General features: G+C 44.2%; 1 long non-coding RNA gene across 4 annotated transcripts; it reads right to left on the bottom strand.

The window, feature by feature from the left end:
- Nucleotides 1-48,296: 48,296 nt before the first annotated feature.
- LOC102413559 lies at nt 48,297-194,666 on the bottom strand. 4 transcript variants are annotated; one of them, XR_006545525.1, is made up of 5 exons: nt 194,319-194,666; nt 99,141-99,297; nt 52,743-52,846; nt 51,807-51,909; nt 48,297-51,024 (listed from the first exon to the last, which is right to left on the bottom strand). It is a non-coding gene; the product is annotated as an uncharacterized LOC102413559 (long non-coding RNA). The 4 variants fall into 4 exon arrangements; XR_006640110.1 differs by lacking the exon at nt 194,319-194,666 and adding an exon at nt 170,240-170,326; XR_003104234.2 differs by lacking the exon at nt 194,319-194,666 and adding an exon at nt 119,813-120,034.
- Nucleotides 194,667-222,269: the final 27,603 nt, after the last annotated feature.

Raw genomic sequence — 222,269 nt, 5'->3', positions numbered from 1 at the left:
TGTCATAGCCGTTCAACTCTCTCAGGCTCAGTTTTCCAGTCAATGAAATGGTCATTAAAATCTCTTTGTTTCAGTGCCTTTGTGAAGATCACATTTTGCAACGTGTGCGAAAGAAGTGAGCACGAAGGAGATGGTCAGTCAACACTCGCATCCCTCTTTCTTCTCTACAGCCAGCTTCTTTCAACCTGGAGCCAAGAGCTGGTGTATTTATCACATGCCTTCCATGGTCTTCCGTGAAGGGCCTCTTGCCCACTGGGCGCTGGCTCATGCTGGTCTCCAGGAGTAAAGCGCCCCTCCTGCTCCACCACGACACACGTCCAGTGAGATGGAGGTTGACAAGGCCACAAATATTTGAACTATCCCTGGGATAACACAGGGCATTGACCCCAGAGTATGTGCTACATCGGCTGAAAGTTTATCCTAGCATAACAAACGTGACAGCTAGCAAAGTGAGGGGAAAGGGCTCGATAAGATTAAAGGCACCCGTGGAGTCCAAAGGCACAGCCTGTTCAGGGAGTTAGAAATTCGGGACCAAGAGGGGCCTCAGGGAAGTAAGGCCATTGAGTCAAACGGTCCATTTTCTAGAAAGTTCTGAGCATCTGCATGGGACATGATGCAGATAGTATGTAGAAATCCAGCCTTGTTGTTGGGTGGCCCTGAGTAGCTATGACAGGAAGATGTTAATGTTATCATGTAGCTGAGAAAATTCAGAGAAATTAGCACTTAACAGGTGCTTGGAACAGAGTAAGCCTTCTGCAAATGTGTCTATCACTACTCTTCCTATGAACATCATTATACTGATACATGGAGCCTAGCGGGGCTTCCCAAGTGGCTCAGTGGTAAAGAATCCGCCTGCCAATGCAGGAGATGCAGCTTACATCCCTGGATCGGGAATATCCCCTGGAGAAAGAAATGGCAACCCATTCCAGTATTCTTGCCTGGAGAACCCCATGGACAGAGTAGCCTGGTGGGCTACAGTCCATGGGGTCGCAAAGAGTCGGACACAAATTAGCAGCTGAGCATGAGCACCAGCACAAGTCTATCAATCCATTGAACTATCGATCTATCAGTCTATCCATCTATCAATATATTGGCCTAATAATAGATTGACAGATGAATCTCCAAGTAAATACTATCTAAATACTTCTCTATATATGAAGTCTATCCATCTATCTCATCTATCTATTGGATTTTCATATACAATTATACATAGAGAGAGCATATAAAGAGAAACATAGATGATGTACAGATATAGATACAGATATCCTTGTGGCTCTGATGGTAAAGAATCTTCCTGCAATGCGAGAGACCCAGGTTCAATCCCTGGGTTGGAAAGATCCCCTGGAGAAGGGCATGGCAACCCATTCCAGTATTCTTGCCTGGAGAGTCCCAAGGACAGAGGAGCCTGGCGAGTTACAGCCAATGGGATTGCAGAGTCAGACACGACTGAGCGACTGACGCTACTACTATCCTTCCAGCCACCTCACTTTAGGGAAGTCCATCTAGAAATCTCCTAACTGGTCTCCCAACCTCTGCCTCTGCCTCCTACATTCTATTCTCCAAAAAGCAGCCAGATTCTGTTGAAACCTACATCAGATCATATCACTCCTCCGGCCAGAACCCTCCCATAACTCTCTGCATCCCTCAGAATGGAAGGTAAAGTCAGCTCCCTGGTCCACAAGGCCCTGCAGACCCTGGCCTGCATTATTTCTCCAACTTCTTCTCCCACTGGCCCCTCCCTCATTTCACTCAACCGTTTCAATAGCCTCCTTGCAATTCATCAAATAGCCCACATGCACTCCCACCTCAGGCCCTTTGCACTGGCTGTTCCCGCTGCCTGGAAGGCTCTTCCCACTGATATCTGTGTACGCTCTCTCTTACTCTTTCAGCTCTTTCAGGACTTTTACTCAAATATCACCTTCTCATAGACGTCTTTTCTTATAACCCCATTTAAAACCACATACACTTCCCAACTCCATAACACCTTCCTTTCGTTTATGTCTCTTTATTGCACATTCTAAAATACAATACAGTTTAGTCATTGTTCTTTTAATATCTGTTTCCAGTGCTTTGAAAGCTCCACAAGAGCAAGGATTTGTGGGGGAGATTTTTTGTTTGTTTGTTTCCTATACTATCTCCAGCAACTTGAATAACCCATGGCACATAATAGATGCTCAATTAATACTTGGGAAATGAATGAATCCCCTCCTTTATTGCAGTCAGTATACCTTTATTAATGCATCCACCAGATCATTTTGATGCCTTTTTGGCCATGTCACCTCATTAGAGTACAGTGATTTTTCAGCTGTCTCAAACCTTACGGTAGTTGTTTCTCTGGGTGTGTTGCACACCCTAATAATTTGGTAAACAGGGGAAATTTCTGTGTTCCCATAGGCCAGCCGTGCAGACAGGGTTAACCCCAGGTCCTGTCACCCACTGAGCATCCCAGAGATCCTCCTCTTGTCCTGACCTGTTGACTTTCAGTCTTCCTCTGGCTTTGCTGTAGTTTAACTTGGACAGTGCCATCTCTGTTTTCTCCCTGTTGTTTGCTGTGCTGGGCCTCTGGTTTGAAGTCAGCCGCCCAACGGCCTCGACACTGTCACCTCAGCTGTGCTCCACACACTACCAACACTTTGGCTGGAGGAAGAGGACAGATGACTCAATGATCTCATTGCAGGTCAGCACCCAGCCTGGATCAGCCTGCTGGACAGCGGTATTGGCAGTCTGACCGACTCTTGTTCAACAGCCACCCCCCATATTTCAGGACCAATGCTGGATGTGTATTAAAGAGACTGTTGGGTCACCAAATGGCTAATTAAGGCAGTAAAGAGACAGGAAAATGAAGCAGCCTCTTTCCCCATGAGGAGCCTGAGACTACTTGTGGGAACCTGAATGCTTCCTCTTTCTCTCGGAGTAAGATGAAGAAGGCTTTTCTGGTGGCGCGGTGGCAAAGTATCCACCTGCCAGTGCAGGAGACAGAGCTTTTGTCCCTGAGTTGGGAAGATCCCCTGGAGGAGGAAATGACAAGTCGCTCCAATATTCTTGCCTGGGGAATCCCATGGACAGAGGAGCCTGGTGGCAGTCCATGGGGGTTGCCAAATAGTCGGACACGACTTAGTGACTAAACCACAACAACAACAGTTGAAGATCTTGGACAAGAGTATTGTTGGGATCAAAAAAAAGACAAGGATGAACTGCAGACCCTGAGTTCATCTCCTGCTTTTGATCCAGCCCACCTCCATCATTACTTCAGGGTTTAGGAGTCCAGCCTGGGTTGTGCAAGGTAGAGTCCCTGAAGCTCGTTCCTCTGAGCAGGAGTGTTTGGATAGAGGCCACCTGGACTCTGACGGCATTGATCCTTCCAGGTCTATGTGACTGGGAGTGAAATAGAAGGTGTCTGGAGGGTCAGCTCGCCCTGCCACCTCGGCAGCAGAAAGAGCGCCAGCTTTGGAGTTGGACACCCCCAGGCAGGCACGGATCCCAGTTCTGTCACATGCTAGCTGTGCAGCCCTGGCTTTGATTCTCAGCCATTCAGAACCTCGGTTCATCGTCTCTAAAATACAGGTATAAACAGTGTCATCCTTGGAGGGTTGTTGCGAAGAATCAACCAGTTGATTCTTAACTCCAGTCTCATATTAATCATTTGAGGTGCTTCTGAAATAGACCTTTGTTGAGGCATGGTCAAGGCCAGAGGATCCAGCATCTCTGCCGCTGGGTCTTGGGCATCCTGAATGTTTTTTTTCTTGGAATATAGTTGCTTTACAGTGTTGTGTTAGTTTCTACTGGACAACATTGTGAGTCAGCTATAAGTTTACTTATACCCTCTTCCTCGTGAGCCTCCCTCACACTCCACCCTCATCCCATCCATCTAGGTCATCACAGGACTCAGCTCGGTGCTCTGTGATGTCCTGTATCCTTTATAAAACTTCCTTGGATGGTTCTTATGTGCGTGTGTGAGCTCTCAGTCGTGTCCAACTCTTTGCAGCCCTGTGGATCATAGCCTGCCAGGCTCCTCTGTCCATGGGACTCTCCAGGCAAGAATACTGGAGTGAGTTGCCATTTCCTTCTCCAGGGGATCTTCCTGACCCAGGGATCAAACCCATGTCTCTTGCGACTCCTGCATTGGTAGATGGATTATTTATCACTGAGGCACCTGGGAAGCCCGTTCTCATGTGCAGGCAGAGCTTTAAAAAATTCACCAGAGTGAATGATGTTAAATGGTTGCTAAGCTCTCCACAGGACTGGCACACAGTAGGGACTTCATGAAGACTGATCATCTTCCCTTCATCTCCCTGGCATCTGTTATTTCTAAACCTCTCTTGTACCTGCCTTAAGGGAAGTACCTGAGGTGTGACATTGAGCAGCTGTCTCCAAACCATCCAATAAAGAGAGTTCCCAATAATCTTAATCTTGAGGACTGCTATTGGTGAATTTTGCATGGGATCCAGTTTCTCTTTCCTCCACAAAGACCCTTCCTCCCCAGTCCTTTCCATTGTTTTTTGTGGTCCCTTTTCAGCATCATTTTTTGACACAGTCCAAAGAAGTGGCTGACTTCAAACGTCACTTGTGACATCAGGCGTCTCCAGTTTCTGCTTACTCTGGATACCACATACCACTGCAGCCCTGCCATAGGGAAGTACATTCCACCCACTAGGCGGGCACCTGGAGAAATGTGCTTAGTGGACCACACTGGGAAAAACAATAGTGGCATATAGCAAATAAGTGTACATGTGCTCCAGACAGCCCAGTAAAGTGAAGGCATGGCTTCCTAGTTTATTTATCTCATCTTGGAGATTCCCATCAGCTAGTCCAACCTGGGTATCAACCTTCCATGAAATGACTGAGCCATCTGTCCCTCCCACTGGCCAAATGTTGGGTATATATTTTTATGTCTGCATACATTGTGTATGTATATGTGTGTTTGTATCTGTATATAATCTCCTCCAAAGGTGATTGCATGGGTATATATTCACGTCGTATGCATATATGTAGTTGCACGCATGCTGTTTTTTAAAGAATAGATATTAGAACTTATGGAAGTGATCCCTGGGTTGGGAAGACTCCCCTGGAGAAGGAACTAGCAACCCATTCCAGTATTCTTGCCTGGGAAATCCCATGAACAGAGGAGCCTGGTGGGCTACAGACCATGGGGTCGCAAAAGAGTCATACGTGACTTAGTGACTAAACAACAGTGATAGACTTGGACAGGTGACTTTACCTCTCTGGACCTCAGTTTGTTCTTCTGTAAAATGGGTGTACTGATGATACGCTTCACAAAGAACTGTTGTGAAGATTAAATGATGCACCATACAAAAAGTCCTTACAATGAGGTCTGATACTTAGAGCTCCATGAAGATAGCAACTATTTCACACAGTTTAATTGGATGTCTCCTGCATGTCAAACATCAGGTACGATGAGAAAGAAGATGGAGGCCCTGGCTTTGTTTTCCTTGTGTTAGAGTTAAGGAGACAGATGCATAAAGAACTAATAATAATAAAAGGCAGCTGATACATTTTAAGAGTCCAGTGAGTGCCAGCACCATTAAAAGCTCTTGAGATGCACCAGTGAGCACCACAGACCACCTTCTGTATCTTCCAGGAGTTTATATTTTAGTAGGGAGTGATAGACATTCAATAAGAAAAATAAAGAGATAAAATATATATAGTATGTTGAAAGTTAATATGGGCAATGGGGAAAGTAAGATTCAAAAAGGAAAGAGAATTCTCTGAGAATCCAGTGAGTTGAACGGCAGGCTCTCCAACGATGTGTCTACCCACCTGTGAATGCAACCTTATTTAGCAACAAAGGTCTCTGCAGATGAAATTAAGTTAAGGGTCTTGAGATGAGATCATCATGGGTCAGTCAGCTGGACCTGAAATCCAATAGCAAGTATCCTGAGAAGGGGAGCGGGGAAGATGCAGAGGGAAGACACTCATGTGAAGAAGGGAACATGGGGTGGAATGATGCAGCCACAAGTCGAGGGACACCTGGGGCCACCAGAAACTGGAAGAGATGAGGAAGAATTCTCTCCCAGAGTCTTTGGAGGGAATGTGACCCTGCCGATGCCTTAATTTCAGACTTCTGCCCTGCAGAAATGTGGAAGAATAAATTTTGGGTTCTTTTAACTATATATTTTGAAAACTTTATCACTTTTTTATTTATTTTTGGCCATTGCTACATGCGGTCTTTCTCTAGATGTGGCGAGCAGGGGCTACTCTCCAGCTGAGGTGCACAGACTTCTCATTGCAGTGGCTTCCCTTGCTGCACAGCACGGGCTCTAGGGCCCGGGCTTCAGTAGTTGAGGCTCCTGGGGTCTACAGCGAGGGCTCAGCATTTGTAGCACATGGGCTTAGTTGCCCCGAAACATGTGAAATCTTCCCAGACCAGAGATCAAACTCATGTCCAATGCATTGTCAGAAAGATTCTTAACCACTGGACCACCAGGGAAGTCCAGTTTTTGTTGTTTTTTTTTAAAGCCACGTAGTTGGTGGCCATTTGTTATCAGACCCCTAGGAAATTAATACTTAGTAAAGGAAAAGGAGACAGCTCTTCGCTGGGGGAGAAATCAGGAGATCATTCCTGAGTTCCACCTGCTTCCCCCTCAGCTTCCTGATTTAGAGACAAGCAGGAATCCTTCCTCCCATTGAACAGATGGGAAAGCTGAGAAAACAGGCACTTCATGATTTCCTCAAATACCTCCTGAGAATTTGTAAACTGATTCAGAAATATAACAGATTAAGAACCAGAGTTAAGTCACTCAGTTGTAGCTTTGGGAAAATTCCCTTCCCCTGTGTGACTCTCAGTTTGCTCATCTGTAAAATGGAGCTAGTAATGCCTGCTTATTTAACTTCTATGCAGAGTCCATCATGAGAAACGCTGGACTGTAAGAAACACAAGCTGGAATCAAGATTGCCGGGAGAAATATCAATAACCTCAGATATGCAGATGACACCACCCTTATGGCAGAAAGTGAAGAGGAACTCAAAAGCCTCTTGATGAAAGTGAAAGTGGAGAGTGAAAAAGTGGGCTTAAAGCTCAACATTCAGAAAATGAAGATCATGGCATCTGGTCCCATCACTTCATGAGAAATAGATGGGGAAACAGTGGAAACAGTGTCAGACTTTATTTTTCTGGGCTCCAAAATCACTGCAGATGGTGACTGCAGCCATGAAATTAAAAGATGCTTACTCCTTGGAAGGAAAGTTATGTCCAACCTAGATAGCATATTGAAAAGCAGAGACATTACTTTGCCAAGAAAGGTCCGTCCAGTCAAGGCTATGGTTTTTCCTGTGGTCATGTATGGATGTGAGAGTTGGACTGTGAAGAAGCCTGAGCACCGAAGAATTGATGCTTTTGAACTGTGGTGTTGGAGAAGACTCTTGAGAGTCCCTTGGACCAGTCTATTCTGAAGGAGATCATCCTTGGGATTTCTTTGGAAGGACTGATGCTAAAGCTGAAACTCCAGTACTTTGGCCACCTCATGGGAAGAGTTGACTCATTGGAAAAGACTCTGATTCTGGGAGGGATTGGGGGCAGGAGGAGAAGGGGACGACAGAGGATGAGATGGCTGGATGGCATCACTGACTCAATGGACGTCAGTCTGAGTGAACTCTGGGAGTTGGTGATGGACAGGGCGGCCTGGCGTGCTGCGATTCATGGGGTCGCAAAGGGTCGGACACGACTGAGCGACTGAACTGAACTGAACTGAATGCCTTCTATGTAACATACCTGACAAGTTAGTGTGAGGACCGACTGAGCTAAGGTTTGTGTAGCCCGTGACACAGCATCCAGTATGTGACAAGCACTCTGCACATGACACTTGAATTTCTTTTTCAGACTCTGACAGTGTTTACGTGAAGATGTGTGTGTATGTATTAGTCCTACCTGATGTTGCTTACGTTGTATATACACATACACATGTGTACATATTGCATATATGTGTGAGCATGTACATCATCTCCTCCAAAGATTATTGTATACATGTGTACAGAAGCATGTACATACATGTGTATATATTCATGTGTGTATATCTATGTCTGTATGTATGTTTTATGCATAATGGCAACCCACTCCAGTGTTCTTGCCTGGGAAATCCCATGAACAGAGGAGCCTAGCAGGCTACAGTCCATGGGTCACAGAGTCAGACATGACTGAGTGCAAATTACATGCGTATGTAAATGTGTATATATGTTGAATATGTATATGTATGTATATATACACATAGTCTCATCCAAAGGTGATACATATATCTATATGTGTATAGGTATGTTCATGTGTATGTATCCATGTATTTATGTGCCTGTATATACTGTATACATTGAAGAAGGCAATGGCACCCCACTCCAGTACTCTTGCCTGGAAAGTCTCATGGGTGGAGGAGCCTGGTAGGCTGCAGTCCATGGGGTCGCTAAGAGTCAGACACGACTGAGCGACTTCACTTTCACTTTTCACTTTCCTGCATTGGAGAAGGAGATGGCAACCCACTCCAGTGTTCGTGCCTGGAGAATCCCAGGGACGGGGGAGCCTGGTGGGCTGCCGTCTCTGGAGTCGCACAGAGTTGGAGACGACTGAAGCGACTTAGCAGCAGCATACTGTATACATGCAAGTGTGTATGTATGTATACATGTATGCATACTGACCATGTGCATGAGGGTATGCGTGCATATATATGTGTACCCATATATGTGTGCATGTATACACACACACAAGTGTTTCTCAAGCTGCGCAATGAAGAGAAAAATTCCCAGGGCCACTCTGATTTCCGGCTTACCTGGCACAGCACAGTCCTTGGTGTGCCGGCCCAGCTGGGCCCCTGCCCGGCTGAACCCCAGAGCCCAGTCTCACCAAAGGGAAGGCTGACTTAGACGTGTCTGACTCCCACATGAGGCAGCAGAACAGTGAGCAACTTTAGTGGAGAAGCCTGAGATAAAAATGGGTTAAAATATTTGATTTTTGCAATTCCATAAGGTTACACTCGGCTTTCGGTCCTTTCCCTCCCTCACTCTCTCACCCTCTTTTCCTGCCTCTCGATGAAAAATCTGCTCAGACTTAATAGAATTACTCCCAGAGCCATCAATGCAAACGCTGTTTCAGGGCAATCTCATTCGAACAAATGTATTTTTATTTGAACAGTGTTACTTGAAAAATTAAATCGCGGTGTCTGTTCCCTTTCCCTTCCCCCCTGCCCATCCACACAGCCCTCACGATGGGAAGGAGAGGAGAGCAGAGCTGAACCTTTTTAAAATGAATTTGATCTGATTTAATGATTCCTCTGTGCATTAATTAACAGTGAAACCAGCCAATATGTTGTGTCAGTCACAGATGTATCCACGGGCGTCCTTTGTTATTTTGGGAACCGACTGAATGTATTGCTGTTCGAGCTTATTGTCTTTGAAAAGTTCAGAACGGGGTTAGACAGGGGGCTGGTGGGGACGTGGGATCTGGACATGTTACACGTGTGTGCAGGTCTGTGATCAAGTGAACAAGGGAGTTGCCCAGAGGTCAGAGCTGAAGAGACAAGGGTGCGAATTCTAGTTTAAACTCTCAGTAACAGCTCGTGTGGGGGCTAAGTCCTGTCACCTCCTTCTGCCTCCCTGTTCCCGCTCTGTAAATTGGACATAGTAATTGTAACTCACGAGGGGCTTGTGAGAGTTCAAATGACTGTAGGTGTTAGGTGCCAAGTTTTGCCAGGGACTGGAGATAAAGATGGCATCAGCTCCTGCATCTCAGAAGTCAGAGACTGGTTTCCAGGGAAGGAATAGAGCAGGAAAAGGCGTCCCCTGCCATCTATTCCAGAGGTTTGTACCTCAGTTGTGTTACAGAGTCGGGCTGGCTTCATGTGCTACTGTCAACACTTTAAAATGTTAATAACTTGGTGTGTTTCATTAAGGGCAGTCTTATATGACAACGAGCAGAAGAAACAGCGATGATATTCCCATCGTTTCTTGGTCTACATTTGTAGCATTTGCAATACCTGGGCTGGGTTTATTATTGGAGTATATTTGATACATAATATTATAGGTTACAAGTATACGATATGGTGATTCATAATCTTTAAAGGTTATACTCCATTTATAGTTATTATAAAATACTTGCTACATTTCTTATGTTGTACAATATGTCCTTGTCATTTATTTTCTGCCTAATAGTTAGGACCTCTTAATCTCTTATGCCTATCTTGCCCCTCCCCTTTCCGTTTCCTACCTGGTAACCACTAGTTTGCTCTCTGTGAGTCTGCTTCATTTTTTTCTTTATATTCACTGGTTTGCTATATATTTTAGATTCTGCATATGAGTGATGTCATACAGTATTCGTCTTTCTCTGACTTATTTCACTTAGCATAATTGGGCTGGGTTATTTTTTGAATAAGGGACCCCCCCCCCCGCCGCCATTTTCATTTTGCATGAGGCACGGCAAATTCTGCAGCCACTTCTGTACAGAGAAACCGCTCTTGGGTGCTATTCTATTTAAAGGAGCTGTGCTAATATTTCAAACTTGATTATAAAGAAGGTGGGGTCACTGCTGAGTGCCTGCTATGTGTTGGCCCTCATACTTGGTGTGACATGTAGCATCTCAGTTAAGCTCTGTTGGCAGTTTTCTAAAATAGATATTTTCTTCTCATTTTATACATAAGGGAACTGAGGTTTGGAAGAATTCAGTCACGTGCTTAGGGTCACATAGCTGGGAAATGGTGGCTCCAGGTGAAACCCCTTGTCCAGCCAGAAAACATGTGCCCATCTCTTCTCCTTTCTTCCTTCATGCCTACTCCCCACTTCCCTCCTTCTCTTTCTCTCTCTTCCTTCCTCACACAGGAAGTCTTCAAAGGCTTCCCTTGGTAGATCTCAAGAGAAGTAGAACGAAGTGACCATAGGTATAATGATGAGTCAGTTAACATTTGAAACTCCTTTTTGGCAGACATCTACACGTTGGGGGGAGTTGAGATCTGAGCCAAGTGTTGGGTACCATGCACCAACCAAGAATTACAAAAGAACCAGGTTGGTGGATGAGCAGGAAGCTGATGGGGTTAATGCCAAGAGATCCCCTAACTCTTCCAGCCATAAATGAGGGTAGATGATTGCGTTAAACAAAATTTTTTATCCTTATGATTTCGAGTTGAGGCATTGCTTTCACTGAGTTTCTTTTAAATACAGAAACTGAAACAATTTCCTTGAAAATGTACATGGAATTTAAACAGGTCTGTTGTTCGATCTTTTTGATCACTACAACAATGCCACCTCTGTCTGTCAATATTGTGGAAAGCTCAGAGAGGATAAGTTATCTGTCTGTTGTCACACAGCTAGAAAGGGGAGCCATGGAACTTCCCAGCCAGGTCTTTGATAGTCCGGAGTCAGTGTTCTTAACCACAACTCACTCTGAATTTCCTCTCTGAAGGAAACAAAGAGTAGCTGTTCTCGAGGAAGAAGCAGGTGATAGCATTACCATTCCTCTGGGGAATAGCCCTTCCTAACCAGCTAATTATTTTAATGGCAGAAACAACCGTTGTTCAACAGAATGTCTCCTCTGGTTGATGTATCTCTTTATCTGTTTCCTCTCCCTTCCATGACTCTCTGGGCAACCTCCCCTGCTGTCTCCTTTATTCAGTAAAGTGGGCAAGTACGCCTCCCCGAAGTTTGTCTTCTGGCGAGTTCTGAGCATAACAAGGACAAAACTGATTGGACATCCAACAGGTTTAGAGTTGAATCCTAGTGCTTCCCCTTACAAATTATGAGATCTTGAGCAGCTTCTGATGCCGCTCTGAGCGTTGGTGTCCTCACTTTTAGTAGCAATAGCGATGTCTGTGCTGGATGCCGATATGCGCTGTCCCAGGTCTCATTTCAGGAAGGAAGAACCTGCTCCCTCACTGTTAGAAGCGCTGTCATCGGCTCAACCTCAGCTGTCAATCTTTCTTGCAGCTGCCTCAGCTCAGAGAAGAGCTACTTCACCCAAGGATGTCCCATCTTCCCAGGGCAGGTGTGTCCTTCTCCCCAGTGGGAGAAGCTCTGGAGGGTTATCCTGGCTTTAGGCTCCCTGTGAGGTTGACTGACTACTTCATTCAGACTGTCAACCCAAGTTCTCCCTCTGCTGACTCCTGGATCCTTCCTATCACTTCCCCAGGTGTTGATTCTGAGTGTGTGTGCTCAGTCACTCAGTCGTGCCCTACTCTTTGCAACCCCATGGACTATAGCCCACCAGGATCCTCTGTCCATGGAATTTTCCAGGCAAGAATAGTGGAGTAGGTTGCCTTTTCCCACTCCAGGGGATCTTTCTGACCCAGGGTTCGAACCCACGTCTTCTGCATCTCCTGCATAGGCAGGTGGATTCTTTACCACTGTGCCACCTCGAAAGCCTCTTCTTAAGCTTCTTGTTTGCTGATCTGCATCTCAGAGTCTATTTCCTGAACAATCTGAGCTGTGACGGAAGCCCCTTTAGAGTAAGTCTTAATGCCTTGTTAGCTCCTAATAGTTATTACTAATAATAATTACTAATAATTATTAGTTATTTTGGAAAATACACAGTCATTAGCCTCCTTCCATGTGCTGGGTACCACACTATAAACAAACGTGTAAAAGGTAAATGTGTGAATGCAAGGAAGTCAGTGTCTTAAAGAAGCAAGAATGTAATCACTGTCTCTTCAGGGAAACCTGTGCTCACAGACATTATTTACAAGTTCACTGAATCCGAGTTCCCTTCCACCTTGTCTACCCTGTTCAGCTTAGGAAGAAGAAAGTACAGAGTCGGACGAGGGGGCAGAAGTTGATTTGTCCAGGGACATGCAAGAATCAGTGCTGGTTGTGCAAAAGGAGAACCAGGTCCTCTCATTTCCAGGCCTGTTCTCCTAGTGTGTGGTCCCCACGCCCTATCTAGGCTGAGACAACCAATCAAGTTATTCTCATGTCCTACCAGGAATGGCTGTGATGAAAATGATGTTTCAACATAGGTCTTGGTATTCTGGCAATCAATGACAGTGACTGAGGATGAATTTTGCCAAGGTATCACATCACCATCATCACCACCATCACCACCACCATCACCACCATCATACCCCCCTTCATCACTACTGCCATCATCACCACTGCCATCATCACCACCACCACCACCACCATCACCATCAACATCACCATCATCACCACCATCACCACCATCACCACCACCACCACCACCATCACCATCATACCCCCCTTCATCACCACTGCCATCATCACCACCACCACCACCACCATCACCATCACCATCATCACCACCATCACCACCACCACCACCACCATCACCATCATACCCCCCTTCATCACCACTGCCATCATCACCACCACCACCACCACCATCACCACCATCATACCCCCCTTCATCACTACTGCCATCATCACCACTGCCATCATCACCACCACCATCACTACCACCATCATCACCATCACCATCATCACCACCATCACCACCATCACCACCACCACCACCACCATCACCATCATACCCCCCTTCATCACCACTGCCATCATCACCACCACCACCATCACCATCATCACCACCATCATCACCACCATCACCATCATCATCATCACCACCACCACCATCACTACCACCATCATCACCATCACCATCCCTGCCACCATCTTCAGCACAACCATCACTACCGCCACCATCACCACCACCATCACTACCATCATCACCACCATCACCATCATCACCACCATCATCACCACCATCACCATCATCATCATCACCATCATCACCACCATCACCACCACCACCACCACCATCACCATCCCTGCCACCATCTTCAGCACAACCATCACTACCGCCACCATCACCACCACCATCACTACCATCATCACCACCATCACTGCCACCATCACTACCACCATCATCATCACCACCATCACTACCGCCATCATCACCACCACCATCCCTGCCACCATCTTCAGCACAACCATCACTATCACCATCATCATCATCACCAGGACACCATTATTAGCATCATCATCATCACCATCAACATAGTTATCACTAAGGTCACCATTATCATCTCTACCATTTAAACACTTTAAGACATTATCTGATATAATCCTCCCAGCAATCTGTGGTGGTGTTAATACTGCGGCCTACAGGCCAAACCCCAATGATGCTCTTGTGAGTAGTTTTATTGGAGCTCTGCTGGAGCACACCCATTCTTTTACTTATGGTCTGTGGCTGCTTTAGGTTCAGTGGGTCCAAGTTTAGTGATCAATACAATGGCAAAGCATGGACTCATTCTTAAGACTATTGACCCCAGAACACATGCCTGTAAACCCTGGGGTTCATCAGTGTGCAAAGAAATCTTCGAGCAACTGCGCAATTACCTCTACAATGAGAGACGGCCTGTCAGTCTGCAAGACTGGGTGTTATTAATACAAAATGAACCAAGCCTCTATGCCCCTCCTCGTGCTCCCACCCTGGGTCCAGTGGCCACTTAATATGTAACCCCCCTCCCCTCCCACAGCAGGGTCCCTGATCTCTCTCAGTTGGAGTGCTGTCAAGGAGTGGAAGACTATCCATCTTTATGGGAAGTTATCTCTCCCAGCAGGACACTGCCTCCCCAGCCGCTGAAGCAATAGGACCCTGACAGGCATGATGCATTGTCCACGGGTCACCGTCACGCTCCAGGGCCAGGCTCCTGTGTAGGGAGTTCGAAATCCAAAGGAACCGGGATGAGGGAACACCAGGACGGGGGCCAGTGATGGCTCGTGAACAGGGCAGGAAGATGGAGACAGCTCAGGCTAGCAAACGGCAGTCTTTCCTAATAATATATAGTAATAATAATATCAAACTCAGGGTCCTTACTCTGGGCTCAACTTAATTCTCAGTGCTGTGCAACTATTAACACTTATGTTGGACTTTCCTGGTGGTCCAGTGGTTAAGAATCCACCTGCCAATGCAGGCAACATGGGTTCCCTGGCTCAGGAAGATTCCACATGCCACAGAGCAACTAAGCCCACGTGCCACAGCTAGACAATAGCCGCCACTCACTGCAACTAGAGAAAGCCTGTGTGCAGCAACAAGGGCCCAGTGCAGCCAAAAACAAACAAATTTGAAAAAATTTTTAAAAAGAAACACGACCATGTTATCAGCCCATTTTACAGATGAGAAATAAAGAGGTAAGTACTTTGTCCAAGGTCACACAGATAATAAGGAGAAAAGTCAAAACACAAGCCCAGGACGTGTTGCCCTGAACTTCTCCTGAGGGCTGCAGGTTCCTATTGGGATGAAAGTGAGCAAAGGACAGCAGGGAAAAAGCCACATGCCTACTTTACAACTGTTTTGTTCTGGTCTTTTCTGGAAGGGTTTTGATGCCAACAAAAATCCGAAAGGAAGATCACACACCAGAAGGGGTTACGCCTGCTTGTGCATTCATTTATCCACAAATATGGAGTGAGTACTTCTGATTCACTGAGCACGCTGCTGTATTTACTGGGGAGATGAGGGGAAGCCTGAGTAAGTGTCCTGCTCCCAAAGGGCTGAAAACCTAACGGTGCAGACAGACATCAATGCAACGCTCAGGGTGTGACTGTGAACTTGACAAGACGGGAGGCCTGCAGCGCTCTGAGCACGTGCAAGGACAGAGCTGGGGGGGAGGTGGGGACCTGGGGCCTTCCCAACAGGAATGATACTTGCACTGAGATCCAAAAGAAGTAGAAGAGTGAACTCGTGGAGGGAAAAGCAACCAAAGAAGAAAGAAGGGTATGAACAAAGTGCTGGGTCTGGGGTCACGTGGTATTCAAGGACCTGAAAGGCTGTCAGGATGCCTGGAATCCTGATAGCATGGAGGCTCGAGGCACGAGGTGAGGGCCTGGGGGTTGGTGGATCCCCCAAGACCTTGTAGGCTCTAAGAGGGTTCCTGAGAGGAATGAGGAGCCCTCAAAGGGTTTTAAGCTGGCTGGTCCCAGGGTCAGAACAACAGAGTCCATTGGCTCAAAAGTGAAGTATTTGGTTTGGGTTTCACAGTCCTGCACTGAGCAGCCACCATCCGTGGTCACTCCCACCAAGGAAATTCTGGACCAGAATCTGGGGAAGGATCAGAATCAGAGACAGGCAGGGAGAAGTGGGCAGGCTGGCTGGACACATGGCGGCAGATGACAAGGAAGAGAGCCAGGCATGGCAGAGAGGGGGCAACAGGGATGCTGGTCTCATCACTCCAGGCACATAGAAACTTCAAGACCCCCAAGCAGAGGCATGCAAACTCTTCTTGCCCACCTGCCCCAGTCCTCTGCCCCCTGTCCCTGGGGGCTGAGCTGAAGTCAGGGGAGCCTTAAGGGCAAAAGCAAGGCTGGCCATGTTTCCTTGGGTGCTAGCTCAAGCCTGGAGGACAGAAGTCCAGTAAAGGAGGCAAAGAGAGTTCAGACAAGCCCAGGGAGGGGGAACAGATGAGCTCTCATTCCCCCAAACAAGCAGGCTGGTGGGGACAAAGGGAGGGGGCAAGATTAGCAGCTGCATCCCCACCCTGACCCCATCATAGAATGTTCCTATGTAAGCTGGAACAGCTGTTGAGTTTCGGCACAGGAGCTAACTCTAGCCTCTTACTGCAACTTTGATTTAGGGGGACCATGGAAGGGAGAGGGCTGGGGCTTCTCCTTCATGAGCCGTCAGTACCAAAGGTCAAGAGAGCAAGTTTTACCCAGAGCATCCTCCTACCTCTTGTCTCTGTGGTCCTTTCTTTCCTAAGATGGAGTATTGTTCTTCATTCACATATTAGGATCCAGGGCACAGAGAGGTTGTGTGACATACCTAAGGTAACACAATGAACAAAATAAAATGGGGAAAAGGAGGAAAGATCTTTTAAAACAAAAATCAACGATAACCCTTTCTGCTTTCTTGGGAAGTGGTATTGTCCCACCACTTCATGGGAAATAGATGGGGAAACAGTGGAAACAGTGTCAGACTTTATTTTTCTGGGCTTCAAAATCACTACAGATGGTGACTTCAGCCATGAAATTAAAAGACGCCTACTCCTTGGAAGGAAAGTTATGACCAACCTAGATAGCATATTCAAAAGCAGAGACATTACTTTGCCAACAAAGGTTCGTCTAGTCAAGGCTATGGTTTTTCCTGTGGTCATGTATGGATGTGAGAGTTGGACTGTGAAGAAGGCTGAGCACTGAAGAATTGATGCTTTAGAACTGTGGTGTTGGAGAAGACTCCTGAGAGTCCCTTGGACTGCAAGGAGATCCAACCAGTCCATTCTGAAGGAGATCAGCCCTGGGATTTCTTTGGAAGGAATGATGCTCAAGCTGAAACTCCAGTACTTTGGCCACCTCATGCAAAGAGTTGACTCATTGGAAAAGACTCTGATGCTGGGAGGGATTGTGGGCAGGAGGAGAAGGGGACGACAGAGGATGAGATGGCTGGATGGCATCACTGACTCAATGGACGTGAGTCTGAGTGAACTCTGGGAGTTGGTGATGGACAGGGCGGCCTGGCGTGCTGTGATTCATGGGGTTGCAAAGAGTCGGACACGACTGAGTGACTGATTTGATCTGATCTGATTGGCAATTTGTCTCTTGGGATATGTAATACATAGCAGCAATTAATAATTGTTCCGCTTGCTACTGAGGTGTCACAAACAACACCAAGACTTAAGGACATGAAATGCCATTTTATTTATGTTCACTCATTCTGTGGGTCAGGAATTTGGACAGGGCATCCCTGGGTTGGGAAGATCACCTGGAGAAGGAAATGGCAACCCACTCCAGCATTCTTGCTTGGAGAATCCCATGGACAGAGGAGCCTGGCAGGCTACAGTCCATGGGGTCGCAAAGAGTCAGACATGACTGAGCAACTAAACAACAGCAACACAGTGGGACCAGCTTGTCTCTGCCCGTCACATCTGGGGCCTCAGCTGGAAGGTTTGACAACTGGGGGGCGATCCAGTGGCTAGGGGCTGGAATCACGGGGTGCTTTTACTCACATGTCTGGCAATTGATACTGGCTGTTGGCTGGGACCACAACTGGGCTACAGGCCAGAACATCAACATGAGGCATCTCCTTGTGGGCTTTTGAGCTTCCTCACAATATGGCAGCTCATTCCAAGAATGAGTCATTCAAGAGAATAAGGAGAAATTGCATAATACTCTTATGAGCTGGCCTCAGAGGTTCCCAAGCATCACTTCTTCTACACTGTTGGTCAAAGAAGTCGCAAAGATTCACCAGCTTCAAAAAGATGTAGTCCCCACACTCAGTGGGAGGAGTATCAAGGTAACATTATGAGACAAACACAGGAGATTGGAGGTATTGTTGTGGCCATCTTTGAGAAATACAAAATGTCAAAGCAATCACCGCTAACACCTAAATAATATCAGTCATGGCTCTAACCATTTAAATACATAAAATAAGCCTACCAATTAGATGCCATTATTTATCTGCATTTTATAGATCAATAAACTGGGGATATGCCATATATCTGTGATGGAGTGGATGATCCTTTGAAGAAGAGGAGGCCATACTATAAGGGATGAAGGGCAGTAAAGAGACAAATTGCTCTGCATCAGTGGTACCCAAATTTGGTCCTGAGACCCGCAACATCAGCATCTCCTGGGAACTCATCTGAAATACAAATCCTCAGACCCAACCCCAGACCTTCTGATCAAGAACCCTGAGGAGGATTCCCAGGGATCTGTGTCTTCGCAAGCCCTTCAAGTGATTCTGATTCTAGTTCATGTTCAAGTTTAAAAGCCTCTGCCCAACATAATAAAAGAAAGGGCTTTTGGTTCCTGCAGGTGGACCAGAGACAAGAGGTGAGGTATCAAGATTGAAAAGATGAGAAGAGAGAAGAGGTTGCAAAGAAGAGGCCCTGAGGACATGGTTGGATGTAAGAGATAATGCAGAGAGAGTTAGAAAGAAGTTTCCTGGGGCAGGCATGTTGGTTACTGAGCTTCAGGTGTTGCCTGTTTCAGGCTCTTAGGACTCTCAGTAAAGCCCTCCGACACTGAAAATCATCTCCCTTCCAGTCATACTCACCTTCTTTGTTGCTTCGACCCAACTTCTCTTCCTCCTGACTCCAGCCACTAGCATTTGTCACATCCTCTATCTGGAAAACACTCTTCTCAACCCATGACCCTACTCTTGGTCTAACTGAAGATGAATATCTTGCTCATTTCAGCCAAGATTCACTTTCTCAGGGGAGCCTTCTTGATCCTTGTGGACATTATCAATTTTCCCTCTTATGCCCTCTCATAACTCTCTATACATTTCCTGCTTGAGTTAGTTCTTACTTTGTGAGTAACAGAGACCCAAGTTAAGCCAGCTCAATCTAAAAAGATGCTATATTAGCTCATGTGACAGCTGAGTCCTAGAGATGGGGCTACCCACAGATCTTTGGGACTTGAAACCGCTCTCATTCTCTCTCTGTGCCCAAATCTTGGTTTGGCTGATTTCTTGTATGTTGACCCACATTTTTTTTTCCTCCTGAAAAAATGATTCTTCTCCATGTGGCATATAAACTGGAGAGAGTATGTGTGCAGACGGACAGCTCCATCCATATTTTCATACTTACCATTTCCTTTTGGCCACAGCGTTTTGAAGAAGGAGCTCCAGTTGGCTTTGTTTGGGTCATGTGCCCATCCCTTAGCCAATCAGTGCATCCAGAGGGGTAAACAACTATGATTGGCCAGAATGGGTCACATGTCCACCCTTGGGACCAAGGATGTAAGTATGCCAGATATTACCATCAGGCCTAGCAGGAACCACATGGTATGGAGAAGGAATAGCTCCCCAAAGAAAGTAGGGAGCTTTGGGTGGAAGGAGGAATAAGATATTGAACAACAAAAAAAGAGCAGATATCTATGTCAGCAGCTATCATATCTGTAATTATCTGCTTGAGTGATTATTTATTTGACCATTTTCTTCCCTACCTATAATCCCACACAGAAGATCCATTTTCAGGAGGAGGAAATGAGGTCATTATACAAGAGAATAGGAGAACCAAGGTGTGATGGAGCAAGGAAAGGGAGAGATATGTCAGGTCTCAGAAGTCCAAAGGCAAGTGCCCCATGCAGGAGAACCAGGAGGAAGCTGCAGTGACTGCCCAGCTTACCTCAAAAGTCAAAGGGCATCACTTTGCCATATTCTGTTCATTAGGAGCAAGTCACCAAGCCTGGCTCATATCCAAGTGAAAGGGAATTAGGCTCCATCCTTTGATGAGAGGTGTGCCAAGGAATTTTTGAACGTGTTTTAAAACCAGCACACTTTCTGTTGTCCTTTCCTCTGCCTGGGGCCATGTTCTTACATTCTTTCCAAGGCTGGTGGACTTTTAGAACCAGCCAACAACATAGAATCCAAAGGACCTGCAAGTCATTCTTGAGAATCTTGAGAAGCTTATGTATAGAAATACTAGGCTTCCCTGGTGACTCTGCCTGCAATGCAGGAGATCTGGGTTTGATCCCTGGGTGAGGAAGATCCCCTGGAGAAGGGAATGGCCACCCACTCCAGTATTCTTGCCTGGAGTATCCCATGGACTGAGCTCACTGGTGGGCTACAGTCCATGGGGTCGCAAAGAGTTGGACACAACTGAGCAACTAACACTAACTATAGAAATACTGCCTCATTCTGACCAGGAGAGAGGGTGAACAGAAATAAGAGAAGAGGTGCCTGTAACTCTATCTGATTCTTTCTAAGAGAGGAAACAAAAGGAAGTGAGTGGCTACCGCTCCCATTTGTAGACGCCATGACAACTGTCATTATCTGTCACTTCCAAACAGTTCTGAGAGTTAGGCAAGGTAATTGTCCCCACCACTCAGAGGAGGGAAGTACTGAGATGGAGGGGGAGAGAATGAACTTCTGTGATGGTGCATAATCAAAGAAGCCCGAATTCCAAATCCACAGCATTTTAATTTGGGGGGTGAGGGCTCCATCCTCTTATTTCTAACCTTGTATTTCTCCATCCCCTGAACCGTTCATGTCTCTTAGTTCATAGGGAAGAAGCGGGTCCGACCAGTGAGGTTTACACCCATCTTAACTGCTCAATAAAACCTCATGAGACTTCCTCGAATCCAGAGAAGTTAAGTCCTGACACTTTAACAGCTCGTTGACGATACACAAACCAGATGGACTTGGGCCTTGAATCCATTTCGCACCATCAGGCAGCAATCATGCTATGTAGGCTCTGTGTGCTGGCCGGGCACAAAACCCTGCTCTTTGTTCTGTCTGCAGACACCCCGGGACAGGGGTGGAGGGTACCTATTTCCTGTCTCGCATCTGTTCATAAATGTGCCACCAAAGAAGAGGGGCTGTTGATCTCACCCTCTGGACTTAGAGCACACTTTCAGCTCTTCATCAACTAAGACAGGTAAGATTTTAGGTAACTGACACTCTCTGAAGAAATTGACTAGGATGCAAGGTCTCTTCAGTGGAAAAGTGTAGCCTTTGGTTTTCTGTTCTTTTCAGAGAGAAATGGTGTGGTTTAGATCATGGACTCCAGATTCATGAAGACCTTGGTTTGAACCCGAACTCTGCCACTCACTGTCAATTTAACCAGGGACAAATGAATTAATCTCCAAGCCTCCCTTCTTTCATTGGTAAGATAGGGAGTGCACAAAGTTGTTACATCTAGGGTAATCACGAGCATAATGTGGCTGGCACATAATATGTGCACTGTGGTTGTATTTGAAGCTCCAAGGGCTCAGGAATACAGTGGAGGAAACAGCCAATGGCCTTCTCTGGAATTCCATTCAGGAAGTATACAGCTCAGCACTTCCCTAAATTTTATGCATGGCACCCTGGTTTCAGGAGATATTCTGTGAAGGAAAAATACATGGGAAAGAGGGTCTGTCTTCAGTTCAGTTAGGGAAATATTTGGTTAATGTAAAAGTAAACAGGCTTTGGTTAGTTATATTTTCACTGCACAGCCTGTAATATGCTACTGCACTCTGTGGCCAGGGTGAGGCATATGTGATGGTGTGTGTAGGCTGGGGAAGCAGGAAGGCTCCCAACATATTTGATCACAGAAGACTATAGAAAGATACATGAGAGAAAGTTAGTGAATGGCTGGATTGGTAAGTGTATGTAATACCTGGATGAGGGGCAGGTGGATGGATGGATGGGTAGATAGATAGATAGGTGATAGATAAAGAGGCAGGTGGATGGATACATGGATGGATGGATAGATGGATGGTTCCATAGATAGATAGATGCATGCATGCTCGGTCCTGTCTGACTCTTTGTGACCCCATGGACAAAGCCCACCAAACTTCTGTGACCATAGGATTTTCCCAGGCAAGAATACCGAAGTGGGTTGCCGTTTCCTTCTTCAGGGGATCTTTCCGACCCAGGGATCAAACCCGCATCTCCTGCATCACAGGAATTTTTTTTTTAACTGCTGAGCCACCAGGGATGCCCAGATAGATAGGTAGATACCGTTTCCCCCCCTCAGAGCCTCCTTTGATACGTTCAGGCCACTAGTAGTTTCCAGAACACAATTTGAGAAATATCTGGTGTAAATGATGCTGCAAGACTCATATAAAAAGTTAAAAGAGAGTGATATAGGTGCTCAAGTAAAGGAAGTCTACTTTGTACCGAAGAAGGGACATCTCTTTTGTTTTGGCAGAAGGAGGAAATTTTAGAATTTTAGTTATGGTTAGTGGTAGGATCAAAGTGAAAAAGGAGGAAATTGACCCAGAAAGTCATGGCTTTCCTTTTCTCCCTGAAGCATCATACAAGGTGGCCTCTGAGAGCAGGAGAGGAGGCAAGAGGGACCATGGAGCAGAGGAAGGCGAAGAGTGATTGAGGCTCAGCAGAGCCGAGATGAGGGCAAACAAGATCCCCTGAGTTTTGAAGGGAAATGATCATCAGTTTTTACCAAGGCATAGTCCTGTTTTTTTAGTCCTCTAAGAGCTTATTCTGAAAGAACCTTATAGAATTAAGTGGTCTATGTTTTGCCCACATGCAATAATGAAGACCTAGCGCGACTGAAAGAAAGATCCTTACACACACAGTGGAGCACTTATACACACAGAGGAGCACTAATGATTTACTGTAGCATTGACAAAATTTGGGGAGAAAAAAACCTGAAAGTAAACTAGTTGAGGATTGGTTAAATAAATGGTGGCATGTCTATATTATGAATATGAAGTTACTGTCTAAAAATAAAAATGAAATATACATACTGACATGTAAATATGCCCATGATGTTAACAGGAAAACAATACAAATATCAGAACAATGAGTGTGCTGCTGCTGCTGCTAAGTCGCTTCAGTCGTGTCCGACTCTGTGCGACCCCATAGACGGCAGCCCATCAGGCTCCCCCGTCCCTGGGATTCTCCAGGCAAGAATACTGGAGTGGGTTGCCATTTCCTTCTCCAACGCATGAAAGTGAAAAGTGAAAGTGAAGTCGCTCAGTCGTGTCCAACTCTTAGCGACCGCATGGACTGCAGCCTACCAGGCTCCTCTGTCCATGGGATTTTCCAGGCAAGAGTACTGGAGTAGGGTGCCATTGCCTTCTAGCACGTGCCTATTTTGAAAAATAAAAGTCATTCAAGGACTGCTGTGCATGTGTATATGTGTGAATGTACCCTCAAAAAAGACCATCAAGATTTACCCCAAATGTTGACAGAAGTTATCTACAAAAATGGGAGTGAGACTTTCAGAGAGAAGAAAACGGAAGTTTCCTTTTCTACTTCATTCTCATCTCAACCATTTGGATTAAAAAAAAAAAAATTATAGTGAACATAGAGTCATTCTAGAATACAAAAAAAAAAAAAAAAAAGAACAAAAACATGAAACCTGCTGTCAAAGGTGTGTTTTATCATCACCGAGCATCTGGGAATGACCTCGGAGGCAGACGAAGCTGGTGCCCGTCTCCCCAAAGGGGTCAAGGATCCACACAGACAAGTCAGCAAGACCGAACTCTCGCAGACCAATAACTATCCATCTTGATCTCCGAGTCAGGAAGTCACTTCCACCACCTCTCTCAATAACTCATTCCAGAGCTTAATAACCTTTCCTTGCAGGAAGTTCTTCCTCTCATCACAGCTGAGTCCTTCCTGCTGCCCCGTCAGTCCTAATGAATGTGTCTCCTTTCCCTCCCCACTCTCTGGAGTCAGGGACAGGGACAGGATCCCATGGAGCTTCTGCAGTGGCCCCTCTGCATCATGCCCCAACGATACTCTTAGGACTTTGGCACGGCAGTGACCATAACCGTCTATGATGACGGCCGAGACGGCCAAAGCCTCTCTCTGCAGCCCAAAGTGTCCCCAGGGCCCTTCAGTCTGCCCATTCCCCGCCACTGGATGCTGCGTTCTGCATAAACTCTGCCTCCCTGGCCTCTTTCCTGCCATATTTCATGCATCTCGATGGTCACTCAGGCCAAGATTTACGGAATTCATATCCTTTAGAGCTGGAGGAAAATGGGAAATGCAAGATTTACTATCCCCCTAGGAAAAGCTAGGAAGACATGGACCCAGGAGCCTGGGGGTGGGGCGGGGGAGTGGGTGCAGGGATACAGAGGTGAGTTAGAGAGACAACCATTTATTTGGTCACAGCCTCATCCAGATGGGGCCTGGGAATCTGCCGTTGCTGACAGCAAGCATGTTTCTGCTCGAGTCTTCTCTCCTCTCACTGGCTTCTCTAGAGCGAGAGGCACAGGACTAAGCAACTGTAGGTGGCAAAACACCAATAAGACAGGGCTCCTGCGTTGCCCAAACTTGAGATTCCTGAAAGGGGATACGCAATTACATCCAAAATTCCAATCCAAAGCAAAGATGTTTTAAACTTCTCTTCGGGTAGTAATGAAACATACGTATTTGGAAATTGGTAGAGTCCTCACTTTGTGGCTTATTAGCAGAAATGTTTAAGCAAGTTATTTGAACCTGGCTGATTGCTACTTTCCTTATCTCTAACTGGGGTTGGCACTTTCCCTGGACTAACTGTGTGGCAAGCAAGGAAATGAAGCCCATGGCGGGCTTTAGAACCAGACTGGCCAGGTGTCACTCACAGCACTGTGACTCCCCAGCTGTGTACCCTTAGGTAGGACAGTTGACCTCTCTGTGCCTCGGTGTTCACATGTGGACAGTGGGAATGATACCAACTTCACAGGGCGAATGTGAGTTGGTATAGGAAAGAGGCTTAGAACAGTGTCCGGATCATAATAAATATCCTATGGCTTGCAGTCAGGATGAACACAGTGAAGATAAAACAGGTGGAAGATAAATCTGAAAGTGTGAGACTTTCCTGGTGGCCCAGTGGTTAAGAACCTACCTGCCAACGCAGGGGACACAAGTCCCACCCCTGGTCCGGGAAGATGCCATGTGCCACAGGGCAACTAAGCCTGTGTACCACCACTACTGAGCTTGTGCTCTAGAGCCTGCGAGCCACGACTACTGAGCCCACGTGCCAAGAGCCCATGCTTTGCAATAAGAGAAGCCACCGCAATGAGAAGCCCACGCACCGCAAGGAAGAGTAGCGCCAGCTCATGGCAACTAAGACAGCACAGCGAAAAATTAAAAAAAAAATCTGAAAGTGTGAAACAGCATCAGATCATTCCAACAACATCAAACTGGGAGTTAGCTCGACATGGGTGAGTGGGTTAATAACTTGGGCTAGTCTACAAGTGGTGGTGCATATAAAAATGGCATAAATACCCACTTCAGTTCATTAGCACATGTACACATTGCTGTGTATCATACATTATGTCTCCATGAAAAACAAAAACCTCTTTAATAAGATATTTTAAATAAAAATAAGAATGTGGTTATCAAGGGGTAAGCAGGGTGGGTATAAATTGGGAGATTGGGATTGACATATACACACTACTATAAATAAAATAAATAACTAATAAAGACCTACTGTATAGCACAGGGAACTCTACTCAGTACACTCTAGGGGCCTATATGGGAAAAGAATCTAGAGTGGGTACATGTATAATGTATTCACTTTGCTGTACACCTAAAACTAACACAACATTGTAAATGAACAATGTTGGTTTACTCCAATAAAAATTAAAACTTACAATCAAAAAAATAAAATGGATGGGAGAGGAAAATACAGGTAAAAAATTTTTTTTAATTTAAATAAAAATAAGAACAGTGCAGGCTATGCAGTCAGATCATAGATACATGACCAATTAACAATCTGACCGTGGCTGAGTTACATAGTCCCTCAGTCGTGTCCATCACTTTGTGACTCCATGGATTGTAGCCACCAGGCTCCTCTGTCCATGGAATTCTCCCACCAAGAATACTGGAGTGGGTAGCCATTCCCTTCTCCAGGGGATCTTCCCGACCCAGGGACTGAACTCGGGTCTCCCACATTGCTGGCAGATTCTTTACCATATGAGTCACTAAGCTTTGTACTTCTTCATCTGAGTCTGTAAAACAGAAAGGAAGTTAACATCTACCTCACAGGGTAGTGGGGGTTAAGTAAGAATATGTGTAAAGCTCTTCAAAGTGTGTCTGACAAATACTACGCACTCAATATTATAATTTTATCAGTAAACACAAAATATGTAAATAAGGAAGTTGGGTCTCAGAGAGGGCAAGTCACACACCCATGGTTACACAGCAAGAGAGCAGCCGTGCCAGCCTTCAACCCAGGCTGAGGCTGATTTCCAAACTGGTGCTCTTCCAGTTTGCCTCATTACCTCTCAAGTGACTCCTGCCTTGTAAATTCACGTGCTGTGTACCCGCCACCCCCGCCCAGCAACCCAGGACTCACCCAAGTGCCTTGACCTCACCAGACATACAGAGGACTTTCAATAACTGCCTACTGCATGAATGAACAAATGTCACAGACCATCTGCTGAAGTCTCCCTGGGCAAATACATCTTTTTCAACTTTCTAACGACTTGAAGCGTCTTTCCTCCCCAGCTCCCTCGGGCCTCCTAAAACTTCGGGAGGAGGCAGCAGCCCTCGGAGCCTCATCTCTGTCTCAGGGCCAACAATCAATGGGAGATTAACATCCATAAGTTACAAGACGCTGTGATGACTTTTCCTATTCCACTTAAAACCCCAGGATCCATAATGTTTTCTCGATGTGACCCCGAGACTGAGTCACTTCGTGGTCATGGGCTCCATCTTTGCACCTGGAAAGGGGCAGAGTAACACCTGCCTGGTCTCCCTCCCGGGGCATGGGAGGCCAAAAGGAGAAAGTTAGTGACAAAAGTAAGCCTGGTATCAGAGAGCCATGGTTAAATCCCACCTCTGTCCGTGACCTGCCTCTTGACCTTGAACTAGAGAACCTTCCAGAGTGTCCATTTCTGTATCTTAACAAGGTGAACATTAAGATGTTCATGTATATAATGTTTTTCTTATTGGAAGATAATTGCCTTGCAATGTTGTGTTGGTTTCTGCCGTACAACAATGCGAATCAGTCATAACTATATATACATATACATCTATCCCCTCCCTTTTCAGCCTGCCTCCCACCCACCGGCATCCCACCCCTCTAAGTCATCACATAGTACGAGGCTGGGTTCCCTGTGGTATACAGCAGCTTCCCACTAGCTAGCTATTTTACACGTGTGCTAAGCCACTTCAGTCATGTCCGACTCTTTGCAACCCTCTGGACTGTAGCTTGCCCAGCTCCTCTGTCCATAGGATTCTCCAGGCAAGAACACTGGAGTGCCACGCCCTCCTCCAGAGGATCTTCCTGACCCAGGGATGGAACCCGTGTCTCTTGTGTCCCCTGCTCTGGCAGGTGGATTCTTTACCACTAGCGCGTGGTAGTGTATATACGTCAGCGCTGCTCTCTCAGTTCGTCCCACCCTCACCTTCCCCCGCTGTGTCTGCAGGTCTGCTCTCTCCGCCTGCATTTCTATTCCTGTCCTGCAATACTGGCTTTATGGGCACTTGCCACAACTTAGGGCACTTGAGAATATATTATGTATTAAATAAATGGAAACTATTCCCAGCCTTTATTCCAAGGCTTCATGGCTTTGAAAACCTCTTTTATTCATTCAGGAAAATAGGAGACGTGTCCTTCCTACCTGTGCACAACTGGAAGGCACATTTTGGTTTTAGAAACAATATGAGAAGTCGTGTGCCTTGGCGTTCAGGAGAGGGAGTAGTACTATTACCACCATCAACAGGAATGCACTTTGTCAACTACTAAAAAATACAAAGGAGGGCAAAGAAAGTACCCAAAATGGGAAGGTGCACCTCTTCTCACATCCTTTGAGTCCTGAAATGAAGGCTCAGAGAAGTCAATCATCTGCCTTATGTCCCACAGCAAGTGACTCTCAAATCAAGTTTTATTATTACTATTATTTTTTTTTTGTTTCATTTTGCTTTTCTTTGCTGCACTTTACTTGGTTTGATTTAACTATATTTTAGCTCCAAAGTGTAGCTCCAAAGAACAAAAAAAGGCTGTTGGAGATCTCCTGGCCCATCCCCGTCACTTACAGTGAAGGGGGGCCACCCAGAGAAGGTGAGCCCTTAAAGAAATCCAGAGAGATTGTCCAGATTCAGCTGAGCATCCTTTCTGCTATACTGTGATAGATTCACAAAAAGGATTACCCATCACAGATGCTGGTCCGTCTAGAGCAGCTCCATCAGCAACAGGCCACCCAAAGAGTGGGGGGCCCCATTACGGCCCCTGCTTTCCAATTTGGTCATCTCACCCCCACTGGTCATCATGGCCACACAGGGGTTCTTGCAGGGGTGGTGAAGACATCCCCCCCAAAGGCAGAGGCTCCTGAAAGGGAGTCACCTCTCTTCTCCCCTCTTCCAAGGTTTGGCTGTGTTTACTCTGTTCACAAAGTGGCTTCCTGTTTCGAAGAGGAATGAGCTTTTTAAAGGGTTATAAATGTGACTCAAAAGGCTTTTTGGACATCAAATGGCTCATAAAAAAAGGGAACTTTGAGACAATTTCAGCATAAATGAATGGAAAACATACGGTGTGTGTCTCTAACCCTTCTGTTGCACCAGAATGTCCTGGCAAGAGAGGAAAGTAGAAGTGGCCAGTGGTTTGGGTTTCACTGTATCTGAAACTTGAGTTTCTGAAGTCCAAAAATGTACTTTGTAATCCCAGACCAGAACATATTTGAGGAGAGAGTTCACCTCGTATTAAACTCGTTAAAAATAAAATTGAAATGAGGGAAAGTATTTCCACAGACATTTTAAAAAGTCTGTTCTAACTGTCTCAGTGATTTAATTTCTATCATAGGTTTCCTTTTCTTTTTTTTTTTTCTGGTGTTTGGCCATGCCTGTGGGCTTATGGATCTTTACTTCCCCAACCAGGGACAGAACCCATGCCCCCTGCAGTGAAAGTGTGGAGTCTTAACCACTGGACTGCTTTGGAATTCCCTATCATACATTTCAACTCATTCTCCTAAACCTGGTTGCTCAGTGTCAGCATCATTGACATTTAGGCAGATGATTCTTGGCAGTAGAGGCTGCCATATGCATCGTAGCATCCTGAGCAGCAACTCTGGTCTCCACTCATTAGAGGCCCGGAGTGCCCTCCCCCAAGCTGTGATGATCAAAAATGCCAAATGTCCCCTGGCAGGCAACTTGTTCCTCGTTCATTGAAAAGCCATTGCCTAAAGACATAATTCACTTATCTAGTGTGTTCCAGAGGCAATAATGTCAAAGTGAGGGTGGAAATCGGTGACTAGATGACCTTCAGGGAAATAAAACAAAATTAAATTATAATAGGACAAGTAAAATAAAATCGTTTGGTTTCTGTATTTCCACGAAAGGCATATGCAAATTATCATTGGCCATATAATATCTTTTGCAATAGGGTAATCCTGAAGGGCCACTTAGCCAAGCCACACAAATGTCTTCCTTCCTTCCTTCCCTCCCTCCTTTCTTTCTCTTTCTTTTCTTTTGAGGGAAGAGTCCAAGTGTGTAAGAAAATTTCTGTCAAAACACTAACTGAACAATCTGACATTAAATCTCTCCCTGCTTCTTTGATAATATCATTGCAGGCCAAAAAGTAACAAACAAACAAACAAAAAACCCACATCACTTGTCCTGGAGTTTTACTGTCTAATATGGTAGCTGCTAGATACATCTGGCTGTTTAAAATAATTAAATTTTTTTAAAATGTAGTTGCACTAGTCACATTTCAAGGGCCCAGGAGTCACACGTGACTAATGTCTACCATATTGGACAGCCCAGCCGTTGAACATTTTCATCATTGCAGAGAGTTCTACCATTACCCAGAAACGTTATACTTCCAGGATTCTGATGTTAGATTGACAGTTGTAGAGCCCTTCTCTCCAGGTCACCCTCCCGTGTCTTGGTAAATGTGTGTGCGGTTTTAAGTGTGGTGCATATCATGTCTAAGAGATTTGGGTTAACAAACTTTAGAGCTTCTCCGTAGCAGTTCTGAACAGGCATGGCACCAGTACTCCGGGCCCTGAGTTGATTTATCTTGATGTTTGGTTGAATTCCTCACATTTTGGGTCTCTTTGGTAACCTTTTCACCCCGTTCTTTTTTAAGGTGGCTGGCTGGCTGTTATAATTCATCATGAACGCATCTCACTCTAGGCCTGGCTCCCCTGACAGAACGAACAGCCGGTCTCCAAGAGGTCAAAGACATTTTTCTCTCTTCGTCTTTCTCAGTTTCCAGCATAGATTTGTCACTCTGAGAAAGCATGAATTCTGGATTTGATGTACTTTAATTGATTTCACCCTCGACAAGTCAGACTGTCCATCAGCTTGCTCCTTGGGCTTCCCTGAACTTTGCTTAAGGCTAAGGCTTTCATCTGTCCCTGGACCCAAGCTGTCACCAAGCAATTTACTCCCCTTTCCAGCCCCCAGGAGCCATCTCATTTTCGTTCCTCTAACTCTCCTGGGGGAAGAGAAAGAGTTGAGGGAGAACACAGAGGAGAGATGGTAGATGAAAGAAAATTAGGACAGGATAAAAGAAAAAAGGATGGATGGGAAAATCCTCATCAACTGTCCCCTCTTCTGGTGAACTGGTCTGATTGCTTTGTCTGAATTGTTAATAGAGTCAAATCAGGGGGCGAGTGAGTATCTAGATGAATGGATAGATGAATAGAAAGATGTATGGATGGACAGACAAATGGATGGATGGATAGATGGGTGGATGTATGGATGCATGCTTTAACTGATGGGCAGACAGAAAGCCACAAGGATGAATGTATGAATAGATGAAAAAAAATGTCAGGCATAGTCACTAATAACTGGATATATCCAATAGATCCATTAGAACTTAAAGTGTTTATGTATTATCTGGCACCTGCTTGAAACTGTGACATGTGTGTTTGAAGGATGAGAAAACACCATAGTCCCTGTCACTGAAGTGCTCTCACTCAAAAAAGGATGAAGAACATATAACGATAAGAAGTCACAGGTTAGTTTGTATTAAGGGAGCTTCCAATACAATAAGAATAAAGGGAGAGGACTGAATTTTAGAGATAGCTCATTGAAGCTCAATAAATAATCAATCAAATTAATAAATGTTGAAGTATTTTCTGGGAGCAGAAACCCAAAGAGCCTCTTCAGGGCTGTTCCTAGGTCTGATTATAAGTTGTGTGGGTTGCTCCTCCCTGAATTCCCTCTGTTTCTTCTTCATACACCCTCTGTATGGATGTATGCTGGCCTAGCTCTTCTTAATGAATAAACATTAAGTATAAGGAATTGGCTTGTTATATTACTTCTCCCAGGCATTTGTGTATTTTGAAAGAGGACTTAGGTCATCAATGAAATAATTATTTGAGAGACCAGAACTGTACACTTAGTTTAGCCTTCAGTGTGATTCTGCTGCTGCTGCTGCTGCTGCTAAGTCGCTTCAGTCGTGTCTGACTCTGTGCGACCCCATAGACGGCAGCCCACCAGGATTCCCCATCCCTGGGATTCTCCTGGCAAGAACACTGGAGTGGGTTGCCATCTTCTTCTCCAATGCATGAAAGTGAAAAGTGAAAGGGAAGTCGCTCAGTCGTGTCCGACTCTTCGCGACCCCCTGGACTGCAGCCCACCAGGCTCCTCCGTCCATGGGATTTTCCAGGCAAGAATACTGGAGTAGGTTGCCAGTGCCTTCTCCCAGTGTGGTTCTAGCAAACAAAAAATACGTGGTGACCTGAAAACAGCTGATAATTTGCTAGGTGATGTCTGGTGATGAGGCTGACAAACCAAATGACCATCTGGAACTCCATGCTTAGTAATGTAAAGCAGCTTGCTGCTGCTAAGTCGCTTCAGTCGTGTCCAACTCTGTGCAACCCCAGAGATGGCAGCCCACCAGGCTCCCCCGTCCCTGGGACTCTCCAGGCAAAAACACTGGAGTGGGTTGCCATTTCCTTCTCCAAAAATCTCCAGATGGACCAACTTGTTTTCTCACCCTCAAAGCCTGGTATGTGATCGCTGGTTTGATTTCATGATAGAATGAATCACTACCACCTACTCCGGAAACCTGGGTGCTGTCCATGGTTCTAGATGATTTCAGGTGTGTTGTGGATTTCTACTCCGAAAACTACAAAGAGGGCCAAGCTTGACAGTGATCTCTTGCACAAAGTTCTATTAAAGGGACAATTTTAGATTGGCTGCCAAGAGTTCCAAAAAGGATGATGACTTTGGGTATGAAGATAAACTTGTTAAAGAGAAATGTAAGATTTGATTTAGTCCTGAATTCAAATCCCATCTTTTTAATATATTTATTTTTGGCTATGCTGGGTCTTCATTGCTGCTTGCGGGCTATCTCTAGTTTCAGAGAGCAGGGGCTTCTCTCTAGTTGCGGTGCACAGGCTTCTCATTTTGGTGGCTTCTCTCATTGCAGAACACAGGCTCTCTGGTTGCGTGGGTTTCAGTAGCTGTGGTGCATGGGTTTAGTTGCCCCCGAGGCATGTAGGATCCTAGTTTCCAGACCAAGGATCAAACCCATGTCTGCTACACTGGCAGGCAGATTCTTAAATCCCCTCAAAGCCCATCTTTATCACCTCCCTGTGCCTTAGCTTTCTGTAGTTATTATTATAATTAACTGAAATAAAGAGAGGCCGCAGAGGATAGTGGATAAGACCAGGGAGTGTGGCAATAGTCGTCATGGTTTTAAGCACCAAAGGCCACATTTAACTTTGTGACTCTAAGAAATATACCCCATCCTCCTGTGTCACTTTCTTTAACAATAAAGCAGTGGTGGTGATAATATCCCATATTCACAGGTGTATCAGATGAGGATGGAATAAGTGTATTCGTTGCTCAGTCATGTCTGACTCTTTGCAACCCCATGGTCTGTAGCCTACCAGGCTCCTCTGTCCATGGGATTCTCCAGGCAAGAATACTAGAGTGGGTTGCTATTCCCTCCTCCAGAGGATCTTCCTAACCCAGGATTGAACCTGCGTCTCCTGCATTGCATTGCAGGTAGATTCTTTACTATCTGATGTACAGGAAGTCCTAAGCACATACTAAGTACTCATTAAATGTTTCTTGTTGTTTGCTGTTATAGGATTATGTCCATATCATGGGTTACCATGTGTCTGGACCCTTTACTAAGAGACTTGGCTTTATCAACAGTTTTTTCCTTTAGTTATTCCTTCATTTATCCACTCAAGTCAGAAAATATTCACCAAGGATACGGTCCTCCTCCTAAATTCTCCAAACAGCAGAGGCAAATGTTGATCCGGTAGGACTCCTTGACAAATATCTACTAGATTAAAGAGTAGACTTTGTTAACTTTTAGGACTATTCCAACTTTATTTCCATAAATTGAATTAAACTGAGCTGAACTGAGTCAAATTGAATGTGCTGAAAACATCAGCACAGAGTCTTTAAACTACCTTTGGTTCTGTTAACTTTTGTTTTTTTCTGCTTTTATCTGTTCTTGAGTTTTTCTTGTGGGTTCTACTTCTAATGAGAATCTTGAGAATTTTACAACTGAATACCACATGAAGCATAAATGGAGTTTCCTCCACCTGGGCCTGAAACACAGCAGGTGTGCAGCATAAACATTCAGTGTAGACATGAATGGAGGATTTTAAATGACATTATAATTTCTATATCTATTTTTGTTTCTCATCAGTTTTCAGTTGCTGGGAGCAGGAGACCAGCAGTGGTGAGTAACTCAATAAAATTCCAAGTTGGCTTTTAGTAGGGGGTGGGGGAGCTAAATAACAATGCACCCCAAACCCTCCTTCGTTGACTTCATTATTTCTTGAGCCTTCAATTCAGCGACTAATCCATCCAGTTTATTTGCTTTAGCCTCAAAAAGCAGTCCACGTTCCATAGGGACGAAGCTTTAGAATTGCAAGAATGAATAGCTCTGACTAATTGATATAACCAAGGTCTGTCTGTCCATCAGCAGCTCCATCTGTCTGCCTTTGCTTAAAAAAGTGTTTCCTTCAACTCAGGCTTCTTTGTACCTTTTCCATGAAATGGTTCAACCTATTGGGAGATAAATTCTGGTTGAATATTTCCACCTTCATTCTTGTTTAAAGAATAGAAAATCACCTCACTCAGACAATTTGAATAGAGATGTGCTTTAGTAAGATCCCATGAACCCACCTTCTGCACCGCAGCAAGGCACGCACTGTGTAATTTCCTGCACTGCTGAGTCTGCAAGCTGCTGGCATGGAAGTCACAGCCCAGGAGGAACTGGTGGCACTTTTTAATGTGTCTTGATGTTGGGCTGCCTAGCTAGTTTTTTTAAGCAGATTTATGCCGCATTTTAAAAATCCATTATGCTACATTATGGGCTTATTGTCAATCCAGATAATGTTGATCAATTTCAGCCTTCCAAAATCTGCATTTATAATTGTGTCATGTAATCAAAATTGTTTCTGTATGTCTCTGTTGAGACATTTATAAAATTATAAATAGGAGTTATTGATATGTGTCACAAGATTCTTGATGATTTTGAATGTCTAATTTATACCAGCACACACTGTGTGTGTGTGTGTGTGTGTGTGTGTTTTGTCTCTTCATAGACTGTAAGTCCATAAAGGTAACTTTACCTTTCTTGATGGAAAATAATTTTTGGGTAACTATAAATTAATATGTTAATAACTGGTAGTGTTTATTATAAAATTTTGGCAATTGAAAGAACAAACTGAGAAAAAAATTAAAATAAACTCTAATCACATCCCTTAGAGATGGCCACTGTTATTTTGGTGTATTTTATTTTTGTCAGTATGAGGGTATATGGTGTCTATGTGTGTATGAGCCATTTGCAACAACTTCGATGGACTTTGAGGACACTATGCTAAGTGAAATAAGTCAGACAGAGAAAGGCGAATATCTTTGTTATCTCACGTACATATGAAATCTTAAAAAGTCAGGCTCAGATAAACAGAATAGAATGGTGGTTACCAGGATGATGGGGGGAGTGGGGAGATATTGAACAATGGACTTGTTCATTCTTTATACAACTTCTAGTTGTAAAATTAACAAGTTCTGGGGATCTAATGTACAGCATGGTGATTATAGCTAATAATACTGCTTTATATACTTGAGATTTGCTAAGAGAATAGCTCTTAAAAATGTTCTCACCACAAAAAAATAAATGGTAATAATTCTACAGGATGGATGTGTTAGCTCATGCAATGGTGGCCATCATTCTGCAATATATAAATCCATCAAATTAACATACCGTACACCTTCAACTTACATGATGTAATATGTCAATTATATCTCAATAAAGGTGGGGGGGGAGTATCTTGGGTACAGGCAATGGAAAGCATAACACTGGAGTGGGTTTTCAATATTTATTTACTTACTTTATTTTTTATTTGGCTGCATTGGGTCCTAGTTGCAGCCTGCAGGATCCTTCATTGCAGCACACAGATTCTCTAGTTGTGGTGTGCAGGCTCAGAAGTTAGGCAGGATCTCAATTCTCCAAACAGGGATCGAACCCATATCCTCTGCATTGCAAGGAGGCTTCTAAACCACTGGACCACCAGGGAAGTCCCCAACACTAGAATGTTTTAATTCCCATTGGTTACTCTGTAAATTTGTCCATCAGTTGCTTACTGAGTGTTTACAATGAACCAGATCCTGTTATGGATACTGAAGAAACAGCAATAAACAGGATAGTCAATGCAGCTGACATACAGTTCAGGGAAGCAGATAGGGAACAAGTAAGACGACAAGAAAATATCAGTTACTGGGACTTCCCCGGTGCTAGTGGCTAGGACTCTTGTGCTCCTAACACAGGGAGCCCGGGTTCCATTCCTGGTTAGGGAACTAGATCCCACATGCCACAGTGGAATGAAGATTGAAGATCCTACGTGCCGGAAATAAGATCCAGCACAGACAAATAAATATTTTTTAAAAGAAAATATCAGCTACTAGTATTTGTTAAGAAAATAAAAAGGGAGGTAGAACAAGCAGTGATACTATAATGTGACTGAGCAGCAAGGAAAATGTCTATGTTTTCTTAGAGCTGTGGTTCTCAGTGTTTATTGGGTCTCCATCACCTCCTTTTGAAAATCCAGTGACCTCTCTATACTGTCTCTCGCCCCCAAAATTGGTACACTCAAAGCTCACACACATTGCTCAGATTTTCATGCATTTCAGTATTAGGTATTCATCTAAGCCCTGTCTTTGATGGTCACATTGTGGTAGCCAAAACAAAAGTGAGAAATATTCAGTCTGTTGCTTTCATCGGGATCACCAAAGCACATTACCTCTCTGATCTAGAAAAGCAATCGTCTGAACTCCCCATAGTTGGTGCCAGCATCGTTAGACATAGGAGCAGTTTGCCCTGTTGTCTCTGGCAGAGGCTCCTGTGTTCTCCACTAGAATCTCCTTTAGCATAGTGGAAAGTTGTGGTTTCTAAGCCACCCCCTTAACAAACACTACAGTTCCCAGAAGACCTCGTCCCTGGGACCGTCACGTGACTCATTCTCACCAATGAAATATGAGCAGAAATAATGTATCGATATGCCGCTTCAAGACCAAGTCTTTTCAGAGTCGTTCTCCTTGCTGGGGTTTCATGTCTGCCAGCTGAACTTCTGGAGAGGCAACATTACAAGATGGAAGACACCAGAATTCCTGAGCCACTACTTGAAGGAAAACTACCCACCAACCAGGGACCTTCACATCAGTTTTTTGAGCAAAATATAAACTTACATAGTGTTAAGCCTCGGACATTTAGCAATGTTCTAAATCACTGGTGCCCAAAGGGTCGTGCCCGAACCAGCAGAATCAACATTACCTGGGAATTCATAAGATGGACTTATAAGATGGGAATTTATAAGAATTTATAATTTTTCAGATGGACTAAAGCAGAAACTCTAGGGGTGCCATATGGCAATCGTTGTTCTAATCAGCCTTCCAACTGATTCTGGGGACTCCCAGCTTTAGAATCTGGTTTCCTGGTTTTAGATTATGGCCCTGACATTTACAAGCTATGTGACCTTCTACATCACAGCTTCCTAGCATCTCAGTATGATGACAACGTGGATGCCAAGGGGCAGATAACAACAGCAGCTAACTCCTGGGCTGTGACACGAGTGTAAAGGAGACCATCTACATGGAGAGCTTAGAACAGCCTCAGACACGTGGTGAGCACTCAGAAAACTTTAATTAATATTTATCAAATTGAGAACCCAATCTTTGCCTCAGTCTGCACAGTGAATATTTATTTCTCTCTTCTGTTTAATGTGATTCCCTGACCTGCACAAGTCTCTGTACACAGCTGCCATGCCAAGCACTCATTCCATCAGCAAATGATTCCTGGGGTCCACCCTTGAGCTACGTAACCATGAGCTAGATCTGAACCTGCAAGATAAAACAAGATAGACCGGGACTTCCCTGGTGATCCAGTGGCTAAGACTCTGCACTCCCAGTGCAGGGGACCTGCATTCGGTCCCTGGTCAGAGAACTAGATCCCACATGGCGCAACAAGGATTCCACATGCCATAACCAAGACCCTGCACAGCCAAATAAATTTAAACAAACAAACAAACAAAAAAGACAGAACACCTGCCCAGTGACAGGCTACTGACCTACCTGGCAGACATCAGTGTGGCCAGACCATCAAGGACACTGAACAAGCAGGTGGCTGAGCTGAGCTCTGGGAAAGTGGGACCAACCAGTATTTCCACCTTAAGCAAACTTCTGGCTGATCTTTTTTTCCACCCTGGCAGAACGATGCCCTTGCTTTTTCAACAGCCGCCCTGTGTGCGAACTACTTCTTTGAATCTATGTCCTCTAAAATATGAAGCTTGGTCATTAATCCAAAAGCTGTGCAAAGAGCTCTGATGCCAGGTGGAAGCATATTTTTTGAAAGGAGGGAGTACTTTGAAAACTAACCCGTCAGGGCAGTCAGTAAAATTTCCCAATGAACAATGCTTGGGCAAAGGGAGGGCTGGGTGCCTCTGCTTTGATTCTCGCTCAATTCAGATTGGTCACAGGACCAGTTTTGTTTCCTTGACCAAGTGGTACCCATCACCCCATTACGAGGACTTGCACTTGCTCTTAAAGGGACCAAAGCAACCAGCTCCCCTCACCCCCTTTTGAAGGCTCTTGATCAGCTTTCATTCTTAAAGCCCCAGCCTTTGTCAGCTTAGATTCTCTAGCATTTGGTGGGCAAGAGGGAGTGTGCTCCAAGCAGCTTGCCAGCTTATCTATCACAGCTGCAGCACTCCACAGATACTTTGCTGAGGAAATGCAAGGAATTTCACAAGAGTCGCCCTAACCTCACAGAATCTGTGAACTCGTGGCCCTTCTCTTCTTTCACAGGAGATTAGATTTCTCTCTGACTATCTTTATCAGGGCACAAGGACAACCGACTGGCTTCTGAGACTCCTAGGCTTTCAGATGTATACAGTAGGCAAGGGAGGACACACACACACACACACACAGAAATCTGTGCCCATGGCAGACATCAATAATCAATCACAGAACATGTGTTCCAAGTCAGAATCCATCCTCCCAGTTTGCCAGTGTGCTCAAGACAACCAGCACTAATAAATCTCAGGGGGCCCCTTAGACCTTCTTGTCACTGAAATTTAAAGCAGCCCCTTGGGGGCTTCCCTGGTGACTCAGTGGTAAAGAATCTGCCTGCCAATGCAAGAGACACAGTTTCCGTCCCTGATCCAGGCCAATCCCACATGCCATGGAGCAACTAAGCCCGTGTGCCACAATCGTGGCTCTGTACTCGAGAGCCTGGGAACTGCAACTCCTGAAGCCTGAGTGCCCTAGAGCCTGTGCTGCACAACAAGAGAAATCACTGCAATGAGAAGCCCAGGCATGAGCGCCAAAACTGAAGAGGAGCCCCCACTCACAGTGACTGGAGAAAGTCCACGTGCAGCAACAAAGACCCCAGCACAGCCAAAAATAAATGAAATTATTTCTTTAAAAGCAGCCCCTTTACATAAAATAAAGCAAAAGCCTGGGGAATAGAAATGACCTACCAAACTTCAAATAGCATGCATGAGTCAGAGCTGAGATCAGAACTCAAGCATGCCCAATTCCCAGTCCTATGCCCTTTTGTGGCAAGAGTTCATTATGCTCCTTGACATCTCTATAGATCCACCCCCACCTCTCCAGATTAAATGGGACTAAATAAATGACCTCTGTAATGTTCCAGTGGCCAACTTTCATCTCTTACCAGTATGCAAGATAAATGGTGTATTGGTCAGCTATTGCTATAGTAATGCTGCCTAACAAATAACTCTACAATCCAGTGGCTTAGAGCAATAGCATTTTTCTTACACTAATGGATGTGCAATCAACTGGGGTTAAGCTGGCATAGGCTTGGCTTGGCTGCATGGTTCCTTGTCTGCTCCACATGTGTTTATACCAGAGTACTGGATACAAGAGCAGTGACTACCTGAGTAAATGCTCTTCTCATGGTAGATTAAGAGAGCTCAAGAGTCAGGCCAATACACGCAGCATGTTTAAGGACTCAGCTTACATCATTACCCCCCACCAACACTGGTGAACAACATGTCATGTAACCAAGCCCAAACTCAACAGCATGGGGGAAATGTTCTCCAACAATAGTGGGAGAAGGAGAAGAGTTAATTTGCTGCACAATAAGATAAACTGAAAAAAATTACTTTCAAAATTATAAAGAAACCTCCAGTGAAGGTTGGGATAAACAAAAGCCTTGTTTGACAGCAAGATTATACCAGGGTCTCACTAGAAAAAGTTGATAAGCTTCCACGTACCACCCTTAATCCCCACGAAAGCTAAATCATGTATTGTGTTAATATTGGCTCACTATTTTTTTTTTTCTGATTCCCCTGCTATAAGAAAAGCCTGATATGGAAATTTTCATCCAACAAAAGACAGATCATGAACATTTTAATGGCCAGACACTGAATTCCCTAAGAAAAATCTTTGTCTTTCTTAATACTATTTTACTCTTGGAGTTTTAAAAATATATGGTGCTTCTGAAAGGAAGGGTTGAACATTTTTTAAGTGTGGTGAAGACTGAAAACATTGGAGAGGGAGAGAGAGACAGCCAGCTTCAAAGTTAAATCCATCACTTTCTGGCCAGGTGACTGTGGGCATTTGTATAATCTTTCCAATCTTCAGTTTTCCACTTTGTAAAAACAAGCATGTCATGTTTATCTTCCAGGGTGCATATTAAGTAAGATAAAGTAAACAAAATGCCAAGCCAATGTTAGATAATCAACATATTCTGTTTTTTATAAAAGATTCTCTTAAATTGTTGAATTCCCTTGATGCAGTAGCCAATTGTTGTTATTGTTCAGTTGTTAAGTCATGTCCAACTCTTTTGCGACCCCATGGACTGTAGCCCACAAGGCTCCTCCTCCTCTGGAAAATCCATGGGATTTTCCAGCAAGAATACTGGAGTGGATTGCCATTTCTTCCTCCAGGGGATCTTCCCGACCCAGGGACTGGACCTGTGTCTCCTGCGTTGGCAGCTGAAGTCTTTACCACTAAGCCGCTAGGGAGGCTCAGTAGTCAGCTGTGCTACTCATCAAATATTTCTAATACTCTACTTTCTAAGGCACTTGGAAGAATTGTACATCTCTGCCCCTTTTGACTTGCTTCAGCCCATGGTCGTGTGACTTGCTTCAGCCAATGAAATATGAGCAGAGAGATACGTGTTGCTTTGTCACTCAATATGTGTCACTCTGAAGCTCTGAGAGCTGTGATAAGTGAGTCTCTCCCACTGCTGTCGTGGCCATGGAAGCACGTGTCAAGGTAAACTCTCTATTAGTCTGGATCTCTGAAAGATTTCAAGGAGTAGAATGCCTGCCCCCACCCCCAGGCCAACATGCATCATTGTACATGAAGCGTGAGAGAGAAATAAACTCCTGTTACATTAAGCCACTGAGATTTGGAGTTTTGTGATTGCAGCATAGCCTACCCCACACTGCCTCCTACACTTGGGATTATTAAATATGATCTATTTACAGAAATATTATGGGCCATCTTTTCAGCAAGATTTACCCTGCATATAATTCAGTTATGGGGCTTCCCAGGTGACTCAGTGGTAAAGAATATGCCTGCCAATGGAGGAGATGTAGGTTTAATCCCTAGGTTAGGAAGATCCCCTGGAGAAGGAAATAGCAACCCACTCCAGTATGCTTTCCTAGGTAAATCCCATGGACACAGGAGCCTGGTGGCTTACAAAGAGTCAGACATGACTTAGTGACTGAACAACAACAACCCAGTTATACCTGCCTATTTACCAGTACATCCCCATATCTTCAGAGTAGTCCAATAACTCAAGAGAGAAAATAAAAAGTGACCTGAGTGGCATAGAATGAGGGTTATGAATTTAATGTGGTTTAAAATGGCAACCATGTATTCATTTCTTGTGATTCCATGAGAAGGCTGGATGGTCTTGCTGTTGTGAGCTGAGTTTGAGTGATTTAGGTTGTGCTTGCTTCTGTGAATACAATCAGTTGGGGGTTGGCTGGGGACTGGCTGGTCTAGAATGGCCTCAGTTCGCCTCCCTGTGTTTCTCACATGCTTCCAGCAGACTGCGCCACGTTAGTTCACAAGGTGATGGCAGAACTCCAAGGGTAAGCAAAGCAAGGTGAAATTAGTTAGCACTTTTCAAAACTTGGCTTGTATCACATCTGCTAAGGTCTCATTAGCCAAAGCAAATTACATGGCCAAGCCCAGGATCAAGGTGTAAAGCAAAAGGGCTTTATTTTAAATGGGAGAAGTGAAGGCACCCAGGCAATAGACCTCCTCTACATCCCCTGATGGGTAAATAAGAAGTGCTGATGTCTATTATCTAGTCCTAAATAACTGCTGACCTTCTTTGGAGAAGCTGAACAATAGAGAAAAGCTATTTCTTAAGCAGCATATTAGACAGCATCACCGACTCAGTGCACATGAATTTGAGCAAACTCCAGGAGATAGCAAAGGACAGGGTAGCCTGGCGTGCTGTAGTCCATGGGGTCACAAAGAATTGGACACAACTTAGTGACTGAAAAGCAACAGCAAAGCAGCATTTTCGGGAGAAACAAGGGTTGCGACTTAGAGCTTTTTTAATTTTTTTGAGTTTTTTTTTAAGTATTTATTTGGCTGTACCAAGTCTTAGCTGTGGCATGTGGGATCTTTTTTGTGGCAGCGTGCAAACTCTTAATTGCAGCACGTAGGGGGTCTTAGTTCCCTGACCAGGGAGTCTAACCTGGGTCCCCTGCGTTGGGAGCTCGGAGTCTTAGCCACTGGTCCACTAGGCTTTTGAATCCTGATTCTTCATTTTATGTGATCTTGAAAGAACAGACTTCTCCTTTCTGGTTTGCAGTTCTTTCCCAGGAAAATGGTTTGGAGACAAAACGTCGGATGTGCAGATAAGACCTGCCCATCGTTTGGCTTTCACAATATTCTAATGTAACATATCTTTACATGTTTTCACTTGGGACATTTCAGATAGAAATCTGGGTTTCTGATTTTGCTCAAAAGAGTTGGAAGACCCAGCAAAGTTGGGGCAACACTCCAATATGTCAACAATGGATGGGACGGCTGTGACCCCTCACTGGGGACAATCGTTCTTTACTATCTGATTTCCTAGTTTGTCTCCCAGACACCAAGACTTGTCTTCCACTTGGTTGGACTCATCATGTATTGACATTCACCGTGGGTTCCTGTAGATACTTGGATTGGGGCCCCTGGATCAATTAATATGGTGCTCGGACTCTGTGAGTCCATGGGATTTTCCCTGGGTCCTACATTGTCCCGAATCACTGTAGAACTTTCCCTTTCAACTCCCCGTGACAATAAGCCAGTGGACTTTGACCCTTAGGGAGACTCAAATCCTTTTGAAATTCTAATGATATCTGCGAACCCTCTGGCCAGAAAAACGCACACATGAGCACACGAAAACCCAGGGGTAGGCACACACACCACGCACGCACACCCACAGAGAGACACAATATCACATACGTCTTGTCTGCGAACTTCAGTTACTTTATAGGCAGTGCAGTCCATCTGTCCTGCAGTCTATGGTGAACCCCAAGTTCTCCATCAAAATCCTCCCACACAGCCTTGCCTGAACAGCTTTGACATCTAGGTAGGACTCCAGAAAAGCCTCCTCTTCCATGAATTTCTTATAGTCAGAGGTCACCGTTTGGTCCCAGCTCCCTCCCTGACTCCCACTGACACTTTCAAAGAACAGAGAGAAAAACAAGCGAGCCACAGTCACGTGACCCACGCTGAGAAAAGCGCAGGGGCCAGCGGGGCCCTGACCTTCCTGTGTAGGTAACAAATTGGATGCCATGTTTGCACCGGGCCCTGGAGGGAGGGAAGGAAAGGGGGAAGCGGGGAGGAGGAGGGCACCATGGGATGGAATTGGGGTCACAGGGGTCAGCAGCCTTTGCTTTAGGCATCCACACAACAACTCCAGCCACCCTTCTCAGGAAACAGCCACCGCTGCAGGGCACGGGGAGAGGAGCAGCTGGAGGTCAGCAGAGGCCAAAGCATGCACACACACAAGCGTGTGTTTGTGTCCTTGTGTGTGTGTGTGTGATACCCGGCCATGGGCAGGGGGAGTCATTGAATAGAATTCTTTAAAGAGATCTCCAAGGATCCTCTGATCCAATGTCCACTGCTTAAACACACAAGGTATAACATAATTATTATTTTTTTTCCTCCAGCATCACTCGGAGGCAGTGTCATTTGACCTTCAGATGCACAGTTTCTGGAGTTAAGCTCCCTGGGCTCAAATGCTACCTCTGCTACTTAACACCTGTGAGATTTTGGAAGATAATACAACCTTTAGGTGCCTCGGTTTCTATTTAGAAAGAAAGGAAGATGGTAGTAACGACTTCCTCGTGTATTTTTGAGAACTATATAAATGAATGTATATAAAACAGTTAGAAACATAAGCACAAACTTAATTAATCATTCAACAGACACACATAGAGGACCATATACATGATGTATTAATTTTCTTGAACATCTACTTAAGGGCAAAGCAATGTTCATTCTGCATCAATTATATTATTTGATTCTCCCCCAAAGCCCTGGCAGGACAAACACATTTTATCGAAACTGTGGCATTGGAGCTTGTGTCTCTTGCCAAGGGTTACCCCAGTAACAAATGATGGAATCCACCATATCTGTTCATTCCAAAGCCCTAGTTCCTAATCAATTCATTATGATCTCCAATTTGTTCTTGGATTTAAAACATCTAGGTCAATGCTTGATGCCTGAATGGAAGAATGGATGAGTGTATGGATGGATGGATGGATGAATGAGTGAATGAATGAATGAATGAATGGGTGGATGAATGACGGAGTGGATGGGTGGATGGATGAATGAATGAGTGAATGAATGACTCTGCCATTCTCCCTTCAACTTGTCTTTCCACTTTAACCTTCTATCCAGAGACACCCTGGAGTGGGAAATGGCAGCCCACTCCAGTATTCTTGCCTGGAAAATTCCATGGCCAGAGGAGCCTGGCAGGCTGTAGTCCAGGGGGTCACAAAGAGTCAGACACGACTGAGGACACACCAGAGACTCACCCCTTCTCTCCTTCCTGTTGTTGCCTGGTCCTATCCCATCAGCCTCCATCCTCACCACTCAATCACAGTCCATCTCTCCTCCTGGCTTCTCCTCCAAAGCAAGGCCCCAAATATTTCTCTGGCGCTGGAGGAAACTCATTCTTTCTGGTTTAATTCGCCCCGTCTGGCCTTAATTGCTTTGCCCTGTTGTAAGAAGAGACCTCCCATGGCGACAACCCTGAGGATGGGCTGGAGGGTTGGTGGGGGTAGCTGGAGGACTGGGGAGGAAGTCGGGGAAAGCTGTTGAGTGGAGAGTGGATTAGTCAGAGGCCAATGGGGCAACGGAAGTCGGGGTTCTCTGAGCGGGCAGCTCCAGACCCGCCCCTGGTTGTGACGTTTACGATTGAATTTGGGCAGGAGCATGTGTCTGGGGGCTGTGTCGACCTCCCTCGCCTCTACCCTGAGTGTTTGGTCCTGCAGCTCATTAAGCAGTGACACTTAACACATCATCAAACTGCTTTACAGGCAAAGCCCACACAGCTCCTGGCCCCTGGAGTCCCCAGGTAGTGGGGACGATGACCTCCCAGCGACTGGAGCTGGGACGTGGCGGACACACAAGGTGATCAAAGCTCTCATGGGAAAACCAGAGCAAGAACTGGATTAGGGCGCCAGGACCCCTGACCTTCCACCCCCAGGACCGATTAAAAACTAAGGTGTGTAGAGAACAGGGGGTCTGGGGCTCGTGTCATGGGACAAACATGGCATCTGATGTCATGTGAACAAGGCTCAAATCCTGGATTTGTCACTTTGCAGCAGCTGTTGAACATCGGCCAGGCTTTTAACTCCTCTGACCCTCTGTTTCCTCCGTGAGGCTAATAAGGTCCACCTCGGGGGGTTGTTGCTAGAAATATTGGGATAAGGTATATAAAGTACTTAACAGAGGGAAGGCCATAAATAATGTTTATTTGAATTGTTTTGTTGTTATTTAGTCATAAAGTCGTCTCAAACTCTTTTGCAACCCCTTGAACTGTAGCCCACAGGCTCCTCTGTCCATGGGATTTCCCAGGCAAGAATACTGGAGTGGGTTGCCATTTCCTTCTCCAGGGGATCTTCCCAACCCAAGGATCGAACCTGCATCTCCTGCTTTGGCAGGCGTGTTCCTTAACGCTGAGCCACCAAGGAGCAAATGGTCCCATTGGATCAGGCTGACAATTCTTGGTTTCCTCCACTCAAATTGTCTTCCAACGTTACCAAACATCACAATAAGAAATGCAACAAAGATCAGAGTAGTAATAGCAAGCATCCACTGTGAAGCAAGGGCTTTGCCTATGAATATTATCTTATTATAGTTTCACAACCCTCGGAGATATGTACAATAATGATTTTATAGACGTGGAGACTGAAGCTCAGAATGGACAGGTCATTAGTCTCACATGTCCTGGTGGCAGAGTTGAGATGTAAACCCAGATCCATAGACTCTGAGTCCTTGTTCTTTCCAGCACTGGGTAAGTCTTAGCAGGACTATAAGGGACAGCCACAAGTGAACTTAACTGGTGCCTCCAGGGCAGGGGTTGTTGGGGGTGGTGCGGATTGTGGTCCATATATCCTGCCCTGAGCTTTCAGAGAGGCCCATCTGAAGGATCGTTCATTTCCAGCCATTCTTCTGGAGTCTCAAACACTTCCTAAATCTCCTTGAAATAGTCCTGGCCAAGAAGGGGCTGCTTTTACGGGTGATGTGTAGTAATGAGGCAGGGTTAAAACCTCATTAGGTCACGGTCCCCTTTTGCATTTCATGGATATTCAGTAACACAAGCAATACCAAACACATGAATTCCTGGACCCTGCTTTCTGTGCGCGGTTGGAGGGAGCACACCTCTAGTCAATTCATGGAAACACATCCCTAAAATTTTACATGGGGACATTGCTGGCGGTCCAGTGGCTAAGACTCTGTGCTCCCTCTATGCAGCGGGCCTGGATTCAATCCCTGGTCAGGGAACTAGATCCTCCATGCCATAACTAAGGATCCTGCATGCAGCAACTAAAAAAGAAAACAAAAACAAAAAACCCCATGTACTGCAAAGAAGACTGAAGAGCCTGCATGCTGCAACTGAGACCAGGCATGGCCAAATAAATAAATAATTTTTTAAACAAGATACTCCACTAAAAAGCTAAAATAAAATTTTACATGATATCAGAGGGCTTGTGGGCCTCTGAAACAAAGTCTACATCCACCAGATCAAACCTCTGGCAGGATGTCCTGAGGTCCAATAGAGTGAAGTAGGAAATGGGTAATGGTTCAGAAAACAAGACGGTGAATTCTCTTTGGGAGCTGATGAGTTGAAAGTACAGGTTACTATGTTGCATCTCACCAGGACAACATTCAGATCCAAACTACTAGCTTGGGAAGGAATTTGGGACTTCAAATTCAGAGTTCTGTTATTTCTTGCTGCGTTTCTCTTTTCTTTTTTGCCTCTCAAAGATTTCTTGCATGCTTGATAAATGCCAGCTTCTGTGCTGGATGCCAAGGATATCAAGAAGAATAAGAGAATAAGAACACATGTACCCACAGTGGGAAGGCTGGGGAACCCTATCATGCAACATGTTAAGTAATGTATCAGGACACCTGGGCAGTGATAACAAGTCTAGTGATGTGAATATGTGCTAGACGCTGTGTTAGTCATGAACGTGTGTAGCACAAGAGAGAAAATAAATGAACGCTGCAAAATAGACACATGAATGACATTAATCTTCCTCTTTCCAGAAGCGGCTCTCCCCTACTTTCAGTCTGTGTGATTCTGATTAAGTCAGTGTTTAAATCAAGAGAGAATATGTGATCCAAGACGGGCCAGTCAGACACTCGGGTTCTTCCAAGGCCCGTGATTACTTCAGGAAGGGTCATGTGACTTGAGTCAGAGCAACCGGAGCAGGTGAGATGGCATTCTGGCACTTCTGTTTGAGCCTTTGTCAAAACAAACTCTTCTCTTTGAATGAGAGTGAGAGAGGTGGGACTGGAGCTACCGGAGGATCTTGTGTTCATGGGGTGAGATGACGTCTGAGAACAGAGAGAGCCGAAGGAAGGCGAAGTGAATGACGGATGAGTCTATGTAAGACCGGGAATCCAGCCAAGACAGAACCCACAGCTAGCTCCTGTTTTGGTTATACGAACATAGAACTGGGTATATATATGTAAATATAAATATACAAACATACATATTGAACATATTTATGTAGATATATATGTAAATATTGTTGTTTAACCCCTAAGTCATGTCCTGATCTTTGTGACCCCATACATTGTAGCCCACCAGGCTCCTCTGTCCATGGGGTTTTTCAGGCAAGAATACTGGATTGGGTTGCCATTTCCTTCTCCAGGGGATCAAACCTGCATCTCCTGCATTGGCAGGTGGATTCTTTACCATGGAGCCACCAGGGAAGCTCATACAAGGAGTGCATGCTAAGTAACTTCAGTCGTGTCCAATTCTTTGAGACCCCATGGACTATAACCCACCAGGCTCCTCTGTCCGTGGGATTTTTCAGGCAAAAATACTGGAGTGGGTAAGGAGGTGCTGAAAACAGGAAAAGATGGGAAGAAATGTGCAGTTTTTTCCTTCCCAGAAACGGACAATAATAATAACTGATTAAATGAGCACAATCCCAAAATGCTCTTCTGCACTCTGTAGAGAGTCAGTAACATAGGTATAGGTATATGCACACACAGTTTTAATTAGATCTTCTGTCACTCATTATCCCACCATCTTGATGTAATAGCTTCACAAGGTCAATTTGTTTGTTTGTTTGTTTTAATTTGACTGCACCAGGTCTTAGTTGGAGCATGTGAACTCGGTTGCAGCATGTGGGATCTAGTTTCCTGACCAGGGATTGAACTCGGTGCCCCCTGCATTGGCAGTGAGGCGTCTTAGCCATTGGACCACCAGGAAAGTCCCCACAAAGTCAATCTGGAAGGCCATCTACTCAGAAGGAGACACTCAGCAAAGAAGAGAAAGAGTTATTCCAGAGGAACATAGACGAGGGCTAACACTTGAAATCATGCTTGCACAAACATGCCATGAGAATAAAAAGGATTCCTTGATGTGGTGGAATGGGGGTCACTTACAACCAAATGATTCTAGCTGAAGACAGTATTGCAGCATCTTTGTGCAGGTGGAGACTCTGCTTGGGTGGAGGGGTGGGGTTCCAGGTAGATTAAATTAATTGTTAAAATACTTTATAACTAACTAACCAAGCTGAGCCAATATGCACACATTCTAGAGCTGTTTCTGAAATTGTCTGAGGGGGAAAACATGTTTTGTTTTTCCACTAAGGTGGCTAAATTATATATATTAAAAAAGCATATAGCTACTGGCAGGCATCATACCATGACATGGGAAATCTCACCTAAGAATGGAGCTGATGTTGAGAAAACAAAAACCAGTAATGAAATGTTACCAAGTCCAAATGATGCTTCTTTGGCCCCTGGATCTAACTATGCCTGAAGCTAGTGCAAGCTTGAATTTTTCAATCAACAAAGTCAGTTAGTATTTACCCCTTCTTGACTGATGCTGTGGCTAGTGCACCTATATCTCCTTGGCAGTCACCTTTACATGTTGGCAATTCTTTACAGAAAACAGCCTGCAACCCTCTGCCCAAAGGTCCCTCCCCCAGCCCCTGGCCACAGGAGCACCCTTGGCATCACGCAGAAAAAGCCTAGAATGCCAGGGAGTTAAAACTCCAACAGCAGCTCTCAACTAAGGACTTCAAGGATTGAATAAATAATTTCCCCAGCCCCCTTGCCCCTCAGTTTGAAAGTATGTTGTATAATATCATCCAGAGTGTGGCTCAAATGAGTTAAGCTCCACCTGCCCACATTACAACTAGCTTGATAATAAACACCTTTAATCAGTGGATGCATGGATTTATATGGCTGAGTCCCTTTGCTGTCCACCTGAAGTTGTTACAACATTGTTCATTGGCTATATTGCAATATAAAATAAAAAGGTGTAAAAAAAAAAAACCCTTATCATCTTTCTTCTCGTCCCTCATTTTCCCACTATCTAACCACAGTTCCCCGGAATCATTTCCTAAATAAACTATTTGTAATTATCTCAAGATCTGCTTTAAAATAAGACCGATATACTTTGGACCGAATCCAAAATAAGACCCATACTCCATTTTTTTTCAGTCTTAGGCCAGGGTGAACTCTGTGTCTTTATCTCATACCCAGCAAAGCCCTGGCTAATAGACCAGATTTTGAAAAGAATACCCTAGGCACTCGAATCATGCTCTGAGGATATTTACTTCAACATCCTTATCATAAACAGAAACTTCTCCATCCCTGGGAGAATCAGAGCAGTCACCCTTGATCCACAGAACTCAGTTAGCAGAGATGCCACACTCTTCCTTGGGAAGAAGCGCAGAAGGGTTCGCAGAGAAAGGGGCGGAGCCTGCATCTGGCCAATGGGTGTCGCCGGAGCCTACGGAGAGTGGAAATCTTGGATCTTGTGAAACGTCCCCTTTTCTTTCCTCATAAATGTTGCAGGCTCCCTGCTCCATATATTGCTGTTAATAAATTATACCCCACCCCTCTTTTAAGGCCCTTTTGTTATAACCCTGGTTCCCAGTTCCATTAACTCTCCATTACTCGAACACTTCATTATGACATTTTTTTGCAAGCTGAGAGCATGGCTCCTGACACCCTCAACCAGGCAGGAGGCAGAGATCAAAATGGCCCATTAAGTTCCTGTGGCCAAGGCACATTTTTTTTTTCTTTTCCTAGAGTCTATTTTCTGCTGCTTTTAAAATAATGGACTCAAATGTTTCCCTTCTCTAGCAAATTCCCCAATAGCGTGCCAAGGACAGAGCCCAAGATGGAGAGGTTGGAGTGGCCTGAAATGCAAGTGTTTCTTCCTTCACATCCTTCCCCCACCCCCCAAACAGTGGAAGGTTTAATCCTTCTCAGAGTGAGACCACACTTTTGGGTCATTGACTGAAATGTGCAAACCAGGCAGTGATGATGAGTCATGCTTTAAAGCTCCAAGGAACTGTTTCAAATGTCTGATTACAAAATGGCCAGGAGAAGGCTGGAGGCATTGTAAGGTCAAAAGGTAATTCCTCCAGGATCTTCCAAAGCCCAGGTTGTCCGGGGCTATGCTCCCAAAACACCGCCTTCTACTTCTTGTTCCTGGTAGTTTACTGGGGGAATGCAAGCCAAACCACAGGGAACAAAACAATCTGCAAGACATAGAAGGAAAGATGGCACATGGCATTTGCACATGCACAGAAAATACACATGCGATAGACAGGCACATACGCAGCTGGGATATATAGCTGTGTTTCATGTGCCTTACCTCATTTAATTTTCCTATCAACCCTAGGAAGTGAAAATTATTGTACCCATTTTTCAGAAGGATAAATCAAGTCACAGAAGTGAGTCATCCAAGACCACAGAGACGTCAAACGTTAGAGTCTGGTGGCAGCTTTGAGCAGCTTCTCAAGATCACATGTTTAGAAACATACTGCTCCATTGTTTCTTAAATTTCCACTTAGGCAGAAACTGAAACACACATGTACTACACTCGTCGTGCATCTTCACAAATATCATACACCCACGACCTTGTTGCCCACACATGATATCAGATGCACTCTGCCTTTAGCCCAGCTGTAATGCTCTCAACTTCAATAGCATAAAAGTAAGTCCTTTTATTGGGGCCTTGCCATTTACAAAGCACTTTCATATACATTAACTCATCGGCACTGAATTCGCTGACAGGGCCAAGACGAGAAATGGATGACGGAAGTGTAATACATCATGGACCAAAATAATAATTTGACCCCTTAGATAGAGTTTTCCATCCCAGGATAAATTACATCTTTTAGCCACATACGGGCAAGATCAATAGTCATATAATCTCCATCCTGGAAGGGATCTTAGAGAGGACTGTCTTAGTCTGCTAAGGCTGCCATAACAAAACATCATCGATGAGTGCCTTAAACAACAGAAAAGTATATCTTACCGTTGTCTTGGAGGCCAGAGGGCTGGGATCACGGTGGCAACTTGGTAGGGTTCTGAAGAGAATTTCCTTTCTGGTTTGTCCACAGCCACCTTCTGGTTATGTCCTACCATGGCAGAGAGAGAGAGACAAAGAGAGGGCTCCAACTTCTTCCTCTTCTTATAAGGAAACTAATTCTATCACGGAGACTCCGCTCTCGTGGCCTCCTTTGAACCTAACTATCTTCCAAGGCCCCATCTCCAAACACCATGACCTTGGAGGAGTTCTCAGTATCCTTTATTTGGGGAAGGGAGGATACAATTCATCCCTATAATGTAGTTTTTTAATTGAGATGTTAATTGCTTTGCAAAGTTGTGTTAGTTTCTGCTGTGTAAGGAAGTGAATCAACTATGCATGTGGTGTGTGCTCAGTCACGTCCAACTTTGTGACCCCACGGACTGTAGCCCACCAGGCTCCTCTGTCCACGGAATTCTCCAGGCAAGAATACTGGAGTGGGTTGCCATTCCCTTCTCCATGGGATCTTCTCAACCCAGGGATCAAACCCACTTCCCCTACATTGGCAGACGGATTCTTTCCCACTGCACCACCATCAGCTATATGTATCCGTATGTCCCCTCCCTCTTAAGCCTCCCTCCCCACATCCCAGCCCTCTTCTAGGTCATCACAGACTACCAAGCTGAGCTCCCTGTGCCATACGGCAGCTTCCCGCTAGCTCTTTTACACGTGGTAGTGTATGTGTGCTAACCCTAATCTTCCAATTCGCCTCACCCTCCCTCTCCACCACCGTCCCTTCACCATATCCACACATCCATCCCCTGGAGTTGCCATGGAGGCTGAAGTCAAAAAGAGAAAGCTATCATATATTAATGCATATGTGTGGAATCTAGAAAAATGAGACAGATGAACCCATAACATATTTAACCCATATTCAACCCATACCCCAACAGATATATGGAGGGAAAGAGGCAGTGGATTTCCCAACTCCGAAGAAATGAGGGTTTGAAAAAGATATGTCGTTATACCGGAATCACTTTGCTGCATACCTGAAAAAAAAAAAAGACACTGTTGATCAACTATACATCAATCTAAAATAATTTTTAAATTAGTACATAATACAATAAAAGAAGAAACGGAAGGAAAAATTGTACAACTGATTGGACTGGCCACTGTGTAATCAATTGACTAACAAGTCACCGGATTCCTGCTTCCCTACTTGACTGATAGTCAATGTCAACAGTCATAATTGTATTATACGACCAGCAATTCCCTCCTCCCAAGGTCCCCCTTTGCCTGCAGACACACCCATGCCATTTTCTGCAAGCTTTCTTGAGAACTGGATTGGACAAGCTAAACTGCCAGACTGAATGATCAGGGCTCAGCTATTTAGATGGTCAGAAGTACAATTCATTTGGATACTTCTCTGTACCATCACTGAACTTCAAGGCAGGCCACATTTATATACAGACCAAACTGACATGTCTTTGTCTGGCTATTGTGGGGTGATTTTTTTTTTTTCTTGATCAAATTAGTGGTTGCTTTTGGTGCCTTTGATCAGCTTGCTTCTGATCTCATTATTACCCAAGCAACTGACCAGTTTGGTTCATTCACACAAACACAGAGTTAAAAATAAGTCAACCACACCATCTGTGTGGTATTGTGTAGGCAAAAGAAAATAACAAAACCCTGAATTTTACATGTGGCTTCTTTTTTCTCTTCCCCTTCCCTGTCTCATCCAGTGGGGTAGATACACCACAGAAGAACTGCCATTCTAGGTGGGGGAAGAAAAAGAAGAAACACATACACGCCAAGTCCATCATGTGATTTTTTAAAATTGATATATAGTTGCTTTACAATGTGGTGTTAGTTTCTGTTGTACAGCAAAGTGAATCAGCCATTCGTATACATATAGCCCCTCGTTTTTGGATTTCCTTCCCATTTAGGTCACCACGGGGCACTGAGTAGAGTTCCCTGGGCTGTGCAGTATGACCTCATTATTTGTCTGTTTTACACCTAGTAGCGTAGCACATGTCAATCTCAATCTCTCAGTTCATCCCAACCCCACTTTCCCCCAACCCCGTGTCCTCACTCTCTTTCTCTACGTCTGTGTCTGCATTTCTGCTTTGCAAATAGGTTCATCTGTCCCATTTTTCTAGATTCCACATACATGTGCTGCTATACGGTATTTGTTCGTCTCTTTCTGACTTAACTTCACTCTGTACGACGGTCTCTAGGTCCATCCACGTCTCTGTGAATGGCACGATTTCATTCCTTGTCTTTGCCCCCAGTAAGCAAAAGCCTGACACCTTAACGGCTCCCAACACAGTTCATACCAGTGAGAACATGCCCTGAACCGGTTGTTCTATCAGCCTGGGTCTGGGTGGAGGTGGGGGGATTAAATGCTATTGAAATCAGTTTCTCTCCCAGGCTGGGCCCAGCTTCTGAATTCTAGGATCCCTCAAACCTCAAAAATGGAACCGCTGTCCTCTCAAGTCCCAGGGTGGCTGGATTCCAAGCCCCTTGCAGCCAAATCCTAAAACGTGGCTTCACTTTGGAGAATTCAGATGTGGCTTTGCTTTCAAGAGTCCAGCCCCCACGTAATGGGGATCTGGTGAATCACTTGGAAAATTGAAAATTGAAAGGTCTAAGAAGACTGTGCATGGCAAACGGGCCCAAGCGGCTGGCCTGTCTATCCTGAGGGTGTCTGCCTGGTCTTCCAGATGCCTCATTTTAGGAAAACAGGCAATTGCCCATTTGGGGGAGCACTCAGAGGTCCTTTGTACTCCTTCCCTTTAGTGGCTGCAACCTTGAGACGAGGCCACAGCTGTTTATGTGCTTAACTTGACTTGGGATTTTTTTTTTTTTCCTGAGGCCCCAAGCCTTGCTTAGCCCAACAAGGTGTGGGAACCACTTCAAACATCCCAGTTTCTCTCTGCCCACATGCGAGGTACCCACTGTGATCGTCCAGAACACCCAGGAAATTAGAAGACTGGCTGAGAAACCAGGGGCACCAAGGTTTACTAAAGATAAAATTAAATTGAAAATTCCGGCGATGACTTTGAAAAACAGCTGTGGGCTTCCTGATCAAAATGTAGCCTTCTGCGGTTATTTGCAGGCCAGGCTGCCTGCCAAAGGCTGTGATGAATTCTAGGTTCCATATGGTGTGTCCCATATAACAGAGATCTGGCACCAATGAATCCCAAGGTCTAACCTGTAGTTCCAAGGCCCGCCCTCCCGGAAATGTGGGTTTGTAAGGGTTGAATTCCAAGATCATCTTAGACCAAGGTTCTCTCCTCCATTTAGAAGGAAAACCCACATGCAGATCTGTCCCTTCTACTGGGGCCTATTGAAAGGTCCTGGGCTTTGGAGACATGAGTTACTGAGTTCAAATTCTCACTCACTTACCGGCAAAGCATATTCGAATACGAAATTGAACTTCTCTGGAACTTGTGGTCACCAGAGGGGACAGATGAGGGGAAGGGATAGTTAGGGAGTTTGGGGTGGACATGTACACACTGCTATATTTAAAATGGATAGCCAACAAGGACCTACTGTATAGCACAGGGAACTCTGCTCAGCGTCAAGTGGCAGCCTGGCTGAGAGGGGAGTGTGGAGGAGAATGGGTACATGTATATACATGGCTGAGTCCCTTTAAAGTCCACCTGAAACTATTACAACATTGTTAATCAGCTATGCTGCTGCTGCTGCTGCTAAGTCGCTTCAGTCGTGTCCGACTCTGTGCGACCCCATAGACGTCTGGCAGCCCACCAGGCTCCCCTGTCCCTGGGATTCTCCAGGCAAGAACACTGGAGTGGGTTGCCATTTCCTTGTCCAGTGCATGAAAGTGAAAAGTGGAAGTGAAGTCGCTCAGTCGTGTCCGACTCTCACGACCCCATGGACTGCAGCCTACCAGGCTCCTCCATCCATGGGATTTTCCAGGCAAGAGTACTGGAGTGGGGTGCCATTGCCTTCTCCGATACTCCAATATAAAATTAAAAGTTAAAAAGTGATCGCATTAAAAAAAAAATCTTTAAAACAAACAAACCAAAAGGAACCTTTCCAGATGAAACCTAGTCATCACAGAATAGTGACAAAACAATCCTACTGTACTCTACCCATTTCCTGACCCACAGAGTCCATGAGTATAAAAAAGCAGTTCTTATTTGGGGACTGCTACATTCAGGGTGGTTATTAAATGGAATACCAACCACCACTGTCATTATCATCATGGCTTTTTGTTCTGGGCACCATTCAGTAGAGAGGTCCATTTGATGTATTCTTGCATCTCAAGGGCTTCCCTGGTGGCTCAGCGGTAAAGAATCTGCCTGCAGTGCAGGAGACCTCAGTTCAATTCCTGGGTCGGGAAGACCCCCTGGAGGAGGGCATGGCAACCCACTCTGGTACTCTTGCCTGGAGAACCCCATGAACAGAGGAGCCTGGCGAGTAGTTGCACCACAATGCGGTATCCCGTCTGAAAATAAGAACTCTCAGGCAAACATCAAGTATTTCTTTACCCATATGCACCCATCCAGAGCCTGCAAACAACTGATAAAAATGGTAAGCAACGGCGTTGCAGCTGCCAACAAGTTCTTGCAGGATTTTGTAAAATAAACTATTAGTATAATAACAGATTTTATAGTTATCTGTGGCATATAATTACGACCCATATATGTGTCAGCAGCTTATTGCTGGAACTTACTTCTCCATTAACATGAATGCTGTGGATTTCATACTCGTTTTAGTGGGGATGAATGGCTACTTCTAAGAACTTTCCATCTACAAAAGGGTATGTGAGACCCGATTTTGTTTGTATGTCAAGGAACAACAGTATTAAGCCATGAAGGTGATGCAGGTTCTTGTACAGTCCGAGTGTGTAGCAGGTACTCAATGGTGTGGTTGTCACCCAGACGTGATGCTCGGATCTCCCTTTGAGAAAGAATTTATCACTCAGCTTCAGGTGGTGCCATTAGTGAACAGATTCCAGCAGCAGGGCCCTTGGGTCCAGGTTACCGTTCAAGTCAAAGCCACATTCTTACTTATGGTGCATCCTTGCATATCAAGTAGTTGTCAGCGAGGAGAGATGGGAGGAAGGAATAGTTAAGGAGTTTGAGAAGGTCATGTACACTGTGCTATATTTAAAATGGATAACCAACAAGGTCTTACTGTGCAACACAGGGAACTTTGCTCAATGTTATGTGGCAGCCCAGATGGCAGGGGAGCTTGAGGGAGAATGGATACACGTGTATGTATGGCTGAGTCCCTTCGCTGGTCACCTGAAACTATCACAACATTGTTAATTGGCTATACTCTAGTATAAAATAAGTTAAAAAAAAAAATCTACAGAAAATGCCACACCCTTTCTGGAAAGCCCTCATCCAAACCAGGCAGGGCCTGGCCATTTCTGCCCAGCACAGGATCCTCCCCCAACAGACGATCTTTGCTCTGGACCTCCCCATCCAGTGAGCTGAGGCTCGCTCTGACCTTCCCTGTGGTCTGAAGCTCTTCCTACCTAATCCTGCTTCTCTCCCCCTTCATCTTTCACAGGCATTACCCTCCAGTAAATCTCTCATGTTTCTCTCCCCATCTTAGCATCTGCTTTCCATAACTCCGCTGACACAAGCAGGGTGCTCATCAAATTGAAATTGATTACACAGGATAAATAGCTATTGGGGAAGACAAAGCTTTGGTGGAGAAAAGAATCAAATGACATGGTCTTGTCCAGATTTGTGGGGTATATACTGGGAGCTTCCCCGATGCCCCACTCGTAAAGAACCCGCCTGCCAATGCATGAGACACAGGAGATGCAGGTTCGATCCCTGGGTCGGGAAGATCTCCTGGAGGAGGAACTGGCCACCACTCCAGTATTCTTGCCTGGAAAACCCCATGGACAGAGGAGCCTGGTGGGCTACAGTCCGAAGGGTCGCAAAGAGTCGGATATGACTGAGCAAAAGCATGCTATGTATGATACAGGTATATACTGCTGGTGAGTAGAGTTAGATGTCCCATGTCTTCTAAAATAACCATCTGTGTTACATTTGGGATGTTGACATGGTTACTGGGCTGCCCCTCAGCATCTATTAACATCTATAAAATGATACTGTAAGAGAAGACTCCTGGGAAAAGAGGGAGCAACACTCTGTAACAGTCACAGTTGGTGGCCCGCCTAGCATTCATTTCTCCCATCCTTCTTCCTAATAGGATCTCAGTTTGTCCATGTGTCCATCACTCCTCCACGCAGCTCATATTCCTCAAGGGATGTCAACACCATCCCCAGCTCCGGGACTCAGTCCTAAGGGTAACTTGGTTCTGCTCTGACTGATTGCATCAGGAATAATTATTTGATCCATTCTAGACAATGAGATGCAAGAAGAGGTAGCCTTGGTGGCTTCTAGGGATGTTCACTTTTCTAGACTTTTCAGAAGAGCCCACTCTTACTCCTCTGAGTAAGGACCAGTGAGGACCATGTGTAGACATGAGACATGGGGCAACCACCTTCCTGACAGCTGAGAATAATGCTGGTTCATAGAGAAGAACAAAACTGAAGCCACTCGGAAAAGTAAAACCCGAAATATTGCCCCAGGACTTCGGGAGTGGATGCCTTTCACTACATGTGCACAGAAGGAAAGCAAACCCTTTCCTCTCTCCCTAAAAAACTCAGTCCTCCATATCAGGCTCCATCATGAGAAGCCAGAATATAGGAAGAGGAGCAGGAAAAGGAAGACAGAGAGGAGGAAAGAGGAGGAGAAGAAGGGGGAAAGAGAGAAGAAAAAAAAGAGATGCTGATATGTTTGTTTGTTTGTTCTCCTCACAAAATAATCTTCATTGAAGAAATCAGAACCGAATTAGGGACACAGTACGATTATGACTGGGCTTCCCAGTTGTGACTCAGATGGTAAAGAATCTGCCTGCAATGCAGGAGACCTGGGTTCACGTAATAACTACATCTATGTATACCCACAGAGACAGCTCAGAACATAGTGGGAGAAATGCCATTTCCTTTTTTAATTTTATTTTTTATTGAAGTATAGTGTAAAAAAAAAAAAAACATGAGGTATCACCTCACTCCAGTCAGAATGGCCATCATCAAAAAGTCTACAAGTATAAAGCCTTGCCGTATGATCCAGCAATCCCATTCCTGGGCATACACCCAAGCAAAACTATAATTCAAAAAGATTCAAGTAGCCTTATGTTCAGAGTAGCACTACTCACAGCAGCCAAGACACAGAAACAACCTAAATGCCCATCGCCAGGTGAATGGGTAAAGAAGGTGTGGTGCACACATACAATAGAACGCTCAGTTCAGCTCAGTCATGTCCAGCTCTTTGCGACCCCATGGACTGCAGCACGCCAGGCCTCCCTGTCCATCAACAACTCCCGGAACTTACTCAAACTCACGGCCATTGAGTCAGTGATGCCATCCAGCCATCTCATCCTCTGTCGTCCCCTTCTCCTCCTGCCTTCAATCTTTCCTAGCATCAGGGTCTTTTCAAATGAGTCAGTTTTTCGCATTGGGGGTCAAAGTATTGGAGCTGCAGCTTCAGCATCAGTCCTTCCAATGAATATTCAGGACTGATTTCCTTTAGGATTGACTGCTTTGATCTCCTTGCAGTCCAAGGGACTCTCAAGAGTGTTCTCCAACACCCAGTTCAAAAGCTTCAGTTCTTCGGTGCTCAGCTTTCTTTATGGTCCAACTCTCATACCTATACATGACTACTGGAAAAATACCATATGATAACACATATGTAAAAGTTGATGTGGTTTTGAGCCAGACAACAAATCAAAGATTCAGACTGGAGAACTGGACCCCTTTTGTGCTAAAAAAGTCTTGCTTTCATTCCTCTTGGACTAGTGTTTCTTTACTGAATGCCCCACGTTCCTTTTTTTTTTTTCCTGAGAGTAATCATGCTGACCTCTCTGTTGGTGCAGCTCTGAGAATGCTGTGTAAATACCATCTACTTCTTAAGGCCTAGGAGGGTCTTGATGCCCATTTTCACTGCTGAAGTCTTTTTTTTTTTTTCTTAATATTTATTTATTTGGCTGCATCAGGCCTTAGTTGCTGTATGCAGGATATTTCATTCTGAGGTGCCGGCTTCTCTCTAATTATGGCACTCCGGCTTGGTTGCCCCAAGCGTGTGGGATCTTAGTTCACCAACCAGGGACTGAACCCACATCCCCTGCATTGGAAGGCAGATTCTTAACCATTGGGCCACCAGGAAAGTTCCACTATCGTGAAGTCTTAAAGTGGGTCTTTAGTAATCATTTGGTAAATGAATGAATGAATGAATGAGCATGTAAAGCTTTCTGCCAGCCATGAAAGAGTCTTTAGCTGTTCAACAGCAGCCTAGCAATTAGGGATCTTTGTAAGGCCTGCTTGTTGCAAAATCCACATCTTAGCCACAAAGAAAGAGGCCTGGGAGTTATTAGAGAGTGACTTGTTTGTTTGTTTTGTGAATGAAAATCGGAGTGTAGGAAGCTCTCTGCAGTCAGCTGCAGGGTTCAGAGTTAACCCCTTCAGCATTATGGGATCCAGCATCTGCTCTTCAGAATCACAACTGTGAGGGGGATTCACCCCAAGCCCTGGGCGAATAGAGAGATAGAAGTTTCCAGAGACCTGGCTTTGCCTCTAAGTAGCCCCCAGATTTTCAGAAAAAAAATCCCTTAATTTCTCTGCAAGTTAGTTTCTCTGCCTAAAGATCAGAGAATCAGGTCCCTTATGCCCCAAGCACCTCTCATTCTCCCCATCCCAATGCCAAAATCAATTTGTGCCTCTGGTAAAAGTTCTTCTGGCTCAGAGTTAGGGTGGGTGTGACACCTGTTTAGGGTGTCTGTCCCCCACAAGAGGTTTTCCCCCTACATCTAATCCGAATCCTAATATTGATGCTAACAGTAATAACTCTTCATTGAACGTGTACTGTGAGCCAGGCACTACTTCAAAACTTGACCTAGATTCTGTTGTAATCCTCCCTATAGCCCTGGCTCAGATGGTTAAGAGTCTCCCTGCAATGCAGGAGACTTGGATTCGATCCCTGTGTCAGGAAGATCCCCTTGGAGAAAGAAATGGCAACCCACTCCAGTACTCTTGCCTGGAGAATCCCATGGACAGAGGAGCCTGGTGGGCTACAGTCCATAGGGCTGCAAAGAGTCAGACACGACTGAGCGACTAACATATGTTACATATGGCCCTATGAAGTAGGTGCTAATATTTGTCCCTTTTTACTGATGAGAAAACTGAGGTACAGAGAAGTTCAGTAATTTACCCAAGGCTTCCTGACCCATAAGTGGCGGAGCTGTGATTCGAACCTAGGATTTCACTGCAGGCTGCCTTAGCCCCTTGGGTTCCCAGGGAGCTGTTCTCCAAGGGCTGCCCTACCTCTTCAGGAGTGCCTCTGGCTTTCAGGGAGTGGGAGAGACAGTGGAAAGGGTGAGTCTGAGGAGGCACAGCATCCAAACCCCAGCTCTGGTCCTAGCCATCCCCATGATGTCTGAGTCCTTCCCCTGTTGGGGCTTGGATCTCAGTTTCCCCACCTGTAAGTTAAGGGAATGGCCCACAGGGATATCCAGGCATGTTCCTATTGTGATTAGTGGATGGAGAAACTCTTAAACTAAGTTTAGAAAAGAACTTCAGAGAGTATGGAAACTCCAAGAAACTGTATGAAAAATGTGGCATGTGGTCATTTAGTTCACGGGATAAGTGGTTCATAGTTCCCATTGATTTTTTTTAATGCTTATTTAAATATTTACTTGCATTTTCTGCCCCCCTTTTTTCCATGGCATTTTTGTTGCTGTTGTTGTTGTTTTATTTTTACTTATTTTTTTTTAGGTTGTGTCATGTGGCATGCACAATTGTAGTTCCCCAGCCGGGGATCAATCCAGTGCCCCCTGCAATGGTAACATGGAGTCTCAACCACTAAACTGCCAGGAAAATCCCCTGTTTTTTGAGGGGACTCTCCAGGGATCTAGAATACGACAGTGCCTTCCATGAAGACACTCAAGAGCAGATGAACCTGAGGCAGGCCACACATGTGGTGTTGGTGTCAGGGTCATCGATGGTGCCTAATTGTTTTTTTAAAAAAACCAAATGATGGGCTTCCTACCATTGTTTTCCAATGCCTAGGAACTTCCAAAATAGACAGAAATCATCTGACATCCTTAGGCTCAAAATCTCTCTCTGCACACAGCCTCTCCTTTCCCCAGGGAGGAATGTCTCCTTTGCACTCACTCTCTTCGGAAGAAGCCAGAAACATGTTGTCACCTGCAAGCATTTCCAAGGTGACCCAGCAGAGAAATGTCAGTTGGAGGAGGTGTGTGAATGTGGAGGCTGCAGAGATGGCCAAGATTCGAAATGTCCTCATCTAAATAAACATGCTCCGTGTGTGTGTGTGTGTGTGGTGCTGGTGGTGGTGGGCAAGGGCATGCAGACCTTTGCAATTAGGGGAAAACAACAGGCTGCTACAGGAAAAATGCTAGATGGGGACTTAACCTGGCAGTCCAGTGTTTAAGACTCCATGCTCCCAAGGCAGGGGGCAGGTTCGATCCCTGGCTGGGGAGCTAAAATCCTGCATGCTGCACAACACAGCCAAAAAGAAATAAAACCAAAGCAAAACAAAAACGCTACCTGAAGAGCCAGCCAGGTGTGGGTGAGCATCCCAGTTCCTCTCCTTCTCAGCTCTGTCATTTTGCACAAGTTTCTAACTTCTCTGAGCCTCAGTTTTCTCCTCTGTCAAATTTCAGCAGTTTTCCTGTGCTACCGTAAGGGACTTGATACAATAGCTCATGTACCGAAGAATTCATGCATTGCAGCTGCCCCATAAATAGTAGGAACTCAATGTATGGATTATCCGGATGCCTGGGTGACCTTGGCCAATTCCTTTTGTTGTTATTCCCGTCTAAGTCTTGATTTTTTTCATCTGTAACATACAACTGGAGTGGCAAACGAGGCTGATTGGTTGATTGATTCTTGAAGCTTTCATTTTGTTATGAAGTGGTTTTTCTTCCCTCAAACAAAATCTCATGGGGAAACCCAATGCGTACAACTGTTAGAGTCTCAGGTTCAAAGAGAAACAACATACTCCAGCACCCTTTTTTAGCCACCCTCTTCCTGGTACATCTCACAGGTGCTGGGCTCCTGTGAACAGTGGGAAAGCCAGTACACCACACCAGTGATCCCCAGTCTTCCTTTGTCCGCATGACAGCCTCACCACATTTACCACGTCTGTGTACCACTTGGATTATTTATTTACCTAATATGTTTCTCAACTCAGCCACCTGCTATTGGCTTAAATTTTAATTCAATCCAAAAGGAGGCTCTACGTCATGACCATAAATGAAAGACCGGTGTCTGTTTTCATCAGTAGGTGGTTACACGGGTCAGACATGTGATAAACCCGTGAGCTTCCTGCTGTGGATTCAGAGCCTGGAAGCTGCCCTCACTCAGTCTGTATTCATTTATTTTATTTTTGATTGATTTCTCACTGCAGTGGCTTCTCTCGTTGCAGGGCATAGGCTCTAGCTGTGCAGGTTCCAGCCGTTGTGGCACACAGGCTTAGTTGCCCCGAGGCACGTGGGATCTTCCCAGACCAGGGTTCAAACCTGTATCCCCTGCATTGCAAAGTGGATTCTTAACCACTGGACAACAGGGAAGCCGTGCCCTCATTCTTCCTTAAAAAGGAGGATGGGCAAGTCGCAAGAAGGGGTTTAAAGACACAGCAGCACCAGCTGGGCCTTTCTCCTTGCAACAGTCAGGACTGAGTGGGAAATGAAAGGAAAGCACAGCACAGCATCTCTTTGTGTCCTTTCTGTCTTTCCTTTTCTGGCTGCGCAGCATGTGGAATCTCAGTTCTCTGACCAGGGATCAAACCTGCACCCCCTGCATTGGACTACTGGATCGCCAGGGAAGTCCCTAGCTGTGCCATTTTAGGTTGGCTTCCCTGCATGACATTGTTGAGAAACACTCTGTGACCACTGTAACGGGTTTGTAATGATCCCTCCCTCCCCATAAAAGATAGATTCAAGTCCTAACCCCCCATTACCTGTGAATGTGACCTTATTTGGAAATAGGATCTTTCCAGATATGAGAATCTCAGGAAGAGATGCTCCTGGATTTAGGAGGACCTTAAATCCAATAACAAGTGTCCTTAGACGAGAAAGAAGGAGAGTTGACACACACAAGGACCACGTGAAGATGGAGGCAGTTGACACACACAGGGACCATGTGAAGATGAAGATGTGGCTAAATGGGAGTGATGCAGCCACAAGCCAGTGGACGGACACCTGGAACCATCAGAAGCTGAAGGGCCAGGAAGGGGCCGTGGTCCTGCTGACCCCTTGATTTCAGATTCCTGGTGTCCAGGACTGTGCAAGAATACAGATCAGTCGTTTTGAGCCTCCGAGTTTGTGGTGGCTGGTTGTAACAGCCTTGAGAAGCTAAAGCAATCACTAAACCCATTCCCTATATCAGGGGTCCCCAACCTCCGGGGACCATGAGATCTGAGGTGGAGCTGATGCGATAATATCAGAAATAAAGTGCACAATAAGTGGAGCGTGCTTGAATTATCTCAAAACCATCCCTCCCCCTCGTCCCCTGTCTGTGGAAAAACTCCTCCACGAAACTGTTCTCTGGTGCCAAAAATGTTGGGGACTCCTGTCATATACACTGACATTTACCAGTGTAACCAATTGTGTGTTTTCTCCTCTCTCCTTTACGAGGGGCTATGAGCTGCCTTTTCAGAACAGGCTCTTTTTCCTCTAAGCTATCTCCTCTCCCCAAGAGTGTGCTTGGTTTTCCCTAAGAGGGATGGTAAAGACATTGGATAGACCTGGCTGGAAGATTCTCTGTGTTCTCCGCACTCCCTGCTTGGGGAATCCTTTGTCTCCATTTCCCTTTTCTCTCAGTCCTACCTGAAAGATCAAAGGAAAAGGTAAGTTGGATCTCCATCTTGGTACCAAAGACCCAAAGTGCAACTTTTGGTTGCTATTAAAAAGAAAAAAAAAAAAAAAACCTCATGAATAAACCATGTTTTGTGATTTAAAAAAAAAAAAAGGCTATAATTCCAGAGCAAATCAATGGTTGGAACTTTCCAGCTTAATGTGAGCCAGATTCCTGCCTCCCTGTTCTCTCTCCCTCTCTCCTGCCCCTCTTTTCTTTCTTTCGTACCAAAAGCTGTCTGCTAAACTTCTCAAACACCCTTTGCCTTTTTGACCCTTCAACTTGTCTTGAACTTCAGAAAAAATTGGGGAAATGGCACTGAGTGAACTATATATAAGTCCTGGGCGTGGAGGGGGGAGGTGGGAGGGGGGCCACGTGGGGGGGTGGGGGGACAAGGCTCACCATGAACTTGGGGCCTCAGATATTTGCTTGGAAAAAAATAAAAAGCCCTCTTCTGTTAATGGAATTAGTAAATATTTGTTGCTCTGTTCTAGGCCGGTACCCCAGGGGGCTCTCTGGAGGAAGGGGGGGGAAAGAGCAAATAAAAATAAAAGACTAGCTACTTTTCTGCTCCTTTCCCCCCTCTCCAAAGACACTAAACAGACAAGTCGGAGGATTAGAATGAGGCCTTGTGTGGCTGCTGCGAGCAGGAAGTTGTGAGGGGGCTTTGTGGCGGGGAGTGGGGGGGCCTGGTGGGGACGAAGCAGACCCGCTATCTGGTAATGGGAACGCCATTCCTGCTTAATGAAATGATTGCTGGCCGAGTTCCTGAGTTATGGCGCGGCCTGCACAGTCTCTGGCTTGCTTCCTGGAGCCCGGGACCCCCGGCTGGGGCTCCCGCCTGATGTGCAAAGCGTGTTTGGTGAGAGGCAGGGGGAGACAGGACGGAGGTGGGGAGGTGGACAAGAGGGAGAGAGAGGGGAGCAGAGGTCCAGCCCTCCATAGGGAGCGGAGACCTGGGCCAGGACGAGGAGGATGCCAGAGAGAGGAAGCCGGGGGCGGAGAAAATGGTCGAAACAGAGGGAGGCGGAAGGGAAAACGGAGGGAGGCTGGCAGAGGAAGAGGCAGGACAGAGTGTGCCTCTGGGTTCATAGACGTGGACAGAGGAGAGAGGCCAAGGTGAGGGGAGAGGTGTGGACGGGCCGGGATGAGGCTCGGAGCTGATGCAGGTGAGACCTGGACACGGACAGAACGAGAGATGGACAGAAGGGCCAGGAACAGAGACGGAGCAAAGCAAAGACATGGAGACACAGGGAGAAAGGTGGAGCCAGGGCGGAAAGCCTAATGCTAGGGAGAGGGGAGGAGGAGGAAGGAACCAGGTGATGGGAGAGACACTCCTGGAGACAGGGCCTGAGACAGAGATCCAGGAGGAGAGAAAGAGGCAGAGGAAAGAGTATGGAGGCAAGGAAAGAAGGTGGCATCTCTGTACTTGGGAAGTTAAGTTCTCTCTCTCTTTTTTTTTTAGAATTTTAATTTATTTATTTTTTAATTGAAGGTAATTGCTTTACAGAATTTTGTTGCTTTCTGTCAAACCTCAACATGAATCAGCCATAGGTATACATATATCTCCTCCCTTTTGAACCTCCCTCCCATCTCCCTCCCCATCTCACCCCTCTAGGTTGATCCAGAGCCCCTGTTTGAGTTTCCTGAGCCATACAGCAAATTCCCATTGGCTATCTATTTTACATATGGTAATGTAAGTTTCCACGTTACTCTCTCCATGTATCTCACCCTCTCCTCCCCTTTCACCATGTCCATAAGTCTGTTCTCTATGTCTGTTTCTCCATTGCTGCCCTGCAAAAAAAATTCTTCAGTACCATTTTTTTAGATTCCGTATATATGCGTTAGAATACATTATTTATCTTTCTCTTTCTGACTCACTTCACTCTGCAAAATAGGCTCTAGGTTCATCCACCTCATTAGAATTGACTCAAATGCATTCCTTTTTATGGCTGAGTAAAATTCTATTGTGTATATGTATCACAACTTCTTTGTCCATTCATCTGTTGACGGACATCTAGGAAGTTAAGTTTTAATGAGCCCATTAGACTCCATCACCTTGACGTGAAGTAAGGTCCAGCTGAGGATAAAATAAAGATCATATGAAGACTTTACTGGTGGTCCAGTGGGTAAAAGGCTTCGAGCTTCCACTGCTGAGGTGGGGATAGGGTCGATCCCTGGTCAGGGAGCTAAGATCCCGTGTGCCATGCAGCACAGCCAAAAAATCATTTAAAAAAATTTTTTTAAGTAATTAAAAATGAAAAATAAAGATCATATCCAAAGGCAGCCAAGTAAAGAAGGGACAGTACAGGAGAATGAAAGGACCTTACGCCCTTCAAGGTCACTTCGAACTCGGACTTGTGCATTTCCTGGGATGTTTGGGGACCAACACATGGATGGAAGAGTTTCACTTATGTAGCTTGTTTCTGGTCATCCAACAACTCTCCAACCATCCAACAACTTTCCAACAAAGGAAGATTCCAGGGAGAATCTGACAGTCAGGGAGGTGAAGTTATTTACAAGGAAACAGAAAGAGAAAGGGGAAACGTGGAGGCTCTAAATTGGCTGGACAAAAATAATATATATGCCAAAAAGAGGAAAGGTTGGAGGTTAAGAGCTCTGGGGCTTCATTTTGTTCAGAATGAGGCTAGATGAATTACTTTAGCGATGATAGTGATCAATCAAATTCAAAGTAAGAATTTAATGTACACATTTTTAAAATGTAACTTCTAAACAAAGAGAGGAGAAAAGGTTGATGAAGAGGAGGAGATAAGAAAATCCTGTCTCTCTAATACACGTAAGGAAAAAGAGAAGGAAAGGAGCAAAAACAAGAAGAAAAACATAAAGACGTGACAAGAAGAAATCTTAGATGATGAAGTCCAAATGAATCTGTAATCACATTCATTATAATTCATTAAAAGACAGAGATCTTGGGAATGGATTCTGTGTTTTTTTAAGAGGTCAGCTATGTGCTTTTTCCAAGGTATGTATAAAGTGATAGAAAAGCTGAAATTGGGACTTCCCTGGTGGTCCAGTGGTTGAGACTTCGCCTTCCAATGCAGAGGGTGCACGTTTCATTCCTGGTTGAGGAGCTAAGACCTCCACCTGCCTTGTGGCCGAAAAACCAAAACATAAAGCAGAAGCAATACTGTAACAAATTCAATAAAGACCTTAAAAATGGTCCACATTAGAAAAAATGTGAAAATGAAAAAGTGGATGAAAAAAAAGATATTCTAAGCAAATATTAACCAAAAGAAAGCTGATGTGGTAAATGAATTTCAGGTAGAATCAAGTTTGGAGCAAGCTGGCTTCCTCTAATACCTGAGCACGGGCTGTCACTGTTCACACTGGTGTCCAGGCCTGGGGAGACCCTCAGCCTTGTAGGCTGACTCTGGACTCAAACACCAAGGCTGGACTTTTATATGACATATCTTTGGGCAGCTGCTTTCAAGTGTCTTCACCTTTTTGGTTTCTTACCCTGAGCTCCAAGACCTATTTCTCAGTAATGATGTGTCTGTCACAAGAGGGGAATACAAGAAAACCACCTTTGTGAACTGATGTGTCACAGAGATGGTGGAAAAAAATCTTATATGGAGAGAAAAGTGGGTGGAACAGGTTCGAGGGGTTCCAGCCGGCTTCCCCACCCCCACCCTCTGCAAAAAAGCCTGCTTTTCGTAGCAGTGAAACATACTATGCTTTCATGTTTCCCACTTCTCGTCCTCCAGCATCCTCATCTTATTTCCTCCATCTGAAAATGTTCAGGTTGCCATCAAAGCGGGTAGTAGTTTCCTATTGCTTGGTTTTATTAAGAGGGCAAGAGCCAAGCATCTTGGAAAAGGTCATTATTCTCCGGGTTCTTGCAGTGTATTCAATCCAGAGTCAAGAAACTGCTAAACATCAGCCTCCCGCCTCTGCCTTCTCACTGTGTCCAAGATGGAGGAGAGCACTAGAAGTCAGAAGAAACTGCTGAGCCTTCTCTGGTGGTCCAGTGGTTAGGATTCTGAGCTTCCAGTGCAGGGGGTGCAGGTTTGATCCCTGGTTGGGGAACTAAGATCCCACATAACTCTCAGCCAAAAAAAAAAGACAAAACACACACTCAAGAAAATCAGAAACAATATTGGAATGAATTCAATAGAGACTTTAAAAATGATCCACATCAGAAAATGAATAAATAATTTGAAAAAAATAGATAACCAACAAGGACCTACTGTCTAGCACAGGGAACCCTGTTCAATATTCTGTAATTATCTGAATGGGAAAAGACTTTGAAAAAGAATAGATACAAGCATATGTTTAAAAAAAAACAAGTAGAGACACTCAGTGAATGATACCTATAAGGATACTAATGATGGTCATTATTATTATTAGGCATTATGATTTTCCCTCTGTCCAGCACTCTTTCTGCTCCACATAGCTGGGTCTGAGACACGATGTGACATGCCGGTACCCCAGCCAGAGGCTGAGGAAATGAGACACAACTGTCCCAGCAGCCTGGTTCTTCAACCATGGTTACCACATGAACAGCAGACCAACCTCAAGCTAGACTTTCTTCACCTCCAGGCAGTCAAGAAGCTGTGATGTGATCTCAGGAAAGGCCTCAGCTGATCTTGATCTCATGGAGGTTCTGAAGATGAGATGACCCTTCTATAGGGGCCAAGGGGCTGAGTTTTGATTCCCCTGCTTTGCCAGTCTTTGCATGTGGGATGTCCTTGGTGGTTCAGTGGTAAAGAATCCTCCCATAATGCAGGAGATTGGGGTTTGATCCCTGGGTCAGGAAGATCCCCTGGAGAAGGAAATGGCAACCCACTCCAATATTCTTGCCTGGAGAATCCCATGGACAGAGAAGCCTGGCGGACTCCAGTCCATTGGGTCACAAAGAGACAGACTGAAGCAACTGAGCTCTGCGCTTTCCTTAAAGGGGTTGTTATCTTGAGTAACATGAAAGTGAAAGTTGCTCAGTCGTGTCTGACTCTTTGTGACCCCATGGACTATACAGTCCATGGAATTCTCCAGACCAGAATACTAGAGTGGGTAGCCTTTCCCTTCTCCAGGGGATCTTCCCAACCCAGGGATTGAACCCAGGTAGCCTGCATTGCAGGCAAATTCTTTACCAACTGAGTTATCAGGGAACCCCAATCTTGAGTAAGGCGGGCCTCTTTAGTTGAGGGCAGAAGCCAGAGGGATGGGAGATGCAGGCATTTGGAGCACCACACCCTTAAACACTGTGGAGTAAGACATTCAGTCCTGAAATGGATCGGAGCAGGACACCATGCCTCCATGACACTTGACCTTAAACTTTCTGTGTCTCCTTTTTTTCATCAGTCAGATGGAGATGATGACGCCCTTTCTCAAACTCCAAGAAAGGACCTAAAATAAACAACAGATATAAAACTGCTTTGAAAGATTAAAAGAAGAGGAAAAGGAGGAAGAACTCTGCAAATGGCCACAAGATATCAAAGGGAGGAAGACTCTTTGGTCCCTGCCTCAGACGAGTCAAACAGAAAGGCCTTGAGAACTTGTTCAGCAAGTTTTACACATCTTCAGCACCCTGTTCAGGGTGTTTCTCCCCTTTGGAGAATGATTTGGAGGAAGGCTTGGCCAATCCTTTAGCCGTCCTCCCAGGACCTCAGGGTCATTCCCCTTGTCTTCAGTGATTTCCTAAGGAGAAATGCAAACCTGGATTTCTTTGGTCGTTGCATCAACATTTACTTCAATGGGCCCTGTCTGGCCAGGGAAGAGTGGCTTCTCCTCCAGGCAGGAACATATAAGGAAAGGAATCTGGATTGCATAGAGGTTTATCTTGATGGAAAAGATCCTCAGTGTGGTCTCAGCCATTCCTCCAGGTGCCCTACTGGCTGAAAAGTCACAGCAGAAAAACTAAGGCACCAGATCTCAGACCCACAAATTTCCTCTTTCAAAAAATCTTCCCAACAAAAATCTTAATATATTGGCCTTTTTAAAAAACTTTTTATTTTATGCTGGAGTATAGTTGATTAATGATGTTATAATAATTTCAGGCGCACAGTAAAGTGACTCATATATATATATATATCTCCACTCTTCCCCAAATCCCCCTCCTATCAGGCTTCCATGTAACATTGAGCAGAGTTCCCTGTTCTCTACAGTAGGTCCTTGTTGATTCATTTTAAATATAGTAGCGTGTACATGTCGATTCCAAACTTCCTAACTATTGCTTGCCTCCAACCTTCTCCTTTGATAACCATAAGTTCGTCTCTAAGTTTGACAGACCCACAAATTTCTACTGTCACTTCTTGTCCCTAGCAAATGATGCAACCAAGAGGCTTCTGTCTGGTATGTTTGTGACAGGCATCGGCTCCTTTAAGGAACTTCCCAAGCCACAGCCATGGTATTGTTCCCCAGTAACCAAGATGCCAGTGGCTGTTGGCATGAATGCTGGGGCCACTCCCTGCCTTGTCTATCCTGGCAGCGAGGAGAGTGAACAGTTCAAACTATGGGGCAAGGTCTGGGCAGACTAACCCAGGAAGAGGAGGGAGTGAGAACCACAGATGGTCCGAAAGGATGGCCGAGTTCCCAGGCTCAACTCTCATGTATATTAGATTTCATTGATCACCTACTACACACCAGGCACCGGAAAAATTCCTCTAATTACTTTGCCCTGTTTGATCCTCATGACTACCTTTCCCCCATTTTACTGATAAGGAAACAGAAGTTCAGAGAGGGGTCATGTCTTCCCCAGTGGCTGAATAATTGCAAAAGGATTTGAACCCAGATCTCCAAAGCCTAGATTCTTAACCACTGGCTACATTGTGTAGCCTGGTTGGTTCTCTTAAACTGAACAGATTCTAAAGCAAACTCAGCTTGGTCTCATGTCCAGCTGGGTGTCTGTATTATATCCTGATAAAATGGTATCATGAACAATGAGACTCAAGACACTTCCTGTTCTTTCTGTGTCCTCTTCCCTCTATGTCCTCCTTTCTTTTCTCCTTTGTTCTTTCTCTATTTACTGAGTCCCTATGTTATACCAGACAATGCAGGTATTGAGAAATTTACACCATTGGTCCTGTCTTCTGTGTATCTTTAGGGAGACGTTCTTTTAGAAGAATCAGGTGAAAAAGCCAATGATTACCCTGCAGTGGGACACATAAGGACTTGGAGATGGAAACAGAGGTCCACGGAAACATAGAGAGGTGATTTAAATGCCTGGAAAGACTTTAGTAAGAAGCTAGTGCCACTTAGGCGTGATGGATAGACAGAGAGCAAAGATGAGAAAGAAGAGCGAAGCTAGAAGAAGGTACAGCATGTGAAAGGTTCTGTGAAAGGAAGGAATGTGTTGTTTAGGGCAACAGTGGGGTTGGGTGGAGGCCTAAGGAGGAGAGTGGAAGATGTTGAAGTTCCAGAGGAAGCCTGTTCAGACGTGGCAGGCCTTGGATGTCATGTTAAGGAGTTCAAACTTGATCACACCGGCACTAGGGAACCCCACCAGATATTTAAGGGTGGGAGAGTGGTGATAACATGGGCTCTGTAACTTTTTCAATATTTATTATTTATTTAGCTGTGGCAGGTCTTAGATGTGGCATGTGGGATCTAGTTCCCAGACCAGGGATCAAACCCAGGCCCCCTGAATCGGGAGCGTGAAGTCTTAGCCACTGGACCACCAGGGAAGTCCTGGGCTCTGTGTTTTAGAAAGATCATTAGGCAGGTGTGTGCATAATCGGGCTTCCCAGGTAGTTCAAGTGGTAAAGGATCCACCTGCCAAGCAGGAGATGCAGGTTTGATCCCTGGGTCAGTAAGATCCCCTGGAGGAGGAAATGGGAACCCACTCCAGTGTTCTTGCCTGGAGAATTCCACAGACAGAGGAGCCTGGCAGGCCACAGTCCATGGGGTCGCAAAGAGCCAGACACAACTGAGCAACTGAACAGCAGCAGCAGCAACGTGCATAATCAACTGAGAATAGACCAGTGTAGTGAAGAGACTAGAGCCAGCGGAGCCAATCTAGAGCCCATTCACATTGTCCGGGTGATGTTAGATGAGGGCCTTCCAGTCAACGCTTCTCCTGGGGGGATCCAGTGCCTCTGATAAACTCTTTACCCCAGGGCATTGGGGAATGGCACATTCTACCCTCCACAAGCATCTGCCTTTGTAAAGAGTGATACAGAGTGGGGTGATGCTTAACTGAAAAGAGTGATTGACTTTCAGGCCAATTACAGAGTTATTTTCTAAGAGCTTGTGACACTTTCAGAGTGCACAGCTTATTCTAACTGGACTATTCCAGGGCTAATGTCTTCCTACTCAACTTTATTTCCACCCAAACACTTCATCCAAGTTCAGCAGGCTTTTGGCTGAACTCTGGACCTGCCCTTCATCCTCCTGAAAGGATTCCCGGCTGATTTCTACCCCACAGTCCTAGAACCCGGAGGAAAGCCTCCAGCAACCACTGCCTCTCTCCCAGGCTGAAATAAAAGATGATTTGGCTGGCGCTTCCAGCTCTCAATTTCTCCAGCCACCCTCTCTCCAGCAGAGTCCCAGTCTCCATTAATACTATTACTTGGGATGACATTTCCTCTGACCGTCGTTGTCTCTTTTTTTTCCTCGTCCTTAATTCTCTAATTTGTCCTAATATGCCCATTGCCTGCGTATCAAGTCATCCGTGAAGCCGCCCCATTTCCAGGTTCCTTCCTCCCCATCAGCCGAGTCTCCGTCTCCCACAGAAATTAGAGGGAGGCGGCTGCAAGCCCGCAAGGGCAGGAAATAGAATTAGGGGACGTATTAATTGGGACATCAAGTCGGATTTCATTCCAGGCACTTCCTTCCGTTAACCACTTTGAAGCTTCCCCTCCGTGGCTCTGTTTCTCATTAGATGGAGCTCTTAATGGGGAGCGGTGTTTACGCATGGCGCAAATATGTCATGTCTTAGTCTTCAGACTGGCAGGCCCAGCTGATGGGTGAGGACAAGAGGAGAAAAAGGCCAGCCAAGGGGGTCAGAATGGCTAAGGGTGGAAGTGATACTGAGAAGAAATGGCGACTTTTTAGCGATGCTAAAAAGAGGTGTGCTTTAGGCTAAAGAGAAAGATTGCGCCAAAGCGCCGTGACTTTAAACTTCACCTTCTGTGCAATTTCTAGGGTCTGCACGCTCATTTGCAAAGCAAATCCCTTTCTTTCCTTTCTTTTTGTTGTATAATAATTGTGCTTTTCCCAGCAGCCATGGATTTACTGGCTGGTAAGATTCAAGATGCTTTTTGCCAACACCTAGGAAGCTGGTTGAAACGAAAGCACAGGACCTGATTCAGAGAGAGATGCCAGGACACCTTGTTCCTCTGTGTCTTCCTAGCTCCCAGTTGTGACAACATCGCCAATCTGGAACACTCACAGCCCCCTTGAACCCCACCCCCCAAATGCTCCACCCAATCCATCCACCCAACCTCTTGGAGGTCGTCTGTCTTCAAAGGTATGGTTGGCCTGTGCCTTTATGGAATCCCCACTCAGAGGTGTTTTTGCCAACACTAATTCAGGGCTGTGAGAAGAACTTATTTGTGGAAGGGTATTTGTTTTTCCACTGAGGCAGCCAAAACCGCCAGCCTCCCTTGCAGAGGAAGAGAAGAAAGAAGAAGCATTTGTTTCTCGCGATCGCAAGTGGTAGCCCGACAAAACAAAACACTTCCCGGGAGATTCCAAGCAGGTTCTGAGAATCACGTACTGAGACTCAAGTGTGGGTGCATTTTGTCCTAATCCCCGGGACCCAGAACCTCACAAAGGAAACTCCTGATGCACTGAAGGCTGAGGTTAGGCCCTTCTGCTCCTCTAGCAGCTCCAACAGCCAATGTAAATACCACAGTCCTGCCCTGGACACCCTTCAGTCCTCTGGAGCTACCAGAAGCCAAGATAAAGCAACCGAAACCCATGCTAAATGCTGGGGAGACAAACCTCAGCACTGAACAGAAACCAAATCAAACAAGCCCCCACCAACCCATTGAAAATGATGAAGACAGAGGTGTTTCATTTTTTTTCTTTCTTCTTCTATTTTTTTTTTTTTTTTCTCATCATTAAGTCCCAACGAATGAAGAAGACAGGGACTGGGAACCAGAGGGGAGAAAGCCTGTCTGTCTTTACACAAAGACCTTGAAGTCTGAAGCCTCTCATCTCAGGGCATGTGCATTGAGACTGTCTTGGCTGCAATGAAATAAATCAACTTGTCCTAACAAATGTTGGGGGAATTATGAAGATGTGGGGTTATGTCCGGGAACTAGAAGCATCTCAGGAATCCACACATTTCTCTTTCTCTAGGAGTCTCTCTCTCTCTATGTGTGTGTGTGCGCGTGTGTATTTCTTCTCCCTCATGGAAGACCCGGAGAAGGCAATGGCACCCCACTCCAGTACTCTTGCCTGGAAAATCCCATGGATGGAGGCACCTGGTAGGCTGCAGTCCATGGGGTCACTAAGAGTCGGACACGACTGAGCGACTTCCCTTTCACTTTTCACTTTTATGCATTGGAGAAGGAAATGGCAACCCATTCCAGTGTTCTTGCCTGGAGAATCCCAGGGATGTTGGAGCCTAGTGGGCTACCGTCTCTGGGGTCGCACAGAGTCGGACACGACTGAAGCGACTTAGCAGCAGCAGCAGCAGCAGCATGGATGACCATCTTTTCCTACTTTATCTCTTTGGTGAGGGCGAGACAGTTCCATAGGAGACATTAGCAAATCACAGTAAAGACAGCATGGACAGAGAGCATCTCGGCCTCAGCTCTTCCTGGGGAAGATATTTTGATTTGTCTCCTTGGGGCTTGATTCCATTCTTGGTTCCAACAGTTGTAGTCATAATGGATGAGTCATGTTGGACAAAGGTGGATACGGAGAAACCACCCCTACGAATTGTGGGAAGAAAATCCAGGGTGCCATTATCCACAGGGAGACACCCCACAATTCTCTTGCACAGTGAAACTGTCACTGCACATTGTTTCATCCTGGGGGAATTACTTTCATTCACTGATTCATTTCTTTGTTTATGTATGTGTTCACTATTTGTAGAGTATCCACTATGTGTCTGTCATTGTTCTTTCCTTTTCACTTTTTCTTATTTGGCTGTGTCGGGTCTTAGTTCCAGTATATGGGATCTTAGTTGCGTCATGCAAAATCTTTTGATGTGGCACCTGGACTCTCTAGCTGCAGCGCTCAAGCTTCAGTAGTTGAGGCTCATGGGCTTAGTTGCTCCACGGAATGTGGGATCCTCGTTCCCCAGCTAGGGATCAAACCCACGTCTCCTGCATTGCAAGGCAGATTCTTTACCACTGGACCACCAGGGAAGTCCTCTTTTACTTTTTTTTTTCTCAATTTTTTTCAGTAACTATTTATTCAAGAAATACACCTATTGTGTGCTTAGGGTTACCAGGATATGGAAAACACACTGGTAAATAAATAGCATTGGGTTGTCCAAAAAGTTCATTCGGAGTTTTCCATAACACCTTACTTTTCTGGCCAATTGAATACCTTCTGACTTTCTTCTAGAAAAGCACTTCTAACCATTGCACAAAAAAAAGGAAATTTACTTTCTTGGGCCATCGTCAAACTGGAACACAGCTTTGCTACTCCCTCAAGCCAAAATGACTTGACCAGAGAAAAAGACACAACTTGGCTGGTTTAATTTGTCTCTTCCTGAAAACCCAACTGGAAGGTTTCTGTGTTCTAACATGACAGGGTCAGCAGCAGTGGCTATGAGAATCACTTCCCACTCTGGAGATGAAGACTTTTAAATCAAGCCTATTCATCAGGTTAATGACAAAACCATTAGCCAACTAGAGGACAGACACTTCAGAGCGGATACAAGAGGCCTGCAGCCACTGGTGAGCGTGATCCCCGTGGAAATGAATTAAGGGCGGAAATAGAATAAACTCAGAACCTCTTCTCATGCGAGGGGGCAATGGATGGACTGCCTCCACCTTCCTGTTTCTTAACCATCTCACGGATCTGACATGTGAAACACCAGTGCAGTGATTAATATCTAACAGGTGCTTCTCAAACATCAACGACCTAAGAACCAGGATGTATTTCCAGCCTGACAGACCAAAAACAGACTGGTTGATGCAGAAAGACAGACGGACACATTTTTCTTCCATAAGCAAGATGGGTCAACAGGACAGAACTTCCAGATAGTGATGATTGACCTGAAGTCTGTAGGCAAAAACCTTATCCAGCCAACATTCACCAGCATCTATGATGCACTAGCCACCATGCTAGACACACTCTGCTAGAACTGAAGAACCACAAAACAGGACTCTGCCTTGTATATTTGGTTTCAGAGTCCATAAATACACCTTACAATAAAATGTCTCAGGGAAGCCAACAGAGGGGCGAAATCCATCCCAAAACTGTGCACATAAAAGGGGGGGAAAAATTCCGTGGAGCAATGGGATTTTCAGCTGTGCTGTAGGAAAAACGACTTCCTCTCTTCCTCTCTGTAGGGCTTATTTTTTTTCCATAAACCTAAAGTCATGGCAAAGGGACCACGAGACTTAGCCAACATGGCAGCAGACAAGTTGGTTGCTGTTCCTTTGAGGAATTTTTCACTTTTAACTCTTCCCTGGCTTTGCTGCTCCCTCACCACTGCGTTAATCTCCTTCTCCGGACTCAGTACACAAACGAGACATGTATTATAAGAGCCTGGAGACCTTTAAGACGGAAGCTCCTGAGAATCAGCAGGGCGATGACAAAGGGAGAATTACAGCAGTAGCCGGAGTCAGTTCACATTTGTTAGAAATCCTAATCACAATTGCAATTTTTTTTGCTGAATATCTAACCTCACTCAGTGCAAACTCCATGTGACCAGGAATTGTATTTACCCCTTTGACTGGCGTGCTCTCAGAGTTCAGCTCCACCACAGACACAGAAGAGATTTTCAATAACTATCTGTTGAATGAATGGATCTCTATACATTTGCCTGATTTAATTCTCCCAGCAAGATCATGTATCCTGGTCCCCATTTTCCTCGTGACAAAACAAATGGATGTCTCTCACCGGGTAGGTATTAATAGCCCATATTATAGGACAGGAAAGTAAGGCTCAGAGAAGGAAAATTAAAAGAAATTCTGTGCTGGAGGACACAGAGTTAAGAAGGAAGATGCAAGACTTATGAATGCTGCTCTATTTGCAGTAACCAGGACAGTGCCTGCCACGTAGAAAGGACTCACAAAATAATTTTTAATAAATTCAGTAAATATAAGTACAAAGCTAGGATTCAAGCCATGGATTCTTCTACTGCACCACACTGACTTCCCCCCACCACCTTGGGTACCATTTCTATAGTACTATAGGGTACTAATATAGGGTACTGATAGTCTCTATATTTGTCTTCTGCAAAGAACCACGTAGAATACAAGGGTCTTGGCACCCACTGAAGCAGCTGCTTTGGGATCAGATAGACATGGGTTTGTGTCTAAGTGTTAGTAGTCATGTCCGACTCTTTGAGACGCCATGGACTGTAGCCCACCAAGCTCCTCTGTCCATGGAGTTCTCCAGGCAAGAATACTGGAGTGGGTAGCCCTTCCCTTCTCCAAGGAATCTTCCCAACCCAGGGATCAAACCTAGATCTCCCATGTTGCAGGCAGATTCTTTACCATCTGAGCCACTAGGGTGATCTTGGACATGCTTTTAACAACTCTGAATCTTCATCTCTATGTGGGATGCTTCTAAGAGGAAGTCCAATTATGATTTTACTGAATTGGGGGAGGGGAAGGGGAGGATACCTTGTGGCTTTTGAGACATGACATGTCCCAATTTGATAAAAAAGAGAGGTTTAGAGTATCGGACGGCTAGGATTCATGACCCTCTAGAGAGGAAAGGAAAATAGAAATTTCAAAGGAAAATAGAAAATCTGATTCACAAAAATGAATTAGAGGAGGAATATGAATGGAACTCTGGAGAAGGGAATGGCAACCCACTCCAGGATTCTTGCCTGGAGAATCCCATGGATGGAGGAGCCTAGCGGGCTACAGTCCATGGGGTCGCAAAGAGTCAGATACGACTGGGCGACTTCACTTTCACTTTAACTTTATGAATGGAACTCAGGCGACATCCCAAGGATCTCCTACTCTCTTGTAGTTATGTCCAGTGGTCAAGGTTAATTAAAAAAAAAAAAAAGCTATAGCAATGTTGTACATGCCAGGACATCAAGAGAAATAAAGGTCCTGAAAAATAAAGGTTGGGTCTTCTCATGGGGCAAACAACCTCAACCAGGGAACGTGGGGTGGATACTAGAATAAATATTAGCCACATCCTTATGAGTAGTAACAGAAACTGATTATATTTCAGTTTCCTGTGTGTGTATGTCAGATATAAGGCATCCCCAGTGGCTCAGTGGTGAAGAATCCACCTGCCAATGCAGTAGATGTGGGTTTAATCCCTGAGTCAGGAAGATCCCCTGGAGAAGAAAATGGCAACTCATTCCAGTACTCTTGCCTGGGAACTCCCATGGACAGAAGAGCCTAGTGGGCTAGAGTCCATGGGGTTACAAAGTCAGACACGACTTAGTGACTCAAAAACAACAAATGTCAGATATATGTTTATATATCTAAAAAATTTTATTTTATACTGGAGCATGGTTGATTATCAATGTTGTATTACTTTCAGGTGTATAGAAAAGTGATTCAGTTATGCACAGACATGTATCTATTCATTTCCCATCTAAGTTATTAAAGAATATTGAGTAAAGTTCCCTGTGCTATACCAGAGGTCCTTTTGGTTATCTGTTTTAAATATACCAGTGCATACATTTCTTCTCTTTCTTCCCTCTTTTACCACCCTATGGTGTGTGTGTGTGTGTCGGCTCAGCTGTGAGTGCTCAGCCGCTCAGCTCTGTCCAACTCTTTGTGACCCCACAGACTGTTGCCCACCAGGCTCCTCTGTCCGTGGGATTTCCCAGGCAAGAACACTGGAGTGGTAAGCCCAAATGCAAGGAGATTGGACTCGATTCCTGATTAAGGAACTAGATCCCACATGATCCAATGAAGATGGAAAATCCCATGTGCCACAACTAAGAACCAGCACAGCCAAATAAAGTAAAGAAATATTTTTTAAAAGATTTTGGGAGCAGCTGGCCTGGGTGGTTTTGGCTCAGAGGCTATCATAAGTTTGCCATTTTGATCGGCTAGGGTTGTGGTCTCATCTAATGGCTAGACTGAAGCTGGAGGTTCTGCTTCCAAAGTGGGTCATTGGCAGGGCTGGCAAAATGATGCTGATTGTTGACATGAAGCCTCAGTTTCTCCCCCACAGGGTCCTCTCCACATGCTGCTTGAGTGTCCTCATGACATGACAGCTAAATACTTCCCCTGGAAAAAGCAAGCCAGGAGACCAAGCTGAAGACGCATAATGCCTTTTATGAACTAACTAAGAAGCCAAGCAGTTTCCTTTGGTATCGTCTATTGATCATGCAGACCAGGTCTGATTTAATATAAGAGGGGACGACACAAGGGTGTGAACACCAGGAGGGGAAGAGCATGGATCACTGGACAAGCCTGGCTGTCACAGACATCAATAGTGTCTGCTACACATCCGAATTTTATCGTAAGGGATTATCAATGCTTTGGGACTTCCCTGGTGGTCCAGTGGTTAAGAATCTGCCTTGTGATGCAAGGGACACTGCTTTCATTCCTGGGCCAGAAAGATCCCACATGCTGTGGGGCAACTAAGCCCGTGAGCTGCAACTGAGCCCACACACTGCAAGTACTGAAGCCCGTGTGCCTAGAGACTGCACTTTGCAACAAGAAAATCCACTGCAATGAGAAGCCTGCACGTGACAATGAAGAGTAGCCCCAGCTTGTTGCAACTAGAGCAAACCCACGTGCAGCAATGAAGACTCAGCACAGCCAAAAAATAAGTAAATCCATGCTTCATCATGCACATATGGTCTGGTAGTTCTAGGTGTCTACCCTGCACTGCAGAAGTCAAGACACACACCCAAATAACAGTCATGTGACCTCAGCTCAACCGGTTAGATGTCCTCTCTCAATACTTTGCATCCTTTGTGCATTCATTTCCAAGCAATGCCATAACAAAATTCCACAAACTGTGTTTCTTAAACAACAGACATTTACTTCTCACATCTCTGGAGGCTGAAAGTCCAAGACCAAGATGCCCACAGAATCGGCTCCCCTCTCCTTGGCTTGCTGGTGGCTACTTTCTCGCTGAGTCTTCCTGTGGCTTTTCTCTCTGTGTGTACATCTCTGGTATCTCTCTGCATGTCCAAATTTCCTCTTCTCATAAAACACAATTAGATTGAGTTAGAGCCCACCCTACTGACCTCATCTTGACTTAATTACTTCTTTAAAAGCCCTATTTCTAAACACAATTATATTCTGAAGTATTGGGGATTAGAGGTTCAACATATGAATTTTGGAGGATAGAGCTCAGCTCATAACACTCAGTGAATGTTGAGCTAGACAGAGCCCTTGCAGACCCCTGACTATAGCATATGTGCACAGACCTGAATCTTCCTACCCTGATATTGTAGCTGCGGTCCCCGCTCCCCACACCCATCCCTGCCTCTGTTTGAGTCCACAATTCATTCCCACCTTCTAAACCTAGTTGGCAAAACCTCCCGCCAATTCTGAGAGATCCAGGCTACACGTCAAATAAATTAAGTTCTGCTTCAGGCAGTCGAAATGGGCTTAGATTTCTTAACAGTCGTGTCCTCTGACTGATACGTTGTTTTTTCCATATTTTCTGGAATGAATATACGTTTCTTTTATACTCAAGTTTTGGGGGCAGGGTGTGGAGAAAAGTCATTTTGAAAGTATGACAGGGTTCAGGCTAAATTAAAAATCTTCCCAAGCATGTCTTTCTTCTCGCCTGAATAACATATTTCTCACCTCATTCAGACACAGACATACACAAATCCACTAAGTTAAAAAGAAGGGGGAAGGTGTAAGACCTGTGGGGTTTTGGCAGTGAGTCAAATTACCATGCACACCATTGATTGTTACCCGATACTATGATTTTCCTGACGGTGGGCAGAACACCACTCACACTGATGGCTGGAGATGGAATATAAGATCCCAGAGACCGGAGAACAGTCTCTTGGTACAATGTCTACCTTCTTCTTAGAGATGCTCATCAGACTAAAGCCAGAAGAAGCTCAATCAATGAAGCTGCAAAGTCTGTGCCTGCCTGAGTTCTGAGTGGTGGAGAATTAAACACCGTAAGGTGGTCCCATCCCCATAGTTATTGTAAGAAAATCCATCTCTATGCTGCGGGACTAAGAAGTGGAAGACAGAGAGTGCTAACATGGTGAGGGCTATGAGCACATGTCCCAAGGTGACTATGAGATGTTGGGGTGAATTTGGCCCTCCTTAGGTCAGTCCCAGTTCCAACGCTCTTCCAGTACTTAATGAAGCATCCCTCAGCACTGAGTGTCATTCTAAGCCTTAAATACATTTATTGTTTCATACAACTGGCCCCTTAAACAGCTCCTTCTTCTGGTTCTCAGTACAAAGATCTTTGATGGTGGAAACAAAACTGGATCTCATGGGCTTATAGAGAGAGGAGATGTCAATCTCTAATAAAACAGCATCCTGAGACTTCCCTGGCTGTCCAGTGATTTAAGAACCCAAGCTTCCACTGCAGGGGGCACAGGTTGGATCCCTGGTGAGGAGCTAAAATCCCACAACTAAAATGCCACAGGGCAATTGGCTGTACTGCAATTACCCTGTATAGGGCAACTACTGAGCCCACATGCCACGACCAGAGTCCGTGCACCTCAGTGAGGATTCCACATGTCACAAGTAAAACCTGATGCAACCAAGTAAATAATAAATAAGTAAATAATGTCAAAAAGACAACCTCCTAGGGGACAGATACTCAGGATGCCCCTTGACTATGCATATGTTGCCTTATGCCTTCATCCTGCGTGGAGTTTACCCACATGGAAGAAACTACTCTTCTGTATGTTGTTGTTGTTATAGTTTCTGATCTGCCCCAAACTTTTTTTTTTCACCAGTGCAAGAGACACAGATTCGACCCCTGGGGTCAGGAAGATGTCCTGGAGTAGGAAACAGCAACCCATTCCAGTATTCTTGCCTGGAAAATTCCATGGACAGAGGAGCCTGGTGGGCTACAGTCCATGGGGTTGCAAATGAGTTGGACACCACTTGGTATGCACACATTTTTATTTCTGGCTGTGCTGTGTTTTGTTGCTGCTCGGGCTTTTCTCTAGTTGCAGTGAACCAAGACTGCTCTTCGTTGCAGTATGAGGGCTTCTCCTTTCAGAGGCTGCTCGTTGCAGATCATGGGCTCTGGGGCCAGAGGGCTTCAGTCGTTGCGGCTCTCAGGCTCTAGAACAGGCTCAGTAGTTGTGGCACATGGGCTTAGTTGCTCTGCAGCATGTGGGATCTTCCTGGACCAGGGATCAAACCCATGTCTCCTGCATTGGCAAATGGATTCTTTACCACTGAGCCACCAGGGAAGCCCCTACCCCCAACTTTCACCTGACATTGCCAACCCTTGCAGAGATTACAGACCAGAGGAACTATGAATGAGTATTGGGTCTCCCCTCTCCCACCCCCAAGTAATATGAGGTGCTTTCTCCACCCCCAACCTTTTTTTTGCAAGTTCACTCTGAACCCCAAGAGACAGGTGATCTTGAAACTGATAATAAGAGGCATTCTTCCCTGCTGAAGCAAAAGGCTAAGAAAGTTCAACGCAGATTGAAGTAGAGAGACATGATAAAGTTCAGTTTAAAGAAAAAGAGGGAGATTTAGAGGGAGGGAGAGAAACAGGGAGAGAGATAAAGGAGTATAACAGCATCCCAGGGCAAGTGAAAATGGTCAGCCAAACATAGAAACATGTTCCAGATAGTTTGGTGATAAGCAGGAAATTGCTGGAAAAACCAACACTCATAGAAGGAGAAAAGTGCAGTTAGAGGGGGGATTGAATTGAGCTAAGTGTCTGTGTCATAAAGTTTATTATTGTATTAGTTTTAATAGTTGGGTAGATAAGCTAATAGCAATAGGATTTACTTTAAAGATCAACACCATAGACTCTGCTGTTTATTATTTGATAGTAATGTGTCTCCAGTGAGGGGAATATTAAATCTCATAAAAAACCATTCCTACAGTCAACCAAGGCCCTTTCTGAGTCACACGCACATGGATTTTCCCCTATTAGTTCATTTCTCTGGCAAGGGTTTTGTTTGGATAATACTTCTAGGGAATCTATGAGAGCCCTTTCAGCTTCCAGTTTGGGTCTTTTTTTTTTCTTTTCTTTTTTTCTTTTTTTCGGCCACATGGCACATGGGGTATTAGTTCCCCAACCAGGGCTTGAATCCATGCTCCCTGCCCGGGAAGCACAGTCTTGACCACTGGACCGCCTCGGGAGTCCTGTGGGATTCTTCTTATTATTTTTTTTTCAGTTTGAGTCTTATGATCATGAAGCTGACATTCAACTTTCTCAGAATTCTCTTTTTTTCATCTTTTTTTTTCATTTTTATACTATTTTTAAAGTTACTTTCCATGTACAGTTATTCAAAATATTGGCTCTATTCCCCATGTTGTACAATACACCCTTGAGCTTGTCTAAAACCCAATAGCTCATACCTCCCACTCCCTCACCCTTCTATTGCCTCTCTGCCCCTCCCCCCACTGGTATCCACTGGTTTGTTCTCTTTATCTGTGAGTCTGCTTCTTTTTTGTTAGACTCCCTAGTTTGTTGCATTTGTTAGATTCCACATATAAGTGATTTCATACAGTATTTGTCTTTATTTATCTTATTTCACTTAGCATAATGCCTTCTAAGTCCATTCATGTCACTGAAAATGCCAAAAATTTGTTCTTTTTTATGGCTGAGTAGTCTTCCATTGTATATATATCTACCACATCTTTATCCGTTAGAGTCTTCCCTGGTGGCTCATGCAGTAAAGAATCCTCCTGCAGTGTGGGAGACCCGGGCTCAATCCCTGGGTTGGGAAGATCCCCTGGAGAAGGAAATGGCAACCCACTCCAGTATTCTTGCCTGGAAAATTCCACAGACAGAAGAGCTTGGCAGGATATAGTCAATGGGATCTCAAAGAGAAGAGTTGGACATGACTCAGTCTCTCTCTCCCCTCTCCTTCCCTCCTTCCCTCCCTTGACTCTTTCTTCTTTCTTATCATTTTGCTATAAATGACATTATTGAGACAATATGTCAACTGGTAAAATATAAACAAAGTCAATAGACTTGATAGTAAGTGACTAGCACCTTCTATTCATTCATCGGCTGATGGACACTTGGGTCATTTCCATGCCTAGACTATTGTAAATAATGCTGCTATGAACACCCTCAGAATTCTTCTAGTGAGAGAAACAATCATTTCATCTGGGTCCTGAATGTGTTGTATAATGTGGATGAAGGGCTGAGGGTGATAGACAGGCTCTGAAAATTATTGTGAGAGTTCAAAGAAATAGCACATTTACTTACTTAGCACAGTGCCTGGTAAATCTTGATGTAGGGAATGTAGGGAAATGGTGAGCATAGCAGGTGACTGTGGGTTCCAGAGTCAGGCTGCTGGATGACAAGTCCTAGCTCTGATCTTCATCATCTTTTCAGTATTCCCCTGTCAAGGTACTAAGTAGAAAGGGAGAAATAGACCCCACCATCACTGAATGATCCCAGCTAACCTCAGCAATCTCAGAACAAATCTTGACGTCACATGCCTCCTGCTACCATGCACTGAGAGATACACGTCACTTCTATGCGGTTCCTGTCCAAAGTACGTCTCATAAATCTAATGTGACACATCCAAATGGGTGAACATTCTACAAAATAACTGGCCTGAACTCTCTAAAACTGTCAACAGCGTGAAGTACAAAGAAAGTGCGAGGATCCTCCTAGATTAACAGACTCAAAAGGCAACTGAGCACACTAAGGGATTCCATTTTTTCCCCTTTTTCTTCTCTTTTTTTCTTATTTTACTTTCTTTTTGCCCCTCTCTTTCTCTCTCCCTCTCTCTCTCAATACTGTTTCTTTCCATTTTCAAAATATAAAATACAAAATGAAGACAAACACTGCAAGTCTTTTAAAAATCAATTTTTTCCCCTTTTCCTTCTCTTTTTTCTAATTTCACTTTGTTTTTGCCTCTCTCCCCCTCTCTCTTTTTCTGTCTCTCCCTCCCTCTTTCTCTATCAATATTATTTGTTTTCACTTTCAAAATATAAAGAACAAAATAAAGACAAACATTGCAAGTTTTTAAAAATTCAAATTTTTTTCTTCTCTTCTTATTTTACCTTGTTTTTGCCTCTCTCTCGCTCCCCTCCCTCCTTTTCTTCTTCCCTCCCTCGCCTCTTGCTTCTTTCTTATCATTTTGCTATAAAGGACATTATTGAGACCATCTGTCAACTGGTAAAATATAAACAAAGTTGATAGACTAGATAGTAATGTGTCTATATCAACATCAATTCCCTGATTTTAATAGCTGTACTATGATTATGTAAGAAACCATCCTTATTTTTAGGAAATAAACATTGAAGTATTTAGAAGCAAAACGGCATCAGGTCTGCAACTGAATCTCAGATGGTTTAAAAAGGGGGGCAGAGAGTAAAGCAAATGTGATAAAGTTTTAATATAGGGGCAGTGGGTAAAGTGTATACAGGGATTGTTTTGAAACTTCTGTGCAAGTCTAAACTTGAAATAAAAAGTTGAGGGACTTCTCTGGTGGTCCAGTGGTAAAGAATCCACCTTCCAAGGTAGGGGCTATGGGTTCAATCCCTGGTTGGGGAACTAAGATCCCACAAGTGGCAGGGCAACTCAGTTCTTGTGCCACAGCTTGAGAAAGCCTGAGCACCACAACAAAGACTCAGTGCAGCCTATTACTCAGCCATTAAAAAGAATACATTTGAATCAGTTCTAATGAGGTGGATGAAACTGGAGCCGATTATACAGAGTGAAGTAAGCCAGAAAGAAACACACCAATACAGTATATTAATGCATATATATGGAATTTAGAAAGATGGTAATGATAACCCTGTATGCGAGACAGCAAAAGAGACACAGATGTATAGAACAGTCTTTTGGACTCAGTGGGAAAGGGATAGGGTGGGATGATTTGGGAGAATGGCATTGAAACATGTATAATATCATATATGAAATGAATCGCCAGTCCAAGTTCAGTGCATGATACTGGATGCTTGGGGCTGGTGCACTGGAACGACCCAGAGGGATGGTACAGGGAGGGAGGAGGGAGGGGGGTTTGGGATGGGGAACATGTGTATACCTGTGGTGGATTCATGTTGATGTATGGCAAAACCAATACAATATTGTAAAGTAATTAAAAAAAAAAAACTCACTTAAAAAAAAAAAAAAGAAAAGGCACTGTTTAAAAAAAAATAAAAGATTGAAGGAAAAAGATCTCAGCTCTACCACTTTGGAATTCTGTATAACTTGACTTCTTTGAGCCTCGGTTCCGTCATCTCAAATTGGGGGTTTTAGTACCAACGTGGGAGACATTTTCTTTGGGGTGATATGGCAAAAGCAGTCAAATATTAAATCCTTAAGCTCTTGCTTGAATGAGGAGATGGGTTAGAGAATCAGAAATAGGATAGAAGTCCGGAGCGTCAATTACACATGTTTCTTAGTAATAAAAACTTGAGTTTTACATTTGGCCATGGCTATTCCCTCCAATGAACTGTGTCAAATCAGATAAAGTAGAGGAACCTTCTTGAAACCTTGCTCCCCTTTCAAGGCTGTTGTGGACATTAAATGAGATCATCTAGACAGAAGGCTAATGGCGGTGCCCAGAGCCTGGTAGGAGGTCAAGTCATGGTGGCAGAGGTTGCTGCCCTGATTGGTGCTTTCGTTAACTAGTCAGCATCAGGTTCCTTTGGTCTGTGATTCTCGGAGAGTAGGAGACTTCCAGCGTGCCTCACCACGTGTGCTTTGTTGCTTGCCCCATGGTCAAGTGCACCTTCTTTCCAGAAAGTCAGGTTTGCCCAGGGAGTGGCATTCTGGCCAGGCTGCCAGCCAAATGATACCACCCACCAGCCTGATCAAAGTGTCAGCTGGGTGGCCAGCAGAAGCCAAGACTAGGACTCAATGCACTTTTCTTGAAACCCACACACCTGGCTGAGTGTTCATGGTGAGTCAATCCAAGCCAAAGTGACCAGGGAAGGTACATGGGTCTGCAATGCACTGTTCTATGTATGTCCACACATCCCAAGGGAAGGTGCCTTCCTCAGAAGCTTTAGGAAGACAAGGATGGGAGGGCACTGGCTGGGAGACAGAGGAAGTCACCAAGTGTGTACTGAACATCTGTGCTCTTTACCAATTATCTCTATCTCCTTGCTCCCAGTCACAGGAAGCTTCTCACTTCCTGGGCCCCTGTGATTACATTGGAGCCCAGTGACTAGTTCTGGCCAATGGGCTGAGAACGGAAGCTCCTTTTGTCTTCTGGCCACTATATTTAACAGCCAATGCGAGAACATTCAAAGATTCTCTTGCTCTCTGCCATTGAAAACTGACCGTGTTGGAGATGGTGGTGACGCCATCAGCCCGGCTCTGAGTAATTCCAATGAACAGAACACCCCCTGAGACCTATGAAAGACAGGTAGTGTATCAAATAAGACTGTTGTCTTAGGCCACTGGGATTTTTTTTTTAGGTCAGCATAATCTAGCATGTATCCCGTCCAACAGATGATGAAAGCAAAACAATATAATTAAATGATAGCTAGATGCTTTTAATTATATTAAAGTTAATATAATTATGGTGATATTATATTTCAAGCCTCTGAACCCAAGCTCGCCTCTCTCTTTGGCCAAAAGCGATATAACACGTAATAGGCAGGAGTGAAATGCTAGAACTAAAGTCTCTTGAGTTAGCAGAATGATTAAATGAGCATTAAAAGGAAATAGTTTCTCACTTGGGATTCAACTTTATTTAAATAAAACCTAAATCATACAGTAGCTAAAATTCCACAAACAGGTTGATTAAATCAGAACAACCCTCCATCCAGTATCCTGTGACCCATGGGCCAAGGATAATTTAGGATGTGGGTAGAAGCCGAGGGAACAAATGACATGTCTGTCTCCTTCAGTGCTTCCTCACTCTTGTCCAAAAATTCCTTCAATGCACTCCAGAAGAAAACAATAACTAGAAACTCAGATGAAACTTTCTCTTCTAAGAATTCAAAGGTAATTAGGAAAAAGAGAGTTCTGTTGTACCACAATAAATGGCACAAAAGATTAAAACTCTCAGCATTTCCCTGATGGCTGGTGGCCTCTTGAATTTTCTTGAGTTATGGGACAACCAGGTTTTATAGCCTCGAGTAGCTTCCCCTAAGGGGCTTCCCTGGTGGTTCAGATGGTAAAGAGTTTGTCTACAATACAGAGAGACCCAGGTTCAATCCCTGGGTAGGAAAGATCCCCTGGAGTAGGAAATGGCAACACACTCCAGTATTCTTGCCTGGAGAATCCATGGACAGAGGAACCTGGCGGGCTACAGTCCATGGGGCCACAAAGAGTCGGACATGACTAACACACACACACACACAGAGCTTTCCCTAAAGTATAATACTTGACCACCCAAATCAGAATCACCTGGACAGTTTGTGAAATATGCAAATTCCTTGAATCAGACTCTTCCAGGTATGGACTGGGAATGCCCATTTTTATCAGATCCATTGAGGGTTCTGAGTGCAATTGAAGGTTGAGAAGTTCCACTTTAAACTAGATTTGAGGGACTTCCCTGGTAATCTAGTAGCTAAGACTCCGAAATCCCAATGCAGTGGTCTGGGTTCAACCCCTGGTCAGGGAACGAGGTCCCACATGCCACAACTAAGATGGAAGATCCCAAGTGGCACAATTAAAGACCTGGTGTAGCCAAAGAAATATTTAAAAAAAAAAAAAAACTAGATTTGCTCAGAAAACAGGAATTTTGTGGAAAAGCCTAAGTCCAGCCCACCTTGAGGATATTGTGAAGATTCATAAGTTGGTTCACTGGTTCCCAAGAAGAGTCAAGGTATCTGGACAGACAGGAAAGTGACCACACACATGTAAACCCTTCCCCCACAAGGTCCCATCTCCGCTCCTGGAATAAACTGCACAGGTCAGCCAATCAGCACACAATTTACCTTGAGTAACTGTATTGGTTCAGGACTGGACATCCAGCTCCAGCAGATGAAAGGGAATAACCTATAGTCCATACCTGGGGGAAAGTTTCAAGGTTCTTTCGTTCTCTCTTTCCAGATGGGACAATGACCCACATAGACTCACCTGCTATTGGAAGCCTTGTTGTAACCAAGAGGAGGAGGTTCAGAATGAGGGAGAAGGAGGAGGAGGAGGAGGAATCATGCAGAGCAGAAAGACAGAAAGCACTCATATTCCTGGTTATATCATGGATCTCACTGGACCTGGGGCATACCCTTCCTCTGACTTTCCAGGCATGAAAGGTAAGAATTTGATGAATTGTTTAAGTTGATTTGACTCAGAATTTTCTGTTATTTGCTGCTCAAAGCACTCCTGATATTTACCATCATTGTCACCAATAACATCCTTAATTAAGGGCTAGGGTAGCATTTGCTTTTCTCCATGGAAAGCAGGAAACTTAATATGTCCTCACTCAGCACATATAGCTCTTCAATCCTGGAAACTGACACCGGTCTGGAATCTGTGTTGAGAAAGAAAGAGAGGCAGAACTCAGAACTGGTCCTCTCCTAGCTCTGCCACCGACACCGTTGTGTGTGACTTAAGATGAACCCGGGGTCCATCTTCCGCATAAGTAGAATGAAGGGGTAGAATTAAGCACCCTCTGCTACTCCAAGGGTCTTAAAAGGAGGGCCACAATTGGAAGTCCATGGCCATCATTAGTAGGCCTATTAATGAGAAAGAGGGGAAAGCCCTCGGACGACTTTAAAACTGTGCATTCAATGCCAATCTTTTTGAAAGCAGATTGCTCATGAAAATCAAGGATTGGAGATTCTTTTGACACCTCAGAGTGACTGTCAACACTGGACCCACCTTTCCACAGGCGACCAGTGGCTAGGGGTCAGCAGCTGCTCTCTTTATTTGAGGTCTGTCCCCCATCTCCTCACAGCCCCCAGGACTGAGTGTCAGCTGTCTAGTATCATCTTACACTCAGTTCACTTGGTCATTTACATTTCCTGCCCGGTCTGGGTAGATGTGGACTTTGCAACCCCAGATCTAAGACCATCGTCTACCACATCTGGGATCCAAATTCTCTGGGACTTTGTAAAATAGACAATGCTTGTCTTCAATCACATTCTCACCCAGAAAGCAGGACCCCGGCAGCCTTGAGAAACCATCAGGAAATCTACCCCCGACTCCACTTGCCGGACTTCTTTCTTGAGGGTCAGCTTTTTCTGGGTTGTGTTTTCCACATCTTCTTTGGACACTTCTGTTTCTTTCCTGCTTTGAGGTCTGTTTTCCAGCTCACGGGTGGTCAGTTCTTTGGGCTAGATGAAGTAGAATTTTCCGTAATCGCCACCTCTCTTGAGCCAGTTTGGAGTTTGGGGTTTGTGTTTGAGTCATTAAGTAATTCGCTGCTGGGGAGTTGGCACTTTAAAAACTCGTAGAATAAACAAACACGTCTGCCTCCAAGCACAGATTGCAATGAATGTTCTGATTCCAAATATGGGTCATGTATATTTTTGCCTAAAAACAAGTCTTAACTAATCAGTGTGTTCCCTTTAGATATCTGAAGCTGTAATGCACAGTAACTGAACTGGAACCTCTGAGTCTTGAATTTGGGTGACGTGGTTGAAAGAATCTGCTGGTCCTCCTGGAAACTCATAGCATCTATTACTGAACTGAACAGTGGGACATGATCTGCATATCTTATCTAGACTTGGACAAATTCCTTTCAGAGTTAGTTTCACCTTACCCTCTGTATGAGAAATGGGTAAACTAAATTGATGGTTTAGAGTGGGTTTCATAGAACTTCAGGATTGTTCAAGAACTCCTTGCAGAAGCAATGGGGAAACCTAATGGATAAAGCCTTGTTTACAGTTGCTAAGTCAAGTCTGACTCTTTGTGACCCCATGCACTATTCCACACCAGGCTTCCCTGTCCTTCATTGTCTCCTGGAGCTTGCTCAAATTCATGTCCATTGAGTTGGTGATGCCATCCAACCATCTCATCCTCTGTTGCCCTCTTCTCCTCCAGGGACTACTGTTTTCAAATCCTGAAGCTTTGCAGTGTCCTGTTTGACGTGTTACAGTGATTTATTGGGGGAAGGGGGCGGGGAACCTGTTGCTTGGTGAAAGAAGAAAAAGGAGGGAGGAGGATGGGAGGTACATTGTAGCTTCAAGGAATTTGGGCTTCAAGTGTATCTTGGGGATACTCAAGAGGAGAGCTTTGGGATCTACATGGATGGCATTCAGCCAGTCTAGAGTCTACAGAATCTCAATTATCCAGGATTGAGAAGTAGGCCACCATAAAGACCACTCCTTTCAAGTTATAAAGCCACTTCCAGTTCAACAAAGTTTTGTATGCTGCACCAGAGAGAGCCTAGGGCACAAAGAACAGCTGGTAAGTGACCTCCACTCATCAAACAAGAGATACCACACACAATGCCAGTCCAGCCACTGCCAGACTGCTCCCCGCTCCAGTCCAGTTAATTGTCCTTCGTTAAAAATTTTAATAACAATTATTATTGATATGACTGTCACTTGATGAGACCAGCTTTGCATATCCTTTGCCTTATTATGTTTTCATATAAGCAGCTGTTTGAATCCCCATTCTATAATCAGTGAAACTGAGGCTCAGAGAGGTTAATTAACTTTCTCAAGATCACAGAGTTAGAAGCAAAATCAAGAATTCAAATAGTTCTGATACAGAGCCCTGCCTCCTTTAAAAAAGATGGTAACCGAGGAAGGCAAAAGGAGAAGGGGAGAGCAAAGGATGAAATGGTTAGATAGCATCACTGACTCAATGAACATGAATTTGAGCAAACTCCAGGAAATAGTGGAGGACAAGGAGCCTGGCGGGCTATAGGCCACAGGGTCGCAAAGAGCTGGACACAGCTTAGCGACTGAACAACAGCAACAAACAAAAAACCCCAGGATGACGTAAGGAGACAATTTCACTGCCTCTCACGCACTAGGCGGGTCTTGCAGGTAATCGAATCTCTGCTCGAGGCAGCTGTCTAGCCCCAGCTCCCTGCCTCCTGGACTTCTTTCAGAAAGAGAATGCATTTTTCACTTTTGAAATCACTTGGGTGTGTTGAGAACAGCCCGAGGTCGCTCATGTCTTAAAGTCTGGCAAGTCAGATTGACATTCTTTATCTTCCTGATCTCAGGACATCAGTGGACCAAACCCAGTTGGCTGGGCTTCGTCCCAGCTTCTGCTCCTCTCGGTCTCAAACCTGGCCCATCCTATAAAGAGCAGTCCTGAGATGCCGATTTGAAGATGAACCCACACAAAATCCAATTCCACTTTGCTTCTCCCTAACCCCTCAGCCCATAATGGACCCCACGGTGGCATTCTCCAAATAGCCCAAGCTCCCAAGAATGACATTGCAACAGCCACGCGCATTCCCCACTGCTCATCTTGCCTCTTGGCCAGCTCTCAGCCTATAATTCTTTCCAAACCCGCCTGTATAAAATAATCATGTACATGAAGTAAAACAGGAGTCTTATATACACACTTAATAACTCTTGTGTACTATACAAGAGGGAATTCCACTTTATAACCCCCAGAGCTTTTGACTGGTTCTTATTTAGCTTTGCATTCCTGGTGCAAGATCTTAAACTTCTCTCTCTCTGCCCCAGCCTGTTGCTGCCTTTTGAAACTGTTGTGTCTCCAGATTCCTTGGGACCATTTCATCTCCATCTCTGCTTCTAATTGGGGGATTTAAGCATTGCTTTTAGCCCTAGAGCTAAATATCAGGGTTTCACTCAAAAATCCCATATTTGGGGAACTGAGCACATTTTACTGGGGAAGTGTCAAGCGTGAGCATGTCAAAGCAAATGGAGTTAAATGGGTCAGCTAATCCTTCTAGCCACGAGCTCGATCTCAGGGTGAGAAAGGGGGTTCCCACACCTGGTATACGACAAGCGCCCTGTGTGGCCTCAGCCACATCATTGGTCCTTCTTGGATCTCTCAGCCTTTAAAGGGAATCCTTCAGTAGTAGATGGCAATTCCTCTGCATCTCCAGTTAATCAGGCAACACTTTTCACCAAAACCTTAAGTTTTAGGGGGATAGTCCATATCAAATCATTTTACACTGACCCCATGAATACAATCATACTTAGGAAAATAGCAAAAACAGTATTATGGGGTTAATTAGCTTTACTTTATAAAATATGCATAAATAGTGGCACCTAAGGTTGTGGAGGAGGAACCAAGGGATGCAAATCCAGTCATCGTATGTACAGTCAGCAAATATCCATGGCTTCCTGGTCTTTGCCTGATACAGTGCTCAGCACTTAGAAGATGACTGAGCTAGATGCAGCCTCCTACATCAATTCAATTTCATTTCACTCCCTAGCTTGCCCTACACTGGCCACACTGGCTTGCCTTATTTTCTTGGAGCACACCAATCTTTTTCCTGCCTCGGTGTCTTTTCACGTGCTGTCCCCTCCACCCAGACTGACCCCTTTTTCTAGTCATCAGACCTGGATCTCAACTCAAATCTCAGTAGAGACCGTTCTTTACCATCCCTCCCCTTAACACTTCCACTTCTCTCTCGCTGCCATAGTGTCTTCACAACATGTGTGTCTATATAGAATCATGCTTCATAGGGGATTGGTTTCTGATTTATTAACCAGTATCCTTCCCTCCCAAACTGTAAGCTCCTTAAAGTCAGACATCTTTTTTTAAAAAACTTTTTATTTTATATCGGGGTAGAACTGATTAACAATGTTGTGATATTCTCAATTGGACAGCAAAAGGACTCAGCCATTCATATACATGAACTACCCCCACACACCATTAAGGCTTCACAGCATCGAGCAGAATCCCCTGTGCTATACAGTAGGGCCTTGTTGGTTATCCATTTTTAATACAGCAGTGTGTACATGTCCATCCCAAGCTCCCTAACTATCCCTTCAACCCATCCTTCTCCCCTGGCAACCGAAAGTTCATTCTCTCAGTCTGCGAGTCTGTTTCTGTTCTATACATAAGTTCACTTGGATCATTTCTTTTTAGAGTCTGCATATAAGGGACATCATGCAATATTTCAAGTTCTGGGAGATGGTGAAGGACAGGGAAGCCTGGTGTGCTGCAGTCCATGGGGTCGCAAAGAGTTGGACATGACTGAGCAACTGAAGAACAAAAAGATGCAGTATTTCTCCTTCTCTGTTGAACTCAGAGATCTTGTCTATCATACTACCTGTCTTTTCAAACTCTAGAAGAGTGCCTGGCATTTAAAGACATTCAATAAGTATAGAGGAATGACTCTATAATCAAATGAGTTTCAAGTCACATTTCTCCCCTAAAACACATCAAGTTAATCTGTCAAGCCCAACTCTTATTATTCCCTTCAGTGATATCAACACCCCCAAGGGATGCTATTTCTTCTCAAAAGAAATCCTAGTAAGTAAAATAGTTACTGTGGCAGCAATAGTGTCCTGGTTAAGACAAGGGTTGGGGGTCTGGAACTCCATCCATGTCCCCTCCTCCCCAGTTCTACTCTAAGACACCTCTGGAGCCCCACCTGGGGCAAACTGTGCAATTTTGATTTGAAAGAAACTTCATTTTTGTCAATGCTGGTAGGTATACTGTGCACTGATAAGGAGTTTCTATGGCCAAGTTTAGGAAATACATAATTTTTTTTTTCAAATTGAAAAATACAGTGTCATTGATAATTGGATTATGTATCAATTGACATAAACAGTATGAACTTCAAATTCAGGCTTATATATATGCCTATGGCATCATCAACACAATCAAGATAAAAAGTATATTCATCACCTCTAAGAGTTTCTTCTTGCTCCTCTGTAATTCATTCCTCTCCCCTCTTCCTGCCTAAGAAATACAAAATTGCTTTTAATAAATATGTATTAAGCGGTCCCTGGTAGCTCAGCTGGTAAAGAATCTGCCTGCAATGCAGGAGACCCTGGTTCGATTCTTGGGTCAGGAAGATCCCCTGGAGAAGGAATAGGCTACCCACTCCAGGATTGCTGGGCTTCCCTGGTGGCTCAGACAGTAAAGAATCCATCTGCAATGCAGGAGACCAGGGTTCGATCCCTGGGTTGGGAAGAGCCCCTGGAGGAGGGCATGGCAACCCACTCCAGTATTCTTGCCTGAGAATCCCCATGGACAGAGGAGCCTGGTGGGCTACAGTCCATGGGCTCACAAAGAGTTGGACATGACTAAGCACAGCACAACATGTTCCAGAAATCGTGCTGGTTTGGGGGATACAGTAGGAAAAAAAATAAACAGGTACAATTCCTGTATTCATAGGCCTCATAATCTAGGGATTACAGAAAAGTCTTCTGGGTCAAGAAGTGGATCAGTTCAAAGGTACAACTGGGAGTATCTGAATACACATTTCTGCCCAAGGTTGCTGGGCATGTCATGGATCTAGTGTTCCACAAAGCACGCTTTGGGAAACGCTTGTCAAGACCAACTGCTATGAGCATCATCAGAAAATGAACGCTATAGCACTGTCAATTTCCAAAGCATTCCAACATTTTTTTAAATGTATATAATCCTAAATGACTCAACTAATTTGATCTCTGATGATGCATAAGGCATTTGAGAACTCCTGTGTCTTGGGTCATCCTCTGGACATGGGTCATCTTTGTACTCAGACATGGGCATAGCCATTAAAAGACTCTCCTGTCTGGCTGGTCAATAACTAGAGAGTCCTGTTTTGCATTTACATCAGCATACAGCTCTGTCTTTAGAGTCACTTCTTATAGGAAAATGCAGTTCTTAGACTGGAAATGCCTGTAGAGAGATTTCAGCCATAAAATATACACTCTCCCCACACACAAATCAGGCAGAAAAATCCAATCAAAAGAGGGCTCCACTTTCTCTCATCTCCGCCTGGGGACATAATTAGCTGCTTCTTCCCATGTATTTGTGGAATCTTGTACCTTTAACTATCTGAAGCACTTACCACAGTAGTTATTATTCATGACAACCATGCAGGGTTCTGTATTTTATGCCAGGCACTTTGCAAGATATTTTCCATGTATTACCGCTTTTTTTCCCCAACTCATAAGCGGTAGAGACTATCACCATTCTTGTTTTAAAGATGAGAAAACTGGAGCTCAGAAAGGCTAAATAACTTGCCCAAAATACATGATGAATTAGAATCAATGGAAGACCAACATTTGAACCCAAGCTAATCTGATTCCCAACTCCACACTCTCCCCTCTACATCTCCCAGTTCATGACTTAAGGGTCTACAGCCTCCAGCTTAGATCTTCAGTTTCTTGAGTGATATCTTTGAGTTCCAAATATTAATAGCACCTAACACAGTTCATGATGCTGAAGCTCCAATACTTTGGCTACCTGATGTGAACAAATGACTCGTTGGAAAAGACCCTGATGCTAGGAAAGATTAAAGGCAAAAGGAGAAGAAGGCAGCAGAGGATGAGACAGTTGGACAACATCACTAACTCAATGGACATGAACTTGGGCAAACGCCAGGAGATAGTGAGGGACAGGGAAGCCTGGCATGCTGCCATCCATGGGGTTGCAAACAGTCAGACATGACTTAGCGACTTAACAACAACAGCAGTACAGTTCATGGTGCCTTGTGGGGGCTCAGCACAGACTAACTGAATGAACTGTGAGAGGCAACATGGTACTAAGGAAAGAGATCTGGGTTACAAAGCAAGAAAACTGGCTCTTTCTTCAGGCTTTGTAACTAACCCATGATGTGACCTTGAGCAAGCCCCTTCTTCCTTTCTGCACCTTTGCCTTCCCATCTGTAAAATGGGAGAACGGGAAGAGATGATTTCCAATGATACCTCTCAGTCCAAGTGACCTACAGTGCAAGCTGGTGTCACATATTTTTTTTAATAAAAAGGAACAAAATCGTGCCATTTGCAGAGACATGAATGGACCTAGATGCTGTCATACAGAGTGGACTAAATCAGAAAGAGAAAAACAAATATTGTGTATAATGCATACATGTGGAATCTAGAAAAAAAAATGGTACAGATGAATCTATTTGCAAAGCAGAAATAAAGACATGGATGTAGAGAACAAGGGGAGAAAAGAAGGTGGGAGGAAATGGAAATTTATGATTGACATATGTATACTATTATATATAAACTAGATAACTAATGAGAACCTATCCTATAGCACAGGGAAGTCTACTCAGTGCTCTGTGGTGACCTAAATAGGAAGGAAATCAGAAAAAGAGGGGATTTATGTATACATGTGACTGATTCACTTTGCGGTACAATAGAAACTAACACAACATTATAAAGCAACTAAACTCCAATAAAAATAAATATGTGGGAATTCCCAAGAGTGTCGTCTGTTTCTAACCTAGAAACACCTGAAAGTGAAAGTATTAGTCGTTCAGTCGTGCCTGACATTTCGGCAACCTATAGACTATAGGCTCTGTCCATGGAATTCTGCAGGCAAGAACACTGGAGTGGGTAGCCATTCCCTTCTCCAGATCTTCCCGACCCAGGAATCGAACCTAAGTTTCCCACATTGCAGGCAAATTCTTTACCATCTGAGCCGCCAGGGAAGCCAAACACACCCCAAATCCCACACCCCAAATCCCAGAAAGAAGCAAAAGCCATTTCCTTCTAAGGGAAGATAGAGCCACGAGTGAACGGCAGCACTGATCCAAGCCTTCAAGAATGAGAGTGGCTGGCGGCCAGCCAACAGGGGCAGACGGAAGCTGGGGTGGGGAGGCCTCTTGGCTTCCCCCCACCCGCCCCACACCCCTCTGATGAACTTCAAATTCCTGGGTCAGACCTTTCATCACCAGCACGAAGTCTCTGGAAAATATACACGAGAAGGATCCAAGTCTAGTTTTTGCAAGGCCTTTGCCCCATCTCTCACCCTCCCCTGACATAGACGAGGAAGAGATCAAGAAGCCAAGAGACAGAACATTGTAAAAAAAAACAAAACAAAACCTTTGTACAAAATAAATAAATAAATCGATCCAAGACATCATCTTTTTTGTTATAAAAACTTGTTTTCCTTGCTTTCTGACCCTCTAGCATTTTGGAGTTTGGGGAGTTTATTGAATGCCTAGTGTCCACGAACTCTTGGAAAGTTCATTATCCTGACTCTTCTTGGCTGTTAAATCTTAGCACTGGTTGCTGGAAAGTAATTTAGTTTCGGGGGGAAAAAAAAATTTTGTGTTGTTTTTTTTTTCTTTCTTTTCCCCCGAACACCCTCATCCCTGAGTTCCCACTTTGGGACTTTGTGCTGGATTTTCTCCGATAGTTTATAGATTCCCAAACACATAGCCAGAGTTTTTCTTTTCCCATGGACTCTGTGGAATTCACCTGAAAACTTGGTGATTATTTATGTTCCAACGTACTTACAGTCAAGCCACCCAGGACTTCGTATCCACAGGAAAACTGACAAATCCAATCAACTCTCCCAGTGCAGCTCTGTAAAGTCTTATTCATTTGGATGCCATCAGTTCAGAATTTTTGGATAATTCAGACAGTCTGGATGGAAGTTGCTTTTTGCACAGTTCTACACGAAAAAAAAAAAGAGAGAGAGAGTTTCTTAACAAATTGATAATGCAAAGCAGACCGTTGGAGCTGAGAATAAACTGTCTTCAAGTTCTCCAGAATAGCATTCACTGACAGGCAATCAACGATTAATTACAAATTATTTTTATCAAACAATTAAAATGAATTCCAGGCAACTCACCATACCTTGGGAATAGTATAGGACAGAGAGAGGGAAAAAAGGGGGGGCTTCCAATCCATCACGCAAGAGCTCAAATTCCAGCTATGTAACTCATAAGTTTCAGTTACTGTGCATAAGCTCCTTCCCTTCCCTGCGCCTTAATTCTGACATATGGAAAAGTTTGCACAATGGACATAAGAATTGGAAATCACATAGGTGAAAGCAGAGTTTCCAAAACTATGCTCAGAAGGATTCTAAGTCCACAAGATGTTAACACATATTGCATGAAAAAGAGATCCATGGCTGAATAAGTCGGGATAAACTAAGCTAAACAAAATTAAATATGTTTGCTTGCTTTTTTCATTTGTTCATGTGCAGACCTTCTCAGTGCCTTTAATATTGTACTTTATATTGCAAATTCCCGAAAGGAGGACATACTAAGCATTTTTTTTCCCAAATTTGTTTCACCAGGAAATTCTTCCTGCTGAAATACTTTTTGACCTCTTACAGAACTCTCACTGAAGAAAGCTTGGAAAACAAAGCTCTAGGATCTGTGGTCTGAACTTTGTGGTAGGGGTATTGAGCCCTTATGGAGACATTTATACTTTATCTCCAAATCTTCTTGGGACCAAGGTCAAAATCTGGAGGATAGAGTTCATGACCAAAAAAAAAAACAAATTCTGACATATAAAGCCATAGTCTTGCAGACTCCCCACAAACTAGCCTAGAAAAAGTAACTTGTAGGATTTTTTTTAATGTACCTGGAAATCCTTGTATCTGGATGCTAGGATCTTCAGGGTCATTGACTCAAGGCCTGAAAGTTTCCAAAGATTGAGGAAGTAGATTGGGGAGAGAAAGCATAAGAGGGAGGCAAGGAATCTAATTCTGGCATGTGATAGCAATGTTAAGGAGTGCTTGTAAAATCATTAAAGCAATGAAAAATAGAAACCATAATAGAATAAAATTCAAGTCTTGTTACCAGTTTTCCTTCTGGGAACTATGGTACATGCAGTTGTCGTTATTCCTCCAAAGAGAGGGACATCCGCAAGGAACTTGGGATGGTGTTAAATGGTGGATCCAAAAGAATGTCAAGATTCATCCCTACCCTAATAGGACTGAAATGGAATTAAAAAGACAGAGTTCACAATGAATGTTACAACACAGCTCATAACTAAGAAGGAAATGGAAGTTCCAGATAGTAAGCTGTCGTTCATTTATGTCTTCATTAATTTGTGTTTAGCATGTGACAGGTGCTAGAAGGCTCAGTCAAGTCCCTTCCTGACATTTTGCTCTTGCAAAAGAGCACGTGACCCCTATGGTCATCACAGTGGAGGAAGAAAGGGCTGAAGAGTTGCATGGAGGGTATTTTTTTTCAGGAAGCTTACATTTTACTGGGGCGGTATGTCAGAGGCAATGGTATTCACCAGCTGTCCCTGTGTTCCTCCACATTTTCCAGCTGCCCTTGACATGAGACTGGGGTCCCTTGACATGAGACTGGGGTCCCTTGACTGGGTTCTGCTTGATGGGAATGTGGGCAGAGATAGGCCCACCTTTAAAAACACCCTCCAGAGGACTTCCCTGGTGGACCGGGGGCTAAGATTCTGCACTTCCAGTGTGGGGGGCCTGGGTTCAATCTCTGGTCAGGAAACTAGATCCTACATGCCACAACTAAGAGTTTGCACGCCACAACAAAAGATCCCATATGCCACAACTAAGGCCCAATGCAGTCAACTAAATAATTTTTTTATTAAAATAAAATAAAAACACCCTCCATGCAACTCTTTAGCCCTTTCTTCCTCCCCTATGATGACCTTAGGGGTCATGTACTCTTTCACAAGAGCAAAAAAGATGGAGAAGGGCTCCCCAAATACATAGAAGACTGATGAGAGAGAGAAATAAACATTCATTGAGTCAGGCACTGAGATCTGGGGCTTCATCTCAGTAGTACACAGGAACAAGTGTGGCCGTGTCTGGCCCATGTGAAAGTAAGCAGGGAAATACAGAGAGAAAAGAAGAGAAAGCTGATACACAGAAACAGAACACTGAGCTGAGAAGCCCTGTGAACCACAATAGATGGAAAGAGTCATCTCGGGTCTGGAGTTTCGAGGGTCTTGGTCCCAGGCCCCTGTGAGGTCTACTGTGTACTCTTGCCTTTGTTTTCTTTAATATCCACCAATGTCCTCCAATGCTTTCATGTTCTGGGTATAAGTTATGTAACATTTTGCTCCCCATGACCTAAAAAGTCCTTGACTAACTCAACACGTTATGGCTAGAGCAGTGAATGGGTAGAAGAATGGAACAATCTTTTCTCTTAAACCAAAACATATATAGGGCATATATAGGGCACCACATGGGGCTTCCTAGGTGGCACTAGTGGTAAAGAATTCACCTGCCAATACAGGAGACCCAAGAGACCTGGGTTCGATCCCTGGGTGGAGAAGATTCCCTGGAGGAGGAAGTGGCAACCCACTCCAGTATTTTTGCCTGGGAAATCACATGGACAGAGGAGCCTGGCGGGCTACGGTCCATGGGGCTGCGAAGAGTTGGACACAACTGAGCGACTGAGCACTCAGGGCACTATATAAGCATGCATAACCTGGCTTTCAAGTTGCACACAGTAGGCTCAGAAAAGTAGATCATAACAGAAGAGAAAGAAAAGAACATTGAGAAGATTAATGCTTTTTAATAAAAAGGCTTTCTTCAAAATGGTGTTCAAGTAGGTCATTTTACAATTTCATAAAAAAAGAATAATAACGTAGTGAAAATTGCCAAGATTATGAAGTTAGGACTCATCGTATGCTTGTGCTGAAAGAGCTTGAAATAAAAGACAACCCTTAAGTACTGAGCATTATAATTATATGCTACTTTAAAGAGCCACAGTCAATCCTCCTGCTGACTAATCTTAACTATCTGTCAAGAACTGAAGACGGAGAAGCCATCGTAGCGTTGGAGGGATTGTCTCATCTGGGGTCTGGCTTGAGATTTCCTCTCCCAGGTCCCTCCAGGAACCTGTCTGAGTGACAAGGAGGATTTCATCACAAAATCTCTTCTTTGGATTTCCCTAACCTCACCTGAAAGGGGAAGGGAGAAAAAAAGGAAAAAGTCTCAGTAAGAGAAATAACTGAAAGATCATGGGGAGAGAAATCCAGTAGATCAGCTCCTTAAATGAAGGATCTACATGTTTCTTATTATTTCTATGTTCTCCCTCTAGGGTAGGGACTATGTCTGGCTGCCTCGCTGTTGTACCCTCAGCCTCTGAAGGCAGTGTTGGGCAGATGGTAGAGGCTCCATGATTATTTGTTGAATGAATGAGTGAAGCCAATGAGAGTATCCCTTACTGTCTTATTTCTAGATTGATGTCAATTCTGAGACCTAACACTGTCTCAATATAAGAAAAGTATTTCAGGTCATAAACCGTGGAATCACTGACCAAATGTGAAATAGCTAGGGAAGCCTCTCACATGAATTGGAAGATTTCAGCGACTGTGGTGAAACCCAGAAAGAGAAAAAATATTTCACCGGGGTTATAAAGAGATACCTCTTTGTTCTTCCAATGGTTATTAAATGAGGAGCTGGTGTGTGCTACGTTCATGCTAAGGCCAGGGGTAATTCAGAAATGATACTTCTTCAGCAGAAGGAACAGACTGTAAAATGGTCTACACTCTAGCCCAGCACTAGCTGATACAAATCTAAGGGACGCCACATCTGGCATTTTAAAGTTTTGAGCAATGACTTTAAAAAAAATGTTGGCTATGCCGTGCAGCTTGCAAAATCTTAGTTTCCCAACCAGGGACTGAACCCAGGTCCTGGCAGTGAAATCACAGAGTCCTAACCACTGGACCACCAGGGAATTCCCTCAAGCAGTGACATTTTTAAAAAGTAACTTGTGAAATTAATTTAATATCATTACATGTGTTAATCTACTAAGTATATTATTTAACCCAATACATCCAAAATATGGTCATTTTATCATGTGATCAAGATAAACATTATCAATGAGAAATTCTACATTCTTTTTTCATCCTAAGATTTCAAAAAGAGGTATATTTTATACTAACAACACTTCTTATTTGGATGTTAAATTTTCATTAAAAATTCTGGAGATTTTATATTTAGGAGTCATAATCACTATAGCTGAAAAGTACAGATTCACATGCTAAAGTTGTTTCAAACATACTTGAAAACTGATAGCTGGATAACTGAATCATGCTCTTCAGCTGAATAGTTTCCAATGGCTGAATCATGTCAGTTTTTAAATTTGAAATTAAATTAATCTACATTAAACAGAATTGAAAATTCAGTTCTTTAGTTGTATAAGTGCTCAACAGTCCCAGTACCTATTGGCTGCCATATTGGACAAATAGGGATATAGAATATTTCCATCACTGCAGAAAGTTCAATTGGAACAGCATTGCTCTTGATGGTCTAAGAAACTACAAACATTGAAGATAATCATGTATTTTCCCCTATTTTATATCCCCTAGAACAATGATTAATCCATAAGATTCCACAGATGATAATTGAAAGGATAAATGAATGATCAAGTTGTCATAGTACAGAGGTTGGAGGGTTCAAAGAAAACTTAGCAAAAGAAGGGACATTTATGACAGGCCTTGATGGGTGAATAGAAGTGCACTAGGCCAATATTAAGGCAAAGACAGAGTAAGAGCCTGGTGCAAGGATGCTGAATTATAAAATGATGTATTGATACTATGCTGTTAAGAGCATGAGTTTTGTTCATTTGTTTGCAAAGTCAAGATGAAATTGAATTAGTGCAGAACACTGCACTAATTTCCAGCTGGGTGTCTTTGGAAAAATCATTTGACTTCTCTGAGGCTTGATTTCCTCATCTGTAAAATAGGAGTACTCACTTCATCAGTTATGAGGACTCACCAGGTAAGAGATGCAGAGTGCTCACTGTAGCGCCTGATACATAATAAGCAATCAAAAACTGTTCAATGGCAGTCACTATTGTGTCCAGTGTTTCATGAGAAGTGGATCGTGGTGGCACAGCAGGGTTCCAGATGCTCCCCACCCCAATCCCAACATCTCTTCTCATCCTCTGTCTTAGTGGCCTAACTTTTAATAGTGCAGTTACGTCCCAGGTAAAAGTCCACTTCTTTCAGCCTTCCTATAACCCTGAGAAGCCGTGGGCCCTAGTTTAGGTCAACAAACTTTAAAAGAATGATCTATTTGTTCATTCTAAATGAACAGTGATCTAAATGAATGATCTTACTTCTAGGAAGTTTCTAAGAGGGAGGGGGTTTCTCTTCTGTCTTCCTCTCCCCGCTGCCCCGAATGCAAGTGATGCTCTAGGTTTCACAGTACAGGGAATTAGAAGCCACCTGAGTCCCTGATGATGATGATGTAGGTAGCATTTTGAGTCTTCCTTGACCTTGGAACTAGTTCGTTAAGGACCATCTCCTGGGATGAGAATAAAGTTTGGGCAACGTGGTTTAGGTGATCTGGAGGGAAGAGCTCATGGCTGAGATGCCAGTGGACCGAGCAGACCGTATGCAATGAATGTGCACACTATCTCACGCTCTGGGATGCTGGAGGGATGGTGGGGTTCCATCAGACCAATGCCATCTCAGAGTCACGTGGCTGTGCCTGGTCCTCTATGAGGTCGGGGGACCGAAGGTGATTCATTGGCCGACAACAGTGGCAGCCCACCATATGGTGTGGGTGTGTAACTTTTCTGCTCCGCCTGCTGCTTGTTTATTGTGGTTCTCCTGCTGATTGTCAACTGACATTAGATGCTAAGGAATGCTGCCGTGTCTCTTGAGTCTATTGTGTTTCTCGTAAACTGTTGTTTGTTGTGGCCAAAAAATTGGATGATGGGACTTTTTTTTCAGCCTGTATTTTTGGAGCCGTCGTTTGATGTTTGGAAGAGAACATCCGCTTTTGTGTTTTTAAACCATCCTAAATGGGAATAAAGACAGTAAGTTACTCCTTGCTGTCCTTCAAAGAAACCCAAGCTTGGCTTTGTCTTAAACACTGTACCATAAACCTTGGTACATTAAGCCAAGTAGACTGGAATTATTCACAGAGAGGAAAGTAGCTTATGATCTCCATCTAGGTTGTGGGATACCTTCAGAAAAAAAAATAAAGGCATTATTCTAGAGACTCACTGTGAAGTTTTGTTGTATGCGTGCATGCTCAGTCACTCAGTCATGTCCAACTCTTTGTGACTCCAAGGACTGTAGCCCACCATGCTCCTCTGTCCATGGGATTTTCCCAGGCAAGAATACTGGAGTGGGTTGCCATCCCCTTCTCCGGGTTGGGAGATCTTCCCAACCCAGGGATCAAATCCAGGTCTCCTTCATTGCAGGTGGATTCTTTACTGTCTGAACCACTAGGGAAGACCAAGAATTTTATATAACTTATATCAAACATCCCAACAATCCTGGGACTTCTCTGATGGTCCCGTGGTTAAGACTCCATGCTTTCACTGCAGGGACACAGGTTCAATACCTGGTCAGGGAATTAAGATCTGAGTGGATGCCATGTGCTGTGGTTTTAAAAAAAAATTTAAAAACTTCCCTACAATCCTAAAGGCAGGGATTGTTACTAATGGCATTTCACAGGATGAAACTGAAGATCATAGAAGTTAAGCAATTGTTTAAGTTCACACAGTTGAGACTGGGGTCAAACACAAGCCTGCCAGACTCTCGAAGTCATGAACTTAATGCATTAAACTATGCTGTGATTAATGCTTAATATTTAGCTATTATAAAACCAGGTAATGAGGTTCTTCTTCCATTAGCAACTATAGTGTTTAATATTGCTCTGTGTGCAAAGCATTTGGGAAGATATTTTTTCTGCAATGTTTTATTTTATGATTTTATATATATATATATCTTTTAAATTCTTTTCTCCCATATACTTTATTTTTTAACTTTTTGTTTTGTATTGAGGAATAACCCATTAATTTATTTTTAATTAGAATATAATTGCTCTACAATATTGTGTTAGTTTCTGCTATACTATATGCATACATATATCCCCTCCCTCTTGAGCCTCACCCAGGTGGAATCCCATCCCTCTAAGTCATCACAGAGCACTGAGCAGAGCTCCCTGTGTTATACAGCAGCTTCCCACTAGCTAGCTATTTTACACATGGTAGCTTATATATATCAATGCTGCTGCTGCTGCTGAGTCACTTCAGTCGTGTCCGACTCTGTGCGACCCCATAGACAGCAGCCCACCGGGCTCCCCTGTCCCTGGGATTTTCCAGGCAAGAACACTGGAGTGGGTTGCCATTTCCTTCTCCAATGCATGAAAGTGAAAAGTGAAAGTGAAGTCGCTCAGTCATGTCCGACTCGTAGCGACCCCATGGACTGCAGCCTACCAGGCTCCTCCGTCCATGGGATTTTCCAGGCAAGAGTACTGGAGTGGGTTGCCATTGCCTTCTCCGGATATCAATGATACTCTCTCAAACTGTTCCACCCCCTCCTTCCCCCACTGTTTCCACAAGTCTTTTCTCTATGTCTATGTCTCTATTCCTGCCCTGCAAATAGGTTCATCAGTACCATCTTTCTAGATTCCATATATATGCACTAATATACGATATTTGTTTTTCCCTTTCTGATTTACTTCACTCTGTATGACAGATTCTAGGTCCATCCGCATCACTACTTTGCAATGCTTTAAAGCAATCTCTCCTAGGACCTTGCTTTTCTCACCCTCAAAATCAACAGCGTGCTTTAAGGACGAACAAGGCAATGGGTGAGAAAGAGTTCAAGAGATGTAAGTAGAAGTCTTAAGTCAGAGCTAAAGGTATATGAAATGGTAGGTTTCTTTCTCATCTGCACTAGTTCCTTCTATTTGCATTCGGTTTGAATTCAGAGAGGGTAAAAAACACATTTTGCAAATGGAACCCCAGGCCGCTCAACTCAGTCCTTTCATGCCATTACCTCCCCAGATGAGGTCAGCGGTCTCCAGTTATTCACAATTAATTCTGTCAACCACGCACATGTCAAAAAAATACAACTGCCAGATTTTGTGAGTTGAAATGTTCCCAGCTCCCACCCACAGTCACACATATGTGGAAATTGAAGAGAGGGTCTCCAGACCCAGCTGAGACCGCTCATGTGTAGTTACTCTTGTGGACAGGAACGATCCTGGGCCAGTCCACCCTGGTTTTCCAGAAAGCATTCGGGCTTTCCAAGTCTTGGGCAATATTAGCCAGGGATTGTTTATCTGTTTTGATTGTTGTGCTCTTTCCAAGTTGAAGACATCTGTGAAGTGTTTTCTTGATTGCAAATGTGGACCCTGTTTAGTTTGCTTGTGTGTGTGTGTTTTGCTCCATGTTAGAAGAATCACCAAAAAAGAAGAAAGGTCATCTAGAGGGAAAAGATACTCGCCCAACAGGAAATAAAATGAGAAGGAAAAAAAAAAAGGCAGGAGTGATGTTGCCTCTACTGTGATTTGTTCTGCACATACCAAGGGCCATGCGTGCATTAGTCGGTGATAGGCATTCGTATGGGGTCACAAAGACTCAGACACGACTGAGCGACTAATACACACACATACACACAGGCGTTGATAGAACCTTGAGAAAGAACACATACTAAAGCTGCCGGGCTGGGACTTTCCTGGTGGTCCAGTGGCTAGGACTCCACATTCTCAGTGCAGGGAGCCCAAGTTTGACCCCTGGTCAGGAAACTAGTTTCCACATGCCACAGTGAAGATGGAAGATCCCAGGTGTTGCAACTACGACCAAGCACAGCCAAATAAAACTATTTATTTTGGACTTCCCTGGTGGCGTAGTGGATAAGAATCTGCCAGCCAATGCAGGAGACACAGGTTTGATCCCTGGTCCAAGAGGATCCCACATGCCACGCAGCAACTAAGCCCAAGCACCACAACCACTGAGCCTGTGCTCTAGAGGCCTGTGCTTTGTCACAGGAGAAGCCACCACAATGAGAAGCCCACGTACCACAATGAAGAGGAGCCCCCACTCCCACAGCAATGAAGACCCAGTGCCATCAAAAATAAACAAAATTTTTTAAGTTCTATAAAAAAAATAAAATCAAGCCTCGAGCTGTGCTAAAATCTCAGCTCTGTTCTCATAAGCTATGTGACCTTGAGTTTGTAACTTCATCTTTCTGAGCCTCTGTGACCTCTTCTGAAAATTAGGAAGGGTGGTAGTAAATAATAACTATTGATCATATTTATTGAATGCTTTCTATGTGCCATGAGCCTTCTTAATCCTCACGGTAAGTCTTTGAGCTGAGTACTATCACCCCCATTATACAGAAAACAAATATTCACAGATGGAACACCTTTCCCATAGTCACAGAGTAAATGACAGCCCCAACCCCTATGTTACCTGACTCTGGAAAATAAGCTCATAACATGGTTTTAACACAAAGGTTATCAGAATTTAGGGAGAAGAGTCAAGGGAAGCGTCACCTCCTAACAGAGTTATTCACTGGATGTATATGCAGCAAAAGCAAAAATAAACAAGTGGAATGACATCAAACTCAAAAGTTTTTGCAGAGCAAAGGAAATCTTCGAGTGAAAAAACAAACAATGGAATGGGAGAAAATATTTGCCAAATGTAGATCTGATAGAAGATTACTGTCTGAAACATACAAGGAACTCCTACAACTCAACAGCAAAGAAACAACCCAATTCAAAAATTAGCAAAGGAACCAAATAGACATTTCTCCCCCCAAAAGAGATACATATAGATGACCAAAAGGTACAGGAAATTATGCTCAGCAGGGAAATCAAAACCACAAGGAGATATCAACTTGGACCTATTAGGATGACTATTACCAAAAAAAACAACAAAAATTAGCAAATGTTGGCAAGAATGTGGAGAGAGAGAACCCTTGTATGCTGTTGATGGGAATGGAATTTGGTGAAGCCACCAAACAAGTGGAAAACAGTATGGAAGTTCCTCAAATAATTAAGCATAGAACTGCCATATGAGCCAGCAATTCCACTCCTAGGTATTCATCCAAAGAAACTGGAATCCGGATCTCTAAGCCATATCTGCATTCCTTACAGCATTATTCACAACAGCCAACCGCATGAAAGCAGCCTAAATGTCCATCCGCTGGCAAATGGATCAAGAAACTGTGGTATTTACATACATAAGAATATTATTCAGCCTTAAAAAAGGAAGGAAAGTCTACCATTTGTGACAACATGGGTGAATCTGGAGGACATGACGCAAAGTGAAATAAGCCAAATACAGAAAGACAAATACAGTATGATACCACTTCTATTAGGAATCTCATAGAAAAGGAGTAGAACAGTGGCTGCCAGGGGCTCAACAGAAACAGAGAGGAGTTGGTCAAAGTGTGCAGGAGTTCAGTTACGCAAGATGAATACACCCTAGAGTTTTGCATACAGCACAGTGACCTTGGTTCACAATGCTGAATTGCATACTTGAAAATTTGCTAAGAGAGTAGGTCTTGTGTCATTATCTTATGAACAATCAAGGAAAGAAAGAAAGAAAGAGGGAGGGAGGAGGAAAGGAAGGAAAGAACTTTTGTAGTGATGGATAGGTTTATGTTATACAGGTAGAGATGGTTTCACGGGCATGTACTTACTTATCTCCAGTATCATCAAGTGGTACATATTATATATGCACAGTTTTCTGTATATCAATTACACCTCAATAAAATTGTTTCTTTAAAGATTCTATTTATACCCCCCTCCAAAAAAAAAAAAAATTGATACTACCTCCTAGGCATGACATACTCAATGAAAATAGATCAATGGACATACAGGTAGGTTCACTAAAACACACACACACACACACACACACACACAAAGAAACTTCCACTTCCAGAGCTAGGGGGAAAAAAGAAAGGTGAGCAGAAAGGAACTTACAGGTAATGAGAGCCTCTCTCTACAATGAAGCCATTGATACCCAACAATGAAAGGTCCGAGGGGGGAAGAGATTTGATGGAAATGTGATAGATGTGGGAAAAGACTAATAAAGCTTCTATTCTTCCAGAGACCCCCAGCCACTGAGGCACCAGGATGTGACATGGATTGAGCATCAGCTCCCGAGGGGCCAACAGGTCAAGACTGTCAGGAAATTCCTGTGGGCCAAACTAGCAGGTACATGGAGACCCTTCCATGTTAGAGACAGGCCAGTGAACAAACGCACAGCATCAAGTCGACTCTTGGAGGGAGATTCAGAATCCATCCTTCTCATTCCAGAGTCCCAAGAGGCATTTGCATGTGCAGCCGTGAAGGTTCGACATCATGACTGCGCCACCGCTGTGTCTGAATTTCAACTGAGGGGCAGTGAGAGATGGGATTCTGGTCATCACCACCACGGTACTCAGAACACAAAGGGTGACGGTTTAGAACCCTTGTGGCAGAATTAGAAAAAAGAAAAAGAAAATCTGTGGTCGATATGCAGAGCAAACTAGTGATTACCAGCAAGGAGAAGGAAGAGGGTAGGGGTGATATACGGGAGAAGGGCTAAGAGGCACAGATTCTTATGTACAATACAAGGTACAAAGATGTATTGAAGAACACGGGGAATATAGCCAATATTTTTAGAAAAACATAAAAGGAGTATAACCTTTAAAAATTGTGAATCACAGTCTGGTACATCTGTAATATATATAAAAATTCTACTTCAATTAAAAACTTTTAAAATTCATGTATATATACATAGAGAGAGAGACTTTCTTCCAATACATTCCAGTATTTTGTTAATAAACAATGGATCATATAATATACTCTGTTTAGTAACCTTTTCTCATTTCATATAGAATGGATACATTTTCCTTTGCCCTTAAATATAGATGTATTATTTGTATAGCATTCTGTTGTGTAGAACTTACAGTTCATTTATTTAATAGATTATATCTGATAGACATTTAGGTGTCTTTGGGGTATTATGAACAGTGGTGCCATAAACATATTTGTGGATTAAAAAAAGAAAGAAATACCGATGAAATGAAGGTTGTCAGTTAAACCATCACGTATACAAATGACGAAAGATCATCTACACATAAACACTATAAAAAACGAACAAGTATGGAACCAGAGTTCTGACTCACTGAACTTTCAGTTAACCATAACTCTTTTTCCTTATTTCACTTTTAGGGGGAAAAAAGAATGGATTAGAAAAATAAGTGAAGGTGGATTCAGAAATTTAGTCAAAGGAGGAGTCAGAACATATTCGACTTAATTTCCAGTACCTCCTGCATCTTTTTGATCTATATTCACCGGATTGTGCGCACCATGGGGATATAGGCCACGTTTTTCTGTCACTGCTGTGTCCTTAATACCTAGTGGAGTGTATAGTGCTTCCGAGGAGTGTAGTGAATGTTTATTAAATAAATGCTGACCCTTGTCCCACTCAAGTGTCTCCTAGATATTTAAGCAACAAAGGAATATTTCAACTGTGATCATTATCATCCAAGTCAAGAAAGTAAAAGTGTTAGTCGCTCAGTCGTGTCTGATTCTTTGCAACCTCGTTGACTGTAACCCGCCAGGCTCCTCCATCCATGGGATTTTCCAGGCAAGAATACTGGAGTGGGTTGCCAGTTCCTTTTCCAGGGGATCTTCCCATCCCAGGGATCTTTCCTGACCCAGGGATCCAACCCGGGTTGGACACTTTACCATCTAAGCTACCAAGGAAGGCGAGAAAGGAGATGCAGATGTTTTAGAAAAGCTTTTCAAAAATGAGGTGTGGTGGATTCAAGATGGTCATAAATTATTTGCTACCCTTCTCACTGAGAGGTGACTAATTCCTTTCCTTGAAATCTGTACTGGTTCTAGTAAACTTTCTGATCAATAGAATCTGGCACAAAGGATGTTCTCAGATTTCCGAGACTAGGTCATAGGAGGCCTTCTGAGTTATACTTGGACCCCTTGGAACATTCTTTCTATGCCTTAGCTGCCATGGAAGCAGTTCATTTCTCTATGTTAGGGAGAAACCACTTGTAGGTGGTTCAGTTAGCAATTCTGACTGAGCCACTCTGCCAGCCAGACAGAGTGAAATGAATGAATGAAAGGCCCCAGAGAAATGAATGAAACTGTTTTGGACACCCCCTGCTCTGCCCCTCCAGATCAGAGATCAGAACACTTTCTCTACAAAATGCCAGATATCAAACACTGAAGGCTCTGCAGGCCATCCAGCATCTGTTGTTCCTACTCTACTTTTATAGCATGAAGACCATCATAGACAGTATATAAAAGAATGGGCATGATATATAACTTGTGAACAGAAAAAAAAAATCCTAAAATTGGAAGCAATCTTACTGAAAAGTGAGTGATTCATAAAACGATGTACAAATATATATACTGACCTAAAACATGTTCAGAGTTTATTGCTAAGTAAAAAGTGCACCCTGCAAATGTTGTAAGCCTGTGAATTAGAAAAATACGTGCAGAATAATAAACATATTTTTAGTATTGTCTCTCTATTTCATTGAAATAAATGTGTGTATCCCCAAAGGAAATTCTCTGAAGGAATGCTCTCAAAGCTTTAAACAAAGAATATTTCCACAGATTTTCCAGAGGAAGAACATGTGCAACAATTTCATTATCTCTGTTTTATGTATATATTTTATTTGATCTTTATAAGGACATTTTACCTTTGAAACTGGAAAAATAGAAATTAAAGTGTGAAATCTGAAAAGAAAAAAAAAAAAAAAGAATGGGCATGGCTGTGTTCCAATAAAACTTTATTTACAAAGACAGTTGCCAGGCTGGATTTGGTCTTCAGGCCATAGTTTCCTGACCTCTGCTCTAGACCACCCCAAGTGACTTCTGTTAATGCTGCATGGGACAGAAGAATTACCCAGCTGAGCCCTGCCCACATTCCCAATCTGCAAAACATTTTAAAAATGTAACAAATTTTGTTTTCAAGCTACTGAGTTTTGGGCAGTTTGTTATGCAGCCATAGATAACTGAAACAAAAGAATTACAACCTAAAAAATGTGGGGGTGGGAGGGAGGTAGGGATAACTCTTAGTCCATCCCCACAAGCATGACAGTAGCTAATGTCATATGTGAAGATGGAGTAGAAAATAAAAATGTTATCACTTAGGACTGGATTATTCTAGCCAGAAGTAAGGAGATTTTAGCTAAGACTGAAAGAAGACAAGGGAAGGATGAGAGAAGAGGAATAGAGGGTTGCAGGACATCCTTGATTCAGAACTCTGGGGGATGGAGGGCACCGTTTATGTTATTTTCTACATGAACGGTGCCCCCCACCCCCGGAGAAGTCCATCATGGTAACCCTGGTTAAGAAAGAACAGGAGGTTGCCTATTAAATAGGCTTTGGAGTCAGATACATCTGGGTTCACATCCAGCTCCATATCTTACGTAGGGCACAATCCCAAACAAGCTTTTTAATCTCCTTGAAGGTCATTTTCCTTACTTTAAATAGTCCTCAGTTCTGGTACTTCCCTGGTGGTCCAGTGGCTAAGACTCTGAGCTCCCAATGCAGGGGACCTGTCTTCTATCCCTGGTCAGGGAACTAGGTCCCACACGCCACGACTAAGAGTTTGCATGCTGCAACTAAGACCTGGGGCAGTCAAATAAATAAAAAATACAAATAAATATCTAAGTGAATAGTCCTTAGTTCCTAAGGTGCTTGTAAGAATAAGTGAGGCTCTATATGTTAAATTTGGTTCAGGATAAGTGTTCAGTAAACAGAGTTTAAGATATGTTCATAAATAAAGGAAAAATCTACAGGTCCAACAAGACACTGCTCAATGGAGCCAAGTAGGTGATTTTTTTAGAGCATGAGTTCATAAAAGTCATTAATCATGCCTGGAGCCTTCACTCAAAAATTGTGAGGCACTTTAACACATTATCTGATGTCAATGTGCTTAAGAATCACCTTGGGGTCTTTGCTGAAATGCATATCCCCTTCCTCCCCTCTCCCCTCCATGAGATTCAGATACAGCAGATCTGGGATGGGATCCAGGGATTTGAGTTGTTAACAAGTGCCCCAGGGTTTGTTCATCCAGAAAGTACTCTGGTCGCACTTTGAGAAATTTCTTTCTGTAAGCCCCATGCCATGAGGAAACAGCTCAGGGAGGTAAAGGACTTGCCCAAGGTCATCCCGCTGGATGGTGGCAGAGGCAGGTCTTTTTTTCTTTTTTTTTTTTTTTTACTACTTTAACTTTTTATTTTGGAGTATAGCCAATTAACAATGTTGTGATAGTTTCAGGTGGACAGCAAAGGGACTCAGCCATGCATATACATGTATCCATTCTCCCCGAAACTTCCTTACCATCCAGGCTAGAGACAGGTTTTTAATGCATGTCCTGTACTCTGGGCGCTCGACTGCATCTGCCTGCAAGCCAGGTGTGATGACCATGGCTGCATTTACTGTACCCCAGGTCTCCAGCCAAAAACAGCCTGGCTTTGGGAATCTTCCCACCCAGTCCTCCTATTGTACAGATGGGCAGACTGAGACTTCCAAGGTGGCAAGCAGTCACCTACCTTCTGTTTGCAGAGAGAACAAAAGCCCAGACTCAGCCCAGCACACTTTCCTGTCCCCCATTTTCAGTCTTTGCACCAAAACAAAGGTTTGTGGTCATGGTAAACTGAAGCCAAGAGTGATCAAACCCCACTACCTCCCATTCCACCATATATCTCAGCATTAATGTTAAAAGTGATGGAGAAGCAGTCACCAAAACCATCATGAAATCAGTCCTTTCTTGGTCTAGCAAAATCAGTCTCAACCTGCTGCTCTATGATTCCATGTTATGGTCCTGAGATCAGTCTAAACAATCCCTTTCTATAATTAAAAAAATATAAATTCCACTGCTAATGTTCCCGGCTCCTTTTAGTGAAGGGGCAGCTTCCAGATGGGATGACAGAGGCCGGACGTGTGAGATGGCTCAGGCCAGCAACACAATGAGCCATTACAAGTTCTGTTTATTTTATTTGGACAACACTTCTTACAAAAAGGGAATTAAAGACTGGAGTCTGCACCCTCTCAACTGTTCTGGGCAATGCAAAGTCCATCCCTTTAAACACAAAGAGCTGTTTGGTAATCGGGCTACAGACACAAACACACATACGTACATGCATCCCTCTCGATGTTTATGTTACGGGTGGACTTTCTCCACCAAGTGTATATATTTAAGGCCAACTTCTATGTAAGTCTGGGTACAATAGAGAAAAGCACTCTTAGCCATAATTTCTTAATCCTTAAAATGAGAAAAAAAAAACCAGTATCAAGAAGGTTTTCATAAACAGTCAATAAGCATAAAGACTTTGCAAGATTTCAGGCACATGTCAAAGTGTTAGTCACTCAGTCATGTCCAACTCTTTGAGATCCCATGGATTTTAGCCTGGTAGGCTCCTCTGCCCACAGAATTCTCCAGCAAGAATACTGGAGTGGGTTGGCATTTCCTTCTCTGGGGGATCTTCCTGATCCAGGGATTGAACTCAGGTCTCCTGCACTGCAGGTAGATTCTTTACCGTCTGATCCACCAGAGCAGATGCTAGATCAATCACAAGTGGTCGTGACAGCAGTAGCAACCGGAGGGCATGGTTAGGAGACGCTCAGCATCAGGAATTAGACTATTTGGGTTTGTGATTATAGCTGCCACAGTTCTTAGCTCTGGAATTTGGAGGAAATGACTCAGCCTTCATCCCCTCAAATGTAATATAAGGATGTTAATAATAGCATCTAACTTCTAGGATGGGGAGTTCAAAAAGAGTAATCCATGTGAAGTGTGTAGCCCAGAGTAAGTGCCCAAAAAGTATTGACATCTAGTGCCTTTGTCTAGCTAATCTAGAAATGGGGCTTAGTTCTCTCTTTCTTTGTTTTTGGTTGCACTGGGTCTTCATTGCTGCTTGGGGGGTTTTCTCTAGTTGCGGCAATCAGGGGCTACTCTGGTTGCCCTGCGCAGTCTTCTCATTGTGGAGCACGCGTTCTAGAGCACGGGCTCGGTAGTGGCAATGCCATAGGCTTAGCTGCCCCACGGCATGTGGAATCTTCCCCAATTAGGGATCGAACTCATGTCCCACGCATTGGCAAGTAGATTCTTAACCACTGGACCACCAAGGAAGTCCTTGAGTTCTTCTTTAAATGATAAACCTGAAGTCTCTAGATCCTCCAGTTTATTTCCCATGTGGCTGGTTTGAGAAAGATGATCGGGTTGTTTCACTTCAGGGCCCCCAAGAACCCCTGTCTCTCTTCCAAGAGAGAACAGAACACCCAGACATCTGTCCCGAAAACACCCTAGGAGAATGCTAAAGCTGGGAGGGACCACAGGCCGAGCTACTCGGGTGATTTCCATACTTGACTTCGACTCAGAATCACCTGAAGAAGCGTGCTAAAAATATAGGTTCATAGCACATGGGTGGGAGATTCTGATTCCATCAGGCTAGTGCTTAGGAAACTGCGTTTTAATGTCTTTGGCCCTGGTGATTCTAACATGGGGGTTCAATGATGGCCTTTTGGAGCTTCCGGTCCAATTTGGTTACAGCAGAGGAGGAAACTGAGGCTCAGAGAAAGAGAAGAACTTGTTCAAGACCAACCAGTGGCATAGAAGAGACTTTAACTTGGGCTTCTAAATCATCTAAACTCTCCTCTGTATTTTTTTTCCTCTGGTTGCCCTTGTCCTGAGAACAAACATGGGGAAAATCCCTGCCCCTTTATTCAATCTCTAGGTCACAGAAGACCCTGCAGCCTCCTGCGAGAGACCAGCTGGGTCTCGGTTCATTGCTACATCCCCAGGTTTACAGAGGTATGCCCTTTCCACACTCCGCCTTTCTTCTTGCTTGAGCAGAGTTCAGAAAACAGCTAAAACCAAACTGAGGAATAGAACAAGAGTGGGCTTTCTTTGATTTTGGTCTTGGTTTGTTTTTAATTTTTCTTTTATATTGGAATATAGTTGATTTAAAGCGTGTTAGTTTCAGGTATACAGCAAAGTGATTTAGTTGTACCTACACATGTATTTGCAAGTGTGTGTATTTGCAAGCTAAGCTACTTCAGTCGTGTCCAACTCTGTGTGACCACATGGACTGTAGCCCGCCAGGCTCCTCTGTCCATGGGATTCTCCTGCTACGAATACTGGAATGGGTTGCCATGACTTCCTCCCGTGTCTCTTATGTCTCCTGCACTGGCAGGTGGATTCTTTACCACTGAGCCACCTGGGAGGCCCAACACATTTATCTATTCTTTATCAAATTCTTTTCCCATTTGGGTTATCACAGAGAACTGAGCAGAGTTCCCTGTGCTAAGCAGCCCTTAAAACTATTAGCAGATCTTTAACACTGGATGGACTCAGAATTTTTTCTTTTTTTTTTAATATTTAAATGTTTTAATATCTCTGATTTCAGTGTCAGATTGAGGACACTCCCTGGTATTTAACTGTATCTATCAGGTGCAGCGGCTTCGTTAAATGGCTGTTAGACTTTCAATGGCTGGGCACCACTCAGTGCTATCAGAATCTTTCATCTCCAAAAGCCACAAGACCAGGGCTCTTTCTCTGCTTTTTGCATGAGGTTATACAGAATTTAGAGCAAATAGGATTAATGTTTCAAAGTTTTAGGAGATACTTGGATAAGCACACTTAATAATCTAGATTCTGGGGGCTCTGGAGACAGCATTTATGTGTATATACTTTATAAGGCAGACTTTGTTTCGGCCCCCCTAATGGAGGTTCCAATCAGGACAGGAAATAAGATTGTATACAGAAACCCGGAGATGAACAGAGTATCTGGTGACAGGCCATTTTCCCAGCCACGCTGGCACGCTAGCAGACTGGCTGGGAGGGAAGAAGAGCTAAAAGCTCTGAGTGAGAGCACGACCTTTCTCTTGTCTGTTTGTTGACCTCCGCTAACACCTTGGTAATGAAGTGACACTACAGATGCTCCGTGAGTGTTTAGCAAAGTTCAGCTCATCTCAGTCTATTCAGTAGGGAACTTGTAATGCTTTAGGCAGGAACCGTGGGAAGCTGACATTGACAAGGCAGAGTCGGGAGACAGAGAAACAGCAGTGTGGTTGCTAGTTGCTCACCAGCTGTGTGACTTTGTGCAAGTTGCTTAACCTTTCTGAGCGTTGATTTATCTATCTACAAAATGGGATTGATAATAGTGCCTCTGGATGTAGTTAGTTATGTGCTGTATGAAAGCCTTCAATAAATTGTTGCTGAGTGAAGTTGCTCAGTCGTGTCCGACTCTTTGCGACCCCATGGACTGTAACCCAGCAGGTTCTTCCATCCATGGGATTCTCCAGGCAAGAATACTGGAGTGGGTTGCCATTTCCTTCTCCAGGGGATCTTCCCAACACAGGGATCGAACCCAGGTCTTCCGCATTGCAGGCAGATGCTTTAACCTCTGAGCCACCAGGGAAGCCCATAATTGTTGCTGAGGTTTTAGTTATTATTTGGATGGTTCAATATCCTAGTATCTTAGATGCCTATCCCCTAGATAAAGAGATCCTGCTATGCCCCGAAGACATTATTAATTGGGGTTTTTATGTTTGCAAGGGAGAGAAATTCAACTCAAATAGACTTAAGGAAATAAAAACAGTGTCTTGATTCACATAAAAATGTCTAGGAGCAGAGTTGTCTGCCTTTAGGCATGATTGGATTCTGATACTCAAATGATGCCATCAGGATTTGGTGTTTCTTTTCACAGTATGGAGGTTCCTTAGAAAACTAAAAGTACAGTTACCATATGATCCAATGAGCCCACTCCTGGGTATACAGCCAGAGAAAACTATAATTCAAAAGATACATGCACCCCAGTGTTCATTGCAGCACTATTTACAACAGCCAAGGCGTGGAAAGAACCTTGAGGCCCACAAATAGATGAATAGATAAAGAAGATGTGGCATATATATACAATGAAATACTACACAGCCATGGAAAAGGGTGAAAGAATGCCATCGGCAGCAACATGGATGGACAGAGAGATCATCCTACTAAGTGAGGTAAGTCAGAGAGAGAAAGACACACATCATGTGATATCGCTTCTGTGTGGAATCTAAAAAAATGATAGAAAGGAACTTATTTACAAAACTGAAATATACTCATAGACATAGAAAACAAACTCATGGTTACCAAAGGGGAAAGGGGGAAAGGATAAATTAGGAGTTTGGGATTAGCAGATACACACTACTATATAAAATAGATAACCAACAGGACCTACTATATGTAGCACAGGGAACTATACTCAATATCTTGTAATAATCTATAAGGGGAAAGAATCTATCAAAGAATACACACACACACACTTACGATAGAGTCACTGCTTTACACTTGAAGCTAATACAACATTGTAAATCAACTATACTTCAATTTTTAAAAAATGGTGCTCAATAAAAATTATAAACAAATAAACAAATAAACTTCTTTGATTGATTACTATAAAAAAGAAGAAGAAGAAACTACCTGCAGCTTCAGTGACCGTCCTCATACCTGGCTTCCTGCCTAAACCGCCCTGTCACTCTGTCCAAGAGTGTTCTCTGACTTAGAGTATGCTCAGCCCAGGACGGGCATACAGGAAGTGCCAGGGAGTGGATGTCCCAGGAGCATCCCACATCCTGTGATGGGAGGAGCTGATGGATAAACACCCAGCTTCCTCACCCACCGTGGAAAAGCCTGAGGTGTCCACAATGTCTCTCAAAGGCTTGAAGGCATGGAACCTCATTTGCCCTGTAGGGCACCTTTCCTTGGCTTTGTCTCCTACCCTGACTCACTTCACCACCCCCTCCTAGTGCTTCCTGGGTTCACACGCCAAAGAAATCCCTTTCACCCAAATCCTTGTCTCAGGCTCTGCATTTTGGAGAACCCAAACTGGGTCGCTACCAAATCTCATCATTGAGAAATGCAACTGGGGTCCCCATGTGGCCCGCCCACGTGAAGCCCATCATTGCCCTCAGAAGAGATAGGTCCCTTATTAGGGAGCACAGGGTTCTCAAGCTCTGCCCCACTGACTGCTCTGACTTCATCTCCCGTTCTCATATATTGTTCCATAGGCTTCTTGGAGTATCTTGAAGATGCCTATAAGACTTTGAACAGTCAATGAAAGTGAAAGTGAAAGTCACTCAGTCGTGTCCAGGTCTTTGTGACCCCAAAGACTGTAGCCCAGCAGGCTCTTCTGTCCACGGAATTCTCCAGGCAAGAATACTGGAGCAGGTTGCCATGCCCTCCTCCAGGGGATCTTCCCAACCCAGGGATCGAACCTGGGTCTCCTGCATTGGAGGCAGATTCTTTACCATCTGAGCCACCGGGGAAGCTTTAAACTCTCTTTATGACCCATCATGCCCATTGACCACATCTTGATTCAGTGAACTCATATCACTGATGATGAATTCAAGGATATGGTTGTCTTAAAACCTCTTCTTAACACCACCCCTAACCCCCAGCCTTGCAAGCAGGATTAAGTATTCACTCCTCCACTTCCCACCCCCTGCATGCCTCAATCAGACTACCTGCTGCCCCTCCAGTATATTAAATGTTTCCATGTACATCTTTGCCATTCGACAAAGAAACTCCCAAGAGTAATGATAATAATGTCTTCTTTTATCCTCAGATCATAGTACAGGAACAAGCACATTATAAGCAATTGTACAATGTTTGTTGAATGAATAAAGAAGCAAATACTCTGAGTAGCCCAGGAAATCTTAACACCCATTCCCACCCCTCTGCCCAAACTTGCTTCCTAAAAGAAAAAAAAAAAAGATTTTCTTTTTTAGAGGGGCTCCAAATTTGATAGAACGTTGATGTACTGAATGTGTATTTATGATCTTCAACCCACTAGCCGGGAAGTTGGCCTAGAATAAGGACTATGAAGATGATTCATAAACTGTTAAGTATCAAGGAAACACGGTGTTGTTTGTATTACAAATAATGGCACAATTTAGAAATAACAAAAGTAAGAGGCCAAGTGCCTTGTTCAAGGTCATATGAGAAGTAAATAGGAAAGGCAAGATTAGAATGAAGTTTCTGACTTTTGTCTCCATATTTTCTACATATAAATAAGCATCTTCTTCAAGTAAGAAAGCCCTGAAAGCATGGCCACAGGGTGGGAATAGTAGACAATTCAATCCTTGCCTAGAGTGAAAACAGAAGAATTAGAATTAAGTAAACTGTAAGAACAGCTACCATTTGAGTGCTTGAACTAGGTCCTTTATATACATTACTTGTAAGCTTTGTGATAAAATTTTTTATTGGAGTATAGTTGCTGTATAATATGTCAGTTATAGGTGTACAAAATAGTGATTCACAATTATTAAAGGTTATGCTCAATTTATAGTTTTATAAAATCCTGGCTATATTCCCCGTGTTATACAATATATTCTAAATTGTTTTTTTGGCTGTGCTGCAAGGTATGTGGGATTTTAGCTCCCCAACCAGGGATCAAACCCTAGTCCCTTAAATTGGAAGCCTGGAGTCTTAATCACCAGACTGTCAGGGAAGTCTTCAATATATCTGACAATAATTTTTGATGACTATTTCAGCTCCAATTTACAGATGAGGAAATGGAAACTCACAGGGGTTAGTTAGTTATCCAGTTATCTGAAAAGAGGCGAGGCTTAGATTCAAGCCCAGAAATGGACCATCTCCTACTTCTAACACTTCTCAGAAAATAAGAAAAGCTGGCATTATTAAGCAACAGCTGTGTCCCTCACACTTACTTTCATCTTCAGAATAATCCTGCAAGGTCACTTTGGTTATAATTTTCCCAATTTTGCTGACAAGGAAACTGTGTTTTCTTGCAAGGTAAAATGCAGAGACATTACCCTGCCAATAAAGGTCCGTCTAGTCGAAGCTATGGTTTTTCTAGTAGTCATGTATGCATGTAAGAGTTGGACCATAAAGAAAGCTGAGAGCCAAAGAATTGATGCTTTTGAACTGTGGTTCAAAAGAGAAGACTCTTGAAAGTCCCTTGAACTGCAAAGAGATCCAACCAGTCAATCCTAAAGGAAATCAGTCCTGAATATTCATTGGAAGGACTGATGCTAAAGCTGAAACTCCAATACTTGGGCCACCTGATGCGAAGAACTGACTCATTTGAAAAGACCCTGATGCTGGGAAAGATTGAAGGTGGGAGGGGAAGGGAATGACAGAGGATGAGATGGTTGGATGGCATCACCAACTCAATGGACGTGAGTTTGAGTAAACTCCGGGAGTTGGTGATGGACAGGGAGGCCTGGCGTGCTGCAGTCCATGGGGTCACAAAGAGTCAGATACGACTGAGTGACTGAACTGAACTGAAAAGTCGCTATCTATCCCAAAATCAGAGATAGAATGAGATCTTGGTCCTTTTGGACAACAGAGGTCATTTCTTTCCATGCCTTTTCATGTTTCTTGGTTCTAGAAGTCCATCAGAACACACAAAGAGCACTTTAGAAACTACGGGGATTTCCCTGGTGGTCCAGCAGTTAGGACTTCACCATCCAATGCAGAAGGTGGGAGTTCTGTCCCTGGTCAGGGAGCTACAATCCCACATGCCTCACGGTCAAAAAACCAAAACATAAAACAGAAGCAATATTGTAAAAACTTCAATAATTTGAAAATGGTCCACATCAAAAAAAAAATCTTAAAAAATTAAAGAGACTATAAATCTCCAGGCCCCATCCCCTGAAAGCCTGATGTAATCATTGCCACCACAAAGAAACAAATGTGGAAACATGTTAGGGGGGTGAAGCCCAAGGAAAATGGGCGGCTTTTTCCAAGCTAAAGCATAACGGAGAAATCCAAAGGGATTTCTGCCAGTGTGTATCCACCATCTTAGTGCTGACAAGGTTGCAATCGAGGAAGCAGAAAACTAAGACCTCAGCTGGGTCAAGACAGCAGAGAGGGAGCATCATAAGAATAAAAATAAAGTATGAGCTTGCTTTAAGGTGGGGATTTCAAACCAGCTCTCTTGAACTGGTTAAGGGATAGCAGAGCTACACAGATGGCTACTTGGCAGCTGCGAAATGCAATGAATTTGTTCTAAATTCACGCACATGGAAAGACATCTAGGATGTGGAAAAAAGCAGTTTGTGAAACACCATTAAGAGTCTGATCCTGTTTGCATGTATAGTGTGAACTACGCTTTTTATACCATAGTACTATATAGTATAGTATTGTTTGCTGTTTGGCTGCTAAGTCGTATTTGATTCTTTGTGAGCCTGTGGACTGTAGCCTGCCAGGCTCCTCTGTCTGTAGAATTCTCCAGGCAAGAACCCTGGAGTGGGTTGCCCTGTCCTCCTCCAGGGGATCTTTCCAATCCAGGGATCGAATCTGTGTCTCCTGTTGCTCCTGATTTGCAAGCAGGTTCTTTACTGCTGACCACCAAGGAAGCCCCTTTCTTCCTCCTATTTATTCTTAATTGCTTGAGAATTCTAAAAAATATATTCATTTGTATCTGGATTCATTTGAAAATCAAATCAAATTATCTCTTGTCGATATCCCCCAATAATCACCGATGGAGACATTTATAGGAGACTCAGGAGACGTGAGTTCGGAGACTGGAGACAGAAAAAGGAAAGTCTAAGATAGACTTCTCTGACCCTCCTCCCGGCCTCTGCTTTTTTTTTTTTTTTTTTGGTCGGGGGTCACCATCTGTAGATTTGTTCTGCACAAAAATAAAGCCATCCATCTCCCTTACTGTGGTGTCATGTAAGCTCAGGAAAAACCACAGCACTCAAGGGGGGCTCCGGGTGGAAAAGTCACTTATCTGCCTCAGCCGAGTTCAGAGCTCCCCCGAAGGCATCCTCCCCTGGACTCAGGGGGTGGGTTTTGTTTATCCCCCTGGCACACAATGAAATGTCGGGAACACATGCTCAGGGTGAGGTGGGGCCTGATGAAGGTTAAAAATGGAACGGCGGCTTTGATCGCCAGCCAACACCAATGACGCTTGGGGTTGGGGCCAGAGTGAAACGTCATGTTCCCTTGTTGTCTCTGCAGAAGGTGCAGACAGTCCCCTCCTGACTCCACAAGCAGACAGAGCCCCAGAATGGAAAGTGGGGGGCGGGGGGAGGCTGCAGACAAAGAGAGCTGGAGGAAGCTGGCCTCCTCTGGGTGGGCCAGGGGACTTGCTCCACTTGCAATGGCAAGACAACTCAGGATTTGCAATGGAGGGCCCACTGGAGAGCTGACATGACAGAAATCAGCAGGCCAGGCAATCTTGGCTCCCGGTCTGTCCAATCTGTGGCCACCATTTTGTCATCACTTCCCTACACTCTTGCTGCGGTGCCCAGAGCTCCTGTTCATCTGCACCCTCTTCACTCAACCAGCAGATGTGTGTTGAGAGTCTGGACTGTTTCCAAACTGGGCTGGGTGCTGAGGATCCAATAGTGAGACAGTTGAGAAGTGAGGTGGGTGAGTATAGGGCTTCCCTGGTGGCTCAGCGATAAAGAATCCATCTGCCAATGCAAGGGACGTGGGTTCAATTCCTGGGTTGGGAATGATCCCCTGGAGGAGGGCATGGCGCCCCACTCCAGTATCTTGCCTGGGAGAACGTCCAGGACAGAAGAGCCTGGTGGGCTACAGACCATGGGGTCGCAAAGAGTTGGACACGACTGAGCGACTGAGTACGCATGGACGGGTGAGTATAGGGTGCGGGAGACCAGTGAGGGCGGTAATCCAGGCTTGATGGGGGAGGGCAGGAGAGGAGGCCTGGAGAAAGAAAGAGCTACTTACCCTGAAAATAAAAGTAGAAGTATATTGGGACTTCCCCTGTGGCCCAGTGGTTAAGACTCCACATTTCCATTGGCAGGGAGTCCAAGTTCCATCCCTGATCAGGGATTTAAGATCCCGAATGCTGCCTGATGTGGCTATAAAATAACATTGAAAAATAAAATAAAAAATAGGAGTATACCATGTAGAAGAACTGAGGGAAGAGTATCTCAGGTGAAGGGAGCAAAGAGAGGTGAAGAAGAGATCGGAGGAAATGAAAAAGCAAAACACTGTTGGGAGACATGAGAAAAACTCTCCAAATTACAGACTGCAGCACAAACACTAGCTGATTGGTTACTTTTATTATCAAATGGACCAACTGCTTTTCAGTGAATTGGGTGAAGTCATTATTCTAATCAGATTCATCACTAATGAACCAACTGCTTTTCAGCGAATTGGGTGAAGAAGTCATTATTCTAATCAGATTCATCACTTCTATTGAGCATGTCCTATGAGCCAATGAGGGCTTTCCCGGTGGCTCAATGGTAAAGAATCTGCCTGCCAATGTAAGAGACGTGGATTTGATCCCTGGGTCAGGAATATCCCCTGGAAGAGGAAACGGCAACACATTCCAGTATTCCTGCCTGGAAAATCCCACGGACAGAAGAGCCTGGCGGACTACAGTCCAAAATGTTGTAAAGAGTAGTACACGATGGAGCATACACGCTTGCATATAAGCCAATAATTCATAAATGTAGGATCTCATTGCATCCTCACACCAAAAAAATTTACCAGTTGAATAATCTGAAGGTCAAAGAGGTTATTTAAACCCATCAAAACCATGTAGCAAGTAAGTATATATGGCAGGAGGGTGCAGGACTTGAACCTAGAGCCTCTACCATTCACAGCACTCAGTCTATTTTAGTAGAGATGGATTTCTTCACTGAGGTCCACTTGGGTGATTGAATCACCCCCAGATCAGAGATGAAGACTTCCTCATCCATCCCTCCACTCATCGATATAATCAGTCCATTATTTGCACATTCATTGGCAGATTCTCATCTCTCTTATTCTACATTGCCTTGCCAATCTCTCAAACTGGCTTCCAAAATATTCTCACACTCCAGATGATAAGAGACTACCCCAGTCTTCGAAAACAAAATGGTACCTAGCTCAGAGCTGAAGGATTTTCTCTGCAGCTCTATTTCGGGTCATGTTTCAAAGTTCACCCAGTTGCTTTAACTGGTGTTAGATAGCAAAGACCATTTTGGAAGTCCTTATGGGCTGTGCTGTGCTGTGGTTAGTCTCAGTCGTGTCTGACTCTCTGTGACCACATGGACTGTAGCCTGCCAGGCTCTTCTGTCCACAGGGATTCTCCAGGCAAGAATACTGGAGTGGGTTGCTATGCCCTCCTCCAGGGGATCTTCCCAACTCAGGAATGGAACCAGGATCTCCTGCATTGCAGGCAGATATTTTATCACCGGAGCTACCAGGGAAGCCCAACCCCCAACCATGGGCTAGACCTTATAAAATCTGAATATCATAAGATGTTTTAAGGTCTAAGACATCAGTTAGAAATTTTAGGAGTAGAAATGAACTTTGAGATTATCTAGTTCACCTTCTGGTTTCACAAAGTAAAGAATTAAAGTATAAAAATGAAGAGGCACCTTTCCTAAAAACATATGGATGTTTGATACAAATGTTTGTCATATGGTACTTGGGATACACTTGGTCATAATCAACTAATTCTTGGTTTTAAAAAAACCTAATTATGGTTATTCAAACTCTTAAATGTTTTAAAGAATGAGGAGCTAAGTCTTTTTATTTTTCCTTTTTGATAACAGTGATGATAAAAGTCTCCATCCTTTCTTCTCATGCTGCTGTTGCTGCCACTGCTAAGTCACTTCAGTCGTGTCTGACTCTGTGCGACCCCATAGACAGCAGCCCACCAGGCTCCCCTGTCCCTGGGATTCTCCAGGCAAGAACACTGGAGTGGGTTGCCATTTCCTTCTCCAATGCATGCATGCAAGTCACTTCAGTCGTGTCCGACTCTGTGTGACCCCATGGACAACAGCCCACCAGGCTCCTCTGTCCCTGGGATTCTCCAGGCAAGAACACTGGAGTGGGTTGCCATTTCCTTCTCCCTTTCTTCTCATAAGTCTGTAGAAATGTGAGAAGACTGTTAAGAGATTCTAATAGCTCCTAGATCTACTACGAGACAGAGTAGTTAATAGGCTACATCACAGCTATCATTTGGTAATGAAGATCTGAGATATATATAGAAAAAAAAAGGACACATGCCTCCCTCCATCACCAAATACTCACATCAAAAATAGAAGGATGCATCTAGACTCAACAATCATGTTAGGATGGAAAGCAAACTTAAAGAAGATTTGTTATCAGAGATTTGACATCACCTCTGAGTGTCAAGATCTGATGGATGATCCAGAGCTAACAGGGTTTATAGTGGTCATGGAATCTAGGTTAAAGAATTAAACTTTCAGATGACACCATTTAAGCTTGGGTCTAGCAGACTGGAGAAATAGGACATGGTGCTGAGGAATTCAGAGTCACTTCACACAGGGCATTTTCCCTGATCCCCAAAGTTAAGACTCCCTCTTACAAGCTCCCTTCCAATGATACGCCCTTCTTCACTGGACTCTATTTATTAAATACTCTCTTGATGTCTCTCCTTCCAAATGACCTGTCAACTCCCCAGTTCCCTAAAAAACAGTATCTGTCTGGTTTTCTCTTGTACTTCTATTGCACTGCCTAACATGTTGTGAAATCTGTATGCAGGTCAAGAAGTAACAGTAAAACAGGATATGGGACGAGGGGCTGGTTCCAAATTGGGAAAGGAGTACGTCAAGGCTGTATATTGCAACCCAGCTTATTTAACTTATACACAGGGTACATCATGTGAAATGCCAGGCTGGATGAAGCACAAGCTGAAATCAAGGAGAAATATCAATAACCTTAGATATGCAGATGACACCACCCTTATGTCAGAAAGCGAAGAGGAACTAAAGAGCCTCTTGATGAAAGTGAAAGAGGAGAGTGAAAAAGCTGGCTTAAAACCCAACATTCAAAAACCTAAGATCATGGCATCTGGTCCCATCACTTCATGGCAAATAGATGGTGAAACAATGGAAACAGGTACAGACTTTATTTACCTGGGCTCCGAAATCTCTGCAGATGGTGACTGCAGCCATGAAATTAAAAGATGCTTGCTCCTTGAAAGAAAAGCTATGACCAATCTAGATAGCATATTAAAAAGCAGAGACATCACTTTGCTGAAAAAGGTCGGTCTAGTCAAAGCTATGGTTTTTCCAGTAGTCATGTATGGATGTGAGAGTTGGACCATCAAGAAAGCTGAGCACCGAAGAATTGATGCTTTCAAACTGTGGTGTTGCAGAAGACTCTTGAAAATCCCTTGGACTGCAAGAAGATCAAATCAGTCAGTCTTAAAGGAAATCAGTCCTGAATATTCACTGGAAGGACTGATGTTGAAGTTGAAACTCCAATACTTTGGCTACCTGATGCTGGGAAAGATTGAAGGCAGGAGAAGAACCGGACAACAGAGGATGAGATGATTGGATGGCATCACCGACTTGATGGACATGAGTTTGAGCAAGCTCTGGGAGTTGGTGATGGACAGGGAAACCTGGTGTGCTGCAGTCCATGGGGTCGCAAAGAGTCGGACACGACTGAACTGAACTGAGCGTTCCGTTGTATGTGTGCGCCACGCCTTCTTTACCCACTCACCTGACGATGGGCATTTAGGCTGCTTCCATGTCTTGGCTGTTGTGAGTGCTGCTGGAGTTGCGACGGACAGGAAAGCCTGGCGTGCTGCATCCATGGGAGCAAAGAGTGAAACACAACTGAGAGACTAACTGAATTGAATATGTAGTGGGTGTGTGTTAGTCACTCAATCGTGTCTGACTCTTTGCAATCCTATGTACCTCACCAGGCTCCTGTCCATGGAATTCTCCAGGCAAGAATACTGAAGTGGGTAGCCATTCCCTTCTCCAGGGGATCTTCACGACCCAGGGATCAAACCCGGGTCTCCCAAGTTGCAGGAAGCTTCTTTACCATCTGGGCCACCAGGGAAGCCCTAACATGTAGTAGGTAATCCATAAATATCTGTAATATTCAAGACCAAATACCTATGAGGATTACACATGAATCGAAGGTCATCACCAAGGAGGATTATAGAATTTTCTCCTCCACAATTTTAATACTGGCCTTTCGTTGAATAGTAGTACTTAAAAAAAAAAAAAAAAAACACTTCATCAGATTCTTCACAATTAACATCGTTTTCTTAGTTTGTATAAAGCTAGTTCTCATTTACTGAGAGTTCGCAGAAGATAGCAGATAAACAAAAAAAGCTCATGGTTTCCTTAGCCCCAAATTTCTGGTCCAGGTGAAAAGAGAAAAGATGTGTCCTCATTCACTCTGCCACCTGTTTCTATGAAAGCTGCTAGGCAGAATCAGAAATCATTTTACTACGTGAAGCTCACTGTCTTAGGAGCAACTGGCAGAAAGATGAAATCATGGAAGCCACTATAAACAGGTCTCTTACATCCCCAAATCTCAGAAGGTGGCATTCACAAAGGAAATCTGGAACAGAGCCTTTAAAAAAAAAAAAAAGGTTGCAACCTGCTAGACAAGAGGCAGGACCTCAACAAGCAAGGTCAGTGACTCTTACAGAGATGCCATTCAGAGTAACAAACATGACTTTCTTTGTCTCCCAGTGACAGGTGGCACCACCCCACCGACGCCTCCCCAGCAAGGAGCAAAGAATAGCGTCGTGTTCACTCTTCTGAGGCTAAGCCATCATCAACCGTTTTAAAACAATGCAACCTTAACACCCAAGGAATTTGGCTTCAGGGGAAAACCTTATATCGCTTCTATTGTAGTCGCTGGGTGGCATGGAAGTATGCCAAGGGCTACAAGGGGAGAAAAAGAAGTGGAAAAAAAATGGGGTGATTATCCAAGAAAAACATTCCCAGCCAAATTGGGAGACAGGAAATTTACTGGTCTTTGGATGCTCCTTAGCTGGGTAAATTAAGGGTTGGTACATAGTGAGTTTTATCTCTGCTGGGTGCTCTGTTGATCTATAAAGAAGACAAGGAAGGGACTTGCCTGGCGGTCCAGGGATTAAGGCTTCACCTCCCAGGGCAGGGGATGCTGTTTCAATCCCTGTTCTGGGAGCTAGGATTCCACATGCCTTGCAGCCATTAAACCAAAACATTTTTTAAAAAAAAGAAAAGAAAGAAAAAGCAATATTGTAACAAATTCAATAAAGACTTTTAAAATGGTTCACATCAAAAAAAAAAAAAAATCTTGAAAAAAAAGACAAGGAAAGCAAAGGAAACCACTTTGGGCAGCCAGTGCATTCTCTTTACCAAGACACTCACAGAGCCACACCTGACAAATTCATCCTGGACTTTCATGCGCCACCGTTTTTACTAGATCGGATTGAGCCACCTCTCTCGGCTGTTTCTTCATGTTCCCTTCTGGGAAGATGGAACTCTTGAGTTGGCACAAGCAGCATGACATCCACTGTCTGACACTTTCTGATTGCTCTACATTAGGCAAGAAACTCTGTCATTTCTTAAAGTTCCACTGTTCCTGTCTGTAACATATAGGCAGGTGATAATCCCAGCATCACTTGATTGTTTCAAAGATTTAAGGAAATAAATTATGTAAAGGGTCTGATATAAGGAGGAAAATACGTATTCGTTTCCTTCTTTTTCCCTCAGTTCCTTCCTTAAGTCCTTTCTCCTGGACTTTCCCGGTTGTCCTGGTTAAGACTCCAGGCTTCTAATGCAGGGGGCACAGGTTTGATCCCTGGTCAGGGAACTAAGATCCCACATGGTCAGGGAACTAAGATCCCATATGCTGCATGGTGTGGCCAAAAAAAATTTTTTAAGTAAAATATAATAATGCTAAAAAGAGCTATTTGTGTAAAAAGAAAAACAAATTCTTATTAACTGACAAGAACAACTTGCTTGATGAAAATTATTTTAATAAGCCAAATCTGAAAGATGAATAAAAAAATAATTTCTCTCTTTGCAGTGAGAGAAGATCACAGGTCTGGGCGACTCCAGCACCAACCAGCTAGAAAGTTCTCACCCTTTCTGTGGGACTCAGTTTTGTGATCTGTACAATGGGAGACCTGCACCCAGTTTTTCCTCCCCTTACTTCCTAGGGATCCTCTCCAGAACTCTGGACCCTCATTGAACACAGTCTGAAAATCCTGAAACTATCAAATCCCCAAATTCTTTCCAGCTCTGCAAATTCTGAAATATTATGATTTTATGTAAAATTAATAATGATAACAATACTGAATATGGAAAATCTGATGCAAAAAGAAGCAGTCATTGCACATAATCCAAAACCAAAGATAAATGACACCTTAGGTACTCATTTTTGTATTATCTGTGCTAAAATGCCTCTCTCAGTGGACATGGGTAATTAGGGGTTTCATGATGTGGTTTTGGTCAGCCTTCAGTAATTTGTACTTTTGCATTCACAACCTCAACCATGGAAATATCCCAGTTCCCAGTCATCTGACCTCACATCAGATGTAAGGAATTATTGGCTAGAGCACTAAGAGACAGTCCCTATTACAAAATGCTGTTATATTTTCTGTATAAAATATTGTTTATCAGAACACAGTTGCTGGTGCCCTCCAGAGTTTGCTCGTCTATAACTCATAATGTGGGACTTCTTTAGTGAAGACTAAAGTTAGAGACCACGCTTCCGATGCAGTGGCCCTGGGTTTGATCCCTGGTCAGGGAACAAAGATCACATATGCTATGTGGCAAGAAAAAAAAAAAAAAAAAACAAAACCTAGTAATGCATTCAGAGAAGGCAATGGCACCCCACTCCAGTACTCTAGCCTGGAAAATCCCATGGAATGGAGGAGCCTGGTTGGCTGCAGTCCATGGGGTTGCTAAGAGTCGGACACAACTGAGCGACTTCACTTTCACTTTTCACTTTCATGCATTGGAGAAGGAAATGGCAACCCACTCCATTGTCCTTGCCTGGAGAATCCCAGGGACGGGGGAGCCTGGTGGGCTGCCGTCTATGGGGTCGCACAGAGCCGGACACAACTGAAGCGACTTAGCAGCAGCAGCAGCAGCAGTAATGCATTGGCCCAGGATTGGGGGGTGGGGCTGCACCTGAATTAGTCTCCTTCTGATTTCATTATACACAAGTTCATTTTCCAAATGCAGCTAGTTGCTTTGGCATCTGGTTTGAAAAAGTAAAACAGCTCCGCAGACTCTTGTGTAAATAAATGGATGTACATTGGGCTGGACTTTGGGATAGTAGTGGTACCCAAAAGGATGAACCAAGTCAAGGACCAGAGAACATATTCCTGGTTTGAGCTTTCAAGATTGGAGCATGCTACCTTCTTCTCTGTTTTGGGAAACATCAAAGAGAAGCAATGTTCTACCAGAAATCTTATGAAAAATTTGGTTGGTTACAAATGAAATTCCGACTGCAGAAAAGGCAAGAGAATGAACTCCGACTCAGAAGCAATATAGAGGTGCTCAAAGTAATCAATCAGAAGAATTGCAAGACATATGCTGAATGTAGCACCTCAAAGTGAAAACAGATGGACTAATGTGTATTGATCTCCAATGGCTGTTGACACCCTTTTGAAAAAGAGGCAATAAAGGGCATTGAGGGAGTGCTTTAAGTGGAAAGAGGGGTAAACCATGGGGGATTTGAAAATCTGGGGCAAGGACTCTTTAGTGAACTCTGAGCTTCAATATAGAATGTTACCCTCAAGTCTTTTTTAGCCAACAGCTGGAAGGAAGCAAAGATGCCTGGGGGAGGGGGAGGGGGTTTCCATCACCACCTTACCAGTTTCTCTGCTCTCACATGTTTATTTGTACTCTTTCATTATCTCAGCTTCCCCAGCTCCCCAGCCTCTGGATAGATGAACAGCAGTAAGAGAATAATCTCACAGGTGATTTGGGCAGCGTCTCAGCCCTCCTCCCAATAAATCCACTTTACCTTTTCTTGTGTGTGTGTGTGCATGCGTGTGTGTGTGTGTATGTGTGTGTGTGTGTGCGCGTGTGCATGTGTGTGTGTGTTAGTCACTCAGTCCTGTCTGACTCTTTGCAATCCCATGGGCTGTGCTGTAGCCCAGTCCCACCAGGCTCCTCTGTCCATGGAATTCTCCAGGCAAGAATACTAGAGTGGGCAGCCATTCCCTTCACTAGGGGATCTTTACCTTTTCTTAGAGGGTCTCTATATGGTGCCTTTTTTTATTGATACCAATGCACACAAATGCTTTTATATTACATTTTACATTTTAGAATCATTTTAGACTTACAGGAAATTTGAAAAGATAATACAGAGAATTCTCTATGTCCCCCTCACCAGTTTTCCCTACTGTTAACACCTAACTCAACTTTGGTACCTTTATCACAAGGTAAGAAACCAATACTGGTACATTTGTTATTTTTTTTAATTGGGGTATAGTTGCCTTACAATATTGTGTTACTTTCTACTATACAATGAGATGAATCAGCTTTGTGTATACATATAACCCCTCCCTCTTAAGTTTCCCTCCCACCCTTCCCCATCCCAGCCCTCTAGGTCATCACAGAGCACCAAGCTGAGCTCCCTGTACTGCAGCAAGTTCCTGCTGGCTGTCTATTTTACACATGGTAGTGTGTGTATATATGCCAATCCTGTCCTCCCGGTTCACCCCACTCTCCCTGCCCCTCCCGATGTCCACACTTCAGTTCTCCATGTCTGCATCTCTATTTCTGCCCTACAAATAGGTTCATCTGCACCATTTTTGTAGATTCTCTACATATAGGAAGAGAATATAGTTAATATAGGAACCACACAATTCAGGTGCCACAATCTACCTCCAAGCATTCCCTATGCATTTTTATCATATCTCAGGGACATTGCCACCTCCCTCCGCACTGAGGTTCTAGAGCTCTTGAAATGCCATTTTTAAGAGAAGGACTAAAGACAAAGAAAAAGGAAACATTCTTTGGACTCCTTTTTTTTAATGTTCCATCAACGAACTATGCCTTTGGTCTAGGCCGGTTGACTTACAGACTGCGTGGGATGCTAAGACAGCCAGAAGACAAGGTGCGCTGTTGCATTGCCGCTTCCCAACGAGTAAGGCCCCTACGCCCGAACGAACAACAGGTAGTGAATGGAGTTGTCCTTGTGGAAATCTTTAGGGATATTCATCACAAATGGTAACCATCACAGCCAAAGTTGGGAGGGAAAGAGACTTTGATCACACTTAAAACAATTTATTTATTTTATTTATTTATTTTATTTGGGGCGGCATTGGGTCTTAGTTGTGGCATGCGGGCTTAGTTGCTCCATGGTATGTGGGGTCTTAGGTCCCTGACCAGGGATGGAACCCTCATCCTCTGCATTGGAAGATGGATTCTTAACTCCTGGACCACCAAGGAAGTCCCAATCACACTTTCTGTTTCTATCCCTTCTTCCTATTTTTTTCCTTACCCCTTCCTTGATCAGTGATACAAGAAGACAGCTTCTTTGGTCTTTTTGTCCATGGCTGTTTATAAGTATGGTCAAGTGGTTACTAATGGAACCACCAGGTATCTCCATGGGGCTGAGGGGATCTTGAAAGAAGGTAGATGAGTTGGCCTGAGAGTTATGGGCTGTAGGAATGCAGAAGGGGGATGTATATCTGAGACGTACATTGTTAACAAAAACGGACTGGGCTATACATATAGGTCGGGCAGAGGATGGTGAGGAAATCTTGGAACTTTCCAGACTGAAAATACCCTCTAACTGGACTCAAACATCCAGTCACCTCCCCCCATTCCAGACCCCCAGAGCTTATTTTATCATTTGCTAAATGTACAGAATCGCCACTCAATATTCAAGGACAAAGGTCTCTCTGGGCTTTCCTCCCTCCTCATCTCTCACTCAAGGAATTTTGCAGATAAATCACCACGTTAATCCCCTGGCCTGAGAGTTATGGGCTGTGGGAACGCAGAAGGGGGATGCTGAAATGGGACTTGGGAACAGAAGGAAACCTTGGATGAGAAATGAAGGGTGAACTCACAGATGGGCAGCCCACCATCAGGAGAAGAGAGAAGTGGGTTGATCTCGGACAGGTGGGAATAGGAATGGTCATTTCAAAACAATGTAAGGTGAACATGCAGAGAGAGAGAGGGTTCAGGGCAGTGGGAAAGGGAAAGAAGGAGTTGATTGCTTAAGGAGAAGAACAGAAAAAGAAAGCTCTGTTGCAACTATGGGTGATGGTGAGAGGTAACCTTACAAGATCTGATAGGGGCCCTCCAAACTTGCAAAGTGTTTGCTCCTGGGCTAAGAGACCGACTGCCAATCACTCCAGAGACCTTTGCCAGACCTGTATAGTTATCTCTTTCCACGTTGCCCTCTTTTCGACAATGAGGCTTGTAGACACAGCACCCTGATACAAAGGTGATGAGGACAATAGCAGACCCACCACCTTTGGTCCACAGCTCTGGGTGCTTCTCCACTGATTTGCTAGTTTGGGCTCAGAAAGGCAGGAGTTCTTGACCTTCCATCTTTACTGGAATTTTCTTCCATCGCTGGTGTGTGTGTGTGTGTGTGTGTGTGTGGAGATAACATGATGTTGTGCAGAAACATCACGTGTGTATTTTGTTGTTGTTCAGTCGCTAAGTTATGTCCAACTCTGCAACCCCATGGACTATGCTGCACCAGGGTCCTCTGTCCTCCACTATCTTCCAGAGTTTGCTCAAGTTCATGGCCACTGAATCAGTGATGCTATCTAACCATCTCATCCTCATCTGACACTGATTCAACTACTGAGAGAGAGGATGAGACAGATAGGGGAAAGAAGAGAGACAAGACACAGAGACATAGAGGGATAAAGTAAATAATATTAACTGAACTCTACACACCCATTTTACTCAGTGAACATCTTATGACCCAGGAAGTCTTCAGGTGTAAAATGAGCTTCTGTTGTTCCCCAAACTGGTCTAGTTCCCCATGTGTCTCTCAAAATGTGGTAATTTAATCGATTTGTCAAAGATAATTTTAGATAAGAGTTTGGGATTAACATATACATACTACTATATGTAAAATAGATAAGCACAGGGAACTGCACTCAATATCCTGTGATAACCTATAAGGGAAAAGAATCTGAAAAAGAATATATAAACATATTTACATATGTATATGTATAACTATATATATGTATAACTGAATCACTTTGTTATACACCTAAAACTAATACAACATCGTAAATCAACTATATTCTTATTTTTATATAAAAATAATTTCATCTTTAAGAGATATTTCTCACTGACTTCAGACTAACCCCACCATCTGTATGTTTGTTGGGGGCATGTAACTGTATTGTGTTTATGTGGGCACATGTGCAGGCATGCTCAGTCACTTCAGTCGTGTCCGACTCTTTGCAACCTTATGGACAGTAGCCCTCCAGGCTCCTCTGTCCACAGGATTCTCCAGGCAAGAATACTGGAGTGGGTTGCCATGCCCTCCTCCAGGGGATCTTCCTGACCCAAGGACTGAACCCATATCTCCTGCATCTCCTCCATTGCAGGCGGATTCTTTACCCACTGAGCCACCTGGGAAGCCCTGAATGGGCATATACATGCTATGAATATCTACAAACACATGTGTGGATATTGTAGGTACTTGTTAGTGTAGTGTGTGAATAAATCATGTCTGTAAGTAGGTGTGTGTTCCATATATGTTGCTGCATTTTGTACCATGTATACAGATATCCTTTTTTTTTTAACTTTGTATTTTGTATTGAGGTTTAGCCAATTAAAAATGTTGTGATAGTTTCAGGTGAACAGTAAAGAGACTCAGTCATACATATACGTGTATCCATTCTCCCCTAAACTCTCCTCCCATCCAGGCTGCCACATAACATTGAGCAGAGCTCCCTGTGCTATTCAGTAGGACCTTGTTGGTTATCCATGTTAAACATAGCAGTGTTGTATACAGATACTTTGTTTCGTGACTGGGTATATCTACGCTGAGGGCAGAAGTGGATGGATTTAACACAGATAGTGGGACACTGCAGAGGACAGAACTTCCTGTGACGCTGTCAAATGTATGTTGTTCCTTCTTCTGAACACTCAAGTGGGTTCTTATAGCTGAATTTATTCTTTCCTGCTGCCTAGAATTGCCCATTGCGAGTGCAGGTGTGCATATGTACACACATCTGTGAATCCGGGTCTATAAACTTGGACTTTCTTAGTTGTATTAGAAACTGACACCAAACGCTGTGACATACGCCCTAGATCCCCCTTCATAAAGGAGGATTTTATCGTCACTGTTGCTTGAGAGTGATGCTGAAAGACGGTCCTCTGGACTCAGCCCTCTTTGGATATTTCCAAGATGGAAGAGGGGCTAGAGCCCACACTAGGTAACTAACACCAGGGTGTAAGAGACCAGACTCCTCACCCCAACCTGGGGCATCTGTGAAGGACCCATCTGAGCGCCAGATGCCCCATGGTCTGACTGAGGCCCATCCTGGGCTCATGTCAAAGTTCAGTTTCTTCCTCCATCTAATCTTGGTTTCCTACCCTCCCTTTACAGTTATTGGCCCCAAGTCATCTCCTTAATAAACTTCCTACATGCTAAATCTCCATCTCGGAGTCAGCTCATCTGGAGAAGCTCATCCGCCATGACACAGCAGGAACCAAAGTCTGGAATCACGGAGCCATAGTATGGAATGGATGTGAAGGGTCATCCAGTTGAGCCTCCCTCCCCTTCATTCAAACTGGTTCATTATCATGGTTCTGAGCTCAGACTCCAAAGTCATGCATGGGCGTTCAAATCCTACCGCTCAAAACAGCCATGTGACAGTGGACAAGTCCAACTCTTCTGAATCTCATTTTCTATAAACTAAGATAATAGTAGTGCCGACTGTCCAGGGTTATAATGAGAATTAAATGAGATAAGACAGGCAAAGCCTTCAGTCAAGGGTCCAGCACACAGTAAACACCCAATAAATATTAGCATCTTTCACTACCTTGTTCTGTGCTTGCTGGTGGGAAAATGTGTAGGCTAGAGTTTCTTGGGAGGCTTAACTATATTTGATAAATTAATCACACAATAAATGCCATACCAATGTTCTGCTTTGTCAGATTTGAAATTCTCTTAAAACAGGATTTGGGCACCAAAATCCTGGCAGCTGAGCAGGAAAGGATGTCCGTGCTTGCCAGCCCTGTCTATTCCTGCTACTTCTCCAGCTACAAGTTTTAAAAGCTCTTGGGTAACCCAGACTCCCATTTAGCATAGTGGAGGCAGGAAGAGAGCTGACAGAGAGATTAAGCCTTCAAATAACATGAAGATGCATCAGAAAGTAGGGAGAGGAAGTGACCAGGGAGCAGTAAATCATTACATTGCAGAGGAAGGGAGGAAACAAGGTCCCTCTGTGGTAGCCAACCTCCAAGATGGGCCCCCAAGACTCTTGGCCTTCGCCATTCACATACTTGTATGCTTCCCTCCTCTGTTGAATAGGGCTGGCTTTCGTAACCAATAGGATATTGTGGAAGCATCAGAGGGTGACTTCCAAGGCTAGACAAGGCAATACTGCTACCTCATCACACTCTCTCTCGGATCATTCATTTGGAAGGAAGCCAGCTGCCATGTTATGAAGACAGTCAAGCAGCCCCATGGAGGGGTCCACTTGTGGCAAGAAAACTCCTGCCAACAGCCATGTGAATGAACCATCTTGGAAGTGGCTCCTCTGATCACCATCAAGCCTTCACATGAAACTGCAGCCCCAGCTGACATCTTGACAATACCCCCAAGAGAGACCTTGAGCCAGACTCACCCAGCTAAGCAGTCCAAAGTCCTGACAGAAACTCTCAGATGATAAATGTTTGCCCTGTTAAGCCTCTAATTTGGGGGGTAATAGGTAACTGCTATATCATCACTTCTTTTTTTAGGGAAGATCCATTTTATCCAATTTCACTCATTAGCTTGAAAGTGAAAATCCCTCAGTTGTGTCTGACTCTTTGTGATCCCATGGAAGTCCATGGAATTCTCCAGGCCAGAATACTGGAGTGGGTAGCCCTTCCCTTCTCCAGGGTATCTTCCCAACCCAGGAATTGAACCCAGGTCTCCTGCATTGCAGATGGATTCTTTACCAGCTGGGCCACAAGAGAAGCCCAAGAATACTGGAGCGGGTCACCTTTCCCTTCTCCAGGAGATCTTCCTGACCCAGGAATCGAACCAGTGCCTCTTGTACTGCAGGCGAATTCTTTACCAACTGAGCTATCAAGGAAGCCCCCTAATTAGCTTAAATGCTATGAAATTGCCAGTGTTTGACCATCTTAACCACAAACAAAATGGCAGTTCCATGTGGTACAATCTCTACAATGACTGAGGGAAGGGCTCAAGGGTCTGGATGAACACCAGCCTGTTTATGGCGTGATGCACACTGTTCCGATAAAGACCACAGAATGGCTGTGTTTCTGGAAGCCAGTGCCCTGCAAGAGGAACATCCTTCCAGATCACCTGCCTGCACCCACTCCCCTCTTCCCACCCAGAACCTTGGGCAAGCAGGAGGACTTCAGAGGTCCTCCCAACAACTCTTTCTCGGTCTCACGGTGCTGTTCTTTACAAGCCCCCAAGTTCAGCAAAGCTCCAAGCCCTTAAAAAGAAGTAGAAAGGCATCTTGCAACACAATTAGAGAGATTGGTTCAGGGGCCCCGCACACAGCACTCCATCCGGCAAAGCCTCAAAGGGTCCCAGGTGGACCATTTGCTGGCTTTCATTTCTCAGGGGCTGCTTCAGCAGGTGGCCACTAGCAGGTAGTCAATAGGGACCTTCTGGCTGAGGACCGGGGGCTCTTTGGAAAGGTCAAATCCAGGGGCTGGAGGGCACGGCTCAAGAGGTCATGAGGTCAGGACCCGTCACCGTGACAGATGAATCTAAGCCTGTCTCTGTCTCTCTCTCTCTCTCTCTCTGGAAGCAGGGCCAAGCCTCTTGAGACAGGAGAGGTGGGGGGGTGAGTGTTGGGGCCTCACAAAGAAAGCTGAGTCTGGTGTCTGGCCGGCACCTCTCAACTGGTCTTCATTAGGCGGCCCGACAGCCTCTCTCTTCTGCCGCCCTCTGTCCCTCACTGATGGGGCGCTGTCACCAGACCTCTCAACTGTTCCTCATTAGGTGAAACAGTACGCTTTTGTCCCGCATGAAGCCTTCTTTGTTCTGCCAACCCAGCCAAGCTAGAAAGCCAGAAACTGATACAAAACAATGCCACTCTATCCTGAGGGGACCCCCCTCCCTCCTCCCTCTTCCTCCCCGTGGACGGACAAGGCAGGGTGACTTTCCATATCCCCCCGCCACCACCACCACCACCCGCCCCGTCAGATCCGTGGATGTCTAGCTGAGATGGCGTCGGCTGGAGCAGGAGAAGCACGTTGAGCATAGACCGGCAGTTCGCAAACGTGGCTGCACATGGGAATCAACTGGAGATCTTCTAGCAAAGCCTGGTCCCCATCCCCAGACCTTCTGATCTGAGGGGTCTGAGCCATGACATCAGGACATAGGACTGGTAAAACTTCTGCACGTGACTCAAACGTGCGGAAAATTGGGGGACTACTGGTGAGGCAGAGAACTTGTTCTCAACTCTCTGTGCCCATCTGCCACCTTGGCACCCTTTAAAATCAAGGGTGGTCCATAAAGTAGGTCACATCGAAATGTCTGCCTGCTGGAAACAAGTAGGGAGGCCATTCCTGGATGTGCCCGGTGAAGACCAGCTCTGTCGAAGAAAGTGCTGTGGACGCAGCCAATGAAGCCACAGTGGAGTGTCTTAATTCCAGTTTTCAGCATCTTAAATCCTGCACAGAAATCACATCCCTGGGGGACTCTGCCTCTGTTTCTCCTCTCTGATCCTTCTCACTATTCCCTTGAGCTAAAACTCCACATCCTCAAAAACACAGCTGGTTCCAGGGAGCCTTGGTTGGCTAGAATCAGGTTGTCTAGCCAACTCCCACTCCCAAGGCAATGCTGAAGGGTCTAACTGTGCAAAAATACTGAGTTTGTGAGCCCAGTATGTCTCAGTTCAGTTCAGTTCAGTCGCTCAGTCGTGTCTGACTCTTCGCAACTCCATGAATCGCAGTATGCCAGGCCTCCCTATCCATCACCAACTCCCGGAGTTCACTCAAACTCACATCCATCGAGTCGGTGATGCCATCCAGCCATCTCATCCTCTGTCGTCCCCCTCTCCTCCTGCCCCCAATCCCTCCCAGCATCAGGGTCTTTTCCAATGAGTCAACACTTTGCATGAGTTGACCAAAATATTAGAGTTTCAGCTTTAGCATCAGTCCTTCCAATGAACACCCAGGAATGATCTCCTTTAGAATGGACTGGTTGGATCTCCTTGCAGTCCAAGGGACTCTCAAGAGTCTTCTCCAACACTACAGTTCTAAAGCATCAATTCTTCGGCGCTCAGCTTTCTTCACAGTCAAACTCTTACATCCATACATGACCACTGGAAAAACCATAGCCTTGACTGGACGGACCTTTGTTGGCAAAGTAATATCTCTGCTTTTCAATATGCTGTCTAGGTTGGTCATAACTTTCCTTCCAAGGAGTAAGCATCTTTTAATTTCATGGCTGCAATCACCATCTGCAGTGATTTTGGAGCCCAAAAAATAAAGTCTGACACTGTTTCCACTGTTTCCCCATCTATCTGCCAAGAAGTGATGGGACCAGATGCCATGATCTTTGTTTTCTGAATGTTGAGCTTGAAGCCAACTTTTTCACTCTCCTCTTTCACTTTCATCGAGAGGCTTTTTAGTTCCTCTTCACTTTCTGCCATAAGGGTGGTATCATCTGCATATCTGAGGTTATTGATATTTCTCCCAGCAATCTTGATTCCAGCTTGTGCTTCTTCCAGCCCAGTGTTTCTCATGATGTACTCTGCATAGAAGTTAAATAAGCAGGGTGACAATATACAGCCTTGACATACTCCTTTTCCTATATGGAACCAGTCTGTTGTTTCATGTCCAGTTCTGTTGCTTCCAGACCTGCATATAGGTTTCTCAAGAGGCAGGTCAGATGGTCTGGTATTCCCATCTCTTTCAGAATTTCCCACAGTTTATTGTCTCAGTATCCACTATTTGTTTTATAGGCTGAGTAGGAAGATGGAGTGTAATATCAAGACAAAGAAGACTCTCACCTCCCACCATGGCTGGCGGCAAAGTAGTTCCCCTCCCAAGGTCTACTAGTATAAGTCTCTCCTCTTCTTGGTTCGGGCCTGAAATGATAACCTTACAGATTTATACAGGTTAGAGCCTCCCAACGCTGTTTCTAGAAGTGGGTGTTAGGTAGTGGACACGGATTTCACAATTAAAGATATAGGACTCCCAGGAAAATCTGAATTTCAGAAGAACAATAAATATTTTTAAGTATAAGAATGTCCTGTGCAATACGTGAGGATACACTTAAAGTAAAAGTTCTTAGTTATTTATCTGAAATTACAATTTCACTGAGTGTCCTGTATTTTATCTGGCAACTCTGGTGGCTCAGTGGCTGAGTTATGTCCGACTCTTGTGACCCCAGGGACTGTAGCCCACTAGGTTCCTCTGTCCTTGGCCCATGGACTTCCCAGGCAAGAATACTGAAATGGGTTGCCATTTCCTTTTCCAGAGGATCTTCCCAACCCAGGATTGAACCTGGGTCTCCTGCATTGCAGGTGGATTCTTTACTGACTGAGCTACCAGAAAGGAAAAGGTTAAGAGTTGTTGGCATGTGTGTGAATCAATTTAACTGATTTGCTGACTGTTGAGCTTATGATAGTTTTTGAAGGAAAGGGATCTTCCAAGAGGGACAGGAGGGGATATTTTTTACTTTGGAATGATGTTCCAGGAATGATTCTAAAGCCACAGCAACAAACGGGAGAAAGAATGTCATGATTGATCAGCAATGTCTGCTGTGGGTCTGGGATGGAGAATAAAGGCATGCAAGCCACATATTTACAACCACAGGTCAGATTTGTAATGATGTATAATTAATGGGATCGTTGGGGTGTTGAACTCGGGTCATTTTTTTTTAATGAGAAAAAAAGAGAAGGAGAAGCAGGGTTTATCAATGAATGTGCAAAAGAAATAATAATGTGCTGATTTTTTTTTTAAGGAAGTGGTAACCTTTTTTAAAAGAACATAGTTACCACACTTTCTCCTTCTTGATCTTCTGATTCTTGCTCTTGCCTTGAAGCAGCTCTACTGATACCCGGTGGGCCTCCCTGGTGGCTCAGCAGTAGAGAATCCTCCTGCCAAGCAGGAGACACAAGTTTGATCCATGGGTCAGGAAGATCCCCTGGAGCAGAAAATGGCTACCCACTCCAGTATTCTTGCCTGGAGAATCCGTGGACAGAGGAAGGAGCCTGGTGGGCTACAGTCCATGGAGATGCAAAAAGTCTGACACGACTGAGGAACTAAACAATAATAACAACTGATGTTAGGCACCCCGTAGGTGCTTGACCCATGAGCCCGAGCCCAATCCCAACACTTCACCTTTCATCCCACCAGGCAGATCGTGAGTCCCCTAAGTTCATGCAATGGCAAAAACTGATGAACCTATAGAGAAAACTGCTTTTTTGAGAACGTCATGTCATTGAGTTTTCCTGCTCACCCCGATATCTCACCCATATGCTGCCATTCTCCCACAACACTGAGAACCATGGCTCCTTCCCGGCGGCAGACATTGACCAGGGAGGAAGCTAAGACCCACCCTTGAGTGGGAATGCCCACCTTCGTGCACATTCCGGATGGCAGAAGGAACCCATTCATCAAACTATGAAAACTGCCCCCCGCTCCCCAGGAAGAAGGACCATGAAGTGCTTGTAAATACATGTCTTTAGGTTTAAACAAATTGCATCATTATTTTTCTTTTTTGAGGGGCCTCCATGTGAAGGGAACTAGAGGCATGCTTTGGTATTTGTCCCGCACACAATACATGGCTGGGTCTCCTGCTGTTTCCGTATCTTCTGCCCAAGCCAACTGGCCAGGCCCGCGGCCTCCCAACAGGAGAGGGGTGCCAATTCCTAGCATTCTATTTTCATATTGTTTGATGATAAAAATCGCTCCCGCAGGACGAATGGCAGTGAACAAAAACAGGAAGCAGCCCCCTGATTAGATAGGGACAGGGTGGCCTGTGGAGTGGAAAACAAAATGACTAAGATGATAAATGAGTGGACATGGACACCGCCATCCCCTCCTGAACAGGCCGAGAACGAGTGGGAAGAAGAAATCAGGGAAGAAGTTGAGACTTGGGCTGGAAATGGGGGCGAAGGAAGCTTGCCCTGAAGCACCCATGGGTTAACGCCACTGGGACAACCATTTGGTTTTCAGATACTTCCTTTGAAAATCTCGCTAAGGTGATTTAGCATTTTGCTTTGAAACACGGAGGTCCTTTGAAACCTGTGGTCTCGGCTGAAACTGAGTCAGCACCTATTTTGTCATCTTCTGACTCTAGGACGTGGGTTCTCAACTGGGGAAAGATAATTTAGTTCTCCGGCGGATATTTGACAAGGTGAAATGACAACCCACTCCAGTACTCTTGCCTGGAGAATCCCATGGATGGAGGAGCCTGGTGGGCTACAGTCCACGGGGTCTCAAAGAGTCGGACACGACTGAGCAACTTCACTTAAAGACATTTTTGGTTGCCATGGTGTCTTTATTTTATTAAAAATGTAGGTAACACTAGCCCAGTGTCTTACTCGAATTGTCTGGAGTAAGAAAGAGGTTGGAGATGAATCCTGGTCCAGAGCCCTCAGTGAGAAGCTTGTAGGTCTTGTGCTCCCAGCCCCAGGCTGGTCCAGAGGAAGTAAACTGATCTACAGGAGACCATCCATATGCTGTTAGATAAGGTTCTGTCCACCAAGACATGATTCAGCCATAAATCCTGCTCCAAGAATTTAGAATCAGTAAACCAACCTGCTAGTTGATGGGGGTCACCAGGAGCAGAGAGGTCATGATGGGGAGTGCTGAGGCCATAGGCCTAGCCACCCCAGGCAGTGACAGGCCAGGGCAAGAAAGAGAATGTGTTACCTATCTTAAATATGCTCCTCCTGCTCCTATTTAGTCACTCAGTTGTGTCTGACTCTGAGACCCCACGGATTGCAGCCCGCCAGGCTCCTCTGTCCTTGGGGATTCTCCAGGCAAGAATACTGGAGTGGGTTGCCATGCCCTCCTCCAGGGGATCCTCCCAACCCAGGGATCGAACCCAGGTCTCCCGCATTGCAGGCAGATTCTTTACCATCTGAGCCACCAGCAGGGTGTATTTAAAATGGTTAACCAACAAGGACCTACTGTAGAGCACAGGGAATTCTGCTCAACATTCTATAATAATCTAAATACGGAAAAAAAACTGAAAAAGAATGAAAAGACAAATTATTTTTATTTTTAAATGAGAATGGAGAAGACTCCAAAATGGAGCAAAGATGAGAGGGACCAGAGGGCCACCCCCCCACCCCCCCAGGAGGAGGAACGATGGCCTTTACTTCCCAGTTCTCAACTCCAAATCTCTCAAAGTACGCTTCTCCTTCTTGTATTGAGGGTCTGTTATCAATAATGATAATAATATTCCCTACTATTGAGAATAAGCTTACAATAAAAATCCTTTTAACTTGGATTTGTTTGAGTGAGCATAGATTCCTCAAACCCCAAAGAACCCTGATTAATGTAGCTGTCCAGGTAGGTACCACCACAGAAAAAGGTCATTCAGTCTTCAGGGAAGGGGATTGTGGGAATGATAAGTAGCTGAAAACCCATATTGGGCACCCCCAAGGTGGTAAACTGTTGCACTAACCTGAAGAGCATTTCCAAAAAGGGTTAGGATGTAACACACTTAACGTTCTCCCTTCTCCTAACAGGCCTCAATTCTATGAGATAGTTAATCTTCAAATGCAAGTAATATTGGTTCATTTCATGCCCCCCAAATGAGACACCCTAACTTGGTATGGCCCCGCTAGGGACCAAATGATTATTTCTGCCATCTTGCATATAATATAAATTCTTGAATGGCTGCTAAACAAAAGTCAAAGATTACAAGGTGATAGTAGAAGAAGGGATAATGGAATCTTATTTCAGTCTGCCTGGTACTCCATATCCAGTTGTCTTCTAGAAATAACATTCCCTCTTTCTTTGAGAAACCCATTCTGTGAGGTTTTGATGGGCTGAAAATCACAAACTATCCCAGCCTCCTGTCCACAGGTATAGGCATGCCACCCAAACTGGGTATTGTAGACTCTCATCCCAATGCCCAGAATGAGGGCCATAAAAAGGAGGAGGGGTTAACACAAACCAACCAACCATATTCCTTGCCTTGAGTTTTTACAAAGATACTAGAGAAACAAAAGAGCTTTTTACTTTGGAGTGACTAAGTTAGGATAATATCAGCTTGAAACCGCCTCTGACCACACCTCTCCTTCTCGACTCCCTCACCAAAGAAGGAAATTCAGTTGCTGTAGAGGAAAATGAGACCAGTATAAATAGAAGGAGAAATGGAGCTAAAAATGGAAAGAAAGAAAAAAATAAAAAGAGAGAAAGGGCAATTCATAGAGTCTTTATAGTCCTAAAACCAAGTCCATCTCTGAACTTCACAGTTAGATGATCCAACAAATTAATTTTGGTTCTTTTTCCTTCTTCTTTGTTTTTTTTTGGGGGGGGAGGTGCGGTGAGGGTGGGTGGATGGGGCAGCACATACCCCCACATGTGGGATCTTAGTTCTTCAGCCAAGAATTGAACCCAAGCCCCCTGCAGTGGAAGCATGGAATCCTAACTGCTGGATTGCCAGGGAAGTTCCTTTTTTTTCCTCTTCTTTAATTGGGTTTCTACCACTTGCTACCCAAAACAGTCATGAATAATTCAATAATAATAATGAATAAAATAATAATCTCAGATGAGTCTGAGAACACTTGAATGAAAGAACCCAGGGATGGATTGTCAACTACATTTTTACAATAATGTAATATTATAAGATATTGTTACAATAAAGGTCTCCAAAGAGATCAATCCCCCCTCATCCGGCCTGCCATATACCCCTCCACCATAAAACAAGAAGGAGTGTGAGGGAACACTTCTCATGGGACTTTGTTGAGGGAGGAGGAAGGGAATTAAAAAAAAAATGGTCCCAGGGTCAAAATAATCAGTAAAATATTGAGTTGAAGAAAATGATTCTAGTTTCTTTATTATGATAGGGCTTCTCAGAACCTTCTATGTGTTAATTATACAAGTGGACCCTTCAAAAGAAAAATATGATCAAATGTAATATTCAGGGTCCTAGAGAAAGAAAGACAGAGAGAAAGAGACAGGAAAGGAGGGGAGGGGAGGGAAGAGAAAGAAAGAAGAGAAAGCTTTGGATACTAGTCAGGAATTTATAGAGGGGAGGGATAAATTTGCAATTGGAGATTAACAGATACACACCACTAGATATAAAAGAGATAAACAAGGACCTATTGTACAGCATGGGGAATTATATTTAATATACTAGCCTATTTGCTAAGTCACTTCAGTCGTGTCCAACTCTGTGCAACCCCCGAGACAGCAGCCCACCAGGCTCCACCGTCTCTGGGATTCTCCAGGCAAGAACACTGGAGTGGGTTGCCATTTCCTTCTCCAATGCATGAAAGTGAAAAGTGAAAGTGAAGTCGTTCAGTCGTGTCCGACTCTTAGCAACCCCATGGACTGCAGCCTACCAGGCTCCTCCACCCATGGGATTTTCCAGGCAAGAGTACTGGAGTGGGGTGCCATTGCCTTCTCCTTACTAGCCTATAGTGGAAAAGAATCTGAAAAAGAATAGATATATATATATATATGCATAAGTGAATCACTCTGCCACTCGAAACTCAACATTGCAAATCAATTATACTTCAATTTTTTAAAAAGAAGTTTATTTCGAGACCATTTCAGGTTACCTCTCACATCCTGTCTCGATTCCAGAATGCCAAAGGCATTATTTACAACAAACCATGCTTTACCCTCCACTGACATTAGTGAGAAGGAAGAGGTAGCCTATGGGAAGGAAGGCCACGGAGCCTTAGGGTGGAGTGAGACATTCTTCTCCTTTCTTTTTTTTTTCCCCCATTACTTCCAGTTCAACAATTTAGCAATCCCTCTGCGTCTGCCATGTGCCCAGCACTGGATGACATACTAGCGATACAGAAATAAACAAGACACAATCCTGATGTCCAGGAAATGCCAGTCAGAGAGACGGACAAATAAAGAATATCTCAAAACAGGGTGGATACTGTTAGGAGGGGAAGGAAAAGCTTCCTGGAGAAGAAGATGCCCAGGGTGCCAGGAAGAGAGCATTTGGAGTTTATGGAAAAAAAAAAAAATAGCCAAGCCCACTCCCAAAGCTATTCTCGTCTTAGAACTGATGAGTCATGCTATCCTGAGGACCCTCTTCTGAATGTATCAGCTGCTGCCCCTTCTCTTGGCCTTCCAAAAGACACATGGTTCAATTTTGCTACAGAACAACGATCAGTGGAAATAATTGACATAGATTAAGCTATGGGCAGGCTGTATAGATCATGGGCCCAGATCTAATTCCCGCCTGGTCCACTCAATTACGCAGGACCTCCTTACTGGAGAAGCAGGTGTAGTTACTGTAAATAAGTTCAAGTTTGGGCACAGATGTCACTGGGTAACTGCATTTGCCATGCTTGGGTGATACATAAGGAAACCATCAACAGCGGCATCCTTGAGCTTGCAGAGACCTGGCTAGCTTTTCCTGACAGCCTGGCATCTAAGTGACCTAAGGGTATACTTAATGATAAAGCCAACCTGTGCGTGCGTGCACGCTAAGTCTCTTCAGTCGTGCCTGACTCTCTACAACCCTATGGACTGTAGCCTGAACTTAACCATCACTTTATTCACATTACTAACTTTTCAACTGATAGGGAAATATGCACGAATAAATAAATGTCTCTATCAACAGGACTGTAAGACAGGCATCGGCAAGCTTATGATGACTGTGGGATGCTGAGACCAAGCTAGGAAGGCAGAATGGAAGTTTAGGATTGGGAGTAATATTACTGCTGTGGGGAATAAGGTTTACCAGCTGTGTGACCTTAAGCCAGTCACTTAACCTCTCTGAGCTTCACTTTCCATATCTGAGAATGGGGTTAATCATTCATTTCTATACTGCAGAGTCTGTGAGTCTGACGTAAGAGAATAAAGGTAAAAATCCTTGCCATTGTGCAAAGTGCAGTACATAACAGAGTTATTGTGAGCAAAACACAGTGGCAGTGAGAAGTGGGGAGATTTGGTTAGACTTGGTTATAAGTTTCTAAGAAAATCTTCAAAATTATTCTGGGGCTTTCCTGGTGGCTCAGTAATAAAGATTCCGCCTGCCAATGCCGGGGCCATGGATTCAATTTCTGGTCGGGGAAGATCCCACATGCCAAGGAGCAACTAAGTCCATGTGCCACAACTATTGAGCCTGTGCTCTAGAGCCCGGGAGCCGCAACAGCTGAGCCCACGTGCCGCAACTCCTGAAACCCAAGTGCCCCAGGGCTTGTGCTCTGCAGCAAGAGAAGACCCCAAATGAGAAGCCCAAGCACCGCAGCTAGAGAGCAGTCCCCACTCTCTGCAACTAGAGAAAAGCTAGGGCAACAACAAAGACCCAGCACAGTCAAAAAGAAAGAAAGAAAGAACATTATTTTTAAAAATGTATTCTAAGGGCACAAACCTCTAGTTATAATATGAATAAGTTCTTGGGATCTAATGTACAGCATGGTGGTTATAGTTCATAATCCTGGACTGTGTATTGGGTTGGTCAAAAAGTTCATTTGGGTTTTTCTGTAAGATGTAAAATGTTATGGAAAAACCCAAATGAAATTTTTGGCCAACCCAATACTTGAAAGTTGCCAAGAGTATAGATCTTAAATGTTATCAACACACACACAAAAGTAATGGAAATATATGATGTAGATTAAGTCACTTCCCCAAGCTTGCTACTAAAGCAAGCTAAGATGTGAATTCTGCTTGATTTGGATCTCAAATTCACTCTACCGTGTCTCCCAGTCACTTTCCGATTTTTGATCAACTTGCAGGAATCAAAAGGGAATTTAGCATAAAGAAAATGTGGTATATATGTACAATGAAATATTATTCAGCCTTAAAAAAGGAAGAAGGAAATCCTTTCCCTTAAGGGGAAACATGGATGAACCTGAAGGACATTACACTAAGTGAAATAAACCAGTCCCCAAAGGATGAATACTGTATGATTCCACTTAAATGAGGTATCTAATATAGACCCTCAGAAGTAGAGAGTAGAATGCTGGGTGCCATGGGCTGGAGGGAGTGGGGAATGGGAAGGATTTTTTTTTTTTTTTTTTTTTTGGCTGTGCCAGGTCTTACATGAGGCACACGGGATCTGTAATCTTTGCTGCGTGCAGGATCTTTAGTTGTGGCATGCAAACTTTTACATGTGGTATGTGGGATCCAGTTCCCCGACTAGGGACCAAACCTGAGTCCCCTGCATTGGGAGCACAGAATCTCAGCCACTGGACCACCAGGGAAGTCCCTGAGATGCTGTTTAATGGGTATAAATGTTCAGTTATCCAAAATGAATAAGTTCTAGGAATCTGCTGCATAACATCCTATCTGTAGTCAACAATACTGTATTGTACACTTAAAAATTTGTTCAATGTCATATTCAATGTTCTTACTACAATTGAAAAAGGGGGTAATTTAGTCTCCAAAAGGACTGAATGTTGAACATGAGTGGCAGAGCATTGGACTCTGCTAAACCCTTATCACTTCAACTGTTAAATGGGGATAAAACAGTAATTACCTTACAGAATTATCTGAAGATGGAATGACATAACCCATGAAAAGTATTTGGCACCCTGCCTAAAACATAATAATGACCCAATTAATGTTTGTTATTATTGTTTTTGTTATCATCATCAGAAACATACTTATTACTCCAGTGCTCAGACAACTGCCAGGAACTGGTGTCCCCCCATCACATACAACTTCCTTGTGTCCCTTCCAGCCATCTAAACCTCCCTGGAAAAGACTCTGATGCTGGGAGGGATTGGGGGCAGGAGGAGAAGGGGACAACAGAGATTGAGATGGCTGGATGGCATCACCGACTCAATAGACATGAGTCTCAGTGAACTCCGGGAGTTGGTGATGGACAGGGAGGCCTGGCGTGCTGCGATTCATGGACATGACTGAGCGACTGAACTGAACTGAACTGAAAGCTCTGTGATTGACAGGCAAGTCAAGATCTCCATTCCCGCCTTTCAAAAGGTGCAGGCAATCAATTCCACAATCTACTAAAACACGCAAGGGACCCTAGGGGGTTGAAAACTCTTCAAACCGAAAATCATCAAAACAGGTTTTATTTTATCATCTCTAACAACAGTCCAGCTGTAATGTCAACTGTGCTTGTTCTAAGAACAAACAAAGCTTGAATCATGTTTTGGCAAGTCTTCAGAGACTATCTGTACAGATAGATAGGTAGATAGATAGATAATATGACACCGTAATATGACACATTCCCTTCACATATAACTTTCTGCAGCAGGAGCATAAAGATAATTTTTCAGAAATACTGGAGGGCTCCATCAATTTTCCAAAGAGACTCTCTTAATCCTTTGATTCACAAATCACTCTCTTTTGAAGCACCTGTCATGTCAACTGGTCTGATGCTACTACATGCTCATCCCTCAAATGCTTTGCTTGTAATTAGAGCCACTCTCCAGCAAGATTTTCATCCATTTTATGAAACCCTGCATCTTTTGCAAGACTTGCAATTCCACTTTGCAAGCATTTGCATCATATTTGCATCATACTATTGGATATCTCTAGCATCTGGCAACCTCCCCATAAAAATATTGGTGCCCTGGTTGACAATTAGGCTTGTGTGAAGTGGAAAGGGGGAATATGTGCATAAGTGATGAGTTTATGGGTTTCCCCTGTGGTAGCTAACGGTAAAGAACCCACCCGCCAATGCACAAGACATAAGAGACACAGGTTTGATCCCTGGGTTGGGAAGATTCTCTGGAGGAGGGCATGGCTACCCACTCCAGTATTTTTGCCTGGAGAATCCCCATGGACAGAGGAGCCTGGTGGGCTATAGTCCATAGGGTCACAACGAGTCAGACATGACTGAAGTAACTTAGCATGCATGATGAGCTTATTGGTCATTTACCATATCATGACAACGCTTGATTCTCTGCATGACTCTGTACAACGTGAGCTCAGACAATGAATTCCCAGTTAATGACATCTCCTAAACTTTATTTCTAACCCTTGAGTACACAGGATATCATCTGGTATATGCTACACTTAATCCTCTTGGCGTGAGCTAGACTAAGTTTCTGTCCACAAAAACAAATATTCTTAACTAAATCCTCCAGACACTTGAGCTCTGACACTAATTTTTTTTTTTTATTGTTTCATATGAAGTACTTAGCTCAGACTTGCTGGAATTGTGCAAATGTCCAAAAATTGAGTTTGGTAATATTCTCAGTAATAATTCTTAATAGTTGAACAGCTCTGAGCACCAAACAAAAGGGCGTTTATAGGCATGGGGTCTTCATTACATAAGAATTTATTATCCAACTCTAACACAGTAATGAGGTTATATCTGGAAGCAAAAAACCATTTATAATATAAAGAAGAATTCATAAGTGGATGGCCACGTATAAAATTAATTCCCGTGAAAACCTCATTCCCCGCATAATTGACACAGTTGGTGACCTAGAGCAAATAATTTCACCTCTTTTGTCCTCTGTCGCCTCGTGTGTAAATTGCCCATGTTGAAGATTTGTACATGAGCGGAGATGAAACATGGTAAAATTTTGCAATCAGAAAATTAAAGAAGAAAGGAGAACCACAGTTGTCTTCCAATACCAGTTTTTCTTTTCTACTATATTGATAGAACAACTGGATTTTAGGTGGGTTTTTCCTAGCTCCCTTGCAGCTAAGTGGGAATTTATAACCATGGAGATGGAGACAAATGTGTGCAATTTCCCAGCCAAGCCCTTAAGGAGAAGGGGCATTTCTTTCCCATCTTCACTGTCCTCTTTTCATGGGCTAGACTATAGACTTGGTGCTAAATTACAAAAAAGTGTTGACAGTGAAAACACCTGAAGGATGATAAAGAAAAAAAAAAGAAGAAGAAACCCGAGGGGAAAAAAATCCCAAGGTTCAGAGTTGTCATGGCAGCCAGCACAGTTTTTTATGTGCAAGAGAATTAAGTATCTACCTCATTTAAGCTATAAGTATTTGGAATTGCTCCTCAAGCAGCTGAACTATATCCTACGCAAAGTAGTAGCATTCTCCTTTTATCTGCCACACAATCAAATCCACCAACATTATGCATCTCCCATGTACAAGACATTCGAGGCAGTGTTGAGACAAGGCTTGGAATACAAGATTCTGACTCATGGGAAGGACAGGGGTAAAAGATAGTAAGGGAGTTTGGGATCAACATATACAACCTGCTACATTTCAAGTGGATAACCAACAAAGTCCTACTGTATAGCACAGGGAACTCTGTTCAATGTTAGGTGGCAGCCTGAATGGGAGAGGAGTTTGGGGGAGAATGGATACATGTATATGTATGGCTGAGTCCCTTCACCGATCACCTGAAACTATCACAACATTGTTAACTGGCTATATTTCTATATAAAATAAAAAGTTTAAAAAAAGAGAATATGGATTCTGAAAGAATAGATACATGTATATGTATAAAAATCATTTTGCTGTACATCTGAAACTAACATGACATTGTTAATCAACTATACTCCAATAAAAAATAAAAAGTTTAAAAAAAGAAAATGGGTTCTGAAGTCAGGTTAACTTTCTCCAAATTGAGCTCTACCACTTCCTGACAATGGGATAAGTGAAAGTGATTTGCTTAGCTAAGCTGCAGATTGCAAATCTATAAATTGGGTGTAGTAAGCCTAGCTACCACATGGGATTGGCATAAGGTTTAATGATATAAGGCATAATGAAATAATATATGGAAAGCATCTAGGACCATGACACACCCAGCATCCCAAAAATGTTAGTTCTTATTACAGGGGAAGATGTTTTCAGGGCTGGAAGAAGACCTGATACTAACTTCAGTCTGGGGCTCAAAAGTTAAGGTGGCACCACTGTGGACTCCTTCATCCACATTTTTGCTCACCCACTAAGTGGATTTCCTTCTGAAACGTGAACTTGCTTTCTCCTTGGCAAATTCCCATATTTTCAGATTAAAAAAAAAATTAGAAGACTGGTCTCTTACCCCTTAGATTCAGTTTTAATCTGAGAAATGGGTGTCAAGAGTGTGGGTAGGGCCAGGCAATAGTCAGCACCCGCATCCTTCCAAGAGAGTAAGGACTATGCAGGTCCCATCTACCACATGTGCCAGCCATGAGCAGCTCCAAATCACAGAGAACTACATTTCCCAAACTGCTTTGCTTTCTGGTTTCCTGCTCAGTCCATGGTGGCAGGCTGGAGGGAAGGAGGAGAAAAGAGCCACGGTATTTCTCACTCCACTCATCCATCCTGCTTTGGCAGCAGCTAACCAATCTTGGCTCCATATGGAGGTCCTGGCACTTGAGCTCTCATAACACAAGCTTCTCTTTCTGTCCTTTTTCCCTAGGGAGAGTAACGACTTCCTGCTCTTGGTAATCTCTGAGTTGCCTCATTTCCCCATTTGCCCCCTTGACTCTTCCATCACCTAGGGATTCAATCCCCTGCATTGAATGCTCTCTGCTTGAAGGACCTTTCATGACGTCCTCACAGATACAACATGGAAACTCCAGTGCTGAATACATTGCCTTGTATGTGTAGGGGGTTCAATGCCTATTTGTTGAACGAATACATACTCAGAGGAAGAGAATGCTAACATAATCCCTGAATTTGGTCCTCTGACCACTCTGAGGAGCTCTTTGGCTGAGAACACCTCTTACGGAATACTCACCTCTGCTCACAAAGGCTGCCAGCTGGCTAAATCACTGAAAATACCAAAACAATCATCTTTCAAAACCCCATTGATGGTCTCATCCCCTGAAGTACTAAATTCCATGCCCTTGGGTCCTGAATTTGCAAAGGCAGGGAAGAATTTTCTTCTGAAGACCCTCTCCGTGTTGGATGATCCAGATGAAAGCAGAATAGATAAATAGGATGGAGGAGGAGAGGGTGCAGGAAAAAAAAAAAAAGTACCACCTCTCTGAGAAGCTATTTATCTCCAGACACTACTGGGGATCAGCACAGTATTTCAATATTCAACATTCAATATTCAACACAGTAAATATCTGTTTGGCCCCGAGAGTTCTCTCCCATGGAAACAGCTAATAAACTAAGCTGCCTGAGTTTATTCCTTCTGCCAAGGCACATTCCAGAGTCTGATTACATTTCTGTTTTATTATGGAAAAGAGGAGAGAGAAAGAGAGAGAGAGCAAAGGATCACGGAGGTGACAGGAAACCCAGAGTTAGTCTTCCAGGTTGATGAGGTTTTTTTCATAGACAGCCAGAACCACAGATGTACGTTACAATCAGCACCAGTCCTCTCCCTAAAACGGGAACTGCCCTCTTAACCTGGAATTCCAAATTGTGTCGTCACATCTAGCCAAGAAAGTGGCCACTTTACCAAGTCTCCAAACAGAGCCTGGAAGTGGTAAGTAGGTGGAACGCTCTCCAAGAAAGAGAAGAACTCCCAGGCAGTGTCAACGCTGCTAATCTCTGTGGACCACGCTACAAGTGGCAAGGAGATATTTTCATCTCTTGTTTATTTTTGACAGTTAGGAAGCCCAGGGCCCAAGCAGTGAGGTGGTTTCCACATGGTCCTGGCTCATGCAGGTCCAAGTAGGACATGGATCCAACCCATATTTCACCGAACTATGCCACCTTCCCAAGACAATGCCTTTCTTCCAAACGCTGAAATGAGTAACCTAGAGTTTTTCTTGGAGATTATTTGACTTGCCTTACTAATTATTTGATTTCTTTTTTTTTTTTTTTTTCATTTTTCCCAAGCCAACAAGCCCACTTCTTTTGTGGTAATACTATAACTAGAATCATGGATTTTTAGACTTGGAGGTGCCTTTGAAGTTCAACCCCCTCTATAATATTAACAACAATATTTGGTATTTACCAAGGGCATACCCAGGGCTGTATGCCCTGTTCTAAGTTGTTTGCCTGTTTTATTTCACACAGTAGCCTTGACCGAAGTGTTCCATGGAATGCTGGTCTCACATTATACTGCATAAGTTGACCCCATGGTCCAAAAGAGTTTGCAGAAATGTGACCTACTGGATCCAGCTAGGGGAAAAAAAAATCACAAGATGCACATGAACATCTGAGAGACTGGAAAGTTCTGCAGTTAAGAAAAATCATTGCATTTCTAAAAACAAGTTTCTTCCCAAAGATCTCTGTCCCTGGACTCCTTATTTCCTGAAATCCAATTACCATCCTGCTCCCATTCTAAATCAGTGAGAAAGCTCCATCTTGTCTTATATGTTCCCTGGCAAATGTAATTAAGATGGGGGAGGCCTCTAGCATCTTAGAGTTTTCAACAATCAGTCCTTAACGAGGAGTTGCTTAACTCTTTCTTAACTGGAAAAACGAGCGCTGGGAATCGCCTGCTCGGTTAAGAAATTTAAGATTCTCTAAATGAAGTTTGCAAGTGGATGGATGGAAGGTCTGCAAACACATCGCTCACTCCTCACCCCCGTCCAGCTCAGCCTCAGATGCATTATAATCGATATTTAAACAACTACAAAGGTGAAGGTTGACCCTGAGCGTCCTTCCCGCGGTTCATTCCAGATATTATCTATGAGGAGTAAACAGGCCCGTCCCGAAGTCTTGGCCACCCCGGTGTGATATCAAACAGCTGCTCCCAGGCCGTGGCAGCAGCGCCCATATTTCTCCTGCTGTACTTATAACAAGTTGAGCTTCCTGGCGGGAGTGAGGGGTGGGGGTTCTCTTTGAAGTTCAAGGGAGCAGTGTGTACAGTATGTGTGGGAAGGAAAACAGATTTGTCTCTCATGGAGAGCATCCTTTCCATGAGAACTGAAACTTCCAGGAAGAAGAGGTATCATTTAGCACTTCAAATAATAAAAACAGTAACAATAGTAACCCACATGGCGCTTATAAACCTTTTACTGGTGTCAAGCATGGTACTAGAAACTGTCTGACTTCAGCGCTTGCTGGAAGGTAAGAACCACAATGGTTCCCTTTTTACAGAGGGGAAAACTGAGGCTCAGGGAGGCTAAGTGACCTGTTAGATGTCCCAAGGGAGGTGAACGGTGATCTTGGGTTATAGTTTGGCCCAGGACTGATGTCTTAGTCCCAAAACTGGAGCAAGAATAGTTTTCTTGGCCAACTGAGGGGCAAAGAATGAGTTCTTCAAAGAGGAAGAGACTGGAAGAAATGTGAGAAGTTCCAATGTCAGTCTCACTTCTCCTCGCAAGGGAGACATGTGCTGATGGTGGGGAGGGAGCGTCTATGTCCTGGCAGCTGCACGTCCCCAGGGAGCTCAAGTTCACTACATCAGCTCAAGAGAAGCAAAGTTGGGGGCCGCGGGCATGGCAATGAAGACACAGAACACGAAGTCAAGACCTGCCAGAGAGGATGGAACCCCCAAAAAGAGTGCAGAGGCATAGTCTGCACTTTTCCTAGGCATCTGTGTGTGTGTGTGAGTTGCTCAGTCGTGTCTGACTCTGCAACCCCATAGATTGTAACCCACCAGGCTCCTCTGCCCACGGAATTCTCTAGGAAAGAATACTGGAGTAGGTTACCATTCCCTTCTCCAGAGGAATCTTCCTGACCCAGGGATGGAACCCACCTCTCCTGCATTACAGGTAGATTCTTTACCATCTGAGCCACCAGGGAAGCCCTGGTAGAGTCTATGAAAAGACACATCTTTGTTGAGTGCCAGGTGCTCCCTGAAGGGACCCAAGAGAGAAGAGGTTGGAAGTTGCAGCATCTCTTATATTGCAAACCCTAGTTATTTTCACAATACACTACAGGATACCTAGGTCAACTTGTGCATCCAGGGACAACCCATGAGCATGAACCCCAGAAGGCAAAGATCATGGGGCCCATCTTGGTAGATGCCAACAGCACACACCTGCTCTGTGCCATCAACAGTTGCAGGCATTCCTAGGGACTTCCCTGGTGGTCCAGTGGTTAAGACTTCGCCTTCCATTGCAGAGGGTGCGGGTTCAATCCCTGTCAGGGAACCAAGATCCTGCATGCCTTGGGGCAATTAAGCTCGAGGGCCAAAACAAAACATACCAAATGCCACAATCAAGATTCGACAACACAGCCAAATTAATAAGTAAATAAAGCTTTTAAGTTAATTTAAAAATACAGAGTTCCCAGTCTAGTGGAGGTGACAGGCATTACTTATACAATCACACAAAGAAGTATGTGATCATGCATGAGCCTTGGAGCAAATTATATGATTCTCTTAGAGTGTGGAATAGGAGACATACCAGCCCTGCTAATCAGGTTTGACCAGGGTTTTAGCTTCTGCCACTTACTTTCTATGTGCCTTTGAGCAAGAATTCAACCTCTTTAAGTGTTATTAGGCTCCACTGGAAAATGAGGACAAGGTCAATGGCTACAAGAATATTAGAGGACTCCAGGTTCCAAGATAGTTATTCCTGGTATGCATGGATACCAAATTAAGAAACTCTGAACATTTCAAGAGAGTATTTTGGTGCAGACAGATTCTTTCTTAAGGCTTCCTTTGCTAATGTTTGTCATCGCATTTGTCAAAGATCTTGTGTATTCATTCAACAAATATTTATTGAGCGTCTATTATGTGATATGGACTTCCCAGGTTGCTCAGTTGTAAAGAATTTGCCTGCCAAAGCAGGAGATATGGGAGACACAGTTTCCATCCCTGGATCAGGAAGATCCCCCGGGGAAGGACATGGCAACCCACTCCAGTATTCTTGCCTTGAGAATCCCATGGACAGAGGAGCCTGGTAGGCTACAATCCATGGGGTCACAAGAGTTGGACACGACTTAGCGACTGAGCATGCATGCATGCGTTATGTGATCTGGCCCCTAATTCCCTGAGCCAGGAACTACATGAGCGAGCAAGTCAAACAGACATCCCCACCCTTGTGGAGTTTATGATCTATGGGACAGCCAGCATACAACGGAAGATGAGACTCAGCCAACGTGGCCAAGGTTTTCACTGAGGGTGTCCTGACATCACAGTGGATCCCCTGTATTGCTCAGCAGAGTCAAAAAACCAATCAGAAACTCCAGCAATGGAAAAACTCTGAACAAATCACCTTGCCCCCTTGGCAGCCAGGGGACAGAGGAATGCATGGGCAGGGACATCTCAGGGCAGTGGGTCAGTCCCCTGATATTTTAACAAACTGTCAGGGAGCCACACATCCCACCTTAATCTCAGCCCTGGTGAATTCTGGTTGCTGCTCTTGTTTCCTCAATTTCTTCCCCACTAAGGTCAAGCCATGAACATCTCCTAGTTCAAAATTCAAAAATGAATCTCCCTAGGCAATTCCCCAGTGGTCCAGTGGTTAGGACTCCAAGCTTCCACTGTGCAGGGGCACGGGTTTGATTGCTGGCTGGGGAACTAAGATCCCACATGCCATGCAAAAAAAAAAAAGTGAGCCTCCTTAAATTCTATTTGGTAAGAAAGCACTCAGTGATACCTGTTATGAGTTGAACTGTGTGATCCAAAAACTACGTGTTAATGTCCTAACCCCTGGAGCCTGTGAAATAGGGTCCTGGCAGATGCAATCAGGTCAAGACGAGGTCATACTCAAGTGGAATGGGCTGTAACTCAATATGACGGGTGTCCCTATAAGAGGAAGGAACTTTGAACACAGAAGGCAAGAAGGCACGAGAAGACGGGAGCAGAGATTGAGAGGTGCAGCTGCAAACCGAGCAGTGATGAGGATGGGCAGCCACCACGAGAAGCTGGAAGAGGCACGGAAGGATCGTTCCCTGGAGCCTTGGGAGGGGGCACGGCGCTCCAACCCCTTGACCCCATGCCATAGCCTCCACACTGGGAGAGCATACATTTCAGTTCTTTTCAGTCCCCCAGTACGTGGTTGTTTGTCACAGGAACCCCAAGAAACAAATACAATACCCAAATTTTGGAAAAGAGCTTGAGATTGAGTTTTCACCCAGTATTAATGAGAAAACAGAGGAGACCCAGAGGCAGGAAGGCATAAAACCCAAGGTCACCCAGGAAATGTGTGCCCAAGCCAGGCCTGATCTCCCAGTCCCCAACTTGGAAGATACTGGGTTTCTTTTTTTTTTCTTTTTCTTCTTGTCATCACCTGGCCCCAGTTGGTCTTAATGCTGCTATCATTTATTATTTCTGCAAGAAAGAAGAGGCTTGGGAGCCTGTGTATTTTCCAAGTCCACCAGTCGGTCTGTTTTTGCTGGCTTTGCATGAAAACGGCCAGGCTGTTGGCTCCGCAGGGTGATGGGCTGACTCGGGTTGTGATGTGAGTTGTAAGTACAATGACAGACTACTCCGGGAACAGCGCTGGGCACGGTCTAGCGAAGTGGACTAGAAAACCACAGCATGTCGAGAGTGTCTACAAGCGCCTGCGGTTTCCTAATGCCACTCTCTGCCAGGGTGCCTGCGAGCCCAGTGGGACTTTCAAAGCCTCTGTATCATTCTTTGAAGGGGAGGAGGGAGGAAGGAGAAGGAAGCGGAGAGTTGAGTTTCTGCTTAAAGGCCTCCAAGATTCCATTTTAGGATATATAATTACAGCTTTTCATGCCAGTTCCAACTCAAAGGTGCAGAATTTTTGACAGGCCCCCAAAGCATGAAGGCAGATAACCTGGGGGACAACGGGAGATGGAATCAAGACCGAGCTGAATCTGGCAGACTCTAGGGGCCAGAACCAGACTGAAGAGACTAGAGACTAGAGTCAGCCCCTTGGAGACAGCCTGGAGGTGGATACACAGTCCTTCCCTCACCTCCAGCCATGAGGTTGACCTTAAGGAAACGAGACAGCGTGAACCTTCTTCATATCTTTGTAGCCTGAGCCTCTGGTTGGAGACTCTGGGGCACTGCTGTAATTCAGGACAACTCGGGGGTCCCCTTGGCAGGCAAAAGGCAGGCGCTGTGCTGAAGCTGACCTGGACTTTGAAGTCAGCAGGGGCCAAGCTGCAGTCCTAGATCAGTGGCCAATGTGCTGTGGGACCAAGTCAATTCACCCCTTTAAACTTCAGATGCTGCATTGATAAATGGGATAGTGATACCTTCCTCAAAGGGTTATAATGTGTAGCCCAGGAACTTTCATTGTGGACCCTGAAATCGGACCACGAGGGGAGAGCATTCCCTGGTGGTCCAGTGGTTAGGACTCCACGCTTCCACTGCAGGCGTCATGGGTTCAATCTCTGGTTGAGGATCTAAGATCTCTCATACTGTATGGTGCAGCCAAAAATTTTTTTTAAATCTAAGACCACCATTGGGGACTTCCCTGGCAATCCAGTGGTTAAGACTTCGGTTCTGAAAGCAGGAGGTACAGGTTCAATCCCTGCTTGGGGAGCTAAGATTCCACATGCCTCATGACCAGAAAACCAAAACATAAAACAGAAACAATGTTGTAAAAAATTCAATAAAAGATTTTAAAAATGGTCCACATCAAAAAAAAAAAAAAAATCTTAAAAAAAAAAAACAAAAAAAACTATCCACCAGGGGATACAGACACAGGCTCCCGCCTCCTGCCCTGTGTCTGGAAATTCCCCTGGAGAAGGAAATGGCACTCTAGTTTTCTTGCCTGGAGAATCCCATGCACAGAGGAGCCTGGCAGTCCATGTGGTTGCAAAGAGTCAGACATGACTGAGCGACTAACACTTCCCCCTCCTGCCAGCTGGAGAAGCTTCGGGAAGATTCCCAGCTCTCTGTAGCCCAGTCTTCTTATCCCTGGCTCGGACCTGCAGTGGACACGATGGGGACACACCCATACCCTCTCCACACCATTCCCATGCAGGTCAACCCAATGCGTCCAACTACAAGCACCTGCAACTCTCTGCCCAAGGAATTTCCTTGGTCCCAGGGACCCACTTGGCCTGCACATGGCACAGATGAGGGGTACCAGGAGTTAAGACCCCCGGAGGAGCCCCCCATCAACTAGGATGGGCTGGATTTGACACATAACTACCCCCAAATTTCTGCCTCTCCAGTGAGACAACTGGGGCATGTCTGATGCTATCTTCCTGAAGATCCTCCATGAAACTTCACCCCAGTTGCCCGCTGTAGAGATGCTGATATTACTGAGCAAGGGGGTGGCTTGCCCAACTTCTTCCCTTTCTAGTCTTACTTTCTTAACGCAGACTCTTTTGATATCCCAAATTAACCACTCAGACTCAAGTCCTGTCGTAGGGACATCTGTAGGATTCAGGTTCTCAGTACTACCTCACAGAGATCTTGTGAGGATGAAATACATGGATAGATGCAAAGTTCTTAAAGCAGTGTCTGCCACATGGTCAAGTCGTGATTAAGTTAGTCTGTTATTATGAGGTTTGGACTAAGCTGGCTCATGGCATGTGTAAAGCATCTTCACATAGTAAGGAAGCACTTGAAGATGGCCGTGTCATTGTACAGACTCAGAGACCCCAAGGAAACTTCCCAAGGTTGCATTCAGTAATGGGTGGAGTTCAGGTGGAACACTTCATTGGTCCTACTCCTCAGAACATCTTTCGGGGACTGGGGGCAGGGGGTGGTGGAGAGGCAAGACTGTGGCCACTAGGACAAAGGATTATGTGCACCCCAAGCTTCACTTTCCTTGGTCTATGGAGAATCCAGGAGCGTGGACAAAGATGGCTTTGGAGCTGCAAGTCCTGCAGACAGGGGCATGTAGAAACAAAGCCATGGCTCTAAGTCCTGGCCATTGACCCTTCCCCCAGCTATCCATTATCGTGAACGGGAATTTTATGCATCCTCTACGCCAATCACCTCTTCAATTACCTCTTGTGGGGGTGGAGGCAGGGACAGGCCCAGTGGCATCTGATGTCACGTGTGATTTAGGGTAAGTCACACTTAAGAGGGCATTTGAGGTTAAAGAACAGGGAATTCTGGGCCTGTTTATAAATCAACAGGCTTGAGGTTTTCATTATTCACCTTCTAGAGCATGGAGCAATATGACTCATTGGATCATAAAAGAGATCAAATAGCTCTGTTGCTAATAATTCTTTCCCTGACCCATTCTCTGGCACATTTGGTTTGTAAACAGAGTTTTAATGGCATCCCTTGGACATAATAACATCATTTCTTTATAGCACCTTGGCCGCCTCGCCACTCTTGGCTGTAATCGGGTTTAGGTTTAAATGTCCCTCATTTGTGGGCACTAATGTTGTTTGGTGTTTTTAAAACTACTTAAGGCCAGGGAGATTGCCCCTTGAAAGGCTTGAAGCAGCCCCTTTCAGAACACAGCACTCTCGCGAGTCTGGTCTAGAAGCCACAGCCTTCACCCCAAGACCATCCTCGGGACCCCGAATGCTGAGAGTCACGGTTCCTTCCCGAACCCCACATCTCCAGGGAACGACTTCGTGCAAGGGGTCCTCGGCCACCTCGAAGTTGGTCTCTCAAAAGTGTCGGGAATGTCAAATGAGCTCCTGGCGCCCCGTCTGGTTTTATGGGTAAGACAGGATTGTTCATTAACTCACCATCACCCGCAGAGATGGTCTGAGTTTGGAGGCAATAAGAGGGCAGCTTGGTGATCACGGAGCAGCATAAGGAAGGGAACAAGAGAAAAGAGTGGACGGGTCATTAAATGGATGGAAAATCCCCCTTAGGACAGCTTTTCTTGAACTTTCGTCCTTTCTGTACCGCTCGACAATTTAAGCCAGATCTGAGCACTTCTCTTATTATTATTTACTTGCTGTTTTTCTTTTTGTTTAAATTAACTCACTTTATCCACTCTTAAATGCTTGCCAGAAATAAGAGGTAACCATAAAAAGGAATATGGGCCCACCATCCTTAATCCCAAACCCCAGAACCAGATGTGTTTCAAAATTCAGAAATTTCCAGAGAGGTTACGCAACTTGTCCAAGGGCACACAGTTGCAGATCTAAACCACCTCCCAACCCCAAAGCCTGGGACCTTTGTCCTCTTTGAGAAAAACATAAACTGAAAGATACATGTAGTCTGTGCCTTCAACCTGGGATGCCACCTATGGAAAGGAGGGCGCCTGCAAAACTCTTGGATGTCAGTGAATTCCCAGGTCTCTCTGGACACCAGATGCTACACACCTGGTCTCCAGTGCTGAGGTCGTGCCAACAGGTGGGACCCTCAAAATTAGTATCTGGAGGGACGTCCCTCTTTTTCATTCCAGGAAGAGGAAAAAGAGAGTCTGTTTTCAGGCTGCCGTGCACTGCAGGGCCTGGTTGGCATCTGGGAAAATCAATCCTTCTGGAAGGAAATAAAGCAGGACAGCCAGGTTTCTGGGATTATAGCTCTCTCTCTCACATGGGAGACTTCTGCCTAATGACCCCAGGGAAGAGTCAGTCCAATGAAAGGCAGGCGCCCTCTCCAAGGAAAACTCGCTTCTGGGGCACCAGGAGAGAAGCCATTCTCGGAGGAGGCAGAAGAGGGCAGAGGAAACCCCAGGTAACATGGATAATAACAGCTCACCTCTGCGGCACCTTTCATCTGGCGCTCTCAAAGCCATTTACCACCACCCAATTAATTTTCTCAACATCCACTATGCCATCAGCCCCACCCCTCAAAGGTGTCATTATCATTCTTTTACGAGCCAGGCAACTAAGAGGTTAGTTGGCTGGCTCAAGGCCACAAAACAGTTGTAAGGCAGAAGCCAAATTTGGGATGGTTGCCTCCCTCTGATCACAAGGAACTGAAAAGAAAAGATTCATTTGCTGGAAAGGCCCTGATTACCACTTTTCGTCATTCATTCATGCATCATTCATTCCCCTATCCCTCCATCCATTCATTCATTTGTCCGTCTATCCATCATCCCCTCTTCCATCCATTTATTCATTCATCCACTCATCCGTCCATCTCCATTCACTCGTTCAATTCATTTGGCAAGCCTTGACTGACACCCTGCCATGTGCCTGGCTCTGTACAAAGGGCTGAGGACTAACACCATAACCAAGACAAAGTACCCACTACCATCTAGAAGTTCTCCAAATATTTATTTTTTCCATGCCTACAAGACTTTACAGCCCACAAATATATTTTCTTTCTCAGATTCTGTGAAACAGAGGTGTTTATTTCAATCTCCCAGATGAAGAAACTAAGACCTAGGCAGGCCAGGCCACTCTGCAGAGCTAAGGTTTAGACCCGGTGCTCCTGGATCCCTTCTGTATTCTGCAGCATCCTTATTAAGCTAGTCTTCCTAGTTCCTGGGAAAATCCCCATGGGGCCTTGACTAGGTGAAGGGCTTTGCTCATCCAGCAAAAGGGCCTCTTACCAATAAACTTTGAGTTGGCTAATGAAATAGCTAGATTGATGAAAATCAAGATTGGACTTTCATGAGAGCATGAAAATAAAACTTTATACCAGAAAAACAAGTCTGATGGAAAAGACCAGGGCATTCAGATGTATGAGTTAAACCATCAAGTAAGGCTGGAGGACAGATGACTTTTTCTAAGTTCAATGTGGACAATTTATCTTCCTTCAAGTTTTTTTTTTTTTTTTTTTAAACCAAGGCTCCTTTCTTGCTTTCATTTAGGTATTCGGTAAGCACAGAGTCAAGGGCTAGAGAGAAACTTCCCAAACAAGTCCTGCAGCTGCTGCTGCTAAATCGCTTAAGTCATGTCCGACTCTATGCGACCCCATAGATGGCAGCCCACAAGGCTCCCCCGTCCCTGGGATTCTCCAGGCAAGAACACTGGAGTGGGTTGCCATTTCCTTCTCCAATGCATGAAAGTGAAAAGTGAAAGTGAAGTCGCTCAGTCGTGTCTGACCCTCAGAGACCCCATGGACTGCAGCCCACCAGGCTCCCCCATCCATGGGATTTTCCAGGCAAGAGTACCAGGCTCCCCCGTCCATGGGATTTTCCAGGCAAGAGTACTAGGGAAGTTTCAAACATATGCTGAAGGAGTAGTTAAGTTATATCATTTTCTGATCGTAAGGAACTGTGTGGGAGGGGCCCCTGATTACCACTATGAGTCATTCATTTATTCATCACTTATTTATCTATCCATCATTCACCTATCTGTCCATCATTTCTTCCTTCCATCCTTTATTCATCCATCTATCCATCCTCCCACTTATTCACCCATTCATTCATCCTTCTCCATAGCTTTGAAATGTTCCATGATATAAAAATAAAGTTTACAAATGATCAGCTCCTGACAAACACTACCTAAGTCACAGAATAAAACTTCACATCAACAGTAATAAATATGTAGCCTTAAAAACATGTATGTATGCAGTCTTGATAGGTTGTGATGAGAATGGCAATTCACATTTTGCATGGCCTTCATCACCCAAAACCCAAAACCCATAACCCTAGTCTAATCACAAGAAAAACATCCAAGAGACTCACACTGAGGGACAGTCTACAAAATGTCTGAGCAGTACTCCTCAGAACTGTCAAGATCATGAAAAACAAGGAAAGTCTGGAAAACTGTCATATCCAAGGAGAGTCTAAGGACACGTGACTAAATGCAATGTGGTATCCTAGGTGGAATCTTGGGACAGAAAACGGTTCATTAATCGAAACAAAGGCATCACACTCACATAAGATGTTAATAGTAGGGGAGACTGGGAGTGGGGTCTATAGGAACCCTCTGTACATCGTCACGATTTTTTTGCTATTAATGTGAAATGATTCTAAAATTAAATATTGATTTAAAAAAACAATCATCTGCATATAAAAACCTCCTTATATATACAACTACTATGTAAAATGGATAATTAATAAGAACCTACTGTGTAGCACAGGGAACTCTACTCAAGGCTCTGCGGTAACCTAAATGGGAAGGACATCCAAAAAAAAGGGAATGTATGTGTATGTATAACTGATTCACTTTGCTGTACAGCAGAAACTAACACAACATTGTAAAGCATATACATCAATAAGAATTAATAAAAGATTAAAACTTAAAGCAATCATGCGTGTCATTGAAAAGAGTAATGAAAAGAGAAGCAGAATCAATGAAAAGAGAAGCAGAACCCATAAGGGAGGAATTGCTTTTCGACTTTCAGTTATACAGATTATGCTTTTCTGAGACTTGGTGGACATGGCTGTGTAAAATCTATCTATCACCCACACAAGCAAGCTAAGTCACTTCAGCTATGTCTGACGCTTTGCGACCTTATGGACAGTAGCCCACCAAGCTTCTCTGTCCATGGGATTCTCCAGGCAAGAATACTGGAGTGGGTTGCCATGCCCGCTTCCAGGGGATCTTCCTGACCCAGGGATCGAACCTGTGTCTCCTGTGACTTTTGCGTTGCAGGCAGATTCTTTACCACTGAACCTCCAGGGAAGCCCATCTATCACCCGTTCATTCCCTTTATAGGTAGCTATTGAATATTTTCTGCTTCACATTTGCTTGATCTCCAAGATCTTGGGATACCTAAACTGTTGACCATCATCATCTTTCCAACTGAGGCAAGAGTCTTGTGTTGGGGTGCAGCCATTCTGGGTATCCTCAGCCCATCCTGTTATGCCATTCCTCTTAAATCCTTAAGCCCCAGCCAAGGGCTGTGCATCAGTGGAATCCCAACATGGAAGGACAGACCACCAACAAGAAATGAGACTGGGATTTCCCTGGTGGTCCAGTGGCTAAGAATCTGCCTCCCAATGCAGGGGACATGGGTTCGATCCCTGCTCTGGGAACTAAGATCCCACATGCCTCAGAGCAACTAATCACACACACCGTAACTAGAGAGAACTCTGCACTCCCCAACAATGATCCCACATGCCACAACTAAGACCTGAAACAGCCAAATAAACAGATAAATAATGAGAAGGGCCTCGCCACAGTGAGACACAGCTAGACAGTAGCCTGCACACAACAACGAGGAGGCCACGTGCTGCAAGGAAGACCCAGCACAGCCAAAAATAAGAACATAAATTAATTAATTTTAAAAAATGTAAGGAGGCCACAAATCCTCACAAAGACATCATGACCCATTCCCTCTGTCATCACTAGTCAGACCTGATATTGGGGTATCGCCTGCCCTGGTAAATATTTCCTGAGTCAGCAATCACTGTGGAACCTGCAAAGAGGGAAGTACAACGAATACTAAATTAAGCACGGCATAGCATAGGCCTCTGAACAGCCCTTGGCATTGCATCTTTCATCCAAGGAATCACAAAAGACTTGTCCAAACATTAATTAATCTGTCCCACAACACCCCTGCTATTATTAAGCCCATTTTACAGATGAAGAGAAAACACCACATGATGTCAATTGAGCAATGAGTTGGTGGTTCAATCCTCAACCAAATGGCAGGCTCTGTTTGGGAGGAAGGAAGTAAAGTCCAGGAGGGGGACAGCTAGGCGCTCAGTAACCAATAGTTCTGCCTCTAGTTTCCCCACCACCTGGAGAGTCTCATAGAAGACACAATGGAACAAAGAGGTTTTGGATTCAGACAGATTTGGCTTTGGGGACTGTGACTTGGCCGTTCACACGTTGTGTGACTACAGGGAAGATGCATAACCTCCATATGCCTCCATTTCCCCAAACGTGAACTGGAGAGCAGACATTACCTTACAGAGGACTGGGGCAGGATTCAGAGGACAGCTTAGATATAGCCAACTGGGGACAAGTGGAAAATGAGATTTCGACTGGAATTTGATGTCTGGGAACCTCGCTTGAACTTTAAGCGTGCAACTGAGGGGCAGGGAGACACAGTGCTCCTGGTACAAGTTCTTTGGTGTGGGGCACAAGTGGTAAATCTGAGGAACAGAGTTTTAGGAATGGTTAAGGGAGATCAGGTAAGGTTTGATCAAGCCCACAGATGTCAGCAAAGAGGGGAACTCTGGGAATGATTCCACCATAAGGAGATTCTAAAGGGCAGCTGTTGAGAGGAAAGAGGGGTTTTTCATTTGGTATCAATTCACACACACACACCCCTAATGCAAGGACCCATAGGTGCTCTAATGAGTTGTTTATATTGTTTTTTGGTTTTTTACATTATAACTTTTTACAATTTATTTATTTGATTGGGGATAACTACAATATTGTGATGGTTTTCTGCCACACGTCAACAAGAATCGGCCATGGGTCCCCTCCATCCTGAACCCCACCACCACCTGCCTCCCCACCCTATCCAGGTTGTCATAGAGCACCAGCTTTGGGTGCCCTGCTTCATGCATCAAACTCTCCTTGATTTCCTATTTTAAATAAGGTAATGTATATGTTTCAATGCTATCCTCTCAAATCATCTCACCCTCTCCTTCTCCCACTGAGTCTCCAAAAGTCTGTTCTTTACATCTGTATCTCCTTTGCTGCCCTGTACATGGGATCATTGGTACCATCTTTCTAGATTCCATATATATGCATTAATACACAGTATCTGTCTTTCTCTTTCTGACTTATTTCACTCTGTATAATAGGATCTAGGTTCCTCCACCTCATTAGAACTGACTCAAATGTCTTCCTTTTTATAGCTGAGTAATATTCCATTGCGTATATATACCACAACTTCCTTATCCATTCATTCCAGCTAGTTTTAAGCAGTCAAAAACAAGGGCAAGGTGGAAGCTCTTCTCCAGGACAAATGCTCATGCCCCAGGGCTGGTTTCAGACGTCTTCTATCCAGGTGACAGTGAAGTGCACGGTGGCCTGGGACACCTTCCTCTTGATCACTGTACACAGTGAACTTTACACTCAGACTCTGAAAAATAGGCTCCTTCTCTCCCCCATTTCTCTGTGCAGTGAGTGCCCTTCCCCTGGGTGCTCACAGCAGCCACGTCCCATCTCCCATATCCCCGTTTCCAGAGAATCACAGGCATCAGCAGTTCCCAGACTCCATGGAGCATGGAAGGAGGGCAGGAAGGGAGAAGGTAAATGCCACGCAAGTTTCAGAAGAGACCCAGATCACCAGCACCTTCATAGAGCAGATTTCAATAAATGATCATTAAACTACATTGAGTTTATAAAAAGATCCCTTGCTCCACTACCTTCAAGAACTGGTCTAGGAAATCTCTCCAGGCACATCTTCAGAGCCAGTGGAGTACTAAAGGGACGGAAAACAGAAAAGCAAAGTCACGGGACTCCCCTGGCAGTCCAGGGGTTAGTACCTCACCTTCCAAAACCGAGGTTTCAGGTTCCATCTCTGGTGGAGGAGCGACGATCCCATGTGCCTCGTGTCCAAAAAACCAGAACATAAAGAACAGAAGCAATATCGTAACAAATTCAAAAAAGACTATGAAAGATGATACACATTAAAAAAAAATTTTTAATTAAAAAAAGAAAACTCAAAGCCAAAGGGAGCAGCTAAAAACAATGAAAAAAAATGGGAAAGACAAAGGAAGCAGCTAAGGAGAAGAAGGCAAACAGTAAGGTCAGCTGGGATGTGAGTATGAGAGCAGTGCATGAGAAATAGGAAAGCAGAAGGAGGGGAAAGTGTCCTGATCCATAATATAAGATTGTTATGAACGAAATAAGACAACGCTTGCAATGTCCTTATTGCAAGGTCTGCTTGCTGCTGCTGCTGCTAAGTCGCTTCAGTCGTGTCCAACTCTGTGTGACCCCATAGACGGCAGCCCACCAGGCTCCCCCGTCCCTGGGATTCTCCAGGCAAGAACACTGGAGTGGGTTGCCGTTTCCTTCTCCAATGCATGAAAGTGAAAAGTGAAAGTGAAGTCGTTCAGTCGTGTCCGACTCTTCACGACCCCATAGACGGCAGCCCACCAGGCTCCTCCATCCAGGGGATTTTCCAGGCAAGAGTACTGGAGTGGGTTGCTATTGCCTTCTCCGCTGCTTGCTACTAGTTTATGCTAATAACTAGTAGCATAACACGTGAGTGTGCTCAGTCATGTCCAACTTTTTGTGACTCCGTGAACCGTAGAGCCCACAAGGCTTCTCTGTCCATGGAATTCTGGAATGGGTTGCAATTTCCTTCTCCAGAGGATCTACCCAACCCAGGGATTGAGCAGACGTCCCCTGCACTGGCAGGTGGATTCTTTACCACTGTGCCACCTGAGAAGCCCAGTGAAAGTGAAAGTGAAGTCGCTCAGTCGTATCTGACTCCTAGCGACCCCATGGACTGCAGCCTACCAGGCTCCTCCGTCCATGGGATTTTCCAGGCAAGAGTACTGGAGTGGGTTGCCATTGCCTTCTCCGGCACAGTAGCCTAACATAAACACTACTAGCTGTTGGTACTAGAGTGACAGCTTAGTGTCCTGTTGCTTCTGCAGCCAGAGTAAAGGCTTAAGGTACATTAAAAGGCAGTTGAGGGAGCACAGGCCAAGCACAGAGGAGTTTCAGGGCAGTGAAATGATACTACAATGACAGATACAGGTCATGATGCATTGGCCAAAACCTACAGAATGTACAACAAGATTAAGCCAAAATGGAAACTCTGGGTGCTGGTGATGCGTCAGTGTAGCTTCACTGATTATAACAAACGTCCATTCTGGTGGGGATGTAGACGGTGGGAAGGCTGTGTGTAGGAAGGAGGGGAGCAAGGAATCTAGGGGAATCCTCCATACTTTTTGCTCTTTTGCTAGGAACCTAAAAACTACTCTAAACAATAAAACTTTTTTTTTTTTTTTTAAATGGAGGAAGGTTGAAATGGAGCAGGTAGGATCTGAGATCTGAGTAAGTGAGTTACACTCTCATTCATATGCTGAGCATTCGTTTACTGAAAACCTACCTGGGCCAGGCATGGTGTCCAATGTGGATGTACAGAAGGCATCAAATGTAGGGGGCTGGGGTGCAGACAGATGTTCACACGTTCACAAATAAATAAGCAGGGTTATTGGAGAGAGTGGCAAGCACTATGGAGAACATAATAGGGTGATGGCGGCAGAGAATGGTGACCAGGTGGGGTGTCACCTCCCTGTCACTTCAGGGGGGGCCTCTGAAGAGGTGATATTGGAGCAAAGACCCAGGTGATGAAAAACAGTTGGCCATACAAGAGCTGCTTCCCAGGTGATGCCAGTGATAAAGAAAACCCGCCTGCCAATGCAGGAGACGTAAGAGACGTGGGTTCGATCCCTGGGTAGGGAAGATCCCGTGGAGAAGGAAATGGCAACCCGCTCCAGTATTCTTGCCTTGAAAATTCCATGGACAGAGGAGCCTGGCGGACTACAAAGAGGCTGCAAAGAGTTGGACACAACTGAGCGACGGAGCACACGCATGCAAGAGCTAGGAAGAGGATGGCAGGCAGTGAGGGTGGCAGAAGGAAAAGTCCTGAGATCAGAACAAGCTTGGAATGTCCAGGGGACACATGGGATGAGGGAAGGGGAGCCCTGAGTAATTTATGAGCCAGGGGCTGATAGCAGTGACCGTGTTCCCAGGGCAACCTCAGGGCAGGCTGGGTACCCTACTGGATCTGAGCTGGATCTAGGAGGTTGGATGATGCACCCTGTAAGACCGGAAGGCCAACGAAAAACCTCATTTCCAATCTTGGGCACAATGGCTTCCCACACGGGAAAAGACTCTGAATTAACACCATTTGTTAAAGAAACACCACATGGCACTTGCTCTGTTTTAAAACCTTGGACGACAAAAATGTAAAGCCATATCCCATGAGCTGGGTACCGCTTGAGAAAGGACACTGTCACAGACAGGATGCAGTGAGTGTCACGTTCCAAGCAAGATAATAATGCTGGCATTTCACATTTGTTTGTTTTTTCACTTGGGGAAGTGAGGTAGAAAGGAGGATAAGGGGCCTAATTAAAGAATGTGGGGGGGGGGGGGAACTCATTTAAAAGTAAATTCTGCATACAACACTGTAGTTCTAAGTTTGCCTATGGACCAAGGCTAGCAAGTAATGTGTAGAAATGAAAACGTTTTTGTCTGGGTGTAAGTATTAGGAGTGACTGGGTTTTTTTTTTTTTTCATTTTTGCAAAAATTTTTTTAATACTCTCACACCATCATTCTAATTTAAAGTAAAAAAAAAAAAAGTTTAAACACACTCTGGAAAATCCAAATCTCTCCCGGAGATGAAATTGCAGCAAGGAGACCATTTCACAGCTTGCCTTAATTTTGTTTCATTCTTCTATACCCTAAGGAGGTTGTTCATCACTACCTGGCTACAGAATTGAATAGGTGTGAAATCCAAGCTGATAGCAATACATCACTCCCTATTGAACTTCAAAGCTGAGGCCAAACTGCCTATAAAAATAGTTTTCATACCGGGCCTTAATCTCTTTCATACATTTTGCCTCTTTTTCATTTTTTTAAAGTTTTACCATCCCTGGGGTGAAGTTAAATATAGTGATAGTTAAGCAGTGCATGGCCCCCAAAAACCAGAGTTCTTAATGTGTTAAGTTTGAGTTCATCACGAGTCCAAGCTTGAATCTTATCAGAAAACTTTATCAGAGCTATTGCTAACAGGGTTCTAATGAATAAAAAAGAACACGAAAACCACAAAGGGGGCTTCTCACCATGAACGTGTGAACAGGATCTATCAACTACCTATTAAGAGTGTATAACTGAACTGTATTAGAATGCATTGCTTCAATTTCCACCCTCTACAGACCTTAAAGCCACGTGATAAAGAATCTAGAAAGAGCCTGGTGTGATAGGGTCCTAGTCGCAAAACCCCCTTTTTGTAAATAACAGTTTCTGTTGAAGTTGTTGTTGTTGCTCAGTTGTGCCCGACTCTTTGCAACCCCGTGGACTGCAACACGCCAGGCTCCCCTGTCCTTCACCATCTCTCAGAGTTTGCTCAAATTCATGTCCACTGAGTCAGTGAGGTTAAAGGGTTCCACTTACTACCAAGTTCTTGATATTATTTGTTTTTATCATGAACGAGAATACATTTACAGAATATGAGCTTTCGTATGCAGAAGTCCAGATTTCTACATACAAAAGTAGCAACAAGTTGTAAAGAATAATACTGACAATAATAATACTAACAAGAACACATTTACACCCTGCTTATGATGTGCCAGGAGCTTCTCTGAGCATTTCTGTGTTCATGTCTTGTTATGAGGACCTTTTGAGGAAGCTGCCATCAGCTTTTCCCGTTGAGGAAACTGAAGCACAGAGAAGCTAAGCAACTTGCCCAAGACTACACAATTACCAAATAGAGGAGATAACAGTACAAGCCCATGCAATACGGTCTAAGGATTCTTAGACTCTATATCCAATTACCTTCATGATCACTAATTTGCTTCTTGATACTTTCTATGTGTAGTCTGCCTTACAGCGTATGTTTTTGTGTATCTATCCCATCTACCTCACTGAACGTGACAGAAATAAACTGAGCAGAAATCATGTCTTCATTTCACCAAGGAGAAGAATAACACCCAGAGAGGTTAAATGAAGTTGTAGTCATACTGAGAAGCTCCTGACCCACATATTCAGCTTCTGATCCACCCCTGATCCACCTCAGCACCATAAGATGTGGGCATGAAATCAATGTTATAATTAGGTTAGAAGGAAATAAATCTCCCTTTTCCTGGTTGGATGTGTAGAAAAGAAGTAGGAAGGCCCCTAAATAAATTATACTGACTTTCAGCTGAGAAAAGGAGGGAGAAGAAAAGGACACTTTCCCCCAGCGTCATCATCCATTTCCAGATGAAATCCAAGATGGCGGCTGCTGCCAACAGTCAGAGAGGCGGCGTGCTCACCCTCTCACTGGTCAGTTGCAAAGGGTCAGGAGAAAAGGGCTGAGAAGGAGGGTTTGGAGACAGCCTTTATGGAGTGAGTAATGACCGTGTAGAGTGGGCAACTCCCCCAGGAAGCAGAGAAAGTTGTAACCCTGAGCATATTTGAGGAAGAGGGAGACAGGCACTTATAGGAAATAAATGATGTGTTCTCAGGGCGGGAGACAGGCTCATATGAATTGCAGAGACCTCTGCTTTCTGCAGATGCTGCTTTTAAACAGTGGGCAGGGGCTGGAACTAAAATGTTGGGAAAAGAGACCGGCTCGGGGTGATGGCCCTTTCTTTTTGAGTCAGTGTTCACTCCCTTGAAAGCATCGCCATTTGGGCAGAGATGAGCCCAAAACACTTGAGGTAAAACTCCCTTCTCCATCTGCCTGGCTTGTTTCTCCAGCGTCTTTGCCCTGTGATTTTCGCAGTAATGCAAATCTGATGCTGTTTTCCCTTATGTGTCATTTCTTTCTAGTTTCCGTCACCTTTTCCACCCACACCTGGAATGATGTCTCTCTCCTCTGTCTTGTAACTCCAAGAGTCTCCAAGTTGTCACCACCTCTAAAAAAGAAAATAAAATCCTTCCTCTGTTTCCCTGGGCAAATTAGAGTGTTTTCTCCTCCAACCCCTCCCAGCCCAGCACCTTGTAACATCCCTGATCTAGAGTATGTATGTTATCATATGGCATCCGTTTGTTAGTCTGTCTCCCCCACTAGATTGAAAAATCAAAAGGTGACAGACAACCTGGCACAATGCCGTGAAGATGACAGACTTGGGATTTCCCTGGTCCAGTGGTTAAGAACCTGCCTTCCAATGCAGGGGACATGGGTTTGATCCGTGGTTGGAAAACTAAGATCCCACGTGCTGCACCACAACTAGAGAGAAGCACTTGTGATGCAGTGGAGACCCATTGCAGCTATTAATAAAATTAAATTAACTAATTAATTAATACAAAAATTTTTTAAATGTTAAAAAGGGCACAGATTCTGTGGCCAGACCAACCATCCGGCCTCAAGCAAGTTCCTCCATTTCTCTAAGCCTTGATTTCCTCATCTATAACATGGGCATAAAAATAGTGCTTACCCTATGTAATCATTTTGAAAATCAAATGAGATCACCTATTTTAGCGAGAAGCATTTAGCATAACACCTCACTCTAATTATCATCCTTTTATCTTTGAACCCCATTTTTAGTGCTATGAAAGCCATAGAAATATTTAATAAATATCGGACAAATACTTAATACTTAAATAAATACATAATAATGCTTAATAAATATTAAGGCCTTCCCTGGTGGCTCAGCGGTAAAGAATCTGCCTGCGATGCAGGAGATGCTGGAGACACAGGTTCGATCCCTGAGTTGGAAAGATGCCCTGGAGAAGGAAATGGCAACCTGCTCCAGCACGCTTGCCTGGAAAATCCCACACACAGAGGAGCCTGGTGGGCTATAGGCCATGGCATCACAAAGAGTCTGACATGACTGAAGCGACTGAGCACAAGCACAATAAATAGTAAATGCATTTTAATATTAAAAAATACTAAGTATAATCATTGGGGGCTTTTATTTTAGCAGAAAGTCTTTTGGATTCCAATTGAAGCTTATGGAAAAACCATATAGAGAATTGTTTTAAAAGCATCAATTCTCGGGACAAAGCAAGAGACCCCAGGAGCCCTTGTAGCCCATGAATAGCTTTCATCTCAGCTCTGCTAATACTAGAAAATATCTCTTTTTAATGTTAACCCCTTTGGGAAATTCTACAATAGCTCCTTTGGAATCACCTTGTCCAGTTCTGTGCAGACAGTCAGTAGAGTATCCAGTGAAATATACTAGAGGAGCAGAAATCGTCAGGGAGGTGATAGTCCTGAGAAAAACTGGAAAAAAAAGGAGGGGGGCAAACATCCAAGGGAGATAAAAGCTGGGTGCTCATGGTTTATAACTGGATGGCCCACAACACATGGAATTATAATGAACAAAAATAGAGGAGAGATTATAACTGCACATAAAGAAGAATTAAGTAACCCCAGTGACAGCAAAGAGCCATCCATACAATAAAGTATATGTCTATTTTTTGAGAATGTTGATTACAAAGCAGTTAAAGAATATATTCCTTGACTTTGGGGGATTTATAATCCCACATGAAAGACAGTACCAATGGACCAAAAGGGCTATGAAAGATAGGATATTTCTTGGGAAAAATAATGGCCTAAGAGTTTGAAGTCCTGGGTTGGAATCCTGATTCCATTGCTTAGTAGCTGTGCAACCTTGGAGAACTGACTTAACCTCTCTGAGCTGCAATTCCTCTATTAAAGTCTCCAATGAAAAGTCATATCATGTAAAGCAACAAGCCTACTTAGCACAGAAACTTATTTAAAATTTTTGTTGTTTAGTTGCTAAGTCCTGTCCAATTCTGCGACCCCATGGACTGCAACACTCCAGGCTCCTCTGTCCTACACTATCTTCCAGAGTTTGCTCCAATTTATGTCCGTTGAGTCAGTGGTGCTATCTAACCATCTCATCCTCTGCCATCCGCTTCTCCTTTTGCCTTCAATCTTTTCCAGCATCAGCATCTTTTTACTTTATTTCCCAGCATAAGGGTCTTTTTAAGTAGACGTCCAATAAATGTTTCCACTATTGTGAATTGTGGCTATTATTGATAAAGCACCCTGGTGGTTCAGACAGTAAAGAATCTGCCTGCAGTGCAGGAGAGGCAGGATACCTGGGTTTGATCCCTGGGTTGGGAAGATTCCCTGGAGAAGGGAATGGCTACCTGCTCCAATATTTTTGCCTGGAGAATTCCCATGGACAGAGGAGCCTGGTGGGCTACAGTCCATGGGGGCACAAATAGTCAGATATGACTGAGTGACTAACACACACACACACACTAAAAATGATGCTTGGCTCATAGCCAGGAGGGTTAAAACACCCAAATGGGCTTTGGTGAAAAGGTTGCTATTTCCACCGTTGGAAAGGTCTAGGAAAAGATGGGAAACATCTACCCTGGATAGTTTAGAGAATGGTAGATGCGCTGGAATTCATGGAACCCTTGAAAACCAAAACCCCTTAGACTTCAGGTTACAAATCTGTGCATTAAACTTTCATCCCATTAAAGATAAAGACTGGACCACTGAACCTGCCCCATGCCCCAGTCTAAATTAGGCACCCCATTTTATACCATATGGCTTTCTCTTTCTTTGTACCTCCCACCACTGGTGAAAATGTCTTATTGTGAAATAAATTGATACCACACACTAGACTCCAGCTCCTCAAGAATGCAAAATTGACAAGCTGGTCTTATTCCCCATCACATCCCCAACATCTTGCCCCACTTGCCACATAGCATGCTTTCTGTCACGTATTAGTTGAATTAATTAAGTGATCACTGGATGGAGCTTCCAGCTGTGGGTTTCTAGGCTCCCATTCCAACCATCTGACCAGAATTAAGAACATGAACTTGATCCCAAGCAGAGGTTTTCAGACAGCAAAACATGTCGGCAGAAAACCCACCAGGCCAACACTTTAGCTCCCTGGTGTAGCTCCTCGGTCTCACGGATCGCACATGTTTTGCATATGGAACCCCCATTGACGTAACTGGGAATTTCACGGATGGGACAAATGAAGAGGCAAGACAGCAGTAGATGTTTGCAGCACGAAACTGTCAAGAAGAGATGCTCTGTGACCAGGAGACCAGAGAGCATGCCCCCACCATGAAGGGCAGAGAGCATGCGGGCTGAGCAGTGGTCACTGGCCAGCCCTCTGGAATGCACGGAGGGCTGAGAGCTTGCTCTGCCTCCTTGGCCCCACGACATCGGAAGCTTGGGTGGCTTCCATAACAGCAGCCTGGTCACCCCCTCCCCTTTCCATCCTGCGGCCCCCTTCCTCAGCCCTGGCCCCTCCACTTCCCTCCCAGCGGTCCCCAGACAAAAACAAAAGACCCATTACGGAGTTATTAGCTGCGTCTCGCATATCCCGCGGAGAGAGACAACTGCCAAGCCCACTTCGACTTAAAATGTTTAACAGATCTACCCACATCTAATTTCTGTCACTGTGTTTACAGTACAAGGAACCCAGAGAAGAAAGCCGTGGAGAAAAGTACTAGGGTTGGGGTTGTTGGGGGGTGGGGGAGGGACAGAGGAGGGGTTGCAAAAAATAAATGCCAAACGCCTTCAAAGGCGACATTCCTCCCTGTGGTTTGCAAACACTTCCTCTCTCCCCAGCCATCCTGTAATCACGCTCCAGCGTTCACCAGAGGAGTGTTTACATCCAACACCATTACCGGCAGGGGAGACAGGCGAAATTAAGGCCTCTGGTCTCTGTTCTCCGAGGCCCCATTATCTCTTTCCTTCCCTTACCTCCTTTCATCAAACGCCTCCAATATATGAAGGGGTAAAAGCCTTTAATGGGATTTTGAAGATCTTAAAAGCCAGGCGGTTTGTTTAAAAAGGAAAAAGACCAAGAGGAGTGGAACACAGCCTGGGATCCCTGGGTCCACTTTTTGAAAAAGGGAGCAAACTTTGTTCTCTCTCTCTTTTTTTTTTTGGCCCCGTGTCTGCCAAATCGAGTGTTGGGTTTGAGGTTTGTCTTGGATGGACAAGCAGACCACACAGAGCTGCCAGTGGAAAGCCCCCTTTCGAGTGAGGCTGAGAATTGCCATCCACAGCACTTCCCGGGGCCTGGCACGTTCCCTCCACTTCTCTCTCTCTCCCTCTCTCCGAGCTGTGTCCAACGCCCAATCTGGCACCAACATCACAACCGTGGTTAGCCAAGCCTAATGGTGGTTGAGGGAACAAGATAAAGGGGAGACAATGGTCAAAGTCAAAGGAAATATTGCATGTTGGCAAGTTTGAAAGGATAGATTTGGGTTTCTTCATTCCCCCACGGCTGGGAAAACCCCAGTCCTACATTGCCACAGAGTTTGGTTAGGAGCGAGGCTGGGTTTTCCAAAGAAATCATTCTATTTGGTGTTCTCTTTCCATTTCTCTGGGCCAATTACACTTCACTGAATCAGCACCGGACAGCTCGGGGGTTTGTTGAGCCATAGTTGTCTTGGGGAGCCATGAGGGGGTGAAGAGTGATTTATGAGTTACATTGGATTTGAATGAGACTCTGTATTGTCTCATTCACAACTGGGCAGGGTTGAAGACATTGTTGGTTGGTGTTGTAATATCAGAGTGGAATGTCTATGTTGGATGTGACATGATTTCAGAACACACGTTGGTGTGCAACGCTGTGTTCGTTTAGGGGTGTTAAGTTGGACTGCTGGACTGTGGTGTCATGTTGGGAAAGCCATGTCATGAGACCATCAAGCATTGGTTTAGTTCACCAACACAACTGACTGCCCCAGTAAAAAAACCTGAGGTTGCCACATGGCCTCTTTGCACAGAAGATGACGGCTTTCAGGAGACATGAGACAGCATTCTGTCTCCTGAAATCCCAACAGGGACCCCAAGGTCATCACAGCCCAGTGACCCAAACTGTCCATCGGCTGAACACCAACTCCAAATGCCCAGGTCTCCTCTACAAAGTGCAACGGGGTCTTTCGTTACCACCCTCCCTGGTTTCCTTCACTACAAGCCACTCCTCTAACCACATGGAGCTTCCAGCCAAGAGCTTCTCCAGTCCTGCCTGTTCCTTCGTACACTTGGAAAACGTCTCCTAAGCTCCCTCGAACTTGGGGCAGAGGTGATTCAGCCACAAGAGCTGGAGGTGACTGCATGTGACCTCTCCCTTCTTTCACAAGAACTCTTGTCTCTGATCATCAGCAGACAGTTTCCTCCCTCATCCAAAGTGACTGGCAGCAGAGCACCTTATTCTGAGCAGTCGGACGTTTCCAACCTGGTTTTTATAATGGAACCAAATTGTTCCACCTCCAAAGAGGAGAGACACCCATCACAAGAGCAGCTCACATGAATGGGCAGCTCCCAGTGGGCCAGATGCTGAGCTAAGCACTGCACAGGCCTCTTCTCTCTACAGCCTCTTAAAAGCCCCCGGGAAGAAAGTATTGCTTACTTTGTTTGGTGGATTCATTCAACAAATATTTTCAGAACAACTACTATGTTTCAGGCAGTATTCTTGGACCTGGGGATACAGCAGCGAACAAGAGTGGAAAATCTTCGCTAGCCTGTAGATTCTGATCTAGTGGCAGGGAAAGGTGAGTCTCAGAGAAGTTAAGACAGTTGCACAAAGTCACACAGCTGTGAAGAGCAGAGCTCAGACTCTGCCACAGAATCACCTGACTCCAAAGCGGTGATTCAGAAAACAAAAAGCAAACACATAACATTAAGCAGAGTTCCCTGTGCTCTACAATAGGGCCTTGTTGGTCATCCATTTTAAATAGAGCAGTACGTACACGTCCATCCCAAACTTCCTACCTAAACTCTCCCCCAAATCTTCCCCCACCCCCACCCCAGGAACCATAAGTTCTTTCTCTAAGTCTGTGAGTCTGTGTGGCAGCTTGGATGGGAGGGAGTTTGGAGGAGAATGGATACATGTATATATATGGCTGAGTCCCTTTGCTTGTTCATCTGAAACGATCACAACATTGTTAATCAGCCATACTTCAATTCAAAATTAAAAGTTTAGTAAAAAAGAAAAAAAATTAAACTATTGAAGGCTAAAAAAAATTTTTTTTTAATCAAAACCAAAACATACACACAGCCATGATTGTACCACCTACCTGTCCTTCCTTTATAAAAGTCACTCATGTCCATTCAGGATACATGGACTTACTTTGGTTTTCTGGTTTTTGTTTTCAGTATCAGCGACTCTGCCTCAGATGCGTGCTGCTTACCATCAGATGTAAACACAAATAGTCCTGCAGGCTCAAATACATTTATAGAGGGATGGAGGTTGCGAGGCCAGAAAGAAAGGGCTGATGGAGGGAATGAGATAGAGGTTCCACCCCTGGTTAGGTGAGAGCTGGCATGTCTGAGATCCCAGAGTCATTGCCAGCATGAGAGAAGGAATAAGGGTGAAATCCTGGCTGGTAGAGTCCAATCCCAAGCCAGAGAGAGCTGTCATCATGGAAAACACAGTGCTTTATTTTTTAAACTGGGAACAGTTTGCAAAGGGCTTCCCTCCCTCCTAGGATTGCAGAAGAGAAGGATGGGTTATACCAAGAGCAAGCCAAGCTTAAGAGACCAAGGTCCAAGTCCCCATGGCACATTTTCTGGAGCTTAGGTTGGTCATTTTGCCCCTCTGAGACTCAGTTTCTTCATCAATTACATGGGAATGCTCTTAACACCTAAGTGACAGAGCTGTGATAAGGAGTGTTAAATGAGAATATTTACGGAAAGTACTTTGCGCATTTTAAAGAGCTACATGACTACGAGATAGTCCACCAGCCTGGCAGGAGCCAACCCTCATATTATGAACTACAAAATTACAAGGCTGGGAACATTGAGAAGAGACTCAGGGTCTTCAAGATGGAGAAGAAGGTTAAGTCAATATTGTAGAAGAGGGACTTCCCCGGTGGTCCAGTGGTTAAGAATCTACCTTTCAATGCAGGGGATGTAGTTTCGATTCCTGGTAGGAGATCTGAGATGCCAATGGGAGAACTAAACCTGCACACAACTAGAAAGCTCATGTACCACAACTAGAGAAACTCCTGCTCCACAACAAAGACCCAGCACAGCCAAAATTTAAAAATAAATAAAAATTTAAAAAAATTTTTTTAATTAATGAGTTATGATTTAAAAAAAAAAAGATTGTAGGAGAAAGAAAATGAGGCTCACATTGACATATCTAATGTATGGTAAGTCCTGTGTTTGACATGATATCCTTTGGGGTAGCCATACTATCCTCATTTTATGAATAAATAAATAAATAAATGTTCAATGAGGAAAAGCAATGTTCCCATTATCACCAGACCAAAAAGAAAATAATAATAATAATTAAAGTATTGGTTTTCAAATTTAGAATTGTCAAAACCCCAATTTTTTTTTTGTTTGAACTACTAAAAAACTCACTAAAACCCAGATTTTTCCCCCCACTTTGTCACCTTGTTTGTGCAAACTACTCCTTAAAAAAACAACTTACTCAACTGGATTTTACATTTAAAGGCCTAACCTGTCTTCATTACCTGTTTCCTCCAAATAAACAGACCCCCAGGCCTCAGTCAGGCCATTTACAGAAGCCCCTACATGGACTTAGTCATCTCTGTCTGAGTGGCTGCCCGGAGTCAGGCAATGAACAAAGTGACCCCCTCCTGACCCTCCCTCTCTTGCTGTCTCCTTGCTTTTCTTCATATACAGGGGATTTCCAGGGGCTCTGCAGGGGGTTATAAATATGAGGCACCTCTTGCTCTACCCCGGTTCTGTAGTGCAGCCCCTCTAGGGAAGGGATGGCATACTCGACATGACATGACATGACATGATGGCGTACTCAATGGCGTATTCCTGTGTGTGTTGTTTGGACTCCATCTTCAAATTCTGACTGTTTTCCACTCCTCCACGATTGAAAAGGCTCTCATTGAGCACAGCTTGCTTCTCTCAGACTGTCTCCAGACCCATAGATTCCTGCCTTCAGTCTCAAGACCCTCCCCTCCTCCACTGAGAAGGTGAGTGACCCTGGGCAGATCATGCAATAGCCCCTGCCTCTCAACACACGGCCCCACCCTCCACCCAGCTGCCCAAGTCTGCAAAGCCATCTCGAAGCTCCTGTCCCTCTCTCTTCAGATCTAAGTCCTACCAACCCAACCTCCACAACAGTCCTCAAATCCATTCTCTCCATTCTCACTGGCTTTCACCATCTCCGTCTTGCCCTTGGCTTTGGTCTCACTGCTTCCATCTGGCCTTCATCCCTTCTCCGCACTGCAGACAGAGCATGCCTTTTAAATATGCAAATCCATCCATTGTGCCCCTACCTCCCTTCCAAAAATCTTTCCATGGCTCCCTAAGGCTATAAATTTTTTTTCAGATTTCTTTTGTCGGAGGACAACTGCTGTACAATGCTGTGAGTCTCCATCATACAATGAAATGAATCAGCATTGTGTATACATATAGCCCTCTTCTTCAACCTCTCTCTCGCCCTCCCCCACCCCACCCCTCTAGGTCATCGCGGAGTGCTAAGCTGAGCTCCCTGTGCCACACAGCAGGTTCCCACTAGCTGTTTCACACGTGCCAGTGCGCCTATGTCAATCTTGCTCTCCCAATTCGTCTCACCCCCTCCCCCAACTATGTCCATGTGTCCATTCTCTATATCTGCATCTCTATCCCTCCCTGCAAACAGACTCATCTGCACCATCTTTCTAGATTTCTAGATTTCATACATACGCATTAATATCCAGCATTTGTTTTCCTCTTTCTTATTTACTTCATATGACAGACTATAAATCCATCCACGTCACTATAAATGACCCAATTTCATTCCTTTTTGTGGCTGAGTAATATTCCGTTCTATATATATATACCACATCTCATTTATCCATTCATCTGTTGATAGACATTTAGGTTGCTTCCAATTTCTGGCTACTGTAAATAGTGCTGCAATGAACACTGGGGTACATGTGTCTTTTTGAATTATGGTTTTCTCATGAGAGTTGGATTGTGAAGAAAGCTGAGCACTGAAGAATTGATGCTTTTGAACTGTGGTGTTGGAGAAGACTCTTGAGAGTCCCTTGGACTGCAAGGAGATCCAACCAGTCCATTCTGAAGGAGATCAGTCCTGGGTGTTCACTGGAAGGACTGATGCTAAAGCTGAAACTCCAGTACTTTGGCCACCTCATGCGAAGAGTTGACTCATTGGAAAAGACTCTGATTCTGGGAGGGATTGGGGGCAGGAGGAGAAGGGGACGACAGAGGATGAGATGGCTGGATGGCATCACCAACTCGATGGACATGAGTCTGAGTGAACTCCGGGAGTTGGTGATGGACAGGGAGGCCTGGCGTGCTGCGATTCATGAGGTCGCAAAGAGTCGGACATGACTGAGCGACTGAACTGAACTGACCATGGCCTCTACTGCTATAAATTAACTGGCCAAAGTGAGGAACCACATCAGCTCTACCCTCCAGTTTCCTACCAGCCTTATGACCTTGGCCAGATGGCTCACCTTGTCTGTGCTTTGGTTTTTGTAGTCTGCACCTATGGCTCAGGGTTGTTGTCACGATGAAATGAGATAATAAAGAAAAGCTATTTGGAAAAGTGTCTGGTGAACAGTAAAGACTTATTAAATTGTACTTATTTTATTATCTTCATCATCATTATTACTATTCTTTTTTTCTTTTTTTTTTTTTGGGCCACTCGGGCAGCTTATGGAACTTGCTCGACCAGGGGTGGAACCTGCACGCCCTGCAGTGGAAGTGCAGAGTCTTAACCACTGGACCACCAGGGAAGTCCTCATTACTAGGATTCTTATATTTGAACAATAAGCCCTCAGTATAGGATACAGAGGTTGGAAAGATCTACTTTTTGCCTATTTATCCAACTTCAACTCTGTTCTCATGCTTTACATTCTTCTTCTTCCTTTTTAATTAATTAATTTATTTATTTGACTGTGCAAGGTCTTAGTTGTGGCATGGGAACTCTTAGTTGTAGCATGTAGGATCTAGTTCCCTAACCAGGGATCAAACCCAGGCCTCCTACGCTGGGAGTACAGAGTCTTAGCCACTGGACCACCAGGGAAGCCCACTCACTCACCCCTTACATTCTATGCACCAGCCATTCTTAACTTCTTTGTTTTTTTAATTCAATATAGATGCAATGATTTATGCATAAAGATGGTCATCACAGTGATGTTTATCATAAAGCTGTTTTAAAGCTAAATATCCGTCAATTAAAAATGCTTAAGTAAAATCGTAGTATAATGATGTATTTCAAAAACATTTTAAATTATGACTCTAATGAATATTTAATGACAGGAGAAAATGCTTATGATGTGACAGTACATGAAAAATGACTTAAAATTGTATGTACAGCATTATCTCAACCTGAAGGAAATAAATCAAAATGTTTGCCAATGGTGATCTCTCTGTTAGAGAGATCTGTTAGATTATAGCTGATTTTCTTTGCTTCCTACTTTGCCTATTTTCCAAATTTTATAGAGTCAGTATGTATACCTTTCATATAAGGGAGAAGGGGAGACAGAAAGGGAAGCTTACTTCCTTTCTTTTTTTGCTTCAAATGTAAATGTTCTGGTATTAAAAACTCACTTCTTGGAAAATTCCCTGGCAGTCCAGTGGCTAGGACTCCAAGCTTTCACTGCCAGGGCTTGGGTTCTATCTCTGGTCTGGGAACTAAGACCCCATAAGCTGCACGGCATGGCCAGAAAAAAACTAAATAAAAATTAAAACAAAACAAAAAATTCACTCCCAAGTCACACACACACAATTGCCACCAAGTCCCATCCCACCTCCCCATTCATGAAAACAATATTTCAATTCTGGTCTTTACTGAAAACTTAAAGAAAAAAATGATTTCCCCCACAAGCTAAAATAATTCACTAGACTCCTCTCCTAGAATAAAGAAATCTTGAAGCTAGGGGGAAATATCACAGTCTGCTCCAGCTTAGAATGAAATCCAAAACAGATTTGGTTACAGGGCACAAACACACATTAAACTTTTTAAAATGGAGGCAAACAAATCATTTTAATCCCAAGATTTTAGAGTATTATCCCTATTCTTAGAAGTTATTACCTGATCAACACACTGCATCTCTCAGGAATTCAGACATCCCTTAATGTGTTGTTTAGAAGAGTGGGGGGACGTGGTATATGCGTGTATATCTGCTTCTTCAGGTCAACCAGATGTTCTGAGATGCATGCATTGTGTCCATGAATGCTGAGTTGACCAGATGTCTAAACATCATATATATGTATATGTGTATATATATATTTATTTATTTGTATGTGTGTGTGTGTGTAACAGGCAGAAAAAGAGAGAGAAACAAAAGAGCAAAGTTCACTAACAATTTTTTTCCTTTTCAAAGCAAACTTTGATAACTCTCCGTCCCAATAAGTTATGGCTTCCTCTCAGCCGGCTTCCTTGGTGGGAATGGCAGGTTCCCATGCCAACTGGAATGGGGGAGGGGGAGGGTGTGAGAGCCATTTGATGGTTTGTCAAGATATGCACTCCAGCACCTCATTCTTCTACAAATGTTTTTAAATGAAAAAGCTTTGCCGCTTAGACAAAAAGAGGAACTAATATTTTGCAGAGAAGCAAAGAACCTCATACTAAAGAACACAGGATAATATTACTAATATATCATTATGAACCCCTAATGAATGAAAATATTATTCACATTTTCCTGTGATTTTATGCTTGGTTATGAAGCATTTCAAGGGGAGAGAATGAGAAAGACAAACACTGTGGCCAGCATTGTTACTTTGACATTACAAATAACAGTCTTTATGATGGTATTATACAGTTCATATACTTCCCTCTAATAGTGCCAATAAAAAGATGGCATTTTCCCAGCGTCTGCTCTCTGCTCATGTTTTATGTCTTACTTTCCTCAAGGGTCTGTGGGCTCTTAGGCAAAAGAGCTAATTTTTCACAGTATTAGAGGGGAAGGAAAGTTGGCTTTCTCTCTTTCTACACTAAACTGCTCTTTTCCTATTAGTCTTCACAAGGCAAAATGTTCCTTAAAAAGAAAAGTCACACACACATGTACATAAGAGCTTGCGTTGTTACAGAGTTCTTCCTACCTACCCAGCACCTGGGTTTTATACATATCACTTCAGTTGACCTGCAGGACAAGCTTCTGAGCCAAGCACTCTAAGGGTACCCCTTTTAGGGATGAAGAGATGGAGATTCTTAGAGAGTAAGTTCCCCCAAAGACACTCAGAATGATCCAGGACTCAGGTTCCTCAAAGTCAATGCCCTGAAGAGGATGGGATGTTATGGAGAGAGCAGCATGGAAACATACTGATTACCAGATGTAAAAGACAGCCAATGGGAATTTCCTGTATGACTCAGGGAACTCAGACTGGTGCTCTGTAACAACCTGGAGGGATGTGATGGGGAGGGAGGTTCAAGACAGAGGGGACATGCGTATGGCTGATTTATGTTGATGTTTGAAGAAACCAACACAATATTGTAAGGCAATTATCTTCCAATTAAAAATAAGTAAATTTAATATTTTTTGAAAAGTCAGTGCTCTGGGTGACACTCTTGCTTTTCTGTCCTTTTGTTTTCTTTCACTGTTAAGATTTTCATTTATTATGATGGATAAGTATTCTAACTGGCAGCAGAGAACTCAGTCTCACAAAGCCTTTAACAAGACACTTACTCTTTTTGTTTTCTTTCTTTTTGGTTGTTTAATCATTGACTTTATATTTTTATTGTTTTTTTATTTTGCAACTAATTTTTGTTGGAGTATGATAGCTTTACAATGTAGTGTTGGTTTCCACTGTACAGCAAAGTGAATCAGCTAGATGCTTACATCTAGCCCGTCGTTTTTGGATTTTCTTCCCATTTAGGTCACCACAGAGCACTGAGTAGGCTCAGTGCTGATACAGTAGGCTCTCATTGGTTATTTTATGCCTACTACTGATGGTGTATATATGTAAATCCCAATCTCCCAGTCCATTCCACCTCTCCTCACCCCCTTGTTATCCATACATTTGTTCTCTACGTTTGAGGCACATAGTCTTTTTCAATGGGATGCAAAGGCCAGCTAACTTCCATCAATGATGCTTCTTGGTATCTTCTTCCACAGATCCAGCTGTATGAACTTAAATAAGTAACTTAACCCTCCTGGACATCAGTTTTCTTATAAGAGAGAAATATCACAGCCCAGCATCGACATAGAATGTGAGCTTAAAAAATATGATGTGCTCACTCATTATCAGAGAAATGCAAATCCAAACCACAGTGAGGTACCATCTCACCCTGGTCAGCATGTTGATGTATGGCAAAACCAATACAATACTGTGAAGTAATTAGCCTCCAATTAAAATAAATAAATTTATGTTTAAAAAAATCTACAAACAATAAATGCTGGAGAGGGTGCAGAGAAAGGGAACCCTCTTACACTGTTGGTGGGAATGCAAACTAGTACAGCCACTATGGAGAACAGTGTGGAGATTCTTTAAAAACCTGGAAATAGAACAGCAATACAACCTAGCAATCCCACTGCTGGGCATACACACCGAGGAAACCAGAACTGAAAGAGACACGTGTACCCCAATGTTCATCGCAGCACTGTTTACAATAGCCAGGACATGGGAGCAACCTAGATGTCCATTGGCAGACAATGGATAAGAAAGCTGTAGTACATATACACAATGGAATATCACTCAGCTATTAAAAAGGAACACATTTGAATCAGTTCTAATTATGTGGATGAAACTGGAGCCTATTATACAGAGTGAAGTAAGTCAGAAAGAAAAACACCAATACAGTATATTAACGCATATATATGGAATTTAAAAAAATGGTAATGATGACCCTATATGTGAGACAGCAAAAGAGACACAGATATAAAGAACAGACTTTTGTTGGACTCTGTGCGAGAAGGCGAGGGTGGGGTGGGATGATCTGAGAGAATAGCACTGAAACATGTATATTACCATATGTGAAATAGATCACCAGTCCAGGTTCGATGCATGAAACAGGGCACTCAAAGCCAGTGCACTGGGACAACCCTGAAGGATGGGATGGGGAGGGAGCTGGGAGGGGGGTTCAGGATAGGGACACATGTACACCCATGGCTGATTCATGTCAATGTATGGCAAAAACCACTACAATATTGTAATTAGCCTCCAATTAAAATTAATTAATTAATTAAAATAAAAATTAAAAAAAAAGAAATATGATGAGCTATACTATGCTTAGTCGCTCAGTCGTGTCCAACTCTTTGAGACCCCATGGACTGTAGCCCGCCAGGCTCCTCTGTCCATGGGAATCCTCCAGGCAGGAATACTGGAGTGGGTTTTCATTCCCTTCTCCAGGGGATCTTTACAACTCAGGAATCCAACCGAAGTCTCCTGCATTACAGGTGGATTCTTTGCCAGCTGAGCTGCCAGGGAAGCCCAAGAAATATGATACATTAATTTAAATAATATTCACTCAGCCCTTCTTAGGTGACTGACAAGATATCAGGTGCTGAGGGAATAGCCATGAAAAGAATATAACCCCTGCTCTCTAGATGCATATGGCCTGGTGCAAGAGATAAACATGCAAAGAGACCAATACTATTGCCTCTGATTCGTTCTTTGATGTAGGTACCGAATTATCTTTGAGTTTCTGGCCAGCATCCAAAGCACTAACAGACAAAATAATTTCAAAGTTATCCAGAAATATTTCATCACAGACACTCCCTTCTAAAACAAAACAGGGACTTCTCTAGTGGTCCAGTGGTTAAAATTCCATGCTTCCACTGCCGGGGGGTGAGGGTTCAATCCCTGGTTGAGGAACAAAGAGTCCCACATGCCATGTGGTGTGACCAAAAAGTAATAAAAATTTAAAAACAAAACCAAAAAAAGAAAAAACACTTGTAGAAATCCACAGGGCTTCTACTGGGCAATTGAAGGTATAAACTGTGGATACAGGAGTCAAACATGCTTTTGGACTATCACAGCAATGAACAGAGATTATGATATCAACAAATGACTACTCCTGTCGATCAATATCTTTGTTTATAACTACATACCTGCACCAATCAGCAAACTAAAATGTGAGAGAGCTCGCAACATGACAGCCAGCCAGTAAGAAAAAAAAAAAAAAAGTATTTCTAAGTCCTCAGCAAGACCAGACTCTTCAAAATATCCTCAGACCCTCTCTATTTTCAAGTCTCCATGATTCCATCAGTTACTTAAAACAGTTTCTCAGCCTGGACACTTTTTACATTCTGGATAAGTCTTCATTCTGGGGGATGCTCTGTGCACTATAGAATATTTAGAAGCATCCATGACTTATATCCACCCGATCCAAACACCCCCTCCATGATGACAACTAATAGCATCCCCGGGGACTCCCTAGTAGTCCAGTGGCTAGGACTTCATGCTCCCAATACATGGGGCCTATGTTGGATCCCTGGTCTGGGAACTATCAATAGATCCCACATGCCACAAGGAAGACTGAAGATCCTGTACACCACAACTAAGAGACCCTGAGCAGCCAAAAAAATAAAGTAAATATTTTAAAAATAATAACATTTCCAGAAATTTCCAGACATCCCCAGGCAAGAGAGTGTCCCCAAACCACCCACCAGTTGACAGCCATTGGTCTAAGACTAAAAGCACCTCTACATTTTGGAGCAGTTAAGATCCACTTAGGATCTAGCTTAGTCTGGCCTGGTCCCTCCTAAGATATCTTTCTTTCTTGAAGTCAGTAATTTGGAAAGAAGCCATCAAATGTTTCATTCATTCATTCATTAACTTGCCTATTCACTCCCTCCTCCCTCCACTGGTAGAGTGTGGTAGCCATTTGGAGGCATGGCCCAGGCCCAGAACTAAACCACTAAACCCATTAAAGACATCTAAGAAAATACCATCCAGGACATGATCTGAACAACCAAAGCTCACCCGTACACTTGAGATCTAAACTTGACCCTGGCCTATCTCGAGCCTGTGACTTTTTGCTAAGACTCAACTTCATCACCTGTAAAACGGACTTGATGTATGTCTCCCAAACATCAATCCTTTGGATGCTACCTTCAAAAGTTTTGCCAACTTCAGCATCTCTATAATCATTTGCTTACTATATTTTTTCTTAAATCTTTATTTACTCTCCCAAGGAAATTGCACACCACTCTTCTATACATATATCCAGTATCACCTCCATAAATGAAAGGCAAAGGTCTGTATAGTCAAAGCTTTTTCCCAGTAGTCATGTATGGATGTGAGAGGTGGACCATAAAGGCTGAAAACTGAAAAATTGAGGCTCTCGAACTGTGGTGCTGGATAAGACTCCTGAAGATCCCTTGGACCACAAGGAGATCAAACCAGTCAATCTTAAGGGAAATCAACCCTGAATATTCATTGGAAGGACGGATACTGAAGCTGAAGCTCCAATACTTTGTCCACCTGATGCAAAGAGCTGACTCATTGGAAAAGACCCTGATGCTGGGAAAGATTGAAGGCAGGAGGAGAAGGGGCTGACAGAGGATTAGATGGTTGGTTGGCATCACAGATTCAATGGACATGAGTCTGAGCAAACTCCAGAAGATGGTGAGGGACAGGGAAGCCTGGTGTGCTGCAGTCCATGGGGTTGCAAAGAGTCAGGCACGACTTAGTGACTGAACAACAATAACCACCTTAAAAAAGAAATACAGGGAAAGCAAAACACGGCTATTATATTCCAGCTACACACTGTTGTCAGTGGGAGCTTCTAAGCATATCAGAACTGATTTCCAAGCTACTGGGGATTAACTGCATCTTTTCATGTGTTCTCAATTGCACCCAGGCAGGTAGGGAAGAGATGCTTGGGGGCTGCCCCAGCTAGGATAAGTGGCTACAAACGAAGTATGTTGCAAGGAAGTGCAAATGTTTGGAACTGGGGTAAAAAAGTTCTGCAAGTAAAGCAGAGGCCAAGACTGGGGGGCAGGGGGGCGAGCTGAAGAAATGGAAGAAGGTGTCAGGAGTGAAGAAGGGGTGACTTCGCAAATTTGCCCTCTGGCATCAGGATCCTTGGCGAGCTCAGCACTTTTGAGGTTCAAGTTTGTTTATTCTTGGCAAAATGCAACCGCCTGTTTCTAAGAGCAAAGTCTTTAAAAGGCTTATAAAGTCTACTCAAAAGGCTTTCTGGACATCAAATAGCTCATAAAAAGGAACATTTTGATGAGTTAAGTGTAAATGAATCAGAAACATACGGATTCCATTTTGCCTAATCTGCTCGTGGATTTAGAAACGAAGGGGAAAACTGCTCCAAGCCAAATTCTTCAGGGGCTTTGTAGACCCCCGAAACCTTTGAAAGCCTTTGGCAACGTTAAGCAAATCCCATACAGAACTCTGCCTTGCCCTCCTGAACTTTGGTCTTCAAGAAAGGCCCCCAATGGAAGATTCATTCTGAGGAAGAAAGGGAAGGAAAGGGGTAAAGAGAGCCCATTTACTATGTGCTCAGAACTCTGCACTTACCAGCTGCCATAGGCTGAACCCCTCCAGGAAGGGGACACACTTTATGTCACCAGAGAGAGAGGAGGCCACAGAGGATAGTGACACCAAGGAGACGGGGTGCTCATCCCAGCTCCCCCGAGGGCCAGCTTTGTCCATCTGGCCAAGTTACAGTAATGTCCCTAAGTCTCAGTCTCCCCATCTGTAAAACGGAGCTGAAAGGGGCATGTAGGTAAAACTGTGAGGGTTACATTTTCAAATTATGGAACATTTCATCCAGTGCTCAGCACATAAGTACTTGATCAACACTGGCCATCATGGGACTTCCCTGGTGGTCCAGTGGTTAAGATTTTGCTTTCCAATGCAGGGGGTGTGGGTTTGATCCCTGGTCGGGGAGCTAAGCTCCCACATGCCTCATGGTCAATAAGAAAACAAGACATAAAACAGAAGCAATACTATCATGAATTCAATAAAGACTTTAAAAATGGTTTCACTGATGGCTTAGCTGGTAAAGAATCTATCTGAAGTGCAGGAGACCTGGGTTCAATCCCTGGGTTGGGAAGATCCCCTGGAGAAGGGAATGGCAACCCACTCCAGTATTCTTGACTGGAGAATCTTAAATCTTACAAAATATAAAATAAAAGACTGGCCATCATTATAATACACAAACACTGTAGCGTGGGCATGGATATTATCCCCATTTTAAAGACCAAGAAACTAGGTCCAAGAATGATTCATTCATCCCAGGTCCCAAATCCGTTAAAATAGTAGACTCATGATTTAGCATAGAGCGTCATAATTCCAAAACCAGAGGTCTTGTCACTGCAATTCATGGCTTTCCGAAAAGACTCAAGAGCCTAGCAGAACGGATCAAACTCCAGAGACTGGGATTCATTTTCCAATAAGGTCGGTGCTGGGAGCCTCACTCCAACCTCATGGCCATGGCTGGAGGTGAGCTAAGATGAGCCTTCCTCCCAGACTTCCAAGGACTTTTCGGTGCCAAGACAGAATGAGACCTACACCCTCCATCAGAGGTGTTGAGAGATCTCCCTGGCTCCAAAGTTTTGTTTGCTTGGTGTGACGGGTTAATGGAATTACAGGGAAGAAGCAGAAGATGAAAGGAGAGGGAGAAATTTGGAATCACGCTACATTTTCCGCTCACTGTCTCTCTGACTGATGCTGTGTAATATGGCTGTAAAAATACATGAAGCAAAATCTAAAGGGAGGGGGAAGTCTATGTAAATGGGCCAGGTGGATAATACTTGGCGTGTTGTACATGTTTCTGCACATGGTTTTATCAAAGGGGATAATTACAGCGTATGGAAAATAAGACATATTGTTTCCATATGAGAGATAAAGAGAGAGTGTTAGAAGTGATTAAAGGGACTTAAGGGTGTAGAATGTTCTCATAATGAGAACTGCTTGTGTCCTAGAATGAGAGTGGTGTTTTTTTTTGTTTTGTTTTGTTTTTTTAAGCCAGAATTGCAGAAGTCTTTCTAGCATTCTATAAAGGGAAGGCTTCTTAATTTTTTGCAAGTTTGGCCAAACTCAAAACGTTAGACTCACCCGGGCAGCCTCTCTTCATTTCCTGAGTCTGTTTTGTCCGGGGATTATCTAGGCAGGTCTCCTTTGCATCTGGCAGCTTCACCAATGGGCCCCACAGCAACACAGCTATGAGGTCAGGAAAGCTTAGAGCCTGACAACAAAAACATGAACATCTGATTAAAAATTGGGCCAGGGACTTTTGAATGGACATTTCCACGAAGAAGATACACAAATGGCCAATAAGCACATGAAATGATGCTCCACATTACTATGCACTACGGAAATACAATCACAACCATAATAAGACACCACTTCACACCCATTAGGATGGTTGTCGGAGAAGGCAATGGCACCCCACTCCAGTGCTGGAGCAAATCCCACGGACAGAGGAGCCTGGTGGGCTGCAGTTCATGGGGTTGCTAGGAGTCGGACACGACTGAGCGACTTCACTTTCACTTTTCACTTTCATGCACTGGAGAAGGAAAAGGCAACCCACTCCAGTATTCTTGCCTGGAGGATCCCAGGGATGGGGAAGCCTGGTGGGCTGCAGTCTATGGGGTTGCACAGAGTCAGACACGACTGAAGCGACTTAGCAGTAGCAGTAGGATGGCTGTAAGTAAGAAAATAAAACATAATGAGCTGGTGAAGATGTGGAGGAATGCTTGTATATGGGAATGGAAGGTGTAGAAGTCACTTTGGAAAGTGGTGTAGCAGATCCTCAAAAAGTTAAACATAGCATCACCTTATGTGTGTGTTTGTGTGCGTGTATCAGTTGCTCAGTTGTGTCCGACTCTTTGTGACCCCATGGGCTGTAGCCCGCCAGGCTCCTCACCATGTGGTCCACCGATTACACTCCTGGGTATATGCCCAAAGGAGTTGAAAACAGGGAGCTCAGTTTGGTGCTCTGTGAGGACCTAGAGGAGTGGAATGTGGGGTGGGAGGGAAGCTCAAGAAGGAGGGGATATATATATATATATATACACACACACATATAGCTGATTCATTTTGCAATACAGCAGAAACTAACACAACATTTTAAAGCAATTATAATCCAATAAAAAAAACTAGGAAAAATATTTTAACGGTTAATTTTATGTCATGTCAATTTCACCCCAATATAAATAAATAGGCAAATAAAAATAAAGGCTAGAACTCACTCTCTTCCCCTCCACCTGCCAAGACCAAGAACTCTTGACCTTGCAATGAAAGATCTGGGTCTCCAGCTCAATGCCAATAGCACTAGCCTCCCCAGCATTAGCCTCCTTCGAACTATAGCTCCCCTCTTGAAACTAAGCTGGATGGACCCTGATGGTGAGTAAACAAACTGACTTGATTCACAGAAGGGTTTTGGTACAATATCTGCCCAAGGCTGCCCAAGACATGGATTATTGCAAACTTTTTTCCTTAAATCTTTTCCTTTGTTATTAGAATTATTAGAAAAATAATTCTAGCAGATATAGAGGGAGCTGGCTGTTTAGGGCTTTGTCAGTCTCTGTTGCTCAGCAACTTGGCTTGGCTGTCAAGGAAATTAGCATCCATTAAGAATTGTGTGTCATTATAACTTGGAGGTGACCTGCCTCAATGTTATCATAGTAATAGATATAGAGTCAAGTCTTTCTTCGCCCCTTGCTCACTCTGAGTCCCTGGGCAAGACATTACCTCCATTTTCCTCATCTCTAAGATGGGCATAGGGTTTCCCTGGTGGCTCAGCAGTAAAGAATCCTCATGCAATCCAGGAGATATGGGTTTGATCCCTGGGTTGGGAAGATTCCCTGGAGAAGGGTACGGCAACCCACTCCAGTATTCTTGCCTGGGAAATCCCATGGTCAGAGGAGCCTGGTGGGCTACAGTCCATGGGATCTCAAGAGAGTTGGACACAACTCTGCAACTAAAGAATAGCAAGATGGGCATAACCGTGCCTCAGGATGCTGTCATGAAGTTAACATAGCATTCATTCAGGAGTTGCTCAAATAATACTATTCTTTTCCCTTTCTGCTATCCTAGCCTGGTCTGAGAGGTTTACAATGGGAATAATGATGCCCAATAAGGAATAAGACAGCTGTGAAAGGGCACTGACGGTGTGACTTTAGCTTACTGATGCTGTAGCAACCTGATCGATCTAGAACTGGATAAGATCACTACACACAGGGGAAAGCGGCAGCCCAGAGAGGTTCTAAAACTTGAGAGATGTCACACAGCAAATTACCCACAGAGCAAGAGTTGCAACTTGGGTGACTAAAGCTCCAAAGCTATAGATGAGGCATTGGGGTACCATCTGTGGGTGAGGATTCAAGTGCCTCCTTCCAGCTGGGTAGATGCCAACTCTTGGGCATGGCACGCTCAGTGGTACAGGTACTTGAAACACAAGGTCACTTGCACGGTCAGAAACAGTACACTGGCTGAGTAAAAAGAATCTTCCCGCTGTAAGTTACCACTTTCCTACATGTCTCTGGTAAGCAACAAAGGAGGACTGTTGAAAAATAATTCTTTTTAGAATATATATATTTCCCAGAATTTGTTCACTCCACAAATATTTATTGATTTCTTGTTATAGGTCAAGTTTTCTTCCAGAAACCAAGTACACAAGATCCCTGTGAGTTACAGAAAACTCCAGGACATGGTGAAGGACAAGGAAGCCTGGCATGCTGCAGTCTATGGGGTCACAAAGAGTCAGACACGACTGAGGGACTGGACAACAACACAACTGTGCACAGAAAACTCACATTCAAGTGGAAAAGAGAGAAATTAGGTTAGAGAAAAATCCAGAGAATTTCGGATTTATAAGCACTATGAAGTCACTAATATGGGGAAATGCAATAAAATGTGCAGGGCATGCTAATTTTAGTTCGGTGAGCAGGGATATTCTCTCTGGGGAAGGGGTATTTAAGTAGAGACTGAAATAGATAGAAGGAGCTGGCACTGACCTGAGGAAAGAGTTTTCCAGGCAGAGTGACCCTCAGGGGCAAAGGCCCTGAGGTCGGAACAAACCTGCCACGTTTAAGAGACAGAGACGCTATGTGGCCAGGGTGGGACAGGCTGGGGGTCGGGAAACAATGGGCAGGTTTGAGGCCAAATCATGCAGAACCTCAGTGAACTTGAATTACCTGAGACGTAATCTCACCATAAGCAATTTAACAAAGAGATAACATAAAAGATTTAAAGAGATCATGGTCATTCATTATCTCAACTTCTAGAGAAAACTGACCAGTGACATTTTGGTGTGTGTCTTTTCAAACATTCTATTTCATATCCTACCATATAAATACATAGGGGACTTCCCTGGTCGTCCAGTGGTTAGGATGCTGCGCTTCCACTGCAGGGAGCATGCGTTCAATCCCGTGTCAGGGAACTAAGATCCCACATGCTGCATGGCACAACTGAAAAAAAAAAAGAAAGAAAATATATATATATACTTACAAGAGTAGGATCATATAATACATCCATGAAACTAGCCTTTTATTTTATTTTATTGTGTGTTTATTACTTAATACATCATAAACATCTTTCCATGCCTGTCCACTTAGCTATTACACTGAGTTCACTTGGACACATGTCTGGGACAGACTACGCGCTCAACAAATATTTGTATAAAGAAAGACTGAAAGAAAAAAAAAAGGAAGGGAAGGAGAAAAAGAGGAGGAAATAATTTCTAACAGCTGCTTCATCTTCCAGCAGGAGATTACAGATTAATTTCACACGCCGTCTCCCACTGTGGGCATTTAGGGAGGTGTTTCACTGCCATCAGCGATGCTGCCGTGACATCACCATCTCGTCCTCACACCTCAAGATAACTGCTCCAACCACATCCTCAGGATAATCTCCCAGAAGTGGGATTTCTGAGACCAAGGGCATATCCGTTTTTTTTAAAAGAACGTGTACACCCGTGGCGGATTCATGTTGATGTATGGCAAAACCAACACAATATTGTAAAGTAATAAATAAATAAAAGTCCAAATACTTCTGGCAAAAATAAAATAAAAGAACGTCCCCTTCAGAAAGATTGATTGACATACCCTCCCATTGGCAGCGTCTGAGGGCTCTGAGTAAAATGTCGCTTACGAAAGAAAAACAAACAAACAAAAAAACCAGGATGGGTTTACTGAGCATCACTGGATTTCTGAAAGTTCTTATTTTCTGAAAGTTCATCTTATTTCACTCAGTCATGTGGGCATCTTTCCCACATAGAAGATGGGGAACTAAAGTTTCTGATCCTTCCTCCTCCTTGGAATATTTCCAATGTGAATCATCTCAGACTTCGAGAAATGAGACCGGATGACTGGGGAAAACTCTTTTTCCGTCTCTGGGTTTGGTGTTACTGAAAGACCAGCCCCGGATCAGATGCCTCCTTCCTTCTGCAAAATTAAGAGGTGCAAAAAGATTCCCTGTTCTGACTGCCAGGTCCTTTCATAAGTCACTGGTTTTAATATTGATTTGGCAGCTCCAATAATGATTTCTTCTTTTAAAGAATAGGACTTGAAGGCAAACTGCAGAATGAGGCCATGAACTTGACCGTGAACCTGGCTATGAACCCAGCTATCAACCCGGCCATGAACCCAGCTAGGAACCTGGCCATGAACGTGATCTGAGCTGTGATTGTTCACAACACTTTCCACATCTCTCCTACCATCTTTTAACCAAGAGCGCTTTACACGGCCATTACTTTTGGTCTTTACATCCTACTACAAAGGAGAACCTCAAAGTTCCTAAATTACAGAGGAAAGACAACTGAGGTGAGGCCTGCATCATACACAGGGTTCGATATTACTAAATAAAGATGGAGTCTTCTCTTTCCAAGAAAGATTTCCTTGAAAATCTTTCCACGTAGGAGAAATACTCTTTTACCAGTTTAGAGATGAAGAAGTGGAGGCCAGGAATGCAGTGATATCTTCGACCCTGGTCACACTGTGGTCAGCAGCAGAATCTGAACTCAAGTCAGGACCTTCGCTTGTCTGGTCCATGTCCTATGAAATTATCTACTCTCCCGTATGCTTCAAACATTCTCTTCAACATGACCCTTCCTCTTTATTCCTTTTCGTTTGTTTTTAAAGATTTTTTTGATATGCTGCTGCTGCTGCTGCTGCGTCGCTTCAGTCGTGTCCGACTCTGTGCGACCCCAGGGACTGCAGCCCACCAGGCTCCCCTGTCCCTGGGATTCTCCAGGCAAGAACACTGGAGTGGGTTGCCATTTCCTTCTCCAATGCATGAAAGTGAAAAGTTAAAGTCAAGTCGCTCAGTCGTGTCGGACTCTTAGCGACCCCATGGACTGCAGCCTACCAGGCTCCTCTGCCCATGATAGACCATTTTCAAAGTCATTGTTGAATTTGTTACAATATTGCTTCTGTTTTATGGTCTGGTTTTTCTTGGCTGCAAGGCAAGTGGAATCTTGGCTCCCCAGCTAGAGATCAAACTCACACCACCTGCATTGGAAGACAAAGTCTTAACCACTGGACTTCCAGGGAAGTCCCTTTTTTTTTTTTTTTTTTTTTCTTTTTTTTTGGCCATGCTATAGAACCCACCTGCCAATGCAGAAGACATAAGAGCTGTGGGTTTGATCCCTGGGTCAGGAAGATTCCCTGGAGGAGGGCCTGACAACCCACTCTAGTATTCTTGCCTGGAGAATCCCCATGGACAGAGGAGCCTGGTGGGCTACAGTCCACGGGGTTGCAAAGAGTCAGACATGACTGAAGTGACTTAGCATGTATACATGCATAGCTTGTAGGATCTTGGGTTCCTGACCAGATATCGAATCAGGGCCCTCAGCAGTGAAAACTTGGTGCCTTAACCACTGGACCACCAGGGAATACCCGACCCTTCCTCTTTAGCATCAAGGAGCTAGGAAAGCAGAGAGCCAACATATGAATCTGCTGTGGACGTACTTGGAAAAGCTAGGCCCAGGCGGAGAAAATGGAAGGAAAACTGAATTCTTCCATTTTACCAACCCAAGAACCATCTAGAAAGAGCACTAGTCTAGAAGTAGCCCTTTTCCTTTGCTTTCTCATTTTTTGTTTTTTGTTTTTCTCAAGGTCACTCTCCCATACCTGCTGCAGACTCAGCAGGAAAGTGTGATGGGTAGATTGTGGTCCAAGTCAGCTCTGGAGAGACATCTCCAAGCTTCCCACTCCCTGTACTGCTCTGAGATGCCCACTTCACTGTGAGTCTGGCAAACCTGGGAGATCTTCCAAACTCTGAGAAACATCCCTGTTTTCTTTGGGGAAAGATTGAAGACTTGTAAATCGTAACTCTTATCTGCAAGGATCCATGGGGTGCTGGAGAGTGTTGGGGTAGAGGAGACTGTGAAGTGCTTACAACGAGGACCCACAGAAATGCCTAAACACTCGGAATAAATAAAGCAACCTCCTCTTTCCTACATTAGAGGGGCGGGGGGGATGGGAAGAAAACAAAGAGGGTGGGCCAGGGGGAAAGGCAAGGAAAAGGCCAGGGAGGGTTTATAAAGGCAGCTGCTCAGACCCTACAGCCCACTAGTCTCGGTTATTTCCCTGGCGTGGGTTGGCCTTGTCCTCCATTCACTGGCTTCTCTGCCCTTACATTTAGCTACTGTTTATTATCTATACCTAAAAGGCCAAGAGAGGCCCAGAACTTGGCCTTTGTTATTAGATGGACAGACGGTTAGTGCCGGGGAGGCTGGGCTGCCTCTGCACCCATCTCTTCCCTCCCAGCCCACCCCCATCCCCTGACTCACCCTCCATGCAGTCAGCCAGCCAACAGGAAATGGCACACTCCAAGGACCAAACAAAACCACTTGTGGTCCACACGGCAGAGAACCAACAACAAAGAATCCAAGTGAGCCCCCTCTTTACCTTGACCCAAGGACGGGGTGAGTGCTCAGTGAAATTGTCAGAAAATGCCTGAAGAGTCTCTGGAAGGCTTCACCATCTTCCTGAAGTGGTCTGTTGTAGACCTTGTCTTAGAGGCAGGGAGCTTGGTGGCTCCAGGAACTATGATCTGAACAGGTGCTGTGACTTCGATTTCAGTCTCACTCTACAGATACAGATACTGAGCTTTAGAGAAATTAAGTAACCTGTCCAAATTTCACAGCAAACGAGCAACAGAGCTACAATTGTAAACCGGGTACCCCTAGATTCCAGCCTGTGTTCAATAGCCAAATGATCCAATATGGTAGCCACCAGCCATGCGTGGTGACTGAACTTGCCCAGGCACATGGTTTCTAAGTGCTGAGGGCAAGATGGGAATCCAGAAAGTCTAACTCCTGGCCACCTACTCTTACCTTCTGTCTACCTATATATATATCTCCCATGATCCCTACCAGAGTTACTCCTTGGCTCTTCTAAACTCTTGCACTCTTAGACAAGATGCAGTGAAAAGAGCCATGTTCTAGCCCCAGCTCTGCCACTTCTCAGCCCGGCGAGGCACTGCCCCTCTCACACCACTGGTTCTCTATCCATTAAATGAGAATACGAATAACAGCAAGGCTCTACCACATCCCAGAATCCAGAGAGGGAGAGGAACTCTCCTGACCCCCACTTCATCCAGGGCCACTTCCAGAGTGTCTGTAAAACAGACACTGTTTGTGTTATCAATCTCGTTTCCTAGAAGGAAAAAAAAAAATCTTTGAAAACCACCAAGTCTTTGAACTTCCAGGGCCTGTGCAGTGAGTGGAGAAGAGAGGGAGAAGGTTGTGGCTTGGAGATGAAGCCAAAATGAAAGAGGATCAGATCAGCTTCTGGGTCATCCAGCCAAATCAGATACCAGGTGAGGCTTTGCTTGCAGTTTTGGGAAGATGGGAGCCTGGCTCAACCAGGAAGGGGTGAGCAGGGGGACAAAGGTGATGGCATCAGGGTAGAGGGGCCAGAGGGCAGAGCCAACAGAACAGAAGCCTGAACTGTGTAAGGACTTCCCTGGTGGTCCAGTGGTTAAACTCTGAGCTCCCAATGCAGGAGGCCCAGGTTTGATCCTTGGTCAGGGAACTAGATCCCACATGCCACAACTAAAGATCCATGTGCCTCAACTAAGACCCAGCACAGCCAAATAAATAAACGAAAGAAACTAAAGACTGCAAAAAATAAAAGAAGAAGAAAAAAAGAAACCAGAACTGTGTAGCATGCTGTGAGTCAACTCACTGCATCCTCAGCCCTTGACTACCCAGCCCTCCTTCCGTGTCTACCGTCCCATTTTACAGATGATAAAACTGAGCCCCAGAGAAGACACACAACTTCCCGAGGTCATTCCTTCTTCCACAGATGCACTCAACATACAGTCAAAGAGCACCATCCAGATTCTAAGAGTTCACAGCAGACCTGGGTCCCTTCTGTATTTAGAAGCTCTTGGGAACATTCACAGATAAAGAAAAGTCAAAACAGTATCACACACAAACCAGGATGTGAGTTAATGCTTAATGCATGTAACAAATGAACATATTGAACACCATTCCAGGTGCAACAAAACAATGTCATTGGACTATTCATGAATAGCCCAATTGAAAGATTTATTTAAAAAATAAATAATAAAAGGATGTTCATATATCAACAAGAGATATGTTCCAAGCATAGGACATAAGTTCAGAGTCATGTGACAAATGTCACCTCCTTTCAATGTTCTCAGGACACTTCTATGTGCAGATATACAACCATTGGGGATAATCTCAAACATCAAAATTCGCAACCTTTGATGAACTAGAGGCTGAGATGAAATCACCCCTTCCAGCATCTACTTTAAACCAAGCATTGCTGGACACAGAGGAAGTGGGAAATAGGGCCAGCTTCTGGGCTCCCTGAGCACTCAGTTTATTGAGGAGGCTTATGGGTACCACAAGGCAGAGACAATCAGGATGCTCTGATGGGAGAACTCTGTGCAGAACCTGCATGCTCAGTTGCTAAGTCATGTCCGACTCTGCGACCCCAGGGACTGTAGCCCACCAGGCTCCTCTGTCCATGGGATTCTCCAGGCAAGAATACCGGAGTGGGTTGCCATTTCCTCCTTCAGGGGATCTTCCCAACCCAGGGATCAAACCCACATCTCTTATGTCTCCTGCACGGGCATGCTCCCATCCTCTGAAGCCATGGCGAGTTTCAGGACCCAGTAGGGCAGACCGTTGGGAAGGCTAACCCTGATCGTTTTGCAGCCCCATGACTCCGAGACCATCTTGCCATGACACAGGCTTCATCCCTAAGAGGCTCCCGTGGACCTCGACACACCCCAACGTCCACAGAGTCAGAACACATTAGAGCGAAGTTTTGTTCCCCAGAGCCTCTCGTCTCAGCAAAGCCAGCTAATTCAGATTTAAACTCCCTCTTAATAGGCTGAGTTGCTGAGCCTTCTAATTAATGCCACATGTTTCCCTCAGCTGTCATCCCGAATAAATGTTTACAAAGCTATTAACGTACTGTATTTGTAAACCGGGACAGCTCGGCTTTGGGGAGTCATGTGGTATGCATTTTCTCCTCAAAGATGGAAAAGGCTTAGCAATAATAAATACATTGTTTTGCAGGGATGGGAGCAAGGCGTTGCCTGAAAAAAAAAAAATTTATTGCGAGCTTCCTGAGACAGCATGGCTGTGTGTACGTGAGGAATGGAAGATTTCTTGAGTTCAGAAGAGCTACGAGGGGGCCGGATTTGGCCCAGGTTCGCACTTGGAGGGGAGGAACTCCAGGGGCAGAAGAAAGCACTGGTTTGAGATCCAGAGACCTGGACTCTGGTTCCAGCCCCTCTGCTCACCAGCCTCTTGGGAACTCAGTTTGTCCATCTGGAAAATGGGAGGCTAGACTCTTCAAAAATTTTCCATCTTTTTTTTTTTAATTTATTTCTCTGTGTTGGGTCGTAGTTGCAGCACAGAGACTTGCTCAGGGACTGTAGTTTTGGCATCTGGGCTCAGCAGTTGCAGGCACGGGCTCATGTGGGGTCTTAGTCCCCCAACCCAGGCATCGAACCCACACTGCAAGGCAGATCTTAATCACTGGGCCGCCAGGGAAGTCCTAAGAATTTTCCATCTTGGATCCAGGATTCTAGTCCTGATTTGCTCTCTGCTCTGACCTCCAGAGGACACCTGGAAGGTTCTTGCAGAAGCTCTTCTAAGGGTCCCCATGGCCCTAAAGATAAAGTCCTAACATCTTAACATAAGACCCCAAACTCGGCATATCTTCCCTATGGTCTTCTGCAGCCCCATTTCCAACCCCGCCTGCTTCATACTCCAGCCATGTTCAATGCACCATCGCTTTCCTGAAAGAAGCCCCACTGAGGCTCACTTCTAAGCCTTTGCCTGTGCCAGCTTCTCCACCAGCAGCATGCTTTTCCCCTCAATTCCCTGCTTACCTAGCCTATTTCTACACGTTTTGTCCACATCTCCGCTTACATATCACTTTCCCTTGGTAGCCTTTCTGGAACTCTCAGGTCCCTCCCAAATGCACCCACAGCACCCAGAATGCCTCCTGCCTCAAGGCAGTGTTACCCATAAGGTGTAAGTGTAAGCTCCAAAAGAGCTGGGGTGTTGTCTATTTTATTTGATGCTATTCCCCAGTGCCTTACAAACAGAGGGGACTTTCAACCAGCGTTGCTGATGAATGTGAAGTAAAAGATGATGGGGGCAAGTTTCCAGCACAAAGGAGAGTGCAGGGGTCTTTTAGATACTTTTCAGCTCCAGGTATTTTGACTCAGACATATATCATCTTGCAGGGCCCTTTCCATTGCTGACCAGATTCACAATCATGAGCTCAGAAAGGTTAAGTAACTTGCACAGTGTTATCCAGCTAGTCTGGAACTGCAGCCTGTATTTAAACCTAAGACCTTTAGTCTCTAAAAGCCCAGACTTTCACCTACTGTGATATTCAACCCCCCTAGCAGTGCCACTACCCCTGACCACCTAAGTCTGAGCTGATTCCCACACTTGCTGATATAAATGGCCTTAGCACAGTATCTAGTTATTTTCCACCTATTTGTCATGATAATTATTCAGGATACACTCATGAGGACTCTGGGTGTAAGTGACAGAAAATCAACTCCAATTGACATTCATCAAAGTAGGGAAGTAGAGAGATAATAATTCTGTTGAACTACAGAAAAAGGCAGGCAGGAAACAGGCTCTAGGGATGCCCAGAATCAAGGACTCAGACCCTGCAGTCCTCTGTCTCCACTCTTTTTCAAAGCCAGCTCCCATCAAGAAGCTGGAATTATAGCCACACCTGAGTAAACATCACAAACATAGTCTTTGCTATCAGTTCCCTTGTAAAAATCCTAGGGAAGCAATTTGATTGGCTGAGTCTGAGTCGCATGCTCCTGCCTGGACCAATCACTGTGGCTGAGGGTAGAATATGATGATACTAGGTTCAGAGCCCCATGTTTACTTGGAGCTGGGGAGATGCCTTTTCCAAAATTCTGGGATATAGCCCTTCATTTTCTTAGAGTTCAACGTTTGATGAAAAGAAGCAACTAAATCAACACACAACTAAAGCCCAGTGCACAACAGCTACCCCAGAGGAAAGCAGAAAAGGACCCTGTTTCCAAGTGAATTTTGTAGAGCACTGTCGATGGGAATGGATGGAAGAAAAGCAAAGGGTTCTACCACCTGCATTTGGGTTCGCTCACTTTTGCATCAAGAATGCCTAAGACAATGCCAGGTATATAGTAAGTGCTCAATAAATATTTGTCAAAGGAACACGTTCATGAATGAGAGCAATATGTCTTGTAAGAATATGAAAATGTCCCTGCTTCATCACAAGGTTCAAGGGTCAAACCAGCATGGATTCAAATCTCAATGTCAGCACCTCCAAGTTGTTCAATTAGGGGACATCCCTTCATCCATCAGAATCTCAGTTTTAGCCTCTATAAATGGGAAATAACATGCCTATCTCCTGTTGTTGAGAAGAATTAAATAACCTCTCCGAAATACCTGGAATGGTGCTGGGACTCCAGACTGCTGTCCCATCTGTGGCAGAGAGTGGACGGTGCTCTTTTTTTTTTTTTTTTTTTAATATTTATCTATTTGGCTGCACCGGGTCTTAGTTGCAGCATGTGGGATCTTTAGCTGCGGCACGCAAACTCTTAGTTGTGGCATGTGGGATCTAGTTCCCTGACCTGGGATCAAACCCGGGGCCCCCTGCATTGGGATTTCAGAGCCCCAGCCACTGGACCACCAGGGAAAAAGTCCCTGGATGGCATTCTTTATAAAAATGTACCCCACTCCCTCCCCATTGGGCAGTTTAGCTTGACTTTTTGTGCAATGGCAGTTTTCCAAATTTACTTGTTCAACACTTGGAGCACAGCAAAAAAATATGAAGACAAGACTTTTTGTGAGAGCTAGTGTCCTTTACAACAAAACGTGATTTTCCTACAGACTCTCCACGGTGAATTGAAAACGGCTTGAACTGGTTCCCTTCCAAGCAGCAGACACAATTGCTGCCGACCTCATGGCTTTTTGGAGGGATAGCTGGCCCTTCCAGGGGTATTTCGATGCTCTGGGCTCGGCTGACTCTATTTAAAAAAAAAAAAAAAAAAATTGGTGTGAAATACCAACCCGGTTGAAACAGCAACACTTCTGAAATTGCTGCCGATGTTCTATAACACAAAATCCAAAGAACATACAGGTCCCTTGACATCTTCTCTCAGCACTACGTACGCCCAGTTTTCTGAGCCCCCAAGCCAAGAGCACGAGTTTTTCACAGATATTGGCAACCACCTGAAGGTAATACAGCAGCAGCCAGGCCAGAAAGGATGCTGAAACTATTTCCAGGATTCTATAAATCCGCAGTAACATTTTTTGCTTTTTTTTGATCCATCCTATCTCCCCTGCCCCCCACAACCCCCTTCTGTTCTTTTATTTCTCTATACTCCTCCCTCTTCCATGACAATGGAAGGAAAATATTTATCTCCATACGTGAGTATGAACCACACAGAACTCATCACCAAACAGAGAAGCGCATCACTCTCAATTCCACTTTGGAAAACATTTCCTCTCTTCCATTGCTCCTGATCCAAGAAAACTGTTTCTAGAACATGTTTTTTGGCTCGCCTGGGTTCAGGATTCCTGGGCTACAGGCTCAGCAAGGTCCCTGTGTTTTCTTGAATCCATGAAGACCCTGGACTTCGCATCCAGTCTTTGGAGTCCTGGGTGCCCCTTGAATGATGGTGGGGAGCAGATTCCCCATGTCCTTTGCACCAGGAACCTGGACTGGACTGGCTGATTAGTCTTATTTAAAGCAGCAAATCCTGGGACTTCCCTGATGGTCCAGTGGTTAAGTCTTCGTGTTCTCAATGCAGGAGGTGTGGGTTTGATCCCTGGTTGGAGAACTAAGATCCCACATGCTGCATGGCACAGCCAAAAAAATTTTTTAATTAAAAAAAAAAATTAGGGCTTTCCTGGTGGCTCAGTGGTACAGAATCCACCTGTCAATGCAGGAGACACAGGTTTGATCCCCGGTCAGTGAACTAAGATCCTACATGCTGCAGAGCCACAACTGCTGAGCCCACAGGGCACACTAGAGAATCTGTGTGACCCATCAAAAGATCTTGTATAATGCAACAAAGATACTGTGTGACACAACTAAGATCCAGTGTAGCTGAATACATAATAATAAAAATTTAAAACAATATTTTTTTAAAGTGAGTCTATTTAATAAAGAAAAATAGGATGTGAGTTAACTGCATATGCTACTCTAATGTGGCAAAAGAATCAAAGGGAGGTAAGCAAGCGAAAAGCCAAATTTGAGAATTGCCCACTTAAAGAACCGCTAAAGCTTTCTCCCCACTACCACCAAAACTCTGATGGAAAAATATTACCTTCACCAACTAACCACAGTGCCTAGAGTTCTTGCACTGCTGCTTCTCAGAAGGTAGTCTAATTCACTATGTCCCTTTGGGCAAGTCCTTTCACCTCCTGAGTCTCAGTTTGTCCATCTATAAAATGGGTCAGCTCTTCCCTAGTGGGCTTCCCTGGTGGCTCAGATTGTAAAGAATCTGCCTGCAGTATGGGAGACCAAGGTTTGATCCCTAGGTCAGGAAGATCCCCTGAGAAGGGAATGGCAACCCACTCCAGTATTCTTAGAGAATCCCATGGACAGAGGAGCCTGGTGGGCTACAGTCCATGGGGTTGCAAAGAGTGGTACACGACTGGATGACTAACACTTTCTTTCCTAGTAGGAATATCAGATTCTCCTGAGTTAAGCGTATGGTTTAGAAATGCTGGTTCTCACACTGGCTACATGAGAACCACTGGGAAAGGTCATTAAAAAGCACTCGTCCCCAAACTCCAGCTTCAGAGAGTCTGATTCAGTAGGTAAAGTGCAGAGCTTGGGGATAATCTGAACCTAGCTCCTCGGTGATTTTGATCAAGGGCCAGTTTTAAGAGCCACTCAACTGAACTATTGAAAATTGTTCATTGATCATTCAACCAACGCTTGCCAAATATCCCCTCCAGGTCTTGCCCAGTTCAGGGTAACAGAGAATGATGAGGTCTCAGCCCTCCGGGATCCTACAATTTCAGATTGTAGAAAGAGCTTGAACTTGAGATAACATCGACTTCCCATGTGCCAGTTCCTATTAAAGAGTTGTATGTATATTAACTGTGGCACACTGGATTTCCACAAAAAAAGACCATGGCATATTGCCAGTTCCTAATGCCTTTCCAGAATTTTGCCACTCCCCTGTCAGCCAATGGAGTCTTTCTGTTCCCCCTGAAACTGAGGGAAAATGTCTTTACTTCCCCATGAGCAGGAAGTAGAAGCAGTGACCCTCTGTGGCAGCCAAGTCAGATCATAAAAGGAAATAAGTATTTCTTCCACTTGGTCTTCTCTCTCTTGGCATGCTCATCCTTAGAACCTAAGCACCATCTTGTAAGGAGGCCAAGTAGCCACAGGAAGATGCCACGTGTAGGTGCTCTGGCTGTCTGGTCCAACAGAGGCCTGGCCAGTCACTAGACACAGGAACGGACAAGCCTGCAGCTGATTACAGCATCCAACATTTCACCTGTTACCAAGTGGAGCATAGAGGTTGTCCCCATTGAGCTGGACCCAAGTTGTAGATTTATTAGAAGATCAATATAACTCCCTCTTTTTTTTTTTTTTATCAGATAAGCTTTTTTTAACATTTCATTTTATCTTAGCGTAGCCAGGTGGCTCAGCAGGTAAAGAATCTGCCTGTAATGCGGGAGACCTGGTTTCGATCCATGGGTTGGGAAAATCCCCTGGAGAAGGAAATGGCTACCCACTTCAGTATTCTGGTCTGGAGAATTCCATGGGCTGTGTAATCCATGGGGTCACAAAGAGTCAGACACGACAGAACAACTTTCATTTCACATAACCAATTAACAATGTTGTGATAGTTTCAGGTGGACAGCAAAGGGACTCAGTCATATATATCTATGTATCCATTCTTCCCCAAACTTCCCTCACATCTAGGCTGCCACATAACATTGAGCAGAGTTCCCTGCTCTGTGCAGCAGGTCCTTGGATAACTCTCCCTCTTTTAAGCCACTCAGATTCAGGGCAGTTTGTTACACAGCAGTAGGTAACTATAAGATAAGCCCACAAGAGCTCCACAACCCTAAGAGAAATGCACAATTTCTGCCTTTTGACAGATGAGAAAACTCAGGCTTAGCAAGGCAAAGCCACTAGTCCCACTTCACATAGACAACCAGCAACACAGATTTTGAACCAAAGCCTGTCTTCTCAGAATCCACATTCTTTGTTGATGTGATGGGTCAGCAGGTCAATCTAAAGGGTGTAGAATGTTTGAGTTGGGAAAAAACAGGGGAGGAAGTGATGGAAGAGATAGACCAGGAAATGAGCTTAGAGAAAAAGCAGAGCAAGCTGGAAAAAATAAGCAGACTTGCCACTGGAATTAAAATCATTCAAGGTCAACCTCTACCTGGATCAGCTAGGAATGCTTCCTACTGTGCAAATACCAGAGGAGAATCCATGGCTCTGCACTCGATTCCCAAGTCAGAGGGACTGGGAGGGTTCTTTCCATCTTCCTATCTCTTCCTTCAAGAGGGATCGGGGACTTGTCCTTGGAATCCTACTTCTTTCTGCTCTCCCCACTCCCAAGTTTTCTCCCTCAAACATGCAGCACCTGATTCACGTGGATGAGACCCTGAGGAAGCAGATATTAAAAAAGAACATCTTCCTTCTGGTGACACTCCGTTTCTCTCTCCCTCTTGCTTGAAAGATAGGCCCTTCAGCAGGGACTGAGAAAATGAGACTCTTTCATATTCTGGGCAATACTTCCTGGTTTTCACCTTCCTGAGTGTCCCCTGCACCACCCAAGGGAGATGTTTTATAAAGATAATCATAATTTATTCAATGCCAGGCACTGGATTAAGTGCTTGACATCTATGATTCTATCTGCTCCACTTCAGAATGGGCAGTGGTGGAGATTAAATACCCATGACACATGAAACAGGCCCATGTCAGACACTCAAAAGCTAACTTTATTGACCACCTGCGGCTCTGCCGATAATAGTAATTCATTAGGATGATTACTTATTACAACCACCCTATAAGATAATACCTCTTATGATATTAGGTTTTAGGTCCCGTGACATCCCTATTTCATGATGACAAAACTGAGGCGGTGACAACATTGGTCCAAGATCACACAAGTTACACGTGGCAAAGCCAGGACGCACACTCAGGGTACTGCTGCAATGAAGTCCATGCTTATAAGCAAAGTGCCCGTTCATTCCCAGGTGCCCCTAGATGCCGCCAGCCCCCATCTTGCCTGCCCTCTCATCTCATTGCTTCCATGGCTCATTCTTTGCCCTGCAACATGCAAGGGCCCGAGCACCATTCCAAGCCCATTGTACTTCTTCGACCAACAGCTTCGTAATACTATTACTGCTGATGGCTTTTCATTCCCAATGCCAAACCTGATTTGGAGTTCACGAGGCTGAGGGTTTCAATCCAGGCCCTGTGGACAGGCTTCGGGAGCCCTAAGTGACTGGAGTTTACAGACAATCTAATTGTTATTGACATCTGTGTCTGATTGTTCATCAAAGAGGAGCTGTCTTATAGGCCGAGTCATTCTATTCCCCGGCCCCCTTGCAGCCTCCGCACTCATGACCAAACACGGATGCACTGGCAGGGGCAAACCAATCAATCATAATATCACTCTCCATCTATCAGAGGTGCTTTTGTGGGCTTGGGTGTAGGCATAGATCAGAGAGAGGAAAACGGGAAGATGAAAAAATGGATGAATATTATTGTGCATTGAATCTGAAATGGAACCATTTACGCAAACAGAATAGATTATATTACAAAAGATATCCATCTATCTATAGGTAAATATATATCTACATATATCCATACACTTAGAGGTAATAGGTAGATAGGCTGAATTATATCTATATCTGTACTTATATCTTCCATCACTTGAGAGTGTAATTATTAAGACGCAAGTCACTTATCAATTCATTCTGCTTGTTTGAAGCCCTGTGTCCCAGGAAAATGTCCAATTTCATCTTGAATGACATTTCTGTCAAGTTAGGCAACTTTGATCATAATCAATCCAATAAGTTGATAAATTACCTTGCCCCACTCTACCAAAAGAGCAGCTTATTTGTGTCATAAATCTGTCCTTCATTTTATTTAGTTCTGTTTTTCTAGAGTGTCCCATTGGCCATATCTCCCTTTGCAGGGTTATCTTGAGAAAACTGAAACCACTGGCCTCTGCCAAATGCTGGCTGCACCTGACTTCAAGAGTTTTCACAATTCCTCTTGACTTTCAAAATCTCTGAATACCTCACAACATCAGTCAGACAAAAGTCATTTGCAAAGAGTGGTCAAAGTTTTGCCCTGAGCCATCCATACTTTCTTGGACGCTAAACTGTGACACAGTCTTTTGGAATGGCTGGCATATTGGTTGGTTACCATGATGACCCTGATCTACTCAGCCACAGAACTGAGGTGGTTTTTTCTTCTTTTGGCTGAGCCATGCAGCATGCTGGATTTTAGTTCCCCAACCAGGGATCGAACCCTTGCTCCCTGCAGTGAAAGCACGGAGTCCTAACCACTGGATAGCCAGGGAAGTCCCGGGGCTTTTCTTTGCTTAAAAAGAAACTTGGCACATGTTCTACATACTACCAGAATGACAAAAATTTAAAAGACTGATGAGCCCAAGTGCTGATGAGGATGTGGAATGACTGAAGCCCTCATACCTTTTGATGAGTCTTGTGCACTAAGTTATGTCCCCCGAAATTCATATGTTCAAGTTCTAACTCTCAGCAACTCAGAGTGTGAGGGTATTTGGAGATAGGTTCTTTAAAAAGGTGACTGAATTGGGACTTCCCTGGTAATTCAGTGGTTAAGGCTCTTTGCTCCTAATGCAGGGGGCCCAGATTCGACCCCTGGTCAGGGAACTAGATCCCACAGCCTCAACTAAGTATTCACATGCCATAGCTAAAAAGATACTGCAAGCTGCAAGGAAGACAGAAAATCACACATGCCACAAGTAAGACCCAGCGAAGCCAAATAAATAAATATTAAAAAAAAAAATAAGTGAGTTGAAATGAGATCATTAGGATGGGGGCTAATCCAATATGATTGCTATCCTTATAAGAAGAGATTAGGACATGAACAAACACAGAGGGAAGATCATGTCAAGTGATAGGGAGAAGACAGCCTACAAGCCATGGAGAAAGCAGACCTGGGCAAAAACCAACCCTGCCAGCACCTTGATCTTGAACATGGATTCTAGCCTCCAGAATTGTGAAACAATAAATTTCTGTTGCTTAAGCCACCCAGTCTGTGGTACTTTGTCATGGCAGCTCAATAAACTAATACAATGAGGATGCAAAATGGTACAGCCAATTTAGAAAATAGTTCACCATTTATTATAAATGTAACCATTTTCCAACAACCTGCCTGCAATGCAGGATACTTGGGTTCAATCCCTGGGTGGGGAAGATCCCCTGGAGGAGGGCATGGCAACCCACTCCAGTATTCTTGCATGGAGAATTCCATGGACAGAGGAATCTGGCAGGCTACAGGCCATAAGGTCGCAAAGAGCTGGACACAACTGAGTGACTGACATTTTCACTTTCATACTAGTAATATTCCATTCCTAAGTATTTACCCAAGAGAAATTAAAACATTTTCACACCTAAAAATGTGACCTATAAATGAATATTTTGACATGCTGCTGCTGCTGCTGGCTAAGTCGCTCCAGTTGTGTCCGACTCTGTGCGACCCCATAGACAGCAGCCCACCGGGCTTAAAATAATTATTTACAATAGCGCAAAAAGTTGAAAGAACCCAAGTACCCATCAACTGAGGAATGACTAAACAAATTATGGTATATCCATACAATGGAATACTACACAGCAATAAAAAGGAACAGGCCACTGACATATACCAAAACATGGATGAATCTCACGAGCATTCATTCTATTAAGTGCTAAGAGCCAGACACCAAAAATTATGTAAAATAATTTCCACTTATAGGACCCACTGGAAAAGTCCAATCTAAATGGACAGAAAACAGATCAGTGGTTACCAGGGGGCTGGAGATGGGAGAAGGGAATTGATTACAAAAGAATACAAGGGAACATTATGAGGCAATGGAAATGTTCTATTTCTTGATTTCTGTGATGGATTCAGGTTGAAGTCATCAAAATGTATTCTACAAAAGATGTTTTACTGCACATTAATTGTATTTCAATAAGCTTAAAAAAAATAATGAGCTATCTCTGTGTATAAAGGGTAAAAAATGTTTAATGAATTTTTATTGGAGTATAGTTGCTGTATATTGTCACCCTGCTTATTTAACTTCTATGCAGAGTACATCATGAGAAAGGCTGGGCTGGAGGAAGTACAAACTGGAATCAAGATTGCCAGGAGAAATATCAATAACCTCAGATATACAGATGACACCACCCTTGTGGCAGAAAGTGAAGAAGAACTAAAAAGCCTCTCGATGAAAGTGAAAGAGGAGAGTGAAAAAGTTGGCTTAAAACTCAACATTCAGAAAACAAAGATCATGGCATCTGGTCCCATTACTTCATGGCAGATAGATGGGGAAACAGTGGAAACAGTGTCAGACTTTATTTTGGGGGGCTCCAAAATCACTGCAGATGATGATTGCAGCCATGAAATTAAAAAACGCTTACTCCTTGGAAGGAAAGTTATGACCAACCTAGATAGCATATTAAAAAGCAGAGATATTACTTTGCCAACAAAGGTCTGTCTAGTAAAGTCTATGGTTTTTCCAGTGGTCATATATGGATGTGAGAGTTGGACTGTGAAGAAAGCTGAGCGCTGAAGAATTGATGCTTTTGAACTGTGGTGCTGGAGAAGACTCTTGAGAGTCCCTTGGACTGCAAGGAGATCCAACCAGTCCATCCTAAAGGAGACCAGTCCTGGGTGTTCATTGGAAGGACTGATGCTGAGGCTGAAACTCCAATACTTTGGCCACCTCATGCCAAGAGTTGACTCACTGGAAAAGACCCTGATGCTGGGAGGGATTGGGGGCAGGGGGAGAAGGGGACGACAGAGGGTGAGATGGCTGGATGGCATCACCAATTCAAAGCACATAAGTTTGGGTGAACTCCGGGAGTTGATGATGGAGAGAGAGGCCTGGCGTGCTGCGATTCATGGGGTCACAAAGAGTCGGACACTACTGAGCAACTGAACTGAACTGAACTGAACTGATAGTTGCCTTACAATGTGGTGGTAACTTCTACTGTACAGCAAAGTGAATCAGGTGTTTAAATTAGGAATGTCTTGCTGGAAAGCAAATTGGCAGTTCTCTATCAAAATATGAAATACACATTTTTTGGACTCCGCATTTTTATTTCTAAGAATCTGTCCTGCAAAACTACTTGCATATTTATGAACATGTCTGTAGCAGTGTTGTTTATCACAGCCCCAAATAAGAAGCAACCCACAAAGGAAAAAATCCATCACAGAAACAGGAGCTCAAACATATACACCCAAATGTTCTTGTCTTTACATTAAGGGTGGAGAAGAGGCAGGGGTGGGAATTAAAGAAATAGCAAATTTTACTCAATATTTTTCTGTTCATTTCAACTTCTATACAGAGAATGAATTCATACATTGTGTAATATTGCTTAACCCTGGGATCAGAACCCCATTTAAAAAAAAAATTTATTTTTGGCTGTACTGGGTCTTCACGGCTTTGTGGGCTTTCCCTGGTTGTGGGCTTTCTCTAGTTGTGCAGAGTAGGGGCTGCTCTATTTGCAGTGTGCAGGCTTCTTATTGCGGTGGCTTCTCTTGTTGCAGAGCATGGGCTCTAGGCACTCAGGCTTCAGTAGTTGTGGCTCTCCAGCTCTAGAGCACAGGCTCAATAGTTGTGGTGCACGGGCTTAGTGGCTCCTTGGCATGTGGGATCTTCCTGGACCAGGGATCGAACCCCAGTCTCCTGCATTGGCAGGTGGATTCTTTAACACTGAGCCACCAGGAAAGCTCAGAACTCCCATTGTAATAAATAATACAATGCAAACATGTCATACTCCGTCATCCTCTCAAAGTATCCCCTACCCAGCTCTCTCCCCTCTTTGACATACACAGATTGTTCCAAGAAAACTAATTAACTGAGATGGGTACCAACCATTCATTGGTTTTACTAGATTCGAGGCAATGCCATTCTGCAAGGGAAAAAAAAAAAAATGCTAGGTGATAGATTCTACTAGTGCACGATGTTACCAAAATAATGACAGCAATTAAAAATGAAAGAAACTGGCTGACTTCACCCAGGGGCAGACCTGACAAACAAGAATGTCATACGCTTAGGGAAGGTTTACTCTGAGTTGGCCCAGTGACAGGAACAAAATTGGGAAGAGAAAAGGATGAAGAAATCATCAACCATTTACACCACGGAGGAGGGATTAGAAACGCTTAGGGGAAGAGCAGATGGATTGATGTCGAATCCAGGTCTCCCTGACCTTAGAGGGTAAATATAAAACGAATCAACTTCAATTACAGTGAAAAAACACCGAGTCCCTTTGGAACGAAGCTAGGATTGGGGACTTTGACTTTGCAAATATCTAGTGTGCTTGCAACACTTAGCCTCTGAGGCTGCCCTAGGAGCCTGTACACTCTGTGCTGACCAAGGGCTGGCTTTCCTCTGTGGCCCACTCCTAGAACTGAGCGATCAGATATTCCCACTGTTGTTGAACTCATCAACCTTGGTGAACCCAAAGAGTTGCTTGAGCAACCTGGGTTATAGGAAAGGAAGATGAAAGCCAGTAAGTCCTTGAGTCCCTGAAGCCATTTCTCCTCCCCAACCCTGGAGAGGATTATATCTCACCTTGAAGGTCTCTTGAATTTTTCCAGGTGAAGGTTCTAGGAACCATGGTCTCACTGAATTGCTTCTGAGGAAGTTTTAAGTTGGAAGTGGAAAATCATAGGATGAGAGGAAAACTTACTATGAAAATCCCTAACAACAGATCACCAGGCATCTTAGTGACTTTACCAAATCCTGTGATTATTTTCTCACTTAATTTGACAGGAAGGGATTCCATTAAATCAGGGGCCAGCAAAATTTTCCTGTAAAGGGTCAGAGAGTAAATATTTTCATCTTCATAGGTCCTGTGGTCTTTGTCACAACTACTCAACTCTGCCATTGCAGTGCAAAAGCAGCCAAGGACAATACCTAAAATGAATAAATGTGACTGCATCTCAATAAAACTTCATTAATAACACGGCAATTTAAATTTCATATAAATTTCATGTGCTGCAAAATATTAACCTTCTTTTGCTCTTGCTGTTTCAAAAACAATTTTCAACCACTGAAAACCATAAAAAGCATTCTTAGTTCTCAAGACTTACAAAAACAGGTGGTGGGACTGAGCCTGGGTCATGGGACCTAGTTTGCCAACCTCTGCCTAAATCATCTTGTCATTTATGTTTTTGGTTTAAAATATATTTCTAGTTTGAAACCTCCCTTTTACTACATGTAGTGTCTTAATAGACAGATGGATAGACAGACAGAAAGTTGATGATCGCTAGATGATATGTCAATAATTAGAAATTTTTAAGCAAAAGAAATGATTGTAATGTTGTTCAGGGTATTAGAATACAAACCCCTGGAGGAATGTGCTTGGCACAGTTCCTAGCACACAATGGAAGTTAATAAGCTTCTCGCAGATAAATGAACAGATAAAGGTCAAAAAGAAGGGAATTTGGTTCCCATTCTAAAAATAGTATCAACACTCCTTTCTCCAAGCTCTAAGTGTTCCAGAAGAAAGATAGAAGGCAGGTGTCAAACTGAAAAATTAAATTAGATGAAGGAAATGAAAATAAATCTTGGACACAGGTGCACTGCAACATCAGAGCTCAGATACAGCATCAGACCAAGATGAAAGTCTGGGAAAATTATCACAAAAGGATGTGCTTAGATTGGTCTTACCAAAAGGAGAGGTCCACGTTGGGGGATAGAAAGAGAGATAAGTCAAAGGAAATAACATGTCAAAGTGTATTAGCTAGGTATTTAAGCCCAACTACAGTCGCTTAAACATTTAAGATTTCACTTTTTCTTCTCATCAAAGAATCCCTGAAGTGGGCAATCAGGGAAATATGGCAATTTCATCAAAATTTCAGGGAGGCAGAGACATGCTCCTTCTCTCTTTGTCCTCCATTTCCAAGTTATCTCATGGCTTAAAGGAGCTGCTGGAGCTCTAGCCATCACATAAACATTCCAGATTCAGTTCAGTTCAGTCTCTCAGTCATGTCTGACTCTTTGCGACCCCATGAATCACAGCACGCCAGGCCTCCCTGTCCATCACCAACTCCTGGAATTCACCCAAACTCATGTCCATCGAGTCAGTGATGCCATCCAGCCATCTCATCCTCTGTCATCCCCTTCTCCTCCTGCCCCCAATCCCTCCCAGCATCAGAGTTGTTTCCAATGAGTCAACTCTGCATGAGGTGGCCAAAGTACTGGAGTTTCAGCTTTAGCATCATTCCTTCCAAAGAAATCCCAGGGCTGATCTCCTTCAGAATGGACTAGTTGGATCTCCTTGCAGTCCAAGGGACTCTCAAGAGTCTTCTCCAGCACCACAGTTCAAAAGCATCAATTCTTCAGCGCTCAGCTTTCTTCACAGTCCAACTCTCACATCCATATATGACCACAGGAAAAACCATAGCCTTGACTAGATTACAGGTACAGAAATGAGGGAGTTGGGTTGATGGAGGGGTAAGGTGGGGAACAAAACAGTATGCTTAGCAGTTGTCAACTTTCTTAGTCTTCCCAAGGCATCACAAACATTTCCACTTATGTATCAACTAACCCTAATCCTAACTTTGTGTTCAGAGGGTCAGAGAGGGATTTCCCCAGTGGTCCAGTGGTTAAGATTCTGTACTCCCAATGCAGAGGGCATGGGTTCAATCTCTGGTTGGGGAACTAAGATCCTGCATGTCACAACTGAGTTTGAAAGCCACAACTAAAGATCCCCAGTGCCACACCTAAGATCCAGCTCAGCCAAATAAACAAATAATACTTTTTTTTAAAAGACAGAATGAATGAAAAAAAAGGGAGAGAGAGAATCTAAACAAAGCAGCAAGAAAAGAAGGCTAGTTAGGAAATTGTCTGTCTTCTAGATAAAAGACAATGATGCAGACATAGAAGACACATTTATGGTTGCCAAAAGGGGAAGGTGGGAGATAAGTTGGGAATTGGGGATTAACAGATACACATATATGTTGTTGCTGTTCACTCACTCAGTCGTGTCTGACTCTTTGCGACTCCATGGACTGCAGCACGCCAGGCTTCCCTGTCCTTCACTGTCTCCCGGAGTTTGCTCAAACTCATGTCCATTGAGTCTGTGATGCCAGCCAACCATCTCATCCTCTGTCAGCCCCTTCTCCTTCTGCCCTCAATCTTTCCCAGCATTAGGGTCTTTTCTAGTGAGTTGGCTCTTCGCATCAGGTGGCCAAAGTATTGGAGCTTCAGCACCAGCATCAGTCCTTCCAATGAACACTACTATATATAAAACAAATAAACAGAGACCTACTGTATAGCAGAGGAAACTAGATTCAATTTCTTGTAATAGTCTATAATGGAAAAGGATCTGGAAAGTTATATATATATATATATATATATATATATATATATATATATATAACTGAATCACTTTGCTATACACCTAAAACATTATAAATCAACTATACTTCAATAATAAATAAAAGTCCTTCAACCACCCCTCACCCAAAAAAAGAAAAAGACGATGGTGGCCTGGACCAGGGTGTAAGCAGACTGGATTAGAGAGCTACCTGGAATGTAGAGTGCCATAATGTGATTGATGGAGGAAAACTGAGCAATTAAGAGTCCAGAGTAATTCCTAAGTTTCTCTCTGGGATGAGGGATTGGACCAACATCACAATAAGAAGCTCCCATTTCAGACAAACCTCTTCACGTTTCACATCTGTGTAAGTTCCCTGCAACTCTGGACAGAATCAACCAACATGGGAGCAAGTTCACTACCTTGCAACCAAACATCCAGACTCTTCTTTCATTGGGTCCATGGGAATTGGACTCCCTTCTGGAAACAACAGTGATGAACTCATGGTATTTTATGGACGTAAGTTCATGATTTCACTGAGCAAGGACCACAGTGAGAGAACCAGGGTTTAATTTAATAGGATCTTGGCATATTTTGCTGGAACCGAAAGAATGTCCATAAATGTGCCAAACTTCCAGGCAAAACAGCATCCATTTGTATTTCTTTCTCCACCTTTAAAAAAACTGTCATCCTCCCTTCCCCTCCTCCACGTGGTAAACAGTCTGGATGGTAAAGTTTTAAAGTTGGAGACTTGAAAAAAAAAAAGTTGAAGACTTATAAAGGAGGACAGGAAATCAAAACCACCTCCGTTCCATGATTTGTGATGACTTCCTTTTCCAGGGTTTTGAGTTTAAAAAGAGGTTTTTTTTTTTTAATTAATTTTTAATAGCATCTGCTGTTACTGTGTTTTTCTATCTAGAAGAACTCTGCGAAGATCCAAGCTCAGCCTCTCACTTAATCATCTTCTTTATGGGAGGAATAAATGACTTCAGAGTCAATGTGCCGAGGGCATCCAAAGTCTTTCTGAGCTGGTGCACTTTGAGACTGAGGAACTTGAATCGCAAACCCCTGGGGGGCCCAGGACTTATCTTCTTTATCTCTTGTAAAGGGCTGAACAGACTGTGGGTATTCAACAAGTAATAAATAACGCCATATTCTATATCAACGGCAAGTGCAGTCTAGTTGGGAAAAGCCGATTCTGATAAAAATCAAGGTCCAAGCATCACCCAAGCCTTGGATTTCATCCAAATGTGACCTCGTGGGAAGACTTTTTGAAAATTGAGAGGAAGGAGGTACGTGTTGTCTTGAATTTCCTGTCCATATTGATCCACCTTAGTGTAGGAAGATAAGGGTTTTCTGCAACAGCAGAAGGATCTTTTTTTCTTTCTACATGTTGCTAGGTTTGACAGCTAACTGGTTTTCAGTTAATATCTATTGAATAAATAATAATAATATTTTATGTATGCATGAAGCACTTACTTTGTATATCAAGCACTGTGAAGAGGCTTTTACAGGGCAGATCTCGTTCAACCATCAAGTCAATACTATGGAGTAGTTTCTATTACTGACCCCATTTTACAGATGGGAAAATAGAGGTTCAGAAATGTTTAGTCAGTTGCTCAAGTTCACCCAGCCAGCAAATGGTATGGCAGGATTTTAACTTGACCTCAAAACCACTCCACTGTAGTATCCCTGCAAATCACATGCCTCATCAATTGAATACGCCGACTTCTGTGCCTGAGTTTAGACCAAAAAAAGGAATGACTGAAATTCAAGGTAATAAATAAATAAATGTGTGTGTGTGTACTTAGTCCTTCAGTCCTGTCTGACTCTTTGTGAGCCCATGGACTATAGCCCGCAGGGCTCCTCTGTCTATGAATTCTTCAGACAAACCCTGCATTTCAGGCAGATTCTTTACCATCTAAGCCACCAGAGAAGCCCAAATAAATAAATAAATAAATAAATACACCCTGCCAAATGATTCTTGAGAGGTTAAGCCCCAGAGGGAGTGGTTCAGTTCGGTTCAGTTCAGTCGCTCAGTCGTGTCCGACTCTTTGCGACCCCATGAATCGCAGCACGCCAGGCCTCCCTGTCCATCACCAACTCCCGGAGTTCACTCAGACCCACGTCCATCGAGTCAGTGATGCCATCCACCATCTCATCCTCTGTCGTCCCCTTCTCCTCCTGCCCCCAATCCCTCCCAGCATCAGAGTTGTTTCCAATGAGTCAACTCTTCACATGAGGTGGCCAAAGTACTGGAGGTTCAGCTTTAGCACCATTCCTTCCAAAGAAATCCCAGGGCTGATCTCCTTCAGAATGGACTGGTTGGATCTCCTTGCAGTCCAAGGGACTCTCAAGAGTCTTCTAGATACTCATATATTTCAGTTGCTTTGCCCAGAATATAGCCAACTCCTTAATGTCTCAGAAACTTGGAATTGGGCATTGAAAAGAACTTCAAAGATCGTTCAGTTCATTCTCAATAGAAGACTCCCTTCCACGAAGCAGTGCACCCTCTGCTTGTATCCCTCCAGGGATGGGAGGCTCGCCACCTCAAGTAGCTTCAAGTCCTGCCTAAAGCGCAGATTACCATTTCAAAACCTTTCGGGCCTAAGCAAGAAATTGGTGCCTAATTCCTGGTGCTTCATAAGAAATACAGATCTGTCTACCTAAGTGAACACTGGGGTTTGTCCCCTGGAGAGACAGACGAAATTCTATCAGAATGAGACTTGCCTGGCAGTCCAGCAGTTACGAATCCATGCTATCACTACAGGGAGCATGGATTCAATCCCTGGTCTGGGAACTAAGATCCCACGTGCCTCTCATTGTGGTCAAAAAAAAAAAAAAAAAGATATCAGAATTCACTGAGGCTTCCAGCCACCTTGAGTCTCCACATGCTGCTACTCCCAGCTCCATAATCCTTAAAAGCATAACAAGGTGGCAGATGTCATGGTGCATTCTGGAAAAGAGAGGGGAAAGTCTCTAATGTTCTAAGG

Source organism: Bubalus bubalis, chromosome 17 (assembly GCF_019923935.1).
Source record: "Bubalus bubalis isolate 160015118507 breed Murrah chromosome 17, NDDB_SH_1, whole genome shotgun sequence".
Taxonomy (NCBI): domain Eukaryota; kingdom Metazoa; phylum Chordata; class Mammalia; order Artiodactyla; family Bovidae; genus Bubalus; species Bubalus bubalis.
This window is presented reverse-complemented; position numbering and strand designations above follow the sequence as displayed.